Below are 288,358 nucleotides of genomic sequence, written 5' to 3'. Positions count from 1 at the left end.
CTGAATCAGAACTTAAAATACATTTTTCATATTTGCAAAGTTTTTTTTATGCCAAATAAAGAGTTGTGAAAAGTATTTTGTCCATTTTTTCCAATGCGCTAGAGACGAACATAAATCCTAAGGAATTTTGTCGAAACGTTCGCGAGCCAAGAATTAGGAACTATTCGATCGTACACAACTCTCATTTTTATTTCCCCATCTGAAATTGCTTTAAAATAACTAAATGGATTATGAAATTTATGTTTTGGTCCAAATCATAAATTTTGCACGTTATCTAATCAATTTGGATTTGGTGGCTCACGTTTCCCCACAGTTTTTCAAAATCCAAAAATAAAATACTTTTTTTCAAACAGTAAGAGCTCGGGAAACTATTGTATTTAAAAATACGAAAAAGCCTAATGATTCCTTAAAAATGTTGAAAACCTTTCCATTATTTTTTTTTCTTTTTATCTTTTAAAATCATATAACATTTCATCTTTTATAGTAAAGAAGTTATGAAGAAAAGAAAAAAAGTGGCCCATGATACACCACTCTCCCCTATAATTTTGGTTGCGTATTCAGATTTGCAGTTCTTTTATTCAGTTAGTATGCACAATTAAAATGTCTTCAAAATGGCGTTCCAATATTGAAAATCCAGAATCAGATTCATCATTCAAACTTAATTTTGAAATGCAGGTTAACAATTTTGACTGAAAAAATATTCTGAAATGATTTCAGACTGGATCCCAGAACTACAGAATTTTAATTAAAGGTTCATGATTGAATCTCATATTTTAAATTCTGACCTGGAATTAGGATCTGGAATTCGTATTTTTGTACATTTCAAAAATCCTATAAAAGTTTTAAAATTCCAATTTTGAATTCAAGTTCAGAATAGAGATTAAGAAAGCAGATTCAAAACTCAGTTTCAGATTGAGCTCTTGAATAAGTTTAACAATCAAATAAAAATATCAAAATAACTATTTTGTTGAGGAATCCAAGAGATTTAAAATTGAAAAATTTACTCGTGAATTCATTTTTAAAATTTCAAATTTTTAATCAAAGTTAGTTTGCGCATACAATTCAGCTGAAAATCACAATTAAAAAGAAGAAATCAATTTTAGACCAATTTACTTATAAAAGTTACTATTTCATACGAAGAACTTTTTATGTCAAAGAAGTTAAACATGAATACCAGTAAATTAATTCAAAGTATTTAAAAAAAATATTTTTGTTTTTTTTTTTCATTCATTGTTTTATCAAAAATTTCAAAGATAAAAATCAATCAGCAAACCTAAACAACACCAGCCCACCCCCCCTTCCCCCCCCCCCCCCATGAATTGGTTCTGTGTTCACTGCATATTCTTCTGAAGTATCATAGTATATTTGAATTTAGAACCTGACTTAGAAATACGATTCATATTACAGAGCAACAGCATTTTTGGTACCTTCATATTAATAACTGAATCGATCGTTCTGAATTCAAACCATTTGTCAGATTCTGCCGGTCATCTCTAGTTATTGTTATATGACGTGCAAAAATTTTAAAACCGGTAATTTTTAAGAAAAATTGATCTTTGATAACTGATAATCATGTAGGTGTTCTACATGAAAACTTAAAGTACAGACAACTTTAAGTTTTAATTCTTAATTAATTAACCATCCTTTATACAATCAAAGACTCAGATCTTGTCAAGATGTTCTTGTTTCAGAAGTACAACGCTTTAAGAAAAATAAATTCTTTAATGTTTAGAAATTTGAATGGATCTCTTTCTGACCTTATTACGAAAGTTTATGACATTGAAGATTTCAACTCACTCAACTCGTATGAAACATTTCGACTTCTGATTTGAAAAATATCAAAGTTCCAATTCAGTTTAAATCTTCTATGAAATTTCGTCAAAACATCCCTTTTCAGCATGTTTGGGAAAAATCAACAAGAGGAAAACTTCAACTTTTTTTTCTCTGAATTTAAAATCACTCGCGTTCTTTGGGAAAATCTTGAGGGGGGAAAATATTGAGTTGAAACCTTCATTATCAAAATATTTGTGACGTTCTGTTGTTCTGCCAAAAAAGGGCAATAAATGAAAAATTAAAACAATATTTTGAATTCAAGAGCATATAGAGAAAAAAAACTAAATGAATATTTGGAATTTTTCAGATTGAGTTTAAATCTAGAGTTTAGGTACATCTGAGATGTTAAAAACGCTTTTCTTGAACCATGCATTTTAATACTAAGTTACACCATTTATCATTTTCTCTTTTCAATTTACGAAATTACCCTGTCTAACATGTGCGGAAATTCAGTTGAACAATTCTCTGTTGTTCCATTAAAACAACAATTTAGGATAAAAATTACTTAACAATATACATGAACGTCTTCATCCTAATCATTTTGATTTTGAGAGATTCAAATAGTTCTGAAGCTGCTTTACTGATATTAATACCTAAGTTTGAATTTTGAATTAACAAATGAATTCTGTTATCTGCACTCGAAAGCTTAAAATTAATCTGTCAAATAATAATTATTATAAAATTTTCTTTTCAGCGACAAAATTCATTTTGGAATCCTTTCAAAACAAAAAACATTTCACCATATATTTCAACAATCTGTTTTGGTTAAAAATTAAATTAAATTAAATTAAATTGGGCAAATCTTGAAGTGCTCGGGTGGCTCCAGAGAAATATTTCAGGGGCCACTTCTTAATAAATTTCGAAAATCATCTGGACAAGATAACAAAAACTTGCTTGCTTGTCAATTTTTGCAAGTCATTTGTCGAAAAAATGTTTCAAGTATCAGGGTAGGGTAGATCCTTTATCCCTGGGGATACTTGATTCCTTCGCTTTATCTCGAAACAGAGATGTCTATAAAATATCAAATGTTCTAGAAAAATGTGCCAAATAGAACAAAGCATCACTGTTTATATCTCAAAAAATTTAAAAAAAACATTTTAATTTGAGTTATTGAACTTTCTTTGAAAAATTTAACGAAATGTGAATTGAAAATTATTTTTATCACTTTAAAATGTATCTTACACGCAAAAATACGACACGATCGACCGTAACGAGCTATGGAAAATCATGGACGAGAACGGCTTTTCCGGGAAGCTAATAAGACTGATCAAGGCGACGATGGATGGAACGCAGTGCTGTGTGCGGATTTCGGGTGAATTGTCGAGTTCATTCGAATCGCGCAGGGGGCTTCGACAAGGTGATGGTCTATCCTGCATGATGTTCAACGTGGCGCTAGAAGGTGTTATTCGACGAGCGGTGGGCGAAATGCGGGGCACGATTTTCAACAGATCCAGTCAACTTATCTGCTTTGCCGATGACATTGATATAGTCGGCAGATCATCTGCGGCGGTGGAGGAGATCTACCGCAAACTGAAACGCGAAGCAGGAAGGATTGGGTTGATGATTAATACGTCCAAGACGAAGTACATGCTGGCCTGCGGATCCGAGACCGACCGAACCCGCTTGTCCAGTAATAACAAGGTCATGATCGACGGCGACGAGCTGGAGATAGTCGAAGACTTTGTCTATCTCGGCTCACTGGTGACGGCAGACAATGACACCAGCCGTGAGATCCGGAGGCGAATTATCAGCGGAAGTCGTGCCTACTATGGACTCCACAAGCAACTGCGGTCGAGAAGACTTTGCCCTCGCACGAAGTGTAACCTGTATATGACGCTTATTAGACCGGTTGTTCTCTACGGGCACGAGACATGGATATTGCTCGAGGAGGACCTGCGTACACTCGGAGTATTCGAGCGACGAGTGTTAAGAACCATCTTTGGCGGCGTACAGGAGAACGGAGTGTGGAGGCGAAGGATGAACCACGAGCTCGCGCGACTCTACGGCGAACCCAGTATCCAGAAGGTGGTGAAGGCTGGCCGGATACGCTGGGCTGGACATGTTGCGAGAATGCCGGACGACTGTCCTGCAAAACAGGTGTTCGCTACGAATCCGGTAGGAACAAGACGAGCGGGGGCGCAACGAGCGAGGTGGTTAGACCAAGTGGAGCGTGATCTGGCGAACGTGGGGTGCCCGAGGAATTGGAGAACGGTTGCTATGAACCGAGTGAATTTTAGGAATTATGTTCGTCAAGTTATGTCGTGAGACGGAATACTATGTAAATAAATAAATAATACACGCAAAAATTATGATAAAAATATTTATTCCTGTATGTCAATCGTTACAGTATAATATGAACTTCATAATTCCATATTTTCATAGCAATAGTAATCTCTCAATTTTTTTAAGGTGAAGTTTTCCAAAATGTATGTTATGGGTATAGTTAATCCCTAGAGTTAAAAAAGATATATTTTTCTTCTGAATGGATTGTGTTCATTAGTTATCATGAAATTCATAATACCTGTCCAATAACTAATGTTTATGCAGTAATCATCTGTTAAAAAGAACTAAGAATACTGTATTTATCTTAAAATTAGAAAATTGCGCCATAAAGTACGAAATAACTCTAGGGTAGCAGACAAACTTTTAGAATTCCTTTTGTCTGACACTTACAAACTGTGAAATGAGAACTAATATGGCAAAAAATATTCAACGGTCTCTTTATCTTCAAATTTTACCAGATTTTTGCTTAAGGTCATGGTACCCTGAATTAAGGATCAAGTCTGCTTTAGTGAAGGATCAAGTCTCATGTAACTTATAAATATCACAATTTTTTTAGTCTTACGAAAATACTTCTAGTGCATCTACGAGTGCATGTATCATTCTTATTTTTGAAACAAATAAACTTGAAACTACGCGCTGTCAGAAAATGCAAAAGACTACGAGTTGACAAATTTTCCCAAAAAGATATGATGAAGATAAGAAAAGGGAATCAAGTATCCTCATTTTTCTCTAGTGATTTGTGATAGAACATGTATTTCTAATTTTTTTATTTGATAAATTTAGATTGTTCTAGCGATAATTTTTTGAAAAAAATCTCTGTCAATTTGAGGAGAACTTAAAACATCCCTGGAATGTTTAAATTTCGATTCAACTCTAATTAGACCCTGAGAGGTCAAACATTTACGCAGCGAAAATGAGGTGTTAAAAAGAATCTATTATCGAAATTTGATTCTTTTGGGAGTGTTGCAAACATGCGACAAAATAATTCGCAGTACCCCTAGATAGGTGCAAGATATGGGATCAAGATTCACTGGGGACGGCGAATAGTTTTTTCACATATTTTTTTTCACCATTTATTTTCATCTGATTTGTTTCCAAAAAGTTTCAAACTACGATTAAAGAATTATTTTAACACCTTTTTGTTAAACATTATTTCTCTTGAATTATTCAATGAAAAAAGTTAAATATTTTTGGCGTTTAAATTGTAAGTATATGATTAAATATCTCACACAATCAAAAAGAAGACGGGGTTTTTCCACAACCATATCACTAATTGCACTGTTTTGTTCCGGACATTCAAATAACCCCATTGTTGCAGAATTTTCCATCGAAAAATTTCCAAGAAAAATAGATCCGATTAGCATATTGCATCCATTTCACGTAACGCCAGCCATCGCTAGTCTAATTCAATTTAACGCGTCCGCCCAAGACGAGACGACGACGTGAGTCTCCTGGCACTCCAATTAAACGCCATTCAGCATGTGACCAAAATTGTATCGTCATAAAGTCAGAGCAGAGCAACTTCTTCGTCCCTCACGTATCCTATTATGGCCCAAGACAGTGGCAGTGTTGATAGAGGCGCCCGTACCAGGAAGTCAGGATGTTCCAATCGACATTGTGACCACCATTTGAAGGGCCAATTATGGTCATCCCCGATCCCCGAAAAGGTGCGTGAAGTGCGAGGCAGAGAGAGATCCGTTGAAGGAAGCTGTGCTGTGAATACAAATTAGCAACTTATTAAATCGAAATTATTCAACCACCGACCGCAAGCCAGCCGAGACAGACTCGACAGGTTTCCCAAACCACCACTCTTCAGAGACTTGGTTTAACTCAATGAATTTCATACTCAACCAGCCGTATTATTGAGTCCTTAGCTTTGGAGTCGAGCCGAGGGCAGAATATCAAATAGCGCCGGCCTGCCTCATTCAGCAACGAGCAGAGCGGACGGACGTGTAACTTTAATTGTTCACCCGCAACAACGGCGGAAAATCTTACAAGTCAATTAATGAACTGTTGTATAGAGTAAAGAGTGTATGGCAGCTTTCAGAATCTGCTTTGTGTCTTCTCTTCCCCCAGTTGGAATAAGGAGCGGATAATTGCATACCATTGTATCGAGGAACCTGGAAGCAGTGATGCCATCGCGGAAATTCTTGAGGCACTCGTGAAAATCATTCATTTTTTTTTTAATAATGATTACATTTGACAACATCTCGAGGCATCAAACGCGTTTTGCCAGAAAGTGATACAAGTTTTCAGTATTCGTGAATTTCGTTCGAAAAAAGTTCCATATCAATGAATTTTATAAATTTGGTTTAATCTCTGCTGAGGGTAAAGTCTAATAAATTTATCTTCAAAGAGTCATTTGACTGTTTGAAACATTATCAACTTATTACCACTGTGTATATTTTCACAAAATTATATACAACGTTTAAGATTAATCATGCATTATATAAATAGTGTTTTCGGACTCACGATGAACAAGATTCCTCCAATACCCTCTGTCCATGGCAACCGTTTTCAAAATTTTCGGGCATCCCACATCGTAAGAACACGCTCCACTTGGTCTAATCACCTCGCTCATTGTGTCCCTGCTTGTCTTGTTCCTACCGGATTCGTAGCGAACACCTGTTTTGCAGGACAGTCGTCCGGCATTCTCGGAACATGTCCTGTCCAGCGTATCCGGACAGCCTTCACCACCTTCTGGATACTGGGTTCGCCTTAAAGTCGCGCGAGCTCGTGGTTCATCCTTCGCCTCCAAACTCCGTTCTCCTGCAAGCCGCGAAAGATGGTTCCTTAAACTCGTCGCTTGAATTCACAAGAGGCGACGTTATATCGTCCTATAAACATGTTAGAAATTCAAGAAAAGGTTCTAGAATTAGCAGTAAAACAGCAAATCTTACGCTTTATTGAGCGTGAAGACATATTGATGCTGAACAGTCTGGATTCAGAAAGCAGTATTCATCTGAATCTGCAGTTAACTTAATACTTCGAAATTGGAAGATTAATATTGAAAACGGAAACTACATAGTGGCTGTGTTTATAGACTTCAAGAGAGCATTCGAAACTATTGATCGGCTACTGCTGTTAGAAGTGTTGGTAAAAATTGGCATCAATGGTACGGTTCTAAGCTGGTTCAAAAATTATTTGGAGAATAGAATGCAACGAACAAAATATGGTTTATCTTACTCGCGAAAATAACCTAGGAGTTCCCCAAGGAAGTGTCTTGGGTTCCTTGTTATTTATATTGTACATCAATGACATGAAAATCTGCTTAAATCACGGTCGTCTCAAGCTATTTGCAGATGATTCCGTCTCCTATTGGAGTGGAAATGACCTAGAGCTCGTTGTACAAAAAGCAAATGCTGATTTGAAAAATATTGCAGATTTTTTGAAACACAGAAAATTTTGTCTAAATCTTGGTAAAACCAACTGGATGATTATTGGAAATCGCAAAATAGGAGTATGCCCTAAGTTATTAATCGATTGTTGTGAGATCGAAAGGGTTCGTCAAGTCAAATACCTAAGAGTACAAGTCGATGAAAAATTGAATTTTATAGCTCTATAAATATAATACGCTATTTGGTTGTGTCATGCATTCAACTATAGATGTTATAAATAGATTCAACTCTACTTGGTGATTTTTAGCATTCAACTATAAATATGATAGATTCAACAATAATTTAATGGGGCTTATTCTGCGACTCGAGTGACGTGACTCGCAAAATTTCACTTCTTCGTCCTGACTTCAAAAAATGCTTCAGAAAAGAAACTTATTTATCGAGGAGCTCTGGAGACCAAAAGCAGCCCATCCAAACGAAAATTTCGAGGGGCTATCCCTTGAACCAGAACAACGATAGGAATTTTCGTAAGTCACGTTACTCGAGTCACAGAATAAGCCCCAAAGGTTGATTATTTGCATTCAACTATAGATAGGATGGATTCAATTTATACTTATAGTTGGTTTTTTGCATTCTATCGTAAATATAATTTAGCGAATACTATAGGTGTGATAGATTTTGCAATGTGATAACTGATAAGTTGATATTTTTCTAAATCATTTTATTGATTTTAATTAAAACTTAGTATTTCCGATGTTCTAAATTTCACAATGAATAAACATTCACATCAGAATAACATCCACAGTTAAAAGTATTCGCGTTGGTAAAACAAAATTGCAACCATTAGCAATGCAAGTTTTCTTATTGGGTGTTAATGATTTGAATTCGGTCTCCCGATCAAGATACGGATGCTTATTAAAATGAGCACGCACTTTAACCAATCGCTCACATGATTGTTAGTTGAGCCCCACCAGCTGCTGTGCTTATAAAAATCCGCATTTGGAATGATTCTACTAGACAATTTCTAACTTTTCCATTTTTTTGTTCCCGCCCGAATTTTTTTCTCTTCTAACCTCTTTACTTGGAGCAGGAAAAACACATTGTAAATCGATTTGAAATAATTTAAATGAATATTCTTCCTTGAAAATACATCATCGTTTTTCCTTGCTGCTCGAGCTCCCAGCTTGATCCCGCAAATCATGCTTGCTGGAAAAGTCCACCGAAACCACTGCTGCTGCAGTTGGAAAGGAAGGGCTGACAGTCCAAAGATTCCTTATTGATGGTATTCGGGTATTGCCAGAGATCTGTCGCAGTCAATGCTGATAATCTAATAAACGTAATTTAATTTTTCATTTCACCTTCCGCGTTTGGCCGTTATTTTTTTCTTTTTTGAGCGGATGAACCAATGTATCATCGATGAACGCCACACTCTTGCGTACTGGAAACCAAATAAAGGTTCAAATCACGATAATTGAAAAATTAACTGGTTAAATGGTTGGTTCAAAAACACTTTTCAAAATCAATTCAAAATCAAATGCAGTTCTATAGTTCTTCTTCTTCATCTTTCTCTCTTGGAGCTTCTGCTCCAGATAAATGGGTGAGTGATAACGACTATATGCCCAGTTGTATAGTTGACAAAACCAGCTGAAATAATTAAATCAACTAGTCGACTTTATTTTCCGTGTTGACTAGATCTGTAGAAAATCGTGAATCGTGCCTCGCATTTCACTAACCGCTCGTCGAGAAACACTTTCAAGCGCCACGTTGAACATCATGCAGGATAGACATTTGCTTTATCGTCTTTTGCTGACGAAATATAGCGTTTTTCGAATATGTGATTCAGCAGTTGTATGAAAATCTACCATTTTCGATTTATTTTATTCAAACTTTGATATTTGAGATACTTATCAAAACCTCAAGAAGATCATGCCAGATTAAGCTTCAATGTGGTAGATTTGAAAAAGTTTTCGTAGCCAAAGATACGCAAGAACAGTTTTAGAAACATGAATAAAAAATCCAATTTCTATATAAATGTTCATTCATGTTAATCCTTTAGTCAATTAATTTTGATGAATAGTACATTTGCCTAAGTTGCTGAATTTGATTTCCATAATTATTACTTCGAAGATTATGCAATTGGCTGATTTGCGGGCGAAAACGTGATTTGTTTAACCGTGAAACGTCCAGCTTTTTATATGGAGTTTCGCAATTTCTAAGATAAAAAGCAACTGTAGAATAATCAACTTTCCCGAAGACAGCCAGAAATCTTGAGTTTGAAGTTCGACGAAATTTCAAACCAAAATGAATTATAGATATTTCTCAAAGATTAAGTCGAAACTCTTTGCAGTCTTCATTAAAGAAATTAAAAATAATAAAAAGATATCATTGATTGATTTATTATAAATTGTTTTTTTTAAACGCCTTATCAGTTAACTGGATGCAATAGATAAAATCTGACAAAAAATCGAGTTCAGGAAGCCAAACTCTTCTGAAACCATTTATAATACAATGATAGAAGATTTGAATCCAACGGAGTGTGAAGTTATTGAGTTCAAGGTTGGAATGACGACGAGCAAGCACTAAACTTCTATTAAGCTTTGAAGGGATCTGTAAAACCAAAAAATCAGGCTAATTTCCAAAAGTTAGGGAAAAAACGAGGCTTATCAAGTTATCAGGATAGACCTTCAAAAATCATTCAAATCCTGAAAAATCAGGCACATTGGCATCTCTGGTCGCATACGGCTTAGAAGTCAATGAATAGATGGTGCGTAGGGACTTGGTATTCACGGCATTTTTGGGGGATTTGCCGTAGTTTGAAGATCCGTTGTTGACCGTCTGATGACTTCCCACGAATCTGTTTGCTTATGGCGTTAGACGGCGAATTCGAAACGGTATTTAGGACAGTAATCGCTTGGTATTTCTCATAGTCCAATTTGTCGCCCTTCTTGTAGATGGGGAATATTTATTTTCTCTGGTAGCTGTTCTGTGTTTCAGATAAGGATCATCAACCGGTGTAGGCAATCGGTAAATTTTTCCGGGCTGATGATTTCAGCAGTGATGCCATCCTTCCTAATGGACATGTTGCTATTCATCTGGCAAAAGGCTTCCTTAACTTCACTCATCGTTGGGAGTGGCTCCTCTACGTCGTTGGCTACGCCGGCGACGTATCTTCTTTCACCGTCTTAGTTTACTGAATGTGCGACGTTCAGGTGTTCATCGAAATGCTGCGTCCACCTTTTGATCACCTCACGATTGTCCGTCAGGATGCCTCCGTTCTTATCCCGGCACATTTCGGCTTGCTTCACGAAGCCTTTGCTGGATGCGTTGAGCTTCTGTTAGAACTAGTGTTAGTGTTAGTGTTTCCGGGGAACAATGCAGCTGCTCCGGCTCCACGAGATCCTCCTCCTCCAGGCGGCGCTTTTTTCCTGGAAAATTCGGACTCGTTACCTCTTCAGCTGTCGGCGTTTTCCTTCATTTCGACGGGTGCCTTTTTGCACTACTGCCTCCCGCGTGGCATTCTCTTCGTCCTTCACCCCTCTTCACTCCTCGTCGAATCAGTCGTTCCGTCTAGTTCGTTTCGAATGCCCGATGGCGCTCTCTGCGACGCTGTTGATGTCTTGATGGTATCCCAACGGTCCTCGAGAGGGGCTTCGTCAAGCTCGTCCACTGCCGGCAGCGCTGCTTCTAGCGATTGCGTGTCGAACGATATTTTTAAAAGACATACACCGTCTCAGCCAATTTAGGCTTTACAGACTGAATAAATGACGTGGACAACTTAAGATTAACATTTAACACCCAGTACCGAGATGGGAATCGAACCCATGCCATCAGTGGACCAGCGATTACCGTCTTACCACGCTAACCACTCGACCACCGAGACGTACAAAAATTTTACCGAGGCAGGCGTCGGTTTCGTATGCTATTCATTACGAGGAGTTTTGGGCGCATCTTCAAAATCACCAGACAGTGGTCTGACTCGATTTTGGTGCCTCGACAGCATATTATCAAGGCTAATCGTGGTCAAAACCACATAAAAAAAGCGTAATTTTCACTAATATAATATTGGGCATATTTTGAAATGGCGACACCCATATTCTCCGTTCATAGTCGTGTTACTTACAGCACGCCTTTCACAATCTGCAGTATGCTTTCGTTGAATGAGGACCTTCCTGTTCTGGGAGTTTGCACGGCGATTTAATGTCGTGGCCCGAAGAAGCCGGCCATACATGCCTTCCTCGGAGTAACCGCCTTCGCCCCTGGTGTGCTGTTGTCGCTGCGATCCTGGCCTTGTGTGGGAATTGCATTGATTGCTTGGTACGTCAGGAACTCAATGCTACGCATCCACAATGATTGCCGGTCGTTAATTCAACGGCAGATGCTAACGCCGCCATCGGAGAAGGAAACCCGACACGGCTGGAGCTGCTGAAGGGATAAGACCGGAACTGGTTGCTGATACGCCGAACTGACGTAGACACTGATGTGACACCGCAGTCGGAGCGGGTTGCCCGACGCAGCTTGTGCAGCCAATGATGAGTACCGGATCCTAGTTTTAGCAAGATCCGCTGCCTTTAGGTGCAGACCATCCTTGAAGTGAAACCGCAGTGGGAGCGGATTGCCCGACGCAGCTTGTGCCGAGAAGTGGACAAAGAAGAGAAAAAGAGCCCTGAGAAAGCAAAAAAGCGCTTCAAGAATGCTGGACTACAGATTCAGTTCGCGCTCTTACGCAACGGAGTTGTGCGGCTCTTTCGTTTTTTTCTTTTTCTTCCAAATAATGTCTCTTCTGGCCGGCTCGTCTCGTCGACGGATTTCTGTCAAGGTACAGTAATTAGGTTAACGCGAGATGGTTGGTGCACTGCAGGGTAGTGCAGAGATCCTAGAGACACTTTTCCGTCCGTTCACAACGGTACTTTTCAGTGAAATGGAGGATCTATAGAGTTGTTTTTGACATTTCTTACGCACACTTGCTGAGCGTGTACAGATGAGACGGGACAATTAACCTCAAAAACTCTCGATACAAAAAACGGGCAGCCGGTTGACACACATGGTCGTTTTTGAGGTTAATTGTCACAAAACTGGAAAGTGTTGGTGAAACAACCAGCATAATATCACGAACACTACCAGCGGCAAATAGGACTATTCCGCGTAGTCGGTTTGACAACTCTGTTGCACGTTGCGTTTGTTTTCCTCGTTTTTGGGTGCTCATAACTTGAAATTGCACGCTTGGCGCATTTCATCCGATGTTGGTTTCATATTAACAACACGCTAATTGTAATCAGTACGGGGATGGATTTTATGTGTTACTATTGCCAATCGCTCGTATCGTTTTATATTTTAGGACTAATAATATAACTGTAAACTGTAAGTATAAATGCAACAAGGATATGACGTCGATGATATTCGAGAAGTGCCGGCTGCTTATCAAAACATGATCGATCTATGTTTGGTACGGTGATCTCCAGGTGTACTTGTGCGGAAGGCGGTGCGGGAAAAGGGTCTTTTGTATGGCCATTCGTTTGAAGGCAACGCCTATTAGCCTGAGGCCTTTTTCGTTAATCAACTGGTGCGCGTGGAACCTTCCAGTTGTCAGTTTTAATTTCTCCTCCTGGCCGATCAGAGCGTTAAAATCCCCGATGACAATCTTGATATCATGTTTTGGGCAGCGGTCGTAATCACGTTCTAGCTGCGTGAAGAATTCGTTTTTGTCATCAACGGTACTTCCGAGGTGAAGGCTGTACACTTTCATGATGCTGATGTTGAAGAACCCTTGATTCTCAACCGGAGCATTCAGGGGACGATCGGCCACCACCCGATCACGCGCATCTTCATCTTCTTCATCACTATAAAAGCTGTTCCAAGCTCGTGTGTGTTTCTGCCGCTCTGGTAGATGGTATGACCATCTCGGAACATACGTTCTCCGGAGCTCTTGCGGCATACCTCCTGCAGCGCCACGATGTCGAATTTGCGGCCCATGAAATCTAGAGATCGGCAGCTTCATTTCCAAGTTTCCGATCGTTGGTTCCTTTCCGTCCCGTGGGTCTTAGCCGATTTCTTTCCGAAATTTCGTGTTCGGTATTCTAAAGTATATTCTTACTTTTTAAAGAATTGTATCAGCTAAATAATATTGAGTATAAAACCCGTTATACTGGCAGCTCTGCACCTAGTGCTAGGCCATTAAGTTTGTAGCTCCCAATGCTAAGAGTATTTATTGACTTTGCCAATAAAAGCAATATTAGTCAAAGTTCCTTTCCCCTTCCATTCGACCGAGTAAATGAAAATTTAAAACCGAGCAACTGGAAACCCAGCCGATGCCATCTCTCACAAAAGGCAATTAATTGCTGGGTACCTGGGTACTGGAGTGGAGACAAACACCGGTCGCTAGCTACCCTTAGTTTATCGTCACGTAATGTATTCATCCGGTTTCGTAAGGCACAGAATGGGAGAGAGATGGAAGTTGTTCTGTGGGGCTTCCTGGAGATATGCAAGGGTAAAATCCTTTCCAACTAATTAAAGGTGCAGGTAATCGTCTTTATTACTTTTGATTGCATATTTATTTATGAGACCAATGAGCGATAAGAGAATCCATTTTGTCAAAGGTTTTAATAAATTTGGTTTCTAAAATTATTGTAATCACTTGGACAAAATTCATATTTGCCATATTTGTAATTTTTTTTCATTTTTGTCATTTTTGTCATTCTGGTCATTTGTGTCATTTTTACCATTTTTGTCATTTTTGTCACTTTTGTCATTTTTGTCATTTTTGTCATTTTTGTCATTTTTGTCATTTTTGTCATTTTTGTCATTTTTGTCATTTTTGTCATTTTTGTCATTTTTGTCATTTTTGTCATTTTTGTCATTTTTGTCATTTTTGTCATTTTTGTCATTTTTGTCATTTTTGTCATTTTTGTCATTTTTGTCATTTTTGTCATTTTTGTCATTTTTGTCATTTTTGTCATTTTTGTCATTTTTGTCATTTTTGTCATTTTTGTCATTTTTGTCATTTTTGTCATTTTTGTCATTTTTGTCATTTTTGTCATTTTTGTCATTTTTGTCATTTTTGTCATTTTTGTCATTTTTGTCATTTTTGTCATTTTTGTCATTTTTGTCATTTTTGTCATTTTTGTCATTTTTGTTATTTTTGTCATTTTTGTCATTTTTGTCATTTTTGTCATTTTTGTCATTTTTGTCATTTTTGTCATTTTTGTCGTTTTTGTCATTTTTGTCATTTTTGTCATTTTTGTCATTTTTGTCATTTTTGTCATTTTTGTCATTTTTGTCATTTTTGTCATTTTTGTCATTTTTGTCATTTTTGTCATTTTTGTCATTTTTGTTATTTTTGTCATTTTTGTCATTTTTGTCATTTTTGTCATTTTTGTCATTTTTGTCATTTTTGTCATTTTTGTCATTTTTGTCATTTTTGTCATTTTTGTCATTTTTGTTATTTTTGTCATTTTTGTCATTTTTGTCATTTTTGTCATTTTTGTCATTTTTGTCATTTTTGTCATTTTTGTCATTTTTGTCATTTTTGTCATTTTTGTCATTTTTGTCATTTTTGTCATTTTTGTCATTTTTGTCATTTTTGTCATTTTTGTCATTTTTGTCATTTTTGTCATTTTTGTCATTTTTGTCATTTTTGTCATTTTTGTCATTTTTGTCATTTTTGTCATTTTTGTCATTTTTGTCATTTTTGTCATTTTTGTCATTTTTGTCATTTTTGTCATTTTTGTCATTTTTGTCATTTTTGTCATTTTTGTCATTTTTGTCATTTTTGTCATTTTTGTCATTTTTGTCTTTTTTGTCATTTTTGTTATTTTTGTCATTTTTGTCATTTTTATCATTTTTGTCATTTTTGTCATTTTTGTCATTTTTGTCATTTTTGTCATTTTTGTCATTTTTGTCATTTTTGTCATTTTTGTCATTTTTGTCATTTTTGTCATTTTTGTCATTTTTGTCATTTTTGTCATTTTTGTCATTTTTGTCATTTTTGTCATTTTTGTCATTTTTGTCATTTTTGTCATTTTTGTCATTTTTGTCATTTTTGTCATTTTTGTCATTTTTGTCATTTTTGTCATTTTTGTCATTTTTGTCATTTTTGTCATTTTTGTCATTTTTGTCATTTTTGTCATTTTTGTCATTTTTGTCATTTTTGTCATTTTTGTCATTTTTGTCATTTTTGTCATTTTTGTCGTTTTTATCATTTTTGTCATTTTTGTCAATTTTGTCATTTTTGTCATTTTTGTCATTTTTTGTCATTTTTGCCATGTTTGTCCTTTTTGTAATTTTTTATACATTTTTGTTATTTTTGCAACAACAAAAATTTAGTTTTATGTGTATTTTGAGATTTCATAAAATATCCATTCAAGTTTTGGTCTTTCAATCACGCTTTTTACGAATAGAACACTCTGAACAAAGCGAATTATTCCGTATCCATCACATTCTACCGTCATCATCTCACCATCTCGTGGGCCTCAGCATCACTTGAAAATGATTTCCGAAAAACGCCGCTAAACCATTGCCTCCAGTAGAACATGGATGACGTCGAAATGTTGGTCCAAATTTCCAAAACAACACACATTTGGGGCAGTAGTGTTGCAAATGTCACTGGCTGCTCTTGACGCTCGACGCTATGGCACGAAAAGCGCAATTGTCAACAACATCGTTCCGGCTGTCATCGGCTAGAAGGAATAGCTGCTAGGAGCTAGGCCTTCACTGTGTGCTCCGATTGTTTTCGTTGTTCGGCGGGAAAGATGGACGGAAAACGTCCTGATCATCAGACAGAAGCATAATGCTGGTGCAACGGAAACCAGACAAAGCAAATCTAATCCACAACCGTTTGTTGTCATCGTACGCAATGTTAGTTTTTAATCGTTTGAACCCTTTCGCTCCTGAAGAGAAACCTCAAAAATCATAAAAAATACACTTTATTATCGTGATTTAATAAAATAGAATAAAGAAGGTATCAGTTAGAAAATCATCGAAAAAATAGTTATTTTAACTTTCCAGTCCCTGAAAGGATCAAATGTCCAAAACTCAAAAAAACAAGGGAATAGAATCCGTGGCAAAAGGATATGCACGCACAATACCAGAAGCTTTGGAAATGGAAATTTCTCTGGCGAAAGTGAAAACCTGCTGTGTGTTGTTTCACACCACATTGCGATGATGGACATTGAATGAGCAGCCTCAACCCAAAACACTGATCTGCTGCTCTCGTTCTCATATAGGTTGCAAAACTTCCCGTCTCGTGTGAAAACTGTTGGGAATGAATTTAAAGGAACGAAACGCGGATACTGCTACTTTTAAGTCCGTTCAACAGTAACTTACAATAATAAGTCAACAGCGATTTTGGCATACGTATCAGAAACAATAAAAATTAAATTGATAGAAGAGAGTTGAAAATCGAATTTTATAAAAATAACCACAAAGTAAATTTGTGATTGCTGGAAACCAGAAAATTTTGCTGGTTTTTGTCCCGCTAGTTATCCTGCTAAATTTCCAGCAATAATTGCTGGAAACGATAGGCAAACTCCATTGCTGGAACATCAGCTATCTTTAGAGTGAAATCAGCATGCTCAATTTTATTCAAAACAATGGGAATTTGTTGGATTCTAAATTCCCAATTTCAAATTCTATATTGAATAGTATTTATTCTCTACAATTAACGAAAATTGGGATTGTTTTGTTTTAAAGGGACGCTTTTATTGAAGTTTTTTATTAAAATAAAACAATATTCGCCGATGGAATGGCCGCTGTGCATCAAGTCTCGACCATCATCCTCTACTCTTGGTCTGACTGCTACATCGCTAGAATGTGGAGGAAAACAAAGGTTAATCTTATTTCAACAAAACGATTCGTCGAAAAGAATTTTAACTTGCAACACCGTGAAACGACAAACACAAGCAGCGAAAAAAGCTAACAAAACAACCAAAAATCCAGGCCTTTGCAAAACTTTTATCGATTTCTATTGTCCGTTTTTAGATTAAACCCGTGTCCATTTTCTAGCCATTTTTTGACCCGATGCCATAAGAATTATGAAGGGCTTTGTGAAATATTGTCAAACATTTTTATATAGAAATTAAATAAGATTATTCCTTCAGTTCTTAAATTTATTTATTTATTTGTAGTTATTACATCGCTACCATATTTCTCACCCATACTCGGTCATAACCATGATTAGATCCAGAACACTCTTGAGTCGTCCTTGTCTCGAATTTCACAGTTGCACGATTCCAGAATAGCCAGGTTTGAAGTAGCAGATATTCATTTCTTGATGCTGCAAAACTATGAAAATAAAACAAAAGTACACTGTTTGTGGCACACATTGATTTTTACTGACAACTGAGAAAGAGAAAATTCATTAGTGGAACCAACGGAAAACTTCTTCGTGGTAAATTTTAATCCCGTGTTTTACCCAGACAAGAAGATTTTTTCAATAAAAATATAAAAATTGTATACTTCAAGAGTACCTTTAAAATTTCGATCTTCTTCTTCTTTCTTCTGGTTTGGAGCGAAAGGGCTCCTAAAGGAGGGCCAGTGACTTGGACTCAGGGGCGCTCCGAGAGTCGGCTCTTGGGGGGGGGTGATTTTCCAATTTTCAAAAATCAGTCAATATAAAGGAACGTTAATATCTGGTGAAAACAACAATCATTTGAGTGAGCGAAAGGAGAAGGGAGGGGTTGCGGGAAGGGGGGGGCGGGTTTATCCCTTTATAAAACAACCAGCGAAGCTATAATAAACACTGCGAAAAAAAGTTGATTTTTTTTTATTTGTAGGTATATCTGGTATTATAGAATTGTCACTTGAAGAGCTCTTTAAAAAATTTCTCGTTATAAACGTATTTTTTTCAATGAAAAAAATACACACGTTGTTGAGAGATGAACACGTAGAAAAAAAATTCAAATTATATTCATTTTTTTTTTTTTTGCTTAGAAGCTCAGCATATATAAGCAATATAAGCGCTCTGGTATTTTATAATTTATCGGAAGTATTTTACTTTTCACCTATAAGCCCGATAAACAAATTAATTCTTCATTGGGGTATTTTACTGAATCGTGATTTGGAAATTTAGTATTATAATTTTCAAATTTGGGAAAACAATATATAAAATCAACACTTTAAATATAAATTAAGTAGAAAAAACGATTATCAAAATCAGTTTCTAAATTCTGGAACCGAATTTTATTAGATTTGCTCTTGAATTTAAAGTTTTCATTCAAAATTTTCAATTTAATTCGTATAACAACTAATAAATTATATGGCCGGGATTCGACCAGACCGAACTGAACGCCAATTTGAAAAAAATCGAGTTGTCTATTGCAGTGGGTGCGAAACATGATAAACTACCTGTCCAATGAAAATCAGAACATTTTTCCTATTTTTTCTGATTTTATTAGAAAATTTCAATGTTGTAGACAGTAGAAATGGCAAAAATACGTTGCACCAAAGTGAACTGAGAGCCACCTTAGAGGTAAAGACAAAAAGACTGTTTTGGTCATGGAAACTAATTTTGTGCGAAATATTCATATGTGTGTTGGTTTTTTCGATTAAAAACAGTTCTTCGGCTCGCCTCGAACTAATCTATATATATAAAAAGCAATTATCTGTATGTTTGTTTGTTTGTTTGTTTGTTTGTTTGTTTGTTTGTCCTCTATAGACTCAGCCGCCTAAAGAGCTAGAGATCTGAAATTTGACATGGATGCTCATTAGGACCGGGAATGATGAAAAATGTTTTTAGATTTTTGGACGACCCCTTCTGAAGGGGGTCGTCCATACAAGACAAATATTGTTTTCACGTTATTGACGTTATTTTCCGTCGGATTGTGATGAAAATTTGCACATGAGTGTTTTGAGAGACGAGCAATCGATTACAGTTATCAAATTTAGGGTCAAGGGTCGGCCAAAGGGGTCGTCCATATTCACTGGTTAATGTTCTTGCGATATTGGCGTTATTATACATCGGATTGTGATGAAAATTTGCACATGAGTGTTTTGAGAGACGAGCAATCGATTACAGTTACCAAATTTAGGGTTTGAGGTTGGCAAAAGGGGTCGTCCATATTCACTGATTAATGTTTTTGCGATATTAGCTTTATTTTACATTGGATTGTGATGAAAATTCGCACATGAGTGTTTTGAGAGACGAGCAATCGATTACAGTTATCAAATTTAGGGTAAGGGGTCGGCCAAAGGGGTCGTCCATATCAACTGATTATTGTTTTTGCGATATTGGCTTTATTTTACATTGGATTGTGATGAAAATTTGCACATGAGTGTTTTGAGAGACGAGCAATCGATTACAGTTGTCAAATTTAGGGATAGGGGTCGGCAAAAGGGGTCGTCCATATCCACTGATTTATGTTTTTGCGATATTGGCGTTATTATACATCGGATTGTGATGAAAATTGGCACATGAGACGAACAATCGATTACAGTTATCAAATTTAGGGTCAGGCGTCGGCCAAAGGGGTCGTCCATATTCACTGATTAATGTTTTTGCGATATTGGCGTTATTATACATCGGATTGTGATGAAAATTTGCACATGAGTGTTTTGAGAGACGAGCAATCGATTACAGTTACCAAATTTAGGGTTTGAGGTCGGCAAAAGGGGTCGTCCATATTCACTGATTAATGTTTTTGCGATATTAGCTTTATTTTACATTTGATTGTGATGAAAATTTGCACATGAGTGTTTTGAGAGACGAGCAATCGATTACAGTTATTAAATTTAGGGTTTGAGGTCGGCAAAAGGGGTCGTCCATATCCACTGATTAATGTTTTTGCGATATTGGTGTTATTATACACTGGATTGTGATGAAAATTTGGACATGAGTGTTTTGAAAGACGAGCAACCGATTTCAAGTTTCGAATTGCAGATCAGAAGTCGGCTGAAGGAGTCGTCCATACCCAACTTTAATGTTTTTGCTATTTTGACGTTATTCTACATTGGATTGAGATGAAAATTTCCGCATAGGAGTTTTGAGGGACGCTCTTTTGCTTTCAGGTTTCAAATCTTGACTCAGGGGTCGGCAAAAGGGGTTATTCTCTGTTCATTGTTTTTACGATATTCTCTTGATTGAGCATAGAATTGTAATGAAAATTGGCACATGGAAGTTTAACAGAAAAGATAATCGATTTCAGGTGTCAAGTTTTGAATCGTGGTCAAAAAAAAAAGCCGTCCATGTTAGTTGCTCACTGTTTTCGCGATATTGTCGTGATCACGCATCGGATTGAGATGAAAATGTTCAGATGAGGGTTATAAACTATGAGCAATTGACTCCAGGTAGCATGTTCCGTGTCAAGGGTCGGCGAAAGGGGCGTCTATATTCACTGATCACTGTTTTCAAGTTCCTGACGTAATTTTACATATAATTTGAAAAGAATAAATGGCACAAGGGAGTTTTGAGGAACGTAAAATTGGTTTCATTTATCGAATTTCGGGCCATGGGACAGAAAAAGAGGGTTTCATTAAAAGTTCAGTGTTTTGTGCAATAATTTTGTTGGAGGCAGTTAATTGATACCAATTTAAGTGTGAAGGTCAAGCAAAAGAATCGTGCACATAAACAAATAGTACATGTTTCTGCCATAATGTCTAGATTTTGCAATCGATCGAGAAGAAAACACTTTCACATAAATTTTAATAAAAAGCCAATCAACCGTTAAATTTGAATTTCAAGTAATAGTAATAGTAGCGACTTTAAACACCGTTTAATTTTTTCCCCAAAATTGTCGAAAGAATGTTTCGAATTCATTTTCTTAACTCATTTTGACGTACCAATGATTTAAAGCGAAACGAAGTTCGTACGGGATCAGCTAGTATCCAATAAATTTAATGATAAAAAAACGTTCACGTGACTAAAAACGTTATATTTCGGATAACAAGCATTTGTTAAAATTTCGCTCCGCCAGACTGAACCGAATCCCTTGAGTTTTGTTTTCCAATTTACTCAAGGGGATGTTAGATTTTTTAACATTTAACGATAAAAGATAATTTATTTTATTGCTTACTGTCGTTCAGAACGCAACCGGTAAGTAACAATCAAAGATATTCCGGACTTCAAAATTGCGAAATTCGTATGGCTCGGTTCACTCTGGCTCAACGAAAAAAAACATTTTCCAAGCATCAGCTATACTAGCTGGGTGCTGCTCGTAAAGCGCCTATTAGTAGGCTCCTACGTTTAGAACAAATTGCCCAGTCAAATGATAGCGCATGGCAATTTTTCAAACATTTTGATTCGACCAGAGTGAACTGGGTGCAAACATATTGCTATAAAAATTCAGTTTACGGCTTAGGGGAGGAGCGGGCTATATGCGCCTATTAAGCAGAACACTGATTTAATCAAATATCACATCGTATATTTGTACAAAAACTATATACACGTGTGCAGGCATCTGTTTTCTATTCAATGGAGTAATTTTTATGTTAAAATTTTCTTCTGTTTCCAAGAAAACGATTTTATTATAAGTGTTGTCTAAAATGCCGAACCTCAAATCGTGCGGGCTAAATGCGCCTATTTATGTTTTGAACAAAATTTCTGTATTTTGGGCAATATTTCCGTATAATTTCATTGAAACTGCTAGAAAGTAATTATTTCCGTACGACAAAGCTGAATTTTTATAAAAATCTATGTATATTATAATTTTGTGGAATAAAACAAAAGTTAGGGTTGCCATACTATGGAGGCAGTTCATCAATGTGAAAAACTTTATCAAATCTGTCTTTACATCTTCAATTCTCTCTTAAGATGTTATTCAGAGCTTAGATTTGAAGGTTCAGTGATAAAAACCATTTATTTATTCTATTTAACCTGTTATTTTAGGATGGAGGCATTTTACAAACATAATGGGGGCATACAAAAACACTCTATTATTCCACTATATAATCATTATTAAACGTCCACAAAAGCTGAAATATGTTTAATTTCTTAAGTTCATTTGAGTAAGAAACAAAAACCATCCTAGTTTTTGTTTTAAACTTCTTTACGTATAATTTTTAAAAGTCGAAATATTACATCAAAATGTATCAAAACCTTGTATGATTTTTTAAATTTTATTGAGTTTATAAATTCATAAAATTCTTTCTTGCCTTATGTTCTAAGCGTATCACCCTCAAAATACATTGGTCAGATAAGCTGTCTAGTCAGCCATTTCGCCAAACAGCCGTAGGGTCATTTAACCCGATAGGCCCATTTAGGAAACCCTTCCCCTATTGTGTAATCAGAAATCGACCAGTATATGCTCGACGGCTTTATAAGAGTCTAAATGTGATGGTAAAATGATTAAATGAGATATCTAATAAAAAGGTATCAATTGGTAGGGATGTGAACTTTGAACTCGATTTTCTCGAAATCAAGATTATGGCGTTCAGTTCGGTCTGGTCGAATCGCGACCATATAGAAAAGTGATGAACCTTTGTTTACCTTCACATAATTACTAATTTTTTAAATAATTTTAAATTATAAAGAAAATTATGAAATGAAGGGTTAATTCTGAATGTTAAGACTCTTCTTTAGTGAACAGTCTCAATCATTTGCAATTGAAATAGCCAAGCTTTCAGATTAAGAATATCAAAACTTAAGCTAAATTTTAAATTAAAATTTCAATATTACTGTGTAGATGAGCTGAAAGCAGTATCGTTGACATAATTGCTGTAGATCTTGAAATCCAGGAGTGTTGGTTAAAAATCACTAAACGATCTTCTGACTGTTTTGCATGATTGCCTTGTTGCCGAAAAAATAGTGGAATGATAAGTGGATAGTTTTAATATATGTACAAGAAAAAAAAATTAAAACCGTGGAAAACCGATTTTGGAAGATTTTGGCGTCTTATACTCGATTTTTTTGTCAGATTTTTTCTCTCCATTCTTTTTTCTGGCATTTAGAAATTTTAAAATTAGGCAGTTTAGAGTGAAATCGAGCAATGATAATTAATGAAGTAACTAACCTACATGTACAACAAAAAATATGTAAAATCTTTTCATTATCCTTTATTCATTCAACGATGCAGGTCAGAGGGAGGAATGCTAAAAAGTAACAAATTCTCGGAAAAAACAATACAGATTTCGTCTAGATAATCTTTGTATTTTTCAAAATGGGGAAAGATACTTACTTCTTTATTTTTTTCTCATGGTAAATATCTCACAGTCTTTATGAAAATTGATCATTAAGTTAATACCTTTTTTCTATTTTTTTTGATATTTTACACTTTTGCTAAAAAGTGCACAAATTTCTCCAATTATCCTTGTATTTTCAAAATTTATACCGAAAAAAAGAGCTGATAAAATAATACAAATTTGCATTTAGAGCTCCTACATAAGTTGAAATCAGTTTTAAAATTCTTTGCACTTCGGAAAATGTGAATCTTGTTTTCTTGTGTTACAGTTTTGAATGCAGATTTTGGGTTTTAGAGATGAATTTGAATCTCTATCTCCAACACCAATTCCTGAAACAGCTGATATAAATACTTTTTTGTTCCTTTTTGGCACTAAAAACTCATAGGAAACGCAAAAGTCATAAAACGTTATCTCTTTCTTCGATTTATTGTTGCTGAAATCTCTTGAGAGGATTTTTTCAAATTTAAACTCTTACTATGAATATTTTATATTCGATTTCTGTTTGGCAGTACTTGTATTTTTTTCACAGTCATCAATAATATGAATGTTTGATGTGCTTCATTTAAAACTAAAATAAAAGAATTAAATAAAATCAGATCTAAAATTTAAATTTTTGTTTTTGAATTTCATCATAAGTCATTAATTTTAAGTTTTTAATTCATATTTGAATGGTGGATTAATTGAAGGTGAAAAATTCTCGCGAAAGAGAATCTTAACTGTGATTCAGAACCTGATTTTTTATTTATTTTGCAATTGAAGGCAATAAATGTATGATGAAAGAAGAACAAATATTTGAAGTATTTCAGTGTTGTAACCATTTTCACCCCCCTATTTGACTTTTCCAAATTTTTCAATTTCATTAAAATTCAAAACAAAATCAAGAATTCAGAAGCTCTGAATTTGAAGCAAATACTGAAATTTGTTACGATTTGCTCGTGTTAATTGAGGCATATGAGGGAAATTAGTGACAATTAAAAAAAATTGTCCCTACATTTTATTAATAGCTAATTCCAAATCAACACTCAACAGCACACTTTTGTTGAGTAACTCAACAACAAAAGTTATTTGGTATAATTCAGTCCAGGGAATCCTAAGTCACAGCTGCTTGAGTTTGGTGGACCGACTTTTTTTCAATATTGAGCCTTTTAAGTGATAAATTAACTTTTTTGTTGAATAACCACCCCCACGGAGTGGAAAATTTTTAAAATTGGAAAGCACTTCTACTAAGAAAAGTTCCAAATATTTATAGAAATTCGAGCTTTTGCGAGTATTTTGTAACGGATTTTTGCCGCTTGGGGGGGGGGGTGATCACCCCGATCACCCCCCCATAGGACCGCGCCTGCTTGGACTATACGCCCAAAAATTTCGCTCGAACTGAAGTTACATGTTTTTTTGTTTATTTTTGTTGTTAATGACATGATTGCTGTGATTAGTTAGCTCTTTTATTCAAGAGGTGTACGAATATGACGGTTAAATAAAAAGTACGAAATCGTGGAGCGAAATTTGAGATTGACGAAATTTTTGTGTGGAAACTCTAGCGCGAGTATAAAATCGCAATAATGTCATTATTTCTTTCATGACTCTTAAAGGAGTTGTTGGCCCACTTTGATGCCTTCTGATGAAATTTGCATCATAAGTTGGGCTATACAATGGTATATTTGGCAGAATATTCGGTAATGCAAACGGTACTTTTAGACACCATTTAAGGCTTATTCACAATTTTTCATGGTTAAGATCGGTACTTAAAAATTTTCAAACATTTTATTTGGAAAGTTTATCAATTTCAATGCTTTTTAATGCTTTCCGTAGAAAAATAACAGAGTTATGTTTTTTTATTTACATGAAAACCTAACAAAATTTAACTCGAAAAATAAAATGTTAAGGAATCTGAAAAAAATAATGCCTTTTTAAGTGGTAAAACTCAATCAAGTTTTCAATTTTGGGAAAGATCTGAAGACCCCCGGAGGCGCAAACCCTTCAGGTGATAAATGAAAATTCCCAGTTGTCTTATTTAAAACTTTTTATGATCTATGTAAAGCTTGGTTAATTTAGAAATGGAACAATTTTGAATGTGTGTATCTTGAAAATCATTCCTTTTGACAAACTGTCTGAAAAGCAAATGAAGGTTATCTAATGACTATGCCTGAAAACATGTGAAATTTTTTTTTAATGAATTATAATCATGACAATTGGGAAACAACATTAAAATCTTAGACTAAGAATTAAAAATTTAAAAATTGAAAATGATAGAAATAAGCTCAAATTCCACAGAGATACAGATATCAGAGCTCAAGAATTAATTTCGTAACCAAATCAGATCTTATATCGTCATCATATTCCACATATTGATTCGCTAGTTACTTTATTATTTAATAAGTAAGAGAAAGTTATGTATTGGTAGGCTTTCCAGATTCGAACATAAATGGGTTTTCAAAATAAAGTGGTCTTTGGACAAGTCAAGCAAACTATGATCTGACTCAAACAGAAAACTTAAATTGGGCTATATTTTCTTGAGCTGTCTTTATCAAAATTGTTTTAAAGGTTCATGCCTGAAATGTTGCACCTCGCGTAACTTTCGATCTCATCGATAGAACTTTTCGAAAACTTTCGAAAGCTTTATATTTCAACAATCACTGTGCAAAAGTTCAATAAAAAATGTAGCGTAGTTTCAGAGATATTCCAGTTTGAATGAAAAAAGTCCGAAAAGCCCGATTTTCGTAGAATTACTGTTTCTCAGGCCACACGAACTCCAGAAAACAAATTTTGTGATATAACAGTGTGATATTTGATCTATCCAACGCAAAAAAAATGATCAAAAAATATTATCAGAGTAAAAAGTTATGGAAGTTCAAAGTTGAAGTGACGCACTGTCACTCGTGCTTCCAATTTCTATACAATTATGAACGGTACTGTACAATTAAACCCCTTTGCCACTAACCAATTTTCACATTCAGGTGTTTTAATTTTGTTGATATGGGTAAGAAAACAATTTTTTTTAATTTTGGTAAGAGTCAATTAATTTTTGTATAGTTTTAATTTTATGGGAAATGTACAGTACGTTAAGAGATAAGAGAATTTTCTGATGATTGTCAACTTGAAATTAATGTCTTCAAACAACGATTTTTATCGGGATAATTTTTCAAATAATAATTCGTGTAAGGTATTTTTGTACTAAATTTCAATCACTGCATGTTTTGAACGCAGTGTCTGATGAGTTGGGCATTCGAAATGGAAATGTACTTCCGGTAATTATGAGTTGATTTTAAACAGTAAATCAACGAAAGGCGCTTCAACATTAACCCATTTTTTTTAAACGAACACTCACATGTAGGACCTCAGTGAAATTTCATGTTTCTTTGAAGAGATCTAATTTACTTAACACTGAGGCGTACATCTTTCAAGGATATGATTTTTCATACAAAAGTAAATTACAGTTTTTTCGGTCCCGATGAAATAACACTACTTTCTGAAAATAACGTTTTTTTTAGGCAAATGGGTATAGTACTTCACTTGAAGGGATTTTGCTTCAAAACAAAATGTGGATTTCAGTTAAACGGATAGGCTTGTGATATAGCTCAGTTGGCAATTCTGTTGTCTTCTGAGCCGATGTCCGCGAGTTCGAGCCCAAGAATAAACATCGAACACAGTTGTACCGGATAGTTTTTCAATAACGATCCGCCAACTGCAACGTTGATAAAGTCGCGAATGCCATAAAGTAAAGATGGAAAAACGACTATAATCGAAACAAAAAAAAAGTTAATAGGATTTTTTCACAGAGACAAAAACATAAGGAAATAGTTGAATAAAATTATGATTTCCATAGCATATGATGTTTGGTATTTCATGATTTGTTTTAGGGTTTTTTTTTTCTTCAATTTTGTCACTTATACCCATTCGGATCCAACCACCTTATAAAGATATGATCTTTAAGTATCCGGGCACTTCATTTGGGTGATAGCTACGTTACTAGAGCTGCTAAACTTAAGCATTGCGTTGGTTATGAGAAGGACTATCTTGCCTTTTTTTTTAGACTTTTAACATTTTTTTGAGATATTTACGGTGACAAAAGACATGGCAATAAAAAGTTCGAAATCAGGAATCAGTTTCACGTCCTGTAAAACTCTCGTGTTTGATTTTTTGCCTCGATGTGATGCCTAGTAATGTAATTATTGCAAAAACATATGAAAATTATTATGGACAACCTTTTTTGCCGACCCCTTGTCAAAAATTTGACACCTGGAATCAATTACCCGTGCTGTAAAACTTTCATGTGCTAATTTGCAAAACAATCCGATGCATAATCGAAACAAAATCGCAAAACACTGAACAGATAACATGAACGACCTCTTTTGCCGACCCGTAACCCAAAATTTGACACCTGAAAGCAACAAAGCGTCTCTCAAAAGTCCTATGTGGAAAATTACATCTCAATCGAATGTCGAATAACGTCAATATCGCAAAAACAGTTGAACATATATGATCTTTTTCGGTGACCCTTGACCCAAAATTTTACTCCTAAAATCAATAGTTCGTCCCGTAAAACTTCCTTGTGCAATTATTCATCACTATCCTGTATTCTTATTAAATTTTTAGCATTTCGGCGAGTTATATATAATTTTCTGTTCGAGAATAAAAAATATCCGTTATCGTAAAGCACATCTCAAAATAACGCAAACTGATCTCTCTGCACGTATTGATGTTTAATTTTTTCCCATTCAAGAAAAGGTTAATTTTGACAAGATAAAAGATACCGACAACGGGATGCCTTTTTATCCTGTGAACACACCTTGCCCATCAGCATTGGTCTCCGGCGCTTTGGTTCTCTCGCTAGAAGCTGCGGAAGTCAAACTAACTACATCGAGACGCTTTTAGCATGGTAAACATAAAATTTGCATAGAGTTTAAGTTTCCGAAGAACCTAATTAAGATACATTAAACTTGATTCCAGCAGTGAGCCGAGCAGCTCCGCGAAACACGGAAGCGTCCTTTGCATATTTTTACCGGTTTTCTGCTATTGAAAACAATGAAGCGCAAGCAAAAAGAAATGAAAAGACGGTTGGCAAAAATAATTCCTTCCTTCTTCCACGGAGGGACGCGAGCCGGATGAAAAAGTTTTCGCGAAAAGATTTTTCCTCATTTGCGCGTAGCATTTTCTTTGCTGTGAGCGGCGAAAGTTTGTTAGTGTTTGTGATTATGTTTTGAGATTGTGGAGTCTTAGTTGGAGCTACACTTTTTGTTTTCTTAATTTTTCCTGAAATCGTGTCGGGATTTGCCTTCCTACAAGGGAAACATTTGTGATATGAAAAATAATTATTCATATCTGGGTGATTGGGTGATTTTCTCGATAAAAGCATTGAAACAACTTTTTTTATAAATATTAGATTTGGATTGAAGTTCAAGCTTTATTTCGAATGTTGTTTGTATGAAACTCTGCTCAATCTATCACTTTCTTTCTATTCCATAAATCCATACGTCCCGAATCAAATATCTCTCATCGTAAAAAAAAACCTTCGTTAACATTGAACACGCAACAATTGGAGCTGGGAAATAAACTCAAGTGGAGCGCCACAAATCAGACATCAAAAGATGACGATGCTTTCAGAGCCTAATTATTATTGCTAATATTAGGCGTTATCATTTTTCCTTTTATCCAAGGATTTTCCCACCCTTGTCAATAAGGAAAAAATAAAAGTTGTCTAGTGTGGAAGCCAAACGCCGAAGGATATATCCATTTATAAATACATATATCTACTGGTGATTCATACAACATCATCAGCCAGTTTATAGAACATACATGAAAATAAAGAATACCATTCTCATCAAAGCTCCCTGGCCAGACGAGTTCATAGGTTTTAATAGGAGAGGGAATGGAAGCTTTGGACGAGGGGAATCTTCTGCGGCCCTTCAGTTAGTGTACCCGGCCGAATGTATTTAAATTATTTTATCAATGTTAAGCATCTTTGAAAATTTTCCACATTGTAAAGGCAGTGTCCTCTACTCAGAGATTTTTTAGTTTTGACGATGAAAAAAATATTTTCAAATCAGTTTTTAACTGCTAATCATTCCAAAACAAAAACTTGGAATTTCATACTTTCAAAATTTAGTGTATTGAGATTCATCAAAACAAAGAAGTATTGATAAAATTTAGATAAAACTGGGATTATTCTTTCTAAAATATGTTAACAATTTCTCAATAAACATTTAACATTGACAGTACAAGTATCTTGTTAAACTTCAAGCAACGTTGAAAACAATCACAGTCTTGAATTCCCACCGATTAGGCTGAATATTCATTTTTAAAATTTCTGCAATGACTGATTTGTTTAATTTCTCAAAATGATATTGTATAATTAATAAAATATGAAAAAGTAATGTCGGAAAAGGTATAAAATTACAAAAATTTATGGTTTTGGTCAAAATCTTAGGTGTACCCTAGGGTTACCTGATCCCCGAACACCAAAAAGAGTACATTGAGATCATTTACCCAAAAAGTCAGGAGAAACGATATAACTCCGGTTTTATGAGCTTCCGGTCATCAGGTTGATACAAGATTCATTGAATTATCGAGCTACGCTCCCGAATGTTAAGCAAAACGGAAGGAAAAGGATGTACATAAAGCATGAATCCAGGCGCGGTGAATTAGAATTTTAAATACGTATTTTTTTTTGTTTACTGTTAGTTTAATGCAATTTTTTTAACATGACAATGTCGTATCAGATGTCTATAGCTAAACTCATTCCAAAATCTAACGCAATAGTCACTTAACTAAACAAGGAAATCATGATTAGATGGCAAAATAAGAAATGAGTGTGTTTGAATCACAGTTAAGATCTGTCTCTGTCTTTCAATTTTCCATCATTCATTCAATTTTCCATCATCATTTATCAAAGCTGTTTCAATGAAAATTTTTTGAACAAATTTGTGAACTTTTAGCACAATGCAAAATATCAAAAAAATGAGAAAAACAACGTTTTCACTTAATGTTTGATTTTACTTGTGGCTTCAGGGCGAAAAAAAAATATAGAAGTAAGTATGTTTACTTGTTTTTAAAAAATACGGGAGTTTTGGAAACATTTTAAACCAAAATTAATCTTGGATATTTTTTAATGCACAAGTGAAAATGTTTTTCAGCCTTCACCAAAAATATGAAATAGTTCAAAATTTTTAGAACTTAAAACTTAACTAAAAAAAATCCTTTTTGTGAATTAAGCAATTGTTATTGAGTTACGTATTCGATTTTCAGAAAAAGAATGTTAAATTTTATTTTTTAAATCGTTGTAAAATCTTAAGAAAATCGGTAACGTTTTTCCAGGAATAAGCTACATTGTGGCATTCTTCCCTAAAATCTGTACGTTGAATGAATAAAGGAAAATGAAAAGATTGAATATAATTTTTTGTTATTCATGTAGGTTAGTTACTTCATCAATTGATCGATTTAACTCTACTCTTTTTTTTAAATTTATTAACGACACTTTACCATCTTTATGCCATTCGTGTCGAAATAACTCTAAACTGATTAGTTTTAAAATTGCTAGACACCAAAAAACTGGTAGTGATAGACAAAATCTGTCAAAACAACGAGCTTAGGACGCAAAAATCTTTCAAAATCAGTTCGGCTGTGATTAGTTTTTTTTTTTTTTTTTTTGAGAATTAAAACCATCCCGTTACAGTCGACTATTTTTTCACAACAAGGGAATCCATCAAGCTAAACTTTCAAGGGATCTTTTAGTGATTTTTACTAACGCTGCTAGATTTCAAGATCTACACCAACTCAGGCGCGGTCCTATGGGGGGGGGGGGGGGTGATCGGGGTGATCACCCCCCCCCCCCCCCAAGCGGCAAAAAACCGTTACGAAATATGGATTTTTATATAAAAACGAAGAACTTTTCTTAGTAGATGTACTTTCGAATTCTCAAATTTTTCCACTCCGTGGGGGTGTTTGTTCAATAAAAGAATCAATTAATCACTTAAAAGCTTAAAATTGAAAAAAGTCGGCCCGCCATACTTAAACAGCTGTAACTTGCCATTTCCTGGAACGAATTTCAGAAAATAACTTTTGTTGAGGTACTTTCAGAGTTGAATTAGAATTAGAATACGCTACTGGCCATAAGTTTGAGATCACCCCCTTAAAAACAAGAAAATTTGTTTGGCAAAATCTCTGTCATCTTATGACATTTTGCATTTCTTTTGATCTCATTCTGAAGTCGATGATCAAAACCTTTTTCGTATGTTTTTGGCAAAATGTATATCTTAACATAATATGACTTAAACTTCGCTTAAAGTTGGAAAATTTCCAAAAAAATGCACTTTATATTTAAACCCGATTAGTTCAGGGTTGGATGGATCGAATTTAAAAATTCGAGCTGCATTCGTTTCATGTTTCATAAATGTCAAAACGTGCGTTTCTCTGTCATCAAACAACAAATCGCTAATCGAACGAATCGCAGTTAACGATCAGGAGTTGTTTTCGCTTTTTGGATATTTAGTGAAAATGTTTTTCAGACTAACTTCGTTAAAACTTTAGCTATAGTTTGATCATTTTTTGATAATGTTCACCAAATAGTGGATATGTTCAATAAATAACTGCTAACTTTTTTCGACCATAATTTTATTATTTTACGAGTTATTGCAGATCGGTTTGGCTCCATGTTTGATGGATCAACATATGTCGATACTTTTTATAATTGAAAAAGACATGAGACTTTAAGTGTTAAATTGTTCAGATACATCAAGAAACCCCTACCCCCTTCCCCGGATGTCCACCTGGACGGATTCGATTTTTGTTGCCTACATCTAATATTACATTTACATTTCTTGGTTTAGTTTTCATAGCAAGCTCTGATTTTTACAGAATGCATCTCAATTTGAGATTCTTGAAAGCCCATATTTTTCCTGAATTAAAGATATCGAAACTAATTTAAATTAAAAAGATACATTTTAATTGCAGAATATTTTTTTAAAAACAGTTTTGATTTATTGATATAGAACAATTCTTCATAATTAAAACTATATTTGGTAATTTTTCAGATTTTTAGAATTTTTATTTACATACTTTAACGTTTGAAAAAGAAATACAAATTTTAGATAAATATAAGGAAAATGGCCAAACACATCAAATTAAAAATGTATTTTCTAGAAATTAGTTTCTTTTTTTTAAATAAATCATTTATTTTTCTTTCCAAGGCCTATTTACTGTGATATTTTACGTCTTTCATTAGCTTTTATACATTTTGAGCCGTTATCAGAATTGAACAATTTTAATAATGATCAATAGTTTGTTTAAAAAATCAATTCTGTAATTTAAAGCTTTCAAAATTAAGTTAATTTAGTTAGAAATGGTAACGATAAAGTTGTTCTGAGATCAAATTATGATTAAAATTATAAAAATAAATTTCAATACGGAGATATTATGGTAATAAAAAACTACATTAAAAATGTGAAATTTAGATTATTGATTGAAGCTTAATATCAGTTAAGCTTCAAATTCAATAAAAAGCACGAAAAAATAGCGTTTTTCACCTGCTTTGATTAGTACTTTTGCTCCAAAGCTGTAAGAGGCTTACGTTATTTGCGTATTATCAGTAGCAGTTGTTCACGCATTGTTTGTTTTCTATCCAAAAAGTGAAATTTATTTTTATCAATTCTTCATGCTACTTATTTTCAGAAAATTTGTTTCACCGAATACTTGAAAAGGGCCAATAGTCGGTATTCGGCCGTTCGCACTATTCGGTACATCTCTAATGATATCTATTCATTTTTCGAAATATACTGAAAATACAACTTCTGAAATCAGAGGTGATGGATAAAATCTGAAATAGAGTTCAAAAATTTATTTCCATAATCAGTTTTTACAGCATAGGCTCCAAAAACTTGCCTATGTTTCAATTTTTCCTAGGTGAGTCTATTCCGTCATCCCCGAATATTTTCTCGGAAACAAGCCAATCGCCAAGTTGAACATTCGGAAGACGTTTTTCTAATTTCTTTGGATTCAGTTTCAGCAAAATCTAGTAAGAGAGCTTGAAATTGAAGAAAAAATAAATAAAAATGAAATTCAAAAAGCTTCATACCTAAGAATATGATTTTGATGATCTTATTTCAGAATAACATTTATATTTAAAAATTGAATTTGAAAAAGAATTAATAATAATTCGAAACTTTCGAACAACGATTCAGCAAAATGCTTTAGAAAAAACATTTAATATTCAGTTTTCTATTCAAAGCAATTATTAACAAACAGTTTTATCAAATAATTGTTTTGGAATTGTTGCAAAATGAGAATCATTAACATTTTGGTGAGAATCTTACCCTAATATGAAGATTCCCTGTAAAAATGTTGTGGATAACTTGAAGATTTTTTACATTTTCTTCTACGTATGTGTGTGTTAAATTTTCATTTGTGAAATGACATTTATATCGGAAAAATCTTTAAAGCGTTCTTAAAGTTAAACTACCGAATGTAAAACTTCCAAAAATATATTTTCATCCACACTTTTTTGCAGTGAACATCTAAGATTCGCGGATTGTTTTATAAAAGGATATCGAAATAAGTATATTGAGGAAATTTGTTAAAAGTTTTCACTATTTTTCTCTAATTTCAAATTTTTCAGATTACAAACCTACAAGTATACAAAACTACAAAATACAAGTCATATTTGAAACTGCAAACCCCCCCCCCCCCCCCTTCGTCCCTCCTCCACTCTGTTTCCCAATCCTTCTTATTGACTGATTTTTGAAAATTTGGAAAATCAACCCCCCCCCCCCCCCCTCAAGAGCCAACTCTAGGACCGCCTCTGCACCAACTATATCGCCGAAACTGCTTTCAGCTCATCCACACAATTTTATTGAAATTTTCAGTTAAAATCCAGTTTAAAGTATGGTACTCTGCATCTGAAAGTTTGCCTATTTTAGTTGCAACTTATTAAGACTCTTCAGCTTCACTAAAGAAGAATATTGACTGTCAGAGTTAACCCATCATTTCATGTTTTTATTAAAAATCTAAATAATTTAAAATTTTTTGAATTATTTGTTGGAATTTACAAAGCAAAAAACGATTTTCTCTTTTTTTTATAATTTATTTGTTGCAAATTTGAAAGTATTTAAATTGGTTTTAGTACAACTAAAATTGAAAATTTTGTTAGAAAACTTGAAATTCAACAGCAAATCAATTGAAATTAAGTTCCAGAAGCTTCACTCTTCAGAAACTGTTTTTGAAAATCTTATTTTCAACTAAATTTATATTAAGAGTGGTGTTTTTTTAAATTGAGAATTTGGAAAATCAAAACCAGAATGTTGAAAGAGAATAGTGTTTAAAAATTTATAATATTAATAAATTTACAAGTCACGATTCAGTTAAATATTCCAATAAATAATTTAATCACCTTTAATCAGTTCGAAATACATAGCAATAATTATCTGACTCTTATCTTAAAAAAGACTTCTTAAACGTGTAATTGCAAAATTAATATTTTCTAATGAGCCTTGCGCTGATATACATTAGCTCAGGAAAAAAATGTAGATAACTTAAAGAATTGTATTCTACATTTTAACCTCTCAACAACCTGTGACAAATGACATTATAACGAGAAATTCTTAAAGAGCTTTTAAAATGACAGTTTTGAATTACCAGATACACAAATTACGAAAAAAAATTTTGTTATCAACATTTTTCGCTGTAAATATTATAGATTCGCTGGTTGTTATATTAAAATTGAAAAAAAAAATCGTAAAAAGTTTTCATCATTCTTCTCTTATTACATATTTTTTTAAATACATCGGATTTTTTTCAGTGAAATTCAAGGGAAGCCGGGGGGGAGGATTAGTGTGCAGTTTATATTGCAGACTCATTTGCAAATGACCCCCCCCCCCCCCTCGCCATCCTTTCGCTCTCTCAACTCAAAATGATCGTTTTTTCATCACATATTAACGTTTCTTTATATTGGCTGATTTTTGAAAATTTAGAAGCATAGCATAAGTACGATGCTAGCCATTAATCCCTTGAAAGATGTACGCTGTAGTCTTAAATAGAATTTAGATCTCTTCAAAGAAACATGAAGATTCAATGTGATCCTATGTGTGTGAGTTCGTTTAAAAAGAATACTAATTATTGCAGTGTGCTTGATTGGTCGAGAGGTTGTAAGAAACTTTTGTAATCAAAACAATTAACACTAGTTTACAAAATTTTAAAAAAAATCGTGAACTTGATTAACTGACAAACATTTTTAATGTAAAATCGGGCGCTGGATCCGAAAATGAAATTCAAAAAAATCTCAGTAGAACCGTTTTTGAGTTATGCTCCAAATGTGAAATTTCGGAAAAATTCAAAAAGTTCTTGTACTTAGATTAAAATATCTCGGACGGCATAACAGTAATTTGAAATCTCTCTTTTGCATTTTGAAGGTGAATAAGTTTGATATCGATCATTTGAACATTGTTTTTGCGTTTGAACAACAGTATTGCTTATATTAGTGACTTTATGAGAAAATTTTTTATAAAAAACGTTTTTTTTTAGAGAAAATTTTGTTTCAACGAAAGTTTTTGACTCGATGGTAGCATTTAAAAAATCTGATTTTCTTTTGCGCTTAAATGTCAATTCAAAACAAAGATTTCAAGTGGTTATTTATCAAAATCGGTTGAAAATTGAAGAAGTTATGGCTACTTTACCATAACTGTAATTTTTGCAGTTTTTAATAATTTAACGAACCGCAGTACACTTATCATAGTATAGCTTTATTAGCTTACCAGAAGGTCACATGCCAAGTTTCAGCAAGATCTGACCATAGGGAGGGGTTGCTTGAGTCTCAAACGTGAATAAAATTTTGAGGTATTTTGCCCAGAAGGAACGAAAAATACTGGTTTTTCATCAATAACTTTTTTCATCACTAACTGATTGTTTTTTTATGGTTGATTTTCTTAAAGCCTAAGTTGAGACAAATATTTCACCCCAAGACTGTAACTCGATTGGATTTGAAACAGAAAAGTTATTGCGGTTCAAAGATTGTATTTTGGTCGAAAATTGTCGTATAAAACGCAATGCGTAAAAAGTACTCATTGCGTGTTGGACAAAATTTGCGGCCTTTGAACCGCAATCATTAAAATTAGAAGGGGCGCGTAGAAGTTTTTTGACATTCTCTCAGAAGCTGAATAGCATTCTCTTCAGCCACCTAAACGAACTTCAAAGATGCTTTAAAAAACTTAAATTTTGGGCTGATTAGCATTCTCTTCAGACAGAAACGAGACCTGATTAAGCTTCTATAAATCCTCTTTAAGGGAATTCTGGTTGCTTGGGTGGTCTTGTTTGTCACAAAAACCGGGTGTTTTTCGTCCGTAGTTGCAAATACTTTGCCAGATCAAACACTTTCTTGCTAACTTATCGGCAAAAACGATTATGAACTTAGCGGGGACATCACCCCGACCAGTGGCTTTGTAAAATTTTTGGCCATGAAGTTGCCCAAAACCCATCTTCACGTACGTTTGGTCATCCATGATTATCCATCCGTCGTACTTCGTTAGAACCTTGTTGTATAACTTCCGGGCCCGTCCTTTGGCTACTACACTCTGCTTCAATGTTCGGTTTGGTTGCTTACTAGCCCGATAAGATCGTATTCCTTCGCGCAGATGAATCCTTCTGGCGGTGCACCGGTCGACATTGAATTTCTTGGCGATGTCATAGTCCGACTGCCCTGGGTTTACTTTGGTTTAAAATTTTGATCGCTCTCAACACCTTCAAATGCAGTTTCCGATCCTTAGGTCCACTTTAACGCTTGGTATGAACCTGCCAATCGATAGTATACATCTAACGGAAACGTTTAAGAACGCTTCACACGGTTGATTTGACCATCTTTACAGATTTCGCAATTTTTGAACCCGGGTCGGGTTTTTGACGTGGGTGTCCAAAATTCATTTTAGTTTCAATGTATCGGATCAATTCCATTCTTATTGAAGAAAAGTGTATGATCTTTTGAAAATTTTATCCAAAGGGAAAATTTAAGGAAAAATCAGATGATCTAAAAACTATATTCTTAGACTAAATCGTTCACCATAAGATCCTTTTTAAAAAAAACTGCGATTTTTTCCTCAATAAGATAAAGAACATTTTCGCTATGAAGGTCTTTAAATCAATAACTTTTATTCATTTGCTAATTAATCCTTATAAACTGTTAAACTTTAATTCACTTATATTATGAAGATATTTTTTAAATTCTAATATCCTAATAATTCGAATAGTTTTTTTTTTAAATATGAAGAATTGATTTTCATATGAAGGCACGTTTAAAATTTTTTCCTCAAATTTTAAAGCTCAATGAATCTAGTACATTTCAACCATCGGGACCTTTTTCACTGGGAGGAAAACATAACAAAAAATGAACACCATTGCAACTTATACTTTTGTACTCAGAAAAATTAAAGCAGGCTAAAAATGCTTGGTAGATAATGAAATTTCTATATATTTTTCTAAGTGTCATGAGAACACGTGGAGTAATTTTTGAATGCTGGCGCCATCACTTCCAGGGTATTAATCACTTAATAAGCAGTTAAGACACGAACCTTTGGTTGATGGAAATGTGGTGCAGAGTTATATCAGTTTATCAGTGATGGCAGTTCGCGATCCTTCAATAAAATGAAACAACGTATCGGCAATATTTTCGTCACCAGCTACTCTTTTGTACTTCGAAATTAACAGTCACTGTTTTTTGAGCAAAACTCATACAATAATTTTTGCTTATAGCTATAGGTAAGTTCACTATCTCACAAAAAATAATATCAGCTGTATCAAAGAATTCTTTCCTCAAATTTGAAACGATTCTAGAACACCCTAAGATTATCTTATAGTGATTTTTTCCGCGAAATTTTGTCATCTTGAAATTATGTTTCTGAAGAAAATAGTTTAATCGCTGACATCACAATATATCACAGCACTCGCAAACATTCGCAAACATCTACATATTTCAACATATTGATAAATGGACAGCATGCTGTGACACCATCTCTCTGTGTTCGATGTCGACCTCAGCTGTTGCCGGATGGGAATCTCTTTCCTTGCCGTTCCTTCCGCGAGGTTCAGTCCAGTCCTTCCGGAATCGCAAAATCCGTCGTCGTAAGGAGCATCGACTTCCATCCATGATACAATTGTTAGTCAGTAGCAAAAACCCCCTCTATCTCTAGCATCATCGGAGGAAGGAAATAAATGATCCATGTATCAAATCCACATTGCAATCCTTTGGACATTCCAATGCAATGCCAGCTCACTTTATATAAAATACACATTTCTATGGAGATAGCTACAGTTTTCTGCAAAGAACATCAGACCAAATGTTGCATATGTTGCAGATAGAAATCTGTCTTGCTGGTTAGAGCACAATGAACGTGATTTGTGGCATAATCATCGGACCCATTGAAGGTTTGCTCATGCTGTTTGATAAAAAAAATGTTCAGGCGTTTTAATATTAAACCACAGAAACTTGTTTCCAATTAAACAGAAAATAACAAAGCTGTCTTAAAGACACATTAAACTTTGTCCTTAAATTCCCAATCGAGCCAATGTGACCGGAAGAACTCAGCTCATCGTTATTCGTTGCACGCGGCTTTATGTTCCTCGGTCTTGTGTGGATTTGTCCATCCGAACCGGCTGGCTCAACCAAGAATGGTTCCGGCTGGGCGTGGGAAAACTCATTCATTCATACAAAGCCTAGTCCTCGTCGTTGTCGTGTGTCGTTGCGAGGAGGCCATAGTTGAGATCATGTTCGACACCTTTAAACGTGGACACATGCTCCGTGGTTGGTGAATGGTAATGTGCACCGGAAATGCTTCGGCTAACATGTTGCAAGTCCAGTTGTATCCGGGGAACATTTGGAACAAGTAAAACACACACCCGGATGCTGTTGGGGGGCGTTGACAAGCATTAACTGCCGTTCCGGTTGCTCTCTCTCTCTCTCTCTCTCTATCTCGTGTTCTGGTTTCTGGAAAAGTCTGTAAAGAAAGCCACCGTGAAATCTTGAAGATGTTAATCGAGACCCTGTTATGTTTGAAAACTTATCTGGTGATGTTGAAATAAAACATCAAGAATATTTGCATTCACAGCAAAAAAAAATGTAACGATGGACGATGTAATTTCTGGGGATTACAGATTTCTGTTGCAATAATACATCTAAATGATGTACACAACTCGAATACGTCGTGAAGTGTAATATTACAACCTTATATGTGATATCGCATCAAGTAGTCAATGTTTTCCTTTGTTGACGTTCAAATTTGATTTCATTTCAAAAATTAAGAAACGGATTACGGACCTCAGCTGTATTTGTTTGGCTTGTAAGTACTACCAAAATTAATCAAAAATATAAGCAAACCCACGGCTTGAAAAATAATTTCATTATTTTTCATTTTTTAGGAAATTTGGCCCATATGGATCAGCGGTACAAAACATATTCTTTGTCTCCAAACAGCCGGGTACATCAAGACAATGTAAAATTAGGTACCTTTTGCGACTCAAGTTATGTGCAGGTATTTGATGTAATATCACACTACTTTTTTTGCTGTGTTGTTTTCGATTTAATTAGATAAAAATATACATGTCAAATGATAAATTTTGGTCAACTTTAAAAAGAGTTTATGTATTTTATGGAAAAGTCTGTTTGAGGGTAATTTGTTCCAAATAATCCCTTACAGAGTTTGTTCAGGCCAATATCTGTGGCAGATTTTATTTTCCGAAAAAAATATAAAAGAAGTATATTTTTCATGCTGCGTCTTAGAATTTCTAGGGGTAAGAGTCCAATTTTTGGTGGTTGGGGAACTTATTGAATGATTGGAGGTTATGATCGACTTGTCTTACAGCGAGATAAATTTCTGGTAGGAAGCACTTATCGACCATGGCTCATTTAGGAACCATCGGGTGTTCCAACATCAGAATACTGGTTAGTAAAAGTAAAATCTAAATCCATGTACACACACCATCAGTTCAATTCTTCTCATAAGAATTTTGCGATCCATTCTGGCCAAATGTTCTTCACTCCCATGGTATCGTGCATTTACCTGGCTTCCATGTAGTAGAGCGCCCTTTGAAGAAACCATGCTGTTTGCCAGCCAGAGATTTTGTCTTCGAAAAAAAAAATACCGAAGGGGGGGGGACCTTCGGCGTCATGAGGAGGTTTGCCCTTTAACTTCAAATCTTAGAACGATGCTTCATCATTACAAGTAAAGAAAATTCAAAATTCCTTATTAAATTTTAGTAATAAAATAATAATAACAATAATATTTATTAATGACCCTTTAACTTTATTCAGGACAGAGTAATAAAATGTTTCGAATTTTTACAAATTTTTACCATTTTTCACCCCTCTCTTGAAAATTCCTTATCTTAGATTTGTGTGAATGTCAGTTAAGTGTGGAATCGTCCATGGCAACCGTTCTCCAATGTCTCGGACACCCCACGTTCGCCAGATCACGCTCCACTTGGTCTAACCACCTCGCTCGTTGCGCCCCCCGCTCGTCTTGTTCCTACCGGGTTCGTAGCGAACACCTGTTTTGCAGGACAGTCGTCCGGCATTCTCGCAACATGTCCCGCCAAGGGTATCCGGCCAGCCTTCATCACCTTCTGGATACTGGATTTGCCGTGGAGTCGCGCGAGCTCGTGGTTCATCCTTCGCCTCCAAACTCCGAACTCCCGTACGCCGCCAAAGATGGTTCTTAGCGCTCGTCGCTCGAATACTCCTAGTTTACGCAGGTCCTCCTCGAGCAATATCCATGGCTCGTGCTCGTAGAGAACAACCGGCCTAATGAGCGTCATATACAGGCTACACTTCGTGCGAGGGCTAAGTCTTTTAGACCGCAGTTGCTTGTGGAGTCCATAGTAGGCACGACTTCCGCTGATAATTCGCCTCCGGATCTCACGGCTAGTTTTGTTGTTTGCGGTCACCAGTGAGCCGAGATAGACCAAGTCTTCGACTATCTCCAGTTCATCGCCGTCGACTGTGACCTTGTTATTGCTGAATAAGCGGGTTCGGTCGATCTCGGACCCGCAGGCCAGCATGTACTTCGTCTTGGACGTATTAATCATCAACCCAATTCTTCCTGCTTCGCGTTTCAGTTTGCGGTAGATCTCCTCCACCGCCGCAGATAATCTGCCGTCATATCAATGTCATCGGCAAAGCAGAAAAATTTACTGGATCTGTTAAAAAACGTGCCCCGCATTTCGCCCACCGCTCGTCGAATAACACCTTCTAGAGCCACGTTCAACATCATGCAGTATAGACCATCACCTTGTCGAAGCCCCCTGCGCGATTCGAATGAACTCGGAAATTCACCCGAAATTCGCACACAGCACTGCGTTCCATCCATCATCGCCTTGATCAGGCTGATCAGCTTCCCGGAAAAGCCGTTCTCATCCATGATTTTCCATAGCTCGTTACGGTCGATCGTGTCGTATGCGGCTTTGAAGTCGATGAATAGATGATGCGTAGGGACTTGGTGTTCACGGCATTTTTGGAGAATTTTCCGTAATGTGAATATCTGGTCCGTCGTTGACCGTCCCTCTATGAAGCCGGCCTGATGACTTCCCACAAATCTGTTTGCTTGTGGCGTTAGGCGGCGAAGTAGAATTCGGGACAGCACTTTGTAGGCGGCATTGAGGACAGTGATCGCTCGGTACTTCTCACAGTCCAATTTGTCGCCCTTCTTGTAGTTGGGGCATATTACACCCTACTTCCACTCCTCCTGTAGCTGTTCTATTTCCCAGATCGGTCTATCAACCGGTGTAGGCAATCGGCCAACTTGCCCGGCCCATTTTGATGAGCTCATCTGCGATGCCATCCTTCCCAGCCGACTTGTTTCTATTCAGCTGACGAATGGCTTCCTTAACTTCACTCATCGTTGGGAGTGGCTCCTCTACGTCGCTGGCTACGCCAGCCATGATAGAACTTTCATGTTTCTTGGGAACGATGCAGCTGCTCCAGCTCCTCGAGTTCCTCCTCCTCCAGGCGGCGCTTTTTCTCATGGAAAATTCGGACTCGCTACCTCTTCTGCTGTCGGTGATTTTCCACATTTCGACGGGTGCCTCTTTGCACTACTGCCGCCCGCGCGACATTCTCTTCGTCCATCAACCTCCTACACTCCTTGTCGAACCAGTCGTTCCGTCGAGTTCGCTCCACATAACCGATGACGTTCTCCGCAGCACTGTTGATGGCTGTCTTGATGGTATCCCAACAGTCCTCGAGAGGGGCTTCGTCAAGCTCGCCCTCTGCCGGCAGCGCTGCTTTGACCGATTGCGCGTAGTCTGCCGCGACTTCAGGTCGCTTCAGTCGTGCGATACTTAACCGAGGCGGACGCCGATTTCTTGTGTTGTTCACTACGGAGAGTTTTGGGCGCATCTTCACCATCACCAGATAACGGTCTGACTCGATGTTGGCGTCTCGACAGGATCTGACGTTGATGATGTCCGAGAAATGCCGGCTGTCGATCAAAACATGGTCGATCTGTGATTGCGTTTAGTACGGTGATCTCCAGGTGTACTTGTGTGGGAGGCGGTGCTGGAAAAAGGTACTACGTACGGCCATTCGTTTGGAGGCGGCGAAATCTATAAGTCTGAGGCCGTTTTCGTTGGTCAGCTGGTGCGCACTGAACCTTCCAATTGTCGGTTTGCATTCCTCCTCCTAGCCGACCTGAGCATTAAAATCCCCAATGATGATATTGATATCATGTTTTGAGCAACCATCGTATTCACGCTCCAGCTGCGCGTAAAATTCGTCTTTGTCGTCACCGGTACTTCCGAGGTGAGGGCTATGCACGTTTATGATGCTGATGTTGAAGAACCGGCCCTTGATTCTCAACCGGCACATCCGTGAGTTGATCGGCCACCACCCGATCACGCGCTTTTGCATTTTTCCCATCACTATGAAAGCTGTTTCAAGCTCGTCGTGTGTGTTGCCGCAGCTCTGGTAGATGGCACGACCATCTGGGTACGTTCGTATCGTGGAGCCCTTCCAGCATACCTCCTGCAGCGCTACGATGTCGAATTTGCGGCTTTTCAATTCGTTGGAGAGCACGGGGGTACTGTCCACAAAGTTTAGATATCGGCAGTTTCATGTTCCAAGTTTCCAATTGCTAGTCCCTTTTCGTCGTGTGGGTCTTTGTCGATTTCCATCCGAAATTTGATCGTTGCTTATGTTTTTGTAGTCACGGGCTCGCAAGGCCCTCAGCTAACCCCACTATCTCGCAGGAAGACCGTCGTGATGTTGTTTTTTGGGTCCCGAACATCACCAGGACGTTGTTGCACTCCGCACTCAGCCCCTGACATGGAGAACAGATGTAGATTTTTTCGCCTGAGTTAACTTAAATTGGCCGTTTTAAAAAAACATAATGCTTTTTTTAGCATTTTACCATTGGCGCGTTATAATGAGCGCATAGCCATGATAAAACATACCCATAAAAATCATATCTTAGCGAGTTGAGTGTGATTCAAGGCATTAAATCATAGTTTAGATTCTCCTCTATCGATGTATATACAATATTGTTTTTTTTTTAATTTTTTTTTTGCCTGGTGACACCTTATTGAAAGTGCTTTAAAATGTACATCATAACTAAAACTCACATCAAAATTTACATACGGAAGTATTTAAAGGAAAAATTCATACTTGCCATGGCCAATCACAGCATTTAAAACAAATTTCCAATATTTTGCAGGTTAAAAATGCTACAGATTCTTCATATCACGAGTGGCGCGTACACGGAGAAAAAAGACGACTGTTGTTACAATTATTTCAGCTAGTTATACCAATCATCAAAGTGCAGTTGGTTTTTTCACTTTCAACTATAAATATAATAGATTCAACTACAAACTGATGATTGACCTTACGCAATCAACTGTGAATATTAAAGATTCAAATGTAATAGAATAATGGATTCAACTGTAAATATGATAGGTTCATCTACTATTGTATGATTAATTTTAGAAATTCAACTATGAATATAGTAGATTCAACTACAAACTGCTGGTTGACCTTCCGCAATCAACTATTAATATGATAGATTCAACTGCAATTGTATGATTGGTTTCAAGCTTTCAACTATAAATAAAATAGATTCAACGTTACATTTCTTATGGACCTCTCCCATTGAACTATGACTATGATAGATTCAACTATAAATTTCTGATTGATGCAATTAAAAATATGATTCATTCAACTACAACATTATGACATTATTCTAGACATTATACTATAAATGAAGTAAATTCAACTATATTTTAATGGTTCATTAAGTGATACTTGATGAATTATACTACATGGTACGTCGTAAGTACAGTTAGTGTGCCCTCAGCAAACAGAAATTCCCAGCAAACATTTAAGAAAGTACATCGCAGGAACAACAGAATTATTCAAACAATTATACCAGATGAAAAGATTGTATTAAATTTACCAAAGTAGCATATAGCTACGAAAAGGGAGGCGATATATCTACAATGACAAGATTCCAACTATTCGATTTACCCATAAAATGCAAAATAAACGATTTTAAGTGATTTGAGTGAAATTAAAATAAAAATCCTCAACCAATATTTAAACTCTAGTCCTTCGAGTTCGCAGTCCGGTATCTTACCACGACGCCAACGCAACATTTGATGTGATCCACGCTATAGCTCTATAGGTGAGATTTTTTCAATCCGGTTAAAGGCAGAAAAGGAGAGTCGAATAAAGTTTCAATTGATGGACCGCCCATTTATCGTCAATCAGTTCAAATCGTAAATGTTGAATTAGCGTATTCCCAACTTGTTGGAGACATATTTACGAATTGACTTAACTGCTATCCGAATCAACTATTTTTGGGCAAAGCTTGTCGTAAATGAATGATAGCAAATCGCTCAATACCAACTTGTTTACGATGGTTATTAAAAATGTCTTAATAATCGATTAGGATTATCATTTCTATTACGATTTCATGTTAAATGGGCGTGATCGTAGATCGTGATACCAGCGTGTGGAAAAAGTTCTCCGAGGTAGTTTCAGCTGTGTCCATAAGAACCGACCAGGGGGACGTTATTCCGGTATGTGTTCCACTCTCCGGATGCCCGCAAAATTGTTTTGATATGCGAAATCGAGATTTTTGAGGTACCCAAAATCGAGATGAAACCATCTAAGGCCACAGCAAACAGTAGGTGACCCTAATGGAAAAGAAAACTTTAGTTCTACTCGGGGTAAGACGGCAGAGGCCACCCCCTTCCTTATCTTTCCCATTAAAAAAAAACTCAACGCGAAATTTTTCTGTTGCCTGGAGGAAACGAAATGCAGCTCGTCGAACATCGGAAAGTGTTGCTCATCAATAAAGGCGACGGGTAATCTTAGCGAATCACATTTTATTATTTTAATTTCAGCTGCCGGAACACGGGATTTTGTCACTTGGATCAACAGATCACACTGGATGCCCTATATGGTCCCCCAACGAAAAAAAAAATCCGCTGTCCGTCAATCAGCAGGAAACGTTGGATGCCCGATTATCGCTTATGGCTAGAAAAAAATTACAAGTGTTTATTCTAAATTATTTGCCATCTACTTTTTTTCTCTGGCGGCTTTTATTCGTCCTACTTAATCCTGTCGCTGAGATCGGTGGACTTTCCGACTGGACAGTGTTCAGCAGCAGCAGGATAAGTGGATCGTAATGTAATTGTATTCCTTTTTGGAGGTTGAACAAGCCAGAAAAAAAATTAGAATTTCGTGTATTTAGTGTTGTGTAAAAACGTGAAATCAAATCAATAATAAAGAAATACAAAAATGAAAAATAATTGGAATAAAAGCTATAACCGACTAGAAAGCAACAATAAACATGTTGACTTCCAAAATAAACATTGGTTGAATCTACAATATTTAGAGTTGATCTTATAAAATCAATCTTAGAAACTTAATTCTATCTTTTATATTTACAGGAAAATCAACTATGCCAGTTAAGTTTAATTTAGTATATTTATTGTGAAATGCACAACAACAACCATACAATTAAAATTGAATCTATTATATTCATAGTTGGGTGCATAAAATCAACCATAGGACTACAGTTGAATCTATTATATGGATTATTGAGTGCGTCAAATCAATCATACACATATAGTTGAATCTATTATATGTATTGTTGAATGCACAATATAAGTTAAATAAAAGTTTAATTTTATATTTGGTTGAGAATTAATCAGAACATGATTGAATGTAAGGGGACAATTGTTGACAGTACTATACTTTAACTTTTTTCTCCGTGTATTAGCCACATGGTGCGTTTTATGAACTTTCCCCCTTAATAATTAAGATCTTCTTCTCGAATGGGTCTCTCGTCTATCTAAAATTTCAAGAGTTCAATTTTATTTCAGCGCCGTGCTTCAATGAAAGATCGGACGATTTTCAAAATGTCATTACTCACTAAATGGACATGACTTGTCGCTTCTAGAGCGTCTATTAAAAAGAATATAAATTCCAGTGAAATCCGGGACATAACATGTCAAAACAGGTGCCAACCAATTTGAAAATTCTTATTTGATATCGAATTAGGTGAAGGTCGCATAAGAGAAAGATATCTTCCAAATAAAAAGAACGGTGATCCTTAAGCATGTAATACTTTCTACTACACGTTATCGTACGGCTGGGCAATTCTGGGCGATTGCTCTGAAACATACAATAGTAATTTAAAAGATTTTTTTCAATTTTATTTTTTTTATCGAATTACATTAGCAGCGTTCAAATCGTATCCAAGCGTTAAAATTTTTTTTTTATCATTTCTCAATATACTCTAAAAAATCGTTTTTGGACACTAAAACTGACACTTTTCAATGAGGAATTTGAATTCCTCATTGATTTCATTTTTAAAAAAACAGGAATAAACGATAATCTTAGTATTAAGCAATACTTGTCAACCTTACGATCTACAGTGGAAGATACACGGATACACTTAAGATGATTAATTGAAATCTTATGTTTTTGTTTATTGGGTATCTTTTCCAGCATAACTTTTGGATTTTTGATAAATCATCCAACATCATTTGACAAATTTGACAAATCTGGCATTGTATGAATTTTACAAATAAATATTTATTCGGCCTTTTCGGCGTATACTAAACTCAACTATTCAGTAAGCCGAATATTCGGCTTAAAGATTTTTTGGTGATATTTGGCCGACCGAATATTCGGTACATTTCTATTTCCAACTGAACGGCAAAAAATGCGCATTTAGCCCGCCCGGTTTCGGAAATAGTCGACTACATTTATTATAAAATCATTTTCTCAAAAACTGTGAGAGATTTTTAAAGAAAATTTGCTCGAACGTATATAAAACAGATGTCCGCTCATGTGAATGTAGTTTTCAGACTCTTATCCATTGGAATATGAGAGAAAATAAGTATTTTCCTTAGTATGTGCATTAAGCCCACTTCTCCCCTTCTCCTGGCATGATAACACCGCACTGAAACTTCAGAGGGGACAATCTAACGGTATGGATTGGATTTTGTTGATATACCAAGCTTATTTTTGCCTAAAATTATTGAAAAAATATTACAAAACTGCTAGCATTGCATTAACAGAATCTTGTTATTTGCAATTTTGTTAAATTTTTAGAAATTTGTTTGCATGTTTTTTATATGACAATTTTTTTTTTTCAAAGACAAAACCGATTTAGACTTTACAGACTGAATAAGATATCGGGTCTACCGAAATCAAAAAAAATATTGGCCTTTAATTGTTAAAGAGAAAAGTTGATAAATTTATTGAAAACCTTTGGAAGACGGTACATTTTTTATATTATCACTGAGGCAAATAAGTATAGACGGAAATCATTTTGACTAAATCTTCTCTAAATCTCATTTCTTTTACGAATTATCATTGTAAATAAATATTTTACCTACATAAAACGATCCGAAAACCAAAACCACTATTTATCCACCTCAAACCTAAAAAAACTAACAAAAATAGATTGATACTAACAGAGAACGGAAAAAAAACTCTACGCATCGATTCCGATCCCCTGTCTGTCAGACTGAAACACATCGAAGAAAGCTACAGGGGGGAAATGTTTGATGTTTGCCTGGCTTTATGGATTCACGTATTTAGGAAAATTATAAAGCAAACATTAAATATTTGTCCTCTCTCTATCAGATTTGTTGCTTGCTGAAGAGACTCTCGAATTTGGATTCTATGTTCCGGCTTCCCTAGCTAGTCAGTCAGCTAGTCGGGGTCGGTCTCATGCAAAAGCAGCAGCAGGAGGTAAACTCGGACCAAGCCAATCATCATCTCCATCGGATAACAGTGTCGTATCAATATTTTTTTAAACAATGTATTTTAAATTTATATTTAAAAAAAATCACAAATATATTTTCCATTGGATTACATTAGCCGGAAGTTTTTTTTTTTTCAAAAAAATGTGTTACCTTTGAAAGGTTAACTTCTACGTCCCTGACCAATGAATGTCAAGGGATGGATTACAGAGTGTTTCCGCCGACAACATGGCACTGCACGTGAACAGACAGTTTTAGTTCTCCGGATGGTTACATGGCTATAAGATTCCCAACTTGGATAGTTATTTGATTATACGGATGCAACGCTGGGGATGAACCGACGACGATGAGAATGGAGATGAGCCGAGATGCGTAAAAGCGTGGGCAAGAAGCTTGAACCAGGACCAGTGTGTTTGTGGATTATTATGATGAACGATAGGAAGTGGGCAACGGAAAGATGGATTATGTGATGGCAAGTAAGCACTTAAGATCCTGGCCGAAATGATGTTTAGTCAAACAATGAGCCAGGCGGAGGAGGAATCTGATATCGTATAGATATATGAGCAGTATCTACCCGGAGGTGATCGGCTACAAAATGACAAATTGGTCGAAAAATGTCTGTTGGTCAATAGCCATTAGGATTATTTTGATCAATTTAATAATGGTCTAAATGGAATGCCTATTAGCATTTCTCCGAGCAGATATCGTCATTACTTAAGAACAATGCGAATAACAGCCATGGCTCTTCAGGTATGAAGAGCATATTTTCTAAAATAAAGAGGCAGTAGTCAATACTTCATTCTACTCAACAATTGAATAAAATTGAAAATTGCTCCCCATCCACTTCCATCTATGTACATCAAACAGCTCTGATTCAATCCCCTCATTGAAAGTCCCGATGGGCCCGGCTATCCCATTAGCACATAATACGATTCCCATTGCCGTTCGACCGGAGGGCATTGATGACAAAATGAATAAATAAATAAATATTCATACAAGTCACCCCGGAGGGAACTTCCGGCTCGGTATCGCACCAATTTTCCAACGGACAAACATTCACAAGGAGCCGGTTGGCTGCCTTTGCATGTATAATTGAAAACGCCATGTGCCAAACAGTTCACGAGGTCCAGAGCATTTTGCCCGAATGTTTGTGCAACTTCTGTGTGCGTGTGTGCTTACGTGACTCCCGGTCGGAAAAGTGCACCCCAAAATACATTTAAATTACCATAACAATAATATTATACGGATAATTTAATTCACTTGACATCGCCATGCACGGCAGTTTTTCCGCAAACAGCTTCGGTCCTCGCAGATTCATCTACAACAACAGGAAAGAATCCTCCCAATGGACGGCAGAGAGAGAGAAATCCCCAACTGGGAAATCTCGGTCATCCCACATGTCGGTCAACCGGAAGCTGCCAGTGAATAAAAATAATTACTACAATCAGAAGCACGCACTGAAGTGGGAAAATCGGTCATGTTCTTCTGATTTCTGCTGGTTTGATGGCCTCACATCACTGCCCACGACAGGATGCTGATCTGGAATGGCAATGGAACAGAGCAGATAATAAGGCAGCTCAGTTGTTTTAATGCTGCCCATTTCTTGCAATGCGGATTAGCTGAGAATTGGCTAATCAAAAGCTTATAGTTCCTTCGCAATGTATAATTGTTTGAGAAATGATAAATCAATGTTTCAACCAGAAGTGAGCCAAACAATGAAATCTGGTGACGATGTTTTGTTTAAAGATGATTTTATTTATCCTGATTTTGTGCACCAAGTGGTTATTTTGTATGGAAGATAACTAAAAAAAGTTGAAAAGGTTGTACATAAGAATCAATCACAAGGTTTTCGTAGAGTTACGACCTCCTTATTTTGAACTTTTTAATTTCATTGCACTAAAATTTTCTGTTTTATAATGAGTTCGTTTATAAACACATTTTTTAAATTTTTTTAATAGGAACTTGAAGATTTAACAATAGCGTTTCTAAGCGTTGAACTTGCATGCGTTTAGTTAAAAATTGTTGAACAACTTATTCAAATGTTTATTAATATGCCTAAAATTAAATCGCTTACGCAAAACGAAGGTAAAGCGCAAAGTATAATAACGAAAGAAGGGGGGCAGACTATATGTGCAGAGTAGTACACAAAGGCTTGCTTTGATCCGTTGGTTTTTCTTCTGGCTAGGCTCAAAAACTCTTCTAGGGGAAAAATGTCATGCATGTAATAGTGAGAAAAATTATGTGATGTTTATTGTTGGCAAATTAAAGGCGAATATGTATATCAAAACCGAACACGGTTGGAAAATGTTTGAATTGATCTCTTCAGTGTTTAATAGACAAAACATTTTTAATCAATTTGTATATAGTGCGAGCAGCCGAAAATTGCCGGAAGTTCATAAAACTGAGGCACAAAATAGCACTTATTGTGTGCATTTTCTTAACATAATTCTAAAAGCTTAAATTTTACCTGCTTATCATATCCACAAAAAAAAGAATTTTGTTTATTTGAAAAGCTTTGTATATTTTGAAAATTTTAAAGTTACCAGAAAAAGATATGTTGAAAAACTGATTTTTAACGGTTGATTTGATATTTAACATTGTAAGTCGTAATCGAATGTTTTAGAAACCTAACGTCCAAAACAAAGTTCCATTCAATTGTATTTTGAACAAGAGATTGGAGTTTGGTTTTAGAAGTTAGTTTGTCTATCTTACTTTTAGGGGTATAAATCCAAAAAAAATCATTACAAATTTTTATACAGCTCATTTAACTGTATAACTTCTTCGAAGACACATAGAAGATAAAATGTGAAACAAAAAAGTTATGAGCAACGATCATGTTTTTACATTTTTGACCACTGTGAATCGGTGCTCTTTTATAGCTTCAGATTTAATGCAGTTTGGGTCGACGCTTGGGGTTTTTTTGTATCGGGTGTTTTTGCTGTGTTTGCGCACCAATTTGTATTTGTGCTTTATTAGTATTGGTGTACCAACAGACAACCAATCCGAAATGCTATTTAGAAGAGATGTCCGTTAATGAAGCTATTTTCGTGCCGCGAGATCCGTTCGCGAATTTCATGTCATGTCAATTTTTTGAATTCATCTCTTGATTCTACCAATCAATTTTTTGCAATTCTTGGTTCTCCAATTATTTGTGTACACAAATGAGCTCAAAGTTCCAAAAAAATCTTCGATTGTGCGACCCTGAGGTAGATTTGATGAGTTGTGGTTCTTGGGTACAAATGGGATCGAACGAGTATTTAGGGAGGATTGTGTTTTTTTGGTCTAATGACACACTCCACCGTGACGTGAAATCGTTTTTCCGGAGTTTTCTGAACTGTTATCATTCTTAAAGTCAACCAATTTACTTGAAAATGAAAAAATTAAAGTAAAATTAAATTAAAGTCCTTAAAAAATTTAAGTTGTTTTATGTGCACTTTTAAAAACGATATTTTGTTGTCCGACTTTTACAATCATAAATTTTCAGTATCTTTGCCTCATTTATCCTTATTTTGATTGGCACTTGAATAGCAACATATTGAGGGATCATACGTCAAAATTACTACTGTTTCTTACAGTCTTCATTTAGAGATTCACAAAAAAAAATTCATCTTTTTGTATTTTTATTTGAAAATAACGAACTTTAAAAAAAAAATCAACTAAATAATGTTCGATATGTAAATACCGACCATCTGGAGGGTCAAAACCGCATTCAGAGCATATTCCCCTTATTAAATTTTACAAAAAATCAAATTTTGTGACGTGAATTCAATCATTCGCGCTGTTGTAACTCAGCTAGATTCCAACCGATTTCTATAAAATTTTGTGTTTTAGAATCGTCTTATCATTTTCAAATAAGATCTCATTTTTTTTGTCAGATAATGTCATAGTTTTCTCGTTAAATTTAAAAGTTCCCTTTTGTGACGTGAATTCATTCATTTGCGACTGTTTTTGTTCGCTTTTCAAAACTTAGTACGGAGCACATCTTCAACTTCTCATAGCCAACGTCGAATTTCTTTTATTGGTCCAACCAAATTCAACGTTCTTCCTGAAGATATAAAGAATTCAACGAGTAGAAACTGTTTCAAGACCAAACTAATACATTATTTCAAAGAAAATTTAAGCCGTTGATCATCTAACCACTATTCAGAAGTTATTTATTATTAATTGTATTTTCTTAGCTGTAAATTTAGTATAATTAAATGTAGTTTATAAAATTTTTTGTAGTATTTCAAATTAAATTTTATATGTAGTCAATATCAAATATGTACATGGATCTCTTAAAAGGAAATATTATTTCCATTGAGATACTTGTTGCAATTAAGTTTTTTAACGTAACATCTCATCGCACTAAGTAGCTTTATTATTAAATTTCTCAGCATGAGTAAATTTTTCTTCGCGTTTTGTGTTTTTCCTTTAGCTTTCAGACGTGCTGAGAACAGTTAGCGTCCATTACCTGGGGGCTCATATGAGCTTCTTGGTGGGGGGAGTGTGGCGGTCCGCTAAGAAGAAAAAAAAGAAACAACCACATTGAATATAAACAAATTCTTTTTTTTTACAAAATGAAGCAGTCTTTTTGCTTCAAAACGTATTAAAAAAAATCCAGAGGATATTAATCCACATATTTTAATAAATTTTTTTGGAAACGTTGTCCCAATTGCCACTTTTTCCAACAAAAAAAAATTAATTTTCAAAATTATATAAAACATGCTAAAAATTGTTTTTCTTTTTTCCGTTGGTTTTGTGTGATTTGATTTATCAAAATTAAAAACATGTTTGAGATACGGGTACCATGGCAACGAACGTGTTAATTGGCTACTTCATATGAAATACTTACGCTTGAAAATCTATTCTTTATCATAAATTTGTTACTTTCAAAACAATTTTTTGAGATAAGTATTTGATTTTGAAATCACAAAGAGAAAAGATTGCGCACTCCGCCATATTAATAGACATACATAGTGATCTCCCGAACGTGTTTCTTTGATTTAACGCTTCCTGGTAGGGGAACAGAAACACAAAAAAACGCTTCTTGGCAATTTGTTTAACTTTCAAAACCATAAACTTCAAGAGAAAAATGTTAACATAAAATTAGAAAAGTGTTTTTAAACTAATCTGATTTAAATAATTTTGTCAATTTGTAGTTGAAATCAAGCGACAACGTAGTGGAAACCGATTTGCAAGAATTGGCATGAGACCGGTTCACTTTTACGAAATTTTGCTGACCACAGCCGGACTCGTAGAGATTGAACATTATTTTTTCCCCAGTAATTCTGTTTATTTAAATCTCATTGGAGCTGAAAATCTGGTGCAATATCTGAGTGAGACCATGAAATCGAAAGGTAACTGTTCCTCATGGATGTCTTTTGATCTTTGGACCTTGATCAAACTCAAAAATGATTACATTAAAAACAACCTAGATGATCTGCGACTCCAGGTAATGCTTACCCATGTCTCAAAAATTGACTAAATCTGTAATAGGAACTGAAAATATTTCAACAATTCAGCATATTCAAAATTATGGAAACAAATAAACTAAATGTTAGGTAGCACAAAATTGTGTCAAAATCATTTTCAGGATTAATGATATCCAAATCGACAATAAACATTAAGTCTATCAAACCCTCAATAAATTGTTCACAGCCATTGGCAGATTTCTCGCCCAAAATAATAGTGTTTATCCTTCATACGATTACTTTTCAAAAATTATTCGGATCTCTAGTCAACTCCTGTTGAAGTTATGCTAACGATTCAGTCATTGAAAATATAATTAAAAAAAAGCTATTGGAATCGTCGATTGAATAGCATAACAATATATCTTGATGATAAACAAAAACTTAACATTAATTTTGTATAAAAAATTTTGGCTCGGAGAACACGGACTCTCGAATAACTGGAGCTAGGATAGCTGGGAATTATACTAGACGACAAATAAGTTGTAATAAAAGTATCATCTTTTAGTGGAATGTTGAACAGTGAACAAATTTGTCTTTCACTTTTAAAATTTTTACTACGCGTTTGTGCATTCTTATACAAGGTACTCGATATTTATCTGGGAAGAGCAGCATTCCTTTTTTATCCTTCTTTTTCTCGGTTTCAAGTTTTACAAAACCGATGCACAATGGGTAAAAAATTGTATCAACTGCAAATAAATTCAATATCTTTCCTCCTACGTGAACCTAATCTATGAAAATACACTCTCCGTGAAAATGTCCGAATATCACCCCAATATTTTTCAATCAATTCAGAAAAAAACATGTTCCAAATCGACAATAAACATCAAGTCTGTCAAACCCTCAATAAATTGTTCACAGGCATTGACAAATTTTTCTCCCAAAATATTAGTGTTAATCCTCCCAACGATTACTTTCCGAGAATAGATTGGATCTCAAGTCGAACCCTGCCGAAGTTATGCTTACGACCCAGTCATTGAAAAATACAAAAAAAAAGCTTTGGGAACCGTCGCGAAGTATTGCATAAAAAGTAGTTAGCAATACCTCGCTAGGCACCCAGCAGTGATGTCAATTGAATTTATTATTTTTCAATGCCAAAAGACATCACCCCATTCAACACCTAATAACTTTTTTACTATGTTAATATACTATGAAAATAATGAATTTTTTGTATAATAAGATACGAAGTTTTCCAGTAAGGGATGTGTTAGCTGTGTTAGATTTGGATTACATGTTCGAAATTTATCTTTTTCTAAAAGCTATCGATCTCCGTCTATAATTCTTTTTAATTTCTTATTTCCCTTTCTATCCTTTTCTCCTTTTGAACAAAAAGTGCTAGACCTAAGTAATCAATTGTTATACACACAAAACGAGTTTGGCTCCTTAAAACTCAAAGGTATGAGCCGTTTCAAATAAAGAAATGTATATAAGATACGAAGTTACAGTCTTCAACAAAGTTGCTCAGCGGAAAAGTTCCTTTAGAGAATTTAAAAATTCGCAAAAAAAAAATCAGCAAGCTCGGTTCCACAGAAGAAACAAAATGTTGAATTTTCAGTTCAAAATATTCAATTTTCCCATACAAACCTAAAAGTTCAAATTTACTCATGTAAACGTTACTTAAAAATTTTACAAAAAATCATGGATGAGTTTTAGACCAATGCGAAGCTTTTTAGACCCCAGGGTTTGAGAAATCCAAAAATGACCCCAAATCGACTCAGTCTACTGCACAGTGGGCCCGGCCGATCTAAGTTCAGTGGTAGGTAAATGTATTTCTGTAACTTCTCACAGGTATGCTCACACGATCTGGCTTTGTATGTATCATAAGCATATCTATATATAAAAAGTAATTTCCGTTTGTTTGTTTGTTCGTTTGTATGTTTTTCTTCAATAGGCTCAGCCGCCTTAAGAGCTAGAAAGTTGAAATTTGGCATGGGTGCTCATTAGGACCAGGACCCTTTTGAAGGGGGTCGTCCATACAACAACGGTTTTATTCCCACGAACCAATAGTCATGGCACCCATTTTGCGAACCGATTTTCGTTTCCGTTCGTTTCGTTGGCGGGATTATTTTCACCATCACCATCACCATGGGCCGGGTATTAGAAACGACCATCCAGAGCTCACATGTACTGGATAGCAAAGCTTGCTGAGCATTAAAAATTTGGAAGTGAAAATTTAGGCGGGTGTTTTTGTACCTTCTACTGTTCAAAGCACGTGCTACCGTTACGAGATATTTGGATACAATTATAAGCCTACATTTTGATTGAAAAATACAACAAGCCTGTTAGGAATATATTGACTAGAATAGTAGTGACTTTCAAAGTGCTCTTTACCACCGCTGGGGGGCTTTGAGGGTCAACCATTTTTATATTTTTGGAATTACTCATAGAGAAAAAATTTTTTTTAGATTCACAGTTATAAGCTCAAGGCTGCGATTTTAACGCTTCAATTGAGATTTTAATAGGGGATTAGAAAATTGATTAGATAATAAAATTTGAGTTTTATACAATTCGATTTCACTGACCAATTTCCAACTTTTGAGTTATCATTGAAGACCAATGTGGTAGATTCTACCATCCATTAATGGTATTTTTTTGCCCATGAAAAAAAAACAGAACTCAAAAACAACCTTTTTCATAAAAATGGTGTTTTCGAGATGATTTGTTTTGGATAACTTCAAAAATCTATTAGTAGAACTTTCAACATTTAAGGTAAACTAATAATAAAACAGAGCGAAATTGAAAAGCGAAAAAATTCACACACGCAAATGAAAACATGCAAAGTGAGTTTTCAACATGCTTCAACAAAGTTCGGAGGTTTATTAAGAAATTTCTAAGTAAATGAAACTTAAATATACCATTTTACAGGGAGATCATCCATATTGAAAAGTGGGATAATCTTTAACAGATATTTTCATTAGATAGGGGATGGAAAAGATTAAATAAAGCAGTTTAATCTTTTGAAGATAAAACTATTAGGCCAAATCTATTCAACCTTCCTAAAAAATGATGGTCGTAAAAAATGTTTTTCATGAAAAGATGAATTAGGATGGATTGAATTTCCATTAATTAAAATCTTATAACTACGAAAACGATGAACAGTGAATATTCTCAATAAAAACTTTAAAAAGACTAACAAAACTAACATGGCCAAACTTGGACCAAATTTCTTATAATGATGAATATAAAACTTCCAAAATTTCGAAAAGTCAAACGATTCATTTTGATTTATATTTTATGTGAACCCGGGCAAGGCCGAGTAAAATCAGCTAGTTTGTAATAAAAAGGATACAAAAAACTGAAATTATTCATTATAGTGGCTTACATTCAAAATTCTCGCGATCCGATTCCTGTTTACCATTTTCACAAAGCACAAAATATCACTACTGTTATAAAATTTGAAAACCTCTTCAAGTGCATAGAAAATTCAATTGCCTTCACCACTTTTTCTATTTATAACATGATATCTAAAGTGTGCTTTAAAAAATAAAGTTACTCATCTTTACAAAGGTAGTGCGCCCAACGATATTTTTTGCCTATTTAAAATACCACCCAGAAAACCCTTTTTGAAAATAAATTGCATTTCTACTTTATTGCTAGGACAAATAGAAACATGTTATTTATTAAGACCGAATTTGCGCCGACACGAAGACAGAGACAGTAAAAAAAAAATGCCTGAATCTTTCTTCGGATTTCACTATACACATTGAAGAAGCAATGAAATCGCGAAACATCCCTATCTAGTCAAACCGGATGAATCACATTCATACGCAACTGTAAACAAAAGCGGGGATTCCCCAACAATCCAAGATTATGGTTTCGAATTTGTTTTGTATCTTGTTGCTTCCATCCCGCTAACGAGAGAACTTTTCGAGGGGTGAAGCTAGGGTCAATTCATTCATCGTTCTGAGAAAGGAAAACGCCACAGCCAGAAGATATGACTGAAAGAGCGATCGTCGACATGGCCAAGCGCGATCATCGACGAATCTATGCTCAGTTGCTTTCGAGTTGTCGAATAGCTTGAAAGATGAAACGCGAAGCGTGCTTACACGCGGTCCTGCTGCTATTATCAGTTAAATCCATTGCCGGTCTCAATCATGGGTAAGAATAAATTTAATATTCAATTAGCAATACGTTAACATATTTATGTTTGTTTTCAAGAAACTGTGTAGTAATGGCTCCACAGTATGTTACCAAAGGACAAAAATTCGAATTTGCGGTAGCCTCTTTTGATTCAAACGAAACAACAGAAGCTTATGTTGAATTTCATGGTTTTCAAGACGATGGTCGTGAGGTAACTTTTGGAAAACAACTTTCTTTGGGACCCGAAGGATCTTCTGGGGCATTCCAGATTGGTGTGTTGGATTTTGGGCAGGTACCTATAAGGAGATATTGTACATCATCCAAGTTACCCTAATCAAATTATATTATTGTTGATTTTTTCAAGTCATCATCAATTACATCAGGTGAATACAACTTGAAAGTTCAATTCACATCAGGCGTCGAAGCAAGCTTTGACGTTCCACTGAGCTACGTGAATAAAAACTACATCGTTCTAATTCAAACCGATAAGCCCATCTACAAGCCGGGCAATACCGTTCGATTTCGAGTCATAGTACTGGACGAGTCAACTCGGCCATTGCCGGATCTCAAAAGCATTCACGTAACCCTATCCGATCCGGACGAAAACGTCGTCAAGACGTGGCCAACTGGTCGACTCAAAAATGGAATATTTCAAACACAGCTGGATATTTCCAATGCACCGAACCTTGGTAATTGGACCATAAGCGCAAAGATTCGAGATGATGAGCATAGCGTTCAGTTTCCGGTCGACGAATATCGACTTCCTCAGCACGAAGTTCGTATTCGAACACCGAAAACCTACACAGTTCAAGATAAGGAACTCACTGTCGATATCGACGCCTACTACGGATTCGGGAGAATCGTCAAAGGAAGCATAAATGTTACTGCCGTGGGGCTGCAAACACTTTCGAAAACTTTCAATTTTGATGGTCGCTTGAGGGTTAAATTCAACATGGGTGATCTTTTGAACGTGGCTGAGCTGGATGAAGAATTTACGGAGGTTCCGATTATGGTGACGATTCAGGAAGGCCATTCAAGTAAGTCAAAGCTGTCCAATATATGTAGATTATATGTTTACTGTTCCATACATTGGCAATCGTTTGCACAACTCGACACACATTTACGCAATGAAATGGTTGAATAGCTTTTTCTCTTTTTTCATTTAAATTTCATGGTAATCTCTCTGATCAGCTTAAAATGTTCACATAACGTGTACAACCTTCACGTCAACAATCAATAATATTGAATCAATATTACCTGATACAAAGTCTCAATTGGAAGTTGAACTAAAATTTTCCTATTTCGGTGCTCTACTTATTCTATTTTATGTCCTCATTATATAGACTTTCTACCTTAAACTGGTTTTTGAACTATTATGAAACTATATTTTAAAGTATTGTAAAAATGTTTTTAAACAATTAAATTTTAATCTCATGTAATCATAAGAAAACGCGGAAAAAGCCCAGTATGATCAACACTAATGATTGTTTAAATTTTTAAGTTCAAACATTTATGATTTCTTCAATTGCATGCATTTAAAAAAAGTTCCTGTGACTATAAAGAAATCATTGCGTTCTTTTTGGTTTGAATGAACTTAATCATGTATATTGCAGATTCTTCAAAAACATATATTCAATAAGAAAATTACTTTTTAACCTAGAACTTTTAACGTCCCACTTCTATTTTTACGATTTTTTATTTTGTTTTATTGAGTAGAGTTTCTTAAAGCAATTACATTTTACATTTCAACTATTTCAAGTTTGTCCCATACATCTCTGCCACTAACCTCACCTAACACCTAACTAGAGTTAAATTTCTATGATTTAACATACTTTCAAAGTTGAGTAAAATCTTTTTATATGCTCAAGAAATTGGGAGATTTTTTTTCGTTGACCCTTTACCGAACGACGATATAATGTTGCATACTTCATCAGTATTTTAGACCCATGTTTTAAAGAATATAATATTAAACAAATATACCTTTCTCAATCATTTCATGTATGTACATTATACAATAGAGTGCCCCAAATGACCCGACTTTTGAAAAAGTTATGCGCTGCAAGCTAAAATTGATCCTAGGCCTAGTACAAGATCTCATGCCAAATTTGGGCCAGATCGGATCACGAGAAGGGGTCGCTCAACGAGCCTGAAGTTTGTATGGGATTTTGAGACATTTTGTTCGGGAGAAACATAAAAAACCAGTTTTTCATCAATAACTTTGATTCCCGACGGCCAATTTCTTTTAAAAACGGTTTTTATCAAAGCCTAAATCATGAAAAATATTTCATTCGAAGACTGCATTTCGATAAGATTTTAGATAAAAAAGTTATTAGGCTTCAAAAATGGGCTAACTTTTTTTACGGTGGTATTCATCACTGTTAATGAGGCGTCAATATGTTCGACCGCCTCGACTCATTAGTAGTGATGAATACCATCCTTAAAAAAGTTAGCCCATTTTTGAAGCCTAATAACTTTTTTATCTCAACTCTTATCGACATGCAGCCTTCGAATGAAATATTTTTCATAGTTTAGGCTTTAAGAAAAACCGTTTTCAAAAGAAATCAGCCGACGGGAATCAAAGTTATTGATGAAAAACTGGTTTTTCATGTTTCTCCCGAACAAAATGTCTCAAAATCCCATACAAACTTAAGGCTTGTTGAGCGACCCCTTCCCGTGATCCGATCTGCCCCAAATTTGGCATGATATCTTGTACTAGGCCTAGGATCAATTTTAGCCTGCAGCGCATAACATTTTACAGGTTTTGAATTTCCCATACAAATTTGGGGTAGTCTATTGTACAACATATTGCTTTTCGAATTTTTTGGGTTTCTTTTTGTTAATTTTGTTCTGTGGTGTTTTTGTTAAAAATTATTTGCTTGTTTTATGTTTCAGTCTACTCTTTTTGACCATCCTCAGATAAAAAGTAATTTGTCCGCCTTCTATATTCGTCACTACGCTCAAACTTTGAGCAGCTTTTGGCAAGCCAAGGCCGTGCGAACGGGGGGAGGGTTTAGGGGTTCAACCCCCCCATGAAGATTTTTGCCAAGAAATTTTTTTACCGAATTACTTGATGTCGAAATGTGTTTGAAAATAAGTGTTAACAAGCAAGCCAGAAGTTTTCTCGCCGCCGGCGGAATTCAGTCTTAAATACACCCTTGACTTGAGACATTTCGATCTACGATACTATTCGACGTTTACGAATTGAAACTAACTTTGGTTCTAAATTGCAATTCAATTGATGTTTTGTATGGGAACTCAAAACTTGGCATACAAAAACCCTACTTCGTCTTCAGAATTGGTTTTTATTAAGAAATATAACCATATAAGAACAGAGTTTTAAACGAACCATTATTTATATTTGAAAAAATCGTTTATTTCATTACAAATGTTATGCTGATATGAAATATTCTTCAAGAAACCAATTTCGACTAAATTTTATTTTGTTTTTTGTTTGACTTTTGAAAATAAGTAAAAACTATATGAGAAATTTCTGCATTGTTTATAAAAAACTCCAATCAGAAACCTATCATTCAAAAATAAAAGTTTTCAATGAATTATCAACTTTCCTCGAGAATTCAAGAAATTTTGAGTTCTGCACAAAAAAGTTATAGCAGTTTTATGTTTTTTTACTTTTTTCATTTATCAAATTTTTAAGAAGTTTTAAACTTAACTGAACTTTAGTTTTTTTAAGAAAACATGTTATCTTTTTACAGGTTTTTACAAATGTGTTAAATGAAATCAAGTTTTTTTTTACACTTTCTTCAGTTGTATTAAAAGTACTTGTAATGATATCTTTCCATTTTTTCAACTTTGGAATTTTACATTTTTTAGATCATGCATCATTTTCATCATAATAATATCCCTTAATTGAATGAAGTATGATCAACAGAATCAGAATCAGTATTTTTTTGTATATGTAGGTTCTTTAGTTAATCAGTTATCAATTACTTAAAAGTGATACATTTTAAAACTCCTTATCACCAAAACTCAAAGTGTTCGACCAAATTCGATAAAAGATTCGAGTTCAGAACGCTGAGATCTACCGAACCAACCATTTGAAAAAGTACCAAAATGCTGTTGCCTTGAATCATCAATTAAATTTTGTAAATTCTTATGGTGAAGCGTCATTATTTAGAAAAAACCTCCTGAAATGTTTTAAAAAACTTATCTTTTTTATCTTCATATATTGTTTAGATTTTCAAATAAATTAACGGAATTTTAAAGTACAGTTTTTTCCAATTCTTTCAATAACTTGTTGAATGTTTTTGTCGAAATATTCAAATTTTAGAAATAATTGTAACAAATTTGTTTTTTTTTTAATTCTGATTTTTTGTGTATTTGACACATAAGCCTTTAAGTCCTCATATAATTTAATAAGAAATACAAAGTTTCAACCTTCTGTTCTTTCCAGGACTCAAAATTTCAATCAAAAGTGACAAAATAATCAGAGCTTATAATTTTTAACTTTTAAACTTTTGATTGAAAGTTTAAAAACTATTCATCAATTTTTTTTAGATTAAATCGTCAATACTGATGTTATGAAATCGATTGGTACATCTTTGTACCTGAAAATAATCACATTTTCGTAGGTGATGGAAAAAATTAGAGAAACATGAGCTATCAAAGAACGAAAGAACATAAGCCGTAAATATCATGAACTTTTTGAAAAAGATACAACGGCCTGCCGGTGGCCGTTGTATCTTTTTCAAAAAATTCATGATATTTACGGCTTATGTTCTTTCGTTCTTTGATAGCTCATGTTTCATTTTCCAAAAAAAATCTTGGTAAGTTTTTTATCTGATTGGATATTTATTTAAGAATCCAGATTTCTCTTAAGCTCTGTGATTTGGAAAAGTTTATTTTAAATTAGCCTAGAAATTCTGTTGGTGCAAATTTCTAGTTCAGAATAAAGTAAATAATTTTGAAAAAAAAAAACAATCCCAGTCCAATTTGTTTTTAGTTTGTGTGGTAGTCATGAGTAAAGAAAGGGTGTTAGAAATTTCTTTCCTTTTTTATTGTTTATTTTTGACGGGTCCTTCGCACGGGCCTGTGGCACGCTAATGTATAAAACCAAACATGATTTGGGAAATCTAGAGTTTATATTTTACTTCTGAGTTCAAATTACAAGACAGAAAAAAATCTCACGAAAAGCCTTATAAAATAAAATAAAACTTACTATTCATTCGTCCATAAACATATTAAAGACCGTGAAGAATTAGAAGCCAAAAAAACACCGATACTCGGCATTTCATATCTCAGAATCCAATGAATCGTTTTTTTTTTAAATTTAATATCTTTGAGTAATAGAAAGTTTTGTGATTAATTTTGTGGAATATAGTTTCATGAGTTCTGGTTCTGTATGAAGCACGTTCGCGGCAAACGAAAAATGAGATATCTTATATTTAGTCTGCAATGTGTTAAGGTGCACATTGCAAAACTTACCGGTTCTCGGAATCATGTATCAAGAGAGTATATTTGATAATCTAAAGAAATTGAAACGAAAACTTCTTGTATTGTTCAAGATCAGGGCTGGAAAACAGAGATAATTTTTTTTTTGAAATCACTCAAATGTTAAATTGGCCCGATAAAATCACCGACCAGTGAGTAAGTGGGTAAAAAAAATTGTTTCATGAAAATAATCATTATAAAAACTTGTTTTTAAGTCCCCTCTCCATGGAGATTTTTTCGAGTAATATTTTCAACAAAGTACCGGTAAATTCTTAAAAAAAATTTAAAATAATTGTTTTTAAGCAGTCACAAATTTGGCTCGCCTCCGGCGGAATTAAGTCTTGCATCACCCTAGGCTTGAATCATTTCATTTATGACCCTATATGACGTTCACTAATTTAAACTAATTCCTAATCATATCATTAACCATATGTATTGATAATGTAAACTTCACATACAAACCCCTATCTCGTCTTAAGAATAAGTTTTTATTAACAAGAACTATATTAACTTCTAAATTTATTCATCTCATACTAATTTTATACATCGACGACAAATGCTACAGACATTAACCTCCCACGACGGTCTACAGAATAAGCAAAAAAAATCTAATATCCTTTACTTTAATACTAAAAATATTGATTTAAAAAATCGTTTATGTAATTTCAAATGTTATGTTGGTATGAAATATTCTTCAATAAAACAATTTCAGTCTAAATTTTACTTTATGTTTCTTGATCTTCTAAATCTATCTATATATATAAAAAGCAATTTCTGTATGTATGTTTGTTTGTTTGTTTGTTTGTCCTCTATAGACTCAGCCGTCTTAAGAGCTAGAGAGCTGAAATTTGGCATGGATGCTCATTAGGACTAGGAATGATGAAAAATGTTTTCAGAATTTCGGATGACCCCTTCTGAAGGGGGTCGTCCATACAAGACAAATATTGTTTTCGCGTTATTGACATTACTTTTCGTCGGATTGTGATGAAAATTTGCACATGTGTGTAAGGGGTCGTCTATATTAACTTTTCAAAATCTTAGTGATATTGAAGTTTTAATACATCGGATCGGGATGAAAATTTGCACATAGGAGTTATTAGGGACAAACAATTTATTTCACTTATTCTTATCAAAGTCAGGGGTCGGCCAAAGCGGTCGTTCATATTCAAAGGGGGTCGTCCATATTAACCTTTCAATATTTTTGCAATATCGTCGTTAAATATCGTACATCGGATTGGGATGAAAATTTGCACACGGTTGTTTTCATGGACGGTTAATTGATTTCAGATGTCAAATGTTTTGCCAGGAGTGGACGAAAGGGGTCGTCCATAATATCTAATTTTTCACTATTTTAAGTAATATTGACGTGGATTGCTTTGAAATTTTGCACACGGGTGTTTTGAGGGAAGGGCAATCGATTTCAAATATCAAAGATTGTATAAGAGGCCACCAAAAGGGGTATCAATTTTTGGCAATAATTGCGTTGTAATGCAACAATCGAGGCTAAATTCATACACGGGAGTTATTGGCACGGTCAATTGATTATCGATTTCAAATTTAGTAGCAGACGACTGAAAAAGTGATCGTCCAATATTTTTACAATTTTTACTTTACAATGAATTCGGAGGTGCATCTGGAAATTGCTTGGCAATTGACTTTCATACAAACTTTTCATGACTTATTCCAAGTTGAAAGCGAAACGAGCCGCAGCAAGCCGTGCTCGAGGACGCACGTAATTTTTCCGACGTCGCGTTTTTCCCGTCTGTTTTTTCGCAAATAAAAAATTTTGGTGAATTCGATAAAAAATCTAATCAATTTTTAGTTTCAAGTACAAAATAATGGTGAAACGTGGTGAAACTGTTAACAACTGAGGTGCAGAGAAAAAATGTTCGCAAGTTGTTCGAAAAATTTAGGGGGAAACAGGTGCATTTATTTCAATTAGCGGATCTAACCGCTAGCTCCGGAAAGCAGAGCGTTTATTTTGTTTTGTGCTACCATCAGAATTCAGTATTAACGGGATGTAAAAGTGCTTTTTATGCCGTATGTGAGTCTTTTAAAAAACGATGCACGTGTTTTGTGAGAGCAAAATGACCGGAAGTGTAGTTTGAATAGATGAGACTGTGAAACGAAGAAAATCACAATAGTGTAGTAGAAAATTCCTGCTTTAAAATGTTCTTTTAATAAATTCGAATGTATACCGCGAAAAATAAGTTAATTATCAACAATACAAAAATTGTTATCTTCAGACGAATTGCTTCCACGCAGTCATCGCCAGTGTGTTTTTTGACTCTACCTTCTACTACCCTCCGAAGATTTTTTTTGCAATGCGATCTGCATTCATTAAATCAGAAGCCGGTGGATGTAAGTTCACTAAAAGTGTATCGCAGCGCATCTTGCATAGTACGATGTCCATTAACAATTGTTTACAGATTGGTGAGCTCGTTCCTTTTTTCTCTTTTTTTATTAGCTTATATGATTTTGCAGTTGTATTTAAATTCTTCATCAATCCTATCTGCCAAGTAGGATTTCCTATAAAAAAAACCTTTCCCCTTCCTATCTGAAAACAGCATCCTGGGTCGTATGAGTTCTCTGCACCTAAAAAGTTTCTTTAGCTGTTCCAGATTATCCCCACTATGATTACATTGACTTGTCGAGGTGTGCATTGTAGTACTACACTGATTTTCAATGGCAACACTTGAAATGAGTTTTGAATCCAGATACTCGTTTTGGCATCTTGTGTTGTTCTTGATAATTAGTTGTACCGCATGTATCTGCCAATGCAAGATGTGTGTAGTCACCCAATGCTATGCTATGCTATGCTTATTCCAAGTTGAAAGCGAAACGGAGTTCGAATGAGATCAGCTAGTGCTCAATATTATATCCAAAAAGGTTTTGATAAATTACACAAGGTAACAAAATTTCAATTTTTCCGAAGTGCATTGAATTCAAAACGTAGTTTCGACTAATCCGGTTTTGTAATTGAAATAACTTTTGAAAATAAGTTAAAACTATTTAACCCTCAAAAGCTGCTCGCAGAATATCCGCTTCGGAGAAGCTTTACCTGGCGATTCCCTGGCCGCAAATCTTGACTGATTTGTTGATTTTAGGTTCATTGTGAAGGTAATTTAGTCTAGTTTCTCAGATTTTCAAAATAAAGTCGATATGTTTTACCAGGTTATCAGAAATTTGTTCCAATTAAAAAAAAACCCAAAAAACAACTGTTTTGTGACCACCATAGATAACGATATCAAACCGTTTCTCATATGCCAACTACCAATCGACCAACAAACCGACAATATACTACTCAAGCTCCATAACAATGAACATACAGAGAACCGAAACGTTGGATAGATAATAAATTAATGTTCGGATTAATCAGACTGCTTTGCTAATTTGAAAATCAAACAACGTACAGTCATCATTTCCAACAAGTAATAAAAACAGTTTTCTGATCTACGGCTCAAGTTCGTGTTCTTCATTTGAATTATGTGTCTTTTGCTCAAAATTTGTCATTTCCGCTTACAACGCGTCAAGTATAAGGTGTGAAAGCTAGCAATCACAAAAAGTAGTAGATGCATAACTAAAAAGTTCAATTCGTTCATATTTTCGTGAATCCTTTTTTGGATTTGTTTGAAATTATTTTCACTAGGGAACTTAAGGGCATAACGGCCCCCTTAAGGAGGACGCTTATTTAACCATAGAGAACAGCTATAATATGTGAGTTACATCATTCGCGTTGAGACACTAAAAAAGACTATTTCCTCACAGGCTATAACTTAAAAAAAATAAAAAAAACGTTTAAAAATAAATTTTAATTTTTTTTTCGAGATCTGATATAAGTCATTGTACGGGCATATTGAGAACCTCCTCTGGGGCAGTATAAGCACCATTAATCGTGACACGATTAGCATTTTCTGCCGTAGAATATAGCAGCAAATTTAACTTGATGAAGTCAACTGAATTATAGAGCTTCAGCTTGACTTGTTTCATCTGACGATTTGGCCTATCGGAAAGGTGTAGAAGAGATAATCTGAGGGCATGATTTCGATTCCTGGTCGTGGCGAATTTGTTTTTCATTTAACATTCATCATCGATGCATTTTTCACTAAACGGTGAGAGTGAGGCGTAGATTCATCAAACAAAGCAATCTATATATATAAAAATGAATGTTTGTCTGTCTGTCTGTTCCCTATAGACTCGGAAACTACTGAACCGATCATCGTCAAAACTGGCATCTGAGGGTTTTTGAGGCCGGGGATGGTTTCTGTAATAGTCAAAACTCCATCCGACTTAAGGAAGGAGAGGCTTCCGTACAAAATTTGTAGTTTTTCGAAACAAATGAAAGTCATGACATCCATTTTCTTGAGATTTTTTTTTTCCTTTGGGCGGTTTGTTTTTCGTCTCTATGGTCGAGGCGTCGCGGCCAACGTCGCAAAAGGATAGTAACCCAATCATAGCATACTGATCAGTAGGAATATTTTGGCGCGTATTTCTCAACCAAGCATATTTTCTTTGAGGGGTTGGTTTTTCGTCTCCATGGGCGAGCAAACGTCGTCGCAAGAGGATGGTAACCAAAGCACACTGTTCATTGATTGCTGGAAAATTTAACAATAAGGCGCCTGTTTCTCAAACACTTGGGGCGATATGCAACCTAGATGTGTTTTTTTCTGGCTTATTTGATTTGTACACAGCACGTGGTAATAAATGACGCCTAGATGTGACACGGATTCCATGTGGTTTATCTATAGGTGAGGACAAGAATACCCTTGCACGAGTGTGAGAATCAGTTTTTTCAATGTTTTGATTGCTACGTCACAAACGTTCATATGCGTCTCGACGTTGAAGTCGCAGTTCATCGACGCCATGCAAAGTTTCGTGTTTAAAAAAAAAATCCCAATTAAAGCACCCTTTTATTTATGCTTTTTTCCTGACGCACAGTACGGCGACGCTATGAGTTCAAAATAATAAACAACTTTATTTGCGTCCCAAACATTCTTCCTTGTAAGTTTCTATGGCTACATTTGGACGCCTAATACTCGACTTCATGATGGCATCGCGTTACGTCACAATCGTTCATAAACAACTGTATGGATACAACAAACAAACACTAATGTTTTCGATTGTCCCCACCTATAGATAAACCACATAGACACGGATTGGTATTTTATTAATCGAATCAAAACCAATTGAAATATTTGCTAAAATACTTCCATATTTAGTTCGTGTTAATGTAGGTAGCATTCGACTTTTCATTCAAGGAACATTAGAACATGTTCAAACGTTCAACTTTTTCTGTTAAAAAAAAATTAAAAATTAGGTTTTCTTCTAGAAATTGTTACTACGGCCCAAATACACAACTGAAACGAATTTAGAAATAAAAATGGGAGCTTTTTATTTTAAATAATTCTGAAAAAACCATTGTACTTTTTGCTTACATACCAATTCAAGTACGTACTTAACATGAAAAGTGTTTTTGTGTTACATGGCTGCATAAAAGAGACTTTTAATCCGCTTCGTTTTTGAAAAGCGAGACTTTAGAACCGATATTCTACTGGACTCAAAATTTTTAAAAGAAATTTTTAGTTTACCCTTAAAGTGTTAAAAACAATATTCCTCTCTGTCAACTTACACGGTGGGGCAAGGGCAAACGTCGAACTTTTAAGAAATTCATCTTCAAAATGATTCAATATGTTGGAAAGACCAGAAGGGGTATTCCGAATGTTGAAACTGCAGCGGATATTGAAAATTCTTAAATGTCTTTGTAAATGAAGGTCATTCCCTTTGAACAGCATTCGTTAAAAGTGGAGTAACAAACATAAATTTATATTGCAGGAATACTGCAGAGGTATCAGTGAAACTTGATAAAACAAAAAACAGGAATTCGTATTAAATCCATTTTAAAGCCATTACTCTGACGCATCTGTAAATAAGCTTTGCATTGACACTTGCCCCAATATGCGGGACAAATGTAAACTTAGAAATTTGTTTTTAACTAAATTTTTGAAAATTTGACTTTCAAAGAAAAAATTAAAAAAAACGCTGAGAACTTATTTAGTGATGCAACTGATATTTTTTTTAAATATTTATATGTTTACCGTAGTAAATTTATTTAAAAAAAAAGAAATTTGCACTGTATTTAATACATAACTAATTGATTATATTTTTCATTACCATTATAAGTGCTGTTTGGGTATCGAGCCGGTTAAATTTGCCTACCTTCTTCAAGCAGTGGGGGACAAAATTGAAAAAGATGGGAAAGCTCCCATGTAAATTTAAGCTTTTCAAAGAAGGGACGATATTTAAAAAGGTTTTTTTGGGTACAGAGTACAAATTTCAGATCTTGAAAAACGAGTTTAGAGATCAGTAAATAATATATACCATCTTTAAATTGCTATTCAGAACTGCAGCTGCAGCTCTCATTTCAAAGTTGTTGGTTCTGAAGTATGATGAGGTTTGATTTAAAACAATGCTCTCTAAAATCTAAATTTTAATAAATTTTTACAAATTACATTTATTTCCGGAAGGTGTAGCAAAGCACAACGGGTCAGCTAGTAACAAAATAATTATTGTCTGTTTGTAGAATACAAACAATTCACACACTCATACATTATGTGTCTGGTGCATTGTTTGGCAGATAATGCTACTAGCTGTATAATGTGACAATCAAAATAAGCGATCATGAATGGTAAATGAAAAAAATCACCTCGACCAGGAACAGAACTCAAGTCTTCTGATTCCCTCTCTGATATCTTACCAATAGGCTAAGCGTCAGATGTAAACTAGTCAAGCTGTAGCTTTATGAATTAGTTAACTTCATCGAGTTGAATTCGCTGCTAGATTCTACTGCAGAAAATGCTCATCGTGCCCCGATCAATGGTGCTCTGTTTGCTCCAATTCAACAAGTTAAAGTAAAATCGCGTTTTATAATTAATTATAATGAAACTCAAAAATTTAATGATGGTGATAATTGAGGAACAACGAGTACATCATGTTGCAGTGCGTAGATGATTTAACGATCATAAGAGCTTATTTCCCGGTGCTCAAAAATTATAATATTTTCATTTGTTTTTTTTTAATATTTCTGTAAAGATGATAAGAAGATTTATTTTTTGCTGAAAAATTAATACTGTAGGAAGGACGAAACTAATCCCCATGATTTTTTTTATGAAAATATGTACATTTGTAGAAAAGAGAAGAACTTATTTTGCCCCGGGTGCTCGTTATGCCCTTATCTCCCCTACATGAAAAATAAATATTATTTTCACAAAAAAAACATGCATTAACCGCAAGAAGATCAAACTACTTTTTAAGGTAGTAAACAGTTAATAAACTCTTTTAGAAAGTGCTTTTCTAAATAAGGCTCAAAAACACACAGTTTCGCCAAAACTGAGAGTGTCTATCTTGCCTCGTGTGGCCAACTTTATTTCCTCTGTAGCAATAATTTAATTTGAATTCGAATAACACTGTGCAGACCTGTCCGGAGCTAAATATTTAAGCCATTATTTTGAGTCTTAAGGAAAGTATCACTCAACGTCTTACTCACTCAGTACGTCGAGTTTCAGAGTCTTTAACTACAATTTCCAATGTTGAACAAATCGTACAATTGCCAATGAAAACAAGAGCTTAATAACGAAAGCTAAAAAAAATGAACTGAATAAATTCTCCAGGGGTTGCGCCCTACTCCCCCAACTGTTTTATTCTAACGGCTAAGGTTTTTTTATATATTTCTATCTAATACGTTTATCTTATTCCAGGAAATAAAATAACTGCCGAAAATTTCATACCAGTCTTCAAACATCGCTATCAAATCCATTTGGAAAAATCTTCGAAATATTTCATTCCTGGGCAGCCGTATAAGTGTTGGGTACAATTTAAAGATCATCTCGGGGATAAGCTACCGACGCCTACCGATGAAGTAGAGATAACAATTTCTTACTCCGGGGCCAAGAAGTTTGAGAAGACTACCGTGCTACAAGTTGACCCAGCTGGTGATGGTTCAATTCCGTTGTCACTTTCAATTCCGAAGGAAGCCAGCAGTGCCAAACTAACCGTAAAATTCCAGGAAGATTCTAAATCTTTCGATCTCAGTAAGGATCGCTCCAAAGGTAACGCATCACTACAGCTGTCGCAAATTACCAAAAAAGTAATGCTAGATCAGTTGGTATCCTTTCAAGTCCAATCTACTGTTCCTCTGACGAAACTTGCCTATCATGTATCGTCTGGGAATAAATTTCTGGAAATGGAAATGATAAACGTTAACGGAAATTCACCGGTGTTTAGTGTGAAAGTTACCTCCGAAATGTTCCCAACGGTCAAGGTTACCGTTTTCACAATTCACAATGGCTATCTACTGAGCGATGATTTGGTAATGGACGTTCCTTTCTTTCGGAATTCGGTAAGCCTACAGATTTTTGGAGAATGAAGACAAGCATAATACGAAGTGTAAATTCTTACTACAGATAGAGCTGAGCACCGTAACCGACGAATTCACTCCCGGAGAGAAGGTACGATTCCTTGCCGAAACCCAACCCAACTCATCCGTAGGATTGCTGGCCATCGATCGGAGTGTTCTGCTTCTAGGTCTCGATGGGAATCAACTTACCCAGAGCGTTGTGCTGAAGGCCCTAAAATCAGCTACTCGTTCAGAGGAAGTAAGAAGTTCTTAGCTTACGTTGTTCAATCCCTTAAACTTAATCCTTATTTATACTTCGTAGGATTCACAAATCCTGTTTCTAAGTAATGCCGCAACCATGCCAGGTATTTCATCTTACAATATCTCTTGCCTAGCAATTTTAGAAGATATTTGATATTTTTTTCAGCCGTAACCTCCCGGTTCAATCAAGATAGTGACGAAGAAGACGCTTATATCAAACCGAGAAGAAATTTTCCAGAAACCTGGCTATGGGACGATCTTCACAATTCTGGGTAACTTGTCAACATTCTTATTTCTTTATCGCCTAAAAAAATTTTTGTTCTGTTAGATCCACTGGAGTGCTGAAAATCAATAGCAACGCTCCTGACTCAATAACCACCTGGGAAGTGTCAGCCTTTTCGATTAGTCCTCAGTACGGACTAGGGATCCTCGAGCAACCACTTTCGTTGAAAATTATCAAATCAGGGTTCTTGAAGATAAACTTACCGAATTTGATAAAGAAGAGTGAAATAGCCGTAGTTGAGGTCAGCATCTTCAACAACCGAGATGACGTTCAGTACGTTGGAGTTACGTTGAAGAACACGAAACACGAATTCGAGCTGACTGATAACCGTGGTCGTTTGGATGCTAGCTATCAGGCCAAGAATGCCGTAATCGATCCGTATTCAGCGGCAACGGTGAATTTTATGATACGCCCGAAAAAACTGGGTGATATCGAAGTCAAGGTGATTGCGGAAGGTACTGAATTGAGGGATTCCGTTATTCGCAAGTTGCGTGTGACCACAGAAAGTTTACACTATCAAAAGGATATCAAGCGATTCATCCAATTAGATTCAGGGAGGCAAGAGTTCAGAGATTTTAATTTGAATATTCCGAGGCACATTGATACTGACTCGGAAGAAATAACTTTCACCATTTTGGGTGATATTATTGGCAATTCAGTAAATGATATTCAGGACAGCATCAGACTTCCGCATGGAAATGCAGAACAGAACGCATTGCACATGATTCCAAGCCTCGTTTTACTTGAACACAATGGAGTCACCTTCACATACAAAGCCAGGGTGACTGACCGAGCTATACTGTTCTTGGAAAAAGGTTATCAAAACTTGCTGAAATTCAAACGTATTGATGGTTCTTTCAGCTTATTCGGAAATGAAGACAACACCGGAAGTATTTACGTAACAGCACTCGTTGCCAGAACTTTGCGGCGAGCTTCAAACTTTGTCACTGTAGATAACCGAGTTATTGACCAAGCTTTCAAATGGTTGGGAAAACAACAAAATTCGGAAGGATCCTTCACTGAACTAAGCAAAGATCAAAAATACAGTTTAGAAGAAGCTCACCGAGACAAAGCAACTCTTACAGCCTTTACATTGCTGGCTTTTCTTGAGGATCGTGAATTGATCGATAATTACCGAAAACTTCTTGATAGCGGTTGCAAATATTTGCTTTCGAATCATCAGCAATTTTCAAACTTGTACACCCTCTCTATGACAGCGTTTGCTCTACAAATATTTAACCATACCTCGAGGCAACCTGTGCTGGACAAATTTATAGAAGTATCAAGTAGTGATAGGGCGCGGCAGATGCGTTGGTGGGATGCTGGTCCTTTGAGCATTGAAGCAACTGGCTTTGGACTGTTATTGTTTCTAGCTATAAATCTACCATTTGAAACCAAGTACATTGTGAACTGGATAATTGCCAAACAACGAAACGACTTTTTCAACACACAAACCACATTCACTGCACTGGAGGGGCTAGCTTTGTACGCTCACACATTTTCGACGACCCGCAACCACTACGACGTATCCATAGCGTACGAAAAGCAAAAACGTACCATTCGTATCGATGCCGAATCTTCCTTAACCGAACAGAAACTGACACTTCCGCCTAATACGCGATTGGTTCAGGTCTCGGCCAACGGAACCGGATTCGGAATGTTCCGCATCGACTACAGCTATAGTTCCAACATCCTGAACATGCATCCACGTTTTGACCTCAAAGTAGACACCTTGAATACATCAACGGAATTTTACCTGGATCTGTCAATCTGTACCAAGTTCTTACCCCGGGAAAGCTATGAAGAACCGTGGTTCGTACTGATGGAGATCACTTTCCCCAGTGGGTATGTCGCTCTGGATGAATCCGTGGAGGAACTTGAAGCTTTGGATTTCGTTAGGGTTGGTATTTTAAACGATTAACCATATATGTGATAAAAGTTCTAATATTAATATTATTCTTTGTTCCAGAAACTCCAGCTCAAATACGGCGAAACGACGCTTTTACTGTACTTTGACACAATACCGGTCTACTACCAGTGCATCAAAGTAACGGGTTTCCAACAAAGTACGGTACTTCAGCAAATCTCCGGAACGGTTCGAGTCTATGACGCATACGATAATTGTAAGTTTAACTTATTCTTAATTCATCTGAAAACAGTTAAGTAATGTTTGTTTTTTCTTTTTCAATTTTTTTTATCTCAGCGCGTGTTGCTATTAGCTATTTCGATGGTAAACAACCAAGCGTGTGTGAAGTTTGTGAAAATGATTGCCCAGCTGAGTGCGACCAATAAGAATTAACAGGAATCAATCGAGCTCAATGAAAAAACTTTTTTTTAAATAAACATAAATATCTCTCTAGTAGCTTTTTTGGATGACCATTTTAAGATATATTTTTTTAGTAAAGCTGAAGACTAGAGAACACCAGGTTAAAATTTAAAAAAAATGTATTATAGAATGTCCCAGTATGTATAAATACGATTTTGATACAACTCAGCTTATTCCGGATGACGTTTAAACATCTGATTTCTGCTGGGTATTGTTGTTTACAGTTTAACTTAAAACTCTGTGAATTGTTATGTCATGAGACGGCATACTACGAAAATAAAAAAATTATCTGTGTATTGTGAGCTCCACATTTCACAATTTTTGTGAAAATGAGAAGCAGTTCCAACATTTCGCTAAGTCAGTTGACGAAAATGGAAGAAATAAGCATTGGATGAACCGCTTGATATCCTTTTGATAGTGTAAACTTTCTGTGGTCACACGCAACTTGCGAATAACGGAATCCCTAGTAGCTTTTTTGGATGACCATTTTAAGATATATTTTTTTAGTAAAGCTGAAGACTAGAGAACACCAGGTTAAAATTTAAAAAAAATGTATTATAGAATGTCCCAGTATGTATAAATACGATTTTGATACAACTCTGCTTATTCCGGATGACGTTTAAACATCTGATTTCTGCTGGGTATTGTTGTTTACAGTTTAACTTAAAACTCTGTGAATTGTTATGTCATGAGACGGCATACTACGAAAATAAAAAAATTATCTGTGTATTGTGAGCTCCACATTTCACAATTTTTGTGAAAATGAGAAGCAGTTCCAACATTTCGCTAAGTCAGTTGACGAAAATGGAAGAAATAAGCATTGGAGCAGTCTGAAATTCGATTCGGAAGTAAGGAACAGAAAGCAACTTCGTGGACAAACAAAAACTGGACGAGATCCGGGTACGGTGGACAAAACTTTAGACTGAAAAGTCATGCGTGCTTACGCCAGTAAGAAAACTGCCCCAGTTCAGGATATGGCCAAGAACGTGGATCCTCTCTCGGCACTGTCCTTCGTACCAAGATAAGATTTGGACAATTAAAACACGCTGCTTCCGTCGAACCAAGAGCGCATGAATTATATGATCAACTGCTGTGTGAAAAATCGGTGGGCATTGTCATCATTGATTACAAAGCGCATCTGAGTGACCAATATTACACTGTTCGGAACGGTCAAAGTATTGACGAAACGGAAACATAATTTTTCACTGTAGAATTAGAAAAAAGAATACAGGCTTGACAAGCCATATATATCACTGTGGTATGCTTTGTGAACATTTCGTAACTACTGACACAATAATTTACGCCTGAACGGTCACCTGCTGTCCATGATCCGCAAGCATGATCACCCAGTACTGTTTTGGCCGGATTTGTCATCAGTTCACCACTCAAACGACACGATGGCTTGGTGCAATTACAACAAAGTTCAGATCTTACCGATCTTTACCCAATCCATCTCCACTGAAACTCCCGAATTTTTTGGCATTTTGGTTACACCGGCGATCGTTGTACGTTTAAGATCCCGTTGCCAGGCCATCAAACGCATATTATATCTGCAGACAGAGATTCCTATAACTTGAAGGTTTTCGCGTCGTTATCGCACATTTGACGATTAGGTGAACTTGTTTCTCTGAGACTCCTTTCCATCCTAAAGATGTCTAATGCATTTTCAAAAAGCCAATCGGTAGAGAATGGCGGATATCACCAGGAACGAAAATACACCATTAGTGCTAACGAAGCAGAGTCGGCTTTCAGCATATCAGCAACAATGCAATCGATTCTAGGCGCTTTGGTGGATTTCAAGTTTTTTTATTGTGATTGTTCTAAATGCTCAGTCCAACTTTTGAACTTTAATGTGTTCAAAGTCCTAACGAACAGAACCGATGTTTGCGTTAAAATCGCCTTAGTAGATATGAATGTCACTTTTCAACACTTCGTCCTTTACGTTGAACCATCTTGAGGTTTCTAACCCATGATCATAATCTGCTAATCTGGCTTATTTTGTTCATCAGTTCCCATTTTATGAGGTTAATTCAGACATGAATGACTGAAAACTTCCAGCTGCACAGAAAACCAACTCCTTCGCGAAGTCAGAGTAACCAAGACTTGACCGGACTGTGTCATGGGTTTTCCAGTGTAGACGGATTTCGCTCAACCCCAATACCACTAGCTTAAGGCAGCTTGCCTTGCTAGTTCGAAACATTCCGTGTTTCCATGCTAGAGAACGTTGCCAAAGTTCCAATTTTTATTCCTTTCGGTTTCTGTTACGGTCTTTATTCGGGAACAGGAGGTCCTCAGGTCACTTTCCCGCAAAGGTCACTATCGACACAGCCCTGACCTGGACATTGATTACTCTGGCGGCACCGAGACGCACCCCACAGTACTGAAGTCCTTACTACACTAATGCAGGGCACTGGCGCAGTGGACCGTATATTTCCCTAGCTACTCGTGGGACTAAACTTGAATTTAAACAACAAAAACACCAAAAACAGAAGGAACGTCGAAACAACTGATGTTAGCTCGGACGACGGAGGAGAAAGTAGGAGAACGCATGCAGAGGTCTTCGTCATTGGGAAGAGAGGACTCCTTAGGTCTCCTTTTCCAAGCAAAGTCGTGAAGCAGTTAGGAGCGGAGATTGGCAGGTAAGTAGGCCGTGTAAGTTTAAAACCTACCACGCCACCGGCGTTACATGGACCCCCCTAATTAGGCCTCAGAGCGGCTCGCTTAACCAAAGGAAATTCATTCCTTGGATTGGTACTAGATTCCACGATGTCTTGGTCTGCCCATATAACATCTTTAAAAAAGAAGCTTAGTACGTTCTGTGGATTACTCAGGAAAATTTCTGCTTTCGTCCCTGTTTCTTGTCTAAAGAAAATATATTTTGCTATGGTACACTCAAGACTGTAACCATACCTGTATCCAACACGCCTTCTTTACGCTGACGAAGGTGATTCTTTTATACCCTTAAGAGCGTTATACGAGTTCCAGATGCTAATAAACGTGAGAAAAATGGTAAGTGAATCCAGTCAGCACCGCAACTCAACTCTGCAGACTTCATTGAACGAAAGATCATCAAGAAGAGCCGTTACTTTCTTTCTTTCGCAAACAAACAACGAATTCGGAAGCCGAAAATTATCGTTCATCGGAGCAAAACTGTACAACCACCTGCCCATACTGTGCCTCAATTGTCGTACCATTGACAACTTCAAAAAACACCTAAAGCTGAACTTCAAAAGAAAGATAAACTATCATACATAAAATCTCTTTTGCTCTTCTCTTCCGCCTCTCCTAGCCACCGCCACAACGTCCTGTCGTCGGCTTTGAAGGCTGCATTATTTGGGGCAAACCATCACCCATCATTTTTCTCACTGTGATGTTTGAAAACTACATTTACTCACGACCAATCGCTACAACCTCGATGAAAGTGTAATCAGACGCTTACAGTTGCCAAGGAAGCGGAAGATGGGTTCCCAACAGGAGAAGCAGGTCCCAGTTGTAGGAAGTGGTGCACCGAGGAGCATCAAAAAGTGTGGCCTTTTGGAGGCAGCCAGCGTGGTCGACAAGATGCAGAAGTTTGTGTGAAGCACCAATTACGAGCACACGCACATCAAGATCTGGATGCCAAAATTGATGGTTTTCTGCAGAGTGCCGTCAAGGAACGGACGGAGCTGGTGGGAAAAGCCGAGGCTGTGGAGAAGGACCTGGAGGATGCAAAATTGATTGCTTCTCAAGGACCTTCGATGGAGTCAAAGCCGAAGAGAACAACAAAAAGAGATCGCGACTCCCCTTTCGTCAACGGCCCGTTCAAGAAAAGGCTGGGCACGGACTACTAGGAAGCCGATGGAGAAAGCAGCGCTGGAGGCGCTCGGATGGTTCTCGAGCTGAAGAAGGACCCGACTGTAAAGAGCGCCGACTTCAAACTTCAAGGAGCTGGTGAAAAGTACCCTAATCGAAAAAGTGACTGTCCGAATGCTATAGCAGATTGCAGCTGTAGAATGATATGAACTGGATGAGTTCACCATTGCGAAGTAGCTCGAGAAAGCACTTTGCAGCATAAGTGGCATGAGCAGCGAACCAGAAACCATAAGGCTTAGAAAGACTATGGTGGAATGCAAATTGCAACGATTTGCCCCTCACAAACAGCGGCCAACACGCTACTGACGGTAGGGAATGTAAGAGTTGGGTGGTCAGTAGGGCATTTTAGAACCGCGCCCAGCATACCGAAATAGATGCAACACTGCTTCAATAGCTGGGACTTTGGTAATCAATCCCGAAGCTGGGACCTGACCGGTCACGAAGCTATCGAAGATGCGGTGAAGAGGGACACTTCGCTCAAGAATACAGAAATCAGTCGAAATGCATGCTGTGCAAGCAGACGGATGGCAATGTCCACGAAACTGGTGGCTTGGACTACCCGGCATATTTAAAGGCAAGCCAGTAATACTGGAAATAATCCAGCTTAACATTAACCCTAAGGAGATTGCACATCTTCTGCTGAATTTTCGGTGGCCCAAGGTCGCCAACCAAAAAGTAACCGGAAAAGTGAAAGCGATTTTTGCACTTTTTTCCCGCATCATGGCCCGACGTAGTGCCCACTAATCCCTTACGAGGTGGGAGCCCACGGCCTAGATCAGGTAACGAACGAGTTCTGTGGCTATTTCTCAAAAATTCGCGGTGAATAAAGCTCCTGGTCCAGACTGAATCCTAAATGCAGTACTGAAGGTGGCGGCACAGACTGTTCCGGATACTTTCAGAGTGGTGCTACAAATTGTCTCGACGAAGGATATTTCCCCAATCTGTGAAAAACGGCGAAGTTGTTGTTACTACTACTACCGAAACCGGGAAACCCCCAGAGCATCTCTAATCGTACAGACTTATTTGTCTGCTGGACACCCTTGGTAAACTACTGAACAGGATAATGTTCAACAAACTAACTTACTAAATATCTACACAGAAGGCCAAAGTGAACTGTCAGACAGCCAGTTTGGTTTTCGGAACGAGATATCTACGGTGGACGCCATCCGAATGGTGACAGAGTACGCGAGGCGCGCATATCAAAAGAAGCGGACAAGTTTTCGTTACTGGCCCAATTGTGACGATCGACGTTAAGAATGCCTTCAACAATGCCAGCTGAGAAGCTATTGCCAAAGCGCTTCACAGGATGCGTTTTCCTTATACGCTCTGCAGGATAACAGGAAGCTTCTTCGAAAATCAAGTCTTGTCGTACGAAACCGAAACCAGATTTCGATCTACTGCCCCAACAGCGGGTTTCACGGGGTTCCATACCAGGACACTTGCTTTGAAATGCCATGTATAATGAGGTGTTAACGCTGAAACTACCAGCAGGCACGCAGAGAGTGGGATTTGCAGACGATTTTGTGCCCATTATCACCGGCGAAACAATCGAGGAGGCAAAAGAGCTTGCAAGGGTGTCCGTAGAAACGGTTGGCATCTGGATGGAAGGAGTTGAGCTTCAAATAGCTTACCATAAAACCGAGGTTCTGCTCGTGACCAATGAAAGAGTTGTGCCTCCCATGGAGATTACTGTTGGAGGACACACGACATCTTTGAAACAGCAGCTGAAATGCCTCGGAGTCGACAATGAACCACAACAATCACGATGATGTTGTGAAAGTGCATCGAAAGTCATCGATTCATTGGTCTGGATTATGCCGAACTGCCATGGTCCATGAAGTAGCAAGAGACCTCCCCTTGCGAGCGTAGCTCTGTTGAAATAACGCCACAGAGGTATAGCGCAACAAATTCAAATGTTATGAGTGAGATGTGTCACGACGAACATTCGTGCCGTGCTATAGTAGATGAAATCTCACAAATCATGCGAGATCTAATATGAATCAGGAGAGACGATGAACGGAGAGGGAAGGATAATCAACCAAGTTTGACCAGCTAAAGTAAGGTCTTGGGCCTCGTATGATACCACAATTCAAAAGCAACGTGATCTTAAATAGAAGAAGTATAATGCTAATATGGACTCATACGTGTGATGAGGCTTAAAAGATCTCACGTCTTTAGCTACGATCAACCCTGCAGCAAAAAGAAGCGGAGAAACCATCCGGGGTGATAGTGGCGGGATTCTAGCTAGGTAGTTTCTCAATCGGCCATGCATTGGTGGTTGAAAATCCTTGGGAATTGATGCTAGGACGAGCGCGAGTTACTTTGAAAGCGTTACCTATCCGGCACACGTCTCGGGGTCTTCTGTAACAGCCTGAAGATGGCGAAAGGAGAAGGAGTAAAAAGGAGAAAAGACCATGTACACACTTAATCTTTTCTCCTGTGATCGGGACGATTTCGTCCTGTATTTTCAACAGCTGAAATTACAGGACGATTTCAGGACAGAATAACCGCTCAGGAAAACAACTGTCAAACTCGCCTGTAGGATCGAAACGGGTTTCTCCTGTAATTTGCAGGAATTTTGAAATATTCCTGTGGGCTCGAAATGTGTTCCTTCTGTGGTTTGTAGTGAATTTTGCTTTTGTTTTCCCCTGGTTCCAAAACCCCAATTTTCCCATAATAACAAAAAAACACACAATGATTGTTTAAAGTATTTGAATTTATTTTTCACATATCACCATTTCTTTTCATTTGCCTTATTTGGAAAGGTGGTATTTTCACTATCACACAGACAGACTATGAATCTGAAAAACAAAAAGAAAAGGTTTTTATTATTTTTCTAAAACGCCGCATGGCAGCTAAACTTACCGATACACCGTGAAAATCGTGTAGGTGTTCTAATCCTTGTGATCCGGTCCATGCCAGCAAACGAGTTTAAAAGTCTTGCACCCGAATATGCCAATCATGCAGCCTACGAAAGTTTCACTGTGAATCTTCACTAAACAGCAACGAACGGATACCGCAAGGAAAAATGGCAGACTGAACTCTTCCGCGGGTATTTAATTTGTGCACTGGTGAGAAAGAAAAAGAAATCCGGTTGTTTTTTTTTTTCAAACACTATAGAACGAGATGGGACATTTGACAAGGAATGTGTCTACAGCGATTCAGGAGAACACTGTCCTGAATTCACGGGGTTGGTTAGAGTTCCTGTGCTCTCGTAGCAAGTTGGTCTCGCATTTCAGGAGAGATGAGACGTCCCGCGATTCGGGTGAGTTCTCATCCGAACTTCGTTTAAATTGAGCCGTGTTCCTGTAATACGGAGAATCATGGTCCCGAGCGATATAAATGCAATCTTAGTGTGTATAAACATACACACACATATAGCATCTCAGTGAAACTTCCGTTAAAAAAAAAAGCGGCCCACCACACTCCCCCACGTTTCATTGAAGAGATCACTTATCTTTAACACTATGCGTACACCCTTCGAGGATATCATGGCTAGCATCTTATAAATGCTAACCACCAGTCCATAGAAATAGTACTATGTACGCCGTGACCGGGAATCGATCTCATGAACATTAGCGAACTTTAACCACTACGCCAATGCCGCCGGCAAAGCATAGACACAGCCTACCTCTTGATATAGCACCATAGGGTTAAACCACATATCTTGCATACGAAGCCCAAGGTAGTTTAAGTGTGATCTGAAAAACAGATGATCGGATTTGTAGTTTCCATGAAGGTACTCCTTTTTCTCTGGGAAGGGTGCCTAATCGGGATAGCGCACGGCTCCCTACCAAGTAATCAAATTTCAAATCAATCCAAATAAATCTCTGGGAATGTGAGTTACCATTGTTTCAACAGTAATTTCTTAAGAAGGCCGAAGTTCAGCGCATGATACCAACGAGGTGGAGTTGACAGTTACTACCCCCAAACAAGTTCATGTGAATTAAGCATATTAAACGTAAACGTAAGTAGATAGCTAGGTACCGGAAGTATCTAAGCAGCCTCCAGGCCAAGCCCACGAGAGAAACGATGCGAGGCATAGGCATAGACGTTTAGGTGATTCTCGTGCTGCGTAAGGGAACAACACCCAGCAAATATTACATAGCTATACCAGACCGTTTAGGTCAATTAACTCGAAGAGGTAACTGATGAAGCAGAGCTGCGTAACGCGTTTATCTCGTAATGTGGAAACAAAAGTGGTACTTGTGCAGTTGCCAGTGAGCGCAGCCAATAAAGTGCTCCAAGTCAGAAAGATTACAGCGGGATTGTGTGCGCAATCAATAAAGTGATCCACGTCAGGAAGATCAAAGTGGGTAGGTCGATATGTGGAGTTTGGCCACAGGGCCTTCGAGTGTCGTGGCGTCGACAGGATAGATAAGTGTAAAAAGTGTGGTGCGTTCGGTCACGTCTCGACCCGCTGCACGAAACCAGTGAACTATTTACTATGCACGGTTGTGTGTGCAAACGATCACGTCACAGATGGCGCTGGATGCCAAACCTTCCGAAAGGCACTGGCGCAATTATCGCGATCGTTGTATTCGTCGTCGATACGTTGCCGGCAGTGTTTGTGTAGCTTCGAAACAAGGTATTAATGTATCAATACAGAGACGAATAGAACCGTAATATGCTAATCGTGAACCGGTGAACTTATAACCAGAGACCAGATGTGCTTGAAGTGGAACTAATGGAATCCGATGGTGCCAAATAACCATAGGATATCCAGGTTATTCCAAAGACATACTCCATATCAGCAGCGTCCACCTATCTTTAACGCGGTTTGAAATACCCATCTCGATTTCTCAGCAGACCAAGAGGTTTTATCTTCAGTACTCTCGCAATTTACCCGACACTTTTGAGTGGTAGATTCTGATAGGCCATAGGGTCGACCAGCGTTGCAGAGTCTGCCAGTACACACGTATTCTAAGGAACTTAAACGAAACCCTAGCAGCACGAACATTTTGCGCTTACGCCCTTTAACATATTCCGTACCATGGCCGGAGTATCCGTTCAAAACTAAGTGAAATTCTACCAACTATTAGCTAGAAACTATCATCGGCTTAAAACAATCCTAATGTTCCATGGCATCGATTCCTCTTCACATACACTAGTAATGTTGCGTTTCTGAGGTAAAGATTTTGCATTTTCGGGAGGCCTGTAAATGCGCTTTATTTGAGATATTTTCTTGTTTCATATATTCTTCTCCTGGTGGCAATCGAGATGTTTTTTACGCATCAACAAACCTTATCCAACCAAATATGTTGATCGTAAATGCGCTTCCGAACAACGTGTTCTAACCAGGTTGCGCATTGGACACACTAGATTCACACATTCATATTTATTCGAACGCAACAGCCCGCCAACATGTTCTTTTTGCGGCGTCATAAGAACAGTTGAACACATCCTCATCGACTGTAAAGGCTACGAAGAACCCCGAAAAAAGTACAACATAACAGGGACGATATATGAGGTTTTGGCGAATGATGCAGACAAGGAAAACAATTTCATTAAATTTTTGAAAGAGGGTAAACTATTTGAACTTATTGGAATAGGTTAAAATTAATTTTAATTAGCAGTAGTTTAGTAGTTGTATTTTTTTAGTATTTAATATTATGTAATTTTAACAAAGACACGAATACCCCAGGAGTGGTAAAATGTCTAAAATAAACCATAATAATAAAATATATTGTTCTAGTACAACACAAAACAATTTTTCAGAGTAAATGAGGTTTCCCCACGTTTTCCCTACTTCTCAGAGGACATTTACCCTCAGCCAACACCTAAAGGATAAGCTTCCCAAAATCCCAAAATTGATTTAATTTTGGGTTTCTCTAACGTAATTTTTAATACAAAAAAAATAAGCAATACTATTTAATCATGTCGCGACCTTGACCACTAGTTCAATACCAAAATTAATTAGCCATTTCATGCCCAAGTTGGGACTTGAGTTTGTTATTCTACCGTAAAATTTCAATCACATGTGAAATTAGCATTTTTTTTTAATTGAATTAGATTACACTCACAAATAAATCCGGAAGATTACCTATCACATTTTTATTTTTTACAACCATAAGAGACGATAGGAACGTTAGACCGGTTCGATTAAGTTGAGACTTTCACTTTTAACTCTATGTTTGTCTAATAAGATCACATCCTAGGTACAATCTTGTTGTCGTTTAAAGTCACGTTACCAATAATAATAATCATCTTTAAAGATGAACTTTTCATTCTCTGATTACTGTTCCTCGATAGTTTTAAAATATGAAAAAAATTACCTTTTCAAGAATTTTTTGAGCCTGCAAAGATCCAAAAACTGATCGATTTTTTTTAAATACATAGAAGAGCCGATCCATTACTCAAAACGGCATGGGATTCCCCAGGAAACGTCAACAACTCGAGCTAATCTTGCAGACGGATTTTTTTTCCAGACCCAGTCTTCGATTGCTCCTCCTAGAGCCTTGAGCTTGTCTGTTCAATTCGAAATGCGCCTCTCAGCCGCAGCAATATGTTCGGTGTTTTACTGGTTCGTGTTCTTTCTAATTCGGCCCGGTGAATTGTATCAGAAAAGGTAAGCAACATTTATCTTGGTGGGTGAAGAACAACTTTTGATAAAGTGAAATCATGTGTAACGCCAATTTTCTTTGAGTCAACTTCAAAGACAAGTGACAAAGACAGAATTTGTTTAATAATTCTCAAAACTCTCAATAAGTCTCATGTCGAAAATTTACAAATTTATCTTGGAAATAATCCATGTTAAGGAGTGTGTTCGAAAAAAGGCAAAACCTTATTTGGTCAATAACTTTTGAATGGATGAATGAAAATTGATGAAATTATCAGTGAAACTACCTAATAAGACAATGTTCACATGTGCAGTTCTTGTGACGTTCTGTTAAGTAGTTTTTGAGATAGCGTAAAATTAAGTAGTTCATCGACTTTAATTTTTGGGCGCCACGTGTGCTATCTATAATGCATACTATGAACGACCTTTTTTCCAAATTAATGCTTTTTTTGATAACTTTTCTATTTTCTGAAGGTTGGCTTTCAAAACCACTCGAAACTTTTAGTTTGATCGAAATCATGACAATTTCAGTAGATGGTCCTTTCTTTAATCACTTAACCTCTGTTTTGGATTAATTGCACCATTCTAGATCCAACCAGAGTATCATTATTTCTGTAGGATCATTGGAAGTGTTATTCAAAAAAAGGTCGCATTTTGAGGCAATCTTCTTTGTATATTTTGCCATTCATCGTCACAATAGCTATGTAAAACTGACTGATTAGCAGCTTCTACAGATCGTCAACCACCTCAAGTGCTAGACATCAAATTTTTCAAATTTTTCTCTTTGTTTATTCCGAAACTTACAGGCGAGACTTGTTAACAAAAAGTTTCTGGTTGGTTTCTGCCAGGTGCCCACTGAAAATTTCGTTTTGCTGTCTGTCAGGTTTTTTTTTTTCAAATACCTCCCTGTTAGTGGGTCCAAAATTTTGCGCACGATTTGACCACCGTATTTTGTTTATTTTTACGGTGGGCAGCTTTTTTACCGTACAGAAATGAAGTCAGGCCTGTTTATCAGTCAGCTAGATAAACTGGTAAAAACAAATTTTTGTGACTTCCTCAATTGATTTTTTTTATTTGCGCTTGATAAAATTTCTAATATTCCATACTGTTATGGAACCAATCATCATCACTTCATGAATAGTGAAAATTAGAATAAGTTAGCTAAGTTAGCTCTGCAAGCACTGTTAGATCTCCTTTACGATTTACCATATGAACTTTGGTTGAATAGGGGAGATAAGGGCATAACGAGCACCCAGGGCATAATAAGCACTCCTTTTTTCTACAAAACTACGTATTTTCTTAAACAAATTTTCATGAGCAGGGTGGCCACAGAACCGGGAAAACCGGGAAAAAACCGGGAATTGAAAATCGAACCGGCAAAAACCGGGAAAAAAAACCGGGAATTTAGTCCCAAAACCGGAAAAATTGACAAATAGAACCGAAATTCAGTTTTGTTTCCAAGATCAGGGATTCAAACCCAAAATTCAAAATTCAGAATTCGGTGTCGATTTTTGAATACGACGAATGCGCCAAGACCAAGTTTCAGAAAATAAAATCAATTTCCTATTCGACTGCGCACATACTTTTCCTAAATGACTCGCTAAAATGCTTTCAAATTGATTTAATTTCATCACCCGATCGATAAATATAGCTTTTCCGTACTAATTACTTCAAAAATTAATAAATAGAACTGTGGGCCCTTTTACAACAGACTGGTGCTCTCATCTTGTTCATTCGCCAAATTGGAGCGCCCTTTTGTATTGCAGAATGAATGTTCGCCTTTTGGATCACTCATTAAAGAAGCAATATTCAAGCAAATTTCGGCTTGAAAGCGGGTCCAAATAATCACATTAAAACATTAGCACATTCAACGATCTTATAAATACTGATTTGTGCATCTCCTCGTCCTGGAAAACAAATTTCAAAAACATCAATGCCCTTTGTCTATCTCGAAATAACTATTGGCCTTTTTGTTCGCGATGAAATTTTGAAAGGAAATGGGCGAATGAACTGTGGGATTACACACTCATAAAAAAAACTATTCGCCTTATTTAAAAAATAAAATTTAACTTGACTAAAATAAGAAAAATTAAAAGAAGACCATATTTTCGGATGTAAAATAAAGAGTTTAACGCATTTATGTGATTATCTGGATTTGTTTACAGTTGGCGCATTCGCCGTATTCAAAAATCGATACCGAATTATTATTTAAATTTCCAAGACAGAATTGAACAGTTAAAAAAATGTGTAAGAGGAATATCATAAGTTTTCAAATTTATTAACTACTATGATCTCTCTTCAATTATCCCTCTTAATTAAAAAAAAAAAACAAATTTTACCGAAACCCAGAGTTTAAAAAGTCTCCTGAATTTTTTTCAAATATCGCAGATCATGATTCATTAAAAACCTTTCAATTATGTAAAAACAAACGAATCAAAGTCACATTTTTGTTTCAAATTTGGAAATTTTTAAAAGATGCTTATATTCTAAGTTTCGAGTGATAATGTTTAATTCGAGACACAAGACAATAATTTTTACGCACGGCACGGTGTTTTTTGTAGCTTAATAATAATAATGTTGACATTGCTGAGTTTAAAAGGGGACCATCTCCTATCAAACGCATTGTTTGAAAAAAAAAAAACAAATACCATCACGGGGTCCAAATCAATTTTTTTAAGTTGTGCTTTCAAAATTAACATTTTTTGATAATTGGTCAGAATTTATCCAGAAAATTTCGAATTACACGTTTTTAAGCTTGGATATGTTGAGATTCCTTTGAAAATTTGCGAAAATCGTGACAAAAATTGAAATAAAATAGTCATTTGAAATTTTAGTAACACTGTTCAGAATATCTACGAGCTTTTTTTATGAAGGTGTATTTATGTCGTAGAAGACACTATGTATTTTTTTTTAATTTAAAATAATTCAACATTGCATGGTACTTCACTTAAAATATACATATTTGTGTTTCGAGTATAGTATTAGAATAAAATAACATAATATTGCGACAAATAAAAATAAATCAAATATTTTTTCAAAGCATAAGTCAAAAAATTTGCAGTCCTCACCAGAGTTGTTAATGAAATTTGAATCTTTGATACAAAATGCTCAAAAATGTTCTTCAATGATGTCAAAAATAGTTATTTTTTTCTATTGTATTTTTAACACTTCAGGTTTTTTTTCAAGTATTGTTTCTTTGAAATTAGAAATGCTGGGTAATATATTCATCCTCTTTAAAATGAAGGATATTAAGAGATTTCCAATCAGGTTTAGTTTTTTAAAAAGGGTTGTCGGTTTTTTAGTTATCAATGATTGATGTAGCTCAAAACTTAAAAACCCAATATCACTCGATTTGATAGAAACTGAAAAATGATTCGAATTAAAGACAGCAAAATGATTTTTTCAAACAATGGCTTTATTCATTGTAATTTGCATTTTATTACCAAGCTTTAAGTTCAAAACTTTTTTATATGCACTGTTAAGTCTCAAAACCTTATTCGTACACTTTTAAAATTGGTTTTTGCATAAATCCTTAGAGCAGTGTTTATAAAAATTTATAACGTGAGAATTTTTTTTTAATGCAAAAATATTTTATTTTGCAAAAAATAGATCTGTATAAATTATGTATGAAATCACTTAACTATAAATATATTTTAATTATTTACAGAACTTATTCATGCTAAAAATATTTTTTTAAAAGTTTGAGACCATATGGCTGGGCTTCGACCAGACCGAACTGAGCACCATAAAAAAAATTTGGAAACAACAAAAATTGAATCTCGTATAAATCATATCCAAGATCGAAAAAGAGAATATGATTGACAGAAATGAATTCCTTGGATTCTAAACTAACGTTTTCGATTCATAACCTCAAAGATTTTTTCTCATAAAGTTTAAGTACACATCTCGAAAAAAAGCTAATGGCATTCAGTTCGATCTGGTCGAATCCCGACCATATATGGTCAGGATTCGACCAGACCGAACTGAACGCCATCAGCTTTTTTCGAGACACTTGAACCACCTTGAACTTTGTGTGCAAATATTTTTATCTAGAAACAAAATTTTTGATTTTCATGAACCGGAATCGATAGTTTATAAACCAAGGAATTCATTACAGTCAGTAACATTCACTTTTTTGATCTTGAATATGAGTAACCCTTGATTCAATTTATGTTGTTTTTAAATGTCGCTCAGTTTGGTCTGGTCGAAGCCCGGCCATATGCAGTAGAGGATTTAAAAATTTCTTCTTTGAAACATTTATGGCTGCTATAAAAATTACATTGTTCCTTTTAAAATTTCTTTGGAAATTTGCAGTTTCAATTTAAAATCAAAATTTTATCTTGAACTTAAAATTCGTGGGTTCTTAAGTTCGTTTATTTTTAAATAGTATAGCTAGTGTTATTCAAGTTTTAAGCAATTTAAACAGCAAAATTATTAATTTCAATTTTACTACGCTATGAAAATTAAAAATAAATGTTTCTTATGTTTATTGATTTACGATAATAAATTTAGATATCATAATTTTGAATTCTTTTTAAATATTCATTTTCTTTTTTTTCAAAAAAAATAAAAAAAAAAAATAAATTAAAAAAGATATTTAGAAAAATAGAAATAAAAAAAAAAATTGATTAAATGAAATAAAAAAAAAACAATGGAATGAATTGAATAAATGTTTTTAATTTTTCTTCATTTCAATCTTTGATTTGCTGTTAAATAATCCCTAAAACTGTTAAATGAAGACGATGCAACTCGTTGTTTATATATTTTTTTTTAACTTTTAAAGTCAGAATTCAAAATAGAGATTATAATTTTAATGTTCAGCGTTCAAAACTTAGAAACGATGCAAAAACTATGTTTGGTGAATGGTTTTTTATTAGTAATTTAGGCTGGAACAAATATCAATTTCTTCTTTTGTCACCCCCCCCCCCCCCTCCCCTTCAAAATTTCAAAAAACCTGAAGGGGGAAGTAAATAAAGTTTTAAGTATTTCATGGTAATTTCGATCAAAAATTCAAGTATCCAAAAGATCACAAGACCATAAAACAAATTTTGGAATATGGAAGTAATTTCACCATGTGTACTCTTGATTTTAATGAATTTTTCTATAAAAAGATTACTTGATTTATAGGTTTTGTGAAATGATATAGTATGCAATTTTGTTGCATACAAGCTTTTGTGCAATTTATTCCAATTTATTTTTTTCGCATTATTTATTATTGTCCCCCCCCTCGCGATGTTCCAACTCCGAGTGACAAAAGAAGGTTTTGAAATTTGTTCCAGCCTTATTACAACAAGTTAAAAAACGATTTCTTCAGCACGAGTTGTAAATATGTGTATCAAACGGGGCTTGCCGAATTGGATAATTTCGTCGAGTGCTGAAAATGTCGAATCTTTTCACGAGTAGCATACACAATTTATGCAAATTCGAGAAATCCCTTTGAAAATAAATTGATTGACTTACAAGAAATGCATCTTTACAAATAACCACATGTTAACGACCACGCAAAACTTCAAATTTCTGATCAAGTAGATCGAGAACTGCAGGTAAAAACAGTAGGTATCGATAATTATCGCTTTTTGATACAGTTTCCAGTGTCTGAAAGTTAACTGTGCTAAAATTCAATTGTATAAAAAACAATTATAACAACGATTCAAAAATTTAATGTGTTTTTTCTTTCAATTATTTGCCTTTTCATTAAAAAAACTCTACTGAATACAAAAGAAAATCTTTTTAAAACTTGGCTGAAAACAGAAGACAAATTTTTCGAAAAATGGTAGGGTCAACTGAGGTTATTATGAACAAAGTTAATTGTTTTTTGGTCTTATTTGTTCATAATTACGCAGATGAATTTGGGATAATAATGAACGCTATTAAGATTCTTGTTACGTATCAATTTTAAGTGTTGGCAATATTTCTAGATAAATGTAAACACTGCGTCTAGATAGGATTTATGGTTTTTCAAAATTTACCCTCAATAAGTCATGGGCAATTTTTAGATTCACAAAGGAACAGGGAATCATGTCCTACAATCTCATATTTACAGATTTTTAGAAACTGATAAAGTGATACATAACGGTTTATTTTCAAGATCTTGACAATTATTGATACATATTTTAACATTAAAGATAAATTTAGATGAGCAAACAATGCCTAAAATATGTGTTCATAATTATCCCGTATTTTGAAAAGCATGGAGAAACTATAAACAATCCTCTGTAAATCAGTGAGACAAATTTGTAGTAAAAATTTATATTGCACTTTAAAATGCATTTATTAATAAATGTAAAACCTCTAGAAACAACATTTTAACTGAATTTACTTCGACGAGAAACAGTTTCGAATATTCTCAGATGCGTGGATTTTGTGAGCTGTAGTAACACACTTGGCATCTGTAACTTCTGAAAAAAATGATAGAATGTCACATGAGGAATGATAGATTGAAAAGTCGTGACACACTATTTTTAAATTTTTTGTAAACATGACTTAAAAACCTTAAACAATTTTGTGAAGGAAGTTTTTTTTTATCAGTTCAAGAAAATGTGATTAAAACCTTAAAATAGAATTGAGTTCGTCTAAGTGTTTAATGATTTGAGTGTTATGAAACAACCAAATCATTTAAATAAGTTAAAAATTTCGCTATATTTCGACGAAAATGGATAATAAAAGGCTGGAAAATCTTGATTTTTTGATCGGGAAAACCGGGAAAAAACCGGGAATTTCAAAATGTAAATGTTGTGGCCACCCTGATGAGGATTTTTTTTGTACTACCTATAATATGAATTTTTCACCAAAAAATAAATATCCTTTTCATCTTTACAGAAATATTAAATAATAACACTAGTTTACAAATTTTTTAAAAAATCGTGAACTTAATTGACTGACCAATATTTTGAATGTAAAATCGGGTGCTGAATCCGAAATTGAAATTCAAAAAAATCTCAGTAGAGCCGTTTTTGAGTTATGCTCCAAATATGAAATTTCTGAAGAATAAAAAAAGTTCTTGTACTAAGATTAAAATATCTCGGACGGCATAACAGTAGTTTGAAATCTCTCTGTTTTTGTGTGTGATCAACAGTATTGTAGATATCAGTGACTTTATGATAGAAAAAATTATAAAAAACGCATTTTTTTAGAAAAAATATTGTTTCAGCGGAAGTTTTAGACTCGATGGTAACATTTGAAAAACCTGTTTTCTTTTGCGCTTGAATGTCAATTTAAAACAAAGATTTCAAGTGGTTATTTATCAAAATCGGTTGAAATTTGAAGAAGTTATAGCTACTTTACCAACAATCGGCTAGTGATGAAAAAAAGTTATTGATGAAAAACCAGTATTTTTCGTTCCTCCCGGGCAAAATACCTTAAAATTTTATTCACGTTTGAGACTCAAGCAACCCCTCCCTATGGTCAGATCTTCCTGAAATTTGGCATGTGACCTTTTGGTAAGCTAATAAATAATTTTGACTTGGAGCGAGAGAGATTTATCATGTTTCATTCTTCCTATACTATGATAAGTGTACTGCGGTTCGTTAATTTATTAAAAACTACAAAAAATATTGATATGGTAAACTAGCCATAACTTCTTCAATTTTCAACCGATTTTGATAAATAACCACTTGAAATCTTTGTTTTAAATTGACATTTAAGGCAGAAGAAAATCAGATTTTTCAAATGTTACCATCGTGTCTAAAATTTTCGCTGAAACAAAATTTTCTCTAAAAAAATGCGTTTTTTATAATTTTTTCTATCATAAAGTCACTAATACAACAATACTGTTGGTCACACGCAAAAACAGTGTTCAGATGATCGGTAGAAAATTTATTCACCTTCAATATGCAAAAGAGGGATGTCAAATTACTGTTATGCCGTCCGAGATATTTTAATCTAAATACAAGAACTGTTTTTATTTTTCCAAAATTTCATATTTAGAGCATAACTCAAAAACAGTTCTACTGAGATTTTTTTGAACTTCATCGAGTCGAATTCGCTGCTAGATTCCCCGGCAGTGAAAGCTCAACGTGCCTCGATTAATGGTGCTTATACTGCCCCAGGGGTTCTCATTATGCCCCTACAGTGACTGGTTTCCAGCTTTCGGGAAAAAAAATTTAAAATACGTTTTTATCTACTTATTCAAGTTTCATCCAATTAGACAATAGACTATTTGAGTGTCTGAACACGAAACAATGATGTCATTCACATATTATAGCTGTTCTCTATGGTTAAATAAGCGTTTTCCTTAAGGTGGTCATTATGCCCTTATTTCCCCTAGTTGATTTCCAGCTGTTTTTGAGTCTCCCACTGAGACTTTCCTGAATTTTTCGCGATTCTGCCATAAAAATTTATTCAATGACCTTCTGCATTGGACGATATTTAAAAAACCACTTGACAGAACGTTACAAAAATTTGCACATGTTATCATTACACTAATAGGTAGCTTTAGTGAAAATTTCATCAATTATCATTTATGCATGCAGAAGTTATAAACAAAACAAAGTGATGCATTTTTTTTTCGATCACACTCATTAGCATTTAAATTCTGTTTGGCGCATCTTCGAATCCCATTGAACATCGTTTGTTCCTAGGTATATTTTATAATGAAGAAAGGCCAACTTCCAGAAAGCGCCTTATTGGAGATAAATTAGATTGAAGTTTTATCACAATTTAAATAGCATTTCTTTTGTGACTCGGTCCAAAGCCAAGAAAATACATCGAATGCAGTTGTACTGGAATAGGTTTTTCAAACGAAACAAGAATGCATTACATTTGACTGCGCATCTTATCTTTTTAATGTTTAAGTAATCAATAAGATATTCATTCATGTCTTGTTAGTACTTATATTATTCTAGCGCCCTCATCGATCAAGGTAGATCAACCGTTGCGGATAGCATTTTGCAACGTTGATTCTACAGAACTAAGACAGTTCAATTTGGCAATCACTGGACCGGAAAAGCAAGAAGATAAATCAATTATGATTGCAGCAAATAGCCAAGAAATTTTGTCGTTCAAGGTATTGTATACAACGTTACTAACAGCTATTTTAAACACTAAGACTTTTTTATTTCAGTTGAACGGCAGACACAATGAAAAATATTATATTAGGATTACGGATGCCAGTAACACAGAAATAAGTCACGCTTTCGATGTATCCATAGACGCAAAGACTCACATTGTTCTAGTGCAAACTGACAAACCCATATACAAACCCGGAGATACGGTCAAGTTCCGGGTATTACTCTTGGACCGTCAAACTCGACCTGTTGAAATGGGTAAAAACGTGACTATTCGGTTAAGAAACGCCAAGCGTAACTTGATCCAAGAATGGCTAGAAGTGGATGTATCAAATGGAGTTTACCAATCACAGCTTGAATTGGCCAATTTTATTCCCTTGGGCCACTGGTCAATTGAGGTGGAAAATGAAGGCGAAGAGAAAACAACAAAATCATTCGAAGTTGCCGAATACGTGCTGCCACTCCACAAAATTAAAATTTATGTAAACAAGCATGCAACTTGGAATGATAAATCCATTACACTCATCGTAGAAGCACATTACACATTTGGTAAACCAATAATTGGACAGCTATCAATCGAAGCTAACGGTAAAACTATAAGGGAAAATATTGATATTGAAGGTCGACTGACTGTTGATATAAATCTAAGTTCCTTGAATTTAGATGAAAACTTTTCAGAAGACATCCTTTGGCAAGACATCACGGCTAAAATAGTTGAGTTGGGCTCTGACCATTTATACGAAACTACTCAATCAATTCCTATTTCCAAACGAGCGCATAAATTAACAGTGAAAAAATCGGCCCACTTTATTCACACGGATACGCGTTACACGTTTTGGATAACTCTTACTGATCCTTTTGGAAAACCCTTCGAGAAACCCGGCCTCATCAAAACGAAGCTTAGGCGGGGCATAAAAATGTGGTTCTCGAGAAACGACAGTTGGGAAACTTTTCCCGACTCGTACGGTATGCTCGAAGTTTTTGTTGATATAACTAAGGGGACTACTCGACTCGATCTGGAAGTGGAATATGGCAATGAGATACTACATTTCGGTGCAGCTCGATTGGAGGATTCGGTCGAACAGGAACCTTACATCAAGCTGGCCCTACAGACGATGAAACCGAAACTGCATCAAAAGATTCACGTTTTAATTGAAAGTAATATTATGATCGATTTCTTAATGTATCACGTGGTTGCCAGAGGTGAGATTCTACTGAGTGAAATTGTTTCCGGACAACATCAAGAACGGGTGATGTTAACTATACCCACGAGCTTTAAAATGGTTCCGGAAGCCCATTTGATCGTGTTTGCTACTCATAAGGGTAATTTGTTGCAGAAGTCTATAAGCATCAACATTGACGACCTTGATAACTTTGTGAGTCATTTTCCCCCTTATCAAAAACAATCTTTTTAATAAAACCATTTCAAGGTCGACGTAAGTTTATCGGAGCAAACGGTTCAGCCAGGTCAAAACTTAACAGTAACTGCCAGTACCAAGCCGGGGTCGTACATTGGGATGCTGGCAATCGATGAAAGTGTACTGCTTCTTGGCACTGATAACGACATCAACCGGACAAACCTGTACAGAGCACTGGATTCAAACTATTTGAAAAATGACAGGAAAAAAACGGTAAAGGTATGATGATTTATTTATTTTACAACTTATTAAATCGTGCATCTATTTGCAAGCACAATGTTTCATCTAAATGGATTATAGGGTGTTTTATAGATGTATAAAAATCCTGTTATTTGCTGTAAAATAATAGTATAAATTACATGTATAAGTGCGAAACCTGTTCATAAGTTTAAAAAAATAGATTTTATGCTTATATTTATCTCAAAAGTCACTCAGTTTTGTTTTTGAATACACCCTTGAAATATAATTAAAGTAGAATAGATAAACCATCTTGCCTCATTAAATTTCATAATACTTAGTTATGGTGGTACAATTAATGGCAAACGCATCTATTCGTTGAAAGTGTTTGTACGGACAACTTTTCGACAGTTTCATCAGTCAGATTCATCACTAAAGTCAATTGGTCTTCTGAAATATGAAATATGGAAAGCTAAATATTTGTATAGAATCCCCCTTTTTCCTCAGCTACAAGTAGGAAGCTTTAACTCAAAATTTGAAATTTTAAATAAAATGTCAAGCAGTTTTCAATTGTCATTTTTTAAATCCGCTATTTTCGCAATCTTCAAATCATCAAAATGCAAAGCAAAGACTTGTTTCCATATGCTGGAATATGATTATTTCACATCACGCGTTTTTAAATTTCAAAATTGCATTCATCCAAAAATTATTTTTTATTATTTTAGCTAAGAATTTGTTGTAGTATTTTTACCCCTAAATATATGCAGCATCCTTATGATTTTTCTTTAAAACATTTTTGACAGAAAACATGTAAAATTCAATTTAATCTAATCCAAAAACTCTGCAATTGTTGCTTTATGCATTATGATATCACAAATATATCAAAAACTATAAATTTTCAAACGTTTTCGTTTGATTTTTCATTAGACACAATGTTTGATACAACATAACCGTTTTTCTTGGGAGGGTGAAAATAGCATGTTTTTTATGAATTTAAATATAACTGGTGAAACCAATATTTTTTTCTGAATAAATCAATTTGATGCTGTAGGGATGAGATGAAGAATATATAGAGAAAATAAATCAAATTGAATTAGGAATAAAATAAAATAATAGTTGTATTCGGCAACACTGTAGATGAATAAAATAAATTTCTATGACAACATTTGCTATTTTGGCAGCACTTGACAAACAAACAAAACAAAGTCAGTCATTGATCTATTCTTGCGAGCGACAGACGTGTTTAAGTGAATCTCTGAATTGAGATTTGTAAAATCACGACAGATGCCTCATCCACCTTAAATCTGTTGATCTCCAAGAAGTATGATTATCAGTGAACAAAAAGTTTTTAGAAGCCATTGAAGTTGATAAGTGTTGCATGAAGTCTCACTTTCGGCATCTACCATATTTTAAAATCTGAATAACACGTATTCAGCCAGTTCATTATGTATTTTGCATCAAAAAGTTCGCCCTTAAAGTTAAACGTAATAAATGTTATACTTACTTGGGCTTTAATGCCTGGAATTTTCCGGTTGTTTAAAAAAATCGGAAGTTCCAGACATTCCAAGTAAACAACATTGAGCTCCCGACTACTATTAAAAGGTATTTTGTGTATTTGATAAACCTTCTTTTTTCTCCTTAATATATTCAAGAAATTTTCAAATTATATAGAAGCCAACTAGTCAAAATAAAGAAAATCAAATTTAAATGAGTGATAAATCTGTAAGCTAACCGAGATATTTTTCCAATGCCGAATACCGCCCATACGTACTTTCTTAACCGGTATTAGGGGAGAATTCCCTTAGATTAAGGTTGCCAGAAATTTTTCAGCACGAATCCGGGCCGGACAAATCCAGACAATTTTGTATAGAAACCTGGCAAAATCCAGACATTTGATTTGAAAATTGACGACCAAAATTCGGGGCAAATTTTGTCAAAACCTATAAACTACTCAAGAAAAAAAAAATTTGAAAAAACTTTCTTCGTCAAAATTTGTCGACGGGGTTTTTAACCGTAGCTGATTGTGGCTCTCAGAAGGTCGATTCGTGGATCTAAAGATGACATATTATGTCTTATCCATGTTGAGCGAGAGGAGGTTTGCATCAAAATATTCCTGAAGTTTTTCCAAATCAGTCGACATCTGGGAAATTATCGTTCCAACATCGGTGTGCTCGTAGGACAGTGAAGTATCGTCAGCAAACAGTCTGGGTTTACCATGTAAATGTAACTTTTGCAGATCGTTTACATAGAGGATGAACAAAAGAGGCCCTAGGTTGCTGCCTTGAGGAACTCCAACAGACAAGTCACATAGATCACTAGTTGACTGGTTTATTTAGACGTATTGTTTCCGGTTGGTTAAATAACTCCCAAAAAGGGAATTCGCACTAGGTACCTCTGATTCCACAAGATTCTAGTTTGCGGAGAAGAATAGTCTGGTCGATCGTGTCAAAAGCCTTCTTCAAATCTAAGAACAAAACTCCCATGAATTTTCTGCTATCAAGGGCATTGTGGATTGCATCCACTAGCTCAGAGGCTGCTGTCTGAGTACTCGATTCTTCGCGAAAGCCATATTGATAGGTGTACAGGATATTGTGGTGCTTCAGGAATTGCGAAACACGATCAGCTATTAGGTGCTCCAAGATCTTACTGAGCACCGATAGTATAGAAATCGGGCGATAGTTGTTGCAATCAGTCTTTTTTCCTGTTTTATAGATGGGTAAAACTCGTGCTATTTTCAGGAATTCTGGGAATTCACCGTTTTGTATGCAATCATTGAAAACGTCTCTAATCAAGGGTGCCAAAATGGTATGATTCGCTTTGACAAAATGTGCTGGAATATCATCCGGTCCCGTACTTTTTGAGTTGTCGAGTTTGCTTATTCTAAGGATAACTTCTTGCTCTGTTGCCGGTCGAAGATAAATACTATTGCTGTTTCCGACATATCGATGATCATTTCTGTGGACATTTCTTAGGATTGTGGCAGCGAGTTGAATTCCTATGTTACAGCAATAGTGATTGAACGCGTTGGCCACCGTTTTTCCTTCCACCGTTACTTCTCCAATTAGCTCTAGCTTTATCGTTTCTTTTTTCGATTCGTTCACTCATTTCAGGTTGTTCAAGTTTTTCCACATTTCTCTCTGATTAGATTTTTGAAAAAAGCTGTGGTAGTAGTTTTTTTTGCCTCAGCCTTTGCTCGATTGAGATTTTTAGATACTTGAAACAAAGTGTCCTTAAATTCTTCATTGACAGGGTGTTTTTGTAACCAGCATAACCTGTACTGCCTAGTTCAGTAGGGATCTTTGATTAAAGCGCGTACCATGCAAGGAAGCGCCTTAGTGAGCAACGAAGGAGGACCACCTGACATTCCCTAGCGCACCATCAACCAGCGCGATTAGGTCAACGGGAGCGTATTTGGCGGATAGATGGTGCTGTACGTCTTGGTAGCACCATTACCAAGAATGACAAGAGGGCATGATGGGAGGAATCCATGGATGCACCACAAAGCCTTTGACCTGGAACGGGGTCAAAGACCGCATTCAAGATCCGCTTCATTTGGATGGAAGATCTCGACGAAGCCACACAATCCTGTGAACTCCATCAACCAGCTGTGAAGAGCGTTTGAACATCCAGGACCCCGATATTTGGCTTTGGAAAACCATCCCGCCGTGCCAGCGTCCGTCAACCAGTGCTGGCCTTTTAGGGCTCATTCCTTCGCGCCACCTTGGCAGCATCCGTTTACCCGTGCTGGCCATTCTAAGGCTTGAACCCATTGGTCGGATTACCGGCCTCAGTCAACCTTGCTGTACGTCATTAGGCCCGTGCCGCACCTGGCCTGGCTTTTCGACCGCCCGTACACTGACCGCGTGTGTCGACCATTGCACCGGAATTCCCCCCCAGAGGTGTTCGGAATTTGTGTAGTGCAATCAGGCAACCATCAACAACCGACGGCCAGGACGTCAGAGGTGGGCAAGCCGTGCATGCAGTATCAGCAGTGACCCGTTGACCTACCTGTGACCCACGTTCCAGGGGTCCTTCCGGCATCCGTTCCGGGGAGAAGCCCTTCCTTGGCCCACCCAGCTTTATCTAGGGAGAGTTCCTGTGACCATTTGTGTGTACCCCAAGATAGGGAAATAAAGGTGGGATTTCTTTAATGCGCATTTAAGGTGTTTCCTTGTTCCGAAAACTTATCGAGTGTGCCGACCCTGAGGCTTAGAGGGGGGTTCTTGCTCGGCTGAGCAGTCTGGGGAACCGTTGGTTACATTTTTTACAACGCAAAAGAGCTTTATCTTTGCTCCGCATCAGCTTCCACACATCGAACGACATCCACGGACAATAGCCCTTGATTTAAGCTTCAACAAATATTGTTTTTGAGTATTTTTTTTTTTTCAGTTGACTGTAAATTGTGCTCAGTTTCTCTAGCTTTTCAGCCGGTCTATTCGCTTGTAGATTATTGAACTCTGTCCGGAAAGCTTCGTTAATCTGATCATGCTTTACTATGATATTTTCTAGTTTTCGGTTAACTATTTTCTTTTTTAGGTTAACTGTAGTCATCACCAGGCTATGGTCACTTATATCGAGTGAAACTGTTTCGTTTAATGCTTGTTCAATCATCGAATCTGGGCAGACAACGTGGTCGAGAATGTTGCTGCTTGCTGGGCGGGTTATAAATGTGTTGGAAACTTTACATCCGTAACAACTTAAAAGGTCTACGTAACTATCGACTACTGGGCAGCCCTTTTTATTTATTGGAATGTTGACGTCGCCTAACATCAAAAACTGGGAGTTCGGCTTCAAGGTTGCGAATACTGAGTCAAGTTTGTCGAAGAAAAACTCTATGATTTGAGAAGGGGGTCGGTAGACTGCATGGATGTCAATTGGTGAGCCACCTGTCTCAAGACGCAAATGTATGTAGTGGATGCCATCAACATGCAAATTTTCAATCTCGGAGACAACGAGAGACTCTCTTACGAGAACAGCGAGTCCTCCACTGCTTGAATCTGGACGACAAGATAGGAAATTGCGATATCCATTAACAGTTACTACACAGTTTTCTTGATTTAGGCTATATGAATATTATTCATAAAAATCTATCGACCTGTAAAGAAACAAGTTATTAACGAAAATCAATAATTTTTCAATGAAAAATTCCCAAATATCAACAAAACTATTGTTTATATGCAAATTAAATTCAAATGATCGATGTAAAACTTATTCACCTTCAATCAAGGTTGTCGAAATCACAGAAAAATCTATATTTTCGCATAATTTTTAACCCAACTTTCATCACAGAATCTATGTCACAGAACACAGAATTTAAGTAGTATTCACAGATTTCACAAAATTTATAAAAATGTGGTCGTTTTATTCGAAATTAGTTTTTTTTAAGTCAAAATAAATTTAGGATAATTATCTTTGAATTGGAAAAAAGATAAAATTGGTAACGTTAATTGATTTTTCTTTAGAAAAATGTTATACAGACGCAATTTGACATGACTTTTGAATGAAATTACTGAAAATGCATCACAGAAAACCGTCACAGAATTTTTGGATAAAATCACAGGAAGTCAGAATTTTATTTCGTCAAAACTCAGATTTTTTTCGGCAACCTGGCCTTTAATATGCAAAAAAGAAGATTCAAATTGATGTAATGCTGTCCAAAATATTTGAATCTAAGTATGTACAAGTACTTTTTTTTCTTTCTTCAAAATTTCATATTTTGAGCCTAACTCAAAAACTGTTCTATTAATGTTTTTTAGATTCATTTTCGGATTCAGCGTCCGATTTTACGTTACAAATATGGATCGGTCAATAAAGTTCACGGTGTTTTTTTTAATTTTGTAAACTAGTCTTATTAATCTAATCTATCGATCTTCATCCAAGAACTGAGATAAATTTGAATTTTCATCCAAAATATGACTGTGAATCTTCAATTTCTTTATTCAAACTCTAAATGATAGGTCTGCAGTAGGAAATAGAAAAATTTCGAGTAAAAATTCTCGATAATTCAATGGAGAATATGTATTTGTAAACATTTTATAAACTCAAAAAATGTATATCTAAATAACTTCGGATATCTGTATACCTTCAGATTTTTTGTTTTAATTATTTTATTTATTTGAAACATTGCAATTCTGATTATATTATTAATCTTTTTTATTTAAAAAAATCGTAGCTTAGATTTAGTCATAGGCCACTATAAGGTTTGTGGCGACAAAAAGTCAAAAATTCACTTCATCGTAATGATATTTTTCATAAACCAGTTTGTAGATTTGTATTTAACTAGGATATCCTCAATCTTTCCGATCATTATCATAAGCACTTATCGTCTCACAGACATCAGACTTAGAAAATTTGGAAAAATATACTTTAGATCCAAAAATATTCAAATCAACTTTTCTCCTTTACAAGATATGCTACATCAATTTCCAACACATCGTTAGAAAGCCTATTTTCTTAAATTCTTTTCAAAATAATTTCATTTTACACGGTTTAGAAAAAAGTGTGAAAAATGAGTAATTTTATTATTTACTCCAAGGGTTTAAACATTTTGGTCTCTAAGAAAAAAGCCTAGCGTTGCTCGAAACTTGTTTTGTCTTTTAAACATTGGTCTAACTACTTTTTCCCTAAAATTATATAATTTTCATGTTGCATTTTTTTTGCATATAGTGTTTAATTCTTCATACAAAACTGAATGACCATGAACGAAAATACCCTGGTCGATTTGTTTTAATCTCTCAAATATTTTTCCAATTTCAATGTCCTTTCTGAGCACACATGCAAAAACAAAACTGAAAATAGTTTATATTGGTTGTTGAATTTCATCTTCCGGTTCAAAACCTCTAATTCGATGAAGTTTTAGGAGATAAATTTCATGATGGATTGCAGAAGTTATTCAATCCCTATATTTATTGGACTTTAGAAAAAATTGTAGATTTTGGATTTCGTGGGGGAGGGGGTGTTGTGTTGGTTTTAGTGGTCCTTACCCCTTGATTTATGCAACATATTTTTTTGTTTTTATTTTTCGTCCAAACAGTGTCATAAATAATGTATCTTTAAAATTTGTTTTCTTCTAAAGGATATGGGTTTCTCGCTGTTCACCAGTGCTGAAATACCACTAAGAGCTTTTATGCCGTTGGGAGTCGATGTACGCTTTGCGGAAGATGAACCCGAGATTCGCAAAAACTTCGCTGAAACATGGCTCTGGAATGATATGGCTAAAGTTGGGTAAGTTACTTAGGGATACCTCAAACAAAATTCCTCCAAATACAAACCCACATCCATTTTATTGAACAGTGACGACGGAAAGCTGGTTTTAAAAAGCGTTGTTCCAGACACGATAACCGGATGGGCGATTACGGCGTTTTCCATTAGTGCGACGCATGGACTCGGTATCACAAGGAAGCCCGTTTCATTGACCGTGATTAAACCTTTCTTTATTACGGTAAATTTGGCATATTCGATTGTTATAGGTGAAATAGCTGTCGTCGAAGTTTTCGTTCACAATTATTATGAAAAAAGCGTAATAGCTGAAATAAGACTTGTGGATGATCTAAGGAATTTTGATTTTGTTGATAACTTAAATCAAACTACAGGTTAGAGAAATCTAGTTTAAAAGTATGGTTATACCTTCTAAGATTTTTTTTGACCATTACAGATCAAACAGAAGAAAGCAAAACGATAAGTTTAGTATCGAATCCTGTTCACAAAGTTGTTTTTCATTTGAAACCGAAGCGATCCGGGTTGCATAAAATTTTGGTGCAGGCAAGAACTGAAACCAGGCGGGATTCTGTTGAGAAATTTTTGCGAGTGACGCCTGGTGGAATACGGTATTACCGGAACCTGGCAAGGCTTATCGAAGCTGACAATTCCGAGCAAAATATAAACAATATCATGCTGGTGATTCCGGGTCTGGCCACATCGGGAACAGAAAATATCACTTTTTCGGTCGAAGGAATACTCATAGGATCGGCTTTGACCAATCTGGGAGGACTTATTCGTCTACCCAGCGGATGTGGAGAGCAAAATATGTTGAATTTGGTCCCGAGTGTGTTGGCTCTAAACTACATGAAAAACACTGACACGTTGGATGCCGCCGTTGAGAAACAAGCGCTAGATTACTTAAGGAAAGGATACCAGAATCAACTCAACTATAGACTGAATGATGGATCGTTCAGTGTGTTTGGAAAAAGCGATGGCCGAGGAAGCGTTTTCCTGACGGCTTTGGTTGCGAAAACTTTCAGGTAGGCTAATGAATTTTAATAAAATTTTCTGTATGGTAGGTAGAGATGTACCGAAAATTGTTAAGTGTAATATTCGGATCACCGAAAAGTTGAGCTGAGTATTCGCCCGAATAGGCCAATATTTATTTTTCTGAATATAAACAACTAACTGACTCGGTGTGCTTTGCTACACTTCCCAAAAATTGATGGATCATGGATGGATATAGAGGCTATGTCCTATGAGTAAAAAATTTGTAATCTCAAACCTTCAGAAAAACATATCTTGGATACAAATACGATCCCATGCCATATAAGGTCGCATTCTAGATAAGTTATCGAGTTATTCGAAAACTGGGTGACCCTTTCTCCACTCAATATCTTTTCTCTGGCAGTAGAAGGGGGTCTCAAACCATAAAAAAACATTTCCTGTATACAAATACGCTCCCATGAAAATTGGTTTTCGAAATATGTGAAAAAATGAGGTATGAGTGACCCCCTTCCCACATTTTAATGTGCCACTGAAGGATTATACTACCGATGAAACATTTTTAACATTATTCTCAATGGAAGGAGAAAGGAGTCTCAAATAATCATTCACGTATCCAAATGCCTTCCCATGCCAAATTTGTTACCATTTACTCGATGAGCTGTCGAGCTTGTGACGGGAGGTTCCGTGGTCGATGCCACAAAATAAAAATAACAAATAGCAAACATGTCTGCAACTTCAACATTGTTGCATTTTAGGATGAACCCGTTTTATTTTCCCCCCATAAAATTTTAGATTTTTTAGCGACTTACGTATGCTGGTCTTTCGCCACCCACAGGGACTTTTTCGGATGATGCGTCATGCTTCGTGTTGCCAGCACAAACTTGCGCCGCCTCTTCTACGATGTGAATTGCCTCTCCCGGGATGACCTCACCCGTGAATTGCTTCGGATGACCTCACCCGTGCCGCACCCAGCGCTCGATGTGTTCGCTGACTGGCTTGCTGATTTCGCACTACTTCTGCGCAAACCGATGGGGACGTGTGCCACCTGCGCAATGGCTTCCTTTGTTGCTGTCGCTCTATGTTGAGTTGTAGTGGTGGAGTTTGTTGTTTGGTTGATACGGTTCGGATGGACCTCCCCGCACCACACCGCTCGTTTCCTGGCTCCTCGCCAGAGTTTGCGCAAAGCTGTTGCGCCACTAGTATGCCGGACCACAATTCCGGGCCGAATCTTCTTATTTCTTCGCGCCTGCTTGCGCTTCGCTGATCGCTTCGCGTCGGACAATTCTGACGACCAATGACTGCAATTTTGCAGCTCGTGACTGCAAAAGCACCTTGCTGGTGACTTGTCATCAGCGCCAAAAGGAATGCTGAGACCAGGCGAATTCCCGGAACTGCTGCACAATGGGCTAGAAATCGATAGGCGTGCCCTCCGGTTGGCGGAGAAAACAAATGTGAGCCGCTATCCGAGAGGCTCATCCTTCCGGACGATGATGAATGTTCGCTGGGGCAAAAACGTGTGAATGGAAACTTGATTTCCAATCCCAGATGAAATGGCCTCTTTCTCCTTCGGCTGTTCCCGGATAGTGTTCCGAAATCGATCAGGATCGATTAGTGATCCGATATGCCACCAGATGGCGTTCCTGGCGGGTGCCAAGTTTCCACCAATGTTCCACAAATGCTTGCCAAGATGCTGCGATGACACGACGAGAAAATGACGGCAATGGCTTTTCCCAAATGGGTTATAAATCGTAGCCAAGTCGCCGCACCAATGAGTTTCCACGAGGTGGCGTAAAAGGGTGATGTGTAGGATGAAGCAATGCAGAAAAAAAGGGTCCTGGGGAGACAAAATCTCTTATCAGGCGCGAGCCAGTTTGGCATTGATGTTGCTAGTACTTACAGTCAGAGCTGACCCTTTTTGGAGGATGTTTTTCGTCTTCCTTGGCCCCTTTTCGCCTCTGTGGAGGTCGGTTCCTACCAACCAGCGGATCGACTCTAGAAGAGGCAAAAAGCACTATGACATAAATGTCGATCGTCCAGGCTGTTCGGATGCAGCGCTTACCTGACGATTCCTAGTGTCCAATGTCCGTTCTCGTCGTTTCACGGTTTGGAAAGGACAAGTTTTGGCTGACCACTTTGGTGGAATGAATGTCTTCGTGCTCTGGCTTGTTTTCTTGTGGATTCGTCCACTCACGGCTTGAAAACAGCCGGCTCTTGGCGACCAACTGGCGAATCAACGGCTACCTCGTTGCGCGTGCCCCGAATCGATTCTCTGTCGACCGATTGGCGAAATGTACTGGAAATTTGGCGAAGCGTTAGAATTCTCACTGCGCTTTTTGCTCGTCAGTGTTCCGATGCCGCTTACCTGATGATTTGCAGGGAATATAATTTTTTCGGGTAGCGACGTTCACCGCAATGGCGCACGAACGATTGCACTCGAGAACTTTGCACTTTTTGCGCGGTTTTTCCGGAAATACTTTTGTCGTTTTGACAAGTGAAACAATGATGCCAACTTTTCGGTGCCAATTTGTCATTGACTTTTTCAAGACCAGGTTGTTCCATGGCGAACAGATTGTTCCGTTATTATTTTTTCCAGTGTTTTAACGTTTTGATGATTGCAAATATAAATTATTTGCTTATTTCGTGTACGCACGCTTTAAATCATTTATGAGGGAATGGGTTTAAAATAAAAAATGTTTGCTGATGCGCTCATATCGTATCTGTAACCATGGGAAAGTTCCTATCCAAGGCTGTCAAGATTTATCGCGTAAATTTAAATGTCAAGGAAGTGCTAATGATTAAGTGTAGAGTGGAGCGGACCTGCCTTTGAACCCCGAAAGAAAACCTCGGACGCAGCCAACCAACATTAACGTCTGGCGATGTTGGTACGCGTCAACAGATGGCAGCACACGACAGGATTCTGAGCCCAGGGCTGGATAAAGCGGCAGAAAATGGATGCTGAGCTGCTGAGGGGAAACCGGAAGAAGGGATAGAGGGGCATGAGAGGTCAATAGGCGGGTACGGGAGCCATGGACCTGTAACAATAGGGTCATTCTTCGTCGCAACTCGGAGCGAATACTACGGCAAGAAAAGCGCCAAAGTTTCGTTCGTTCTAAAGGACAAGCTTTTATTTTTAAAAAACCGTGGAAGTTACGGTAACCTTAGTGAGTTAGCGAGAAATAAACAATTGTGTGTGTGTAGAGGACTCCCAGGTAACCCAAGGCCCTGAATGCCAGCGAAGTACCCGACCTAACGCCATGCCGCCATTTTGTTCCCTCTATCCTAGGACCCCGTATTTTACCCTTTGAGAGTCTGGTAAGAGTACCCGAAGCAGTATTCCTGAGGGTCACCCTGCCCTCCACCCGCGACGAGTCAGGAACCGTGATCGCCATCCAAGGGCGCTGCCAACTACCGTCATCACCAGTGGAAGCGTGCGGGCCGACTACCGTCCAACGAGACCGCCCGACACAGCAGGCGGAACCCGGTACTTCGGAGTCGTGAGACAACGACAGCGCGCTGCGAGCTACGAAGGCGTTCGAACCCATTAAACCCACAAAGTAGGCTCAACACGCAGCACGGCGAGGTTGTGTCTCCGGAATATCGCAAGGAGGTGCGCGAAGGGCGAAAGGATCCGGAAGCAGACGATTGAGGTAGGAGGTATTTACTGCTATCTGGGGAGAAATATAGATCCGTCGACAAGTGCCAATAACACCAAGTAAGGGGGAATGAAGTGGGCGAGCAAAGCTTGAAGTTTAGTTATTTAGTGTTTCCTTTAGTTCTTTTATTCGAAAAGCCGACCCTGAGGCAAGAATTGGGGGAGTCTTAGCAGTGCTGGGTAGTGACTGCAACCGCTGGTTACATATCTTAACACTAAACGTACCGGAGGCGGTCAAATGACGGTTTTTGAACTTTAAACGATGATTACGCCTTATATAATTGTTTTTTCGCAAATTTAACGACAGGACTATTTTTGTTTTTGAAATGCGAGTATTTTTGCGTTTTTAAATTTTTTTTAAGTGTTACGGTTTTCGAAAAACGCATGTGGTATACCTATTCATACCGCGAGCGGTCAAATGACGGCAAACACCGTTTTCGCTAAAACTCCCTTGTTTCTCAACCGATTTCTACCAAACTTATAGTTTTGAAAAGCTTATAACTCGACTCAAATATGTTTCTCAGACAATTTTCAGCTACCTACAATCAATAACTTTAAAGCTATTTACAGTACAAGAAAAATTTTATGAAAAAACATGCTTCAGGAAAAAGGTTGTAAATCAGTTATTAAGAGCTCGAAAAAAATTTCACTTAGTGCCTGAGAAAGCTGAAGTTAGAAGCTATATGTTGCACATATGAAAATTTTTTTTTTAAAATTTCTAAGATCATGGCCACAAAAAATGTAAAAAAGTTGTGTAAAACCCGTACTTTTCAATCAATCAACCGCCAAAGCTGTTCCTGTTACAGTAGAAAATTATGAAAAAGTGAATTGAAAAGTAGACGTAATTTGTCACATTTTGGCATCTTTAGATTTTTGAAATACGAAGTACATAAGTTATGACGACTTTTCAAAGGTAGCTGTTTTTCGAACTTTTTATCAATTTAGATTTTCTAAGACAATTCCTACACCTAAGCTCAGCTTTGCACTGGATTTTGAGTACGTTAACGTAAGGTTTAGGCAATAAAACTATGTGCAAAAGAAAGCAAATTTCATACCGGTTCTAGTGGTGTAACTGCATTGGCGGTGCAATGCTTGGCAAAAATATGATAAATAAAACAGTGAACTAGTTTCTGAATTTTGAAAAGTCAGCACAAATTCTTGCTTGGCAGACGGGCTCAGTGGGTGGTAATATCTCAAAGCTATTTTGCACACGAAGACGGATGAAAAGAAACGAAAAAACAAACAAGCATTAGCTCAAATTTTCTAGTTTTACTTTCAGAAACATATTTATTATATTTTTGTAAAGCATTGCACCGCCAATGCAGTTACATCACTAGAACCGGCATGAAATTTTCTTTCTTTTGCATATAGTTTTATTGCCTAAACTATACGTTAACGTACTCAAAATCCAGTGCAAAGCTGAATTTGGGTGTAGGGATTGTCTCAGAAAATCCAGATTCATAAAAAGTTCGCAAAACAACTACCTTTGAAAAGCCGTCAAAAATTATGTATTTAGTATTTTAAAAATCTAAAGATGCCAAAATGTGACAAATTACGTCTACTTTTCAATTCACTTTTTCAAAATTTTCTACTGTAACAGGAACAGCATTGGCAGTTGATTGATTGAAAAGTACGGGTTTTACACAATTTTTTTACATTTTTTGTGGCCATGATCTTAGAAAATTTTTAAAAAAAATTTCCGTATGTGCAACATATACACACTCATTTGGCGCAACACCTTAAACTTGTAAAATTGACCCATTATTGCGAACGCCGAGATCTTTCAAAAAAAGTGTCGTTTCCTCGAGTCAATTTTACACATTATTTAGAAAAGCTGGCTTACTAAATAAAGGGTAGTTTTTTAACTTGTCATTCAGAATATAGAACTCTTTCTGCCGTAACCGATCTCGTTCGACGATTCAATGAATCGGTTAATGCTGAAAGATCAGTTCAATAGATTGAGTTGATTGAATATTTTCCTATTCTATAACAGGAGCATGAAAATGATTCCTTGCCGAATACAGAAATTCAAAACTAACTGATTTGTTTTTATTATTTTCTTTCCATACTTCTGACATTTTAAGGGCTAACATCAAAGGGCTGACATCGCAGAGCGGGCCTCCAAAATAATGTGTAGATTTTACATGCTTACATTATTAATTTTCACCTCTGCTTTGACGTACATGCTGTGTACACTATAAGGGGTACAAGGACTTTACATGAAAAAGGAGTTAACCCAGTCTTTTCCGATAACGGGTCAAAACTACACTATAAGGGGTTGCGCCAGATGAGTGTGAGTGTAACTTCAGCTTTTTCAGGCACTAAGTGAAATTTTTTTCGAGCACTTAATAACTGATTTACAACCTTTCTCCTGAAGCATGTTTTTTCATGAAATTTTTCTTGTACTGTAAATAACTTTAAAGTTATTGATTGTAGCTGAAAATTGTCTGAGAAACATATTTGAGTCGAATTATAAGCTTTTCAAAACTATAAGTTTGGTAGAAATCGGTTGAGAAACAAGGGAGTTTTAGCGAAAACGGTGTTTGCCGTCATTTGACCGCTCGCGGTATGAATAGGTATATACAAAGTGTCGGTATGTTTAGTGTTAAATATAACAGAAAAGATTAAATGTAACAAGCTATGCGAAAAATTGTAAAGGAATAGTTCTGAATTTATGCAATAAAAAAGGTATGGAAGTCCCCCTCCAATCACTTGGTACGAGCTTCATCGAAAGCAGAATAAATATTTCCCTTATGACTATTGGGAAGTAACGTTAAAACTTCAGACAAAGAATCTAAAAAATGCAACATATGTTATTAAATTCAAATTCCATAGAGATACATACAGTTCAACAGTTAAACTCAAAACCTAAAATCAGATTTAATCCAGACCCACCATTCAAAATCTCAAATTAAAATCGCACTAGCAAAAAACAAAAGAAATTCATAAACAAAATTGAGAATCAAAATTACAATCAGAGGAAAGCAGAAATTACAAAATTTATAATCCAAATCCAAATGTTTATTTCACTTCCATATCTAAACCACAAAATAACGTGTTCATGTAATCTGTGAAATTTTGAAAATATAATGAGGATTAAAACTTAAATATAAAAAATAATTATTTATTTTATTAAATTGTGATACAAAATTTAAAAGTTTTTGTCAAAGGTTCTTCTAAATGTGACAAAAGTTACCTTCGAAAACAATAATTCAGAATGGAGGAAAATTGTTCAAGACACACAGTCATAAATCTGGAATAAGATGAGATTGAAAAAATACAAACTTTTGCTCATATTGTGGCGCTTCTGGTGGACGGATTTGGAAGTTCTTGGCACCCACGTGTCGGGAATTTTGTCAGCTTAACGTATGTTTTTTGACATTCCGCAAATCGACTGTAATTTGCAAACATTCAACAGGGAAGCCGAAAGAAGGGAAAAAAGTTCTGCACAGTTTTTTTGGAAAATCCATTGGGGGTCTGTGTATCATCTTGATATAAGTTGTCTTTGCGCTCCCACCATACAGACTATATGAGAGCCTAACTTATACCGTATTTGTTTATGCCGAGTGTTGCACTAGTGCACCACTAGGTGCTGTCAAACTGTTTGTTTATTCGGACGGTGTTGCACTGGTTTTGACCTGTCGGAGTTCTGCTTACGGACGGTGGCCCACCGATAATTTTGCCAGTGTTGCGAGAGAGCGTGTGAGTGAGTGAGATAGCAATACACTGGCGACGATTTGTGTTTGTTTTTATCGGGTACGGTGGAACACTCCACGAGTGGAGAAAACAAATACAGTATTAATCAACAATATTGAGCAATCGCTAGCCCAACTGACCTTTGCAGAGTCTAGTCAGCAATCAAGTCAGTTGTACGGCAGTCTGGATTTGGACCTCAATAGGGACCGGGACTCCACAGTCTGCATCTACTATGTTAGCTAAACAATTGAAATGGCCCAGATATACCGTGGGGTGCGTTATAAAACGGTATAAGGAAAAATTTACGACGATCGGAAGCCTCAAGCCAATCGTCGGCATGGAACTGTCGACCGGAAACTGCGTGTTGAGATTTTGAAGACGATTTAGAGGAATTCCAATCTGTAGGACCGTGATTTGGTCAGAAAATCCGGTGCTGCCCATAGTATTGTGAGGAGAATTCGACTCCGGGAAGGAATCAAGTCGTATCGAACTAGAAAACAGCCAAATCGGACCATAAAACAGAATAGTGTGGTCCAAATTCGTGCTCAGAACCAGGTGCTGACCAAGTTCGACGGGTGTCTTCTGATGGACGATGAAACCTTACGTCAAGGCTGATTTCGGGCAAATCCCAGATCAAAAATTTTACTTGGCATCGGCTCGGGGGAATGTTTCAGCCAAATTTAAATTTGTTTTTCCGGACAAATATACACGAAAATTAATGATTTGGCAGAGCATTTGTAGCTGAGGCAAAAAAACGAAAGTTTTCGTTTCAAGTAAGACAATGGCGTCGAAACTAATAAAAATTCAATAGCGAAACGCAGTTTTGCCGATTGTTTCTACTTATTTAGTCAACTACAGTTACCTTTTCTTTTAATATTAAAAAGGATGTAGAGTGTATGAACCAACGCAAATTGGTTTTATTATGTAATTTTATTCCCAACAAAGCCTGAAAATACTTACAATTTTAAAGGATTTTTAATTTAGACAAATTTAAGAAAAAAATTATCTATTTCCTGTAAAAGCCGATACATTTTTTTAATAAGCATAAAATACAACCTAATCGGAACATAATGCTTGATTCGCTGAAAACTCCTGAAATATATTCTTTATTCAATAAATAAGAGAAAGGGATGTATTATTTTTTATAGGGTATCCAGATTCCCAGTATTTCGGAATGCCTAAGTTTTCAAAGAAAAGTGGGCAAATATAGCAAACTAAGGTCTAAATTGTGGTGGATATAGGTAAGGGAAAAGGAATTCATAAAAATATATTTGTTTAAATTCTAGTAAGAATCTATAATACTTTATTATTTACCTAGTAATTTATATTTAAATATTCTGGCATCACTGAAATTGCTAAACGAATGAACTGTGGTATTTTGAATGAGCCCATTGACCCGATTTAGCGCGAAACATTGAATTGAGCTGATGCGATTCGTCTAGCTCTGTGAGTGTGTGAGTGAAAAGGTGACTCTACCGAATGCGAAAAACTAACGGACATTCTTTTGGCGTCTTTTGTGAAGCAAAGTTGTGCGCGACTTGACTTTGCAATTATTGAGAGAATTCTTGAAGATAAATTCCTCTTCGGTCACCACATAAATCAGGCTAAATTTTTCTTTGATTTATTTATCCAAATCCCAAAGTTTCTTTTGGGAGTTTTAAAAGAGACGTGATTGACGTGTTTCGATAAAAAAAATTAAAATTTTAGGTGATTTTAGTCACTATCTATTAAATTTTTTTAACTAACGCCAAATTCTTTTATGATTTGTCCAGATTTTATGTCGATAAATTGGAGATCAAATGCCCAGATATAGCCCGGTATTGTAAAAAATAAGTGCTACTTTGCTCAGCTAAAAAAATGCTGGGAAATGTCTGTAATGTTTACTGTAGGGAACCGCCTTAACTTAAATTTTAGTGGAATTATTGGAGATATTATTTCAAGAGACCTCGTGTCTTTTATTTTAAACATTTTTATTCCGATTTTCATTTTCTTTTCTAGTTTTCTAGAACTTAAAGCAGTACGATAAAGGTTATGATTAAATTTCCCTCGGGGGCAATTGCCCCAATTGCCCCCCTCCCCTCCCTAATACGGCCTTGGTTATAATAACCCGGTTTTTTATAAATTATTCAAAGTACCGTATTTAACGGTGTATAACACGCAGTTTTTCGCCAAAATTTTTATGCCAAAAATCAAGGTGCGTGCACGGACCTTTATTTAAAGCACATTTCATAGTTTTTTTTTTTAATTTCACAAAAAATGCAGGTGCGTCGGGCCAAAACAAGTATCAAACGATTAATGATTTCTCCTATGCCCAATAACAACTGTGCAAATATTGGAGGCTCTAGGATTTGAAATGAGTTGAAGTGAAAAAAAATCAAAGTTTGTATGGAAATTAGTATGGAAAAAGTGACTTTTTGTTCAAAAAATCCAACAGCCTCTCTATAGTCCTATTTGCCGCTGGTAGTGTTCGTGATAATATGCTGGTTGTTTCACCAAGCCTTTTCAGTTTTGGGACAATTAACCTAAAAAACGATCATGTGTGTCGACCGGCTGTTCGTTTTTTGTACCGAGAGTTTTTGAGGTTAATTGTCCCGTCTCATCTGTACACGCTCAGCAAGTGTGCGTAAGAAATGTCAAAAACAACTCTATTGCACTGAACTCAAATTCTCTATGATGCATCTTATTGCTGAAAATTCAAAGAACAACTTTGCGCAAGACCGTAAACCTCTAAAATGCGTCAATCAAAAGTTGTTATTTCAAAATGAATAATTAAATTCTATTTTTTTTCACATACTTATTTTTAAACCATGCACTGCATTTTGGGTATAAGCCATTAAATATACGTCAACCACATGTCAGATTGCTAGGTTGCCGGTCTATCGTGGTCTATCTCATTGATTTTAATTATATTGTTTTGATTACAAAAGCTGCTTACACGCCTAGCTAGAGAATTGAACCGCTGCTCTCTAGGTTGCAATGAAACTCACCAGCCTCTCGACCAATCCAGCAATAGCTAATTGCCAGTGTAATGATTAGTATTAAAACTTAATGTCATTTGAGATGATTGAGTGGGTTGGTCAATAGAAGGTACCTTATTTCGTTCAAAGGACTTTCAGTACACAATATGAATCATAACAAAAATTCGCATCATCAAAAATTTATTCGAATATCTTATTTAACATTTATAAGAAAAATTCGAAAAAATCTTGAATTCCATTTGTAAATATCAGTACAGATATAAACAAAACAAATACCATGACAAGAAATTGACAGACATTTTTGACATGTCGCTTAGAATTCCCATGAAGGTTCTTTAAAACACCTTCAAGTATCTTAATGGTGCGCTTTAGAATGTTACGCGAACGTTATCGACCTTCTTGAAAAATATTTTTGACCTGTCGCTTAGAATTCCCATATAGGTTCTTTAAAACACCTTCAAGTATCTTAATGGAGCGTTTTGGAATGTTACGCGAACGTTATCGACCTTCTTGAAAGAAGTAATAAAGGAAATGGATTTCGGCCCGGAAAATAAATCACGCAAGACGAGATCAAATGTAAAACACGTTTTATTCGTTCGGAGTCTTGATATAAAGTAAAGCAGAAATTGCAAACGGTAAACAACGGCTGTTGCCGTTAAACTGTCAACAACGGCAGGGATGCCAATAACAACGGTCGTTACGTAATTTGCATACACGCTCATTATAAACTCATCACCCCTGCTCAAATTATGGAACTCATAGGACACCTATACCCTCTCGAAGACGCTTGAAGGTTGCAGAAGGTAACCCTTTCGTCATAATATCAGCCAATTGTTGCTCTGAAGGAACAAACACAAGCACTACTTGTCCTTCCTGAACCAATTCTCGAATGAAATTAAACTTAATGTCCACATGTTTCATACGACGACTATCTCTTGGTTCTTCTGACACTCTTATACACGACTGATTGTCTTCGAGATACTTCACTGCATCGTCGATCACCACGCCGAAGTCCAGCAGCAATCTGCGCATCCACACACCTTCGCATACACCAGTGCAGAGCGCAACAAACTCGGCTTCCGTCGACGATAATGCTACGGTTTGCTGCTTGCGAGTAAGCCATGCTACAGTTCCGCCAAACACACGAACAATGTAGCCACTAATCGAACGCCGGTCGTTTATGTCGTTACCCCAGTCTGCGTCAGAGTAAATGACCATGGTTTCAGCTTGCTCACTTCCAATGAACTCCAGTCCTACGTCGAGAGTTCCTTTCACGTAGCGCAGAACCCGTTTCAAATAACACCAATGTTCAGCCGTGGGACAACTCTGGTATTGGCTAAACATGTTCACTGCGGCACACAAATCCGGTCGGGTTGTCAATGCAACGTAAGCTAAGCACCCAACGAGTTCTCGGTACGGGCTACTCGTTCGCTCAGCTTCTGTTCCTTTCTTCAGTTTCAGATGGCATTCTAGTGGGGTACTCACTGGTTTGCACTCTTCCATGCCAAACCACCGAAGCAAACTCTCCAAATAACTTCGTTGCGTGATCTTCATCTGCTGCTTTTCGATATTTCTCTCGATACGCATACCGAGAAAACACTTTACGTCACCTAAGTCCGACATCTCGAACTCACGCTTCAACTGGCACTTCACTTCTTCGATTCCTTTCGGTTTCTCTCCAGCAATGAGGATGTCGTCGACATACAGCAACAGGAACAATCTCTCTCCTTTCTTGATGTAGAGACAGCGGTCGTTCTCACTGCGCTTGAATCCCAGCTTTGACACATATTGGTGGAACCGCTCATTCCAGGCTCTGGACGCCTGCTTGAGCCCATACAGCGCGCGGTTCAGCCGACACACCAATCCGTTGCCTACCCGAAATCCATCGGGTTGTTCCATGAAGATTTCTTCCTGCAACGTGCCATTCAGGAACGCTGTCTTTACGTCGAGCTGGTGGACTTGAAGACACTTCTGATTCGCGACTGCTAACAGAGTCCGAACCGTATCAAGACGAGCTACTGGGGCGTAGGTCTCAGCGTAATCGTAGCCATACCGCTGAGAAAATCCACGGGCTACCAGTCTGGCTTTGTATCTATCTGGTGCGCCGTCTTCTCCTCGCTTTATCTTGAAAACCCACTTGCAAGACACGGGTTTTCTTCCTTCAGGCAGCTTGGTAAGAGTCCACGTGTTATTCTTCTCGTGTGAACTCATTTCCTCCTTCACAGCTGTCTCCCAGTGCTTCCAGTCGTCGCGCTTCTTCATTTCGCTCACCGTGGCTGGAAAGTCTTCCACGTAGTCTACGGCACTCAGAGCGTGTGCAGCAAAGTTCATTTCGTAATCTTTGTGCCATGCGGGAGGAGCTCTCTTGCGACCTTGCGGAGCTTCGGGGGCTTCATCTGCCCCTGCTGAATCTGTGCCGTTTTCGTCATCATCGCAATCGACAAACTCGTCATTGGAATGATCGAGAATGGATTGCTCTTGCTCGTTATCACTTTCGCTCTTGTTATCGGAATCATCAATCTTTCGGATTAGGACCACATCCTGTTCCGGAGGACCTTTCTCGCTCACTTGGTCCCCGGAGATACCACCGGATTTGTCTATGATAACATCTCTCTTGGCGACGACTTTCTTACGCAATGGATCCCAGACTCGATATCCATTGCAGTGATAACCCAGAAAAATACCTTTCCAGGATTTCTGGTCTAGCTTCCTCCTGTGCTCTTTGGGGATGTGGCAGTATGCAGGGCTTCCCCATACTCTCATCATAGACACATCAGGTCTACGTCCTTCCCACATTTCGTAAGGAGTTTTTCCATCTTGGACCGCACTTGCTGGACTCCTGTTCACGAGAAACGCCGCTGTCTCTATGGCCTCACACCAGAACGCTTTGTCCACCTTGGAGCAGAACAACCCAAGTAACCATAAGCATTAAGCCATAACCCTTAATCAGCATTAAATCAACATTTCTAATGCAAGTTTGCATTATATCAACATTCATAATGCTTTTTAGTTATATGTAAGCATTATTAATGCATAGAAGCAATAACAAAATTTAACACTAATGACAGCACTAAATGCACATATAGAGCTACTAAATAAAGTTAAGAAGCATTAAGACTATAGCACTAGAACTTCCTGTTAATGCTTATATAAAGCTTTTATAAAGCGCAGAAACGTCAAACCCGCGAATGTAAACAAGAATGATTTTTTCATTTGCCGCGTGTGAGTAAGCAAGACAGCAAACGAAAACAATCAGAGCGAGCAGTTGCAGTTGTCTTCTCCCAAAATTTTCCAATACATTTCCAAACCTTCTCATGCATACATTGTCTATGAAGTTGTGTGACCCGAACAGTACTTCAAGTACGGGGTTTTTCACCTACCTTATCAGCATTAAGAGTGGTCGAAATGGTAAAGGCGCAAGGAAAGATAAAGGCTGCTGAGGGATCCTCGGTTCGAGACTCATCAAAGTATTCATAATTCAATTATAATCACTTCTCATTTCATAGAACACTTCATTAAGCAAGCATAATCCTTCATTCAGCAGGTGGATTGATGTTGTAGATAAGGATTTTATTTTTTTAATTTTTGTTCATTTTAATAAATCAAAGAAAATTTCCTATTTTGAATTTCCGTTTCACATCAATCATGATCAATCAATTAAAAACTTAAAAGGTGTTCTAAGTATGCATTGTTAATGCCTTTATACGGCTGGCGAAAAATGACGTTTTGATGGTGCTCTAATTTAGCATTTGTAATGCTTATTAAAGGCTATATTGTGATAGCATTTATTCAGCCCGCTATTTCGCCTTTTTAGCATTAAATCTGCATTATATACGCATATAGTGCAAAACAAGCATTAATTCAGAGTTATATATGGGAATATAGTGTTGATTAAGGGCTATATATTAGTGCTTATGGTTACTTGGGAACATGGACCGTGCCTTTTCAACTAAAGTACGGTTCATGCGCTCGCTAACACCATTCTGCTCCGGCGAGTATGGGATAGTGCATTGCATCTCGATACCTTTCTGCTTGCAAAACAATTCAAAGGGTTTATTTTTGTACTCACCGCCGTTGTCCGAGCGCAGTCGCGATATTCTCACGCCAAACTTGGCCGTGACCATCGCTTCGTACTGTTTGAAGTACTTTAGAACCTCATCCTTCGAGCGCATCCCGTAGATGATCGTAAAACGGCTCCAATCATCTATGAAGCTGACGTAATACCGACAACCATCGTGGCTTACCGGAGAGATCGGGCCACATACATCGGAATGCACTATCTCCAACACTCGTGTTGAACGCCTTTCTGTACTCTAAACGGCTTCCGCGTCTGCTTCGCATCGATGCAGGATTCACACACTATTTCACTCTTATCATCACTAATGCACTTTTCTAGTCCTTTCACTATTTGGTCTTTCATCAGTCTGTTCAAGTTTTTCTCACTCAGGTGCCCGAAACGACGGTGCCATAGTTCATTGCATTTCCGAATTTTTCCACACGAGTACATTACCGATCCGTTACACTTTCCATAGAAATCCATCTCGTACTGGAAACCGCGACGCTTTCCACTCGCGAGTACTTCCGAATTTTGGAGAATTTTTACCACACCGTTTTTAAACAAAACCTCCATTCCCGCCATCTCAACTTTCCGGATTGAGAATAAATTACAACGGAGATCCGGCGAATAAAGAACATTCTCCAACGTACACTCACGACGATCGTTCCCGGCAATTGCCAACACTTTAACCGATCCCGAAAACTTAGCGGTCGCACACTTTCCGTTCAATGCTACGGCAATATCAATCGGCTCTTCCAATGGCACCAGCGTTTCGAAGAGGCTCTTGTCGTTTGACATATGCTCTGAGGCGCCCGAATCGGCGTACCACACTATTTTTTCTTTCCGTGTGCTTTCTCCCCCAGCAACAAAACAAACACTTCTCTTCTCGGAAACATTAGCACTGGATCTTCGGTGTTTCTTATCTTCTTTCTTTGCCAAAGATTTCTTCTCCCTTTGGGGGCACTCAGCCGCCTTATGGCCCAACTCATGGCAAACAAAACACCTCCACTTTTTATCCACTTTCGGCTTCCCAGCAAAAGCTGCCGGTTCCCGTTTCGAACCACTTGGTTCCTCACTTTTTCCCCGACACTTGAGCTCTTCATCGAGCAGCCGACATTTAACAAACTCGATTGATAAATTGTCTTCCGGCATCGTCTCGATCGCGGTAACCACTGTTTCGTAAGCCGGACCCAGGGTAAGCAGTAGATGGCACACAATATCCAGATCATCTAATACTGCTCCGGTATTTTTATACTCCCGCACTACCCGATCAAACAACAAGAAATGTTCTTGTAAACACCCGCCATCATGGCGAAGTGCAAGCAACTTTCTTTTCAAGTGCAATCTCGTTGCAACCGTTTTTCTTTCGAACACTCGATTCAACGCTAACCAAATTTTTCTTGGAGAATCTTGGTCTTGCACATACTCAAGCATCGAATCACTAATACGCGAAATCAAAATCGATTTGCAATGGCGGTCTTTCTTCCGACGCTTCTCAACAAGCCTTTCCTTTGCTTGCCGAGCCCCCGCGTCATCTTCGGGTTTGACCCGCAGCGCTTCCACTTCCGCCAATTCCTGCTGGATGCATTCCAAGCACTCGTGCTCTTCTAGCACCACTTGCATCCGGAATTTCCATGACGGGAAATTCGTGCCGTCAAACAATGGAACCCGCACAACATCCGTCGATTCCCGATTGTCCATCGCGATTCAATTCGTGCTAATCCGACAACGAATAACTTTTACTATTTTCCGCGGCACTCGCGAATACCTGGGCCCATAACCTAATAAAGGAAATGGATTTCGGCCCGGAAAATAAATCACGCAAGACGAGATCAAATGTAAAACACGTTTTATTCGTTCGGAGTCTCGATATAAAGTAAAGCAGAAATTGCAAACGGTAAACAACGGCTGTTGCCGTTAAACTGTCAACAACGGCAGGGATGCCAATAACAACGGTCGTTACGTAATTTGCCTACACGCTCATTATAAACTCATCAAGAAGTTCCATTAAAAGCGCTTAGAAGTTCCGTTATCGATAGTTTAACCTTTCAAAGGGCGATGGAAGTTCCTGAGTAACTTTTACGCGACAAGAGTCACCTGAAGTTCCCGTAATACATTTTTTCAGCCAAATGTGAACTTCGGAGTTCAGAGTTAAGTAAAAACCGCGACTTTTGGTTGCTTGGGATATGGCTGAAATAGAAACAGTGTTGTAAAAAAATAAAACTCCCCAAAATCTTGAAAACATTTTTGCATGGTAAAATTTTCAAAATGTCAAAATTTCTACCACTTTTTCCCAACACCAGTGAACTTGCTCTAACTGACTCTTTTTTTCATCGTATGCCCGTTGTTCTCTTTTCTTCTAAAAATCTACACTCTATCGCAATCTCTCTCTCTCGCTCATCAACAGAAGTTTTTCTTCGGCTCGCCGAGTGAATGAACGCTCTCTTTCAATACTCTAAGTGTTGCCAAGATACAAATTTTACATTCTTTTTCTTTAACCTTTCTCCTTATATCATTTCCTACAGTGCAGTTGTTCGACCATTGTTTGTTTTAGATGCAAAACAAGAGATTTATTGTCATTAAATATTTCTTTCATAACTCTTATAGGATTTGATAACCTACTTTGATGTATTCAGATGACAGTTGCATGAAAAATTGGGCTTTACAATGGTATTTTAGCAGAATATTCAGTGATGCAGACGATACTTTTGGACACCATTTTAAGCTTATTTTTCATGTTAAAAATAATAACTTAGAAATTTTAAAATATTTTGTTGGAAAAGCTCATAAAAATTTCAATGTGTTTTGTTATACTGTTTAATGATTCCCGTTGAAAAATAATAGAGTTATGTAGCTCAAAATATGGTTTTATTTACAAAAAAAAGTAACTAAATCTAACTCGAAAAATGTTTTTTTTTTTTTTAAATTAAATAAAGACATGTGTTTAAAATCGTAGAAATGAACCAAATTTTAAAATTTGGGGAATGATCTGAAGACCCCCGACGCAAATAATCGTCAGATAATTAAAGAGAATCCCCCAATCAGAACCGACTATTTTGTCCCTATATAATTAAATTGATAATCTAATAAATCTAATTTATAGCTTTTCAGTAAATGAAAACCTTATCAAACAACTTTTTTTTACAGAATTGCAGCACAATATATCACCGTGGACAAAAAGGTCATCAGAGACGCTTTTAACTGGCTAGAAAAACAGCAGCAGACGGACGGTAAATTCACTGAAGTAGGAAAAGTTTGGCACCAAACCATTCAAGGAAGTCTTCAAGAAGGGGTTACCCTGACGGCGTATACTGTGATCGCATTCTTAGAACATGAAGACAACCGCCACCAATTCAAAACCTCAATTAATAAAGGAACCACTTATCTTGCAAGGCAACTCGACTCACTAAGCGATCCCTACGCACTATCCTTGACAACCTATGCTCTTCAGTTAGCTCAACATCCAAGAGTGTTGGACGCATGGAACTTGTTACTTGATAAGTCCAATTCTGATTCCGACTCGGAGAAACGTTGGTGGAAAACTGGTTCAACAAGCATCGAGACTGCTGGATACGCCCTTCTGACAAATTTGAACGCAAGTATGGCCATTGACGGAAAGCCCATAATGCAGTGGCTAGTAAGTCAACGCTACGATAAAGGTGGCTACGATAATATCCAGAACACATTCGTTGGACTTCAAGCTCTTGCAAGTTATGCGGAAAGGCTTTCGACGTCCCGCAACAATTACGAGATCACAATCATCGATAAAGCGTCCTCGTACCGAAAATCCCTCCAAGTAACTCCAAAAAATTCGGTAACGCCCCAACGAGTGGTTCTTCCCCAACAGGTGAGAGATTTGGATGTACATATTCAAGGTACCGGAACGGGAGTTTTCCAGATAGCCTACGAGTACAATTACCCAACATTAGACGACGAACCTCGTTTTGAAATCAAGAGCACTGTAAGCAAAAGGACAGGTAGAGAAGAAGATCTCAACGTTCATATTTGCAGTAGCTTTAAACCCCAGAAGTTATATGAAATCACTAACATGGTACTGATGGAAATTTTAATGCCCAGTGGATACGCAGTAAACGAGGCTACAATTTCGAAACTCAAGCGAATCAATGATCTGAAAGTATGAAATCCTACTGATTACGGTCACGTTTTCAAAACCTAACTTCAAACATCTCGTTTTAGAAAATCGAGGCTGAAAACGACAATACCCGTCTGGTTTTGTACTTTAATTCTTTGCTCTCAAACCAATCGATCTGTTTGGACGTTTCTGGCTACCGGAAAGCAATCGTTCTAGGACAAATAGCCGGATGGATTAAGGTCTACGATTATTATGACTCAAGTAAGTTTATTAACGTATTTAACGATGCATGACACGGAGTTTTTGCCATAATTTTTAGGCAAAAAAATGAGGGTGCGTGCTGTGCATCGGAAATTAATCACCCTTATTCTTGTTTACGGCGTATCTGTCGTTCGATCGAACGGATACTTTCGATCGAGTTCGAAAAAGCTATTCTTGTTTTCGTTCGAATGCGATACGTTCGATATTGGTGTTGCCCGATCAAATTCGAAATTTTTGAGCAGCAAGCTACGTCAAAATGACATTTGTCGTCATGTATTTTCCGGGTTTTCGGGTCTCGAAAAATTCATACGTCGGTCAGTGGCGGAAATACTTCCGAAAAAATGATTTTAGGTCGTGTGCTGAGGGTCGTGCAATTGAGGGACATCGGAACGCGGGATAAAGTGTTGAAATCAGCAGCCGAGAGACTTAGAGCAGCAGCCGAGAGACAGCTAGCAACTTTCGAATTTTCAGATCTGGTCCGACATCGAATCTGTTCATTCAGGAGCTGTTCGCACCTGTTCGTTTCCGAACGGAAAAAGCTATTCCAACACGGAGAAAAATATATAGATTTATCAGTTATATTACACGTCTACATGAACATAAATATGATTGTTTGGTTCTGACCCGAAAATACATTCAAGCCAACAATCTGATTATACGTTGCCACAAATGGATAAATGGCTGATTTAGCGATCGCATCAGCTTCGATAATCCAACAGGAATTTTTAGTCAATCATTTGTATGGCTGTTTTTACCGTATTACCACTGTATTACTGCTCCCCATGAATGTCGGAAATTGTAGATTCAAATATTTAAAAAAATCAATTTGAGCAGTTAAATGCATTGTTTTTCCTTTTTATTTGTAATGAGAAATATGTTTTTTTTTTAAATTTAATCATATATCACTTTAGTGGCATATTTTTGAATGCAATTGATGCTGCTGCTCCGCCGTTTCCAGAAGGATTTTTTTGAGACTTGCGCGAAACCTGAAACAAAATTTGAAAAAATCGTCAAAATCTAAATCGTTTTTTTTCAACCGAGAGAACATGATGAATATTAAAAAGATATCAAATTACTTACGTGTTAAAACTGATTTGGAAATATTCTGGGGGATTTTGTTTTTTTCCCATTGCTTCGGCCTAGCGGGATCAAAGTATGCGCGCTTCAACATATATGTCCCAGCGGATGAATCTGAAACTGAAAACAACTGTTAGTAGAACAAATCAATTTACACAACAAATTGAACTTACATTTTCGCTTTCTGATGTGTTTCCTCGAAAAAATAACTCCCACCATCTTCTGTTTTTGTGCCATTCAAAAACTAACATCTAGAATCTTTAAGTTGACCTGATTAAAATAGCCAAATCCGCCATATGTTAGTTTATATTAGCGATGAGCAGATGAGAAATCCTCGATAGCCAAAACAACTTTAGAGCAACGCTAGTTTATTCGTAGTCATCGATGTAGATTTAGCAATATTATGGGTTCAACCAAAAATCAGTGATATAGAAAAGCCAACCATACGAATTTTGATAACAACCTGTAAAGTTTTTTATCCGTGAATGCCTATCGGTGATGGTGTTTAAAAATCTGATATTACCGTCGGAAGTGCTCCTCCCCGCTGGGTCTCGATCGTCATCAAGAAGGGATAAATTTGAAAGGCTACAATGTTTACATTCGAATTTTGCTTTAAAATGATGAATAAAAATCTCATTTATTCAATATCAAAATAAATTGTTATTTGAAGTTTTATTATTTTAAGCCACATATCAATTTCTGATTCGCCCAACATCGCAAACTTTTTCATTGAACGTCCAAGATTCGCAACATAAAACTTACGCTTTTTTCAACTAATAATAAAATTTGGTCTTTTAAATCTCGTTATTTAGCAGCATACAATTTCGCAGGTTTGAATCCAATGTTATTTCAATCGACTTTTGAATTCCACAATCAATATTAAACTTCACTAATTGCTTTAAACGATCATGGTTTGCAGCAATTAGTCTCGCGTTTGACAGTCCGTAGAAAAAATACGTTCGATCGAAAACGGGAATGCAATGTTTTGTTCGTACGAACGATGTTCGAAAGATCGAACTGTTCTCATTCGTTCGAACGAAAACAAGAATACGAAATTGCAAAACTTTCGAACGAATGCTATTCGATCGAAAACGAGAATAAGGGTGAATGTTACACATTTATTTTTTCTTTAATACATTTTGCTCAAAAATTGTGGTTCTAAGTGTTAATTTCAAGCCTTTTAATATGTTCCCTCATTTCAGCACGCGAGGCTATGCAGTATTTCCAAGGAACTCTAGAGAAGGTTTCAACGTAAAACTAAAAAGTTTTTTACCATGACTGCCGTAAAGGAACAATAGAAGAGTGTGATGATCCTCCATTTCCTTGAACACCTTCCACTAAAAACTCGAAATTTCTCAATAAATTTCTTCCGCGTGAGAAAACCCCGTTTTTTCTTATGACACACGTCTTAAATCTGCCTTTATTTTTCTCCGCTTGCTGTAATGCGAACTCAAACTTTCTTTCTCGGAAACTTATTCTCTCTATCTCTTTCTCTCCGTAACTCTTTTCACTAACGGTACCAGCATGTACCGAACTGCTGGCGGATTGCATTTTTCTAACGGTCTGCTTGACACTGATGTAGAGGATAGATGAAATAAATAATAAATAAAAAGATGTGACAATAAAATAAGAATGTTTAAATTGGTCAAAAAATAACGAGTTATTGAGTTTTGCGTTTCATCGTGTAAATTGAGAGTGAGTGAGAAAGATCCCAAAGCACGCAAACAGGAGCAAACAGTTCAGTTGTTCTACGACTATTGGTATATACGGATGTGTGTTGTCCATGTGGAAAAATACAGAATTAAAAAGAACTGGCGGATTCGACAATTGATAATATTAATTCTTCTAAATTTTCAACCAATCTTTTAACATAGATTTTTAATAAATATACACTCAGGCAAATTCTTATAATAATTTTCATAAGATGCGTCTTATGAACCGCTTTTTAGAGTGTAAAATTGTTTTTCATAAGAGTCTTATGAAATTCTTTCAGTTTTCATTATAATATCGTATGAAAAATGGAAGAAACGGCATTGTGAAAAAATAATGAACACATTCACTCATTCTATCAGTAATTTTTTTATCGTCGTACGGAGCTATTGAGTTTTTTTGATAGTTAGGAGTGATTTTCTAAATGGTAAGTTCGAGTAATATAGTTTATTTTTTATGACGCTGAAAACATTTGTGAATTAAAATACTTTTTCATTCATTTAGTTTTCAGAAAATCACCGGCAAAATGCACAAGGCCAAAGGACCGGATGAGGAAGAAGAATTGTGTTGGATGGAACCGGGTGATTATGTGCTTATGTGTATGACCATGGTATAGTTTCGATCAAATATGCCGAAAAAATGAAATAAAAGTTTTATCCATCAACCCGCATAATCAATTACAATATATAGAGAATATTCTATATTGTCTCTAAACGTTATCGTTTATTGTAAAGTGAACAGTATATGTACAATAACACAGACCATATTAACAATCTGTATTATGATTATCTGTTAAAGTACCATATGGGGAAAGGGCTGTTAAGCATGTTTACCATTCAAAAAGAGCGATTTTTTCGAACAAATATTTCATGCTACATTATTGGATACGGTTAAAATATCATCCACTTTTGGCGAGCAAAACAATCTACCTGAATGTTCTAGCTACGTTGGAATACAAAATCATAGATTTCATCAACTTCAATGGATATAGTTTGCTTATAGTAGTTTGTAGTAAAAATAACGCTCAATCATACGTTCCGCATATTGTAAAATATTTTTAAAAAGAGCTTCCCTGTACCATAACCAATATAGTTCCAATTCTTTCCCACAAAAAATAAAATAAAATTAAAAAATTTAAATGTTGAGATTTTTATTTTTTATTTCTGATATTATACATGGATTATACAATCTTACCTATTTGTGCAGATCTGCATTGTTCAGCCTTTCAGTAGATTTTTTTTCCGCTCTCCGCTCAGCAGAGATCTTTGTTTCTGTAATTTCATTAGTTTTATTTAATCTCACTAGTTTTTATCGATAATATAATATAGTTTTACTTACTTTTCGCGTTCTGTGTGTTTTTCTCAGCGTGATTCTTTTTTTTCGGAGCCATTTTGAACACAGTTTTCAGTTCCGAACCTGGCGTGGGGTTGCCGACACAAATTTTAACGAAGTGAAGTGAAAATTAGCAGATGCTGAACCCAAGAGCGAAAAAATGCATAAGCTCACAACTACATCTTAAAATAACAATATTAGTTATTATCCGCAAGAGGTGAAATGATAACGACTTGTCTAACTCATACAATGTTGTCAATGTTGTTTTTTTTTTAATTTAATGTCTAATGCTAAGAAAATATAAGGAAACTTTGTCGTACACTGTTAGAGTCCTGGATAAGGTCCAGAGACAATATTCAAAGGTTGCAAATTTTTATTCTCTTATTATACTATACTTACTAAATCATATATCATATTGTCACTGTCACTGATACGATCCTGTCATAATTTATTGAGGTAATAAAATTTTGAACATGTATAATGAAATGATACTTGGAAGATATTTCATACTGGTACTGCTACCAATATATTAAGTTAATAGTTAGTACTATATCCCCAACTGTTTTTAATTATGCGGGAAATTTCTTGAATAATTTACATCAAACATGACATTTCCTGTTTTCATAAGACTCTCTTATGAAAAACCAGAAAAGCTCATTAGAGAAGGTGTTCATCTGAAGAATTCATTCGCGTCATAAGACAATCTTATGAATTTCAAGGATTTCTCTTATGGCGCCACTTCATAAGAGAATCTTATGGCATACTTAATAGTATTTTTCTGAGTGTATGAATATTAAATTATTTTACTACCTTGGAAACTGATTACTTGTGGCGAGAAGAACAAATTAGATATTAGCTCTAAGTTAAACCCATTTTCCAACATCCTTCCTTTATTTCGCTGTAACAGCTCGATTATGCTAATAATTTATGAGTCATAAATAAGGAGATCTGATTGTTCGGCTTTCTTTCATTTAATGTATCAGACTTGGCAATGGTTTTGTTTTTCCAAGGGGTTGAAAAATCTCATTTTTCCAGATGAGTATACTTGCAGCATCAGACCCACTTGGATACAGGTTTATTTAGTTTAAAAATTAATACTTTTTAATAAATACGATTGATTTCGAATAATTTGAACGACCTTAACATTTTGACGTTTCTCAAAAAATACTTTATCGACGTCATTTTAGTTTGTGAGCTCAGATGTAGATGTCGCACAATTCACAACGCTTTTTATTTTGGTCCGTTGTTTCTCAACATCACTTAAGTCTTGAACTTTTTAGCAGAACCAGAAAATCCTTTTTTGAGAAAATCAACGCTTTAATTTGTCTTAAAACTTTATAAATTCTCATAAATATGGCAGCAGGTACGTCAACAAACCTTTTCTAGTTCATTTAATAATAGCATCTTCCTTTTACCTTGTAGAAATCGCCGGAAACAAATATGACTTCAAGGTACCGGAAAAGCAAATCAAAAGTGCTATGGAGATGGCCCGCTGGGAAAAATCGGAGGCATATTACGATCTGTTGGGATTCATAAGCAGTATGTGCGTTGCCCTGCAAGCGACCAGGCTTAGCCAAAAAATAGAGATAAATCCTGTTATACAGAAACTGATGGACGCTCTCAGCCGACTAGAGCAGCTGGCCATTGAAACCCCGCCGGTAGATCAACCAGCCCGTTTCGGGAATATTGCTTTCCGCAGTTGGTTCGAAAAAGTACAGGCCGAGGGTCCAGGCTTAATTTCTGCGGCTTTGCCTGAACATTTGCAGGATGCTGTCAAAGAACTGAATGTTTATTTCGTAGAATCTTTTGGGAATGCTACACGGATTGATTATGGAACTGGGCACGAATTGGCCTTTGTTATGTTTCTGATGTGCCTCTTCAAGACGGGAGCCATTGAAAGGAAGGATGAAGTCGCTGTTGGTTTGAAACTTTTCAATCAATATCTGAACCTGGTGCGAAAACTACAAGTCACCTATCGAATGGAACCAGCCGGAAGTCACGGTGTCTGGAGTCTGGACGATTTCCAGTTTGTACCATTTATTTGGGGTAGCGCCCAGCTAGCCGTGAACAGTCCAATCGAGCCGGCCCACTTTGTGGAGGACAAGATAATCGACGAACACAGGAAAGAGCTCATGTTCGTCAGTTGCATCGACTACATCCGGCAGGTCAAGACCGGACACTTTGCAGAACACTCGAATCAGCTGTGGAGTATCAGTGCGGTTCCTTCATGGGGCAAAATTTGCACCGGTTTGATCAAAATGTACCAGAAAGAGGTGCTGTCCAAATTTCCGGTCATTCAGCATGTGTACTTTGGATCGATCCTAACGTTAAATCTCGTTAAACCTGGCACACCCACACCAAGTCCACGGCTGGGAATGATCCCTCGGCAGCAGCAAATCGTCGCTGCCCCACCAGCTCCGCCAAAGTTTGAATAAGCTGATGACCGGATGTTGATGATAACTCTTTAGTTTTTATTTTTATGCTGTGAAGTTGGTAAGCGATGCCCAAAAATATGATATTGAAATAAATCTTAGAAATATAATTCTTTTTGTTTGTTTGAAATACCTAATCCTTTGGCGTCAATTTGCCCTGATTGTGCGTTCAATCAAGGCCCTCAAGAAAATATAATAATAAATCATAGATGTTTTGGCTGTCTTTAAATAAAACAAACACAATTTTACAGAATTTTATACCTAACAGGCGGTTCTATTTTCAAACATTCAAGATACCAATTCAATTAGGAAATAAAGCCTGAATTTCATTCCAGCTTCGGCGTTGGTTTAGAAGGATCCCAAGCATCGACCTTCGGTTTGGTGGTTGAATAAGGCATGTATGCCCCTGAAATTAACCGAAAAAATGTGTATTAAAATTCCGTAACCATAAGAATGTTCGATTTTTCTAACTCGTGGTTCCGGAAAGATTTTCGCTATGATCAGCCATCCATTTGTACTGCTTTCGGTTGCCATCACGATTTGGTGGTAAGTCCGTCTGAAATGAAACATCAACACTTCTAATTCCATTGCCGAGTTCGATAAAATTATGATTTCAAAAAACCTTGTAATGCATCCAACCGAACCAATCGGCCGGAATCTGGGAACCGTCGTATTCTAAATTGAAGTGCGGCGCATATTCTACCCACCGGTTGCGACCGTAGAACTGCGAAGGATCCTCGAAGTATTTGTTGCCGTACTTGTCCTCCCCGACCAATCGACCAGCTTTCATCTCGTCCATGCTGCGGCGACCAATAAGCAAAACAAAAAGATTTCATCCATGTGTACTCAAATCTCAAAGTCTACATGAGTTACATAAGTCTCGAATGGGAAACTTACCGATACAATTTGTACAAACTGGCACGGATTCCACCATTATCGCGCACGTAGGAGAACAGTTTTCCCAGCTTGTCGAGACCGACGTAACGTGCCATTTTGCCGGAATATTGGGTTTTTAATCAGGGTAGTACGCGCAAAAACCCCTGGCAAGAGGACAGAAAATACACAGCTGCAGATTTTATAACAAAAATATAAAAACGCACGAAAATGAGAATCAAAACAAAATACAGAACGTCGATAAAGCAGAATGCAGCTGTCAGTTACACGGTCAAAAGAAGTTACTTGAAAAAATTTTAATCATCAGACCGATTTTATATCTTTTTAAAAAAAGGACCATCTCCAAATTCAAGTTTGTCGGCAAATTTTGTTAAATTCATTTGTAATTTCGTTTTTTTCACTGAAATGCATTTTAAAAGAGTAATTTAACAATGTATTTGATCGACTTGCTCAAGCGTGCTTGAGCATTCATCTTGTTTTCATCAGATTAAGCCGTTCATCCCGTGACAATTTTTACCATACTTTCTGCAGACCATAAAAGATAAAAATTGACTCTTTGGAATAATTCTTATTATCTGGCCCTTTTAACTTCAGTAATGGAATCAAACGTATGTAATAAATCGTTCCATTCGTTTCAACATGCTTTTCGATTTTCAGATTGATTATTCTGAATAATAATAATTTAGTACTGAAATTCCTACCACAAAATTGTGTTTTTTAGAGCTTCGATAAAGATCAATTTTGGATTATAATTATTCATCGAACGGGTGCACCAGCCGAAGCATGTAGCGCCAGCAAAAAAGCCGCAAACGGTCGAGAATTTGAAATTGATAGAAAACAACAGCAACAAACGGAAGGCGCTGCGGCAATTTGGTTTTCGTTCCGAAAATTTACGCGGATACTGCGGGGGGAGGTTCCGAAATGGGCTCGGCAGAGGTTGGCCGGATCAATCCGCAGCAAGATTTCCTGTACACCGGTCAGGATCTGATGCAGTTTGCGGTTTGCATGAACTGTTGTCGCTGTTCGCCGTTCTTGATTTATCTGGGCGCGAATTCACAGATGAGGAAGCTGGAGGCAACAAAAAATGTAAGTGTAATGTTAAATCTGTTAATTGTTAAAATTTTGTTATTCCGTACGTTTCTTTTTAAATTTAAGGAAAACCATTTATTCTGCCCCGAGTGTACACCATGTTCGAGTGCTTTTCAGAAAGCATTCCCGGGCGAAAAATTGTACCGCAACGATAGTATTCTTCACGACCAAGGGCTTCTGGAACTGCTTAGCCGGTTCATTTACGGCAATCCCTACTACGAGTGTTTGCGCAAACGAGATAGAATAATTATTACCGAAACAACCAAATTACTCACTTCCTACAAGCAGCTGTCCAAAATTTCATTGCCAAAGCTGAAAAAATTGGATTCACTTTACGAGCTGTTTCCCGCCTTTCATCGAATGTTTAACGAACGATTCGACTCTCCGGATCAAGTCACAGATGCCATACAGAAAAAGTATCAAGAGATATGTAGTGCGTACGCAAATCTTTCAGACATCGAAGCAAGTCAGCTTCAGGATTACATCGATATCGATATCGATCGCACGCCTCGGCACATGAAGTTAACCTCTCATCGACAATCTGCTCCGGTAATTCTTACAAGTGTTCCGGATGCATTGCTAGCAACTCCGCTTGCTAGCCCCTCGCCCGCATCGACGTTGAACGTATCTAGCTCAACTATTCATTCGTTGGAAGATACTGGTCCCCGAGAACCACTTCGAACCTTAGACCTTACCTCGGAAAGTAGCGCAGAAAGTATTTCAAACGACCTGCAAATTTCTTCACAGGAACCACCGAGTCCTAGTAGAAGTACTATCGTTTCCCTGTCTCAGTCTCAATCTCAAAACCAACCTTCATCCCAAGGACAGACCAGAGCGACAGATCCTCAGTCACAAGCCTCCTCGGTTTCGATCAATATCAGCTCACAATCCGTCGAGGGTGAAAGTCACCCCAGAACAACAATGAGTTCATACAGCTCCACCAGTTCAGAAAGTCAATCGTCAAATGTTGACAACACCCGTAGAAACCCACCAGAACAGACCTCAAAAACTACACTGGAAGCTTCATCATCACAGGAGCCTTACAACATTAGTTCCCAGTCCGTCCCAGCTGGTAATCGAGAAACGGATACCTCTCTATCCTCGACCGATTCCGAAAGTACCCGAATCACGAGTCGACGGCGGAGCTCAGCGGAAGCCGGTTTATCAAGTCCGGATCCTCAGCCCGGGCCAAGTGGCGTAAAACGACCTCGAAGATCTCGAGACAATACTCGTAAGTTCGTTTGACTTTTTAAAACTCATTTTTGGATTTTTTTCATTTATTAGATTCCACTTTTCAGCTCCGATGAATCCGTCTCCGAGAAATTATGCTGCTCATCCTTCCGCACGAATGCCCCGGCTTGGGGGTGGATGACAACTCTGCGTAGCGTGAATTCTTTGGATTTGTATTTATATGGTTAATGTTTCGTGCGACGTCGGTTTTTAACTAAAGCAAATATTGTAAAATGATTTGAAGAATAAAGAAACAAGTGATAACATAAAAGTAATATTTATTAGTTATTCGAAAAATCCCGAATGCAATATCGTAATAGGAAATTTTTCACACTTCTGAAGAAGCGTATGTGATGGAGGAATGGGATTAAGAGACCAAAACAAAAAATACATATCCAAACAAAATGATCAACCACACAAAAGGAAGCAACAAGTTAAATGGCAGCTAACTTAACTCGTGTGGACGACATACCTAACTTATTTGATTTCCGAAATCATACATATTTTGCTAATACAGATGTTGAGACATTACTCTACTGCCGCTATTGGCAAGACTGCCCCATATGCACTTTCATCATTAAAATTTCTCCTCTTATTTACGTCAAGTTTACAAATATTCATACAATGTGTGCGACAAAATAAGCATCCATTGAAATTACGAAAGTTAGACCAGTTAGACTATGTTTTATCTACAGTTAAGCCAAAAATAACAATTTCCATAATTTTTACAAGCTAAGTAAGTTTAGCCTATTGGGTAAATTCCACCAAACTGATTTTTTTTTAAATATCGCATGAGGCTTATTGAATTGTTCCTAGTAAAACATGGAAAATAGTCAGATACAAACCCATATTTTATAAGTTTTTGTCATTCTAATCCAGGCGCGGTCCTATGGGGGGGGTGATCGGGGTGATCACCCCCCCCCCAAGCGGCAAAAAACCGTTACGAAGTACTCGCAAACGCTGGACTTTATATAAAAACTTAGAACTTTTCTTAGTAGATGTACTTTCGAATTCTCAAATTTTCCCACTCCGTGGGGGGTTTGTTGAATTTATTAATTACTTAATAGCTTAAAATTTAAAAAAAAAGTCGGTCCGCAAAACTAAAACAGCTGAAACTTGCAATTCCCTGGACCGAATTTCACCAAATAACTTTTATTGAGGTAATTCAGCGTTTAATTCGAATTTGCTGACCATATACGCTTCCGGCCATAAGTTTGGGATCACCCCCTAGCTAAAAAAGCTAATTTGTTTGGCCATATCTCAGTCATCTTATGCCATATTGCATTTCTTTTGATCTCATTCTAAAGTCGATGAGCAAAACCTTCTTCGTATGTTATTGGCAAAATGTATAAGTTAACGTTAACCTCATATGACTTAAACTTGGCTTAAAGTTGGAAAATTTCCTAAAAATCGCACTTGATATTTAAACCCGATCAGTTCAGGGTTGGGTGGACCGAATTTAAAAATTTGAGTTCCATTTGAATCTTTTTTCATAAATATCAAAACAAATTTTTTTTAAATTTTGTGATTAAAAGTTGCATTGTGTCCTAAAAAAGATGAGTTAGCTACTTAAGTTATCGATCAAAAGTTTGGGCTCACTCCTCAGTATGGTGTATCGGCAAATAGTTTGGGATCATGCGAAACATGCAATTTAATTTCGTGCGTATCTCTGTCATCAAACAACGTTTCGCTAATCTGATAAGTTATCTTTGATACTGATGAGTTTTTTTTTTCGCTTTTGGATATTTAGTGAAAATGTTTTTTCAAACTAACTTCTTTAAAACTTTAGCCTTAGATTGATCGTTTTTTGATAATGTTCGCCAAATAGTCAGTATGTTCAATAAATACCTGCAAACTTGTTTCGACCATAACTTTGTTATCTTACAAGTTATTGCAGATAGGTTTGGCTCAATGTTTGATGGATCAACATATCTCGATCCTTTTTAGAAGTAAAAAATTTGAGACTTTAAGTGTTAAATTGCCTTTGTGACCGTTCAGATACCACGTGGACAAAAAAAATAAGATTTTTACCCCTTTCTCCCTCTCCGTGCACAAATGTGGATATTCGGCAACCACTACCTCCCTTCTCCAGATGTCCACCTAGACAGATTCGGTTTTTGTTGTTGTTATTTCTTATTTCGGAACGTTTTTGAAAAAATTAGCTTTGATTGTATTGGCCTCGACGTAGCAAAAATGATCGATTTCAATTTATTGATATAAAACGATACTTTATAATTTGGAATTTTTTCAGATTTTTAGAATTTTAATTTACATACTTTTACGATTGAAAAAGAAATACAAATTTTAGATAAATATATGGAAAATGGGCAAACACATCAAATTCAAAATGCGTTTTCTTAAAATAATTTTTTTTTTAATTTATCATTTATTTTTCTTTCGAAGACTCGTTTACTGTAATATTTTACGTCTTTCATTAGCTTTTATGCACTTGTACCCCTTTGGCTCGGAGGACGTCGTGCATTTTGAGCCGTTATCACAATTAAACTATTTTTATAATGGTCCATAGTTTTTATAAAAAAAATCCATTCTTTAATAAAGTTGTCCTGAGACCAAATTATGATTAAAATTTTAAAAAATTAATTTCAATCATGGGGATTTTATGGTAAAAAAAATTACAATTAAATACGAAACTTTGATTATTGGCTGAAACTTGATATCAGTTAGGCCGATGACATAGTGAGAGCGATGCGATGCGAATTGGCGAACTCGAGCGGCGGAACAAATTGACATCTGCTTCGCCGCGTTGAGTATGTCAGGTTTATGCGATTCACATACATTTTCATCAAATGTGGTTCGCCGCATTGAATCGCATTCGCCGGTTCGCATCGCATCGCACTCACTATGTCATCGGCCTTATGCTCCGAATCCTATACAAAGCTCAGAAAATAGTGTTTTTCACTATTTAGCACTATTCGGTACATCTCTAATGATATCTATTCAATTTTCTAAAAATACTGAAAATACTACATTTAAAACTAAAGGTGATGGATTAAATCTGATAAAAAAATGAGTTCAAAACTTTATTTCCAAAATCAGATTATACAGCATAGGTTACAAAAACTTTCCAATTTTTTTATTTTTCCCAGGTGAAATAAAATTATTCCTTCATCCCCGACTGTTTTTTTCGGAAACAAGGCAATCGCTCAAGTTGAACATTCGGAAGATTTTTTTTCTAATTTTTGACCAACACAGCTAGATTTCAGGATTCACACTAATTATATCGCCGATACTGTTTTAAGCTCATCTACACAATAATATTTAAACTTTTGAGTAGAAAACCAGCTTAATAATTTCAGAAAAATAATTAAATATTCAGTTTTTAATTCAAAGCAATTATTAACAAACACCTTTTTTTTTGAATAATTGTTTTGGAATTGTTGCAAAATGAGAATCATTAAAATTTTGGTGAGGGTCTTACGCTGATTGATGCTCAGTAAAAATATTGTGGATAACTTGAAGATTTTTTTAACGTTTTCTTCTACGAACATGTGTGTTTAATTTTCATTGACGTTTATATCGGGAAATTCTTTAAAGAATACTTAATGTTATAATTTTTAACTCATAGTAAAAATTACGAAAGAGTCTTTTTATCAACACTTTTTCGCAGTGAGCACCTAAGATTCGCGCATTGTTTTATAAAAAGATATCAAAACCAGTGTATTGAGAAAATTTGTTAAAAGTTTTTACTATTTTTCTCTGATTTCAAACTATTTTAATTACACACCTATAACTATACAGAACTACAAAATACAAGTCTTATTTGCAACTGTAACCCACCTCCCCCCCTAGTCCTGCTCCTCTCCTCCATTTTGTTCTCAAAATAAACGTTTTTTCGCCAGATATTCACGATCCTTCTTATAGACTGATTTTTGAAAAATTGAAAAATCACCCCCCCCAAGAGCCAACTCTAGGACCGCCCCTGTTCTAATCCCTATGAAAATTTAAACAAGATACGTACTTTTGTAGAAAAGTGGAGTGCTTATTATGCCCCGGGTGCTCTTTATGCCCTTATCTCCCCTACTTTTGTAGAAAAGAGAAGTGCTTACTATGCCTCGGGTGCTCGTTATACTATCTCCCCTATTTGCAGCCCAGATGGTTTCCTGTTATTGATTCAGCATTAATTTAATTTGTATTTGGTACATATAGGGGAGATAAGGGCATAACGAGCACCCAGGGCATAATAAGCACTTCTTTTTTCTACCAAAGTACGTATTTTCTTAAACAAATTTTCATGAGGATTTGTTTCGTACTACCTATAGTATTAATTTTTCACAAAAAAAGAAATATCCTTATCATCTTTATAGAAGTATTAAATAATAACCAGCTAGGTTTCGCAAGTGAGGAAAATATTATAATTTTTGAGCACCGCCAAATCAGCTTTTATGACCTTTAAATCATCTCGATCTGAAATGTACGCACTGCAACATGACACATTGTTTCTCAATTTTCACCATCATAAAATTTTTGGTTTTTTCACTTTAATCAATTTTAAAACGCGTTTTTACTTAAATTTGTTGACCTGGGGCGAACAGAGCACTTTTAATCAGGAAAGATTTTGAAAAAATATCTGGAAATGGTTGGAAAAGTCTGGATTGCCAACTTTTGAAGGTGGTGACCTTTTTTTTTTTGGTCGCCAGATGCCAATGTTACAGATAGCTACTTTTCGTATGTCTCTGTCCATATCAGGTTTCTGATATGATATGGATATGATTCTCAATTTGACATACATCTTCGAAGCATTTGCCATTATTAATAGCTTTCAAACTGTTAGCGAGACAGTAACTTCTTTATTGTGAACAACTTCAAATCTAAAAGGTGGAAGAAGAAATTAGACAAAATTCTTTCTACAAAACAATACGACTACCCACATTCAGTCAACCGGCCTGTACTTTGGCTGACCTCCTCACTAACCTAAGCACAACTCTGTGCTACTGCTAATTGCAGATTGGAATGCCTATGGGAAAATATAGGTTAAGTGCGATGCCGCTTTCATATAAAAAAAATACAATTTTACCGGAAACTGTTCGGTCGGATCCACCAAGGAATCATATACTGGCCCGACTCTGCAAGCCTATTTTGCCGGTTCGTACAAATATTGCAGACCGGTGGATTGAGTACCTTCCGGCTGTATCTACGCACCTCGATGCGAGCTCTCTATCAGCGGCCACTATCCCTTCACTTTTCAATCTGCCTATCTATCAACTTTTAAACTTTCTTTTTAAATTTTTACTCTACTAATATATTTTCCTCTTCCGAACTATCAACCACGCGCTTTTTTTCTTCCTACTAAAATGAACTCGGCAAAGGTGGGAGCGATGGAAGGCGACGCGTATCAACGTGAAATCGTCTTCAGCGAATTTTACTATTTGGCTCGAAGAAACTCTCTTGTCAACTGGCAGCGCAAATGGGACGAGGATGAGCAGGGTCGGTGGTTCCACTCGATTATCCCAAAGGTAAGCCTTAAACCATGGTTTAATAGATTGAACTTGAGTCGGGATTTTATTCGTATATTTTCCCGTCTCATGTCCAATCATTGTTCCTTAGACGCGGTACTCTATCGTTTTGATATTGCTGGCAGCAATCTATGTGGCTGTGGCCAAGGTTACCATGACATCGAGCATATTGTTTGGTCGTGTGAGGTCCATCTTGTCGCCAGAACGAATTTTATAGACTCCCTTAGGGCCCGAGGAAAACCACCCTATGTTCCAGTGAGAGATGTGCTGGCTGTGATAGACTTGGACTACATGTTCGAAATATATCTTTTCCTAAAAGCTATTGATCTTCGTCTATAATTCTTTTTATTTTCACATTTCCCTATCTATCTTCTATATATCTTTTCTTCAAAAAGTGAACTAGATATAAGCACACAATTGTAATCAAACAAAACGAGTTTGGCTCCTTAAAGCCTAAAGGTATGAGCCGTTTCAAATAAAGAAATTACAAAAAAAATAAAATGAACTCTTCATTTACTTCTTTCTCCTCTTGGTTTTTTCCCGCTCATCGAGAACTGTCACACACTGGGGTGCCCTTGTGGCAACACAAACACTTCTGAATTCATAATTCATACATTTTTATCATTTCCTGACATATTGTATCAAGATCATTTTGAATTTTCATAGTTTCTTAGAATAATTTCAGTTCGAACCCAAAAGTCTGGAATTGTCTGGAAGAAATGTCGAAAGTCTGGAAGTCTAGAAACCTAAAAAAATGTCTGGCAGAAGCCCAAAAAGTCTGGAAGATCCAGGGAAAATCTGGAAGGTTGACAACACTCGATTCGAGATACCTACGTCCTAAACATCATTTCAAACTTATTTTCCTCAGTAAACAGCCAGTAAAGTGAATAATATAGCGCAGATAGAGGGAATCAAAAGAATAGCCAAATGTGGGACAGCTTTGCGGGTAGATTTAATTCGCATGCAAAATATACTCTCAAAGCTGTCCCATGATTATTTTCTCCCCTGCATAAGCAAATTCCAACTTTTACAATAATTATTTTCATATCTGTGAAGAAAGAAAAGGGAAAGTTTTAACCGAGAAATCCACGAAAGTTTATAAAAATCTTTATAGCCGTTTTTCTCGTTTCGTTGTTTTTGCATATGGGACAGACTTGCCGGCAACAGCAGGTCCAGATTAAAGAGACTACATACAAAGAGGCGCAGTCTGATCCCTTTTGAAATAATGAACTTGCAACCCTGCTATAGGGCTGCCTTTAAGACTGCTTGGGTTTGCTCGATTGGAATGACACTGACAGAAAATCGAAAACTCCATATCGAAACCTCTATAATTTTATTCACTGACTAATCTGTCGCTACTTGTAAAACTTTCTCATATCCATATTCTCATATTTTTATATTGAGAATCGTTCTTGTGGCAAGCTTAGCAAGTAGCAGTTAAGAGCAAGTTCCCTTACTGGTGTTGGTAAAAAGTGGTAAAAATTTTGTCAATTTCGACACATTTTGAAAATTTGCCATGAAAAATCATTTTCAAGATCTGTGGCCTTCAAGATTTTTAACAACACGTGTTGTAATTTCGCATGCTGTGATGCAAAAATAGCAATATTTCTATCACATACGGCTGAAATAGAAACAGTGCTGTAAAAAAAAAACAACGCCCAAAGATCTTGAAAACAGGTTTGAATTTTATTTCAATATTAATCGCAGCGCACTAAATTGGACTGCGCACTCATGACTGCGACATTTGTGCGAACTTGCACATTCGTGCGACCTGTCAAATCCAGGGTGGGTCAGTAGGGTGGGTGCATATTGAGGAAAAGTAGGCAAGGGGTACCAAAAGTTTCTCATTGGTGGGGGGTGGAGACGGAGCGTTTTTTGACAGCGAATTGTTCGTCTACCATGCCTACGATTACGATTGCCTGTCACAAGATGGACGATTCCGTGCATTGGTATAAGAACACACCTGAAGCTTTACCCGCCTTGGTCAAATCAATGTAAAATCTGTCGGAGTTCTACACGCTAACCTCTTTTCAGTCAACCTTTGTACGGATTACTGCGACTGCAAAACATTGCACGAAATCCAATTTTCAATGAAAGAGATAATAAAATTTTATAATGATGAGAATTTACACGGAAAAAATCAAAATTTTGATTCCGATACCAAGCGAGACCAATAACAAATCACATTAAAAAATAAGAAAAAACGTTTTTTTAAGTTTTGCCATTTATCTTTGAGCTTATCGAGGCTCTATTTTGAATTCGGATTTACCTATCTAGTTTCTTCGAGTTTCACGGCAAAACATTTCAAACGTTTCCTGAACTTTTTCCAACTATGTTCCAGTGATTTTCTTTTCCATATCACACAAAATATATAATTTTAACAGCCATTGCTGCTGGGTCTCGCACGGTATTGCAATAGAATATTGAAATCTCAACTTTTACTCTGAATTTGAATCTAAATTCTGAATCTGAATTCTAATTATGAACAGCCATATCGGTTAGCAGTAGGTTTATTTTCTAGTAATAATACAATAAATTCCAATGATAGCTGATAAAAGCTTTGACAAGCCTTAACTGCGTCTCAAAGTTCTTTGTACGAGCCGTACTTTTCAATTATTCAGTCGCCAGAATTTAAATTCAAATCTAAAAACTGAAACACACAAATTTTGACACACTTTTTGTCAACCTGCATTTTCTAGTTTTTTAACAGTTGAACCAACATTCAACTGGAATCCCGGAAGTTGTACTATAGGTTGAACCCATGAAAATGGTTTGGTTTGGTTTGGTATTAGTTTTATCGTCCACTTTTCTTTAGTCGAGAGAAGGTGGCTCCAGAGAGATAAAACTGGATCGAAAGAAGGAATATTGGGTAATATGCGCATCTATGCGCATAGAGTTGTTTTTGATATTTCTAACGCACACTTGCTGATCGAGTACAGATGAGACGGGACAATTGACCTCAAAAACTCCCGATACCGAAAACGGACGATTGACAAAATGGCTGATAGATCACATATCTAATCAGTGCTCTTTGAGGGTAATCCGCTTTTGGCACATGGCTTGAAAAAGTTATATTCTTAAACCAAGTCAATAAAAAAAAAATGATTCAGATGAGCTGTCATTGGTCTTCAGAGCTCATACACATTTTTTTTCTGAAGTATTTTCTGGAGTCAGAACGAAGACGTAAAATTTCGTGAGTCACGTCACTCGAGTCACAGAATAAGCCCCAAAGTTATTAAATAATTCTTCAAATAGAATTTTACCTGGCAACACCGACGCCGTCATTGTTGAAAAAAGAAACAGTCTCTCACGACTGGCAACGATAAATAACTTGCAAAAAAGGAAACAAATCCATCAAGTTTGACAGATTCATTGATGGTTTTCCAGCAATGAAGATCGAGTGCTGGAAAAGTCAGAGGTAATGTTTTCTGGTGTCTAGCAAAAAAATTGAATTGCTGGACGTTTCCAGCAATTTTTTTTCTGGAAATACAGGCAAAAATTTACTGTGCATGTTCAACTTTTCATAACGTTTGGTGAATGTTTGAAGCTTGTCAAAAAATACACACACCTTATAACTTATTTCTCATTTCGTTTTTTCGAACAGGTTTGTTGTTGTGTTTTCTTTTTGCGATGTTATAATCTTTCCTATTTCTTATCGCAATGTTGAGTAAGCATGGGTCAACGGTATTTAACGTAAAAAGATAAAACAAACACTAAATTATGTAGAGATAGTTAAAGTAAGATCAATCCAAGGAAGTATCGGTGGCTCCTGAGAATTTTCTCAGGAGCCACTTTTTTGTGTTATTCATTCTGGAACTTCATCAGCAGAAGAGTTAGTAAGAATATGTACTTTCAAAGTGTGTGCAAACTCCCAAGGATTTAAGAATTAGAGGACGAATGACCATGTTGGTTAAAATCCTCTATAAATAAACAAAATAGAATAGAATAGAATAGGATTTAAGAATCAATCTCAAATAAAATATTTTACTAAAGAAGGATAAATTTCAAACACTATCCATAACAAGTCTGGCAAAGTATTCACCCACCCTAAGAAGATTAGGCATTTGTTCTCACCAAAAAGACAAAGAAAAAAAAAGATCAAATATTTTTACTTTTTTTTTGCTGATCATCAGGTATACGAATTTAATTTTAATAGTTTTTTTTTTGTTTATTTCATTTCTCTTCAATTTATAGACAGTTTTTGTTTTTCACCGGAAACTTTGAAAAATACATGCGTTCTGTTTTTTCTACACGTCGAAACAATTGTGTGACCTTACTTACTGTACGCTCTTATTTGTTGTGTAACATTTTTTTTCCTCTTGTTATTTTAGCCATAGTTGGTATTCTGAAAGTTTCTAATTACCATATTCGTGATAATGACAATTTTAACTGCCGAAACGAAATTTGTCCTCCCAATGTTTGGTGTATACTTATTTACTTAAAACCACTTTGCCGATTGCCGATCCTCATCAATCAACTCTCGATTGTACGATTGTGTCTTACGTGAATTGTATTTTGTTTATCTTTATTTTGCATCCTTATTACCATCGTCTGATTTCTGCGGGGAGGGGCATCCCTTAAGATAGATCTCCAACTGGGGCGGCTCCCCAATCATGGTTTGATTCGTGGTTCTGTGTCGGTACTTTTTTTGTTTTTTGAATTTATCTATTATTTTACTCGGGGAATTTCCACCGTCAAACAAAAAAGCTTGTGTTTGTGTGTCGTTTGTGTGTAGAGGAAATACTTTGAAGAAGGATTTTCACCTCTGCATGCCCAGTATGTGTTTGAATGTGTTCTTATCAACCGTGCATTTCTGCGTGAATGATTTTTTTTCGGGTGGCGGTATGGCAGAAGAAGTTCAATGATGATGGACTCTACTTAAAATTGCAATATTTTACAATCGCATGTTAAAGAATTTCGCTATCACTTGTAAACAGATTCTTCTAGAAGAGATATTTAAGATGGGAAAATTCGGCTACGATTTCTGTTGTATTTTATATTTTGTTCCTCAGTGTCTATGTTTTTGTTGTCCGTGGAAAATAGTGAGAGCGAATAAACATTGAGGGAAGCGAAGCTAAATCAGGTTTGGGTAATGTCCAATATCGAAACTGTTCGTTATTTCTATGGTTGAAGTTTTAGTAGCTTTATGAAGTGCTTGGATCACATAGCTTCAACAATGAAGGTTAAAATTTCGGATTCAACTTGTGCTGTTTTTACTTTTCGTTCTGTGGGATTTGTTGCATTACAGAAAATCTTTGCAGAATTTCGATCTCCAGATGGTGTTATTATTGAGGAAATAATATTTACAACTTGTGTTAAATAATAAATAAGAAAATATATATTTTTTAAAATCATCTCTCTGTTTACTTTACATTTGCAGAAACTTAAAATTAACTTAACAATGAGTATTTTTTGAAGATTTTTACAGGACATTTTTGTATTGTTTTTGGTATCATTTTTTAAGGTTTTTCACATAGCACTAATATGTGTGTTTGTATCTTTTATTTGTTTATTAAATTATTTTTTTTTATTCATTTTCTATGGCAGTAGCTGAAGAGTTATTCCACCATCAGCGTGTTCCATTGCTTATTCTGCCATCTACCTGCGCGGTGCAGTATAAGTAAGAAAAAAATAGTGGGAAGCGTAAAAAATATTAGAAAATTTAGCGTAAATAGATGTGTTAAGTGCATACATAAAGGATTTCAGTTAAATAAAGTAGATTGCAAATGATTTATTAACTCACATGTACCGCATGAATACTATTGCTTCTGTTTTATTCTCAACACTATATAACTTCAAATCACTAAAACGGCAATCTAGAGAGTAACATTTTTTAAAAATAATTGTGCCCGAGAAGTTTTCAGAAAACCATTGCTCTTGGAGAAGAAACGTAAATCAAAACGCTGCTCTTTACTTGTAGTGTTACACAACGGATGCAAAAGTTAAACTTATTTCCAGAAGACAAAAAATTGCTTATAACTTAAAGGATATGACATAAGACAACCGATCATCTTAACAGACAAGATTTTTTTTTTGTATTTTTCTTAAAAGTAATAACAGAGAGATACATATATCTTTTTTGTTGTCTTAAAACTGTACACGATCTAAAAAAATGAAAGGTAGTTAAAACTCACGAACATTGATGCCTTGCTTGAAAAAATAAATGGGGCTCCACATACATTGTATCATCTACCTTAGGGTACTCACTAAAAACTTGTCCACAATCGAGGACCACAAAATGGTCACCATCCGTGTTGTTTTTTTTTATGTTGTAAGGTCGTATCATCAGAAGGAAAAGGAGAAGCGGTGTGGTGCAGCATGATCTGTGTGGTTTTTTCTCTCTACTTGGCCTGGCGTTTGGTCTTTCCATCACCACCGGAAACTGAGCTGATCTTGGGTGCCTTCAGGTCGCCAGCTAGTCATTCGACGGTGATCGGGGTCACGGGCGGGAACTGGATTTCGTCAAACAGCGGGATGGAGTTCTTGATCGGGTACTCGACGGCCTCGCACAGGTCCCGGCAGCGGTCCGAGTCTGCTGGAAGGACCACGTATGGTTTTTTGTGTTTTTTGACGACACGTGGCAAAAAAATAAACGTCGTAGAAATGCAGACAAATGGAAAGAGCAGGGGAAGGTCATAGTGAGTAAATGGGGATTTTGATTGTTTTTTTTTCACTCAGTTGATAATTTTAGCGCTGACAGATGCTTGGTTAGTTTCGTTTCATGAATCCAGAACTACTAACCTGACATTTTGTCTCCGGGACGTCCCTTGAGGACCCCGGCATAGGTGCCCCGTGCCGGTAGCATCGAGGCAGTCATCTGCACGTTCAGGATCGAGGTGTCGTTCTCGTTGCCACCGATGTCGACCTCTGTAAGATGAGAAACTTAATGTATCAAAACAGTCGAAAAAACGATTTTTATTCAGTTATTGAAGGTCACAAAAAATACCCACTTTCCCTTCCGGCAAAAAAAAATTTGGAGCAAGAGACGATGATCCGGTTCAAGTAGAAGTACGGTACTGAAACGGAGAAGCTGCCCAATAACCAACAGTTTGCCAGCTTTGCGGTTTCTCAACCACACTGTAGACCATCAACTAGTCCTTGGACTAAAGAATAACCAGAAGCTGACAGTCTATGGTGATGCGGATTGGGCCGAAGACGTGAAAACCAGGTAGATATTCCAATTCCGGTTACATTTTCCTGAAAGGGTGGCGGTCCGATTTGTTGAGGTTCAAGGAAGCAGAAGTAGCCCCGAAGACGAGTTCAATGCTCCAGTGGAATATTCTTGGATTGATCGTTTGTTTCAAAAGTTCCACACAGTCCGATCACAGCCGATAACCGAGGATAACCAATCTAGCATAAAGTAATTGGAAGGAGGGAAGTTTCACCACCGATACAAAAAAGTGGACATCCGTTATCATTTTGATTATTGATTGTTTATTGCGCTACTGAACTGATGATGTGCCGAAGCCCTTCTCCAATTAAATTAAGGAAATTTCGAGAAGCTAGTGAGCTAGTGAGCAACGTCCATCGAGAAGGAGTGAAGAGCGAAGGGACTGATGATCAAACAAGCCTTGGAATAATTGGTTAAAAAGTGGAAGAGTAAATACATAAAAATTACTTCGATCTACTACCTAGTCCAATACAGTTGACGTTGTCAAGCAACGTCTTATGGACGGAGATATTGTAGGGATCTAGTGAGCATACATGATTACAATAAGGAGGCCACGATTGTATGACTGTAGTTCCATCATTATTGCTCCAGATGTCAAACAATAAAGTTGTATAAAACCCTAAGTTTCTCACTTATTCCGGCCCCTGCAGATTCAGAAGTGGGATCAAGAACCAATAACCGCCTTGGAAAATTACAGCTGTGTTCCTGGTCCCTGAAGAAATGAGAATCTTTCCGGATCTGTCGGTAGAAGTTGATGGTGCAACTTTTCCAGGCACTAGCGCTGTCGAAGTGGCAGGCAGTGATGGAGCCAAAGATGCCGGAAGATCGGGTTTCGTTCAGCTGGACAGTATAGACAGTCTCGAAAATGTTTCAATGATCTGTTGGTTGCGAAAAATGAATTCTGGAAGAGGATTACTGCTATCGTCCGCTGCACAACTGTCAAGGAAGACTGAAAACGATCCGGATGTTACGGTAAGAGCTGATAGTGCAGCTTTTCCAGGCACTGACGTTGTCACGGTGACGAGCAGGGCTGGATGCCGTAAATCGCAGAAGTGCGTTTTGCCTTCAATTTGACTAAGCAAGGAGACCCAGAAATAGCGCTGGAATAATCGATTCTCTAACCATGAAGAAGCAAAAGCAGAGAATCACCAACAATATAGAGAAAATATTCAAAAATGTAGTTCAGGAAAACGGTTTAGTTTTGGTAATGGTAGAGCAATTCATTTGATTTCATGTTAATTTGTTTAGACAGTGTGAATTTCGAAAGCGAAATTATTTTTGAAATTGTGAGTTAAATCTGTAAAATTTATATTTTATTTTTTATCTTTCTAAGAAGTGACACATTGAGGACAATGTTATTGGTCAGGATGGCCGAGTTGTAGGGATCTAGTGAGCATACATGATTATAATAAGGAGGCCACGATTGTATGACTGTAGTTCCATCATTATTGCTCCAGATGTCAAACAATAAAGTTGTATAAAACCTTAAGTTTCTCACTTATTCCGGCCCCTGCAATATGAAGATGCTGAAGCCGAGGTTACCTTGAAGAATGCGTCAGTAGTTTGCAGTTGGAGCAAGTGAACAGCAAATTGACATTCAAACTCGATTCGGGTTCAAGCGATCCTTTAGTGAACACGAAGAACGTTTTCTAGAGGATTCGAAACACTCACCCGATTTTATCATCAACGTGGTTAAGGTTTGAAAAGGGATTAGCACTCGTAAGGCTGGAGAGAACAACGACTAGAGCAACAAGTAGGAGTTTCAAATCTTTATGAAGGAGGTCTTCTACGTTCCAGAGCTACGTGACTGCTTAATTTCGATGAAGGAAAAAAGGACAAACCATCTTAAAGGAGAGCTATATCAGGGTGGCCACAACCTTTTCACTTTTAAATTCCCATTTCTCGGTCATAAATACACTTCCGGCCAAAAGTTTGGGATCACCCCCTTGAAAACATGAAAATTTTGATCAGTCATATCTCAGACATCTTATGACATATTGGAATTCTTTTGATCTCATTCAAGAGATTGTGAGCAAAACCTTCTTTATATGTTTTTTTTTTGAAAAAGTTCAATATTGAGTTTATATGACTTAAATTAAGCTTAAAGTTGGGACATTTTCCAAAAATTTAACTTAATATTAAAACCCGATCATCTTAGGATGGGGTGGTGTAGGGTCCTGTTCAAACATTTTCCGATTACGAAACGCTTATTCTTTTATCAAATACTCAGCTTCTAATTTCCACGTTACACTCCTAAACTGTCAAATCTCTTCCCTCTCTTTTTCAATGCGGTGTTTGATTTTATATCAACTTATATTTGTTATTGATGTAGACAATCGCAACACTTATCATCGAGGTGCAACCCTACAGGTGGACCAAATTTCAAATTTCAAATTGTAAAAAATATGTCACAAATGATTATCATCAGAACGTTAACCAAAATTAGAACATAAGTTTTTTTTATTGAATATGAAGTTTTGATAACATAAATTATGTGATTTTAAAATTTGTACTTTTTAATAACTACTTAATAAGTAAGTGCAGGACATATGCATTCAAATAAACCAATCCGATCTGCAATAGCTTGTGGGCAAAACAAATTTGCATATTTTTTTAACGGTCGGACTATTTGGTGAAAATCATCAGAAAATGATGAAACTTTAGTTAAAGTTCTAAAGAAGTAATTCTTCAAAAATATTTCATCTAAATATCCATTTCCAAAAAGTTTCTCCTGATACTTACATTATAGACTTTACACATTTCAACTTAAAATGTTCCGAAACAGCACTTGTCATGGCATTTAATCTGACGATTTTGTATACTGCAAATACCTTTTCTTTATTCAAGCAAAAAATGCAAATTAGTTCTTTTGAACTTTAATCCAATGAATTAACGAAACGATTGGTTTTGAAAAGAGGAAACATATGTTTAGATATATTCACCCATTATTTTAAAGATTCTAATTGAAGCATTGGGATGTTCAGATTTCAAAATTTCCTGAGCATTGTTGGTAGTGATCTGTGATTCCGTTTAGGATTATCACCCTTATTCTTGTTTACGGCGTATCTGTCGTTCGTTCGAACGGATACTTTCGATCGAATTCGAAAAAGGTATTCTTGTTTTCGTTCGAACGCGATACGTTCGGTGTTGGTGTTACCAGATGAACTTCGAAATTTCTAAGCAGCCCTGTTGTATCAAAATGACATTTCTCGTCTGCCAATCGAATAAAAACATTCGTTCTTTGTGATTCTGTGAAATTTTGCTATCGGACCGGAGTACGGCAAGGAAACAGGAACCAAGCAAACGACCCACGGACAATGACAAAAAGTAAATTATCAACGAAAGGATGTGGCCTGTCAACAAAACCGTCAACAGTAGCTGCTAAAACCAGTTGATATTGAGGCTTTTTTGGAAGAGTGATCGCAGTGTTTTCGGAGGTGATTGCAAAAAGTTTAACAAGTCGGAGCCGATACCAGCTGGTGGAGATGTTGCTTTCGCTGTTGCTGCTGGAAAGTTGCCCTGCCGGAGAAGATCAGAACTCGACGTTGAAATGCGATATATAGGTTAAAAATTGTTTTAATAAAAATGAGTTTTTTTTAATCTAAAAAAATTTGTTATTTTTCAATCGAATGTACCATCCATTTTGTTACATTGACAGCGAAAAAAAAATCATCACCCTTATTCTCGTTTACGGCGTATCTGCCGTTCATTCGAACAGATACTTTCGATCGAAACCAGATCAGTAATCGCCGGGGAAGATTCCGATGATAATTCCATCGCCAGCAGCAGCAACGAACGCCAAAGAAAGAATAAGGGTGCATATTTTAAACTCTACAATCGATTTTTGAGAGGTTTCCGAGTTAGTTGGTTAAATTCGGTCTGGATCGAATTTATTTATGTTTAGTTCACGTACCTACACCCCCTTTTTTCTCATTTCTTCTCGAATTGACCCAAAATACATATGTTATTTTGAACCGCTTTTGTATTTTTCAATCGATATTGAATTGATTGCTTCAAACGGTAATGATTCGCAGTATCAGACTCGCGTTTGTCAGTCTATAGAAAAAATACGTACGATCGAAAACGAGAATGCTATGTTTTGTTCGTACGAACGATGTTCGAAAGATCGAACGGTTATCATTCGTTCGAACGAAAACAAGAATGCGAAATTGCAAAACTTTCGAACGAATGCCATTCGATCGAAAACAAGAATAAGGGTGTATGTAATATTTTTAAGATTTAATAACACTTAATTGAAAAGCAGATTTTTTAAAATTTAACAGATCGAAATGAAATAATCTGTTCAGGCTTCGATGATTTCGTGAGTTCATTTCAAAAATGAAAAACCGGGGCAAATGCAAACGAATATCACTACAGTTCAACTTTCATATTTTCTGAAAAAAAAAAAAAATATTTTCAACAAAAAAAATAGTTATGTTGACAAAAAGAAATATCGAAGTATACATTTGTTCCATTTATTGGGGCAAGTGAAAACACATAGGTCTTTTTCAGATGCGTCAGTGAAAAGACTTTAAAATGAATTTTATACTTGTTCTTGTTTGTCTGTTTTACCAACTTTCATTGATATATCCTAAGTTTTTCTCCGGAATAAATTGATGCTTGGTACTTCAATTTCACTGAATGCTGTTCAACCAAAAGACCTTGATTTACAAAAACCTTTATAATAATTTTGAATATCCGCTTCAGATTTAACACTCGAGATATCCTTTCTGGCCATTTTGGAAATACAATTCTTGAATTGTAGATGTTTCATTGCTAAATGGCGCGTTTTCACTTATTCCACCTAAGAAATTACAGAAATTTATATTACTTTTAACACTTTCAGGTCATATTAAAAGTTCATCTTAAAAATTTGCTTCCCCTGGAATATCAATCACAAAAAACTTTTCAACAAAAAAATGAAGCAAAAGTCTCAAAAGTAGCCAAAATATGTTAAACAAAAACATACTATCCATGTTAAGTTCGTATTTGAATTGTGTGTAAACAAACAGTAAACGTGTAAACAGTTTTTTGACGAAGGATTAAAAAAAAGAGTTGAGTTTATTTAATCAGACAGTTATTTTGGGCTCAGCAATTTTTAGATGAAGAAATAATGTATAATTTTTTTGTAAAAGTTGAAAGTTTGCACTTGCTCTAGTTTACTTTCTTAATAGAAAATTTGTTTGTGTGCTTTTTGCTATTGGAAAGTAGATTATTTTATTGATAATTTCAACTTACGTTTGCAAAAAATCAAAAAGTTCATTCGGCCTTTAAAAACTTCAATCCTATCTAATCTATTTCAAAGAACAGACGCTCGTTCAGTTAATGTGTCCAGCGTTCCAGGCGTATTGGGTTATACGAAATTAAATGTAAAGCTTCAGAATTTCTTATTTTCAAACGTCCGCAAAGTGTCATTAGTTCATATTTATCATTACCAAGTTCATATTTTTTGGACAACAATTTACTACCTAAATTACCACGAATTAAAAATGGTTTTAATATTTGAAATCGTTTATATGGTTTTGATTCGATCGATAGAATCCGTGTCACATCTAGGCGTCATTTATTACCATATGCTGTGTACAAATAAGCAAGGAAAAAAACACATCTAGGTTGCATATCGTCTCCACGTGCATAAGAAATATAGGTACTTGGTTGAGAAATAGGCGCCTAATTTTTAAATTTTTCCTGCGATCAATGAACAGTATGCTTTGGTTACTATTACCTTGCAACGACGTTTGCTAGCGACGCCTCGCCCATGGAGACGAAAAACAAACCCCTCAAAGAAAAGAAAATTTCTAAAAATGGATGCCTGACTTTTCAATTTCAGATTTTGGCAAAACAAAATTTATTTGTTTTATTTTTTTTTTTTTCATTTTTTTTCCTTTTTTTCTTTATTTAAAATTACATTTAATCGTACAATACAACTTAATTAAAACATGTTATTCATCAATCGATATCATTTTTTCTATAAATCATTATTTACTTCGAGAGCGGCTGGTATCTGCTGGAGTCGGTTTTGCTGATAAATCAATTAATGCTGGTGAACCTTTTTTCATCTTACGACCACGTCGGAAAGTTTTTTGTGTAAAACCAATATCCTCATTAGCGTCCGTAGTAGTTCCCGATGCTGGAGATCGATATCGTTTGCTGCTCTGCTTCTTAGCTTCTTCATACTCCGTCTGTTCTTGTTCTGCGAATCCCTTAAGAACCTCGGCGAAACTGCTTTGTCTTTTTTCCATGTCCATTTTCGATCTCTCCTTTTGTCCATGTGATTCCAAGCAGGTCAACCCAAGTTGCTGCTCTATTTCTGGTTCTGTGGGTCTACTAGATACGAGCCTTTTAACAACACCGGAGCAATCCATACTTGCTTGAAGCTCAACACTGCTAGCAGCACTAGCTGAGGGAGCTTGGAGAATTTCTTTCTGTTGGCTTGAGTTTCTATCATCTGGTGTACTTCCTCGTTTTTGCGGGCAATTGACCTTGATATGGCCTTCTTGCTTGCAAAGGTAACATTTTTGTTTAAGGCCATCGTAAAAAATCCTTCCTTTTCTATTCAAAAAGAAAAGAAAACTAGGAATTTCTTTTTTTACCTCGATGTATAATCCTCTCACACCGGTAAATAAATCGAGTTCTAACTCACGTGGAAACTTTTCTCTGACGATTCTTTTTACGTTTCCGTACTTCCCCATAACAGCTGTGATGCTTTCATCAGTTATCTCTGGAGGCAAATCAAAGATCCTAACGTACCTGGTAAAACGCCCTGCTACTGCAATTGTCACATCTACTGCATTTCCGTTAGAGTAAAAAAACTTTAGTTGTTCTGCATTCTGAGCTATCGCGTTTTTCATGTCATCGTTCGACTTGAACTTAATGAACAATGATTTCTCCTCTGATATCTTATAGATCGATTCCATCGTCGACTTATCTGCATCGAAACTTTTAACAAACCTGGCCATTTCGACCAGCGATGGACTAGGAGCACCATCCGGAAACTTGATAGCTATCGTGTTTATCACCAGTTCATCCGCCATTACAAACACGTGGTCAGAGAACAATGCACCGAAACGCTGATAGGACGAGGTTATGTCACTTTTTGCTTTGCATCTAAAACACGTCTATATCCAACGAAGTCTGATCGTCAACTGATTTATTCGATCGGCAAAATGTCAATCTGAGTCACATCTAGGCGTCATTCATAACCATGTGCTGTACAATTGAGCTAAAAATCAAGAAGAAAAAAATCACATCTAGGCTTCATAGTGCCACCACGTGCATTGAAAATATGCTCGGTTGAGAAAAACGCGCCCAAATGTTCCCACAAATCAGCATGCTATGCCATGGCTACTATTCTCTAACGACGTCTGCTCGCGACGCCTCGACCAAGGAGACGAAAAACAAACCGCCCAATGGAAAAAACAATCTCGAGAAAATGGATGCCATGACATTTATTTGATTCTAATTATTACAAATTTAATTATTATTATTATTATTATTTATTACAAATCAACGGAACACATATTGGTCCAAATGATGACTTAAAATTAATATAAAAAGAGTACTAAGTCTAATTACAGGGTTCTCAATATACTTAAAACTTTAGTACGGAAAACATCTCTCGAAACGTCGAAATCGAAGTGCTCAGAAAAACGGTTGAATGTTTTCATTACACCGATGATAGCGCTATTAGCTCCATAATTGTTCGAACGAATGGGAACATACAATCGAAGATCTTGATTTCTAAGCCCACGGGGTCGCACACTTAGAGGAATGGCTTCTAGGAGCGTGGGGCAGTCAATTCGCGATGTCAAGAGATCGGCGACGAAGGAAGCTCGTGTTGCGTTTCTGCGGGCTTGAAGAGTGTCAATGTCTATGAGACGGCATCGATGTTCATAGCTTGGCAAGTGAAACGAGTCTTGCCAAGGCAGGTGTCTAAGGGCGAATCGCAGGAAGCGCCGCTGTATAGCCTCGATCCGTTCGGCCCCATTCTGGTAGTAGGGACACCAAACAGCAGATGCATACTCAAGGATAGAGCGAACAATACTGCAATACAAACTTTTCAGGCAATACACATCCTTGAAGTCCTTGGACACTCGAAATAAGAATCCAAGACTTCTCGAGGCTTTGTCGACAACGTAGTTTGTGTGTGTCCTGAATTCCAGCTTCCGGTCTAGAATTACACCCAGATCATTGATGTGTTCTACGCGTGCGATTCTCTCATCTCCGAGGAAGTACTCAGCGGAAAAAGGCTGCCGCTTTCTTGAAAAGCTGATGACTGCACATTTACTGCGATTCAAAGGAAGGCAGTTTATATCACACCAGTGTGCGAAGAGGTTAAATTGATTTTGTAGGAAATCAATATCGTTCTGGCCGTTGATGTTGTAAAATAGCTTTAGGTCATCAGCATAGCATAGCTTTGGACCGTCGAGGAGTGAGAGCGCATCGTTGAAGTAGATTAAGAAGATAATCGGCCCTAAATGGCTTCCCTGAGGCACACCAGAAGAAGCAGAGAATTGTCTGGAGAAAGAGTCCTCCGTGCGAACTGTTAATTTACGTCCTGGTAGGTAGCTCCGGAACCAGTCAAGAAGAGTTCCACAGAAACCCAGGCGTTCGAGCTTTCCAATGGCAATATCGTGGTTGACTTTGTCGAATGCCGCAGACAAATCGTTGTAAATAGCGTCGGTTTGAGACTTCGCAGCAAAACTTTCATGCACGTAAGAAGTAAACGTCAGAAGGTTAGTTGTCGTGGAGCGCTTGGGAAAGAATCCGTGTTGATCGTCGGAAAAAATATTCTAACAGGACAAGAAAATTATTACGGACAATTGATACGACTTTATGTTATTTTTATTCGATATAAACCGATTCGCATGCCTACAGAATATTCTAAAAATAATTCCATTCGAATCGTTTCGGCCATTTCGGAGGAGTAGTACTACAAACACCGTTACAAGAGAATTTTATATAATAGAGATAGATTAAGGTTGCCAGAATTTTTTCCACTCCCATCCGGGCCTAGCAATTCCGGGCATTTTTTCAAAAAAACCTGACAAAATCCGGGCATGGATTTCAATTTTTCAAATCCAAAAACCGGGCAAAATTTGGGTGTAATTATACATAGAAGCAAAGAAAAAAGGCAAAAAAAAATGAAATTATTATTTTATCAATGTAATTGCAGACTTCCAAAAACTTTTTGGAACACTTAAATATTTAAAGGTTTATAAAAGTAAATCAGCGAAATTATTTGAAACAACCGTTAAAAATTTCAATACCGTTAATCGATTTTGTTGAAACTTACTCAAAAACTTTGATTATTTTTTTGGTGTCTTTGTGAAAATTGTGAAAAAATCCGGGCAATACCCGGACTTTTTTCACGATATCCGGGCAACCGGGCCGGACCGGACTTTATCGAAATTTTGCATCAAATATCCGGGCAAACCCGGATAAAACCGGGCAATCTGGCAAGCTTAAGATAGATTATATGATTTTGTTTCGAATCTATTAACTGCGGAACTATAAATTATTAGGATTTCAGGAGTGAACATCATTTTTGGTAACTTTGTATCTCAACTTAATTTTGAAAGATTTTGCCGATTACCTCTAGTTTTGGTGATATTGCAATTCGAAATTTTAAATTACTGGGTTTCGAGTAAATTCAATCATTGATAATTATTGAACTGACGAACGAAAACTGATTTCAAATCTAATCCATTTGATCAAGGATTGAGATTTTGCCTTGCTATTCTAGTTTCAGAGAAACAATGCATGAAAAAGGAAAATTTCGATAGAAAAAAGTATAACTATTTCTAATATAACTGAAGAATATTTCTGACCTTAGGATATCAAAGATTTTAGTTTCATTAACAAATTTGTTGAAGACTGCAAATCGTTTTCACATACATATGCTTAACAAATATCTAAGATTCATTTTGAATAGATTTTTTTTTCAAAGATCCTGATAATTCTTATATTTTACCAGACTGTGATAAATGAACTATGTATGAGAAAACATCAGTTTTCTCAGAAACATCAGTTTTCTCAGAAGTCCAAACTACTCGCGTTCTTCGAAAGCGTTTGAACACCTTTAATTTGAGTATTTTAGAAATGTTTTACAAAAAAAAAATTAAATGTTTTTTTTTAAGTACCGGCCTTGAAATCCAAGACTGTGCTGGTAAAAAAAATCCAACCCTACATATTTGTATTTAGCGTCCTCAAATTAGTCATAATAATCAGCTCTTAATCTTCGTCTTTCGAGTCAAAATGACCCGTACTGAAAAATAGTTTCAGTCCAATATATGTACTAAAAAACAGAGATTTTTGATTAACGAATTGTGTTTAAAAAATCGATTCAGTTACAAAGACAAAAATGGATATTTAAAAAAAAATATATCAAATGTTCACGGATAGCAGTCAAAACTTCCGTTGCACCCTCACATCTTTAGCAGCTATGGATAAATTTATTCTGGACAATACCGGATATTGCTCAATTAGCTCAATTGTCAACAGTACCCGATCAGGAGAGCATATCAAAATAATAACTCAAGCGTATCTCACCAAGATATTTACATCTGATTCAGTTATAATTAAGTACTACAAATTTTCGATTTTAAGTTTCTCCAATTTGAATTATATCTTATTCTGATGGACAGACTTGAATGGGGTTGAGCTCATTTTCAATGATCAAGATTTTTTTCGGATAGTCCTAAAATTAAATGATTATATCTTATTTTGATATACGCACAACTTTTTCTGAAACACGGACATCGAAGTCAACGGCCCAAACCTTACGTTTATGAGTTTCGCTCAACAGATTCATAAAATTCATAAATCCAAGTTTTGGGAAACCAAAAATGGGACATGGTTTTAGCAAATCATGTGGTTCATTGACATTCAACTAGAAAACTTTCTCAAAGCACTCATATCTAGATAAGTAATAATTGAGATAGGTTTTGTTCTGCCCAATATCAAACTATGCTATCTGAACGAGATATAATCTTGTAAGGAGCATATCTAAAATTGATATAATTTAGCTTTGATCGCATAGATTTTTTGATGTAATTTGAGATATTTTAACATCCTACGAGTACTGAATAATAACTCATTTAGATAGGAAAAATATGAGTATCAAAATATCTCATTTTGATATAATTTAGTTTTTCCCTCCTGATCGGGTAACTACCATTTCAAAAAGAGATTATTTTTTATTTTTTTCATAGAGGTACAGCTGGCCGCAAGTAATTCACTAACACTAAATGACTTAATTGTTTACCAGATCAGGAGGGAAAAGCTAAATTATATCAAGATGAGATATTTTGATACTAATTTTTTCCTATCTAAATGAGTTATTATTCAGTACTCGTAGGATGTTAAAATATCTCAAATTATATCAAAAAATCTATGCGGTCATAGCTAAATTATATCAATTTTAGATATGCTCCTTTCAAGATTATATCTCATTCAGATAGCAAAGTTTGATATTGGAATGAACAAAGCCTATCAAAATTATAACTTATCAAGATATGAGTGCTACGAGAAAATTTTCTAGTGGGATGTCAATAAACCACATTATTAGCTAAAACCATGCCCCTTTTTTGGATTCCATAAAATTGGATTCAATTTTATGGATCTGTTGAGCGAAACTCATTAATTTACGGTTTGGGCCATTAACTTCGATGTCCGTGTTTCAGAAAAAGTTGCACGTATATCAAAATAAGATATAATCATTTTATTTTAAGACAATCCAAAAAAAAACCTTGATAATTGAAAATGAGCTCAACCCCATTCAAGTCTGTCAATCAGAATAAGATATAATTCGGATTGGAGAAACTTAAAATCGAAAATTTGGAGTACTTAATTGTAACTGAATCAGATGGAAATATCTTAGTGAGATATGTTTGAGTTATTATTTTGATATGCTCTCCTGATCGGGTAATTTTGAGAAACTAGAATAAATTACCTAACAAATTCATTTAATATCTAAGCAACCGGTCAACTTTTGTGGTCAGATTACCGAAAACAAACTTGAGATCAAACAGAAACGACAAAAATTTGAACGGGTATTTTGGGAACGGCATGTTCAAGCTCTTGGCACCAATGAATAAAGTAAAATTTGTGTTATTTTGTTTGTTAACACAGTGTAACAAACCAACAACAAATTAACATTTAATACAACGTTTCTTAAATATTTCACTCAAAACAGAAATATATTTTGAGTGAGGTACAACATTTTTAAAGAGTTTAAAACATTCTGTCTTTAAAGCACATAAACACACTTTAATTACAAAGCTCTTGAAAATTCTTCACAGCATTGTCAAAAAATTCCTACGGGTATTTTGAGTGAACTCTTCAGTAAATTTTCATATCGTTGCCACGGATCAGGTTTGGTGATCAATTCATTCGAAATTTTTGAAATTTTCGAGAATTTTAAAAAGAGTCTTAGCATAAAAAGTGCAGTTTTCTTGAAAATTATAACCACTATTTTGAATAAAAAAAAAAGTCAATTTTGTAGCTCAACTTAAAAAAATAGTCTCTTGACTATATTCCTTTATGGAGTCTAGGTAGGAAGTTAGGAATTAAATAGAAAACTATCTCCTATCAAATACTGCGTTCGATAGGAAATCGTTTCCTATTTAACACTGCAAGTTCTAAGCGATGTCTAATTTGTTGTTATAAAGCCGTGCGTACGTAAAGATGATTATGACATTCATTTTTAATTTGTGTCTTGTGTTTAACTCTTGAATTAAACACTATCAAAGATAAAAAATTATACCCTAAAAATTACACCTGTTGTAACAGTTTGCAACTAAGAGTTTTGAATTGTGTGTGTGTGTTTTTTTTTTATTAAGACGCAATTGATTTTGGAGAAAAATCCAAGTGTTTTTTTTTACTTTAAACTAGGAATTTTCTTCCCACACATTTTTGGAACTGTTCTGATATCTAAATTTAAACAAAAATTCTGATTTTTGAATTTTTGGTAGATTTTCCGATCTTGAAACTAAAACTGAATATTGGTTTTGTATTTTTTCCGGTTATGAGTCTGCATTCCCGGTTTTCCCGGTGCGATTTTCAATTCCCGCCACGCGGTATATGAACTGGAGCTGATGTGGTGTGAACCTGTCCCTCCCTCACTGCAGTTTACTTGATCAACCGAAGTCTGACAGCAGTTCTGATCAAGACTACTTCCTAAAGTTACTTTAAAAGCCAAAGCGCATCCTATGCTTTAGCACAACTACTTTAAAGCTAACATATGGAGTTGATCCTGATTTGAAAACGTCTTTTAAGCTAATTCTATAAGCTATAAAAACAGTTTTATTCGAACTTATAGACATAGCTTTAAGAAACCTTTCAGAGCTCTCTTAAGACTACCCACAGCTCTTTCAAAACTACGTTATGGAATCTACTACCATAAAAGTTGGTTATGCGTCGAATGGTTACCAGTTGTAAGACCGATATTCAAGAATGTGTTTCTCATTGTTCGTGACTTTAAGTTCGATGAAAAAAGTTTTCGTTCGAGAAGCTTCTTGATGATATTCCGTTATAAGCAAGAGCGGGGAGTTGAAACCTAATTGACTGATGTAGATGAAGCTCTTGTTGCTGAAAACGATGACGATGCGACGGTGACTGATGAGGAAGAAGTCAGATAAACCTGATTACCAACTTAGCACATTGCAGATATTCCGTAAAACTTCAAAGAAGTCATGACCAGAGACCGTGAGAAATGGCTGCGTGTTGTGGAAGACAAAACTAAATCCTTAGACGCCAACCTGACGGACGGAGGTACGAAACCTGTCCACGGGATGTGAAACCATGAAGGTTAAAGTATGAAAGCGAACGAGAACGACCAAGAAGTTCAATACAAGACACGCCACGTGATCAAAGCGTAGCTGCAACGCCCCGGGATGGACTATGAGTAGACGTATGCACCTGTGGCCAAACTTACGACGATTTGAATGGTTTTGGGCTTGCAGTACGCTTCAGCCCCAGGATCCACCAAACGGAAATCTGCTTTCTGGTGGGAAACATGGGACGATCCCAGCAAAGACTCATTGGCAGATCTCGAAACTCGAAAGCTCTGGTTGGAATTGGGCACGCAGACTGGACCACTGATTTTGAGGACAGGAAATCGGTTAGCGGCTTGACCTTCAACGGCTTCAACGGTAAGAAGCAGACGAGACGGACGGTGGCGATGTGTTCAAGCGAAATGGAGTATTAATGAGCCGAATATTACTATGAGACTCTTCATGATCAAAAAAATGTCAGCCCTTAAGTTTAGATCCGGGTAATTATTCTTTTTTGTTTACCTTTCTAGCTGCAATATGTATATGTATATGCTAGAGCTAGCGTCGATCGACATTTTTTCAACGACTCGATAAAAAGAGTGAAAATTTGCTAACTCAAATAACTTCTGTTAATAACTCACCGGTGATTCCGAACAATGGTAGCCGCAAATCGTGCGCCCGAATCAGCTTGCAATCGCCGCCCTTGGAATCGTCGAACCCGTAGATGTACAGGAAGCCATCCTCACAGGCCAGCAGCAGCCGGGTCTCCTTCTCGACCTTGGCAATCACACACTCGTAACGGAGTCCAGCCTCGGCCAGCTGAACCGTGGCGTAAGCTCGATCCTGCGAGAATACATCCGTAACCACATTGGTCGGGAAGTACGCGGTCACGGCCTTAGCGATGAAGCTCATGCCCCAACCGCCAGCCTCCTGACCTTCGTCGGTTCCGGCACCAGGTCCCGTCTCTCCGTCATTGTTGTTGGTGCCACCGGAAACTGCCCCATTTTCGATGCAATTCCGGCGCTCGGCTTGCTCAATCGATTTCGGATCGATCCTGAAGATATGTACGGTTTCCGTATTGGAGCTGGCAACTACGTAGCTCGCACAGATGCTGAAGTTCAGCGATCCAATGCTAACGTGGCGCTTCAAACCCCGCCGGAACTCGTGCACTTTCTGGCCATTCTTGACGCAGAACACCCGGATGACGGTGCCCTTTTCCGAGGCGGTCGCCAGTAGGGTCCCATTGAAGGAGAAGTTCATCGCCGACAGGGGCGAATCGTGGGCCTTGATCTTCAACCGGGACGTCAGATTGCCGGCGTCGAAGACCTGCAGCTCTCCGGCGCTCTCCGAGATCGGGTACGCCAGGTGCGACGAAAGCGACAGCGTACACAAACCGGCCGGATTGTTCGACATGTTCTTGATGGAATGTAGCAGTCTCATATCACGGATATTATGAATATAAATACTGTCCACTAGGCATACGACCAGCCTCGATCGGTTCAGCTTCACCGACAGGATCTCGGACGGGTAGCTGTAGTTACAGATCTCCGTCCCTTTCTTAAAGTGACACACCTGCAAGAGAATGTTAGAACATTTGGAACGCTGCTTCTACGGGAACTTTGTCCTGGAACTAACCTTAAGTTTGTGCGGCTCACTTGCGGTAACGACCGCGACCAAGCTGCTACTAAACAGCCGCTCGGCGATTTTTGTATCCTCGTCATGGCTACAGAAGATTTCGTCGACTCGATCAACGGATGATAGGGAAAACAGACGATACCCTTGATTAGATACCACAGAAAGCGATCTGGAAATAAGATGTTGAAAAACAATGGATTTAGTAAGTTACTGTTTGTCTATGCTAAATGCTTTAAAGCTGGGCAATTTCGAGAACAATTTAATCTCACAACAATTTAGATATCCTGAAAAAGAAGAATGTTATCCAGTATCTGCATTTCTAAACACGTCGGTTAGGAAACCTTTGGAGGGTCTTTTTACAGTAGGTAGAAGAAGTGCTTTGAAGATGTTTCAACGCAGCTTACAAAATTTAAAATTTCTTTATAGCAAAATTTCTTTGCGCCGTTGCGGATGGTATTTAAACTAAAATTGTTACTTGGGCTCTATTTTCTTAACTTAGGAAGAATTTTTAAATTTGTTCCCAAATAACGATCAATCTAGCAGTTCCAGGTTAACATCGACTAACCTTAAATCTGCTAGCAGTCCAAAGAAGACTCATGATTGTGGAAATTTGATAAAATTATGGTTGCGTTTATTCTTGCTTTAACCTAGTTCAGTGAATGATTGTGCGTGCGTGCATGCTGCATGAAAACGAACTGATACACCCACATTCAATGACCGAGTGGAAACCGACTATGATAAAAGCTCATGTGACCCGGATGGCAATTTGCCATCCATTAAGCATGATTTAGCAACAACTGTGATGACCGTTTTCCGAATGCAACACAATAAAAAGGCATCATTTTCTAGAGAAAAAATGTAAATATAACTTAAAATAACTGTCAAAAATTATGATACAAATAATACATATTCCAATTTAACAGTCTTTATTGAAACGCAAACAACTCGCTCAATTCGTGTGTTTTCCTACATTCATTTACTCTCGGGGTCAATATCTCGACGTTGTCGTTGTTGCACAATCTCAGGCATTTAAATTCTGCTTGCTGCTAGAACCGGGGATGCTGCTTGTGTCCGTACACTTGAACCAAGATGCGATATACGATGTTGTCATCAGGCTTTTATCGAGGCTAAATTCACAGATAGAAGATGTTCTTATAAAAGTAGACCCTGAACAATCTGTTAGTTAACTTTAGTTGGAATCGATTTAAAACACAATTCTTCTGAATACAATGATAGTCTAAATCTTTAAACGATTTTCAAATTATGTAAACATCTGAAATCTGTGAGCGTGGGACGTCATCCAGTAATAAAGCGCGTCGCATGAGATTGCATGAAGATTGCAGATGCATTTTGCAAGCTGTGCAATCAGCTGATCTGCCAGCCAGCCAGAAGTTATTGAAAAGAAAAAGGTAAACAGAATATTTCAAGTTGTTCACGTTTTAGTACAAGTGGCCGTTCATTCGGCATTGTTTATTTGTGCCAGATCGGAAACCCTCTTCACATTCTTTGCTCGTCCAGCGTTATCAAATGGGCATTTTTAAATGAAGGGTTGAAGTTTATCAATGGAATATCGTTGTCTTCACTTCCTAAATTAATTGCAATTTAAATTCACAAAAAATATTGAAAAATAAGGCAGATTTGAACACGTTTTTTTCGCATTGTGAATAGAGGTATCCTTTTAAATTACTCAATGGAAAATTTGTTACGAACATATTATAACCACGTCTAGAGATTCACGAAAAATGATTTGCATAATTTTAAATAATAAGATGCGTCAGTCAATGCGAAATTCATCCGATTTTTTTCCCGGGCTGTATATTTTGAGTTAAATTGTTTGAAATTAAAAATTTCTAGAAACGATCAAGTAAATTTATGGTAATAAAAGTGTCTCAAGTTAGAAAACAGAAAAAAGTTGGTGAATGCTAAAAGTTGAGTATAGCACCGAATGCTTACGATATGAGGCACTGACTGAGTCGATTTGGGGTCTTTTTTAATTTCTCCAACCCTGGGGTCTATAAAGCTTCGTTTTGGTTCAAAACTCATCCATGATTTCCGCAGGATTATTAAGTAGCGTTTACATGAGTAAATTTGAACTTATATGTTTGCAAGGGAAATTGAATATTTTGTACTGAAAAATCCACATCATTTTTGTTGCTTCTGTCGAACTGAGCCTGCTAATGATTTGTGTACCAATTTATAAATTCTTAACTTCGTATCTTATTAGAGCAAGTTCACTGGTGTTGGGAAAAGTGGTAGAAATGTTGTCACTTTTTGCACCTTTGCAATTTTGCCATGCAAAAACATTTTCAAGATCTGTGGTCTTCAAGTTTTTTTTTCAATAACACGTGTTGTAGTTTTGCATGCTGTGAGCAAATCTTTGGGCGTTGTATTTTTTTACAACACTGTTTCTATTTCAGCCGTATGTGATAGAAATATTGCTATTTTGCATCACAGCATGCGAAAATACAACACGTGTTGTAAAAAAAAAATTGAAGGCGACAAATATTGAAAATGTTTTTGCATGGCAAAATTTTTAAAATGTGTTGAAAGGGTAAAAATTTCTACCACTTTTTCCCAACACCAGTGAACTTGCTCTTAGGCGAAAAAGTTATAAGCTGTTTAACAGGGGTATATCTGTTGGCATTGAAAAAAAAAACAAAAACTTATATTGACATCGCATCAGATGTTAGATTTGATCTAGCTGACGTTTTGTTTGCGGACCTGACAGTGAAAATATGGATAGGTTTCTCAAAATTCCGTAAATTCTGTTATTTATCACAAATTTCTGTCACATGTGATTAAGTCACACAGATTCTGTGATAAAAGATTCTCAAAATTCTGTCAAATTACAGATTTTTCTGTGTTTTCTGCAACCTTGGCCGCAAATAGATTTTTCTTCGGTCTGTTGTTAATTTAATAATTTACCTAAACATAAAATTCTAAAATGTCGAAAAAATTGCGAATATTCGTGCGAGATAGGATGACACTTCTTTTGTAAAAGACACTTTCTCATCCCCTCTGAAAAATAAAAATAATCCGAATAAAGTTAAATTATCCCAGGGTTTTTCGGAACAGTTTTGGTTTGTTGATAGTGCCAAGACCCTGACCTTTTATGGAAGGGAAGGGCCCATACAAATTCAACTTTAAATATTTCATAAAAATTAGCTTAGCGTAGTTTGATTGACTACTTTTTTTTTGTTTCGATTATAGTCGTTTTACCATCTTTATGGCATTCGCGACTTTATCAACGTTGCAGTTGACGGATCGTTATTGAAAAACTTATCCGGTACAACTGTGTTCGATGTTTTGCTCTTGGGCTCGAACTCGCGGACATCGGCTCAGGAGATAACAGACTTGCCAACTGAGCTATACCACAAGCCCGTTTGATTGACTACTCATATTTAGTTAAATAACGGCACCGGCCACGTCCTAGTAGTCAATAGATAGATTGGAAGAAATGAAAAGGGTAAAAGTTCAATATTATGACTATGGACCGAGGTTACCTCTTCATCCTAGCAAAATAATTTGAGTTGGAGGTTCGGGATTAAGGATATGATCGGGAAAGACTTTTGACTTTGTTTTGATCAAAAATTAACGTGTTTAATTCTCCTGCACCTGTAGTTTCTTGTAGAAATGCTTATTTGTTGAAAAAGCAAATTAGCACAATATGCATTTTTGTATACGCTCTCCCAAATTTTCAACATTCTTTTTGCAAGAATCTTTTCAGTATTTGATTCAATTAAAATGGCTATGCTGAAAAAAGCTAATTTTGGCTCAATAAAACTGTAAATTGTAAAGTATAAAAATTATTATGAAACAGACCTCAGCCATGAATATAATCAATCCAAAACTACATTTTGCCTTTTTTTTGTTTATTTGTGACACTTAACCAACGTTTTGGCATTCGTGTCAAACATTTTGCAATTTCAATAACAAAACCATATAGATTGAATTTCATAGCAACGTTCGATCTATAGTTTTGAATTGATTACTCCAATACTTTTGACTGGTTTGTGAAAACATGAATTAACCTACCAGGGAATTACTAGATCAATCATAATGCACAACATGGAGCAGTGTTCGTGTTTGTTATTCTTAACCTGATAATAAATTATTTCCAATTATTCTGAAATATTTGTTTTGACTTTTAAGAAAGTCTTATACCAACCAAAATAATTTCAAGATCTGATTTCGGATTTCCTAATAATCTGTGGACTAAAGTTTGAGATTGGAAAGAGAAATTCAGAAAACTTTTTTTAAATTGTAATTTTTAATCTATAATGTTGCCTTATCAGCTTTTGCTCTGAAGATCCGCGATGTTGAAGTTACCCAAAATGATAGAATAGTACAAACCCGTTTTCGACAATCAAAAGCGTCCTATTCATAAGTATCAAAGTCATTTAATTAAATAATTAATGTAAATCGAGTTATCAAAATTCAATTTGGAAACCTACGTAACAAATAATTCAAATCATTTCAGGTATTACTGTGCCCATAGATTTGAAATGTACCCGAAATCAAAAGACTTCAAATCCGATTCCGGAAAGCGAGATAAAGCAGTTTAAAATAATATAAAGTGGAACGAGCACACCAAGAAATCTATCTGTTGCTTGAGAACCATGAGTGCCATGAATCATATTCCTTTTCTCAAAAACTTGAGGGTCACACTATGATTTACTGCATTCTCGATATCTACTCAATCCGATTACAAGTAGAAATATTCTCTAGAAGGAATCTTGAAATCCAGTTTAATTTTCGGAGCTGACAAGCACGTCTTTTTTCACCGATTACTGCACGCAGAATAATTTAAAAATTATTTCTACGGGATTTTTCACGTAAACTTAGATTTTGTAGCACCCAACGAATTCTACGTGAGTTTTGAAGTAACCACAGTGTTTCAAGGATGCCCTGGTAAAAGCTGCTTTACTTTCATATAACTTACACATGAATTTCACGTCTAAGTGGATGATCTAAATCCGTGTTATGTATTTGTCTCAAGCGTGTGTTTGTAAATTCTTATTAAATAAAAGAGAATTGTCAGCCAGCTGTTGTGAAAATTTGTGTTTTTTCCGGAAGAGAAACTGCATTGAAAAGCATAATATGATTAAGCTTTGTCTTTTTGGTAAGTGTCTTTGGCTGTTTGATTATTTTGAATTATGATAAACTGATTTTTGTTTCATTCTTCTGATAACAAGGAATGGTTCTGGATGCAAGTGCCCTTTCGGAACTGGTGCCGGTTTCCGTTCTTCGGTACGACTTTCCGGAACACGGAACACGGGACACCAAATACGCAACAACGGACAAGGTAAAATTTTATTTTAACGAAATCATTATTTTTTCATTATTGAATACTTTTCCATTTTTTTTTTCAGAATTCCACAAACCACCCGGCGTTGCTGGAACTGCGGCAATTGAAGAGTTTTCATTGTAGTGAAAGTGTAGTGTAAGGGCAAAATATTGTGGAAATAAAGTTTGTTCATAATGAAATTTTGGTTCATTTTCATCATTATAAACAACAATTAAAATAGAAATCGTCCTACATTTCATTCCGATACAAAAAACAGTTCCCGTAGCATTCAAAAACACACTGCGTCAAAATCATTGAAAATACACGTAAATTGTAGGTGAGTCCCATGAAACACGAATTCTTATAGGGACGGGTTAATTTACTGATTTCATAGCATCTACGTGAAAATCAATTGGATAAAATTTATGTAGTTTTTCACGTAGCCACGGCATGCAGATTATTTTGCGTGTGTGATCCAATCTTAAATGAAAATATTTCATAAATATTTGTTCACAAACATGATTTGACACAAGAAGTTGATTTATTTTGCAGAATATCGCTTTGAAAAAGAAGGTCTCTCATACAAAATTCCTAGAATGAACAAAAAAACTTATACAACTGTCATGTGATATTTATAAAATTTGGTACATAGGCAAGTTTTGAAATGGTGAAATGGAGTTCCCCTACAAAGTCTACGTGTAATACGACATAACTCGAACATATTTTAAGCAATTTTGATAATATTTGAAACACAACCATGTTTTGACACTAAAAGATGATTTGGACTCAAACCGGAATTAGGAGTATACAGAATCTACTCTTTCAAAACAGTGGAGTTCCGTATCAAATCCGAGGAAATAAAACACCGCCGGAACAATTAAAAATCGATTTTTATCAAATTTGAAACACAGCGAAATTTCTTCTTCTAAAGAAGACTTCTACATTTACAAAAAATCAAAAACGACAAAACTCGAACAATTTTTGAGTAATTTTCTTTAAATTGCCATAACAAGATAATTTATAACATTGAAAAACTTTTTGAAGTTTTCAAACGGAGACATGACCAACAACTTTCAAGAAAAAGTAACCAAATTTGAAACACAAACATGTTTTTAAGCAAGATGAATAGATTCCATTGGATTTGACAAAACTTTCATCTCACTCACCTTACCCAAGCAATCAAAAGTCACATATTTACTTAAATGAAGGCTTTAAAAGTGACATATTGATTGACAATGAGAAAAAAATGGCCAATTCACTTGAGTGAATTATATGTACCGTAAAACGGGGTAGCTTGATCACCGGGGTAACTTCGACTATCAATAAATTTTTCCACATTATCATCAATGACTTAGTCTATAGTTTGAATTTTTGAAAACTATTTTTTACGTTTGAAAGCCAATTAACTGAGTATGAAATGGACAAAATTTGGATTGCATTTGAAATTGTTTTCTGTTAGTAAAAATGTAATTTCAAAATCTTAAAATATTTATTTTTTCCAAGGCTCGCAAACAAACAGCGCTCCTGATGATAACAAAAAGTATTAAGAATCAAACGAGTGGTTGAACGTGAAAGAACAACTTTTATTCTTTGTAAATGTATTGTTATAGTGCTATTTTTAAAGATATTTATTGATAAATTTTTTATATTAAAAAAGTAAGTACATTTTCCAAGAGTAAGCTCTTATTGGACAAATGGATAGGAATCCTTTCAAATGATTAACTTTGAAGAAAAAATGAAAATGGAAATAGTGGGAGGGTCTAGGAGAATGTGTGAAGGTAAAATTTATTTTAAAGCTTGAAGTTTTTTTTTCGGTTATAAATGTTTTTTTTTTAAAGAAAACGTTAAAACGCAAGGTAAAATTGATAAACTAAACTTTGTAAACAATTATGAAGGTGTTTCGTATCCTTTATGATTAAGAAAACTTGTTAAAACCGTCAAAATGGAGACTGATCAATGTAAACCCAAAGCATCAATTCCTGAACAGCGACGAAAGCGATTTTTAAATAAAATTTAAAGTAGTCCAATGAATTTCTGCAACCATGTTTTACGTTCATAGGAGTCCAATACTGGTTTAAAAAAAAAGAAACATGCCACATTCCGTTAGCGGGAAAAATAATCATAAAATATTGAAAAAAGTAATCAATAATACCCAAGATTACGGTACTCATTTATTAATTAAAAAGTTGCAAAAATGATTTATATGTACGTTGAAGGTGACTGATTTTTCCAATTCCCATGTGTTAATTAAATGTACTCATTAATGAACTTGAAAGTTGTAAAGTGATTTATATATACGTTGTGAGGGGTTTAAGTCACAAAATGGGCACAAAAGTGCACAAAAGTACTAAACGGGATTTACAAAGTCACAAAAAATACATTGAGGTGTTTTTTTTCTTTCTGGTTGGCTGTCTGGTTGGGCGGGTGCGCATACAGGTCTGCTACAAAGTCATATCACCACCAAAGTCATATTATCACCACGTTATCCAAACATACTGGAAAATAGTGCCTATAGAACAACATAGAACAGGGGTGAGCAACCTTTTGAAGCAACGGGCCACTTTTAATTTGAAATTCTTTCGGCGGGCCGCATCAAAATAAATTTTAATAATATATTATAAGAGATGTTGAGAAAGGTTTCAAAATTGTTGTAAAAAAATTTTCAACCAGATTTGTCATTTCATAAATTTTAAATTTAATTTAGACACCTCTGGGACAGGTTTCCTAAGGCTGAATCATAAAAATCTTATGACTTTGGTAATGTGGATGTCTAATTTTTAAGTTAAATGACTCCTTTTAATCATTGATTTGAATGATATGTCTATGAAACTCCAAAAATAGCATCACACATAACACAAGTTAACAAAATTGTCAGCTCTAGTTCGTCGAGATAATTTTATATAATAGGTAAAAAATAAGTTTCAATTTATGTCCTTTTTTAAAAAAACTGTTAAATACAAATACTTATTGACTCAATGATCAACTTTAGACAAAAAAAACACAAGTTATTTTGAATTCTGAAAAAAAGATATGGAAGTTTTCTTTTTGTTATCCAAACCTGCAAAAACTGGGAATTTATACGAAATTTTTAAGAAAAATCAAACTAAATTGAATCTTTGATATTATTCCATAGTCTTCAACAAACTTGCTGAAAAAATTAAAATCTTCAATTCAAGAACATTCTTCAATAAGGTCAGAAGAAGTTGTAATCTTATTTTTTGAATGTCTATAAATTGCAGAATTCAATTTTTGAAAGCGTTTTATCTGTGAAACAAAAATATATGGACAATATCTGAGTTCTTGGGGCCATCCAATTATGATGTCACGTAAAATTTGGCAAAAATAGACCCCCTCTCCCCTCTTTGTCACAACTTCCATCACCCCCCCTCCTTTTGTATTACGTCACGTTTTCATGACCCCCCCCCCCCCCCGCGGGATAAAATTTCAACTGTTTAGAAATTTGATTAAAAATGTATCTTTATTTTAAATTCATCAGTTTTATTCAAAGAATGGAAAAAAAAGGTTAACAAATTTTAACAAACCTTCAATCATTGCTTAAAACACGTTTCAATCATTAGTCCAAAGATTATGTTGATTACTTCTAATATCAATGAACGGGAAAGTCAAGGCAGTAGTTGCAGCATACATAAGCGACGATGTATGAGAAACCATTCAAATCTAGTTCCTTTTCTTCAATCAATTCGCAATCCAAATCTTCTTCACAAGTTAGAATAGCGAAGCATTCCTGTTCACGTTTTGTCCCAATTTTAGTGGGGCGGACTTTCCTGAGTTTTTCAGTGGAAGTGTTCTTCTGTACTTTCTTATGCTTATAAAGTTTACGTAATATAATTTTATTGAATTTAGGATAACAATATTTGTTGTTTTTGTAACAATATGTGATGTCACGTTCAAGCTGACCCCCCTCCTCCCATGTCACAAATTGTCACAAAAATCGTAACCCCCTCTCCCCCCCTAACGCGTGACATCTTTTATGGACGACCCCTTGATTGAAAAAAGGGTAATAAATTGATTCAAAATCAGCTTTTGATTGTTATGTAGGTTTATTGGTTTATCAGCTATGAAGGATCCAACCTTTACCCAAAATTGATCAATTTAAAAACTTCCACACGCCATATTACTGAAACTAGAAGCAATAACCGAAATATGTGAAATGTTTTGAATAAAGGACGACAATCTCTTACAAAATCAGTTGAAACATAGGCACCAAAAATGCTGTTTTACTGAGTAATCGTTACAAACTTTTTGGTTTGAATCACAGAACTTCAGATATTGTTTTTGTCAAGGTATCAGAATATCGCTGAGTTCTATCGATATGAAATCTATAATCGTTAGCCCAGTTTTTATTATAATTTTTTTCCTTATTTCTGTCATTAATCAAGAACAAAAATATTTCACTTCATCATACAATTTGAACTTTGTATGAAACGAAAAATCAAGTCTTAACTGCCTCCTATATAACGTATTTCCGATAAATAAAAAGAACTCAATAAAAAGCTTAAATCCTAAAGTCAACAATCTGGATGATTATGGGAAAAATGCAACTGAAAACAAGCGACGTGCAAATCAAGTTATTGATATATCATGTTTTTGGTTTAGTAGGTGCTATTTTATGATAATTAACAATCTTTCGAAAAAAAAAATCGTGAAATAAATTTAATTTGACAAACATGCCTCGAGGGCCGCATGCGGCCCGCGGGCCGCGGGTTGCTCACCCCTGACATAGAACGTCTTCGATTATCACCACGAAGGTCGAGGTATGATCCCCAAGGTGGGCCCCTTTTTTTCAATAAAAGTTATGATTACTTGACTGATTATTCTGATGCGGTATACCTAGGTATGTAGGAAATAGCACCAAATAGAACAGATCTCCGCAAACCGCAATTTTGCTAGTTTGGAATCTGGCGCGTGGAACCAAGGCGGCACTGAACATTGTAAATAATCTAGAAAAGTTTAAATATACTGATGCCTAGGGTGAAATTGCGATAAAGAGAGAATATTTTTTTTTCATGTTAAGATTTTTTGGAAGCTGACTGAATTAAAAGACTTGTTTTGAAACTTGAAAGTATCAATAAGAACTTGAATGATGAGCTGCATAGAACGTACTCCAGATCAAAGATCAAGGTCAAGGGCTGAGTAAGCTTTTTCGTGCTTGATTTATGGGACTTTTGGATGCTTGGGTGCTTATCACAAGTGATTTTCTCCAAATTGTAGCTTCTATTTACAAGTAGATACTTCTCTTTTTATTTCAAAATGATAATTAAATTTTTCTAACATTTACCCGGTCGTAGCCCGAATATTACGGGTTGAAATACTTCAAATCAAATGTCCGGATTTGAGGGTTTTCTCTAATTATTTACCCTAATACGATTTACAATTTACAGTTTTCTAATTGAATAACATTGAACAAAATGGAAAACATTTGAAAAACATTTGAAATTGAATTTTGATTTCAAATTTTGGTTCTGAGTTCTGGATTTGAACACTTATTTATTACAAATTCTGATAGTAAATGCTGTTTGAGAAGTGGCTTTGCCATCCTGTACCTCAAATTGAATTTGATTCCGCAGTAAACTAAACTTCCTTCTATTACAAATGAAACCCTCTCTTCCAGGTTTTGCCGTTCTTTGTACTCAAGTCCTACCAGATGTATGTACATGGAACGTTATCTACGTCACAAAGCAGCAGGTCCAACAGCTGACAACGACGACGACGACATGTTAGCTCATATCGTTTAAAATACAGCGACCAGCCAGTGTCCGCTACGTTCAGTTGCACAAAGTTGACAGGGACAGGTTTTCTCGTCTTTCTGGATGATGGGGATATGTGTGTCGAGTCGATAAATGACGGTTCAACTACAATATAGGAAGGTACCTACCTATAGAACAAAATTGCCCTAATGAGCGTTCGGTCCCATCAGTATGCATCCTCTGTCTGAGAATAAACGTGACAGTATGCCAGTTTTACCACGACCATCAATAAACGGTTATTTTTTCCCGTGTTCAGGAGGTTTAAATGTGTTCACGCAAGATGTAAAAAAATCACTGATGATTGTATCGTTTCATTCGAGAATATTTACGATCCATTCTGCGAGCGTTGAATTATTCAAAAGATTGCAAAATACGAGTACTTAGCATAATGGAAAGTGATTTTCTTACTCGGTCGATCTGGCCAATTGAAATTTATAGGCAAGCTATAGATAGGATAAAAATCGTTTCTTGTTCTCATACCTTTATATACTATTAATTCTTGGAAAAAGCTTGAAACAAAATTATAAGCCAAAATCGATACCATGAATTTTGAATTTGGAGAAAGTTTATTCAGTGCAGAAATTTAGAATGCTAATGCATACATTTCAATGTAAAACACAGGACTATTACATCAGGTTCAATGCTCGTGCCTTGTTTAGTCAATGCTAGACACGAGCCAAGTTCTGTTTAGGTATTTTTACTCAGAATAATAAAAACTGTCGTCTGATAAGACACCGACCTGAGCTTCCTGCCCGTGCTTTTCAAGGGCTGCATGCACGCTATAGTGCATATACTCAAATACTATTTCACCTTATATTTGATTTTCCCCCGATTTACATAATCGCCTGACAAGTGGAGAGTAACGGTGTAAATTTATCCAATTGCACAACAAATGATAATGTCATAGAAGCTGGAGAGCTGATGATGAGCGCGTGTTATTGCTAGGGTATACGATCTTTAAATAATGTCAATATGTCAGAATTCTTTTTTATACTTATCAATAGTTCTGTTTGTGTTTAAGCCTAGTTCTTAGCTTTGGTCCAAATTATATCTAGCTATTCGATATTCTGAATAATTGATGATGCCCCTTAACCCTGATCCTAACGATCCCATGCCCAATCATATTGAAACAAAGTCATACGAGGGGAGAGTCCATAGCCAGGCTGTAAGTAGGATTGATTTGAATGTTGCACCTATCTGGTTTGCCACCCCCTTTGGCAGTGAAACAAGTTAAAACGAACAGCAACATAACTAGGTACAAGCATATGATGCTTTTCCACAAGTGTGCCTAATTGTGAGTGTTTATGCCTATTTCTCGGTATTCATTTCCATTCGAATGTGGACTCTGATGACTATCAGTTACAACCGCAAGATAAGTGGGTACCTGGACATTAGCGGCACTTAGCATACCTCGTCGATCAACCTTCTTTACGTCTAGTTTAATCATTTTGTTCAACAAAAAACAAACAACTTTATCATTAGCGACAGCTTTCAATTACATCAGGATTTTTCTAGTGATAATCCGGTTACAATTGCCAGCAGCTCGATAACAATTCTCCTAAACAAAGTCGTGAAATTAACCATGCTAAAGTTAAGGTTCAAAGTTTAAAACTGAAAAAAAAATGAAAAAAACAATGCAAAACAAATGTTAATGAACGATGTCAAATACCACTAAGAATTGAAAAAGACATAAAAAATGACGTTCGAAGCAAATGTTTTTTGAGCAACACTGCAGTAGTAGACTGAGTTGATTTGGGGTCATTTTCGAACTTCTCAAATCGTGGGGTCTAAAAAGCTTCGTTTTGATTCAAAACTCATCCAGGATTTTTTTCAGAATTTTAAAAAAACGTTTACATGAGTAAGTTTGAACTTGTATGTTTGTATAGGAAAATTGAATTGCCAATTTATAAAATCTCTCAATGAAATTTTCCGCTGAACAACTTTGTCCGAGACTCTTATTTCGAGTTTTATTAGGCTAAAAAGTTATTAACTGTTTAACAGGGGTGTCATATGAATTTATTGTTTTTCAATGCCAAAAGACATGCCCACATTCATTACCTAATAATTTATTTGTCTAATAAGTACGCAGTTGCCGTCTTCGATAAAATTATTCAGTGGAAATTTTCCTTAAGATAATTTATAAATTAGAACAAAAAAAAACCATGAGCAGGCTAGGATCCACAGATGGAACTTAAACGATGTTAATCTTTCAGTACAAAACATTCAATTTTCCCATCAAACATAAAAGTTCAAATTGGCTCATGAAAACGTTACTTAAGAATTATGCTAAAATCAAGGATGTGTTTTGAACCAAAACGAAGCTTTTTAGACCTTAGGGTGTGAGAAATTAAAAAATGATCCCAAATCGACTCAGTCTACTGCAGTAGAGAATCTTCTAATGATCAGAAATGATATTGCTGAACAAATTTCAATACATGTAGCTTATTAGAAAGATTTCTGACTATAACTATATCGAAGATCATTAAGTCGGGATACCATATGTACTCTTTTTTGCACTTTTTTTTCGAAAAAAGATGGTGTGTCTTGAAAAAAAGGAAAAACCGAAGCTTTTTTACCAAAAAAAAATCAAGATGACAATATTATTCGTTGAGTAATATTCGGTTTTAAATACTCACTGGTTTTATTTTACTGTTTTCAGTAATTATGTAAATGTTTCCATTTTAAAGTGCTTGATTTGGTAACCATATCGTAAAGCTATTAATGTTGAGAATAAAGTTGAAATTATTTCAAATATAGTATTAGAAATGTTCCCTAACATATTACAATTTTATAACAGTTAAGCATATCGACATTTTTAGTTAATAAATTAGAGTCTTGGAATGAAAAATAATCTTATATATAAAAATGGAGGCGTTTTCTTTGTGACACCATCACGCATAAACGGATGGTCGGAATAAGGTAGAAATTTGGTATCCGAGAGTTTTTCGGATTTGGTAATCAGAGAGCTCTGCGACGTAGTTCTACCTCCCCGTGGTGCAGAGTGGAAACGTGTCTACAGAATTGACCAGCTGTAGATGTACGGCCAAGAGAACTACACGTCACACTTGGTACAGTCAGTTGCGACGAGCTGCGTGCCGAGGGTGACAAAACGTGGTGTGACTGGGCACCCTGGTACCAGTGCTCAGTTGCAAGTGCAAGAGGGAGGGGTCGTAACGTGTATCGGGTAGTCGCGACCCCGATATGCGGGACGACCAAATGTTTGGCGAGTTTCGATCGATCTGCCTTTCGGGGAGGTTCCTGGCCCCGATTCGCGGATACGATCGACTCACGACAGACAGAGGGGCCTTGTGCCGTAACATGTGGCGCCCAGTGGATGGGCCTCAGGTTGGGTCTCGAAGAGTCGAGATGGAGAAAAAGGATATGTGTGGTTATCTCCAGACCCGAGGAGAGGCGAGTTGTTCTCGTCTCGAATTGGGTCAAGAGACGGAACGATCGAGGGCTCTCGAGACACGAGGAGAGGTGGTAGAGTCGCCTCAAGTCGTGTCAAGAGGAGGTATGTGAGGAGGTCTTGAGTCACGAGGAGAGACGGGTGAAGACGGCTCAAATTGTGACAAGAGACCGAACGTGAGAGGGTCTCGAGTCATGAGGTGGGGCGGGTCATGACGTCACGAACTGCGACGAGAGGCCGCATGTGGGACTCGAGTCACGAGTAGCGGCTAACGGACTGCCAACCCGTAAGTCGTGAATCGTGACAAAGAGTGGTTGAGATTGCTGGTGTAGTACGAATAAAACGAGTATTTGCCGTGGAGCGCATTGCGCGAGTATGGTCTCCCATCATGGGTAAAGCCTTCGTTGCTAGGTCCGGATGGGAATTATGGCCAGAGGCCCCAGGTGGATTTTATGGCGTAGGGGTACATTGTATCATGAGTCGTCCAATTGCACCCATGGACCCAGAGTAGCAAACTGGGGGGACGCGGTGGCTCGCCGTGCCTTGGAATGCAATCCGTAAAAAGGATTTACCACCTGGGTGATCAACTAATAAAAAAAAAAGAATCTCACATTTATGAAAGACGACATACAAAATCAACTTGAAATGGGACGCAACTCAAAAATGTTTTGGACGATTTCAGTGAAAATTAATTTACGAGAACGAAGATGTTTCGGACGTGTTGATGAAGTTAAACATTTATAACGATTTACATAGTTTAAGGTAAAACGAAGTTTACCGAGTCAGCTAGCTCACATTAAATTTTCTATCTGTTGCTAGTCAGCTAGAGTTGCTAGAGTCAGCTAGTTTACATTAAATTTTCTATCTGTTGTCAAATGAGGTTTGTTTGAAAAATGGTGTTTTGGTTTAAACCGTTTGTGTTTACAACTTGAAGGCTTGTTCATACTTAGTTACGGGGCTTTTGATATAGCTCAGTTGGCAAGTCAGTTGCTGCCTGAGCAGATGGCCGTGAGTTCGAACCCAAGAGTAAACTGCATCGTTGATATAAGTCGCGAATGACATAAAGATGGTAAAACAAACGACTATAATCGAAACAAAAAAAAAACTTAGTTTCGTTTTCGTTTGTACTGTTTCATCCTTTTTTTGCCAAGATGGATTATGGTTTTTATATTCAAGTCAATAGCTTTATAGTAATAACAGAATTTTAAGAATTAGGTATACGATTATTATTAGACATTAAAAATAATATCCCTCCTATTTAACAGATTCGTGATTGTAGATTGAAAATCGGCCAATAAGCTTTCAATATTAAAAAATTATGTTAGAACGAAATTATTCAAAAAAAAAACAACCCTCCCCTGACAAAAAATAACATTCCTGCATAAAACTTTTCTTGATTAAGAATCATTGAAATAGATAAATAAATAAATTATTAGGTAATCATGTGTGCTTTGCTAACCCGATCAGGAGGGAAAAACAAAATTATATCAAAATGAGATATTTTGATACTTATTTTTTTCTATCTAAATGAGTTATAATTCAGTACTCGTAGGATGTTAAAATATCTCAAATTATATCAAAAAATCTATACAATCATAGCTAAATGATATCAGTTTTTGATATGCTCCTATCAAGATTATATCTCGTTCAGATAGCATAGTTTGATATTGGACAGAACAAATTATATCAAAATTATAACTTATCAAGATATGAGTACTTCGAGAAATTTTTTAGTGGAAGATCAATAAACCACTTTATTTGATAAAACCATGCCCCATTTTTGGTTTTCCAAAAATTTGATTCAATTTTATGAATCTGTTGAGCGAAAATCGTTAATGTAAGGTTTGAGCCGTTGACTTCGATGTCCGTGTTTCAGAAAAAGTTGTACGTATATCAAAATAAGATATAATCATTTTATTTTAGGACAATCCGAAAAAAATCTTGATCATTGAATATGGGCTCAACCCCGTTCTAGTTTGTCAATCAGATTAAGATATAATTCAGAATGGAGAAACTTAAAATCGAAAATTTGGAGTACTTAATTACAACTGAATCAGATGTAAATATCTTGGTGAGATACGTTTGAGTTAATATTTTGATATGCTCTCCTGATCGGGAAACCTTCTACAAATTATTATAATGTATGAAACTATTAACGATTAAAAACACATTTTTCTTATTTGAATTTTAAAATTATTCGGAAACTATTTGAAATAATAGCTCAAGCCATTCAACGTGAGTTCCAATAAAGGATAAATTTTGTATTTGTCTCTTGAAAAACATTTTTTGGAAATGGTCTGCAAATGGCCTCAACCAAAAATTTTGCTCTGTTAAGTTTTTATCCTGAGTCTGATGTCTAAATCCAATACAAGACTAAGACTTCCGGTACATTAACAAGAAAGAAACGATTCGATTCAAGTCTTCCCAGTATAGAAATAAGTTTTGTGAATAAAAAAAGTTCTAACATTCTTGTAATTTGGATATAAATAACTTTTGTTGTGTAAACTAAATTTGTAGCCTTTAAGGTTTTTAAATAGATGATTGTTAGAAACTCTGAACAGCAGAATTTAAAATTCATTATTCAAAAATTCAAGGCCATCACTATTTGTTTGAAAAGGCTCAAAACATTAGCACTTGAATAGATTTTAATATAAAAAAAAATTCTCAATGTTGTCAGCATTCAATGTTGTAATGTTTCCTTTAAATGAATATTTAAACAATATTATTTCACTGACATACAGAAATTTAAACATCAAAATTTATACAGTTTGAGTTGATTTATGATACAACGGATACTTTTTATTATGCAAAAACCTTGATGTACCAATTCGGATGAAAATCCTTCTATAATGTTTCGATTAGAGCAATACTTTCTATCATATCAATCAGATAATTTATCAAATTTCATCAAAACTTTTTTGTTAATTCAATCAAAAAAATCATTATGTGAAAACATGTATGTTTAGGTACTAACAATTTTTTTAGAAAATCTTTGAAAAATTGTTGTGATTTTGTCAAATTGTGTTGATTTTTAATGGGACCCGCCCCGCTCCTTTATAAAAATGATAAACAGTAAATATTTTCCATCTTTAATTGTCACAAACGTAAACTAGCGCTCTAAAGTAAATTTTCAGGAAATAAAAGCATAACAAATTTATCACCTTTCAAATGAATCAAATCGATCTTCAAAAGCTTGTAAGATAAAAAAGTTATGGTTAAAGCAAGTTTCCATGTATTTATCTAACGGTTGGACTGTTTGATTAACATTATCAGAAGATGATCAAACTTTAGCTCAAGTTTTAACGAAGTTAGTCTGAAAAAAACATTTTCACTAAATATCTAATAAAAGCAAGTACAACTTATGAACTTTTTCCCGCATGGTCTAAAAAAATTCTCGATTCTCAAAAATTAAAAGAAGAATCACTCATAAAGCTTTCATCGTTTTCCATCTTTAATTTGTGGTCAAATAGTAGTTATAAATTTTTCACTAATTCCAAAATCATAGCCTATTCAAGAAAATTTCCGATTTCAAAAACCTCACTGTGACCGGCTCCAACTCCGCGTATTTTCATCTTTCGCTAACGAGAAAACTTATTTTAAAATCTATACGAACATTAAAAAAGGCCTAACCTAATTTAAAAAAAATACGCAAATTTTGGAACTAAACTGAAAAGAAATCGGTTCGAGTAATTAATGGGAATTTTTTTAAAAGTGAAAAAATTTAAAAATAGTTACATAAATTTACATTTTAAATTAAATGTTAAGGGGCGAAATTTGACATCCTGTCACTTGGAGTTAAGACATCGCGAGGAGGTTGATAATTATTTAATAAAATTAAATTTAAAGCATAAAATTAGATCGCAAAAAAACGATTTTTTTGAACATTTATCGTTTTTATTTTAATTCAAGGATTGGAATGCTTTAAAAAAAACTGCGACTGGAAAATTTTATTTAAAAACAATGTAAAACTGATTCTACTCCATTGTAAAATGAGTCATTCAAAATTATATTTGGCATCGTTTTGGGGCTATGTTAGGAGTTTATGAGTAGTCTGTAGATTTCAAAGCATGGAGTTTCTCAATTCTACGATGTTCCAAATGGATTTTTTAAACATCCTCTAACATGGCATGCAACTGTTTGTCAAGAAATCCGTTCTGCCACGTGATAACCAGGGCTGCCGAAATCACAGAAAAATCTAAAATTTCACAGAATTTCACAGAACACAGAATTTTTGGAATATTCACAAATTTCACAGAATTTTTAAATTTTTGACATTTTTTCCGAAATTCAATTTTTTATGTCAATATAAATTTTGGATGATTATCTTTGAATTAGAAAAATATTATTAAATTGGCCATTTTTCTGAAGCAAAATGTAAAAAAACGCAATTTGACATGACTTTTGAATGAAATTAAAAAAAAAGCCTCACAGTAAACCGTCACAGAATTTTTGGGTAAAATCACAGAAAGTCAGATTTTTTTTCTCCAAAACACAGAATTTTTTATTCGGCAACCTTGGTGATAACTGCTTCAAATACGGTATTGAACCAGAGAAAATCGTTCATGTTGTACGAGAGCATCTATTGTAAAACGTCGCTAAACACCTTTTAATACCAACAAATCTTCAAATTTAATCTCCATAAAGCATTTTTTTGAGGCGGTTCAAGAATATTCGTAAGAACAACAGTCATAAAGTCTGTTTCACATATAATCTGGTCGCATCTTTTCATTTACTGCAGCGCCCCTAGTTGTCATATAGCGAATCTATTCACAGTGTTTTGATCCGGATGGTTTGTTTACTTAGTGGTGAAAATTTCATCAAGATTGAAGCAGTCAGTCAAAAGTTATCGACGATGGAACGCGAAAGGCGAGAGAAAATTCTGCACACTCACGTAGAGAAACCGACGTGGTCAGTAGTAAAGATCGCGAATTTCGTGAAATATCCAAAATCGACTGTAAATTCGGTGCTGCAACGTTACCCGGAGACCCTTACGGTGGATCGAGCAAAACAAACCAGGTGAAAAGTGGAACATATGACCGGAAGCTGCGAGCAAAGGTAATTCCATCATTTCACAATAATCCTGGAATCTCCTTGCGTGATTTGGCGAAAAAGTTCAAGACGAACCACAGTACAGCTCGACGAATGTGTTTGCGAGAAGGCTTGCGGTCGTATCATGCAAGAAAACACCCCAACAGGATTTTGAAACAAAACCTGGTTGCCAAAACCAGGGCAAGGAAGTTGTACGAGAAAGTGTTGTCCAAGTACAACGGATGCATTTTGATGGACGACGAAACTTACGTCAAAATGGATTTTGGACAAATACCACGTAACAAATTTTACCTTGCGAAGCGTAAATGGAATGTTGCGGGTAGATTCAAGTTTGTTTTCGCAGATAAATTTGCTCGTAAGTTGATGATTTGGCAAGGGATCTGTAGTTGTGGAAAGAAGACTAAGATTTTCATCACTGGGGACACAATGAATGGAAATGTTTACAAAGAAGAATGTCTCCAGAAGAGGGTTTTGCCATTCATTCGGCCCCACAAAGGTCCGGTGAAGTTCTGGCCGGACCTGGCAAGCTGCCGCTACAGCCGGGATGTCGTTAAGTGGTATAAGGAGAACAAGATCGATTTTGTTGAAAAAAGTATCAATCCACCAAACTGTCCGGATTTTCGTCCCATCGAGAAATATTGGGCAATAGTTAAGGGCAAACTGAAGAAATGAGGCGAATGAGGGTAACAGCAGTACTGTGCAGAAAATGATGGGTGGTATCACAACAGAAGTTCGAAAACTCATCCGAAATGCTGACGAATGATTTTTATGTGTTTTTTTTCCTTAAAGTGCAATAAAAACCCTACAACATGACATTTTTACTTTTGTTGTACGTTACTTCTTTGCGGAGAAATGATCCATTTTATCCGACCAGATTCTATGTGAAACAGATTTTATGTACATGTAAATTAAACATTCATCTTCAGTCTTCATTGGGCTCTCATTGAGAACGGATCGCTTTATTTGCTCGTGCTAAACGTCGGGTTTTTTCTTCTTCGCGAGTAGTTGTGTTGAGTTGAGGAGTATTTCGTGTCTGGAGTGATTCAATTGCGTGGAAAAATGGCGGCCTTGCTGCGGCTACCACATGTTTTACAGAAGAAACAGATTTAGCAATCTCAAGCAATTTTGTTGATTGATGCATGAATAAAATTTGTGTTGGGAGGGGAAGTGTTTTGTTTTCGGTTGCGCATTTAGCCACAGCAAAAGCGGCAGTGAGATGCAGATTTGTGTTCCTATTCGCGTGGACAAGAAAGTGTTAATGAAATGGAGGAGTTGGGAGAAGCATTTCATACCAACATACTATGAAGAAAAGCGTTTTTTATTAAATTTTTGATTGCTGGAATTGTCATATAAATGTATCCGAATATTGTTCTGTAATAAAAGTGATTAGTAAACCACAATTTCTACGAGGAGATAAAAAAGTCTCACATTTCAATGAATGTTTATGAATGAGTGTAGCTGGATTTGGAAGAGAATGATAAAAACGCGCGGGACCAAACAAGATTCGGCGGGCCCAAACAAGATTCTTGTGCATCGCCGCATCGGGAGAATGGAATATGGGGACAGCATTTGCCGGTGAGGACGTTCTAATTTATATTTTCCTACCAATTATTTTCTTTTTTCTGGAAAAAAAAAACCGTCTTAATGAGCGATTTTACAAAAAGGTGGTTTTGAATCGAAGAAAAAATATCTAGTCATTTATTTTTGTTTTAAAGGCTCATTTGGAATCAATTAATTATTAAATATTTTTATTTTGCCTTTCAAGATAATCGTAATATTATTGGTTCGTCTCAGTACGAATCTCCGAAGTTAAATAGATCAAAGCAAGCTATGAACATCCATAATGCGGTACGGAAAGCATTCGAGTAAATTATACGCATATCGTTGCATTTTTATCTCCCACACTCTTTTTCTCCCATCTTCCTGAAAGGGCTATAGTAACGCCTTTTAACCTACAGTGGCGAATAGCAGAAGCATAGTTTAGGGGTGTATCTTGTAAGTGTTAATTACATATATTTTTACCAGATAGTATGTACATATATCTCTTAACTTTAAGACGCTAAACCCAAAATTTGTGTCACTTGAGTTGCTGAAAATTTTACATCTTATTATGTTAAACCAACAGTTTAACTTATTTGTACAATCACTCATATGATCTTGAACAAATCTCAATTTTTATCAGACATCATAAGTATAATAGAACCCGAAAACCCCAGGAGATTTGAAGTTCTCTAATAAATTTCAATTTAAAAAATTACTACAGATAAAAATTTATCAGATATGTATATGTTTACTTTTGTAAATCTGATCAGGATTTTAGATATACAGCCAAAATTAACATAACAAATACTGTAGTTTCAGCTTCCCAGAAGACGAATCCAAATTATGATATTCAATAGCTAGAAAATCTTACCTCTCTAAATTACAGTTGTGATAACAAAATGATAATAAAATATCCCATTCTCCATCTTATTGTGATGAGTTGATTTTAAATATACTTATCCAATTATTTTTATGGTGTTTTAACCCCTTAACAAAATCTATTTCAAGGTATTTCATTAGCACATTTCATTTTATGGCATTATTACGATTTATATTACTACTAGCTGACCCGTTGTGCTTTGCTACACCTTCCGAAAATAAGTGTGATTTGTAAAAATTTATTCAAATTTAGATTTTAGGGTATTTTTTGGAGTTGAAAAAATAAGCTATAGAAATTTGAAAAAAAAAACGATGGAAAGGATTTTTAATAACCATTTTCAAACAGTTTTTTTCACCATCCTCGCCTAAGAAGCAGTTTGAATATCTATCCTTTTCCGCGCCAAAATTAAGTAAAAAAAAAGTTTTGACGTATTTTAAGCTCGTGGACATGAGACATTATAGCTTGAAGTTATCAAAACAGCACTTATCATGGTAATGAAAAATATTTAAACTTAGTTATTTATTGAATACAGTGCAAATTTTTTTTAATAAATTTAATACGGTAAAAAACATAAATATTATTCACAAATATTCAAAAATGCTGGCAAAAATAAGCTTTTAAGTTTACATTTGTCCCGTATATTTGGGCAAGTGTCAATGCAAAGCTTATTTACAGATGCGTCAGAGTAATAGTTTTAAAATGCATTTAATACGTATTCCTGTTTTTGGTTTATCAAGTTTCACTGATATATTTACTGTATTTCTGCAGTATAAATTTATGTTTTTACTCCACTTTTAACGAATGCCGTTCAAAGGGAATGACAAAGGTCATTTACAAAGCCATTTAAGAACACTCCTTCTAGTCTTCCCAACATATTGAATCATTTTGAAGATGAATTTCTTAAAAGTTTGACGTTTGCCCTTGCCCCACCATGTAAGTTGACTGGAGGGAATACTGTTTGTAACACTTTAAGGGTATACTGAAAAATTCTCATAAAAATTTTGCGTCCAGTTAAATATCAGTTCTAAAGTCTCGTTTTTCAAAAGTCTCTTTTATGCAGCCATGTAACACAAAAACACTTTCATGTTAAGTACGTACTTGAATTGGTATGTTATAAAAAAGTACGATGGTTTGTTCAGATATATTTAAAATAAAAAGCTCCCCGTTTCATTTCTAAAATCGTTTCCGTTGTGTGTTTGGGCCGAAGTAACAATTTTTAGAAGAAAACATAATTTTTAATTTTTTTTAGCAGAAAAAGTTGAACGTTTGAACATGTTCTAATGTTCCTTGAATGAAAAGTCGAATGCTACCTACATTAACACGAACTAAATATGCAAGTATTTTTGCGAATCTTTCAATTGGTTATGATTCGATTGATAAAATATCAATCCGTGTCACATCTAGGCGTCATTCATTACCACGTGCAATTAAGCAAGAAAAAAACACATCTAGGTTGCATATTGCCCCCACGTGCATGAGAAACATAGGTAGGTACTTGGTTGAGAAACAGGCGCCTGATTGTTAATTTTTTCCAGCGATCAATGAACAGTATGCTTTAGATACTATCCACTTACGACGACGTTTGCTTGACCATAGAGACGAAAATAAACCCCTCAAATAAAAGAAAATCTCCCAAAATGGATGCCATGACTTTTCAATTTCAGATTTTGGCAAAAAAAAATGTACCTATATGTTTTATTCGATCGACAAAATGTCACTCTGGGTCTCATCTAGGCGTCATGGTCATGGTTATATGTGCTGTACAAATGAGCTAGGAATCAAGTAGAAAAAAATCACATCAAGGCTTCATATCGCCACCCCTTGCATTCATGGTTGAGAAATACGCGCCAAAATATTCCCACTGATCAGTATGCTATGCCATGGTTACCATCCTTTTGCGACGTTGGTTCGACGCCTCGACGTTGGAGATGAAAAACAAACCACCCAAAGGAAGAAAAAATTTCGAGAAAATGGATGTCATGACTTTAATTTGTTCCGAAAAACTACAAATTTTGTATGGAAGCCCCCCCTCCCATAAGACGGATGGAGTTTTGACTATTACAGAAACCATCCCCGGCCTCAAAAACCCTCAGATGCCAATTTTGGCTATGATCGGTTCAGTAGTTTCCGAGTCTATAGGGAACAGACAGACAGACAAACATTCATTTTTATATATATAGATTAACGTTTTTATTCAGTTGTACTATTTAATTCAATATTTTATTCTTGTTGTGTTATGTAATCTCGATATACATAACATTACATTGAGGAGAGGGAATGCATATAGGGTTAAAAGATGCCAAAAATGATAGGTTGCAAAATCAACATCTGCAGCCAATAAATCCATTGACATAAAATGGAATGAAAGAAGATCAAACAACCTCATGCTTTTAAATTACATGTGCTCATCATCTTTTATTTTTCAGATCAGTATCCTTTTAAAAACAACAATTAATTATTAACCTAAAATAATAATCATGAAACAAATTTATATTTCAATAGTAACTCAATAATTTTCCTTACGGCCACAAACTATCTTTGGGTTTAGGGATTTTCCATGTTATATTGTATATATTTAATAATTTTAGAGGGAATGCATCTGGGGATAGCCTGAAAAACCATTGCAAGCGGAGTGGTAGCCAACCATTGTAGGTTTCTGAGGGCTGGATGCCTTCCCTCGACGAACCATCGGCCGTGGAAGCCTTCGGGCCAACCACACAGACATAGGCAGGACCTTGCTACCGATGGGGGACCCTTACATACATACATACATACATGTAAATTAAACATTCATCTTCCTGAGCTGTTTTTGTGCCTTGGGATGCTCCAGCTGTTGAAAATAAGCTCTGAAAATAAGCTCTGTACCTCATTGTAAAGGTTTTTGAGTATACCATCCACCCTCATGATCGATTACCACCCGTGTTGTATAGACGTGATGACACCCCCCCGGTGCAAATGAAAGATATGTGTTTCTCTTCAGTGCAACGGGTAGGGGAAAGGTTTCCTAAATGGGCCTATCGGGTTAAATGACCCTACGGCTGTTTGATGACATGGCTGACTAGACAGCTTATCTGACCAATGCATTTTGAGGGTGATGCGCTTAGAACATAAGGCAAGAAAGAACTTTATGAGTTTACAAACTCAAAAAAATTTAAAAAATCATACAAGGTTTTGATACATTTTGATGTAATATTTCGACTTTTAAAATTATACGCAAAGAAGCATAAAACAAAAACTAGGATGGTTTTTGTTTCTTACTCAAATGAACTTAAGAAATTAAACATATTTCAGCTTTTGTGGAGGTTTAATAATGATTATATAGCGGAATTATAGTGTGTTTTTGTATGCCCCCATCATGTTTGTAAAATGCCTCCATCCTAAAATAACAGGTAAAATAGAATTAATAAATGATTTCTATCATTGAGCCTTCAAATCTAAGCTCTGAATAACATCTTAAGAGAGAATTGAAAATCTAAAAACAGATATGATAAAGTTTTTCTCATGGATGAACTGCCTCCATAGTATGGCAACCCTAACTTTTATTTTATTCCATAAAATTATAATATACATAGATTTTTATAAAACTTCAGCTTTGTCGTACGGAAATTATTACTTTCTAGAAGTTTCAATGAAATTGTACGGAAATATTCCCCAAAAAACAGAAATTTTGTTCAAAACATAAATAGGCGCATATAGCCCGCACGGTTTGAGGTTCGGCATTTTAGACAACACTTATAATAAAATCATTTTCTTGGAAACAGAAGAAAATTTTAAACATAAAAATTACTCCAATGTATAGAAAACAGATGCCTGCACACTTGTATATAGTTTTTGTACACATATTCGATGTGATATTTGATTTAATCAGTGTTCTACTTAATAGGCGCATATAGCCCGCTCCTCCCCTAAATAGCAGCGTTGCTCTATTTTTAAATAATAAAAATCATCGATGCCGTACCTGCACAAACCGTGATTCTACCATTTCGGTCATTGAACCGAATCGGTCAAATGTCTGTCGATGGGAAATGCATTTTTTTTATTTTCTTACTCTTCAGCCTGAGCTTTTAGTTCACCAAGGTGATAAGTGCTGTGGTGTGCTTTTTATCGGTACCTACTCGAAGTGAACAGTAAATAATCGAACTGTGGCTGGAAATAAAATTGATTTGAAAAAAAAAATTATCAGCTCTGACGAAAAATTCCAAATCAGGCTGACGCGTGGGCTCGGAGTGGTTCGGCGCTGTCTCAGCAAAAAATAAACTAAAACACATGATAAGCCGCCGCGAAATTGTGCCAGGTCGAGGAAGGAGCTTCTTAGTCACGTCCAGCTGTGTTGCTAGTAGATTAATATTGAATGTTAGCAGTGAAAACAACAACCTGTCCAATTAGGGGTTGTAGGTAACGAGGCTTAGAGATTGGCGAGGAGGATTGTTTAGAATAAAATGGAACTAGGGACAAGACGTCGACGGGTTTATAAATATTTACCAGGTTTGCACCAATTCGTTGCTTCCGCGCGCGCCCGATCGAACGGACGAACGAAAACGCGAGCCGACAAACGACGTCTGAGCCCCGAGGAAAGTTGTCTTCATGAAGTCGGTTTTCTGGGTTAGAATGTTACAACTCGGGTTAGAAAAGGCACTTTCAAGCCAAAAGTTTACGGACATTTTAAAATTTGTCATGAAGTGATCTAAGTAATATGAAAACCATTGGATTTCAACGAATTTGGATTAAATGATCCTACAGCGTATCAATTATTGTGGAAGAGTTACAGTAAGATTCGAACCACCCTAGGATGCATGCAAATATCGATCACGTGAATGTCAGCTGATATCTGTTCTTCACTTCGATGGGGAGGAAAAAGATAACTGGATACTTTGCTTGTGCATACGAATATTCAGTAGTAAACACAATATTATTTGAAAAGTCTCCTAGAGCACCAGCACATTCACGTGCTTAGATGGACTAAAGCTGCTTGTGGTGGAAGCTGATTTTCACAAATTAAAATTTCATTTTTAATTGCATAAAATCTCAAAGCAATATGTGTTGAGTACAGATTCAAGTTTACTGAACACATGAAAAAAATTACTGTACTTTAAACTGTACACGTTGTTTGAGCTTCGAAGTGCTTGAAACGCTTGAACTTGAAAATTAACATTTAAAACAATTCGTTTTATGGTTTACTCTTGATAATTGAATCTTTTGATGTTTTGCCATAGTTATTCACCTACATTTTTTCCTGTATTGCCAAGCATTTCAGAGCTGATTTTGACTGATATTGAGACGTTGACTCCAAATAAGCAGTTTTCTTTGAATGCTCTAGTTTTTGAGATTTCTGTTATATTCAAACACGTATTTCAGTTTCAGAGATTTTTTGTTCCGTGTTTTTTCGTATTTTACATTGGTTTTGTATGGGAGAAGCCATCCAGTTGAATAAAATCATCGTTTCATGTCAAATCATACTGGCAAATGAATACTGTTCGAGCAGCGTTGAATTGTATGTGGATGGGAGCCCCCTGTTTTATAAATTAAACACATTATAGAATACCAAAAAATAGATCATTTCGTTGTGTTAGAACTAGCCATATCAAATAAAGGCTGCAAATTGCATGACTTCTGTCGTTCTTTCTATGAATTTCGTAAGGGAATTTTGTAAATAAGCTTCTTGTAACAAATCATGCTTGTGTATTTTAACCCATTCGAGACGGAGCGTTTTTTGCAGCATTCGTACTCTTAGTACTTATCTCTTACATAGCTTTTATGTCATTTGATTTTCATCAAAACCAACTTTTAATATGTTTTGCTTTAGCTTTACGGATTCTATTGTCACGAGAACTTCCTTTTTTTTGAGAAATAGTAAATTCATTTTTTCAATTTTTTCCTGCGTTAGTTATCATAGAATATCAGTCAAAAAATAAAAAAAAAGTTGATAAATGTCGATTACTTGTTTAAATATGTACTTCACGTGTTTTTCTATGCATTTAGTCTACAATCATTCAGATTGGTGACAGAAATTTTAACATTCATTGTGTTCTTCAAAGGGATGCAATATCATTGTCAGAAACGTAATAAATATTGGAGTTTTTCTAATTTAAAATAAAATTTTTCTAATTTCTATTAACTAAGCTGGCCTTGCTCGAGTGCGGTTGCGTTATTTGTCACGGTCGCGTTTTACTTCGTTATTCTTCGAAATTTGTTTTTTCAACGCGTTTTTTTCGGAGCTGCTAAATTAAAATTCTTTAAATAGAATAGTATGAAGTGAAAGTAATTGAATTTTTTGGTAAAGATTCGTTGTTTAACTCTAAGATAACCAGGTGTTGCAGTGGAAAGTTTCATTTTTTATCAGTTGTTGTGTGAAGATGTAAACTTTAAGTGGGATTGAAGAAAGGGCCCCTGGTCGCGAATAGATTTGGTTTACTAATTTCTAACAATAAGTAGGTATTTTAATCAATCCGAAGTTAATAATAAGCTTATGAGCTTTCTCAGATCTGAAAAACAGTGATCAACGTTAGAAAAAAAGGTTGAAGTGTCAATGTATTAACATCAGTATATCGGTCAAGTATTTTTAGAGAAAAAAAACCCATGCGGAAACCATATTTGGCCTAATTTTGTTTGTTGGCATATGAGGAGAAATTAATAGATTTGTGCACTAGGTTTTTACGTTTGAGCCCTGATGCTTAGCCTGAATTCCAATCTAAGGCAACAGGTTAACGGTGGATATCCATGAAAACGTCAGCGAAAAGGGCGCTTTTCTGCAATATGGTGATAGAGATGTGGTACAAAGAAGGTGATGAAGAAACACGCACACTATTACAGAATTCGTTATTCAAAAAGTAAAAAGGTAAACAAAGCCTACGTCACTTGCCAGGATGTTTATGTATCCTAGGCGAGAATCGTAAACAGCAGTTGGCAATGGTTTTTTTTTTCTAGTTTTCGCTGGTACAGCGATGATAGTTGTTTGTTCGAAAATGCAACTGACGTCACGAATTGGCATGGTTACAATGTTTACAAAAAAAAAACTTTTACTAACACTTAGCACGGGATTTCCATCGCCACCTGAGATGTGTATACAGGTTGTGGTGATAGAACCTTTGTCGAATTGCAACGGTTGCTACGATTTCCAGCAAGTTCCAGAAAAACAACAAAAGTTTCGGTGTCCATGGCTCGGATAAATCATGCAGTTAAGTCCTTGTTCTAAATTATTTTTGTTTTCATAAGTGTTGGAGTGATTGCATAATGTATTTTGATTACATAACATAGATATGTAATATGGGCGAGGTGAATGGTTGAAATCGTGTAAGTTAATGATAATGAATTGAGATATTAAATTCTCACCACAAATCTTTCAAAAAGTAAATTCTGGAAGGTTTTGTGGCTATAATTACTTATTAGGATTTTCTGTTCTTAAATTTTTATTTTCAAGAGGAAGCAACGGCGCTATAACCAAGGTCTATGACCAGAAATGATGGCGCATAAACATTCGAAACTTGTAGAAAAAAAAAGTGAATTTAAACCAGAGCATACAAAATTCACCGTCATCAGTCATAAAACTGTGACTGTGAAAAAGTTAAAGCAATCGCATTCATAACAGACGCCTTCAAATGAGTAACCAAGCAAAGAATCTCGCCTCAACCTTCAGTCAAATGAGGCGTCGGAATAATCATAGTCGCCTTGACTCCGTCGTCGTCTTTTTGACTGTGACAGAATAATGTTTAGATAAAAAAAAAACATCTTAAGACGACGCCGAAAAACACAAGTTTTGTTATGGTCGTGGCTGAAAAAAAATCTGAAAACAACGATCATCGTTTCCGTTTTTTGAGATCAGTCCAGGATAGTTCTGGACCGGGTCATTTTCGAACGTAACATCAACTGTCACGACCGATGAGAATTCGCTAGGGACTAGAAGGACAATATCGACTATGCGCAAAAACATTGCCTTTCATAATTATCTAAATACATATTCCTTTACAATATTGTAATTCCGCAATTGGTAGTATTTTTTGAATCCGCATTTTATTTGTTTTTGACACTGGCAAATCGCCTAACGAGCAACCCAAATACACAAAAATTTTCGAATCATACATAAAATGCTTTGAACCGACGCCGTCAACTTGCTTGACGACCGTCGTTTGAAAAATAACATCCGTCACGTGAACACAAATCCATGACGATAGTCAAGCTTTTCCAGTCCCTTGAAGCTTGACTAGTAGTCAAATGAGATTTGAAACGTGACGATGAAGGAAAATCAGCAACCATGTCAACTATGATGCTTGAAAAATGTCAGCTCTGATTTAAACCATAAAACATTTCATTCAAATTTAATCAATCCATTTGCTATAGTTTAGAATTTTTATGCTGAAATACCTCATTCCCAGCCACAGAAGAAGGAAATTCCAAGGACCATCTTCAAGGAGTGCCACAAATTTTAGCATATGTGCTCCCAACGTTGGTACTTTTAATTGTATATTCATAATAACAGGAACGTATGATACTGTTGTCCACATTTCTTCCTCCCCTATGTTCCAGTTGTCTCTGCGTCTAATACTGCACAGTGGGCCCGGCCGAGTAAAGATGGGTAGTAAATGTTCTTTTACTACTCACCGGGATGCTGACAAGTTCTGGCTGAGTATGTATCATAAGCATAAGCATTTAAAATAAAATTTTCCTAATTTCCTTAAAGGCTTTTGAATTCAAAATCAACAACTAATAACAATTCGGCAAAGGCTAATTAAAAAAAATCGGAAGAATATTGATGAGTACATGATGATGCTTTTTTAATATTTTTGTCAAAGATAAAGTTGTATGATAAATAAACTCATAAGATTTTTGTTTTTTGAAAATATAAATATTTTGTCACATTGTACAAAAACGGTAAAAATTTAAACTAAGCATTAAAATTGCCAATCTTAAATCTATGTTCTTCACGAAACCCATAAAGTTATTTTGTATTCAATCCAAAAAAACTGTAAAAATTTTCTGTAATTTATACCAAACGTTCAATTTTTTCACTTGATAAATAAAAATTCATATTAACAATGTTAAGATATTCTCTTAAACTAGCGTTAGAAATTCTATCCCAGGAGCACTAAAATTTAATTTATAAAATCTGTATAAAAATGTTTATTAAAAAAAATTACAATAAAAAAAATGTGAACTCTAGCTTAAGTTCTTTGATAAAATTTGCTAGGGAATCTGTCAAATTTTTGTTATTCCCAGGATTTCAGCAAATATGATCGACATGTTATGTTAATAACATTTTCTCACCGATTGCAGGAAAAATCAGGGCTTTGAAGACAAATTTTCTGTGGAAAGATTTTTTGGAAATACGTACAGAAAACCGGAGTTTTGATGAGTGAACTTGAACCGTAAAAATAAATAAAAATATATCTCTTGTTTTTTAGTTATTGCTGTGATATACATAAATAAAAAAGATTGTTATATGGAAACAAGTGAAATGTTTTTGTGCATCGTAGAAAGATCTTGAGAAACTTCCGTTTTAGTGAAAAAATGTGATGCAAAAGATGTCTATGTCTATGCGAAGAAGTAAAAGTTGATTGAAAAAAAAATCAATATTTTTCAACAAACCATGACATTGATTTGGTGACGTACCCAATCATTTTCGGCTGATTCGTAAAAACAATGTTAAATTTCTTTTTAATGATTTGAAATAAATAACATAAATCTTTAAAAAAATCGCTAAAATTTTTTAACTGATATGATTTAACTTTTTTTACCTAGCAAATCTTTTAGTTATTATCTATAGGGTTCGGCAAATAATGGACGAGTGTTTATATAAGTGCGGCTCGTCGTGAAGATTTTGAATTATAACTGGACCGTTAGCCAAAAAGGTTGCTGACCCCTGATTTATAAGATTGGCAGCATTTTGTTCATCTCGTGTTAGTCCGAATATGCTCATTTGTGGATAATTTAAATAGACGGGGAAAATTTGATTTTTGTTTTAAGTGCCGGTTACAGTTTTACAGCTGATTTTGACTTTACTTGGGAGCTCTGTTTCCAAATATGCAATTAGATTTCCTATTACAGAAAAATGTTACTGTTGCACTTGAAAAAAATAGAAGAGATTTTTTTTTAAATTTATAAATAAAAAGGAACATCAAACAATAAATCTAAGATATTCATATTGAATATTTTATACCTGTAATCAAATAATTTTGTATTAATTTCAGTTTTTCTTCCTCGATTTATTTGATATGAGCATTTAAGAGAAGTTTCGAAAGAATTTGTTAACGACAATAAAATTTTACTAAAATTTCAAAGGTTATTTTAAAACTTAAGATAAAGGAAAAAAATAGCCGTAAATATTATGTGTTCCTTAAAATGTTAATGTTATGTTCTGTTTTTTTTTGTGATTTCGAAATTTTCTAATCACCTTTCAATATTTGATAATTGGCAGGTACAAAATAAGTTGTCTGAACATTTTAGTTGAATAGTTATTAAGTTATTTTTAAAATTATGTCAAAACTTACAGCGGTTTGAAATCGATCGATTGAAAAATAATGTTTTTGATTTCGATGACTGACTTTGAAATGAGGCTAAACCTATGAGAGGATACTTGAAATTGATTCAAATTTAGAGCACCAAATTCATCAAAAACTTGTTTTTGAAATATGGAAATTGCCCATCTGGAATATTCGAAAAAGGGGGAAATATGGGATAAAACAGTCACATCTCTTTTTTTTCTATGCATGCGACAGTAGACTGAATCGATTTGGGGTATGTCGTGATTTTACGAATCTCAATTCAGAGATTCACTTAAACACGTCTGTCGCTCGCAAGAATGGATCAATGACTGACTTTGTTTTGTTTGTTTGTCAAGTGCTGCCAAAATAGCAAATGTTCTCATAGAAATTTATTTTATTTTATTCATCTACAGTGTTGCCGAATACAACTATTATTTTATTTTATTCCTAATTAAATTTGATTTATTTACTGTATATTCTTCATCTCATCCCTACATTCCTTCTCACCTCTATTCTTAATTAAAACTTTTCACGCATCAACATTTGTTTTTTTTCTTTAGTGCAAAATTCAATTTAGCAAATATCCTCAATTTTGATTCCATATTCCACATCTTTATTCTCCATCCTACAAATTTTATTTTATTTCTGCTTATCCTTCATCATGACTTTCATACAAGCTATTCATGACATATTCCAAGTTGAAAGCGAAACGGAGTTCGTATGGGATCAGCTAGTAAACTATGCAATGTGTAATCATTTCAGAATCCTAAGCCTCGAAATCATTTTTAACTTAAAGCATTCGAGATATAAATATAACTTAGAACTGGGACTCAGAGATTCGGTCGAAGGTTGTAATGTCGAATGTCACTTAGCCGAATGGGTCATTAGTGTCGTGATTTTACGAATCTCAATTCAGAGATTCACTTAAACACGTCTGTCGCTTGCAAGAATAGATCAATGACTGACTTTGTTTTGTTTGTTTGTCAAGTGCTGCCAAAATAGCAAATGTTCTCATAGAAATTTATTTTATTTTATTCATCTACAGTGTTGCCGAATACAACTATTATTTTATTTTATTCCTAATTAAATTTGATTTATTTACTGTATATTCTTTGTTGAAAATGATTGTTGGCTTTCGGTGCCACGAAATGAAAATATCGAGACATGAATTAAAATTTATCTAATGGCCACTTATTTCACCCACCCAATCTCCTTCATTACAATTATTGTTCGGACGTGATAAAAATCGACTTACAGCTTTCTCCTGCATCGGCGCGTCCCGGTTCATGACGGTGGAGGTCCAAATCGCAATTTTATCCATCTTCTGGCGAATATTCACGACGGCACCGCAAATTTCTTCAGGATTATCGAAAACCTCGCCAATCCGACACAATATCGTATCCAGCCAATATTTGTCCAATTCGTGTTGCTGCTGCCGGGGCACGTTGATCACCCACCGGCCGCCGCGGAAATTCTTCTCGTCGTCCCACATGGGGCGGATGCCCTGCTCGAACAGCGAACAATCGCACTCGGTCTTCAGGTCCGACGGGCTCTTGATGTGGTTGTATAATCTCCAGAAGTCCTCAACGACACCGACGGTGGCCACCTCGTTCAGCTTGTCTCCCCACGACTTGTTCTTATCCGGTTCCGGATACCAGAGCGTCCACTCGAATTGCTGCGGATGCTTGATGAGGCATTCCGGATCGACGATGCCGTCCTGGTCGGTATGATTTTGCTCGGTGCTCTCCGGTCGTTGCACAATCTCCTCCTTGGTTTTGCCACCCATGATCGCAAATCGGCTTAGCTCGAAAAATATCTACCCAGACACGTTGATTGAAACCGGGGACCGGGAAATTTGCTTCGCTGGGGCTTTTCGCGGGAAATCAGCCACACTTCTCTCGAACTTCGTTTTTTCGCAGCTTCGACCGATCTCCGGAAATATCCGATGACAGAACCCGTTTTTTTTTTCTTTTTCTTTTTTTTCTCGTTTTTCGGGAACTATGGGCTGTCGGCTTTTTTCAAAAATGAGTTCGAAACAGTGGGCCAAATCTGGTCGAACAAGTTGGTTTATTTTTGATTAGGATTGGGTTTTTTAGTTGTATTTTTGATCAAATCACACCATAATAAAAGCTCTAAAAATCAATTGTAACATCTTCATCTCATCCCTACAGGGTAATCTTTGAATTTCTCAAACCCTGGGGTCTTAGAAGCTTCGTTTTAGTTCAAAACTGATGTTCTGCAGAGTTCCATGATAAAGTAATTGCTCTACCCATTCCACCCTGTACCATCCTCTACACCAACAAATCAGACTCTACCCCAATAATGAACTTCCTCGGAGGTGGAATTATCGGTATAAGATTCTATGCCGAACCGGCATTAACAATCTTTTTAATTACTGGCATTGTCCTCCCAGCGCAACTGCATTGCATGTTTCTGAAAGAAACCAAATAAAACAAATCCCATTCCCATATCCTATCACAAGACAAAGCAGGATGGAAACAATCAACCACCAAGGATATTGCCGAATGATGTACCGAGCGCTGTGTGTGTGTTACATCGGCATTAGAAAAAAAACTTTCTTTGTTTTTCAGTCCACCATCCAAGATGAGCTGTGCGTGTGTATGTAAACCGACCAAATTTTTTTTCTAGTGGTCATGCATAATTTTGCTTGGGAGCTCGAGTCTTTATGCCAGCCGTGCTTTTCCAATCACATCATCTTTGGTACAGTACGTTTTTCATCGTATTTTCATGACAGAGATTTGCAAAATAGGCATTGGATTTGTGCAAATTCTTCTATGGGTGTACGTTTCAGCTGCAGACAACACAAGTGAAGAAGCCCAGGATGATGATTTAACTGTTTGCAGTATCTTGTAAAGGTCTGCGCAGATAGAACCTTTAGAACCGGATACGATACTATACCGCCAAAAGCAAGTTTTGTTAGACTATAGCCTTCAAAGAAACTAGTGCCGATGTCACTCACGTAGAAGTTATACAGAAGAGGACTCAAACATGAACCTTGGGGTACGCCCATGTACAAATCCCTCCTAATTTTAATTTCTACGAGCTTCAGACGTTTCTCACAAAACAAGCTGTACAAGATGATGTCCCATAGAGGAGGCAGAACATGGGAATGAAATTTGTATGATATAACCTCGTTTCAAAAGACATTATTACTTCTAATAAAGGGTTTTATATTATTTAAAAAAAATAAATTGAGGGTGAACTCGTAAAATCAACATTTTGAATACATTGTTACCCCAAACGAGAAACACTTAACAATAATTAGCTATGGACTGAGGCTGCCAACTGGCAGCAACAGTGCGTTATTACCGCTAATACTTTCCGTGGTTTTAATTGGGTGCAAGTTCCGAGTCAGCCTGTGCGGTATCCTTCAAGCAGCCACCTTTAGTTGCAGGGTGCATGACCGAGCAAAGCGTCATTTTCTAAGCCCAGTAATGAGTGTTTACTTCAAGTACCTACCGCGAAGAGTGTCTTCAAGCAGCATGTTCGCTTAAGTGTTGCAAATATGCAGCCTAGCTAAGGTGGGTACTTTTGCTTCTTGGAGAAGATTCCGGTCTCAAGTAGGTACCACACTAACCTAGAGCAACAAAACGGCCGACGACGACGATGAGGCCAAATAATAACCGCCCCGCACTGTTCGTTATCAAAAAGTGAAACAAAACGAAATGCATTTTTACAATCGTTTTCCTGCCGATGCATTCGTGTTGTTCAAACGATTGGTTTGTGGAGCGCGAGCAAAAAAAAAAGAAACATTTCAATGTTCGGTTCGGTTCGGGGAGAAAAAAAAGCCTAAAGAAAAATACACCGTGCATGCAGCTCCACGGAGAAAATAGGTCACTCACGTCAATCAATTTCTTTGTCCTCCAATCGTCATCAGGTGATAGCACGGTTTGTTTTTTCCATTGCCGCGTTGCCCTTATGCTATTGCTGCCGCTGCTGCTCTTGGCCGATAACACTGCCTTGTACCTACTTCAAACAGGGATGTCTGGGACTTGAGAGGGGTACTAACAAGTTTAATGGGAAATCACGATGATCCGGTTTGGTTTAGCAGTTGCAAATGAATCATCAGAATTGCCCCCTGTGCAGATGTCCGATTAGACTTCAAAGCCAAGGAGACGAGCTTGACAATGGGACATCCCTAGAACGTTTTCTAAGTTATAACCAGGACTGTTCTCTGACAAAGATCGTTTGAGCCTCTTGGCGAAACCTTAGATAGATTTAGATACTAATGTGTAGAGACTGAATAGGGAAAATAAGAAAGACATGTATCTGTTTCTAAAAACTTATGAGAATTCCATATTTAAATTCGCTAAAATAGTGATTAAGTCGCTAGTGTCTACACCTTCTTATTGGAGCCAAAAAATATTACTCAAGGTGGGCGATAAGCAAGAAATGTACTTGATAACTTTGTAAACAAAATTTTTAGTAATTTGGAAACCAATTCTAACAATTCTACTAGTCACACACAATCAACTGTACAAATTTAAAGAAGCAGTAAAAATTCCAGTTTAATCTTCGGAATGCAGCAATGCACTAAACTCTAATCTTAAAAATGTTACGAAAGAATTATGGCAACACCTGTTTACCATCTGAGATACTTCCCGTGCTACTATATAAAACGGATGAATATGTGACCCAATTCTATAAATGGAACTCAAATTCTCTATAGAGAGTGTTCGTTCATTTTAGTTAATCACGCATTCAGTTCCTCTTGGTCGCAAGTTTCACGAGAAAAAAAAACAAAACCGTTGCAAAAATTCGAACAAATTTGAATGTGTTACATTCAATAACAGCGAATGCGGTAGCAGTAACTTTCGAAGGCCAAGATCAAAATGTCCATCTTGGCTTAAAATTATTCCTCTTCTCATTATTAAAAAAAAAAACCTCCGCTGTTCACCGAATCATTTTCGGCGGTTCTGTGGTGGAGACAAAAATTTGCACCCTACAAATACAACCACCGTCCGATGTTCCTACATTTATCGACGGATGGATGGTTTTAAATTGTTTTTCTTCTTTTTTCATTGCATACCTAGCTACCCATCACCTACATTCAGGTGCTGGCCGTACTATGCACTATACAGATGTTGTTCAAGCTTTACGTTCGCAAATTGCACCGGCGAATTTGATTGCTCCGGGCAGCGGAATACTCTCACACAACACCACACCGTTGCCAACATTTTATATGGTTCTATTTTAAAGAAAAAATACAATCTTGAATGTCATAAACTGATGTATTCATTAAATGGAAGATATCTTAATCTACAATTTCATCTCAGATGGGGCGGAGGATAGGGAGTAATTTTCTTCAAGAAAAAATCAAACTAATATACGCTCTTTTGAAAACTTCAACTAGCAATTCTGTTCGCTCGGTAGAACCAAGCTAATTCTCCCCGGTCGGTTCCAATTTTGATGTGCTTTACCATGGCGATGATTGTGGACAGTCATCATGTGGTTATGATTCACCGTAAGGTGGAAATATTTGAATTTTGGGGGTTCAAATTGTGGAGAATTGTTAAGATCTCCAATATGTTTTTCTCCTAGATACTAACGAAACTCAACTATGATTTTGTTCACTGTAATATGTTTACAATGTTTTCTTGTAACCCATTTGTAATGGTGAATTCGCTTCATAACGATGTTGAAAAAAAGGTTTAAGTTTTTCCTCTGGTTGAGGTCCTTGTTTATGTGTAGAGTGAGGTATACTACCTGTTACTCTACACTCAAAATTTTAAATTTTTATTGAAATTTAGATGATTTAGTTATTTGATTGATAGAAACAAATTTGACTTACAATTGATGCTAAAATCTCGAAAACTAGTCCTAAATTAAAAATTCTTCAACAGTTTAAAAAATACTTGTTGATAGAAATTCAGTTCTGAATCTGGATATTTAGTTTTCAATGAGATCTACCTCCTTTCAGAGGTTCTGATTTCAAACTATAAAAATTGTGCTACTGTTTTCATATTTCGGATATCTAAACTCGAATTTATGATTTTCATGTTGAATTATCAATAAAAATTAAAAATGAAAAACTGTATTGAAATCCTGATTCAAATTTGCAAAGATTCGAAGCAATTAAAGTTTTTTCTTTTGCAGAGATCAAACAAAACAAAGCTTCAAAATGGCGATCTTGAATTAAAAACTCAGGATTATCATATTTATAGTTTAATTCAATGTCACAAGTCGGATTAAAAATAAATAATTTAAATAATGAGTTCAGATTGAAACCAAAAACTTCAAAATTCGAGCTTCCCAGAATTCATTTCCCACGTATTCAGGGCAGAAATTCCGGATTATTTTTAAACTTTACCTACCAAATATAAATTTAACATTCCAAAATCCGCATTATATCTGGGCAAATCTGTGCAAATTCCAGGTCATAATCCAAAGAAAATTTCGATAAAAAAAAAATTGAAATTCAATTTATTACTCGAAGCACATTAGCAGCGTTCATTTCGTTTAAGGCATCCGAAAAAAAAAATGGTTTATTTTTATGAACAAAGTTTGGATTTTTTTTTCTTTGACGTGTAAATCCAAACTGAATTAGTGTTCTTCCTATAAATAAAAATAGAGGCATTTTCTTACCGTCACGTATAAACGGACGGTCGGAATGAAGTGACATTTGGTTTCCGAGGGTTTTTCGGGTCGGAGATGGTTTGCATAATTGCCTCGAGAATCTTACTTTTAATGGAAGGGGGGTTCCCATACAAAATCAACTTGAACAATTTTATGACGATTATCATGAAAATTGATTCTCGAGCACGAAGAATTTAAAGACGTGTAGATGAAGTTAAACATTTTCCAACGATTTTTTAAGTAAAAAGGTTAAACGAAGTTTATCGGGTCAGTTAGTATTTGTATAATTTACCAAATATTGTAATAAAACCGGGTAAAATTTCATTTCAAAACTGGGCAATTCGGTTTAAATCCAGACAATTTGAAATGCTTGATCATAATTGAGTCGATTTTGGGAACAAATTTCACTGCTAAGTTCATTTTTTTCTAATCTGAACTGGAAATTAGATTTAGATACAATATTGAAATTCGAAAACAGATCCAAAATTTTAACTTGAATTTAGGTTCAAAATTAAGAATAAGAATTAATATTCAAAAATAAGATTAAGATTATGCAATCAAGCTAAAAATATGAAGATGATTATTTTGCTGAGGAATTTGGATAGCAAGAGGTAGCAGATTTAAAATTTTGATTGTTAATTAAATTTCCTAGTCAGTTTGTATACAAAACTAAGCTAAGAGTCACAAAGATTAAGAAGGATTTTAATTTTATTTTGCAAATGTTGTTTTATAAGAATACCTGATTTTTATTAAAAAAAACACCAGATTTTATTTATTGAATTGGCTTATTTAAATATTTAAATTGTTGATAAAGAAAGATGAAACCTTCACGTAAAAAAATCTGCAAGGAATGTCAATAGTCTCAAGGATTATAAATATTGCATTTTAGCAATATTTTTGCAAATTTTTAAAACTGAAATCCCAAATTAAAATATCAAACTTGAATCAAATTTTAAAGAAACTAGTTTGAACCGCAAAAGTTCCAGCTCTTACTTGTTATTCTTGAAAATTAATTTATTTTCATAGATGGTTGAAATGTTTGAATTTGTTCAAACATTTTGATGTTGAGTTTGGTATATTTAGCTACATATTTTATATGAGCATAGAATAAGTTTTTTTTTAAGAAAGAAAGGCTTTCAAAAAAACAAAAAAACTTTCTCTTGCTCAAATCATAAGCCTTAATCAACCAGATTCTTGAGCAAATTCAAAGCCTATCATAACCATCGATGAAAGTTGCTTACTTATACACTTATAAAGTTACTTATTGCTTCATTATACACATTGAGCTCGCCATTTTAAGGATTCTAGGACGTATTTTTACAATAAACTAAATAATAAGAAAAACTTTGAATGTAAAAAAATTTAAAAAAGAATAATCAAAAAAGGACCAAGAATATTTTTTTAATTGTAAATTTTTAAAATATCATAGAAAAAAATTAGTCATCCAAGACACCCCCCCCCCCCCATAAGGTTCCCGAAAAAAAATCTTTGTTTTTGACAAAAAAAAATCTCGAATTTTGTGATTTGAACCTAAAATTCTGTGGCGGTTTTCTGTTACGCCATTTCTATAAAGTTAATTGGAAAATCATATCAAACATCACCAATTTTTTTTAACAGTTTTATTAGAAAAAAAAACAATTTACATTACTTTGCTATCTTAAATTCAAGTCATCAATAAAACGTCGAAAGTAAAAAAAAAATTTTTACTCTTTGTAGAAAATTTAAAAAATCTTTGAATTTTGTGAAATTTTCTAAAATTCTGTAATCTGTGACACAGATTCCGTGATGAAATTTTGCTCAAAATTCTGTGATAATCCATATTTTTCTGTGATTTCACCAACCTTGCCCATGAGGCGGTTCTTCCTACGGCTTGATGTAGATACATTCCTTCATATGTACTCCCACTCTCATACAGATCGGACTCAATCATCCAGGAAAAGCGTTGAAGGAGAACTGCAGAATTATAATCAGAAAAGTGTTTTTCATTGATTTAGTTTTATTAAATTTGTTACACATGTTTTCGACAAATAACTTTTGCAACAAAACAGGCAGTTGAATTTTTTCTAAACATGTTGTGAAATATTTCAACAATAGACATATTTTACCTTTGAAAGATTCTATTACTGAAACATGATGTAAATTAATTATTCTGTACATATCATTAAAAAAAAATCATGCCGATTTTTATTTCTTTGGTTGTATTTTTACTTTTTGATGTAAAAATTTATTTTGAATCCATTCAAATAAAAATCGATAATCAAAGCGGATTCGTAAGATTTAAACCAACTAGATTTTTGAAATGTAAAGTTCTGTAAATGAACACACACATTAAACTTCAAAAAAGATTAAATAAACTTAATATTTCGCATTTAGCGGTTCAATTTACTATTAATTAACATGTTAAATCAATATAATATGCGAATGAAGCTTATCCAAATGAGAGAATTTAGATAATAAATACTTATTGTTTTTTGTTTAGTGTCTCATAATAGAAAAAATAAATCAAATAAATCTTGTAGGAGGAAACAATTTATATATTTTAATTTTTTTTTTGTTTTTTTTTAATACTGATAACAAAATAATCCGATGTAAATATTTTTGTTGTTTTGTTTTTCAAAACACTGTGATGACAAAAAAAAGTCTGATATAAATATCAAATGTGAAGAAAAGGCAGATATGAAAAAAAACATATGAAAATTTATGACTTGAAAATATTATGACAAGGGACTCGAATGAACCACATGGGTTTGAATGATGAATATTCAAAATAGTTTTTGTAACTTGTTGGTTCACTATCGCGTTAGGGTTTTTATAGTTATAGAAGATCAACCAACACCACGTTTTTTAAAACAATAAGTTTTTCTCGTTCGTTGCTGTTTTTTAAGTTTTTTTTTTTAAATGAAATTTAAAGAATTTGCCACCACTTAGATGAGATAGGAAGGTTCATAAAGTTGTTAACTCAAAGTAGAAAAAATAAATTAATTTTGTTTTTCAAAAGGATGTGTAAATTTTTAAAGAAATAATATAACATCAGCCAAATTTTGAACTAGAACAATAGTAATAACAGAGTTGATTTTATTTTTTTCCGACAACTTGATGAGAATACATTTTAAAGTTATGGGAATATAACAATAGTTTAGGTTGATATCAAAGAAATTATTTTTGTTTACATACATTCGAGACGGAGTTAAGTAATACAGCAAAAAAAAAAAAAATAATGACAACTTAAAGCTTTCTGAACATTTGAAGTAGCGCTTGCCTAACAACAAAATATTGTTAAAATTTTTAAAATTGCTTATATTGTGCGATAAAGCATGACAGATTTTTTTTGTCAATAATGTAATTTATAATATTCTTTGTAAACTTTTAAAAGATAAACTGAACAGGTTATAATTATGTGATCCATGCACTTGCACTCTTCCAAACAAATTTGTTTGCTAGGAGGCAGAGGTGACCTTGGTCCTAAAACGCAAATTTATGTCTTTCATCCCTTTCTCTATTTTCCCAACTATACATTGGCTACTAGGACGTGGCCGGCGCCGTTATTGATGTTCAAATGGAAAGGTAATGGTCAATCACACCTTTTGTTTATGATTTTTTTTCCTTAAACCAATTATATGAGCTTCATCGGTTTCTCGAGTCCACCGTACGCAATACGCTCCTCTATTGTTGAAATTTCGTTTCCCATAAGAATGCTGACGATTTATATAGAGAGTCAAAATAGGTTTCCTGTATTTGTTTATTCTCGATAACATGTATGATATAACTAACCAATCAAAGAGAGCTATATTTGAATGGCAAGGCACTTTTCATTTTTAGCCAGTATTTCCAGAAGCCTGTGTTATTCTGGATAAAATGGCCTATAAACATAAACACTACATGCAAAATTAGCCAAAAAAACATTAATGACCAATGTAAACCTAATAAAAAGTTACACAAGTACAAATTTAATGGTTTTCATCTATTTATGATGTGCAATTATTCTATGCTCCATCACGTTGATAAGCATTTTGATGAAAATCAGCTAACACGTATAGCTACTTTTTCGACATTTCACAGATAATACGAAAAAATAGATTTTATATGAGACAAGTTTAGGAATTCTGTACTTGTCTATTCTCGACATCATCAATGATCATGAGAATTTGGCCAAAGGAGGCAGATTAGTTGACCTGTAAACTATTTATTTTGGTCAATAAATTGGATTTTTTGCCTGTACCAGTACTTGTGGTGTGAAAAGGCTAATAAACAACGAACACTAAATGAAAATTAATTCTTCGACACCAGGTACAGTTTGTCTGATAATAGCACAAAATTACTATAAAAAAGTTAGATGTGCTACGGCTTTACCACACCATTCGGTTAAAAGTGTATCCGAACTTATTGAACACCCTGTAGTTTCGAGTTCAATGATTTTTGGTGGATGTGAGTAGTCAATCAAGCTAAGCTAAGCTAAGCTAAGCTAAGCTAATGAGATACGAAATTACAGTCGTCGACAAAGTTTTTCAGCAAAAAATTTTCTTGAGAGAAGTTGTTAATTGGCACAAAAACCATAAACAGGCTCGTTTCCACTGAAGAAACAAACATGAAGTTGCCTTTCCAGTACGAAATATTAGATTTTCCCATACAAACCTAAAATATGAATTTGCTCATGTAAACGTTACTTAAAAAATTCTGCAAAAATCATGGATGAGTTATGACCCAGAGCAAAGCTTTTTAGACTCCAGGGTTTGAGAAATTCAAAAATGATTCCAAATCGACTCAGTCTATTAAACATATACATTTAGGTATACATAAAGGTATTGAAAAAATACTAGCAAAACAGGTTAATTTGACAGTTGGGTCTTTTTAGCTCCTGTTGAGAGGAACGCAGCGAGATCCAGATGCTGAGAACACAGGACAAAATTTAATGTGAAGTTCATTTTAGTAGGGAAGAGTGGCGTAATCTAACTGTCATCGTCGTCGTTTTGCTTAAGCATGTATTTCTACATGTTGTTGACAAATGTACTACTTTTATTTAACAAGCTAAAAACAATTTCAATACATAATTAAACAAGCACCCGCAAATTGCATCGGTCGGAAACCTAAAGTTCAAAACAAAAATATGCTCATATGTTCACTACATAAGTTCTGTCTTGCGCTTTCACATGGAAAAGGATTTTTTCATGAATTATCGATGAGTCACTCATACGCAACCAATTTGCAATTCATAGCTTGTGGGGAATCATGAGCCACATAATGTGGGGTATCTTGGGACACCTTTATTTTGGTGTTTTATACACATTTTTAACTTAAAGTAATTATATCCTATCTGTAAGGTTTTCTTATGCCAAATTAAGAGTTATGGAAAATATGATGTCAATTTTATTCAATGTGAAAGAGCCAAACATGAATAAAGAATTTTGCCAAAACGTTGGCGAGCCAGATTTTTGAAACTATAACTGATCAGGAAAATTAACCATTGACATGCAAATGAGGGTAACTTCTTTAATTTTGTCATATTTGCGAGACGACTGTTCGACAGAACGAAAAAACGATTTATCATCATTTTGCTCATATGGTAAGTTTGACATTGATTTCTTGCCCTTGGAATCCGCACCTCTTTGGGCCAAAAAGTAAATATCATCGGTGGGCGGGCGTACCAGAACGATCTACCGATTTGACGAAAACCAGAATTCGGTATGATAATCTCTTCGCTCGTGTTCTACACCATTGAGTGCGATTGTTAAATTACAATAAACGAGTGAATATTTCAAATCAAATTCACAGAAAAGGAAAAAAACCCACTAAACTCGGGATGCATTTTAGTCGGGTGATGGGAAGTTCCCATTGCGTTATACTAGGTATACCCGTAATGACTTTTTTTCTGGCTTCCACAAGCTGTCCCGAGGACTCGCTTCGGTTGATTTCGATTTAACAACATGACGATGATGATGGTTGTGCACCGATTCAAGGCCATCGACAGACAGAACCAGTTTCTGGAACTTTTGAAACAATGCAATATCTAACCTGAACGAACGAATCGCACTCGGGGGTAGTTAGGAGGTACTTTTATTGCTACCTTCCTACTACCCAGCGCTGACTGCACCGATTCTCGCATTTATGCAGTTGCGTTTGCACTCACAATGTAGGTCCGCACACTGCGAGAACACGATATCTCTAGTCAGATAATTGCTCCGGTTTTTTGTTCGTAGTTTAGTTAAGCAGCGGTGGTACCGGGTCGTTGTCATCTAGTTAGAGGTACCCAACCCGCGAACAGCTACATAAGTACAATATCTCTGGGAAAACAAACGATCAGCGACAAAAGGCTAGGTGTGTTTGAGTGTGTCTGTAAGTAATCAAGAGACCCTTGGAGAGCGGCAAAAGGGCCTAGGTAGGTTCGAGGAAATTGGTTCTCGGTACTCCACTCCGACCAAGTTCGCAGACAGATGGATTTAACCCCCTCCCTCCGTACGCGACTCTCTGGAAGGTTCACTGCCAAGGTCGATACGGTAAAGCTACTTGAATCTACATCACATATCAGCTGCAGCTGTTACAGGCTGACTGTTGAATGAGGATGTATTTATATAGGTCCTACGTTTGGAACGTGACATTGCTCTGGTTGTTCAGATCATTTAAAGGAAGAGCTTAAAAAGATTAAGATTTATTAAGACTGAATCTGAGACAGTGTTTCAGTCAGCTCGGTTCATTTTATGTATTTCAACCTACTCAGAAAAAAAAACATTACAGTTTCCGGAGAGAAGTCTTCAAATGAATTTCAAGAAAAAAAAATCCAGCAGTTGAAATTCAACACAATGTTAAAATTCGAACCTTATTTAAACAGCTATGTATATGTAACAAAAAATCCATTAAAGATCAGAAAATATTTCTGAAGCATTTTCTCGAAACCGTTTTACACTACAGAATGGTTCTGAATCTGTTTTAAATTTAAGGAATAGGAATCTGATTTTCCTACCTAGCTTTGAGAGAACATTCATCAAATATTTTAAGGTGAATTTTTACAATGAAAGAAAAATTATAATAAATATCTTCAAGTCAGAAAACTACTACATTTGGAGATTAAAATATCGAGATACCGGAGGGGGTCAAAAGGCATGTTTTTAACTTCAAATGACTATAACTCCTATTATTTATAATTGTTTTTCGCAAATTTTTATTCATGATTACTTTTATTTCAAAATGCACGTAATTTTTCATTAAAATTATTATTTTATAGTTTCTAGATTTCGAAAAACGCATGTCGTATACCTATTTATACCGCCGGGGGTCAAATGACCAATAACACTTTTTCCTAAAAACAATAAATTTTTCTAAAATTCGGTTAAGAGACAAGGAGTTTTCGAGGAAAAAGTGTTAGGGGTCATTTGACCAACGGCTGTATAAAAAGGTATATACAAAGTGTCCGTATGTTTAGTTTTATATATCAAGATGATTTTTCGATCAATAGAGCTTATTTTCCGATGCTCGAAAATCATAATTTTTTCGTCACTTGAGAACTTAGTTAGTTTTTTTTTTCAAATATTTCAGTAAATATTAAAGGAGATTGCTTTTTTGCTAAAGAATTAATACCATAGGAAGAAGGAAACTGTTCCTCAAGAAAATTTATTTAAGAGAATACGTACTTTTATAGAAAAGAGGAATGCTTACTATGCCCCGGGTACACGTTATGATGCTCTTATCTTCTCTAAGTGATAGAAGTCGTGACCTCACAAAGCGCCAAATCCGGACAAATGTGGTCAAAGTTCAACAAAAATCAAGAAAAAAACAACACTTAAAAATGTTTTCACCCAAATGGATCAGCGATGTTTAAGTCACAATAAAGAGAGAGCCAAGCCAAATCCAGGCATTTTACAACATAATCCGGCCAACCGGGCCGAACCGGATCTTTCCCAAATTTTGTGTAAAATACCCGGGCAAGTCCGGATAAAACCGGGAAATTTGGCAAGCTTGGTTTAGAAGTTTTGAAATAATGAAAAATGCCCGAATTTATTCACTTTTTTGCAATATCCAACATAAAATGCACATGACTTACTCTTATTTTAATATTTTGCTTCCGAAAACGGAATTTTTGGAACGAGTTTCTTCAAAATACTCATGATAACTTTTTTGAAGTCAAAATACGATTCAAAATTTTTAGTTGAATAGTTCCTGTTTTCTTACCAAATTTGCCCGGATATGGCCCGATTTTTTTATAGAAAATTTTGAAAACAAGTACTCGTATTTTTTCAGGTTTGTTTTTAATAAAATTACTTGGATTCACCCGGCCTGGTTTAGCTCCCGAAAAGTTCTGGCAACCTTAGTTTAAAGTGAATCAATTTTAAGTGGAATCAATCATTGATAACTACATATAATTGATGATCAAACAAACGTGAAAAGTACAAATTAGTTTAATTATATATAACCAAGGATTAACATATTCGAATTATGCTTCAAATATATTTTAAATTCAATTTAGTTTGAGATTTCCTTGAAATTTCGTCAAAATTCCTGTATTTTACAGAATTTTGATAAAAAAAACAACGAGAAACCCTTAAAAGGTTTTTTTTCTTTGAAGTCAAAAAAACGGCGGTCTTGGGGAAAGTTGATCATTGAATTAATATCTTTTTATTTTTAAACCTCTAAAATGCTCTGTATTTTTTTTCAAAAAATGTATAAAAAATTAACAAATTTTTACCAACTTTTCAAAGTTATCTTGAAAACGAGAGTTGAAATATTCATATTTGGAATCAGCTCCATAAAATGTATAAAACTTTGCTACTAATTTCTTTTCTCTTTGAAAAAATGTGAATTATGCTGCTTGGTGTTATCAACGAGAAATTCATTGTTTTTTTACGTTAAAAACCTTTTAGTTCTATATGTTCCACATAGCATTGCTGTTCTAGACACTGTTGACGAGAACAGTGAGTTAAGACTCATAACTTCAAACTATATACCCATTAATCATACGACAAGCTAATAATGCACAAAAGATACACGATCATCGAGAATGAAAACTCAGGTGAAGGCAGTTTAGTCTTAAATGAACTTAGAAGACTGTGGCCTAGAGGAAAGCGTTTAAGTCTTCTAAGCCAGACGTCATGAGATCGAGTCTCGGTCACGGCATACATAGTACTCTTTCTGTGGGCTGGTGGTGTTAGCATTAGTAAGATGCTAGCCATTATATCCTTGAAAGATGTACGCTTTAGTCTTAAGAAGAATTTAGATCTCTTCAAAGAAACATGAAGTTTCACTGAGATCCCATATGTGTTTGTTCGTTTAAAAAAAAAAGATATTCCTTCGAAGATATGCTGAGATGCTAAAATGCTAAAAATGGCCTGCTTTCGGAAGTGTTTTCAATTTCCAATTTTTAATGTTAAATTTAGATTCCAAAATTCAATACTCATATTTTGAAGTAGCAATTTTTGAGTACAGTCAAATATATAAATACTTATAAAACAAGGACAACGTATTTGGTTGATATTTTAATATATTTAAGAGTTTTTGAAATAGACTATAAACCCTTGTTGAATCTTTAAAGCAAAAAATTAGAATCAAATCCTACATAAAGTAAATTTTTAACTCTTCATTTCGTAAATTTTTATTTTCAGATTACAATATAATTATTTAAAAATATACAGATAAGAAATTGACAATCCCAAACCGAGAACTTCAAGATAGATGTTCACATGAAAGAATCAGACTCATCTCCTCATAAAAAAATTGATTGGAATGAAGAATTCAATCTTAGATTTGAAATTCAGATTTTGCAGAAACAATGTCAAAGAATACCTCAAAATAAAATTTGAACATTGGATAAAAATGGAATATAAATTGATTATTTTCTTGTTTCATAGTAAATTTGAAAACACATTTGAAAGATATGAATTCAACTATGATGTTGCTTGAACGAAGAATGAATTTTTAATTGGTCGATGGGAAAAAATACATTGAATTAAAAATATATACCAAGCCAAACTTTGTAAAACATTTTGTTGGTAACTATTTTCGGATGGAAATGCTAAATTATTTTTTAAAGTCTAGATAAAAATCCGTCGAAATTCTGAGCTGAGATCTATAAAAAATTTCAAAAACAGTTCACTACTTAAAATAAACAGATTGAATGATATTATAAATAATCTATAATGGGCCCAGGGCCTTCCATCAATCCGGCCTTAAACTTAAGAACTCAGATTTGGTATAAAATTTGTCCAAACCAAAATCAAAAATATAAATAAAAAACTCCAATTTCACGAAAATATGCCAACATTTTTAAACGTCATTAATTTTTTAAGCAAAATTGATGTATAACAGAATTAATTATTTGGAATTTCCAAGTTTATTCTATAATTTACATGGCTAGTTCCGCCATGTCAAATTTTGTTCAATCAACATACAAAAATATGGAGAACTAGCTGACCCGGTAAACTTTGTTTTACCTTCAAATTAGCAAATCATTCTAAATGTATAACTTCATCTACACGTCCTCAAATTGTTCGTGCTCGTGAATCAGCCTCCTTTCCATAAAAAGTGGGATGGAAAAACCTTCGGATACTAATTTTCACTTCTTTCTGACTAATTGTTTATACGTGATGGTGTTACAAAGAAAACGCCTTCATTTTTGTATAAAAGATAGTAAGAGGAGATGTTTTGTATGGGAGCCCTCCTTCCATGAAAAAATGCAATCTCTAAAAAAATTTCACATTATAGAGGAGACTCTCTGACTCTCTGTTAACCAATGCACTACTATTCAGGTAAACAATCGATCGGGGGTCTAGAACAACTTTTTTTAAGATTTGCGAACACAATCCAAATTTTCCAGTTTATTTTTAAGTTAAGTCTAGAAAGTTTTAATTGATAATTTTAAAATTTTTGTTTCAAATTTATAGATTTTGGCAAAATTTTCGGTTAATAAATCTTAGCATGAAAATGGAAAATTTAAAATTAATGAAAATTTTAAAAATTTTCTCATGTGTTTTGTTCGCAAATCTTAAAAAAAAAGTTGTTCTAGACCCCCAGATCGTTTTTTTTCCCTGAATAGTGCGCTAGATAGGAGAGAGTCTCCTCAATGATGTGGTAAATTTTCAGAGATGCCTATTTGGTTTCATTTTGAAATCGTTCTAAAAAAAGTCATCGGGATCTAGGATAAATCTTGTCAGGTTAAGTTAACAAAAAAGGATTTGCAGCATCCACATTTGACTGCTCCAAATTGGTATGAGAAATTCTAAACCTATGAAATGTTATGCGCTGCAGGTTAAAATTGATTCTTGGTCTAGTACAAATCTCATGCCAAATTTGAGCCAGATCGGATCACAGTAAGGGTTCGCTCATCGGGTCTGAAGTATGGAATGTATGGAATTTTGTGACGTTTTGTTCGGGAGAAACATGGAAAACCACTTTTTTGTCAATAACTTTGGTTACCTTCGATCGATTTCTTTCGAATACGGGTTTTCTTGAAGCCTAAACTATTACAAATATTTCTTCCGAAAACTGCATTTCGATAAGAGTTAAGATAGAAAAGTTAATAGGCTGACTGACTCAAATTTGGCATGAGTTCTTGTACAAGACCTTGGATCAATTATTGCCTGCAGCGCATAACTTTTTCAAAAGTTGAGTCAATTGGGGCACCCTAATGCACATGCATAAATTGCAGAAATTGAAATTGAAATCCAAGTATCCCATTTAATACTCCTATTTATCGTGGAATATTTTGCTGAGTATTTAGATTTTTCTTGCAACAGAATTTTACGCGTGTTTTCATAAAAAAAAACTTTAACCCCAATTTAGACCCAGAATTTCAACCTCAGAATAAATGTTCACAGTTTAAAAAGAGAATACGCAAAATTCCGATGCACAAGTCTGCATTAATTAGCAGTACATTCTCGAAAGTATCCGGAGCTTCAAATTTTGACAAAAAAAAATCTCTAAATGGGTGACAATCCGAACATTTCCCATCTGGTCCCAATTTTTCCTCCTCCCGAACAATTCATCATAGTTCTTAACCTTGACCGTGACAGTCTGTGTTGTAGAGCTCTAACACGGGAAATGGTTTTTATTTTTGCTTATGTAGGTATATATATCTCAGCCGGAAAAATCTTTCTGATGTATCTAAATACGTCAGTAGGTATTTAAAAGTGTGCCGCCTGACTAGATGAAAAGGGTGTATATTTTTTTGGCCGAAACGATTAAAATCTCGTATCGTCAATTGGAACTGAGTTGAATTTTTTTTCAAATCGATTGAACAGTAATTGAATGTTAATTTAAGTTATAACAGAATATCACACAATGTTTTTTTATGTCCTTTCGCTATGTTAATCGAGATGGAGCAGATATACGAGCAATTCGACGACACGCTTGGCCAAGTGCTCGATGTAGCCGTTAGTTGTTAGCTAGCTAGTAGGCAAGGAACTGCTCGCCGAATCAGCTGTTGTTTCACGGCTTAGATCAGATGATATTTATAACAGCCGACTGCGGAACCTACTCCTAGTATCTAAATGTTCTGCCAACCATAATGTATAGATCTAGGTATGTATGTTACTAAAGCTGCTCATTTTTCACAACCAGTCAGAATCTTTTTTTCACCTTCGGGTTTCTCGTTTAACGCCTACACTACCCTTCGGGTGGGTTCATTAGTTTTATTGCTGCTTGGAGTGCTATCAATATCAAAGTTTTCAGGAGTTTGATTGAAGTTATGTTTGGAAGAGAGCTGGTGGAGCTACAGATTAAGTGGTTTCGTTTCGCAGGTTCAATAAAAATAATTTTAAAACGAATCCACAATGATTGGACAGAGGAACAATTGGAATCACAAAATTCAGCTTTTGACTACTTACGGTACATTTTAATAAAATGTTCGAGCTGGACACTTACCTGCAAAGAAAAAAGAAAATTAATTATTTTTTTTTAGGAAATAACAATAAAAAGACTGTTAACATTTTGAGGGATTATAAGAAAATTTTAAATATTGAAAAATGGTGTCAAACAACGAATGAATTATTTTTAGTAGGTAGTCCAAGGAACACATCGATTCGAACTATAAATAATTGCAGTTGAAAGCCAAAACAAAACGCCTAAGAGACGTGACTATTTGCATTGCTTTTGTTCCAATTAATTTGTTTTTCAAATAACGAATCCGAAAAGATTCATCTATGTAAAAAAAAACAAACAAACAAACAACATACCCCTTAGAACGATCCGAATAACGAGAGACCAAAAAATCATTGCACGTTTTATAGGTCCATAAATAAAAACAAAAAAAAAGTTGTTCAGTTTACAATTGAGCAATAGCATATGTGTGAGCACTCAAACTGTTACCTTCACAGAACGATGCATTTGAGCAGCGCCAGTTTAAAAATCCATCCATATTAACCAGCCGTGCCGCTTGCAGCCGTCAGTTCCGATCGATTCTCGGTTGGTTTCAGCTTGGCGCAAAAACGTTGTTTGCTGCTGGTTATTGGTTTACCCATAGTCTCACGTCCCATCATGGACGCAAAAGTGGCCGCACGGCTTCTAGCTAGAGCTCTCAAGGTGGCCTCTAGCCGACCTGCTGAAGCTGCTAATGCAGTGGCTACAACAATATTCGTATATGTATCCTTCGCCAGGTATCGGAAGAATTCCATCCATATCCAATGCAATAAAAATTCAACTGCAGCGACTCGAATTAACAAATTATTTCTAGTCGATTTCAATTCAAGAAAAATTGCACTCTCGTAAATAAAATCAATAAATACTATTTGAGAAAATTGGGACAAAACCGCATGTAAAACTATATTTTCTTATCATTTTTTCGGAAATCTATAAAATTGACAAATTAAATCAGTTTTCAATATGAGTGAGATAGAAAACACAAAATAATCACTTCTTACCTTTTGCTTTTGGTTGAATCGTTATTCAAGCAATTGATATAATTTGGGAAAAGGTATTTTCGGCAAAATTCCATTGTTGGATTGTGTGGATAACGAAGAAGCTAGCAAAAGTGATTCCAGAACAACATACCGATCTGAACGTAAATGATCAAAAATGCAGGTGTATCTTATCAGCTGGGACATTTTTGTTTGGCTGTGCCATGATAAAAATTTCCGGTGTAGTTACTTTCAGAGGTTTTTTAAATTGTTGTGTGCAAGAAAGGGAGAAATGCATTCGACTTTCTTTTTCTTTGCATAGGTATATCAGAAACAAACGCAAAGTTCGTTTGAACAGAAAAGGCATTCGAACAGAAAAACCGAGGCGAAAATTAGATCGGAAGCACTAAGAAGTCTGAAGCTGAACAATCAACCAAGTGAGAATTCTTGTTTCATTCAATGGCAGTTTCCATATATCATAAAAAAAATCACACCAAAAGGGGTGTTGTGATAAAGTGCGCTTTTCGATGAACGAACCTTTGAAAATCACTTATTCAAAACACTTTCTACAGAAGTTCAGCAACTTCTAAGACCATCATATTGTTTTTTCAAGGTTTTTTTACTTTCACTGTAACTCATGAGGGTGTTATAGTAGAACTTTGACAAATTCGACAAGTTAGGTATTTTGATCAGATAAACAACTTTGTTCAAGACATCAAAGCCCTAAAAAAAGACATACACCGTCTTAGCCGATTTAGACTTTACAGACTGAATAAATGACATGGACAACTTAAGATTAACATTAAACACCCAGTACCGAGATGAAAATCGAACCCATGCCATCATTGGACCAGCAATTACCGTCTTAGCACGCTAACCACTCGACCACCGAGACGTACGTTTTTTTTTTATTTGAATAACAAAAAAGTTAGCATTTTTATCTCGCTATATCGGTAGACCCCTGGCAAAATTTTTATACCAGAGAATATTCCTTGCAAAACTAAGCAATTTTGCTGACACTTAATGTCCATTTTTTATCCCTGGAGCCTAAATATTTACCCTTTAATGCATAGTGTTGTTCTAAAACAATTAAAATTAAATAATCAAAATCGAAATACATATCTCGCAAACGCGTGGATATTTTAGAGTGAAATATTCACAAAAATAAGGCTATGATCATTTAGAATCCGGGCAGTTACAAACGTGTGTATTTTAAAAATTATTCATATGATCGAAAAACTTACTATGGAGGAAATGAAGGTGTTAATATGACATTTAATGTAAAAATATAAAAAAAAATTATCAATGATTTCAAGAAATACTCTAACTTTTTCATAAAATCTCTTTTATATCTTTGCACACTTTTTTCAATCATGTATTGATTTATTTCTTTTACCACAGAAGCAAAACCTTTGCGAAACCATGATATTTTACACAAACTCACCTGGAAAAAGCAATTGGAATGGATTTTTTGCATTATTTAAGGAGTCTGCATTCAGTTATCCCCCATAACCATAGACTTTTTACCATATTTAAGATCAAGGGTTCCACTACGATGCTTGGTTTGAGCTTCGTGAGCATCCTAGAGTGGCTCCTTATACTTCTTAACCATTTGGACCGAAAAAAAAATCAGAAAAAATCAACAGTTCATGAGCTTTCAAGTCAACAACGAAGAATTTTCGAGGCGCAAAATGCGTAAAAGGAGCAAATTTGTGCAACATTAATTTAACATGTCTTTTTGCATCGTAAATATCTCAAACACACGTAAACTTAAAAATCTATCAAAAATAGGCGAAATAGTCCTTTTTATAACCAACACAACGCTACTAAAGTTTTGCATATCCGAGCTCTATTAACGTAGATATCACCGAAATGAAGTGCCCGGATACTAATGATCGTAGCCTTATTTAAGAGAATTAACTAAATCAGCCCATGGTGTTTTTGTAACGATATATCTATGTATGTGTGAGATATTGAACAAAGTATATTTTTAAATAAATTTATTGCCTCGAGCTCTGAATGTTTTAAAAGTACCTATAATTTTTTAATGGATATTTAAAAACAATTGTGGGGAATTGTGGGGAACCATATCCAAACTTATTGAATAAAATGCAATATTTATGAGTTTTGTGTTTCATCGAGTAGTTTTAGAAGCTCGTGACACTATAGCTAAGTTCTTTATATATGATTCATGTAACAAATTTTTTTTATAATGCTTCATTTTGATAGAATTTTTTTTTAAGTCAGTAATGTAGACAAAACGGCCAAAATATAGATGGCCTACGAAACCAATTTTTATGTTTTCTATGGTCTTCTTTTACAGTGAATCCATTAAAAAATATCCTTATCAAATCCTGCACATCGGAAATGGTGTAAGGTAGCTTCCGAGCGCCATATTTTCTAAGGATTACATAGGAGAACAACATTTTGTTGCCTTTGTTTCAATAAATGATATTAGAAGATTCAGACGTCCTGAAACAATTCCCAGACTTTGTCTATCACCTCAAATTTTGATAATATGGCGAGTGGCAACTTTGAAATTGGCCAGTTTTGAATAAAAAATCTTGGATAACTGATAAACTAATGCAGCTACATGAAAACTTAAAGCTGATTTTGAATCTATTTATTTTCCTTCATTCAATCAAGGCTTCAGATCTGGCCTATATATTCTTGTTTTAGAGATACAACGCTTTAGCTTAACTTGATTGACTATTCACATCCACCTTGAATCATAAAAAAAATACCTAGAACTGTGAAATTTAAGATCTTTTTAAATTGGTTCTAAATAATATTTTAGCAACGATCAATACAATTTAAGTTCCATGATCGCTGGCGTGGCTCAGTAGTACTAGTTCACATCGCCAATGGTTGCTACTCCGTGTTTGACCGAGGCCATCAATTTTGATCAAAGGTCAAAAGAATGATGTCTGAGTTAGTTTGGCCTGAACTTAAAACAGTCTAAAAAGGAAATAATGCAAATAAAGAATCACAATGATTATTTTTATGCCTTGATCTACGCACCACCGATAAAAAAATTTCAGACAGGGGGGGGAGGCACGTAAGGGTGTCAAATGAGTCATGTCGAATTTCACACACCGACCATATACATTTTGCAGATTGGTAAAAAAACTGTTGTTTTTTGACACTCAGAAATCACCAAAGGAAGGACCAAAGAAAATCGGAAAAATCAAAATTTTAATGTTGATGCCAAATGACTTTAAATGCATAGAAACTTTAAAATCTGGTGTTATCACGAGTTTTTATTTTAATTGACTTCAAAATTCCAAAAATCACGTATCAGGTATCAGAAAATGGGTCGGCTTAATAGCGGCACGTTATCCAAATATTGTGCCTAGCCTTTTTTATATCAAACATTTCATCATTTATCTAAGAAACCTAAAATAAAACATTTAAATGGAAGGAATAAATTCAATCTAAAAAAGGTGGCATATAGCCTATCCTATTAAGGATTATTAGTATTAAAGCTCTTTTAAACATATGACAGTATGTCTTTAAAGTTTATTCAAAACTCCGACTCGCTGAGGGAGAGTTACATATAAGATGGAAGAGATCTTCCACATCTGATTCACAACTACCACATACTGGAGATTCACTGAATGTTGTGCATGTGATAGATGAGTTTACAATGACCGGAGAGTGCTCTCATCAGGATGCTTCAATGAGATATCGGTAGTTAACAAATGAAGTTATCAGCTGGGTGATAAAGTACGTTCGGAGCTCTACATTTTGAATGAACAACGTTAACTGAAGGATATTCGATTTTCGAGAAATAAATAAAATAAAATAAAATTTTTACTAGGAGCTTACGGAGCTGTCAAACTTTGAACGCGTTTTTGCTCGAAACAGTGTCGTTGGCGCATTCGCCGCATTCAAAATTCGATACCGATATGTTGAAAGTTAACATATAACTAGATATGATTGGAGATGGTTTTTCTATAATTAATTTAGCTTGGCGACAACTCTCCCTAGTATCGTTTATGCTGGTTAGAGAGCCAAATTTGAATTTGGTTTCTGAATCATCATGGCGATATTGGGACAGCCGACTCTGGTCCGCAAAATTCCTTTTCTGATGCAGCTCTAGCGAGCTCGTCGTCTTAAAAAAGTATAAACTGTATTTTTTAGAAATTCCAATAGATACGATTACAACTGTTTCTGACATCATATAAAAAAGTCGGTGAATTTTCGATATTAAATTTAAATTTTTTTTTTTGACTGTTTCTTAGACTCAAATTGCATAGATTTTAGAAAAAATCAACATTTCAGTTGAACTTCAATGGAATTGTGAACAAAAATCTCTAATGTTTGCCCAACAGACCTCTTTTATGTATGTGTAGCAAGAGCCCTATTATTAAGCGCCTAAATGTAGCCATGGATACTTCTTAGGAAGACTGTTTGGGACGCAAATAAAGTTGTTTATTATTTAGAGCTCATGGCGTCGTCGTGCTGAGCGTCGGGAAGAAAAGGCATTAATAATAGTCATTTGATTGTGATTTTTTAAATTTCATGAAACATTGTATGCCATCGGTAAATGGCGACTTCAACGTCGAGACGCTCATGAACGTTTGTGACGCAGCAATCAAAGCATTGGAAAAACTGATTCTCACACTCGTGCAAGGGTAGATTTGTCCCCACCTATAGATACATCACATAGTCATTGAACGTGTCGTTTCGAAATAGAGATAAAGGTTATTTGGAGGCACCAATACAACTTTATTGCTATCGTCACAGTTGTTCACAGAAAAAAAAACTGAGTACAAGCGCAACTTATCTACAGTCAAGATCAGCAATGTCCCAGCTGATCTTGATTGTGAAATCAATTCTCGAAAAAAAGCAACACAAAATGTAATAGCTATGTAAATTTTCCGATCAGCATAGCGATTCAGCTCGAAATCTGAACTTTTCAACCACAGCGCAGTTCATCCGCAATAGTGCAACAAAAATCCAGAAAAAACGGCACTATCACCTCTAGCTAGATAATTACAAACCGACTAGCTAAGCTACTGACTGCTAGGCTGGAACAACAATACCCACATCCGGGGCCCCCTAATTAACGTCTCTGTGTCATTACACCCTTCGTCCGAGTCTGTTTTGGTTTTGTGCCGTTTTATTTGCATCTGTAATGGCAACCGATACCTAAATGAAGGCACATACAAAGACTAACAGCAACGAGGAAACCTCCCATTCAGAGGCAAATCGGAACACAACTACCGTTTTTTTCTCGAGAAATCAGCATCAAAACACTGTTGACCCTCGAAAATGGCAAAACTGTCCAAAATATTCTTTTTTTTTTTATATATTTATTACTTACTGCATATAAAATGCTAACATTTCTTAGAGAATTTATGCATTTAAAACCTGATATAGGCCATAATCATTTTTACGACAGTCTAGCGATTATCAATGGTACGCTAACGAAAACATAAAACGCATAAGAGTCCACCATCCGTGAGGTCATTGGAAAGCTTTGCATTTCCGTTACGGGATAATGCAATAATTTCTGCACGTTTCAAAGCGAACTCTCTATCAACAAAGCCAATTTTTTATACACCACTCTAAATCAGATCAGATAGCATGATTTCATTGACATAGAAAATAAAAATTTGCAAATGAGTGATTCAAAACAGTAGCCTCAACAAATATAAATAAACAACAAATGGTTGATTTTCATAAGAAAAGACGTCAAACATGAAACAGAAAAATACCCAAACAGCTTATCGTAGATGAAGTTGAAGTAAATGCAAAAGAAGGAACATAAAAACAAACTACACAAAACAAATTAGGCAACGGAAAAGAAACGGACAAAAACAGTCCGTGACGGTAGCATAAATATAAACAAGCCACACGAGCACGACCAGAGACGAAGACGACGACGATGACCTGCTGCGGGCTGCTGTTTAGAAATAGCATTGAAAACGGAATTCGAAGAGAGCGACGTAAATAAACTGGTGCCTTATGATGGTGATCTAGCTTTCGGTGAGCTGATTGGAAAACCCCGGAACTAACTATAAGGAAAAACAAAGTCGTGCACTGGTAAAAAGAAATTTGATTCCACATTATTATATTTTTGGTCTTCAACTTTCCACTTCGTTTTCCCTAGTTTGCAAGTTGGATTGTAAAATGCTATACCTTACTATTCATTAAAACATGTAAATCTACAATTCTTATCAATACAACTACAGTGGAAAATATAGTGAAAAATCACCATAAATCGAGCTGACACCATTTGGCACCCCTGCCTGGTGCAAACACATTCATTATTGGAGGAAGTAGACATCTTCACAGTTGTAACCATTTTTGGAGACTACGATGACGGTGCAATTTTCGAACTTGGTGGAACTGGTTTTCCTTGACGATAATTCTCCCCATGATATGTGTGTACGATTTATGCTAATTCATCTCTGTTGTTGAACTTCTGAATAGTCTTTCGACTTAAGGTACCTGGTAGGTATCACATGTTAGGGCGTGGGTGCTGTAATTTATGAAACTTGCAATTTGGAGGTTGTCTTTTGGTGGTATCCATAAATAACGTAACGCAAAAAGCACTTTTTTGATCTCCTCTCCGTACATCAACCTATGAAAATTGGAAACGATGAACATTAAAACCCTCCCCCCCTCATTACCTGTTTTATAATTCTGATTTTCGAAGGTTCGAAAAAAGTTTTCACGTCGTAGGTAATTTTGAACTTTTTTCATAGTATATTTGAATAATTTATCGGATTGTGATGTTATAAATTTCAACAAACTAAACAAATGTGTGATATCAAAGTACGTATATATCACGAAATTTTCGGATCATCACTATCGGAGTCCACATCAGAGATATCTTCAATATCATAGCTTTCATGTCATAAAACATAGGTCTTGATTGCTATTCTGTGATATTATTTCATCCATATGGTTTACCTTTTCAAATCTTTGTTTTGATATTGAATTGAATTGATGATCCAACCATAATAAAAAACAAAAAAAATCGGCGCATTTAAAACGGTCTCTAATACCAATATCCTATCATTTTTGCATTACTAATAACGTGAAATAAGTTAAGTTCCTCGTTTTTTAGATTAAGGTTGTCTGAATTTTTCTACCAGGTATCCGGGCAAATTTAATAAAAAACCTGGCAAAATCCTGGCATTTGATTTCAAAAGTGACGACCATAAATCCGAGCAACATCCTGGAAAATTTTCTCAAAACCCAAAAAATACTCAACAAAAATCATGAAAACGAATTGAAAAAAAATTTCCATCAAAACTCATCGACTGATTTTGATTCGTATTATTGGCTTCCAAAAATCCTTTCATGATTATTTTTATAAAACTAGCCAAAAAAAATGGTTTTGGAGGTAAAAATGAAAAAAAATTCAGCAGTTTGTTTTTTTGTTGGATTTGCCAAATAAAGTGAATAAATCCGGGCATTTTTCAAGGAAATCTGGGCAACCGGGCTGGGCCGGACTATTCCCAAATTTTGTATTAAATATCCGGGCAATCTGGCAAACTTATATTAGATTAGCTTAGTTTGATGTACTACTCACATCAACCTTTGAAATGCTTTATCTTAGCGGTAAAAAAAACAAGCTTGCCATTTCTCATAATTTACACTTCAAAGTCCACGATCGTAGGCGCCGGCCACGTCCTAGAAGTCAAGTGATAGGACTGAAAAGAGAAAAAGGGATGAAAGAAAAATGTTGTGCCTTAGGACCGAGGTTACCTCTGCATCCTAGCGAAACAATTTTGGGTTGGATGTTTGGGTGAAGGGATGGTAATAAGAATACACTTTTGACTAGTATATAGATCTAAGTTTTACTACCTACTCTTTAAATCATTCTAATTAAATTTAAAAATATGTAGATATTAACTGTTTCTGAATTTAAATCCTAATCTGTGTCCAAAATCTAGCTATGATTTTTTTTTGTTCTATCAATGGCAATCTTCATAATAACGTTTTTATTCTTATTTAAATAAATCTCAGTAGAAATTTGAAATTATTTTTACCAAAAAAAAAATCCTATGACAGTTGAAAAAAAATTAAGAAAATGGATGACAATTTTTTATTTTATCTATTTTGTTGACAAGATTTTCCGAAAATGTCCATTTTATTTATTTAAAGAAAAAACAATGCTATGAAAGTAAACTGAATATTCTCAACGAAGAGTGAATTTTATAGCTTCGCAATGACAGAGGGGTATTTTGAATAGCGAGAAGGAATAGCTGTCAGTTTAGCTTCCAGGTTTTAAGCTAGGATCAGGCATTTAAATTGAACTACTTGTTCTTAAACTGACAATAAAACCAGTCATTATTTCGCCAACTTTGTCTACAATATTTGTAACGGAAAGTTTTATGAAGTGGATAATATATTATCGGTTGCTTCTGGAAATTAACAACATTGATCATTCGAATTTCAAATTGCAAAACAACGAGCCCGATTCTACACAACCATTAATTCACAATTCTCCAAATCATCATATTAACCTAATCTCTATCTGAATCCTCAACTAAGTATACATTGAAAGATTCAGATCCAATGAGATTACAAAGTAGATTTTTTTCCTTTTAATTTATGTATAAAACCTATAAAACACCATATGTTCATACTAGACACGAATGCCACAAGGTGGTAAAAAGTCATAAATAAACCAAAAAAAAAAACATATTTTCACTTCAAATAACTGCAATCAACCAAATGTCACCTGAAGTTTAAATAAATACGAATAAAAGTAAATAACTGATACATGTATATTTTAAACCAAAATATTGAATGTTTCAATTTTTTGTTTTTTGTTTCTTTTTCTTAGGAAAGGTAGGTTTATTCATCCCGATGAATGGAATGTCCAGAGGAAAACTGTTAATATTTTGTTGTGAAATTATTGAAAAACGAGCAATTTCCGGAATTCTAGGCCAACACATCCCCGACTATGCTACACGGACTCGTATAGCATCAAATTCAGATCCAGAAGAGGGAGCAATAGGAAACAATTCCTCAACGAGGAGCCCGAAAAAAAATTTTAAGCAATTTTTTAATAATACTACTTTTACTTCTAGGAAAGGAAAGAGAAATTAGAAAATCTGAATCAAAATGTTAAATGTGCCAGTTAAAGATGTGGATGAATATCTAAAAATTTCATACGAATAAATACAAGTTAAGGGTACCCCCTAGAACATAGGTTGACAACCTGCGGCTCGCGAGCCGCATGCGTCTCTTTTGATGTGAAGCTGCGGCTCTTTAGTTCGCTGCACTAATATAGCATATATTTTTGAATAAAATATTTATAAAATCGTGCTAAAGTGACAATTCCGTCTTGTGACCAGGCACACAGATTTATATAGGTCCAGAAGAGGATTTGAAAATTTCAAAAAGCAAAATAGCATTTTTTGAAGCTTTATTTTACAGTTTTTTTAAGATTTAATTTATCTTGAACCGTAATGCTAAGAATAACTGTTGTTTTAAACAATAAAAACTCAAATCAGTTTATTTATTTCTAAAACATGTGTATGTGTTTGAGTTAATCAAACACAATAGCTGAGCTGTAACTAATAGAAAAACTAGTAAGTTATTCATTTCCAAAAAAAAAAAAAAATCCCCATCCCCATCCCCATATATTTTAAGCACTAGTTATCACTTTATGGCTCTCTATGAAAATTGATGAGTGGAAATTTTCAAAAGCGTATTAGAACTTATCAACCATTTTGAAAAATATTTACAACTTTGCGCGTAACAACATAAAAATTTTGGGGAATCCACTTCAATTCTTTCTTATTTATTTGAATTGAAAACGATAGTTTAATGTATTTATTTAAATACGGAAACCACGTATGAGCCGTTCCAAATAAAATAGTTACTAAAAAAAATACAGATAAGTACTTCAATAGCATTCCAGATTGTCCAATTTTAACTAGGCTTGCCCAGATTAAAAAAAAATGGGAAAGCCAGGTCTGATCCGTTTTTTTAAAGGATTATTCACAATTTAAAAAAACTAAAAATTTCAATCTGTTCACGCGAAATAAATTCGCATGCAGTTTTTAAAATTGTGAGATAATTGTAGGGTTTGAACGCCACTGATGTAAAAATCGGTAAAAATCATTTTTCGTGTGCTCATTTTTCAGCTTTCTTCTTGCCTTTAAAGCAAAATACCTAAATTTTGGCAGAATTTGTCCGGATATTATCTGTTTTTGAGTTTAAAATTTATAAACCTAATTCCCGGAATTGTCAAGCCTGAATCCGTTCAGAAAAAAATTCTAGAAAGCTAATTCAATCAATAACGGTTTAGAAAGTGAATATTTAGATGCATAAAATTCAAATACCAAATTTCAAAACTAAAAACTCAGAATTACAAATCAAAGTTGGACAGCTAACTTGGATCAGCATTGAAAATGAATGAGAATTTTAATTCATAGAATATATTTGAAAACTCAATCACAGGTTAAATACTTGCAATCGAACTAAATTTACCTTTACACCTTGAAGCAGTTTTGCTTATTAATTTAATTGTACGTTTAAAAAAATTAAGTGACATCACACTCACAGCCAAGATTTACCGAAAGCACACACATTTTGAACAAAATTTCAGTAACGGAACAATTTTATTTTCATTTTCGATTAAGAGTCACGTAATTCTAATCACCATTGTTTTTTTTTAATTTTTGTTCCGAAACTTTTAAAGTATCCTTGAACTAATCTTACCAGTTAAAATGTACTGTTTCTATATTTTATGCCAGGGATTTTCAATTAGGGCTACAAAATCACTTTATCCAGATTTATACTGATGAAACCACAGATTTTTCCAGTAATCTAAGCTTTAGTAAGCATTCAGTTTCATTCTTCATCTCATTGGACGCATAACGCTGAAGATATCACATGTGGTATAAAATGAGATTTTTGAATTTACTGATGGCTAAAATTTTGAACACTCGTTTGCTTGATGTCATGAATTTCGAAAATTTGAAATTTGGTATGACATATGTATAAGGCTGGTTATAAATGACAAAATGGTCAATGGGGAATTGACGAAGCTTGAATATTTCAGGAAAATTAAAATTTATTTACTTTGTTATTTAAAAAGCTTTTCTTTGCTGAAGAAACAATAAATTATGTTAATCTGTTCTCACTTTAACATCATGCAATGTATTTATTTAAGCTTAACATGGATGTCAAATTTTTACGGCCAGATTGTTGCCAACGCCATAAAATTCATATAAAATCACGCCATGTTAAAAGAGATGACGATCCAGAAGAGAATCCATGCTCTCAATGGTAATGAGAAACAGATTTAAAAAAAAACCAAGTGTAAGAAAAAAAAACTCTATGTGATTTATATTTTGCTTTATTAAAAACAAATACAAAAATTTTTAATGTGGCTCTTTCAAACTCTAAAATTTTGAAAATTTTAAGTTTTTGGCTCTTCTGACTTAAAAGGTTGCCGACCACTGCCCTAGAATAAGCATTCGAGATTTTTTCTTGCTATCATCAGCGCTGAGCAAATCAGGTCAATTTTATAAACTAGCGCCCATTTCAATACTGATTTAAAGCTAATATTTGCTTTGCAAGATTCATACTCATATATACTTAATAACATATTTACAAAATCTTGTTTTAAATATTTTAGTAAATATTAATGTATTTATTTGACTGCTGCAAGATTTGCATGGAAACTTCAAGTTTTTTCACCTCCTATAACATTTTATGGGATGTATTTACCGCCAAAACAGCACTAAAATGTTCAATGAAATAAATATATACTAGGATTTTAGTTGAAGTCGATAAAAATAGATTGTGATTTTTGTTACAGTGTCATTTTGCAATCATACTGATGATGAGTTCTGCAATGAGAAACGTTGGATTTCGTAGATAAATGCATTTATACAATTTTCACAGAGAAAATTCAACCATCTCGGTTTGTAGCTACATTATATATTAGAAAACGAACCTGACAACCAGTGAGTGAGTTACAGTTTTCTATTTAGGAAGGCTACAAAATATCCGAAAAGTGTGGAAATTTAAAACAATCGATGTACATTCAAAAATTGACTGAAAAAGTCTTTAAATTACTAACATCATACTTTGTTCGTTTTCTTTTTTTTTTGTGCTACAGATTAGCATAAAATTCTATCACCATGATTATAACCCTTAAACTTGGTTTATTAGAAATATTGATTAATCATCCGTTTTTCCTTCAAAAGCGCATTGTACCCGATAGGCACATAAAGAAACATTTCCCCATTGCACAGTAGTAAAGTTTGTGTATTCAAAAATTTACTGAAAAAACCTTTGAATTACAAACATCATACTTGATTCATTTTTTTTTGTACTAAAGATTATTAAAATCTATCATGCCCTGCCTTATCACAATAATTATTACTCTTACTTGGTTGATTAGAAATGTTGATTAATAATCCGTTTTTCCTTCAAAAGCCTAATCGCACATTTTACCCGTAAAGAAACATTTCCCCCTTGCACAGGCGCGGTCCTATGGGGGGGGTGATCGGGGTGATCACCCCCCCCAAGCGGCAAAAAACCGTTACGAAGTACTCGCAAACGCTGGACTTTATATAAAAACTTAGAACTTTTCTTAGTAGATGTACTTTCGAATTCTCAAATTTTCCCACTCCGTGGGGGGTTTGTTGAATTTATTAATTACTTAATAGCTTAAAATTTAAAAAAAAGTCGGTCCGCAAAACTAAAACAGCTGAAACTTGCAATTCCCTGGACCGAATTTCACCAAATAACTTTTATTGAGGTAATTCAGCGTTTAATTCGAATTTGCTGACCATATACGCTTCCGGCCATAAGTTTGGGATCACCCCCTAGCTAAAAAAGCTAATTTGTTTGGCCATATCTCAGTCATCTTATGCCATATTGCATTTCTTTTGATCTCATTCTAAAGTCGATGAGCAAAACCTTCTTCGTATGTTATTGGCAAAATGTATATGTTAACGTTAACCTCATATGACTTAAACTTGGCTTAAAGTTGGAAAATTTCCTAAAAATCGCACTTGATATTTAAACCCGATCAGTTCAGGGTTGGGTGGACCGAATTTAAAAATTTGAGTTCCATTTGAATCTTTTTTCATAAATATCAAAACAAATTTTTTTTAAATTTTGTGATTAAAAGTTGCATTGTGTCCTAAAAAAGATGAGTTAGCTACTTAAGTTATCGATCAAAAGTTTGGGCTCACTCCTCAGTATGGTGTATCGGCAAATAGTGTGGGATCATGCGAAACATGCAATTTAATTTCGTGCGTATCTCTGTCATCAAACAACGTTTCGCTAATCTGATAAGTTATCTTTGATACTGATGAGTTTTTTTTTCGCTTTTGGATATTTAGTGAAAATGTTTTTTCAAACTAACTTCTTTAAAACTTTAGCCTTAGATTGATCGTTTTTTGATAATGTTCGCCAAATAGTCAGTATGTTCAATAAATACCTGCAAACTTGTTTCGTCCATAACTTTGTTATCTTACAAGTTATTGCAGATAGGTTTGGCTCAATGTTTGATGGATCAACATATCTCGATCCTTTTTAGAAGTAAAAAATTTGAGACTTTAAGTGTTAAATTGCCTTTGTGACCGTTCAGATACCACGTGGACAAAAAAAATAAGATTTTTACCCCTTTCTCCCTCTCCGTGCACAAATGTGGATATTCGGCAACCACTACCTCCCTTCTCCAGATGTCCACCTAGACAGATTCGGTTTTTGTTGTTGTTATTTCTTATTTCGGAACGTTTTTGAAAAAATTAGCTTTGATTGTATTGGCCTCGACGTAGCAAAAATGATCGATTTCAATTTATTGATATAAAACGATACTTTATAATTTGGAATTTTTTCAGATTTTTAGAATTTTAATTTACATACTTTTACGATTGAAAAAGAAATACAAATTTTAGATAAATATATGGAAAATGGGCAAACACATCAAATTCAAAATGCGTTTTCTTAAAATAATTTTTTTTTAAATTTATCATTTATTTTTCTTTCGAAGACTCGTTTACTGTAATATTTTACGTCTTTCATTAGCTTTTATGCACTTGTACCCCTTTGGCTCGGAGGACGTCGTGCATTTTGAGCCGTTATCACAATTAAACTATTTTTATAATGATCCATAGTTTTTATAAAAAAAATCCATTCTTTAATAAAGTTGTCCTGAGACCAAATTATGATTAAAATTTTAAAAAATTAATTTCAATCATGGGGATTTTATGGTAAAAAAAATTACATTAAAATACGAAACTTTGATTATTGGCTGAAACTTGATATCAGTTAGGCCGATGACATAGTGAGAGCGATGCGATGCGAATTGGCGAACTCGAGCGGCGGAACAAATTGACATCTGCTTCGCCGCGTTGAGTATGTCAGGTTTATGCGATTCACATACATTTTCATCAAATGTGGTTCGCCGCATTGAATCGCATTCGCCGGTTCGCATCGCATCGCACTCACTATGTCATCGGCCTTATGCTCCGAATCCTATACAAAGCTCAGAAAATAGTGTTTTTCACTATTTAGCACTATTCGATACATCTCTAATGATATCTATTCAATTTTCTAAAAATACTGAAAATACTACATTTAAAACTAAAGGTGATGGATTAAATCTGATAAAAAAATGAGTTCAAAACTTTATTTCCAAAATCAGATTATACAGCATAGGTTACAAAAACTTTCCAATTTTTTTTATTTTTCCCAGGTGAAATAAAATTATTCCTTCATCCCCGACTGTTTTTTTCGGAAACAAGGCAATCGCTCAAGTTGAACATTCGGAAGATTTTTTTTCTAATTTTTGACCAACACAGCTAGATTTCAGGATTCACACTAATTATATCGCCGATACTGTTTTAAGCTCATCTACACAATAATATTTAAACTTTTGAGTAGAAAACCAGCTTAATAATTTCAGAAAAATAATTAAATATTCAGTTTTTAATTCAAAGCAATTATTAACAAACACCTTTTTTTTTTTGAATAATTGTTTTGGAATTGTTGCAAAATGAGAATCATTAAAATTTTGGTGAGGGTCTTACGCTGATTGATGCTCAGTAAAAATATTGTGGATAACTTGAAGATTTTTTTAACGTTTTCTTCTACGAACATGTGTGTTTAATTTTCATTGACTTTTATATCGGGAAATTCTTTAAAGAATACTTAATGTTATAATTTTTAACTCATAGTAAAAATTACGAAAGAGTCTTTTTATCAACACTTTTTCGCAGTGAGCACCTAAGATTCGCGCATTGTTTTATAAAAAGATATCAAAACCAGTGTATTGAGAAAATTTGTTAAAAGTTTTTACTATTTTTCTCTGATTTCAAACTATTTTAATTACACACCTATAACTATACAGAACTACAAAATACAAGTCTTATTTGCAACTGTAGCCCACCTCCCCCCCCCCCCCCCCCCCTAGTCCTGCTCCTCTCCTCCATTTTGTTCTCAAAATAAACGTTTTTTCGCCAGATATTCACGATCCTTCTTATAGACTGATTTTTGAAAAATTGAAAAATCACCCCCCCCCCCCCCCAAGAGCCAACTCTAGGACCGCCCCTGCCCTTGCACATAGTAGTAATGACGATTTGATCGTTTCAGACGATTGTGGATGAACCGACAATGCATGTATATGACCTAATAATAATATCGTTTTATTGACTACGCAAGATAAACGAAGAAGATGTCAACTGTTTGGAACGCCTGATTCACGCTGACTGAGCTGATATCACATAAATAGTCAATTTAATTGACCTCTAAAGCATGCGAAAGCGAAAGCATTTGTAGACAAGTATGGTCCAGGAATTAGCGACGATTCGAGTTTTGAAGTTGACACTGTTTGTGATTGAATATTTCCATATGAGTAAAATTTGTTTTTTTAGCTGCTTTGTGTTGGCGATCAATGAATGTGAAAAACGAGAACTTGCTACTCGATCATACGATCATTTTACGACTTATTTCCAATACTTATTCCCAAGACTCTCACTGAACGCGCAAATTATTTACAATCCATTCCAGGGGTGGCTCACTTGAAGAACAATTGATTAGACGGACGAAAAGCTTCAAGCATTTTAAAACAGTGATGACCAATTTCGGTAAAGCTATCGGTCGGTATCATTGCATTGTCATTCGATCCGCAGAGGATGCATTTTTCAGCCAACAACGTTCGAAAATTTTACGCGTATAAAGCAGACGCAAAAAAAAACTAGGTACTCAAACAAGCGCAAATGAAAAACATTCGAGAAATAACAACAAACATACTGGCCCAACTCAGCTGACGATGACGCTGCTTGCTCGGCCTCAGGGTGATAAAATCTATTTATACGAACGTTCGTGTTCGTTTGCAAGTGTGTGCTGTGCTGGGCACCATCATCATGGTTTAGTCGCTTGGTGGAGCAGTTTTGGCGGACTAGTGTGTGGAGGTCTACGTGGTGGAGTACTGCCCTCTTCTGCCAGCTGCGGCGATGACGATTCACTGCACATCTCCCCCTGCAAGCTCTCCTAGCTCTTAGTAGGTAGCTTTCAAATGTAAACAAAGAGAAATTTTTGTTTATGCTATTTTTTTTCATCTCCCTTTGCGCTTCAGCGCCGTTTCTTCGTGCCTCTATGTTGAAGATAAACTCCGTCCGTATCTGACAAAGCTTAGCTTCCGTAACTCTGGGTCAAACAAGTCACTTTGAGGCGTATAGGTACGTACTACATTTGATGTTTGGGCCGAGCAACAGCAGCTCTCTTTTTTTCAGCTGGGCTTGCATCATATATGCGAACGGACGTGTGCATTTGGCCGAGGAATCAGCTTAGTGTACAGTGTTTTGCGAGTTACTTAGAACATTGTGATCCAATAAAATGAACTAATAGGTATGCAGTAGACCGCTCCAAGCTTTGTATGGAAATTTCAAATTTTTGAATTTTTACACCTCCCATATCTTTTTTGGGTTGTTTTTACTGAGTTTAATACTTGAATTTTGACTCTGTTTCCGAATTTCAATACGAATTCTAATCTAAATTCCAGATCACAATTGAAAATATGGACCAACAAGTGGAATTTGTTTCAGAGCCCTTATGAATCAATTTAAATTCTGATGTTTTGGCTTTCAATTTGACTTAATTCTTTTAATCTTTCTTGTGAATCTCAATCAGATTCATCATTTGGGAAAATAACATTTTAAGAATTTCGAATGATGAATCTGATTCTGAGGTTATGTATTGGCTTTTCGGTCTTATCAGGTCAATTATAACACTTTTTATATGTGCTTCATCCAACGTTTCGAATTATATTAATTCTTTATCAAGGAACTAAAATTAAATATAGCCAGAATCCCGACGATTGATGAACGCTGTAGGAGTGCATCTGCTTTGGACAATAACACGAATGTCCGAGTGAGTAGTTAATGTTAATATTAATTATGAGAAAATATGTTTTATGCTCCTGTATTTAATTTTAGTTCCTTGATAAAGAATTAATACAATTCGAAACGTTGGATGAAGCACATATAAAAAGTGTTATAATTGACCTGATAAGACCGAAAAGCCAATACATAACCTCAAAATTATTCCCGGTCGAACAACAAAATGAATCTGATTCTGAGATTTCAATTCTGAACCACCATTTGAACCTTTGTTATGTTTGAAATCTGCGTAAGAATTCAGCTAAACAACTTCGAAACTGAATATAAATATTATTAAAAAAATAAACCTCATTATTGACCTATTGGTAAGGTGTCGGAGAGGTTATCAGTAAATTCGAGTTCGATTCCTGGTCGAGGTGATTTTTTTATGTTTCATTGCATTCATGTTCGATGAATTTTGCACTAAACGGTAACAAAATAATCTAGGCCTGTTTGTAGAATTCAAATAATTTACACACACTTAAAAATGATGTTTCTGTTGGTTTGTTTGGCGGATGATGCTACTAGCCGTATGAGTAACAATCAATAAAATCAATCATGAATGGTATTTGAAAAAAAAATCACATCAAACAGGAATCGAACTCGAGTCTTTCGATTACCTCTCCGACACCTTACCAATAGGCCAAAACGTAAGATGAAACAAGTCAAGCTGTCGCTCTATTATTCTGTTGACTTCATCGAGTTGAATTCGCTGCAATATGGCAGAAGACGCTCATCGTGCCCCGATTGATAGTGCTCTGTTCGCCCCGAGTCAACAAATTTAAGTAAAAACGCGTTTTAAAATTGATTATAATGAAAAATCAAAATTTAATGATGGTGAAAATTAAGAAACAATGTGTAAATCATATATTGCCATATTAAAAAAGAAATGATAGGAAAAATCTTACAAACAATACGAATAAAGGACGTCAAAATTTCAACACAGGCACTGAAAAGTGCTGTTCCCCTGTCAAGAAACTCACAAGTTGCTAACAATTTACACCGTCCTTTCGCATGCAGCCAGCGATTCTCCTATATAAGCGAACTGTTCAGCAAAAACAGAACACTCGTCGGTACGTGGGATTTGTATGGAATCACGCAAAGAGGAAGGCAGCACAGGCAGGTAAAACTAACTGGAAAAGAGGGTGGGGAGAGGCTCTTTGCCCCAAACAGCTTCCAGTTACCTTTCCACCACACCTGAGCTGCTTAAACTGCTCGGATAAGTATGTTTCTTGTCCATCATCTACTGCGCATTAAAATCGCGTTCGCGTGAACGTCTTGTTTTGTTGTTTCTTGAGCTGACTATTGAAAAATTCTACGAGTACAATGCACGCCGAAGACGTTCGACGAACTTAGGACAAACCAGTTAGGACATGGTCGATCCTTATTCGTCAAATGGGTTCACTGTGTATGGTGGACGCTCTCTTTGATTGGTGAATCGCTCAACAAATCGCTTCCAGTTCAGTCGATGCTATGCCAAAGGTTTGAGCTATTATAACAACAACAAAATTACTACTGACTGACTAACGATGATGATGCTGATGACGATTTCCAAGTGATGAACCGAGGCAAAAAAGGGAAAACATACAAAAGCATACAAACATCACTAACACAACGAACATCGCATAGATAGAGCATTACCAATACCAGCAAGATCTATGCTAGGCTGTATGTATAGACAACTGAAAACAGCCCTCCCCCATTCAATTTGATGATTGTGGATGCGACGACGACGTATGGCGATGCTATCGATTATCACACGGGTATACACACTTCTTCTTGCTTCAACTTCAACTCGAAGCGCGAATAGCGAAACATAAAGTGCGACTGAAATTGTGCAAACAGACGTGTTAGTTTGTCATCCCGAATTGCGTCGTTGCATATTAATAATTAAGACGTACCGAGCACGGATTCTTGCTCTTTAAATTTGAGTGTTATTCACCATTTGGTTCATCATTTGTTGGGGTGTTTTTTTTTTCATTGCATTTGAGAATGCTAAAACAAAATATAACGGGCACCAAAGTTATGAATCATTGAGTGTCATGTTTATCGTATTCTAGGGCTGAGAAAAGATTGAGTGTTCAATTTTTAAAAGTTGTGAAACTTTTTTTTTTGGTTTCAAGATTGTTCCATTGGAAAACAAATTTCAGGTACCTATTTATTATTCTATCATACTCTGAAATGTATATTGAAAACTCATGAAAGTTTGGTTCAAGGACAGTAAGAGCAGTCATCGAAAAATAAAGCATAATTCCATAAAAAATAAAATTTATATAATTACCGAAAAACATGTCAAAAATGGTGTAACCTTTGATTTCAAATTAAAATATAAATAAATTAATCAAAAATAAAATATTTACACATTTTGGTAACGTTAAATTTAGAAAATACAAAACACTGTTTATAGGTCGATTTTAAAACGCAACTTATTTTCAGCCTCAGTTAACCTCAATTTTTCCTGCTTTTCTTAGCACTTTTGTAAAATTGCATCCAGACTTCAAATATATTTACATCAAATTTACTCATTAAAACTTTATCAAACAACTATTCATCGCTTCGTTGAATGATATTCAATGATTGGAACAACAATATTCCTAAATTTGATAAAGACAATATTAAGACATATCAATTTTGTAAGACAATTAGCTAAGAAATGCTGAAGAACTTCGTATCATGTGATGTATAATAGATGTTACTTGAGTTATAATTAGCAAGTTAGAGCAATGCTAACGAGCCGTTCCAAGTAAACAAGATAAAAAAAAGGCTAACATCTAAATTTATTGAGACATATTTAAACATCCTGAAATTAGTAAAGAAAAAATTAATCATCCCCCCCCCCCCACGAAGGTTTATGAACATCTCACGAGATTTTCTACTTTTTACCAAATATGTACATATACAAATACAAATACAAACGGTATATTTTTGTTGATTCAAGAAGAAAATCTGGCCACAGAACCACGAATACTTATCTGAGGGCCATAATTATGGAACTATTTAAAAAAAATTACTCATCTGTAAGGGATCAAAAAAAGATGATCCAACTTGTAAATTTGAGGTACTATTTGAATCATTTCATATGATCCATTTGATTCCAATTTTTTTTTTTTTGAAATTTATAATCAAGTCTACTAAAGTTGTATATATTTGAATTAAAAATAGATTTATAGATTAATAGATTAATAGGTTAATACATTAATAGATTAATACATTCAAGTTATTTAGATTCAAAAAAAGGTATTGCATAAAAGATTCATACTAGCTTGACGATCAGATTTAAAATTCAGATTCGCAAGTTTGATTTGATACACATGAAAAATTAAAATGAAGACCACGAAAATAATAGGTATATAAAATTGTGAGTTCGAAAATCGTATTAAGTAAAGTCTCAGATTCAAAAGTTCGAGATTCAGAATATATACGATATATGAATTTAAAAAAATAAATAAATTTTAAATGAGAATTGTAATTCTGAATACATCATGTTTAAGTGGGTTGATTTTCGGCTTCCAGCCTCAGGTTTTAAGTAAAAATGACTTTAAATATTTTTACATATCCGTCGTTTCGATCCTTCATCAGGGACTGAAATTAATAAAAAAAATGAAGTTTACGTCTAATGAATCTAAGTGATTTTTACCGAAAAAGTTGTCGTTTTTTGATATGCTGCTCTACAGGAACGAAGAGTGTAAGATTGTGTCTGATTTGTACATGAAACCAATTGCTATTGGAAGATTTCTCAACTTTCACTCATTCTAACCGTTACATCAAAAAATGCACATGGTAATAACGTTTGCGAATAGAGTAGCAACTTTCACATCCCATTCAGACAAAATCACCACTCATCATAATAAAACAACTAAGAATGAATGACTACCCTACATTTCATACCACAACATTTTTCAGTGTCTCGAAAAAATACGAAAAAAGAAACTAAAATTAAAAAAAACACACACACACACACAAACCAACAATAAAACCAATAAAACTCTATGAGTACACCACAAACGCCAGCATAATTTTTTTTTTTTTAATATTGTCCACCGGGTAAATATTTCAATCGTGAGTCACACATAAATATCTAATTTACACAAAAAATTCAACACATTCTACAATAGTTTGAAACAGAAACCGACAGCAGTAAACGATACACCGTGTCAAACCGGACAAAAAAACGACCACTTTTTCGATTAGAATCACTCAGATTCAGTTGACGTAATCTTAATTTGGTAATATATTTTATTCACTTATGAAGATCCGGGCTCTATTATATACGGGCTTGTGATATAGCTCAGTTGACAAGTCAGTTGCTTCCTAAGCCGATGTCCGTGAGTTCGAGCCCAAGAGTAAACATCGATCACAGTTGTACTGGATCCAAGTTTTTCACTGTTTCACTGTCCGCCAACTACATCGTTGTCGCGAATGACAAAAAGATGTTTAAACGACTATAATCGAAACAAAAAAAAGCGCTCTATTATATAAAAACCTAGCAAAATCCGGTCATTTGATTTCAAAACATTCGAAAAAAAAAATTCGAGCATATCCGGGCAAATTTGGTCAAAACCCAGGAATTACGCATGAACTAAAATTAAGAAAAAAAAACTTGAAAAAAATTATTTTTTCATAAAAAGTTATCAGCAGATTTTGAATCGTGTTTAAGGCTCCCGAAAAACGATCCATGATTTTTTTTTAAATTGCTAAAAAAAATTGTTTTGGACGCATGAATAAAAAATTTTTACAACGAAATTTGTTTTTTAAGTTTGATTTCGGCCATTAAAGTGAATAAATCAGGGCAAAATTCAGGTTTTTTTCCAATAAAATCCGAGCAACCGGGCCGGACTGGACTTCTTCCAAATTTTGTATTAAATATCCGGGCAAACTCCTATAAATCCGGGCAATCTGGCAAGCTTAATAATACAAACCAAAAACACTAACACATTTTTAATTGAAACACATTTTGACAGGTTATTTAGGCTTCCAAAAAATCGTGCATGATTATTTTGATAATATTTGTAAAAAAATATATTACTGAATAGCTTAGCCTGTTGGACTTCTCATATCCACATTAAATCATCAAAACCGAAATGCTTCAGTAATTCCAGTTATCCAATTACAAAATAATGTATTCCTTTCTTATTTATGACTTAATTCAGTGGTTAGTAGAATACTTTTTAGGTTCTAGCAGCAGGGTGGCCAGCGAGTTTCCATTATAAAATTCCCGGTTTTTTCCGGTTTTTCATAAAATATTTTATGATTTCCCCGGTTTTAAATAACATGAAGAAATCTGTACATCGGGTTTTTTCTACCAGTGAAGTAGAAAATTATGTGTATGAATGTTTGTTGGGATTTTTTACAGAAAATAAAATATTAACAAATTGAAATGCAAAGCTTCATGAGAATAATTTTAGTAAAAGATAATTTTAGTATCCTGCAAAATCTCGTTTAATATTGCCACCTTCTTCTCAGTCTTTGACAACAACTTAACATTTTATAAAATTTATTTTCATGATTAAGATTTGATAAAATATTGCTTTGATATAACGCCATGTGATCTGAAAATTGCAAGTTGAAGTACCAATGATTTTTTTCTGTCCTTTTACAGAATTTCACAATTGAGCTCTGGCTTCTGATGTTTGAAAAATGATAATAAACAATTAATTTAGGATTCAATTAGTAATCTATAAATCAAAACGAGAAGCTCAAGGTTCATATTTGGAGGAATTCAGATTTTTGTCGGATAACTTAAAAATTTGCTTTTGATAATGCGTATCTGTTATCTGATCTCTGAGTGCTGGATTCTAGATTTGCAATATTAATCAAAAAATCTAGGAATTTTAAGCTCGGATCCAAAAATTTATTAATATAACATTTTAAATTTTGATCCAAATTTTCAAAACAGTGATTAGGGTGAAATTTTTTAATTCTGGTTTTTTTTTGTAATGAAGAATGTTGTTAATAAAATGAAACCTTGAAGTATGGTTAAGATAAAAACGTGTACGTGTACTTTCGTATTCCCAATTCAGAATAGCCGAAAATAAATCAATTTCATTTCCTCCTCATTTGTTCAAAATATTCATTTGAGTTTTTGGTCAGGCTTTTCAAAATTTATTCCCGTACCTTTGAAATATTTTCTTTACATTTTTGCTTATTTGAGTTTTGATTCAGCATAGCGTGTCGTGAAGTTTTGAACATGGTGCAACACAAACGGAATGCAAGCAAATGCAGGGAAATGCAATACTGTGTCATTTACTAGAGCACGAAATCCAATCTTATTCGACTATAGAATGGATCAAACTACGCTTCAACGGAAGAGCGAGATAAAGGATTTAGGAGTCGTTTTTGACTGTAAGCTGAAGTTTACAACGCACATTGGAGCGATCACAGCAAAGGCGTTCGCTACTCTAGGATTGATACGTCGTAATACGAAAGATTTTACGAATATCTACTGTTTGAAAATGCTGTTCAATTCTCTTGTCCGGACCGTGTTAGAATACTGTGTTCAAGTCTGGGCCCCCTACCATGACGTCCATGCTAACCGCATCGAGCGAGTCCAGAAAAGCTTTTTACGTTACGCACTTCGAACGCTACGTTGGAACGATCCTGTCAACTCTTCTTCTACAACGTTTGTTCATTTATGATCTTCTGATGAGCAACATAGATAGCAGGGAGTTGCTCGAGAAACTACAGATAAGTGCGCCATCTAGAACATTACGCCATTACTATTTTCTAAGACTCCCAACTCATCGTACACAATATGGCCTTAATAACCCTCTCGAAAATTCATGTCGCCATTTTAATAATGTTTACCACATTTTCGTAGATGACGGAAAGAATTAAAGAAACATAAGCTATCAAAGAACGAAAGAACATAAGCCGTAAATATCATGAATTTTTCGAAAAAGATACAACGGCTCACCGACAGGTCCTGTCGGTGAGCCGTTGTATCTTTTTCGAAAAATTCATGATATTTACGGCTTATGTTCTTTCGTTCTTTGATAGCTTATGTTTCTTTAATTCTTTCCATCATCTACGAAAATGTGATTATTTTCAGGTACAAAGATGTACCAAACGATTTCATAACATCAGTATTGAATGTTTACCACCTTTTCGACTTTAATTTAAGCAAGTGTTCTTTTAGATTAAGGATTAGTTAATAAGTACACATCTGTGCGACATAGTCGAAGGTGAAATAATAAATAAATAAATAAATAAATAATAAATTCTAGGTCAGTTGTAAGAGAGGTGCTAAGCATCAATCTCAAGTCTCGAAATAAGAATTCTGGAAAAAAAAACTATCAACATAAATATGCAATGTTATCAAAACTTGATTTTTTCAACTAATTTCACACACAATATCCGTGAGCTAAGTAATAGTTCTGCTACTAGAAATTTTTCTGCTACGTTTCGTTATTTCAAAATACGTATAAAGTTTTTTGGGACTGAAACTGGAACACTGAAAATGTAAGTGCTGCTAAGGAAAAATACTCGATTTTTCTCCATATTTTTGTTACGGAATGTAAAGTGTAATCAGAAATGTAAAGCTCCTAGGGAAAGATTATTTGTGTTTAAATATATGAACTTTAGAATTCAATAGATTTATATATGAGAAAACGACCCATACAAAGTTTTCTCGGTTTTGATTCGAGAGTCCAGGTTTTTTTCCTGGATTTCCCGGTTCCATTTTCAATTCCCTGGTTTCTCGGTTCGCTAGCCACCCTGTAACAGCAATCCCTCGTCTCTCATTTTCCAAAAGATTATTTTGAAAAATTTAGAAACAAGAATAAACCGGTATCTTTGACTATAGAAATCATCTATAAGTCTTCGAATCAATATTTATGTATTCAAGGAAAGGTTTGTGTTAGTAGGGCAAGGTGCTAGAACATGATTTATTTTGGTGAATGGTGCGATCATCGATTTCCTACACCTCCTATGCTCCTAAACATTTCCTAAGGAAATTCCCAATTTAAAGTATCCGGCATTTTTTTTTAACGTTTAAAATTATGATGAATATTAAGCATGTTTAATTTATATTGTAAAAAAAAAAAATTATTAAATATACGAGTAAGTCTGGGTGAAATCAGACTATCTAGCAAACTTAGTCTAAAGCCCTTGATAAAAGGAGTTTTTTGTCTGAACTTTAAGGAAACGTCTATTAAAAATTCACTTGATTTTGACACTCTTCGAAAAAAAATTCCAGTCTTCAAACTTCAAAATGAAACTCAAGAAAGGATAAGGGCTAAAAGTATCTATTTTTCACAATTATAATGTTGGGATTACAATCTTATACAGGGTTTTTCTTGTGAAAAAAGTAAGATTTTTTTTCTATTAAATAGCTTAATTTGAATTTTGCCTTCAAATTTGTCAATTAAACTATATAAAACAGTTAAAAAAAAAGACATACACCGTCTTAGCCGATTTAGGCTTTACAGACTGAATAAATGACGTGGACAACTTAAGATTAACATTTAAACACCCAGTACCGAGATGGGAATCGAACCCATGCCTTCAGTGGACCAGCAATTACCACCTTACCACGCTAACCACTCGACCACCGAGGACGTACGTAATTTTTTCTTCATTTAAATTTAGAATTTGAAATTTCAAGCATAAAAGGTGTCACAAATTTGAACTGAACACTTTTCTGTTATATTAAATTTTTATAAATTTGAAAAACTTTCATCGATTTTAAAGCGAATAATAAAAGATTCAATTCGTCTTCAAGTTCTCTTTTGATAAGATACTTGTTTTTTTTTTCATACAAATAAGTCTGCAAAAAAAAATCCCAATGTTAAAAATCAATCACATCATGAATTATAAGGTAAATCCTCTAAAACTTTAAGCATAAATTATATTTATCCAAAAAAGTGTTCTCGAATTATAAAAAGATGTTTTAGATTAATCGGGAAATGATGGGACGGAACATACAACATGAACAGTCACTCGTGTATATATGTCGGCATTTCGAATAATCAACAGTCCTATGTCAACATTATTCACTGATTTGACTGTAAGTCATATTTTCATCGTCTTTTCTATCGGTTTGGTACACCAAACATTATAAAGCACATGTTTATTTCATCACATGGTGTTATCAGAAGTGTTATCTGTGTATCCATGCAAATATTGCAGCAGCGGATGTAAAATAAAATACACCAAGGTTCATGGTTTCGTTAAACAAAAAAATGACTTCTTAGTGGATTCGTTTTAAAAAAAATCAACCGACTGCCAGCATTCTATGTACAATTTCGTACATACATAACCCAAAGAAACTCGATGTTTCCAAATTCGGGGAAAAAACAAACATTTCACCATCCGATTTGTCACCTATTTGCATATATCAAGATAAGAACAAAACAAAAAAAAAATAACAAAATCAACTAGTGCCAGAGTAAGGAACGATTTCAGACACCTTTTCAGTGAATTTCATCATCCCTCGATCATCTGGCTATTTCATCATCGGGCGGCCACAAACAAAAACAACACAACATCCCCCCACACAACACACAACAGCAGTGGCATCGGGTGGAAAGTCACCTTGAAGGAAAGGGTCCATCAAACCTGAGTTTGGTGCAACGGGTGCAATAAAAACGAAGGATTACAACTGCCGAATGCACTTCCCTGGCCAGGCCCCGGGGAGGATTTCATGCAAAACAAGAGGGATTTCAGCGAAATCTTGAGAGGTATTAAGGTCATCCTCCCTTTGATATGTGTGGTCAGCTCGAGCTGTCTCATCAACAGCACAGTTTGGCCCACTCACGGAACCAGTATGATAACAAGAAAACTCTTGAACTTCACACAGTAAGGTGAATTCAACTCTGTGTTTTCGTTCGTTTTGCGTTCATTGTATCACGAAATCCGTGCACCTCAATCACACAAACACAGACGCGCACAGGTTGTGTTCATCGTCATCATCGCCATCATCTTGTTATGATGGTCATCGTCGAGGGGTAGTTCCGTTCGAATGAAATCGGGGTGGTGTGGCCCGGGGGTTGCGAGCTGCTGCTGGGTGTTTACTTTTACTGATTGGTGGTTTCATGGGCTGATGATGGTGGTGGTCGTATGTTTCCTGACTGTTTTTTTTACTGTTACAATACGGTTCTCGGGTGTAGTTGTGATTATAAATATGAGGTCACTTTTAGCATCAAACAATGAATCGAAACAAATAAAGGCAGCTCGCAGTTGCATGAATTAATGGGGGTGAAAAACTGCTGCGATTGAGAGAATTTTTCAAAACATTTGTGAAAATCATTCTGTCGATTGGCTCGAATGCTACTTACGTATAGTCTTGATTAAAACTTATAGAGAATCCACCAGTTTTGCCGAAACATTTCTGATTTGTATCACTCATTTAAGCGAACTTTGCGCGGACGCGAAGGAAAAGTTGGGAGAGATCTAGCTCTTCTTTTTTTGCGTTGCTTCGAGATTCGCTTTTCACACAGAAGTTTTTCTTCACTTGTTATATTTTTTCGTTTACGAGTACCTTACACTTTTTTCCGTTTGAAAATGGTTTGCACAAAATTATTATATCACACAAACGGTCAGTTTAATCGCTTTGTTCAAATTGATTTGGCGCGGGGCAAGTTTTCCTTTTTCTCAGCAGAAAAGAAAAACTTTTTTCACAGGTAAATTTTTCACACTCTCAGTCGATTTGAGCCCGAAAGGAATCGATTTCTAGCAAAGTTTTTGATTGTTATGGTAAACGAAGAAAAAATTGCACAGTTTTTCTTTCTTTGACGTAGGGGTGTGGAAGATGATTTCCCTGGCGAGGCAAGCGCGCGAAGAAAATCAGGTGAAAATTGCACAATCGAAGAAAAAACAGCACAAGAGTCCTTCAATATCCTTCTGCGAATATTACGATTTAGCTAGAGACAAAAGCTATGAGATGCTCTTGACTAATGTAGCTGGCTAAAAATATGCACACAAAGGAGACGGAGGATCCTTTTCACACGAATTTTCCTTTCAGACTGACTCGAAGCTTCGGGTTTTGTTTGGCGCTGGACGATGTTTTCAGCACTTTCAGCTGTAGCTGGCTCTCGATTCAATGTGTTGATGTCTATTGAGCTGTGTACTCACAAACTCAACCCATCGTCATCGTCATCGTCATCACAATCATCGCCATCATCAGCAGCGTACAAAACAAGTTGAATCTGGTGTATATTTCCTACAACCCACAAAACGGAACAAGCTCAGCTGCTTGAATGACGCCATAGGATCGAGCGAGATAGCCATACACAACAAAACCCCACAACACACGAATCAAACGACCACAACTTTCGTTGACTGTGTGTGTAAGGGGAAGAATTTTCTTTCATATCCAAGTCCAACCAACAACCAGCAAGTATCAAAACAAGAAAAAGCTCACCTGCTAGCAGTGGGTGCGTAGAAAAATCGGCGTCATAAATTTCCTCTCTCTCCAAAGAGCGAAAGCGAACACCTCACTTACTCGTTCCTAGAAATCTGAAAATAAAAAGTAGGTACGAGAACAAACTTTGTTTACCAATATTGAGGGTTGAGAAGCGATGAAAGCTGGAAAATTCTTAAGTTCTGACTTCTGTGTGCTTTTTCCGAGCACTTGTTCTTGTCGTTGGTTCTCTCAACCTTAAATAATTAATTTGTTGATCAAACCAAGCTCAACTCATCGCGAAAAGCATTGTAAAAAATTGTCATTTAACACGAAAATTCAAACATTCGATGATTGTTCTTCAAACTAACGGAAAACCATCTCTTTAGCGAACCACTCTAATCATCTCTTATCGTAACGGTATAAGTGGGGTAGAGCTGTTGTGCTAGAAGCTTTTATGGGTGCTTTTCTCTTATAAGATATTGCATGCAACTGAGACGGCGCGAGGGTTACCTTTATATTTTCAACATTATTTTGATGAAACATTTTCCTGTAAGAAATGCAGTGGTTGTTAAAGGCGTTTGTCAAAAATATCAAAACTTCCTGAACTTCTTTTAACCCCATGTATCAAAAAACCAGCAAGTTATCTTTTAATGTATACAGGGCTAGAAGCGACCATGAGGCAAAAAAGTAGAGGAAAATTGTGTTTCAGTTTATCGCATGGCACTGACATCGGTTTTAGTCGATTTTAGGTCTTTTCCGGTTTCTCAAGTTCTGAGGTCTGAATAGTTTCTTTTTTGTTCAAAACTCATCCATGTTTTACGCAGCACTTAAGAAGTGTTTCCATAAGAAAATCTTGACTTCAATCCTTTAATGCATGCCTTTTTTTAAAATGAGAATAGCAGAGTTCAGTAAAATAATAATATTTTAACTCGAATAACATAACTGAGCAGGTTTGAAGTCGGTGTTATAAAAGTTATGGCGCATCAAAGTTGGAAAGTAATTTTAGAAATTCTAAATCCATTCGAATAAGATTTTGCAAATTTCTTCCTGACCTTGTTAATTGGGTGCAAGAAGGTATTTGTGATTGATTGAGATTAAAAAATTTGTAAGAATTTAAAAATCTAGAGAAATAATAGCGATTTTCCAAAAACTACTTAAAAAAATGAATAAATTTGATTTTTGCAATTTTCCCGCCTACTTTGTTCGATATCTCACACATAAATTACAATATCTTAGTAAACATAACATGGGCTAAATTCTTTTAATCTCTAAAATATTTTTTGTCAATACATCACTTAAAATATCCAAGCGAGATATTTGGATTTTGATTAGTGTTGTTTTAAACAACACCATATGTTAACGCGTAAATTAAGGCCACATTATTCAGTCTCATAATGCTGAAGCATAACGAGAGAAAACAAACCAATTGAGAGCAAATTTATCAGCAGTTGATAATTATCATACAGACTGGACTCTTTTAGCACAGCTGATCAACACCACGATCTAGAAGTGATATTTTCAGTTCAATAAATTATTTAACCGTAGTAACGGGAAATAACTTGATCCTTAGATGTATTTGAAATAAAGTGTTAACAAACATTTCAGAAAATTTGGAATTTACTCTTAAATCACTCTAGATCATCGACATTTCATTTTACGATACTATATGACGTTCACGTTCACGAATTGAATCTGATTTTTAATCGTTAATTTCAATTTGCAGTTCAAAAAATCTTTTGTATAGAAATCTGGGCACACAAAAACCCTAGATCGCATATAGAATGGGGATTTATGAACAAGTTTCATTAATCCAATACAAATTTCACACATCTAAAAGTTGGTAGCCATTTAACAGGTGCTTACTTCTCCAACAATCGATAGAATAAGCAAACAAAATCTGAAACCTAGCATCCATTACTTCATTACTGATCGCTTTGATTATAAGATAGTTTATTTCGTTACAAATTGTATGCCGTTGAGAAATATTCTTCAAGAAATCAATTTAAGCCTCATTTTTTTTAAGCTAAATAAGACCATAAAACTCACATTTTCCGAGGTCCTAAAATTTTTAGAGCTTAACATTTTGGGTGCCTTAAATCCAAATATGCAACCAGTTTTGTATTCTATCAGTTTTTGTTTTTAAAATATCTTTTGAAAAAAGATTAAAATCATTTAAGGATATTATACAGTTTTTTGGCATAATTTGGAAACATTACACAAAAATTTAAAATAAATATTATTAAACAATTATTAACTTTCCCTTAGAACGCAAATAGTTTTGATTTTTCGAAAAAAAATACAGAAGTTTTCTTTTTGTTTACTATTTCCTATTCTCAAAAATAGGGGAACTTTAACGAATTTTTCATTAAAAACAGAAATATTTGTAATGATATCTTTACAAATATTCAAAAACTATATAATTTAACTACAATATAGATTATTCATCATTAACATCATCAAAATATGATTCCTTAATTGAATGAAGTAGAAAAACAAAATGAGAATCAGGTTTTTTTTCATGTAGATTTCTTAGTTCATCAATTATCAATGATTGATTCCACTGATTCATTTTCAAACTCCATGTTAACAAGACAAGAGGTAATAGACAAATTCTGACAAAAGATTCGAGTTCAGAACCCAATACTCTACCGAATCCATCATTAAAACATACGCACCAAAATGCTGTTCCCTTGAGTTAATATAAAAATAAGTTTTCAAAATGGTTATACGTTTTTATTTAACCAGTCAGTGTAAGTTTTCAATGATGAATTATACATGATGTTTCATAAATATAGTACCTAGGTTATTATTTTGTACTTCAAAAATGAATTTTTTTAGCCATTTAGCCATTTATTTCTAGCCAATAGACTAGAATATTATGCGTTCGACTTTGGTCACAGGCCCTCTTGATATAGAACGAAATATTTATTTCTTTTCAGCAAATTAAATTCAAATTATTTTTTGAATTAATTCCTTTACAATCAAAATTAATTTTTTGTTATCTTTTTCCAATCCGGATATCACATTTCAAATCGCGGTTAAATACTTTTTCAAACTCAAGATATAACAGCGGAGTTTTTCAATAAACTTTTCCATTGAAAATGAAGAAAAAAATGTGAATTAAGGTGAACAATAAATGAAAATTATTATCATTTTGCTGATCAATTTTTAATCATGGTGAATTTGTTACGTGATCTGAAATTTATTTTAAAATTCAAATTTAATTTCTTTTTGAATCTGGTTATTTATTAGGGGAGAGGCGGGCTATATGCGCATATTAAGGACAGCACTAATTTTCTCCCATATTCCAATAAACAGGAGCCTGAAAACTATACACACATGAGCGGACATCTGTTTTGTATACGTTAGAGCAATTTTTCTGTTAAAATCTCTTACAGTTTTTGTGAAAATAATTTTATAATAAAGAAGTCAAAATAGCCGATTTCCGAAACTGGCGGGCTAGATGCATGATTTATGTTTTTAGCTATATTTCATCAACACTTGCAATATTTTGATATTATTTTATTGAAAATGGTAGAAACGGATGTTGAGCGTACGTCAAGGCTGAAAATTTGTTGAAATTTTTTACATCACTAGTTCTTATGCATGAAACATAGTTAGATATGCCATATGGCCATTGTTACATTTAATTCTATGTTCAGAAATTTTGATACGATATTAGGAGCAAATACGCAAACAGTTACTTTTACCCATTTTCCATCAAATAATTAGGAGCGTGCAAACAAGAAACACACCCCTGTCGATGAAAACAAATATCAAAACACTGAGCAAAAACAACCGAAAGAACTCGGAATTCGGATGAATTGTCAACCAGACATCGGATTGAAAATTAAACCGTTTGAGCGCAAGTTGGCCACAAGAGAGACGCCACTGAATTTTCATTCGTGGGATAATTTTAAGTTTTGCGGTTGGCTCGACTGACCGACAGTCGTCACTAGTTCCGGGACAGTCAAGAAGCTCGCCAGCGAATATTATTGCGAGCAGTTTTAAGTGCCGAAAACACAAATCGGGATCGACGTTTCGCGAGTGGTGTGTGCGCCGCAGCCGCTAGAAATCGGCACGGAAAAGAAAATCAGATTGAACGCGATCCAAGGGATCGGTCAGGCACACAAGCAAAGCTTTATCTTCCCCCACGGGAAAACGTGCGAGTGAAGCATCGAAAGGCACAGAAGCGCACGCCTAGGCCAGAAGGAATTGTCGGTCGATTAAGGGCGGAAGACGTCGCAAAAGGCAAAGTTCGCTTGTACACACCTTTCGACCACGGCCAAAAGCGAATCTCACAGAGAGAAAATCTGCGCAAGGCGCTAACAAAAAGGGAAAGATTTCGTAGGTCGTGCGTGGCCACAGTTGGCATATCAGCATCCAAAAGGGGTCGGAAGTAAGTTGAGGTTAGATTTCTTCAACAAATCTTTTTTCTAACCCCACTTTTCCGTCCCAATAGGACCCTTTTTTTTGCCATACCTTTTTTCTTTTTGGCCACATCTTTTTGCTACACCTTTACTGCCATACCGCTTTGCCACTTCTGTTTGCCACATCTTTTCTCACCCTTGGTGATATTCGGCTCACCGGATTCGGCGCTTGGTACTCGCTTCTTCTCGCCAGTAGTGGGAGCGTTTATTGTCAGGAAGCCACTGTGCCGGAAAACTTCAGCTAGTTCTTGCTGCCTATTGCAGTTCCACTCGCGGTGCCCATTGGACACAAGGCGCCGAGAAGCGCCAAGGTTCCCAAGGGAAAAGGCGCAAGAGGCTTCGAGGGATCGGAGATATAGGAAAACCACGTGCGGAAGGTGGAAGGCGTTCCCGGTTGCAACCGGGGAAAACATCCTTGGTCATCGGATGACAACGAAGAAGCAGCATTTCTTCCGGAGAACCACCGGAACAACAGGATCCAGCAGGAGGATCTGCGCGTTCAGCGGCCCAAGCCGGAACGTGCAGGGTCGCGTGTCAGCGAACCACGAGTTGCGCAATTTGATCATCATCAACATGGTTTCGGTCAGCCCCCAGATGGCAAGGCACTCGGAGAGGAGCATCCATAAAAAGTACCCGAAAGTTGGGTCAGCAGCACGCAGCAAAGCCGAAATGTAAGTCGCTCTTTTAAATTCAATCATGTTTGAGGGAAATAAAATGGGTTTTTTTGAATTTAGCAACACATTAATGTTGCCATCATAATTATGTTTGCGTTTGTATTATTTGTGGCACAAAGCCATTATTAATTATTCGTCACACCATATTTCATGGTAATATTTTGTTCATATCATATTTTTTTCGGATCAGTATGAAGTTCTTCTGTTTTTGCTGTAAGATCGTGATTTGAGCGTAGATTTAATGTTTAAATGATAAAAAGTAAAAAAATTATAAGACTAATCTATTTTTCTTGATATAGGCATTTAACCTGCCTTGATATGGGCATTCAGAACCTGTCTCTTATTCCAATATCTTATCATTTACAACTTCGCCAAAAGCTTCAATTTGTTGAATTTCCGATTTCCAGATGAATAAGAAAGAAAAGCCATTAAAATTTTTGTTCACAGAATCTGTACGCACGATAATTAAAGTTCAATATATTATAACAAAACTGACAAAAATCATGTTTGAATTTTTAAATTTTTTCGACTTTATATAACAATTAAATTTTTTCATGCCATGTGTTAAAAGCTTATTACCCTTAAACTGCAATGATTAGATATGATGAATCTCCAGCCATATCGTCAATCAGCTGTATGCGCATATTACCCAACATGCGCATTTAGGAACACTTCCTCCTATGTATTACTTAATGTATTATATTTCTCTGTTTATCGTAGCGTATCGTAATCGTATCAGAAAAAAAATTTCGCGTTTGAGTGATAAAAAAATTTCAAAAATTAATTTCCTATTTATTATGCATTTTAATTTATTTCCAATATTTGTGACTAAATTTGAATCATGAATAAAAAAAACGCCCGATGGCCGGCTCCTTCGCACGGGCTTGGTTCGGAGAATGGAACTTTTTTGATATGTCTTAAATATTTAGTTCTCACGCAATGCAAATGAATATATAGCTAAGTTGGCAAGTCGATTGCTTCCTGAGGCGATGTCCGTGAGTTCAAGCCCAAGAACATCGAACACAGTTGTAACGGATAATTTTTTCAATAACTGCCCGCCAAGGTTGATATAAAGTCGCGAATGCCATAAAAAAAGGGAAAATTATTATAATCGAAACAAAAAAAAAGCAATGCAAATGAAATTCCGATATATGAAGCTTACTGGAAAATTCATCGGGTAAAACTTTGCCGAAGGCGGCAAAGCAGTAGGTGTAGCGAGAACGCCCCAAACAGAGCATTCTTTTTTCATTAGAAAAAACAAGCAACACTGACAGATTTTCCGGCCAATTTTCAGAAATATTATTAAACAAGTTAAAAACGAACACACACATATAGGATCTCAGTGAAACTTCATGTTTCTTTGAAGAGATCTAAATTCTACTTAAGACTAAGCGTACATCTTTCAAGGATATAATGGCTGGCATTTTACTAATGCTAACACCATCAACCCACAGAAAGAGTACTATGTTTGCCGTGACCAAGACTTGATCTCATGACCTCTGGCTTAGGAGATTTGAACGCTATCCTCTAGGCCACGGTCGGTCTAATAACTTCAGAGCATTGAAATGTTATGAAATGATCGTCATTCGAATGGATCATAAAGCCGAATAGGCCCCTAGGTCAAATTAGTTATAATGCAGAATAGATGTTTGGCCGAATGAATGGTGGATTGCATGGAAAGTCCGGTCCGGCCTGGATGCTCGGGTTTCATTAAAAAAAGCTCGGATTTATTCAATTTATCTGTCAAATCAACAAACAAAACAACAAAAAATAAATTGTACGTCTCGGTGTACGAGTGGTTAGCGTGGTAAGACGGTAATCGCTGGTCCACTGATGGCATGGGTTCGATTCCCATCTAGAGTGTCCGTCTCGGGATTTCCCGGTCGGGAATTCCCGGGAATTTGAAAAATTCGGGAATTCCCGATTCCCGGGAATCATAGTTTCATTCCCGGGAATTCCCGACATGTATGAAATTACTTCTCTGGAAAAGCCTGATATAGCCTCTGGAACCATTCTTATTGTTCGTATTTTAAATGTAGTCATACAGATCTTATTAAGAATATGCCGATTTCTGTGGCAGTAGACATTTTGCAGCCATTTGGTGCAATTTTTTTTATTTAATTAGATAGGTTTAAAAAGATTATATGTATTTCAACACCGTTTTCATTGAACGAAAACCCAAAACAGTTCGAAAAATATATGAAAAATTGCGCAACTGGTAGGCAGATTGTGTTTTCTCGAAAGTAGCATTTATGCAATTGTTTCCCTCTGGCTTTGAAATTCAGATGAGTTTCAAAACTTAAAAATGAAGAAGACATCTTTTTTTCATATGAAGAGCAAATATGTAAAGTGTTCAGAAAAATGGAAAAAAAAGTTGAATTAATCAAACAAATAAAAAGATATTTTTTTATTAACCGCTTATTGCATGAATGAATTCTTCATTTGATTTATTCAGGTGTTTTTTCGTTTGACTGTTTTTAATTAATCATTGTTGAAAACAGTTTGATTTATTTGATTAAAAATAAGTTAAATAACCATTATGAAGAGATCATTTTGAACAAATTATAGGCTTGTATACACGAATGGTTCGATAAGCTATATTTGGATCAAAGTGCATATGTTTTACATGTTTTTGAATATTCCCGGGATCCCGGGAATTCCCGGGAAACAAGCCACCAGATTTCCCGATTCCCGGGAACAACAATATGGCCGGGAAATGGACACTCTATTCCCATCCCGGTACTGGGTGTTAAATGTTAATCTTAAGTTGTCCATGTCATTTTATTCAGTCTGTAAAGACTAAGAACGGCTAAGACGGTGTATGTCTTTTTTTAAAACAACAAAAAATAAATTGTGTTGTAATGGATCAAAAACCAAATAGCAAGTGAAAAAACGCTTTGTTTTCAAAAAAACGAACACACACAAAAAGGACCTCAGTGAAACTTCATGTTTCTTTGAAGAGATCTAATTCAAACTTAACAGTAGGGCGTACGTCTTTCAAGGACATGATGGCTAGCATCTTATGAATGCTAAAACCACCAGCCCACAGAAAGAGTACTGTATATGCCGTGACCGCGATTCGATCTCATGACCTCTGGCTTAGAAGACTTGAACGCTATCCTCTAGGCCACGGTCGGCGACTTTTAGATCATTTAGAAATGGGACAGTTACGAATGCGTGTATCTAAAAAACTATCCGTTTGATCAAAATATTTTCTATAAAGGAAATAAAGGTAATCTTATGATAATTAATGATAAAATTTAAAATTTAAAAAAAATATTTATTATTTTTTATGCGAATTATTTCTACTCTATTCTTGTTATCTCCCACCGGTCGGCGCAAATTTTTTTCAGTCATATTATTGATAACTTTTTCTCACTTATACTTCGTAAAATCTGTTATTTGGGTGGCTGCATCCTCCTTCAATTTCCGCTACTTTTTGCACTAATACTTCTCTTTAAACAAAAAATGAGTGCAATTTGGTGGATTCAGCTGTTAAGAAATTAACAAAACTTTAGTTTTTTTTGTGCCACTAAAATACGTTTTTACTGGAATGTCTGCTGGCAAATTCCGCAAAACCAACATGATATTGATCATCAAGTATAATCGGTATTTTAAGAAATGTACATACAAGAGTACTTTTTAGGGGTTTAAAAGCAACGCAAACCAAGGTTTTTGTTATGAAAATTATTGTTTTTTTTTATCTACAGAAACAGAGTCTTGGCAAATCATTCTGTTCTTACAAAACAACCAGAAGATACATATTTTATTCTGGCCACGATCAGAAACTTAAAATCATCAGATTGCAATTAAATATTTAGATATTTTCTGAATGCAGCTATTTTCTTTGTTCAAATTCCAAGACATATAAAAAAATGTTTTTTTTTTTCAATACAAATCAGTGAATAACTGCAGTAGTACCCTAGTTATTTGAACTAAAGATTCGTGAAAATATATAAAATCGTGTAGGTATAAGACAGGGCCAAACTTTAATCGCTTTAATGTAAGATATTATTTTATATCAGGGTAAAGATAAAATTTTGAAAATGTTTTTAAAATTACGTAAAAAATTATCAAGCAAGACGATTTTCCCGTAGAGATGCCGAAATTCCAGTTTTTTTTCCCGGTTTCCGGGTGACGAGATGAAATTCCAAAGTTTTTCCCGGTATTCCCGGTTCGCTAGCAGCCCTGATTTTAGAATAATCAACGTTTTCGCCAACTAATGAAACTGTGCAAAATATTTTTTTTTCTCTTGCATCGTAAATATCTCAAAAACGCGGTAATTTTAAAAATTAAAAAAATTAGGTCGGAGAGTCCTTTTTACAAGCAACAAAATGCTATCAAAACTTTGTATGTCCGATAACTAGGAAATGAGCTATCAGCAAAAGAAATTGTTCCATTTCTTAATGAACTAAGCTTTAATCACGAAAAGCTTTTTGGAAGCCTAAAATACGATTTAAAATCTGCTGATGAGTTTTGATGAACCATTTTATTTAAATTTTTTTTATCTTAACTTTTGTTGAGTAATTCCTAGGTTTTGAACAAATTTGCCCGGATATTGTCTGGATTTTCGGTTGACAATATTGAAATCAAATTCCCGAATTTTGGCAGGTTTAAAGATAAAAAAAAAAGCCCGAATAGGTGCTGAAAAAATTCTGGCAACCTTACCTATTAGGCTTAGCGAGCTTTGACCTAACCTCCTTCACCCTAACGACCTTCGTTTGGATGTCTCTAACTTGAAAGTCTTCGGGAGAAATGTTTGTCTTAATTAAAACCTTAAGATAAACTATATTGAACAGAAATCGGCGGATATTGAAAACAAGATATTTGAGAAAAAAAATGTTTGGAACCATCGATTTTTCCGATAGTCAGAAAAATTGGACCACATTAATGCGAAACACCAATTCAAAGTGCTTTAACAAAAAGACGATGTAATAAAATTTAAAATGTTAGGCAATGCGGTGTGTTCAGTTCAGGTATCATATTAAATTTTACAAATAAGTTTTAATTAATATTTCACATAACAATTCAGAAATAAAAAAAATCTCACTGTGATTTCAGGTATAGATTTTGAATAAATAAATTAGAATAAATATTCAATTTTTTCGATTTTTAAAACAACTTTGTGTTTCATTATTAATCATTAATTATTTTCATCATATATTATCCCGAATTTTGTTATCAAGCTTACATTTGTTTGCCATTCGAAATTCGCAAATGCATACGACATTTCCGAAACACCGGAAATGTTTATCCCCGTTATCATCCGATAATGTTACTGAATGGCCTTTCGCTTGTTGGTGGGTAAAGAAAACGCCCTAGACACCCATCGGAGATATCGGCGCCGCGCAGCAAGAACACTGCCATCTGATTTTGACATTTAGTTTTTCCGGCGCACTTTTTCGTGGGAAGGACGGTGACCGTCTTACTAACTTGGTAGGGTACCGACTGATTGTGCGGATGAGAGGCAAATAGCGCAAGCAAATGGCAAATGGAAGACAACCGAAAATAAACAGAGATATACGACATCTAAGAAACTGCTGCCAGTCAAAACATTTCACGCTGCCACTGACTGGGCTGGCATGAGCCAACCGACCAGCAAAATCGTAACAACATTCTGCTCGGCAAAGGCCTGGTGGTAGGACGATTTCTTTTCTACATTTAGAGGCCCTGCCATATCACATACGTACGTACATATGTGGGTGAGGTTTGGTTTTTGGGGTTTTCAGCTCCAAAATCAGACCATTTTTGACTGGAAGTGGCAAGCCGAAGTGCGGTTATAGATTTTTTCACTCATTATAATTGCGCCAGAATGGTGCAAATGTGAGCTCAGTGCCAGTGACGTAGGGTTTCCCTTGCTTCAAACTCTTCGTCTTGTTTCGTCGTTACGTTTGTTGCGGACCGTGTCGTTCTTCAAAGTATGGTGTTTTCCCACTGCTGTTAAGCTTTCGAGAGCTGATCTGGTGGTGTGTTAGGTGTAGTGTGTATGTTAAATTTGACTGATAGTGAACCGGACAACAACATCGAGCAGCATTCGCAATGACTGCGAATCTCACTAGTGACAAGGAGCCCAAGATGTCCAGATTGCTGAAGCTAGCGCAGAAGTTCAACTGTTTTTATTTAAATGGTAAGTCTTTAGAATCCAGAAGAATGACAAACAATTTCGTTCGGATTTCATCTACAATGTCTGCACTCTCGGAGACTTTCAGTCAGACCGGAGCCTATTGCATAAAATCGATAGCGATGTAGGTTCGCAAACCAAAATGTGTGATGAAAATATCAGTTTGCTAGTGCGAATTGTGCTGTGAATTTTTATGCTCCAACATACGTTTTGAACTTTTTCCTTTGATATTTTTCGAAGGAAAATAATAAAAAATCACCAAAAAGTCAAAACCGAATCCTTCGCCAAATCAAAACAACCATCTAGAAACCGAGGCATAACCATAACAACCTCGCAAATCAACCAGCAAAAGTACGGAGATCTTAAATAAAAACAAGAAAGTGAAAGTGTGTGTCATAATGCTAGCAACAGCAGATCCATCTACGATCGTTTAATGGTTTGTTTCGGCATTTGCCTGTCGGGATCATTGGCTATTATATCGAAATTAAGCGAATTGCCGGGAATACTGCCCCGTAAACATCGTCGCCGACCAAACAAATGGCAAAATCGGATTTCAAACGTAAGAAGGGCAGGTGGAAGTGAAGGAAGAACTGTGCCGAGCTACTTTTACTTGCTGCTTGCTACTCGTTAGCTACCCACCAATCCTATCCATGTTGGTACCACCTGCAGGCCTTGAACCCGTTGCTCCCACCACCCCGATGATATTGCTTTGCTGTGGTACACTTAGTTTCAGTACGTGTTCTATCGGCGACGCGAGTGACGTTAAACAGAGTGTTTCAAATATGAAGAGAGGATCGACACGCGAATAGGTTTGGTATTTGTTGAAGTTTCTTTGTGGATTTTATAAAGTGATTTGTTCTTTCGTGTTTCCTAATACCTCTAAAGAAATAGTTAGATTTTACATTGCTCTAAAAATACTGAAGGAAGTGTGAAAGCATTATCTACTTGAAGAAGACCGTTTGTCAACCTTTAAAGGCGTCTGGAATCCCTAAATTTTGCAGGAACTCGATATAAAATAACTACATATATTGTTTCCTCAGACTAACCGGTCAAAATGACAGATCAACACTTAAATAACCTAGGTTAAAGTTGGTCCTAGAAATTCACAGCAACAACTTGACAACCACTGAAAAGATTTTCCTAAATTGGGTCTTGTTGAACTAGTTGAAGTGTCTGTTCCTAAACAAAGCACGACTGAAGTTTTTATCAATTTACGAGATTCTTTGTGATAAATTTTGATTTTGTGAACGAAAAAAACCAAGAATGGATAACAATGTTTTCCGTGAAAAAAAAAAGGAAATCGTCTGCTGGGCGATAATGAACCTCATTTTCTACCCGGCACCATTTTTGATGACATTAATCGATTTTGATAAAACTTGACCAGGTACTAGATCAAACATTTTTACATCTTTGGACCAAATTTCAAGATTTTTCAATGAAAATTGTCAAATATACAGCAAATTTAGTGAAGGAATTCCAAGTTTTCCTTTTTTACGGTAATAGCTGTATCTTTGTTTCCAGTCATTGTAATGGCTTCAAATTTTGTAGAGCGTTAATTGGATAGTTGAACTAGATTGTGTGAAAATTTCATGAAAAAATATCAAACGAGAGAGAAATTGCAGCTTTTCAAATTTTGAAGACACTGCGCAGCTTCACACGATTTCATACTTTTTTTAACGCAACAGTATTTTGTGGTCATGATCTCAATTTCAGCTTTCTTGGACACCAAGGGAATTGTTTTAAGCACAGTCTTCATTCCGAAGCATGTTTTTCTTATATTTTTTTAGACTTCAAATAACGGAAAACTGAAGTGTTGTAGGTGAATTATGTCTGAAAAACATATTTAAGTTACATTATGAGGTTTCCAAAACTATAAATTGTATAAAAATCGATTAGAAAACCAGAGAGATATATTGGCTTTCGTCAGGAGTGTCAAATTGACACTACAGAGACTGTAATGGGTAAAAATTTCTGGGACGGATCGGTTAATCGGTCTGGGACGGTTAATCACAAAAAATATCAAAACGCGCCAGCAGAAACCGACGTTTGGTTGGCCGGGCTGATAAATTAAAGTATAATCATTTGAGAGAGCTCGTATTGTGTTGTGATAGTTCGTTCAACTACGTGCTATTTGTTGTTAGAGAACCATGACCGTAGGAACGTGGAAGAGGGTGTTTGGGGGTAAAAGCGAGGATTGCTACTCTACACTAAAAATTTTAAAATCTATATCAAATTTTAAAAATTGAGTAAGGTTGTTCAAGCGTAACATACTTGTTTTAAAACTGTTACGAAAACCTTGACAACTGATCCTAGGTTCAGAATTCTGCTTCAATTTCTCAAAATTTTCTCACTTGTTGACTGAAATTCAGTTCTTAATATCAAATTTAAAATGAGATTACAATTATTTTGGAGGTTCTGATCCATATTACCAAAATCATAGCTGAATTTCTATTGTTATATTTCGGACTCTGTATCATGTTCAGAATTCTTGATTTTCAGTTAGAATCATCATCAGAAAATAGTAATGAAAAGTTGTTTTGAAATTTTGGTTCAAATTCATTTAAAATTTGATTCATTTTCAAATCATGAATCTTATTTTCATGAAATCATAAATCATCAAATTTATTTTCAATATTAAGACAACCCGCTTAACAAAATAAATGCTTGGAATGCTTGAAAGAATGCTTGGATTCCAAGCATTCTTCAAGCATTCCGCCTATTGAATTCAAGCATGAAATGGCCCAACCGATTCTACTTGAAATGGTTTTCCCGGTTCAGAGTGACAGCCCTCGTTGACAGCTGTCAGGGTTTGATAGTATTTGTATGTTCGGTTCGTGTTTATGTGTGAGTGCGTTAAAAATTTAATGCATATGTGTGCGTGATTGCTGGAGTAGGTATGGCTAGGGTGTTTCGAATATTGAAATATTTAAATTTAGATTAAATTAATTTTTATTAAAATAAACTTTTTATTCATATTAATACATTTCACACTTTGCACAATTCTTATTACTTAATGGCAGCAATTGCAAGGACAGCGTCCTCGACATTCGAACTTGTAAAACATCGGAATGCAATTCTCATCCTCGCAATTCGCAATTCGAGCAGCCTTGACTGTGATTAGATGATCTGGAATCTGGTAATCAAAATCTGGAAATAAGTGAAAAAAATCCTCATTTCAAAACTTTCAGCAAAAGAAACTCCAGCTGAACTCGGTAGGTATTGTAGGAAATAAAATGAGATGAAATGTCTGTTGATGAAATTCTTACCATAGTTGATGATCCGATGCTCAAAAAATTGCCAGTTGCCTTTTCCTTTAGTCGCTCATGGATGCCGATTGCACCAGATCTTACTGGCGAAAGTTTTATATTCTTCTGCTGGAATGAAGAAAACGTTAATTACTTATGAACCAATAGGCAATAAATCAAAAACTTACCATTTCACGAAGCTGCAGCTAACAAAGGTGGAAACATAATGGCCGTTGAAAAAAACAGATTTTATCCAGGCCTACTTGGAGCACTAATACTTACAAGCAAAAAGTCGTTAAAACAACCAATGTAATTTTTTTCGTAAATATACACAAGATTGCAATTGTATATGTGCAATCGGTGCAATCAGCTGACTAGACTGATGCACGTTTAAGGTTAAAGCTCTAAATTTATGGCATTGAACGCAGCCCTACGCGTTCGCTCAAGGTTTTAAAAGGGCCTGGGGGAATATTTAATTTTCCGAGCAAAGTTAGAAAACATCTTGAATTATTATTTCATATTCAGAATAGAAAATTCTTGACATTAATTCGAATGAAGAATTCAAACATAATTAAGCTTCAAAATGTCGATTCAAAGTAAAAAAATCAATACCAGATTCATCATTTCAAATTTGTTTGTTATTTTAGATTCATTTATCGGATTCAGAATAAATAATTGAAATAGTGAGTTCAGATTGAACCCCAAGATATCAGAATTTGAATCCATGATTGAAGGTTCCTGAAGTAAATATCAGTTCTTGGCTAGTTCAAACTATATTTAAAATTCTGATCTGGCAGTTAGTTTAAAGAATCGCGTTTTTGTACCATTCTGGATATAATATTGAAATTAGGAAACAGATACATAAATAACTCTTTTTTCAAATATAAGGTTTAGATTTAAGATTCAGAATTAACTTTCTAAATTGATATTCAAATTCATCTCTTAAATAAATTTAACAACCAAGATAAATATATCAAAAAAAAAATAATAATAATAATAAATAAATAAATAAATAAATAAATAAATATATCAAAAAAATATTTCGTTGGGGAAACAAGTCGCAGAAAACCACAAACTAGCTGAATTCAAATTTAAATTTTTTCATTCAATGGCATAATTCAGTTTAAAATTTCAAACAAAAACAAGATTTTGAGTTTATTTTTCAAGTTTCGTTTAATAAAAAACAAAATATGGACATGATTTTTTTTAAAACGAACACAAACACACAGGATCTCAATGAAACATGATGTTTCCTCGAAGAGATTCCTTTTTTCTTAACTCTAAGCGTACATCTTTCGAGGATTTGATGGCTAGCATCTTAGAAATGCTAAAACCACTAACCCACCGAAAGTGTACTATGTATGCCGTGACCAGGATTCGATCTCATACCCCCTGGCTTAGAAGACTTGAAGGCTATCCTCTACGCCACGGGCGGCGGCGGATTGTACTTACTTTATTTTAAAAAAAACTGACATGTGATTTTAACGTAGACAATCTGCAGGGAATAACATATTTTCTTAATGTACATTATTTATTGCCCTTTTTCTCGAAAGCCAATTTATAAAATAAAATTTTCAGTTTGGATCAACTCAACAAGCATTTGATTTCAACCGCAAAATTAATTTTTTTTTTTTACCTTTGAAAACTTGATTTATTTTTATCAATGGTTAAAATTTTTGCATTTGCTCAAGAGTTGGGTGGGTTTAGTTTATTTTATTCCACCTTTATTTTTTCTTTAAAGAAATTTAAGATTTGCTCACAACGAACGTATTTGATGCTCAAATAAAATGAGCTAAATCAACCCGATTCTTGAATAATTTCAAATATTTTTACCATCTTTGAAAGTAATTTCAAAGATTTGAGCGTATATTTTCAAAAGTTTTATACGAAAGACTATTAGTGTGAAATACTTAATAATTAAAAAAAAATTAATTCATGCATTGTTTGAGAAAAAGTATCATATAAAAATCAGTCGGAAACCCCACCCCCCTCCCCCCCCCATGAGGCGGTTCTTTCTACAACCCTGTAGAAAACTACCCATCTTTGTTTAGCGCTCACTGGTTACTCTGTCCGCTTCCCACCCCCTCATAGCTTTCGGCATGTGCGTTTTTTTTTTGTAAATTGAAAAAGTTTCTACAAATTTTCGCAAACAAAAGTCATCTTTATATAAGGTACACCGGGGCAAGTGTAAACACTCTGAAAACAAACTTTTCTCTGTTACAAAAACAAATTTAAAAAAACATTTATTTTTCTAGAAATTGTTGTTTAGGCCCCAAAAAAACAATCTAACATATATAAACCAAACCTTCTTTTAATTTTTCACAAAAACACTGCACTGTTAGATTACATACGAATTCAAGACTAGACATGTACAGTGTGTTTTTTTTGCTTATTTTGGCTACAAAAAAGGGCATTCAAATTCCAATTTTCGTTGAAAGGTGCGTGTTAAGGACTGATATTCAAGTAAAAGTAGAAAATATATGATAAATTCTTAGTACACCCTGAAAGTTGTGCAAATAATATTCACTGTTGTCAACCTACACTGCTTGGCAAGTGCAAACGCACTTTTCAGCCATGTAACATCAGCCATTTCAGAAAATTCATCTCCAAAATGGTTCAGAATGATATTAGAATGGTCAAAAGGGATATCCAAAGTATTGTATCTGAAGCGGATATTCAAAATTTTGTAATGCCTTGGTAGATGAAGGTCTTTTGCTTAAAACAGGAGTCAGCAAAAATGGAGTCCCAAAAACTAATTAATATAGCAGGAAAACAGCAAATATATCAATAAAAATTGATAAAACATACCGGAACATGTATTTAATTCATTTTAGGATCGATACACTGACGCATCTGTGAATTAGTTTGGAAAAAGTACTTAGATTTTTCTTTTCACATAAGTAACATTGCATTTTACCAAAATTTTTTTCATTTTTCACTTTCAACGAGAATTTGTTAAGAACTATTTTAGTGATGCAACGAACGATAATTGATAATTTTTGAAGATATACATAATTCTCTAGGACATGTGAAAGTTGAACTATGATGAAATGCGTTTGCACTTGCCCCGGTGTACCTTATTTGCATTCCTTGAAACTTTTTTTTATGGCTATATTTATTCTGTAGGGGTTTTTCTGAAGATTCCAAAAAAAATATAATCGTCCATAGGAAATGCAAACTTAATTGTCAGATTTTTAACATTTTTCAAATTATGTTTACTTTTAAACTATGATTAAAAAAAAACATTAAACTCAATCAAAAGATATTTTTTGTTTGAAGACAAGGTTAGACAAGGTAGTTTGTTTTTCTTCCCCTCTGATCAGTTATTTTCTGAGTTACTATCGGTAACCATCAAAGAATCATCATTCGATTCTAATGAAAACATCGCGCGTAGACGGCGTCGAATTCTTCGACATCTACTCGACTCGCTGACGATCATGCTTCGCCGCGAACGCTTCATGAAGAAAAAATATTTAATTCTTGAAACGCAAGAGATTCTTAAAAACCGAATTTATGCCAATATTTGCTTATTTTCCCCTCAAGGTGTATTCATTATTTTATTCAATATCGTCTTAGTCTTTATCCCAGGAATTGATCCCTAGTAGCATTCTTCCTTAAAGGTCTGATTTTGGGCATGAATCCACAGCATCGTCATCAACTCGCGCCGAATCAACTCGCAAACGAATTCATTCAGTAGCGAAGCAAATGATTGCTGGAGTATACAATGACTGAAAATCGGGAGGAGAAAATCAACAAGGAACGCTAGGCAACACAAACAGAACGAAAATTCATAGTACATGTTTATCAAATATGGGCAGCATGGTTCACTAAGACGGCGTTCTTATGTTGTATGTTTTGATTCGTTCGCGAGTCAATGCTCAACAGCGTCGTTACTGTGGTTGCGTCGGTAACGATTGGAAATTTTGAAGCAAACGAAGCGAATATCAGTAAGCCTGTTGGAAGATGAAAACTGAAAATAAACCATTGCAATTGACTATATATTGTATTTCTACGCCATATGGGCAGGTTGAAAAAGTACATTATACATTTAATAAAAACAGTCGCTCTACAATTGATGTTTAGTTCAAAATACTGCAGTTTAAAAATAAATTGTAGGATTTATAAAAATCATGAGACTCAGGCAATCCATCGGTGTAAAGTTGTAAAGTTTGAATACATTGTTTTGCAATATCTTCAACAAAAACACAATTTATATAATTTTTAACTGATATATTAATCAATAGAGGTTTATAGAAAAATGTTCTCAAAATATTTTCATTTTTTTCCAAACAAAATGTTTACGAGTTGTGTTAGTGTTGATCCCTCCGCTCTCTTGCTATGGACCTTATGATAGCAATGAAACTTTTGAAACTATTTTTCTATGCCTAAAACATAATGAAAGAACAAACAATGTGACCAAAAGTCAACAATCTGTTATACTTACTGATTTGATTCGTTTTAAGTGATGGTTGAGCTTGTTAATTAGTGATTAAGTCTCTCTTAACTTAAATAAAACAAATATTTTCTACGCTCTAGAAAAATCCTTCAAACATATTCATCTCCATTATCTCTACGATAAAATTTTTTTGGCACAGATATGATCGACATAAAAAGGGATCATGTCACCCAGACAACAGTGTCCTATTGTTTAAAAAAATTGGGAAAAATTTAGTCTGAGATAATTTGAGTCGTATTTTTTCGAATCATTTAATACAAACATCTCCTAACATAAAGTTGAAAGATTGCCTGGTTTTATCCGGGATTACCCGGAAATTTAATACAAAATTTGTCCGGCCCGGTCCGATTGCCCGGATTTATTTGAAAAAAGCCCGGATTTTGCTCGGTTTGATTCACTGCCAAATCAAGCAAAAAAAAATACAAATTGTGTTGTAAAATCTTTTTTTGTTCATGCCGAAATATCTCGAGCAAGTTTTATAAAAATAATCAAGAAAGATTTCTTAGAAGCCGAAAATACGATTTAAAATCTGTCGATGAGATTTAATGAAAAAAATAATTCTTTTTTCATTTTTTTTTTCTTTATTTGTTAAGTAATTTCTGGGTATTGACTAAATTTTCCCGGACATTGACCACGGTTTTGGTCGTCAATTTTGAAATCTAATGGCCGCGTTTAGCCAGGTCATTATATAAAATTGAAAGGATTTGCTCGACCGGCTGAAAAAAACGAGGCAACCTTATCCTAACAGTTACTTCAAACACAGTTCATGAAAAATAAATGGCATTGAAGAAATAATTAAGAAACCTTGGTTTGAAATTTTGGATTTTTTTTAAATTTCCTGATCACTTATACAAATGAAAACACTCGCATAAAGAAGGTTAAGTACTTTTCAAGTTAATAGTACAAATATGCAGATATGCTCAGCATCGCTAACGAAGTTAGCGGCGCTTATTAATATTAAATCGCTAACTCAGCTAAAGCGAGACCACTAATTCGCGCCCGATGATCGATGACATAGTGCACGCGATGGAATGCAAATTAATGCAGCGAACCACATTTAATGGAAATGTATGTGAATCGGTCAAATCCACACACTGCATCCGCTTTTGTTATGTTATCGGCCTAAATAATAGTTTCCAAAACTATAAATTTTGTAAAAATCGGTTGGAAAATAAGAGAGATATATTGGTTTTAGACAGAAGTGTCGAATTGACACTCCAGGGACTGTAACGGGTAAAAATTCCAGGGACGGATGAGGGTTTATTGTTCCTTGATGTACCAAAATACTTCCAAGTTTTTGAGGAATTGTTCCTTCATCAATAACTTTACGTTAAGGCTCGTATCACGGCCTACTATGGACTTATTTGAAATTTCTTCTGGTTTCAGAAAACCAAATTTGCAAAATAATTCATCCATCTGCACAGAAGTTGAAGCTTTTGCTATAACAAACTGTCTCACAATCCGATAGCCTCGTTGCGCGCTTCCCTATTATTAATGATCAAATGAGTTCAAATTTGGCATGATGCCTCCTGGCGGATCAAGAAAGGGTCCAAGGTTTAGATTCAAAGACACATCCGGCTTGAAATAAGGCTCTGTTTGGCAAGTCAGTTGCCTCCTGAGCCGATGTCCGTAAGTTCGAGCCCAAGAATAAACATCGAACAAGTTGGTACCGGATAAATTTTTCAATACTATTTCTGTTCGCCAACTGCAACGTGCATATAAAGTCCCGAATGACACAAAGATGTTAAAACGACTATAATCGAAACAAAAAAAAAGATACTTCCATTTCTTCACTATCCTACCCTATACCGAAGACTCCATTAACTTCATCGGTTTTCTAAGTAAATCTAAGAAGATTGGTAAAGTCGTGTTGACCAGTGTAACGGCGTGTTCGTAAACTGATTTGTTTGGGTGATGCATCGATTTGTTTGGTAGATGTCAAATCACCTTCCAATGCTTTTGCATACAGTTTGTTTAATTTACGAACGCCAGCATCGATAGAAAAAATCACTTCGATAGAACAAATCAATTTACGAACACGCCGTAATTCGTTTTAAAGATTATCACGAGAAAGCATTTGATTATCTGCGGCAATTTTTTATTATGTTTCTTTTTATGATTTCAAAATTTTGTATTACAAACAAATATACATAAAGTCTGCTTCATTTAATATTGGAACAAATTCTTTTGCTCATTGTGGCGCTCCTAGTGAACGGATTTGGAAACTTTTTTCACCCACGTGTCGGGAAATTCATTACCTTTCACCATGTATTTATGTCATAACACCAAACGATAGCATTTTGTAAACAACCGCCATGGAAGCCGAACGGAGAGATCAAATTGTGCACAGTTTTCTTGAAAATCCATTGTTGTCGGCATCGAAGCTAGCTAAACAGCTTAAAATGCCCAGAAATACCGTATGGCGTGTTATCAAGCAGTACAAGGAAACATTGACGACGGCTCGGAAGCCGCATTCGAAGCGCCGGAGTGGAACTGTCGACCGGAAACTGCGTGGGAAAGTCATCAAGGCCGTCAAGAGGAATCCCAATCCTTCAGACCGCGATTTGGCCAATAAGTTCCAGGCCGCTCACAGTACGGTGCGACGAATTCGTCTCCGGGAAGGAATAAGGTCATTCCGAGCCAGCAAACAACCAAATCGGACGCTGAAGAAGATCAATGTGGCCAGAATCCGTGCTCGAAAGCTGTACGACCAAGTGCTGACCAAGTTCGACGGATGTAAAGTCTGCTTCATTTAATATTGGAACACAAACAATTGCGTGTAGTTCAGTCATTTATTAACGAATTCATAATTTGTTTTTCATACAAATGTAGCATTTTCTTTACTCTTTCATAAAAAAAAAATTAAAAAAAATTATTCATTGCTGTTTCGAAGAAATTCTCGTACTCGTACTCGTAAGAAAACTGTGCACAATTTGATCTCTCCGTTCGGCTTCCATGGCGGTTGTTTACAAAATGCTATCGTTTGGTGTTATGACATAAATACATGGTGAAAGGTAATGAATTTCCCGACACGTGGGTGAAAAAAGTTTCCAAATCCGTCCACTAGGAGCGCCACAATGAGCAAAAGAATTTGTTCCAATATTAAATGAAGCAGACTTTATGTTCAAAAGTGCCAAAGCATTGTTTTTGTTAACAAAACTATCAGGGAGTGTCAACACTAGTCAGTACGACCTTACGACGATGCTCGAAACACTCTTCTAGACTGTAATCAACATTTTCATCTTTCATATCAGTTGCTCATGATCACTGAGAGTGAGCAGTGTTGACAAACTTGGTGAAAAAATAACAAGTATTGTATAACTAGTTTGGACGACTAATCACCGTTTCAGCCTTCAAAGTAGTTTGGATTGGACATTAGCGAATTAACCACTTCAATTGTCCCCGTGCAAGCTAACGTATCATTTGTTACAATTCACTGAGAAGTTTCAAGAGTTATTTTAAAAGTATTCTAACTTCATTATTTTCCTTCGTACAATCACCCCAATTGTTGATAAAGGGTCGTTATTTATCCCGGAAGCAGCAGATTGTGGTTGTCATCGTTAAAATTTTTAAGAACATTGAATTTAATCGATGAAAAATTTCATGAATGAAACACATGAATGAATACAAGCTACAAATGCTCTGTAAATTGAGAAGTTTTCACTACGTGATTTGTTTGTTCGAAGAAAGTAGTAAACAAAGTAGTAAATAATTCATTTGTTTGGTTGAAACATGACGCCAAAGTCCAAACAATCCGCTACGCTCTCGGTTCGCCAACATACGAGACACAGTGTACCTATACGGCCCAAAGTCACCGGATTTATTAGCGTGAGTCCGAAAATCCGTTTCACTACCCCATACACCAGCGATTTATTTTGCGAGTTTTATTTATTTTTAGCCAAATTGTTTATTTATGATAGGATCTATGACATTCTCGGCGCATTAAGTGTACGAAAAAGAACAACGACCGAAAACAGCGCTTTTGCCTCTGTGTTTTTGTTGTTAAAGAAAATTCGACCGGTGTGGCGTCCCGCGCCTCATTTGACTTTGGACCAAACTCTTCTCGAATCGGGAAATCTGCGGGAATCAAAATGTTTGTCGAAAGCGGAAACGGAAAATCGCATCATTGAAAGTTACGTTTCTGCTGAGAGCAGCCGCTTACAGAATTGTTTGTTTCATTTGGTGGTTGCCCTAAATATCGATCGGTGTTATTCGATGAAATAGCTTTCACGACGCCCCATAAATGTCTTATCATGATTTTATCAATTTTGGTCTTTCAGAAATCGAACGGTTCGTTTCATGCGTTGCTTTTTACGCCACCCACAATAGCCAGTTAATGGTTGCGGTTGAGAGTACTCACTACTTAAACGTATGCATCAGTCAAAAAAAAACTGATATGACTCTGCTTTAGGAAAAACAATAACAAAATATATATTTTTGCTTTTGAAATTTCAGGAAAACATTTTTAAAATTTTCGGATTCTTTCATCACGTAAAATCAATTAATTTTAATCCGAAGAAGCCGTATAGATTTCTCAATCATTCACACATAGATACAGTCAGAAGTCTAATTCTTATTTTTTCTACTTTCTCTATCGTTCCACGACAGGTCTCATTAAGGGTGATTGTCGTCCATTTGTGGTCGACGGGCAGCAGGTTGGGCTAGTTAGCCAAAATGTACTGGAGCAATTACTTAGGTATCCGGAGGTGTTTTGCATCAGGGATGCGGAACTCGGAAAGCAGGTAAATCAGAAATCATCGACGAATCCATATCCATTAAATATATAGACATACACATGAGTTTTTTTTTATTGAATCATATTATCATAAATGAAGCTTTGCTTAGCTATGTAGCTCGTAACTACGTTTCTTATAATGTAGGAGGTATAATTTTTTTTTATGTTTTTTAACGAACATGATTTGAACCGAGCCTTCTATTCTTTTTTGTCTTGGCCGATTTTTTTTTATTTTCATATAGGCAATTACCTGCCGTTTGGTTATGGTACTCATCACGAGATTATGGTTTGCCAAAACATTTAATTGGCTGCTCACTAGGTTTGTTAATGACAAATCAGATAGAATCAAGCGGGAAATGAGTAAACAAAAGACATTTCTATCTTGTTTTTTTTCTCGCCTTATTGAAGCTGATGAACCAACAACCGTTCGGTTCACCTTTATTTCCACTATGCTTGTTATACCAAGCAAATTGCATGCCTCAATCCGTTTTCGTATTTTTTCCTCAGAAAAAATACATTTTTTTCCCATTTGACGCCCTTGTAAAATCGTCAATTGTGATATTAAAATAGTACGTAGACCTAAAGAATATATAAATATTACTAGCTGACCCGGTAAACTTCGTCTTACCATGTTTAACTTGGCGTCTCGCTTTCGTGAACATGTCCTAGTTTTTTTTACATATTCTTCTTGTCACGCTTAATTCTATCGGAATCAAACCTAAAAATTTGAACTCAATTCTACGGGTCTTTACATAGATTATCAAAACATTACCCTCAATCAATCTTACATGCATCTTACAGGAAAATTTTTAATCTACTTTTCTTTGATTCGGATGCTTTGAATATTGCCGAATGGTGTCAGGTAGCAGCTTTTTGTTCATTTTTTTTCACCCTTGGAAGCAGTGATAATTAAATAATATCCATATTTTTATCAAAACCATGTCAAAAAAAAGTTCACCGTTTTATTATTTATTTCAGCAAAAAATGCTAATTATATTCCTTTGAACATTTACCCAATTAATAAAAAAAACGATCGGTTTTGAAAGGAGGAAAAAATATGCTTTATTTTTTTTGTATTCAACCAAATTACAGCAATTTTATTTGCATTTTTATCCTAATGGACATATCTGCCAATTTAAACCATTGTTTTTTTTAACATTCAAACTGAAAAGGTTATTTAATTTTTAAAAACCGAAAACGCTTATCTGTTGAGGCTACAATGATTCCATAAGTTCATTCGTTTTTTCTGGAAGTTTTCATGTAAATATACCTCTAAACCTTTAAAAACATATAAGTGTCTTTCGGCTATCATCACAGTTCAACTTTCATATTCTTTCAAAAAGAAATATTTAAGTAAAGGTACATTTGTCCCATTTACTGATGCAAGTGAAAATACAGTGCTCTTTTTCAGATGCGTCAGCGTAAAGACTTTGAAATAAATTTAATACTTTTTTCTGTTTGTCTATTTTATCAACTTTCATTGATATATCTGCAGTTTTTTTCAGAATAAAATAATGCTTGGTACTTCAACTTCGGTGAACACTGTTTTACCATAAGACCTCCATTTACATAGACATTTAATAATTTTGAATATCCGCTTCAGATTTAACATTCAGCATACCTTTTCTGATCATTTTGGAGAAATAATTCTTAAAAGGTATATGTTTCATGACTAAAAGGCGCGTTGCCACCGTTGGTTTCACCGTGTGAAATGACAGGAGTTAATATCATTTTCGACACTTTCAGGTCATAATAAAAACTTATCAAAAAAAATTCTGCTTCTGCTATCAAAAAAAATAATGCTTCTGGAATAATAATCACAGACAAACTTTTCAACAAAAAAGCGGATCTAAAGTCTCTTCTATGTAGCCAAAATATGTTAAACATAAACACACTTTCATGATAAGTACGTACTTGAATACTGTGTAAACAAATAGGAACCTGTAAACAGTTTTTCGGTGTATGATTTAAAAAAAAAGTTGAGTTTATTTAGTCAGATTGTTTAATTGGGCTCAACGGTTTATAGATGAAGAAATAATGTGAACATGTATATATGAATAACGTATAAATTTTTTGTAAATGTTGAACGTTTGCACTTGCTCTAGTGTATTTTTTAACTGAAAATTCTTTCATTTTGATTGATAACTTTCACTTATGCTTGCAGAAAATCAAAAAGTTCTTTGCATTAGGCCTTAAAATAAACATCAATCCTATATAATCCTTTTTAAAGGACAGACTCTTGTTCAGCTCATATGTCTGTTCATCTTCAATAGATTTTGTTGTTGTTCTGTAAATTTAAAGGCACCCGAAACATTTTCAGTTAAACACATTTGTATATGTTCGAAAAATGTTTCTAGGGGTATTGGATTATAAAATTGTATGTAAATCTTCCCACTTTCTTTTTTTCAAATGTCCGCAAAGAGTCATACCATAATTTTATATGCATCAGTACTAAGTTCATATTTTTCAGACAACAATTTCTGCTGAACTTAAAATAGTTTTTTTTTAAATCGTTGAAATGGTATTGATTTGATTGGCAAAATATCAAACTGGGCGTCATTCATTACTATGTGCTGTACAAATGATCTAGGAATCAAGAAGAAAAAAAAACACATCAAGGCTTCATATCGCTACCACATGCATTGAAATTATGCTTGGTTTAGAAATGCGCGCCCAAATATTTCAACTAATCAGTGTGCTATGCCATCGTTACCATCCTCTCTCGACGTTTGCTTGCGACGCCTTGGACGACCATGGAGACGAAAAACAAATCGCCCGGCGCCCGAAGTAAAGAAAATCTCCAAAAATGGATGTCATGACTTTAATTTCATTCAAAAAAACTACAAATTTAATTATTACGGACAATTGATGCGACTTTCTGTTATTTTTGTTCGATATAAACCGATTCGCATGCCTACAGAATATTCTAAAAATAATTTCATTTCAATCGTTTGGGTAATTTCGGAGGAGTAGTACTACAAACACCGTTACAAGAGAATTTTATATAATAGATGTAGATACTTTTCCTATCTCGTTACACAGCTGCATGTTACCAAGCACGCGGGTCAAATTCTCCGGTGAGCTATGGGAACGTTGGTCGTTGTTTTATTTTGTCTAAAGAATTTCAACAATAGAAAAACCGCGGAATCCGCCAACGTTAAACCCGAACACTTGAGGAATTGTTTATTTCGAGATAAACCAAACACTTGAGGAGTACTGCATTAAGTCACCGGAGGCATTCCTAATTCCAAGTGTGAATTCCGCGGAGTTACCATTAGTGAAGGTGAATTTTCCAGAGGATTAGTTGCAAGATATCTGAACAACCTTTCAAAAAGGGGATTCAAAAGTCCCAATTTTAAAGGTAAACTACGTGTATTCTAAAGATTAGAGATGTGCCAAATAGTGGTATTCGGCCAACGGCCAAATACCGAATATTGAACTTTTTTCAACTATTCGGCCAAACAAATATTCGTTCGAATATTGAACTTTAATGAAAAAAAAACAAAAGTCGTTATTTCATTTTCCTTCTATTTCGTCCATTTTAATACCCCTCATGTTTTTGAGTCGATTATTTTCTACCAGATGATATTACATATTACCACATGATGTAGTACAATATCTTTTTCAAGTAGGGGTCTATCTGATTTTCAAAATGTCACCAATAACTGGAAAAACATCAGAAGACTTGTTTCTTAGGGCGTTTATCAAAAAGATCGATTCCTTTTAAATTTGGGACAAAACATGTCGAAACAGGTGCTAAGCAATTTGAAATTGCTTATTAGATAAAGGTCGAATTTGAGCAAGATATCTTCACAATAGTTGTTAAAAACAATGATGATCTATAATCTTAATCATACAATACTTTCTACCCCACGTATCCACACGGTCGGGACATTCAAGACAATTTTTGTAAAAAAAGAGCAAATCTGTACAAAATTTAGGCATTATTCTTAAACATAGGAGAGAAAAAAGAAAATTACTTGAAATTCAAAGTTTTCATTGAATCACAGCAGTAGTGTTTTTTTTATTTGATTAAGCAAATAGTCTGAATAAACCCGGGCAAATTTCGGGAAGTTTTAAACAATATCTGGGCATCCCGGTCAGAAGAAAAAACATATCTAGAATTCCTAATTGGATTCATGGGCAAGCCTAGATATATCAAGAAAATATGGAATGAACGAATATCAAAGCATAATGCGATACTTGTCAGCATTCTTTTGTACGATGTCTCCCACTATTCTTTTCCATTTAAGAAGTTTATGTCAAAAAAAAAAACGAAATCATAATCAATACTTTTAATATCTGAATGGTTTCAAAATAAAGCAAATTTTTAATGATACTGAACCAGGGTAAAACATGTAAAAATACCAAAATCACACATACAGTGCCAGCTAAAAGTTTGGGTTCACCCGATAAAAACCATGCAAATTTTTATCGTTCATATCTCAACCGTCTTAGGACATATTGCAAATCTTCTGATCTCAGTTGAAAGATAATGAGCAATAGCTATTTTGGAGGTATTTTGTCTAGAAATAATGTTTTAGTTTTGTACCTTAAACTTAACCTAAAGTTGGAATATTTTCAAAAAATCGCACTAAATATTCAAAGCCGATCATCTCGGGATAGGGTGGAAAAAATTTCAAAATTTGATATGCCTTAGAATCCTTATTCTTTACTTCTCAAAACACAATTAAAAAATTTGTGCAAAAATTTAAGAATGTACTTTTAATCAATAAAATAGACACTTAAGTTATCGTCCAAAAGTTTGGGATCACCCCTTAGCATGGTGTATCGACCAAAAGTTTGGCATCATTCTTTAAAAAACAGGCAAATTCATCTCATTCATATCCTTCTCATCTAACATCGTATTGCAGATCTGAAGGGTTCATTTGAAAGCTCAGGAATTGTTGTTTTTTCATAAATTCATTCAAAAATTATATTTAAAAGTTATAATCATAAAAAAAAATCGGAATCATAAGTGTGAATCCTCATAAAACAATTAATTTCAGGTAATTTTTTTATGATTATCATCTTGAAATATAATTTTTGAATGAATTTATGAAAAAACAACAATTGCTAAGCACTCTTCTTTTCTAGAAAAGTACGTATTTTTTTAAATAAACTGTCTTGATGATTAGTTTCATACTTCCTATAGTATTAATTTTTCAGCAAAAGATAATAAGCTCTTATGATCGTCAAATCATCTTGATCTATAATGTACGCAAGCAAGGCTACATGATGTACAGATTGTTCCTCAATTTTCACAGTCATTATTTTTTTTTATTTTTCACTATAATTAATTTTTAAACGCCTTTTTACTTATACTTGTTGACTCGGGGCGAACAGAGCAATATTTATCGGGGCACGATGAGCATTTTCTGCCGAAGACACTAGCAGCGAATTCAACTCGATAAAGTCAACTGAATTAAAGAGCTACAGTTTGACTAGTTTGCATCTGACGATTAAGCCTATTGGTAAGTTGTAGGAAAGGCAATCAAAAGAATCGAATTCGATTCCTGGTCGAGGTAATGTTTTTTTTTTTTCATTTACCAATTATGATCGATTATTTTGATTGATGCATTATACGGCTAGTAGCATCATCCGCCAAGCACAGCATCAGGGACATAATGCAGGAGTGTGTGTAAATTGTTCGTATTCTACAAACAGACATAGGAAAATATTTTGTTATTGCTTTGATGGATGGGTCTACGACAGTGGTCGGCAACCTTTTGAGTCGGAAGAGCCAAAAATTTAAAATATCAAATTTTCAGAGTTAAAAAGAGCCACATTTTAGATTTATTGTTGTTCTTTTCAACAAACAAAAATTTTTGTGAACTTGTTTTCATCTCTAATCGACTTTATATTTTTGAACTTATTTCGGAATTTATAAGAATTTTTCATGATTGAACTTTTAAAGCGATATAAATTTGAAAAATAATGAGGAGAAAAAAAAGTGGACAGTAAGCTTCACATAAGCTCAGAAATTTCACGCAAAACGATAGATTAATTGATAATTCCCTGAGGATGATGCCAATCGGCATCGAAACGTAGGATCAATAAAAAAATCGTATCAAGAAAATAAAGACTGATATGCCGAAAAACTTTTACATTAAATCATCTCATAACTTCTCATAATTCTCATAGTTTTCTTCTAACTCTTGGATATTTCTTTTAATTTTGTTTCTGATATGGATTCTCTTCTGTATCGTTAACCCTTCTAAGATGGTTTGATTTCTTACCAATTTTTATGCGGTTGGCAAATATTGAGTCAAGAAAATTTCAAACCACATAAAGCTTAAATGAACATTTTGCATCATTATAAATAAACAAATTTAAACATATCTACATAAGCAGACCATTTATAATTTTTATTATTTAAGCTATTATATATTATTTATTATTTATTATTATATATTATTTATTATTTAAGCTTTTATAATAACTAAGTAAAGGGAAACAAAATTTCTTGAAATTATCAAGTTTTTTTATGACATTCCCCAGATATAGCTAATCCTTTCCAAAATCCAGAATCATGGGGTTAAATTCAACTTAAATTTATGTAGCCAAAAATTTCAATCTTCAAAAATTGTGTTCCTGACAACTGGTACAATATTCAAAATTCATGACATCAAGCGAACGTGTCTTCAGAATTTTATGCAAATTCCAAAACCTTATTTTATGTGACATGTGATTCTTTAGTATTGTGCATATAATGGAATGAAAAATGAAATTCAATACATTGAATATTATTCATCATTGCTTGCCAAAGCTTTGATTGCAGGGAAAAAAAACTGTGGTTTGACCAGTTCAAATCTGTAATAATGTGATTTTATAGCCTGCATAGAAAAATTCGATACACATAATAAAGAACAGTACATTTCAACTGCCAAAATCAGTTCAAAAATTTATAAAAATAAATCAACGATGATTAACTCATAATCAAAATGAAAAAAAATATGTCCGTTAATTAAAGTTCGTTCAAAATTTGTGTGCTTTTGGTTAATATTGGCTGCAGGAAATTTTAAATGTGTTCAAAGACTCAAAGGTTCACATTTTCTTAAATAAACAAATACAATTTAGTTGTTAAAAAATGCTTCGGGGTTTGAAGGTCAATTTAGCATGTGATTAAGTTTTCAAATAGATTTTAAGAATTGAAATTTTCATTCCTTCTCAATGCTGATTCAAGTTTGAAAAGTTGTCAAAATTTAGTTTGTTATTCTCAATTCTTAGTTTGGGATTTTTGTATTTGAAATTCCTGCATCTAGGGTGATTTGCCAATCGTTGTCCCCTAACCCATTGTTGCACAGCATGACTTAAATTGTCAATATTTCAACTGTTTTTCAACTTTTCCTCAAAAATAATACTGAATCATGTAATTCGGAATGTTTTCTGATGATATGAGGCTTTTGTGATATTTTCTGCTGGTAAGTGTGTATCTTACGACAGTTTTAATTTTCTTGTTTTTTTCGCGCGGTTTTTGTGCTAATTGTTAACAAAAACCTTAACATTCCTTCTACGGCAAATAAGGTTTTACGTCAGAACAAAACATTTTTCGTTTTAGTTTTCTATACGAAACGTTTGTTAGACAATTTTAACACCATGATTTTGAAAAAAAAAAATATGATCCATACTTAACCAGAAAATATTTTGGATCGTGCAACAATTGGTCCACTAAATCTTCTCCTGCCCCATTATTGTACATAATTCCGCTGCAAAATTTGTTTGGAAATTTCAAATTTATAAATTCGTATACCTCCAATAACTTTGCATAGTGGTTTTAACAGCTGAAAATAGCAATAAAAATTTTAGAAGCGATTGCTTAAGTCCTGAATTATAACAACGTGTTTTGAATAAGTAAGGAGGCTTGTACGGAAAAAACCAAATTTTCATTAAAAAACCATCAGAGATGTACTGAAAGTTCAAAAAACATAATTTTGTATTTTAAAATATTTCTTGGTTCTTGCAATACATTGCATGTGAACAAAAACTAAACCTAACTTGTACCCCAAAAATGAAATTCGTTGTCAAACAAAAAATTCTAAATAGGTAAATATTTTTTAATTTTAGTGTTTTGACAGTTAATTGGAAAGTTGGTTAACCGGATGAAAATGAGAATCGCATTATACTGCTTTGCATATCCAATAAGTGTGATGATTTAAACCTTTCGCAAAAATATGTCATGAAATTATTGAAAGCTCCTGAAAGCAAATCCTTCAATTTTACAATACTTTTCAATGGAATACTATTCTTTATTTCGAAATGGTTATAACTTTTTTCATGAAATACTTTGCTTCTTCTCATTCTGGCAAACAATTTATATTGAGAATGGGCAAAATCAATAATTTAAAACAAGATTTATTTCAAACTTATTTGAATTTCTTGTATATGCGAAAAGTTCTTCTTGCAAACCAATTGTCATACAAAATTGAACACGTTCATTGACTACATGCAACTAAAACAACTCGAACTGTCTATTGATATGACATGTTTTTTTTATAAATAAGTGGATATTTAAGTTTAACAAGTAATTTTAGTAAATTCTGTGCTTGAATTAATTATTTTCCACTCAGAATTTTCACATTTTTTGCACTCAATGTTGATTTTTAATAATTAATTCAATAATTAAAAGACACTTTATATATCCATAACTCCATCCATAACTCGTTGAAAAAACTTATGTATGTATGAATGTTTCGCAATTTGCATTATCTGAAAAGTGTCAAAGTCAACTCAACTGCGTTGGCTTTGAGCGACTACTAATTATCAGATTTAAAAGCTGTTCTGAAAAAATCTGTTTCTCTTATTTCGTGACGACAAATCTAAAAGAATTTTATTCCATGTCAACAGCGATATTGTTCTTAATATTGTCAGAATATTGTACAGGAGGAAAACTACGACCCTTAATCCCAAAAACTAGAAGTCGAAGGTTGGAAGACCCGAAATATTACTTATCTGACGTGCAATTTTCTCAGAAATTCGAATCTGCTGTCGAGTTGCCGTCACTGGAGACATCTATGTGAAGCTTTATTTGGTCCTTATTATCCAGAAAAATAAACAATCATAGCTTTGTTAAATTTGATTTGATCCAAAGCAGTTTTTCAGCCGGAAAACTCTTGGGCAGCATTTCTATAGGATGTGATTGTTTCCTGAAGATTCATGAAATGCTACAGAGGTTACATTAATTACAAATAAACCCACTTATATGAAAAAGATATTTAAATAAATTAACTTTTCGAAAAAAAAATTCTTATACAAAATTGTATATCAAAAGCATAAATAAGTCCAACGATCTGATACTTTGGGCGTGGTTGTGTCAATTTTCAAGTTTTAAATTGAGATTCATTTATGTAAAAACCGATCGACTTCCAAATGAGTCCTAAAACATTTGTTTAATAAAATCGCATCTTCTTCACAGGGGTAAAAGGGGGCAAAACAGATCACGTTTTTTAATCTTTTCACCTGTTTATAGCCACTTAAAAATTAAACAGTAAATACTTTCAGTTTATTCTATGGGATTTAAAAGGCTTAAAATTTTATGTTGGTATGACATATAAAGGAGAAGGCTCAACACTGGGCAAATTAGGTAAAATAACACTCCACTCAAATGGCTTCGGGTAAATTAAGAGTTCGATTAGAGTTTCTGAGAAAACTTCACGTGTGATAAATGCTATTCCAGACACTCAAACCGGCGGCTTTGTGTTTTTTTGGGGCTGAATTGGAGACGCAATTATCGCAATCGCAATACGCAGTGAACTAAAGATACTAAAGAACTTATACTGTCTCAAAAGGGGTTCTCATTATGCCTCTATAGTGACCGATTTTCAGCTTCCGACAAAAAATTTTAAAATGTATTTTTAAACGTTTTTATCTACTTTTTCAAATTCTAGCCAGTTATGAAATAGACTTTTTTAGTGCCCGAACACGAAACAAGGTTGTAACTCACAAATAAAAGCTGTTTTCTATGGTTAAACAAGGTTATGTAAAAATTTTTACTGGTTGTACTGGTATGAATTCTCCACACTCTCCTTTTTCCAAAGTGGGCAGGGCTTATGAACTACCATAAAAACATTGTAGCTAAATAACGTTACATGCATCCAACTGCTTGATTAATTCCCCCCTTTTCCCTCCAGAACTGCTTGGAGGAATTAGGCGTTGTTAAAACGTTCTTAAGCTATAGAATAAAATTAATTTCAGGTAAGTTTTCAGATTGTGTAAAAAAAATATTCCAATTGAAAGGATGGAGGGGTCTCAAATAATCATGTAAAGCTTGCTTGATTTAGAATTGGTACAAACTTTTGCCTGTATTGTGGCGCTCCTGGTGGACTGATTTGGAAGTGTTTGGCACCCACGTGTCGGGAATTTTGTCAGCTCCACGTATGTATTTTTGACTGTACTGTACTGACGACGATTTGGAAGCCTCAAGCCAATCGTCGGAGTGGAACTGTCGATCAGAAACTGCGTGGTAAGATTTTGAAGACGATTAAGACGAATTCCAATCTGTCCGTGATTTGGCCAGAATATCCGGTGCTGCCCATAGTCCCGTGAGGAGAATTCGACTCCGGGAAGGAATCAAGTTGTATCGAGTTGGCAAACAGCCAAATTGGATAATAAAACAGAATAGTGTAGCCAAAATCCGTGCTCGGAAGCTATCCGACCAGGTGCTGACCAAGTTCGACGGATGTCTTCTGATGGACGATGAAACCTATGTCAAGGCTGACTTCGGTCAAATCCCAGGTCAAAAATTTTACTTGGCAACGGCTCGGGGGAATGTTCCAGCCAAATTTAAATATGTTTTGCCGACAAATTTACAAGAAAGTTTATGATTTGGCAGGGCATTTGCAGCTAAGGCAAAAAAAAAACAAAAGTTTTCGTTCCAATTAAGACAATGGCGTCGGAGCTATACCAAAAAGAGTGTCTCCAAAAATGAATTTCGCCGTTCATTCGATCCCATGACCATTCCGTGATGTTTTGGCTGTCATTACAGCAAAAACGTTCAAGAATGGTATGCAGAGAAAAAGGTCCAGTTTGTTCCGAAAAACCTCAACCCACCCAACTGCCCCCAGTTCTGCCTTTTTGAGAAATACTGGGCAATCATGAAGAGGAGACTCAAGACAAAGTCACAAATTTTGACCGTATCACCCTTTAAATGGATTTCTGTTTGTTTCATAAAAACTTAGAAAATACAGCAAAAGTAGACATTTCACGAGTTCTACCAAATTTTTCAATGAAAGAAGAAGAGTTTTGGATTGATTGAAGAAGAAAGTGAATAAATATCCGACGTTTTTTTTTAAATGTTTGAAGTAGAAAATCGCTTAACCGGGCGATAGATGGTAATTTGATGGTACCTATTTCAAGTTGAAACTTTGATCTCAAGTTAATTTAATAAACAAATGACTATAGCTAAAATAGGTACAATGTTTTCCAGCAAACCTTTTTTGGTTCGAAGAATGCTTTGTTTAAGTCATTAATTAAGTAACTGAAATTCTTAAAAAAGAATATATTTCTCTACGCACGATATACAACGATTCTTAAAAAAAATGTTGTTCACCAATTTCAGGCTCAAAACATCGTAGAGCTGAACCCGGCCTTCCGTGATTATACCGAGCGATCGCAACAGGTAGATCGGGTACTTAAGGATCTTCGGGCCCAGGATCTGTTCGTGGCTTTGCGGGGGTGGCGCAACGAGTGCTATGACGTCAAGAGCAGCACCGAGTCGTTGCTGAAAATGGACCGATCGGCCACCTGTTTGTTCGGGGTACGCAATTATGGCGTCGAGATCAACGGGTACGTCCGACATCAGACCAAGGGTTTATGCATTTGGCTGCAACAGCGCTCGGATACCAAACAAACCTGGCCGGGCAAGTGGGACAACATGGTCAGCGGAGGGCTCTCGGTCGGATTCGGCATTCACGAAACGGCCGTCAAGGAAGCTGCCGAGGAAGCGTCCGTTCCGCCGGATCTCATCAAGAACCTGGTTTCGGCCGGGTGTGTTTCGTTCTTTTTCGAGAGCGAGCGGGGTCTGTTCCCGAATACGGAGTACGTGTTCGATTTGGAACTACCGGAAGACTTCGAGCCCGAGAACAGCGATGGCGAGGTTCAGAACTTTCAACTATTGCCGGTGAAAGAGTGCCTGGAAAAAGTATTTGCGCCGGATTTCAAAACAACGAGCTGCCCGGTGATAATAGATTTCATGATTCGACATGGAGTAATCACACCAGAAAACGGTGAGTTGTTTTGAATTATTTGGAAGTTTAACCAGATTTTACAAAATCTTTTTTCCCTTCGCAGAAATAAACCTAACTCAAATAGTGGAACTGTTGCACGTTCCCCTGCAATCACTCTATTCGTACCGGGCAACGAAAGTTAATGGTCTCAATAACGGAAATGGCGTTAAAAATGGACAAATCTAGAGCCTGTCCTACTAGAAAAGCAACAGGTCCCACACATATCTGGGCCAACTTGAAAAAAATGGTGATAATTTAACAATTTCGCATCGCAGCGCATACGCGAAATAAATTGAACGAATGCAGGTAGGTTAATTAAATTGTATTTTTCAATCTGTGCTATATAACCGTAGTTGTTCCAAGTTTTTGCATCTTTATATAAGTTTAGATTGAGGCAAGAAACTTGACCGTTTGCTATAGTACAATCCCATTATTTTAGTTCGACGTTAGGTAATTCTCTCAAAATTATGCCAATTTTAATCATTAGACGAAATAAAGAAACGAATATAACAGCTACTATATACTATTTTCAAATACTGCTGAAAATGACTGGAAAAAAACATATATGCTGTGCTTAAACAAAGAACGAGAAACAAGATTGAAAAGAGAGGGTTTTCTTTTTCAAAAGGGCTTAGAGCTCGTTGCTATATATACACAAACACACACCCAACACACACACACACCCTATATATAATTAATAATGTCTGTTCCAATCTTAACATCAAGTATATAACAGTGTTAACAAACTATGTCACAATCGTTCGTGCAAATCACAACTACGCGTACTTCGTCATTGCATAGGCTATTATAATTTATGATTATTTCCAATGTATTTGCACTAAGTCATAATTTTCCAAACAGATAATCAAACTATTTATTTTATTTATAATGTGAACCACCCCGCAAACGAATCTTTTCCAAGAGAAGATGATATTTTCTGTTTCCTATTCCTGTCGAAATAAGTTTATCGTTTTCCAACTGCGTGTACTAGTTTTTTTTAATGAATTCGTTTCATGACAGGTCATGTAAATACAACGGGTATCTAATTTTAACAAGATAATTTAATTTCGAAATGAAAAAAAAAAGTAGTATCCATTATTGGCGAGAGATATAAAACGTAATAGAATTAAATCAGGACACTTTAGTTTACAGTTACTTTTTCAGTTATATAAACATTTTTCTAGTTGTCAAAACTTCAGAAAGTAAACATTATAAAAGTAATTGGAAAACTGTCTTAATCTATCTCAAACCACCCGTTGTACACATGATTTGAAAAAAAAATGGTTATCCGAATCAGATGGCGAAATTAGATGATGCATATTGAACACGAATTGAATTTTCTGAAAATAAAACAGTTATGCTCGAAATTGTTCCCAGTTTTACTCTGCTAAAGGTTATCCGAAATTCTGAATATTTACAAATCATCACGAAAAAAATATAGGAACAGTGCTCAGAACAGAGAATACACGAAAATTTTTAATTATTCAGAGACTGTTTTGTTTTTGTCAGGAGTCACACCATATATGAAGATGAAAACAGCTGAATTGTAATCCATCAAAATTTTGAGTTGTTTTCATCTAGTGAGTTTCAAAACCTGGAACTTATCGAATACGCACACTTTTTCGAGCAAAATAGATGAAAATAACTCAGTTATCCAAAATCAGGCCCTATCGGCTATCGACAATTTTTAAGGGCATAACACTAACCTACCTAACCTACTTAAGGGTCCGGCGCTGATTGTCCGACGCATAATGCTGAAATAAAAGATCTTCACTGCTGGCGATCCGGAGCCAGCGTCTTCACTTGTTGCCAGTCAAAGTTTTCGTCAACTGTGCGGATTTCAACGGCTAGACTACGCAGCAGCGAGCTTCTGGGCCCACCTTTTCTTCGATGCCCATCTGGATTCCATTCAAGAGCCTCTCTGAAAATCTCGTTTTGATCTGTTCGCAGCATTTGCCCAATCCATCTCCAGTTACGTTCCCGAATCTCGATTTCAAACGCCTTTTGATGACACCGGCAATGTAGTTCGTTTGAGATCCAGTTGCCAGGCCACCAAGCGCGGATAATATTCTACAAGCAGCGATTCACAAAAACTTGCAGTTTGAGCGTCGTCACCGCATAAGTGCACCAAGTTTAGCACCCGTACAACAATACGGATTTGATATTTGAGTAGAAGTTGACGTGAGCGCCATATGTTTCAGAACCTTGCAAACGGAAATCGGGCTATTCTGATCCGGGTTTCTATGTCCTTCTTGGTACCACCATCATGCGTAATCTGACTACCAACATACTGGAAGCACTTCACTTTTTCAATCTGTTGCCCAGCTATCACGAAATTGAAACGATTTTCTGTGTTGATTTCCATGGAATTCTTCTTTCCGACACTGACTTTGAGACCTGCTTCCTTGGAGCTTTCGGTGAGGTCGTCGAGTTTACTCTGCATGTCTGGTTGTCTTTGGGCGAGCAAAACAATATCGTCAGCCAGGTCAAGGTCGTTCAGTTGCTCCATGGTTGAAGGATTCCACGGCAATCCTCGGTTTGGTCTACAGTCAATCGATCCAGTCAAGATCTCATCCATTACGATGAGAAAAAGCAGCGGTGACAAAATACATCCTTGTCTCACTCCAGCAGTTACCGGGATTGGTTCGGACAAGACACCGTCGTGCAAGACCTTGCACGAAAATGCCTCGTACTGTGCTTCGATGAGATGGACTAGTTTCTCTGGGACCCCTCGTCGTCTAAGAGCAGCCCAGATGTTATCGTGGTTCAGTCGGTCAAATGCTTTTTCGAAATCAACGAACACCAGCAGAAGAGAGTCCTGGAATTCGTTGATTTGTTCCAGTATTATTCGTAGCGTTGTGATGTGGTCCACACATGATCGTCCGGATCGGAATCCAGCTTGTTGCCGTCGGAGTGTAGCGTCGATTTTCTCCTGGATCCTGTTCAGGATCTCTTTGCAGAGTACTTTGAGAATGAAACAGATCAAAGTTATGCCACGCCAGTTACCGCACTCTGTCAGGTCTCCTTTCTTCGGGACTTTTACGAGGATACCCCGCATCCAGTCGGTCGGGAATGTTGCAGTATCCCAGATGTCAGCGGAAAGACGGTGCAACATTTGTGCTAACAAGTCAGGGTCGTCTTTGAGTATTTCAGCAGGAATGCAATCTTTGATTGCCACTTCTATTTCAGCCAGCGAGGGCGCTCTTGGTTGACGCCATAATTGCGACTTACTGTTGACGTTTAGAGCTGTGGTTTCTGTTGGCTATTGCTATCTGTGATTCGGAAGAGTCGTTTAGTCCAACGTTTGAGCTGATCTGTTCGATCTGTCAACAGCTGACCTGCTCGGTCGTTCAGCGGCATTCTTGCAATAGTCCTTGCACTGCTAAGGCGGCGAGAAATGTCATATTTAGTTATCGGATATCTCTTTCTCCCTCTTCGACTAGGGAGTTAGTCCAGACTCTCTTGTCTCGTCTACAAGCTCGTTTAACTGCCTTTTCCAGCTCCGCACATCGTATGTGGGCGGCTGCTTTAGCTGGGAAAGAGGGATCCACCGATCACCATGTTCTTGTTGCCACAAAATTCTACAAACAGCTCTTTGTTTTCGCTTATCTGTGCTAGATCATGGCGCCCCATGATGCGTTTGAAGTCCTGATTGTCGGAGCCAATCTTTGCGTTGAAGTCGCCCAAATGGATTTGAATGGCACTCTTCGGAATTTTCTCAACCACGCTGTTCAGTTGGCTGTAAAACTGCTCTTTCTCCTGCAAATCGGCAACGTCAGTTGACGCATAGCACTGGACCATTGTAAGGTTTCTAACCCGTGTTCTAAATCAGGCTACGATTATTCTTTCGTTTATCGGATCCCATCTTATGACAGCAGTATGAACCTGCCGGCTTTATAGTAAACCAACTCCTCGTTCCCGAGGAGCGTGTTCTTCGTATGCCAGAGTAAAGCAGTACTTGCGCGCACTGTGTCTTGTGCAGTGTTCCGAAAATCACTCATTTTCAATGAATGTTTCTTTAATTTATTTAATTTATTTTATTAGAAAGGCTTGCTTGGTAGATTCGCCTCTGAATGAATGTTTCTGATTGCACTTCGCACCTGAACGTACAGCAGTCGGGTTTCGTTATTGATTGCTACTGGACCTACCCGATCATAGATCGTTCAATTCATCGCTAAAATACAGATCACCTCGCACGATGCTTGCTGTCAAAACAGTGCAGCACCATCATCAAATTGGAATCTCACCAATGCGCAATGCATATGGCGAATCCTGTTGGTCTTTGATCAGGAGTGAATGGATCAGGCAGTGAGTGAGTGATACATGAAGCCGATCATTGGCGTATTTTGTTTGATTTGATATATACTGCCGCTATTCGCAAGACTGTCCCATATGCATTTTTGTCATTTTTCAGTTTATCTCAAAAATCGTTCAAATACAGTTAGTTCTTCAATTTAGACTAAAAACTTTCATAACTTTGTTCTCAACTTATATAAAAAAATACCAAGTCATGTCTGTCCCATATGAAATATACCCGCAAAGCTGTCCCATATGTCTATTTCTACAGAATGCTTCAAAATTGCTCCTCTAATTTACGCTAATTTTACAAATATTCATACAATGTGTGCGACAAAATAAGCATTCATTGCAATGTTCCGAATATCAATCATTTTCGATCAGCCATGTGTTACTGCATTCAGAGCAAAAAAATCGAAGCAGTCAATTTTTCCTTCTTCAACCAAATTATATAAACAATCATGCATGACAACGACGCTTCTGTATTTGAAACATTCCCGCAAAACATGATATGGTAAAGAAGGACGCAGATTATCAGCAACGAACGTCTCGATGGTGATTGCCTTCCTTGATGGTTTTCAACCTTCTAGGAGCACAACTGATGTGTATCAGTTCTGAGCGATACGTAAAGTTTACAATATGATTTTTTATTTTTCGCTTTGCGTAGAAGAACAAAATCATTACTAAGTAACCGTAATGAACAGTCCAGCATGTGCTACGGCTTTTTTCAACATGTGGTCCTGGTATTCCTTAAAATTTTCCTTCTGAGACATTCATGATCGTCTATCAATAACGAACATTATCAACAATGATGCGAGGATAGGCGTTATTGAATGATTGTGGGAACGACGTTCAAAATTTATCATCAAGTATGTCGATCACATTTGAAAAGCCACGTGACGAATAGAAACGGTAGCCCCCGATGGGGCATGGTATTTTTTTATGTATCTAGTTAGTGTTGATGTTCGACAAATATTCAACGGATACGTTCACCACGTGCGTATCACAGCACTCGGATGTGTAAGTATTCTAGCTTGAAACGAATCCTGATTGCTTTTCTTGAGCGATTTTCCGCACATTGATTCATTGAAATTGCGAAAGTTAGACTAGATAAAACAGTACAGTAAAGTTAAAAATAACAATCTCCATAATTTTTACAAGCTAAGTTTAGCCTAATGGGTGAATTCCATCAAACTATATTTTTTTTAAATTTCGCTTGAAGCCTATTGTATTGTGCTTTGTAAAACATGGAAAATAGTCAGCTACAACGCTATATTTTTGAAGGTTTTGTCATGCTGTTATTTGCTGCTTTCATAAAATCTATGAACAAAAATACGCGCACCTGGTAGCACACGCGTAAGTCATATTGAATTGATTTTTCTCATCAAATATTTGCAGCCAAGATACTTTGCTGTTTCTGATTCAGCATTAATTTAATTTGAAGGTATTTATAGTCTTTCTAAAAAGATAATCGACCGAAAAGCCTTCCGAAATATGATGGTACAGGGTGTTTTATTCATGGAACGTTGTTATTCATTTTATTTTAGACCCACTGAATTCTTACGAAAAACTTTTTGACGTAGAATTACGTCTTACGGCAACACTATAGGGGGGGCAAATTGAAATTTGCGAACAGATCTCGCGTCACGAAAACTTTCCATCTCACAGACATCCTATCTAAAGGATTATGACGTCATCACCAACGCCTGCTTTGATGGGTTTTGTTTTTCCCTACCTACGAAAGGTATAAAACAAAGGGCCCGTCGGTCGACTCGGTTTCTTTCTCTGTTTGCCGTCAAGCTGAACAGACCGTTGCTGCGCTTCGATCTGAGTGTGGACCCCACCAGTGGTAATCCGACTCAGATATCGATTTGCAGTAGTTCAGTGGCAATCGTGGACCAGTGAGCAACGATGACGGTGAGCAGCGATGACGGCCACCACACCAGCGTAGACAGCCAGCGGCGGAGGCGTTCAGTGGCGGAGGACTCCAGTGGCAGTGGCAGGGATCCTACAGGTCATCGCAAGTGGCGTTGCATGGTCGAATTATGTCACATGGTCAATTTATGTTGCATGGGCGATTATGTTGCATAGTTGGATTTTGTTACATGGTCGGATTATGTTGCATGGTCGGATTATGTCACATGGTCGATGGTTGGATTTCGTCACATGGTCGGATTATGTTGCATGGTCGGATTATGTCACATGGTCGATTATGTCACATAGTCCGATTATGTTGCATGGCTAGATTTCGTCGCATGGTCGATTTATATTGCATGGTCGGATTGTGTCATGGTCCGATTATGTTGCGTGATCGATTTATGTCACATGGTCGATAATGTTGCATGGTCGGATTATGTCACATGGTCCGATTATGTTGCATGGTCGGATTATGTCACATGGTCTGATTATGTTGCATGGTCGGATTATGTCACATGGTCGATTATGTCACATGGTCCCATTATGTTAAATGGTTGGATTTCGTCACATGGTCGGATTATGTTGCATGGTCGGATTATGTCACATGGTCTATTTCTGTTGCATGGGCAATTATGTCACATGGTCTGATTATGTTGCATGATCCGATTATGTTGCATGGTTAGATTTTGTCACATGGTCAGATTATGTTGCATGGTCGGATTATATCAAATGGTCCGATTTTGTCGCATGGTCGGATTATGTTGCATGATCAGATTCTGTCACATGGTCCGATTATGTTGCATGGTCCGATTATGTTGCATGGTCGGATTATGTTGCATGATTCGATTATGTCACATGGTCGATTTTGTTGCATGATCGAATTATGTCACATGGTCGATTATGTTAATGGTCGGATTATTTCACATGGTCGATAATGTTGCATGGTTGGATTATGTCACATGGTCCGATTTTGTTACATAATCGGATTATGTCACATGGTCTGATTATCTTGCATGCTCCGATTATGTCACATGGTCCGATTATGTCACATGGTCGGATTATGTCACATATTTGTTGCATGGTCGATTATGTCACAGGATCGGATTATGTTGCATGATTCGATTATGTTGAATGGTTGGATTTTGTCACATGGTCGGATTATGTTGCATGATCGAGTTCTGTAGCATGGTCGGATTTTGTCACATGATCATAATATGTTGCATGGTCGAAAATGTTGCATGATCAGATAATGTCACATCTTCGATTTAACTGCATGATCGGATATTGTCACATGGTTGATTATATTGCATAATCAGATTGTGCCACATGGTCGATTATGTTGCATGGTCGGATTATCTCAGATGGTCGATTTTATTGCATAGTTGAATTAGGTCACCTGGTCGAATTATGTTACATGATCTGATTATGTTGCATGATCCGATTATGTCACATGTACTGCATGCTCAGATTATTTCTGGCAATAGGTTTATGTCACATGGTTAAATTCTGTTAAATGATTGAAATTTGTCACGTCATATTGCCATTTTGACACTCATATGTTGGTCATTTCAAAAATGCACTATAAGTTCTGTTATTCTATACATTGACAAAAAACAATTGCGTAATTCTACGTTTAGCGGTCGTAGCCAAATTACTACCTCCCCCACTTTTTTTTATCTTTGACTATCTAAACATGTCATAAACATCATTTCAAACTTATTTTTATCAGTAAACAACCAGTAAAGTAAATAATACAGCGCAGATAGAGAGAATCAAATGATCAACTGACAAAAGAAAAGCCAAATATGGGTCAGCTTTGCGGGTATATTTAATCCGCATGCGAAATATACTCGCAAGGCTGTCCCATCATTATTTTCTCCTCCGCATCAACAACTTCCAAATCAAAAACACATTGGACGAAATTCTATAACAATTATCTTAATATCTGTGAAGAAAGAAGTAGAAAAGGTAAAGTTTCAACCGAGAAATCCACGAAAGTTTATAAAAATCTTTAAAGCCGTTTTTCTCGGTTCGTTGTTTTTGCATATGGGACAGACTTGCCGGCAGCGGCAGTATAGCAAATTAATAAATTTATTTGTCGTTATAACGTTTTTTACATCAGTATGATCAAAATCAAATTGAAGTTGTGTTTGTTAGGAAAATATGTTCACTTTCGCCGTGTTTTTCAATTTTTACAAGTTCTCTTATCAAACTGTCGTCCTTCACGTTAAAACTACTGAGAATTTATAGTGTCCCGCACAACTGTTTGATTTTTCTCGTCCTGCAAAAAATAACTTTGAATTTCATATAATTCAGGCAGATAATGAGTGAGCTACATTCAGAATGGATCAGTTTGTATCTCACTCATCTCCGATATGCGATGTTTGCTAAACCGATGATTCTGAATGATGCGACTCGGTTTGCATAGCTGATAGGAGCGCTGATCGAGATTGCATACCAGCCAGGCGACGCAGTTGCGAGAGGCGCTATCCCATTATACAATCAGAATGTTTCCAACAGGAAACGCATCCTGAGTGTTTGTTTTGATTGATTTTCGGAACAATGGTCTTGTGTTTTCTAGGAAATTGAGCCAGCTTACCTGGCTGGGCAAGGGTCGACACATTCTAAAGGGCGAACACGAAATTATTGCGACACCGAAAATGTCATACCAATTTTCTTATAATGTTTAGAATCAAACCAAAAATTTAGGGGAGTTTTCATTTTCATATGTGATGAAAGAAATTAGAGAAACATGAACTATCAAAGAACGAAAGAACATAAGCCGTAAATATCATGAAAATTTCGAAAAAGATACAACGGCTCACCGACAGGACTTGAACCTGCAATCTCCGCTTCGGTACAACGGCGCGTTAGCCAATTCCACCACGGTGAACGTGATGGAACCGGCGAACACGAGCAATCGAGCTCTGCCGATCAACTGCTGGACCTTCTATCGAAACACCATGTATATCCCGCATGTGATCTTTCCCTCTATTGATCTCTCATGTTTCTCTAACCCCACCCATCGACTCGGGATTTTAGCCGAGCGAGCACATGGTCGATTGCTTCGGGTTTGCCGCAACTTACGGTCAGATGAAGAAGCAATCAGTGCCGCTCAAGGTTCCGAGCAGACCAGTTACACAGGGAGGTGTTGCTCTGTTGAAATCAATACTGATGTTATGAAATCGCTTGGTACATCTTTGTACCTGAAAATGATCACATTTTCATATGTGATGAAAGAAATTAGAGAAACATGAACTATCAAAGAACGAAAGAACATAAGCCGTAAATATCATGAAAATTTCGAAAAAGATACAACGGCTCACCGACAGGACTTGAACCTGCAATCTCCGCTTCGGTACAACGGCGCGTTAGCCAATTCCACCACGGTGAACGTGATGGAACCGGCGAACACGAGCAATCGAGCTCTGCCGATCAACTGCTGGACCTTCTATCGAAACACCATGTATATCCCGCATGTGATCTTTCCCTCTATTGATCTCTCATGTTTCTCTAACCCCACCCATCGACTCGGGATTTTAGCCGAATTTAATTATAGTTTTATAATTATAATTACCATCAAGACGCCATTCACCGCCCAGACACCATTTACCGCCCAAAATCATCCTTTTGTGTGTATTTTGAAAAAACTGGGATGTTTTTTCCAAAAATAACCCTGTGTTCTGTGTCGGCATCATTGTTCGACCATTTAACTGAAAAAACATCACTTAATTATGCTAACTATAGCCAGAAATAAAATATTTGGTTTTTCGTTTCCGGTCAAATTATTGAATTCGACGCCTGTTAGCGAACTAAGCATTACTGTACTCCTAGGGCAAAAAGGGTTTTTGTTCACTAGATAGTACCTATTGGACCTAAAATCGACTTGAAACGATAGTTTTATTTTCGTA

At 35.6% G+C, this 288,358-nt stretch overlaps 6 protein-coding genes and 2 long non-coding RNA genes across 10 annotated transcripts; 4 read left to right on the top strand and 4 right to left on the bottom strand.

Moving 5' to 3' along the window:
- Positions 1-58,246: 58,246 nt before the first annotated feature.
- LOC129744761 (thioester-containing protein 1 allele S3-like) lies at positions 58,247-75,591 on the top strand. 2 transcript variants are annotated; one of them, XM_055737456.1, is made up of 11 exons: positions 58,247-58,342; positions 58,403-58,616; positions 58,689-59,361; positions 71,527-71,877; positions 71,947-72,167; positions 72,232-72,423; positions 72,487-72,529; positions 72,592-72,697; positions 72,754-74,608; positions 74,678-74,831; positions 74,912-75,591. In XM_055737456.1, exons 1-11 carry the CDS (start codon positions 58,269-58,271, stop codon positions 74,998-75,000), a joined length of 3,972 nt encoding a protein of 1,323 aa, XP_055593431.1. In that variant the 5' UTR covers positions 58,247-58,268; the 3' UTR covers positions 75,001-75,591. The 2 variants fall into 2 exon arrangements, with proteins under 2 accessions (XP_055593431.1, XP_055593430.1); XM_055737455.1 differs by having other exon boundaries at positions 71,527-72,167; positions 74,912-75,590.
- A 7,777-nt stretch (positions 75,592-83,368) lies between these two features.
- Positions 83,369-125,686, top strand: LOC129741915 (thioester-containing protein 1 allele R1-like). Its single transcript, XM_055733731.1, has 11 exons — positions 83,369-83,452; positions 85,315-85,454; positions 94,272-94,449; positions 94,507-95,826; positions 95,881-96,087; positions 103,121-103,269; positions 103,339-103,637; positions 103,700-104,285; positions 121,784-122,771; positions 122,834-122,990; positions 125,270-125,686. The coding sequence occupies exons 1-11, from the start codon at positions 83,369-83,371 to the stop codon at positions 125,320-125,322; spliced, it is 4,161 nt and encodes a 1,386-aa protein (XP_055589706.1). The 3' UTR covers positions 125,323-125,686.
- Positions 123,935-124,410, bottom strand: LOC129748225 (uncharacterized). The gene is made up of 3 exons (XR_008737687.1): positions 124,241-124,410; positions 124,071-124,187; positions 123,935-123,976 (listed from the first exon to the last, which is right to left on the bottom strand). It is a non-coding gene; the product is annotated as an uncharacterized LOC129748225 (long non-coding RNA).
- A 2,664-nt stretch (positions 125,687-128,350) lies between the features above and the next one.
- On the top strand, positions 128,351-133,025 carry LOC129741914 (uncharacterized). The gene is made up of 5 exons (XM_055733730.1): positions 128,351-128,472; positions 128,532-129,541; positions 131,270-131,521; positions 131,591-132,755; positions 132,823-133,025. Exons 1-5 carry the CDS (start codon positions 128,463-128,465, stop codon positions 132,894-132,896), a joined length of 2,511 nt encoding a protein of 836 aa, XP_055589705.1. The 5' UTR covers positions 128,351-128,462; the 3' UTR covers positions 132,897-133,025.
- Positions 129,785-130,639, bottom strand: LOC129744942 (NADH dehydrogenase [ubiquinone] 1 alpha subcomplex subunit 12-like). Its single transcript, XM_055737730.1, has 4 exons — positions 130,439-130,639; positions 130,164-130,341; positions 130,013-130,097; positions 129,785-129,947 (listed from the first exon to the last, which is right to left on the bottom strand). The coding sequence occupies exons 1-4, from the start codon at positions 130,531-130,533 to the stop codon at positions 129,868-129,870; spliced, it is 438 nt and encodes a 145-aa protein (XP_055593705.1). The 5' UTR covers positions 130,534-130,639; the 3' UTR covers positions 129,785-129,867.
- A 9,316-nt stretch (positions 133,026-142,341) lies between the features above and the next one.
- Positions 142,342-242,011, bottom strand: LOC129745096 (WD repeat domain phosphoinositide-interacting protein 2-like). Of its 2 annotated transcripts, none has more exons than XM_055737934.1 (5): positions 241,283-242,011; positions 160,810-160,978; positions 159,816-160,746; positions 144,970-145,095; positions 142,342-144,763 (listed from the first exon to the last, which is right to left on the bottom strand). In XM_055737934.1, the coding sequence occupies exons 1-5, from the start codon at positions 241,351-241,353 to the stop codon at positions 144,648-144,650; spliced, it is 1,413 nt and encodes a 470-aa protein (XP_055593909.1). In that variant the 5' UTR covers positions 241,354-242,011; the 3' UTR covers positions 142,342-144,647. The 2 variants fall into 2 exon arrangements, with proteins under 2 accessions (XP_055593909.1, XP_055593910.1); XM_055737935.1 differs by having other exon boundaries at positions 142,342-144,760; positions 241,283-242,006.
- An 11,010-nt stretch (positions 242,012-253,021) lies between these two features.
- On the top strand, positions 253,022-279,601 carry LOC129747986 (uncharacterized). The gene is made up of 4 exons (XM_055742436.1): positions 253,022-253,580; positions 265,884-266,017; positions 277,568-278,234; positions 278,299-279,601. The coding sequence occupies exons 1-4, from the start codon at positions 253,493-253,495 to the stop codon at positions 278,418-278,420; spliced, it is 1,011 nt and encodes a 336-aa protein (XP_055598411.1). The 5' UTR covers positions 253,022-253,492; the 3' UTR covers positions 278,421-279,601.
- Positions 256,506-257,021, bottom strand: LOC129747987 (uncharacterized). Its single transcript, XR_008737616.1, has 2 exons — positions 256,841-257,021; positions 256,506-256,721 (listed from the first exon to the last, which is right to left on the bottom strand). It is a non-coding gene; the product is annotated as an uncharacterized LOC129747987 (long non-coding RNA).
- Positions 279,602-288,358: the final 8,757 nt, after the last annotated feature.

The sequence above is a fragment of the Uranotaenia lowii genome, chromosome 2 (genome assembly GCF_029784155.1).
Source record: "Uranotaenia lowii strain MFRU-FL chromosome 2, ASM2978415v1, whole genome shotgun sequence".
NCBI classification, from domain to species: domain Eukaryota; kingdom Metazoa; phylum Arthropoda; class Insecta; order Diptera; family Culicidae; genus Uranotaenia; species Uranotaenia lowii.
This window is presented reverse-complemented; position numbering and strand designations above follow the sequence as displayed.

Excerpts from the sequence above, each read along its gene's own strand:
- LOC129744761 (XM_055737455.1), top strand. The coding sequence starts at position 58,269 with ATGAAACGCGAAGCGTGCTTACACGCGGTCCTGCTGCTATTATCAGTT. Across the intron at positions 72,424-72,486 it reads CAGCTACTCGTTCAGAGGAA|GATTCACAAATCCTGTTTCT; the intron begins GTAAGAAGTTCT and ends TATACTTCGTAG. Across the intron at positions 74,609-74,677 it reads AAGCTTTGGATTTCGTTAGG|AAACTCCAGCTCAAATACGG; the intron begins GTTGGTATTTTA and ends TCTTTGTTCCAG.
- LOC129741914 (XM_055733730.1), top strand. Across the intron at positions 131,522-131,590 it reads AGCTGGAGGCAACAAAAAAT|GAAAACCATTTATTCTGCCC; the intron begins GTAAGTGTAATG and ends TTTAAATTTAAG. Across the intron at positions 132,756-132,822 it reads AAGATCTCGAGACAATACTC|CTCCGATGAATCCGTCTCCG; the intron begins GTAAGTTCGTTT and ends TCCACTTTTCAG.
- LOC129741915 (XM_055733731.1), top strand. The coding sequence starts at position 83,369 with ATGGCGCTGGATGCCAAACCTTCCGAAAGGCACTGGCGCAATTATCGC. Across the intron at positions 103,270-103,338 it reads AATGATATGGCTAAAGTTGG|TGACGACGGAAAGCTGGTTT; the intron begins GTAAGTTACTTA and ends TTTATTGAACAG. Across the intron at positions 122,772-122,833 it reads AGCGAATCAATGATCTGAAA|AAAATCGAGGCTGAAAACGA; the intron begins GTATGAAATCCT and ends ATCTCGTTTTAG.
- LOC129744942 (XM_055737730.1), bottom strand. The coding sequence starts at position 130,533 with ATGGCACGTTACGTCGGTCTCGACAAGCTGGGAAAACTGTTCTCCTAC. Across the intron at positions 130,098-130,163 it reads TCGGTTGGATGCATTACAAG|ACGGACTTACCACCAAATCG; the intron begins GTTTTTTGAAAT and ends GTTTCATTTCAG. Across the intron at positions 129,948-130,012 it reads AAATCTTTCCGGAACCACGA|GGGCATACATGCCTTATTCA; the intron begins GTTAGAAAAATC and ends GGTTAATTTCAG.
- LOC129747986 (XM_055742436.1), top strand. The coding sequence starts at position 253,493 with ATGACTGCGAATCTCACTAGTGACAAGGAGCCCAAGATGTCCAGATTG. Across the intron at positions 253,581-265,883 it reads CAACTGTTTTTATTTAAATG|GTCTCATTAAGGGTGATTGT; the intron begins GTAAGTCTTTAG and ends GTTCCACGACAG. Across the intron at positions 278,235-278,298 it reads AGTAATCACACCAGAAAACG|AAATAAACCTAACTCAAATA; the intron begins GTGAGTTGTTTT and ends TTCCCTTCGCAG.
- LOC129745096 (XM_055737934.1), bottom strand. The coding sequence starts at position 241,353 with ATGAGTGATACAAATCAGAAATGTTTCGGCAAAACTGGTGGATTCTCT. Across the intron at positions 160,979-241,282 it reads AGTTTTAATCAAGACTATAC|ATCGCTTTCTGTGGTATCTA; the intron begins GTAAGTAGCATT and ends TCTTATTTCCAG. Across the intron at positions 144,764-144,969 it reads TCCCGGAGACAAAATGTCAG|CAGACTCGGACCGCTGCCGG; the intron begins GTTAGTAGTTCT and ends TGGTCCTTCCAG.